The sequence below is a fragment of the Passer domesticus genome, chromosome 14 (genome assembly GCF_036417665.1).
Source record: "Passer domesticus isolate bPasDom1 chromosome 14, bPasDom1.hap1, whole genome shotgun sequence".
NCBI classification, from domain to species: Eukaryota; Metazoa; Chordata; class Aves; order Passeriformes; family Passeridae; genus Passer; species Passer domesticus.
The window spans coordinates 129,967-416,602 of record NC_087487.1 but is presented as its reverse complement, the minus strand read 5'-3'; the positions used below and the strand labels follow the sequence as shown (position 1 = coordinate 416,602).

Sequence of the window (286,636 nt, the reverse complement as noted above, 5' to 3'; positions counted from 1 at the left end):
AACACCACTCCCAGGGCAGGTGATCAGGGGCACAGTTCAGTCCTCTTGACTTGGGACAAGCCAAGTTTCTTTTAAACTGTGATAATAAAAACCACTGCCTTTAGGTACTTGCCTAGAATAAATCACTCTTAAATTTAGCTATCTTCACACCACACTGCAAAGGAAAACATCCTGCTTGTTTATGTATGATAATTTGCTATTACCATTGTGTTACCTTAATCACATAGAGGATTGGAAGAGAAGGCAACCTGGTACGTGTAATTTATTTTGAAGGTGTGAACACATTATTTTTCACTAGCAAATGATGGATATTAACTTGCCCAGAAGAAATGCAAGGAGACCTAAGAGTGTTTACTGTGATTACTGTGTGTCAAAGCCGGAAAAAATCTAGTTTTGTGGGTTTTGGGGATGCCTTTATGATAGGAGAGTTAACAGATGAGCAATGTCATTGTTGGAAGGCAACACTTGGGCTACAGCAGCGTGGGAAGCAGGATGGCAGAGGTTTGTTACAGTGGTGCATGTGAATGCAGCTTGAGCTGTACGGGTGAGGTCTGGGAGCTGTTCTTTGTCACAGTGGTCTCTTGAAACAACAGACCATTTCACTGGGTAATGGTGAGTTTCAGACCATGCCGTAACCAAATCTAGGCTTGTGTTTTGGCTTCTAGAGAATACAGAAACAAGGCTTGTACAGCTTAAGTGCCTCTTCATTGGATTGGCCTCCTCAGCCTTATTTTCTTAGTACTGCTTTCACATATCCTGTATGTACTAAAGCAAGGAAATGGGATTCTACATACGAAATGTTTCCCAGTCAGCCTGGGTGAGCTGTGTTGGACTGGAAAGCTTTGGACCGGCCCAGCTTGAGGTACCTGCATCCCATTAGGGGCAGTGCAGGGCCGGCACAGTGCGGCACAGCCCTGCAGGCTGCATCGGCCCCACACTGCCATCCGGACAGCATTGCTGCGGCCGGAGCGATCGCCCCTCGACCCTGCAGCCAGCCCAGCGCCGCCCGCCCTCTCCTCACGCGCTGCCCTGGGCGGAGCGCGGAGCCGGGCCCCTCCCTGCGGGCCGCGGCGGGCGGGGCCCTGCGGCTCCTCCGCCCGGCCCGGCCCGGCCCGGCCCTGCGCGCTCGGGGAGCCCGGCGGACGCGGTAAGTGCGCGCTGCCTCCTCAGCTGGAGGCGCCTCCGCAGGTTCCCTTCTGTGTGTTCCTCTGGGTCCGTCCCTTACGCTGAGTCGCCCTCACGGCGCTCCCGCTCCGTGTCCCGCCGGTGAGGTGTCGCGGCTGTGCAGCCCGTCTGGCCGGGCAGCTCCGGCGCCGGCGGCCGGTCCCTCCCGCGAAGCTGGGGGGGTGCGGACCCTCGGCCTTTTCACGGTGTCTGCGCTGGCTCTGTGTGTGCCCGCAGCCGCCAGCCGGGGACAAAGGCAGCTCCCCGCAGCATCCCCGCCGCCAGCAGCTGTCCTTTCTCCCCGAGCAGGTCCCGCAGGGGCCGGTGCCACAGGTGCCCCTGTTGGTGTTACGCGCCGCTCGGTCTGCCGCTGTTTCTGTCCGAGGCCATCGGGAACATTCAGCAAATGCTGTGTTCAACTTCCACGGTTTATCCGCAGGTTTCTTCCTGCCTTTTCCCTCAAGCAGCTTCACTTGCGTTTCTTTACACCTGTTCCTCTGGCCAGTGGGCCGAGGGGTCCTGGAGTGACACAGCGCGGTGGAGGGGACTGGTTTGGCTGGCCTGCATGCATGTAGAGGACAGTCAAGAAGGAAGATGTGAGTCACAGTGCTCAACTGCTTGATGTGTGAGGGCAAAGCTCATCTCTGACCCCTTTTTTGAAACATCAGCTGGTTTCAGACTTCCCTGTGCCTTTCAATTGCTAGTGCAAGAAACGGAGATCGCAGAGGCGAGGTCTCCCTTGTCTTTGGGGCAGTGATGTGAATTATGTGCAGCAGTGATCCTTGAAGGCGCCTCAGGGACGGGGAGCAGGGCTCTGCCGTGCCATGCCAGCGTGCCTGGCATTGCGGGCTTCCCCTGCGCCCTGAGTGGCCAGGCTGTGTTCTCAGCCTGCTCATCGCTCAGGCACGCCGGGCTTTGGGATCCCTGGCCTTGGCTGGGAGCTGGGGAGCTGGAATTAGCTGCAGAGCCAATGTGGTTTGTGCATGTGCTTGAAGTGGAGCCAATGTGGTTTGTACGTGTGCTTGAAGCGGAGGCTTGGAAATAGTCTTGGGTCATTGGCTAGACATGTAATTACTGCAGGTTAAATTGAGAAGTCAGAAGGTGTCCCTTGAGAGCTAGTGGCAGGAGCAGTGATTCTGTGTCCCTGGGATTGAATGCTCAGGTGGTCAGTGTGTTTTGTGTTTTTATAGGCACACAGGTAGTAATAGTTGCCCCAATTTCCTGGCAGAAGAGTTTTTAGGCTACTTTTGTTTTTTGACAGGAAAATGTTTCCGTGAAAATAAGGGTTTGCTGAAACTGATAGAACTGTGCTACGCTTATTTGAAAAAAGCAGAGGGTAAAACACACTTGGGTTGTTTGGGTTTTTTTTGGTTTTTTTTTTTTTCTGTTGGAATTGCTTAGTCTTTTGTGGGATAAAAGAGAAAGAAAGGTGAAAAAAAGAAGGAAAGTGAAAGAAGAAAATACTTTAATGGTTATAAAAATCTGTTTAGTTTTAGCATGAAACACCAAAACTAAATGACAATATAACTTTAATTTGTTTAATAGGTTTGGGGTTGTTTTTTTTGTTTGTTTGTTTGTTTTGGTTTTTTTTGTTTTCATTTTGCATTTTCCAAATCATTAATTTAAAACAGTCTGGCTTTGATTCTGATTTGGTTTTGGTCATTTTTCAGTATCATAAAACATTTCGTACAGGAGGTTTTTACTTTGGTCTGTTCTAATGGGTTTGGGATTTTGGTTTAGTGTAACTAATGTTTTGTAATATAAAAACATGCTAGGGGAATGGTTCTGAGTTTGGCAAAGGGTTTAATGACACAGCTCATGTCAGATGTACTTGAAAAGTCAGATTATTCAGCTGTTACCTCAGTCACTTGAAACTGGTTTCCTTAGGACAGAAGAAACCCTAAGAAAAAAAAATACAAGGCTGTAGGCAAGGGAAGTGCTCCAACACCTGTTTTCACCTCTGATTTCTGTATTCTGCTCTTGTTTACTGGTGGGTGGACATTTGGCATGGGTTTGACGTGTATAAGCCAGTCACTGATTGTCACATAATTTGGTAATGACAGGCTAATAACTTAACCCGTGCAGGGAAAACTTCATTAAAGAAGAGAAATAGAACTTACTTTCTTCTGCTCCTCTTGAGAGGGATTCTGTCTCTCCCTACAGAAGAGTGGGTTTCTGTAGATCGATGACCTTTACACACACCACAAGCTGCACTAACAAGGCCCTTCTGTCTGCAATAAGAATGTCTTTACCCAGGGATTGTACTGATGAAAAACATGTGTGTGTAAATATATGCCTTAGATCACAGTGGGAAACTGATTTCTTAGGGTAAATATGATTCTATTTTATGCTAGGGTAGAGTTTAGGAAGAATGTGAAGAGATGAACGAGGACATATTTCTAGTGGCTGGAACTGCCATCTTAGAGCCTGTATCCTATTTCTAGGTTAGCTACAGCTTTGTTCCATGTCTATAGTAAAATCATTCACACAGGTTAAGCAATATTTTGCTGCCTTGTGGTATTTGGCCTGTGTTAAGGAGAGTTAAAGCAATAAAGGTGAAATATTATGTTTTTGTTATGAAGTATTATGCTTTTATACTGTACTATACTATGGAGTATAATTATGGAAGCACAGCAATATAAATGCTGAGTAGAAGCTGGCCTTCATATGAAAATGCTCACTATGAGGAATCCCAGAGCAAAGAGACAAGGAGAGGAGAGATGGGCCCAATGTAGGATGGTTGGTGGATAGATGTAGCGTGTTCTGTGAAATGACACAGAAGCTCATCGCCTCTGCTGAGTTTGCCTTTGAGCAATTAAGCTCTGGTCTGATTCAAAACTCACTGAAGCAGATACCTTCATTGCCCTGGGTTTAATGAATTCTGGTGCAGCTCTTAAGTGATGGGAATGGCCCTGACTCACTGGATTGTGGTATGGTTTGGGCACATGCCCCTGAAGTGTTAGCATAAGGTGTGTATCAGGAAAAAAGTTGGCTCTTGCTTTTTCCTTAGATCCTGAACAACTTTTTTGTCTGAATCCAAGATGAATGTCTGTCCATCTCTAATTCTGCCTGCCTTCACTGGCCACCATAAGAAAACTCACCACCTGACTAGAAAAAAAAAACAAGGCTCTCATTCCTGCTCTGATGTACTTGTGCTCTGTATTTGTGAATGGTGTCCAACAAAGCCCTTATAGTATAAGAAGTCTTTGAAAGTGAGATCACCTTAGTTTCCTAAGGTGAGAGAAAGGTAACGTTTATGCTTGTGAATGGCACTTCTATTTCAGATGAATTTTAAGTGTGTGAGGGTTATCTTTCGTTGGCTTACCCTCTTGTGCTGCGCCAATGACAGTTGCTTTGGGACATCAAGTGTATGATCTATTTTGGGCATTTGCTTAGTGTGACTGTTGGGTGAAAGCCAGGGAGAGATATCTGTGGAAGGCAGGATAGGGTAACATGAAGTGACAGACGTGGGAAACAGCAGCGCATCAGACCACTGAGGGTCTGAACGTTGTGCAACAGTTTTGTCTTCAGGCTTCAAAAACAAGGCTCTGGGCTTGAATGGGTCCTTTGTGGGAGATTTAACTTAGTGCTTTGACCTCTGCAGAAATGGATGTAAGTTAAGAGATCAGTAGAAGGGATAAGAATTTCCTGGTTATTTTTGCATGGATTCTACTCACCTGCAGAATCAGCTGTGTTCTTTGGAGGATGCTGGGAAATGAGTGAACTTGTCAATCAAACATTAAAAGTGACTGTTCACAGAGGCATTTTGGGTGGGTTCCCCACTCTCAAAGTGATCTTTTTAACTTGCTCTTCTGAATGGCAATGAAAACAATGACTTTTTAGGTGTGTTTGCATTAATGTTGTTTATAGCCATGGATTCTGATAAAGGGAGTAGTCAGCTTGAGTGATTTACAATCTTTGGGCAAGTCTCAGCAGCATCTCTTACTACCTGGGCATTTTCTGTACTTGTGTGTGCTCAGAATGTAATTTTAAATTCAGGGTGAGCAAAAGGTTTGAGTTTTCAGCAAGGCTTGGCTTTGTCCTTTGCTTGCTTTTTTGAAGTCTGTAAAGGCTGAATGCAGCCAACACGTAAGAAAATTCTGCTTTGAACAATAGCAAGCAATATGATATAAACTTAGTAAGGATCAAATAGCTCAGAGATGTCCTCATTCTTGTAAACATGACAGAAGCATTTATTGACTGTAGTTTCAAGATCTGAGCAATAGTGGTCAGTGGTCTTTTGGTGAGATTATGAAAAGTTGCTTGAAGAATACTTCAAGTATTTTTCACTTTGCATTTATCACTTCATAATTTTCTTACAAAGTGAAATTTGAGTTGCTTATTTTCATTGAAATCATCTCATTTTCATCCCAAGCATGTGCATGGTTTTGGGAAGGAAATTATTGAGCAACAGAGTTAACAGAACAGTTCACCTGGCTTCACTTTGAAAAACGATGAAAATATCAACAAAGCCAGGATAGAATGTGGAAAAATAAGAACATACATTGCGGTGCATCATGCTCACTAATGCAAGTGTTGGTTTCTACAATGTATTTTATTAGTGTGGTGGTTATCCTGGGCTTCAGTGTCACAACCTGTGTGGTTTCTTGTTTGCCTTGGGTAGCCCAACAAGGGAGATCATTGCTAAAACAGTGTTACACAAGAGGGCAAGGGAGTGCGTTTGTCTCCATTACAGCGCTCTGAAACTGGGGTTTGAGCAGGTGTTTTAATAGAAATGCAGCAGCCTCTGAGCCCGTGAGCTATTTCATGTGCAGTGCAGACCTCCAGCAATGCTGTTCTCGAGAGCATGTGAGGAATGCCTTGCATCTCTCCTCAAAGACACCTGCAAGTGTGTCATGAAATGATCTGACATATGGCAGAAATGAGTGTATTTGGGTCACGTGCCAGGTGCAGGTCAGTTGTGTCACACCACAGCATGCCTGTCACCCCAGAGGTATGCAGATACACACCTTCAGAGAGCACAGGTTGCAGTTCTGATGTATAACTGAAATACTCCTCGTCATCTGACATCATCTGTGGCTGTAAGGATTGATGTAGTAGCCCCTCTTCTTGACATGAAACAATCAAAGAATTTTTTCTCCTAATGTGTAGGTTTTGCTAACATCAACTAAAAAATATGTTTATGTAGAAGCTCTAAGGGAGACTTTCTGTTCTTTTGAAATAATAGAAGGAGCATATTTGTAAAGGAATTGATACTCAAATGCCACCCATGTATTAGAAGCCAGTGGTTTGTAAAAGGGGCTGGGGCAAACAAAGCAACCAATCTTTTTTATGAGGTGAGTGAATGATGACAGCTTGGGTATGTATTGAGGAATTGTAAGATTTTTACAATGTATTTTCTGCTCATGATACCCACTTTTGTTGGAGAAAAATCTTCAGTTTGTGCCTTTCAGTTTGTCAGGAATACTGCAATTGCTCTTTGATACTTAGTCCTGTTCTATAGGTCTGCTGAATCTTCTTGTAACACTGAGTTGAACTTATTTCTAAAGGATCAAAATAGAGCTTTCTTTGCTTGTGAAATATGCTTCACAAATGCACCAATGACTGCAGTTTAAAAATCTGCAGCAGCTGTATCGAGATAAGGAGCTTGGATGTATAGAGAACTTGAATGTGTGGAGATGTATAAGGAACTATAGCTGTATTGAGATAAGGAACTCCCCAGTGCATCTGAAGGAAGCAGCGTCTGGGATTCATAAAGCAAAGCACATTACATTGGCAAGATATGCTGTTGAGTGTAGAGATGTGTGAGAATAACTATATGGCTCAATGTAGTTAGCTTTTATTGTGCTGCTAGGATCCTTACAGCTATTTTACATGTTCTGATCTAAACAGTGGATATTTGGGCCATTGGGCATACTGCCAGGTTCATCTCCACAGGAAACAGCAAATAGTTCATGACCCAGCTGGCCAGTTACTCTGTTCAGATCTGTTCTGTTGCCATAACATACATTGCTGTGGAGGTGTATCCCAAGGAATAATGTGAGTTCTCATCTGCTCCTCTTCCAGAAGCAGCCCAATGTAATGCACAGATGCTCCAATGCACCAGTATGAAGCTTGTATTTTCAGAGCTCACAGAGATGATCAGTTTAAAAGGTTGTGTTCAGGAAACAAACTGCACAGTTACACAGAGTAACACCTGTAATAGATGCTGCTGGTATTCTTCTCATTTGAAACATCTACTGTGCGTGATGGAAGATGTGCTGAAAGCTCTGGAGAGGGAATCAACACTTTTTTCCAGCAGCAGTTCAAATGTCTGTGTGCTGTCCTGCTTGTGTGCTTCAGGAGCACTGCCTGACCTGAGAAAAAGGAAGCTCTGCCTCCTGGTCTCCCTGGCTGAGGATCTGTCTGAGGGAGTCTGTAATGCTAGTTCTTGTGCTTACTCCTTTTAGTGTAGTGTGTAGGCTTTATTGTCCAGAACTTAATCAAATTATTAATTCATTTTCCTTTCATCACGTTTGTGTTTCTTGTGTGTTCTGTGCTTCCAGTTAGTTGTGTTCTTGGGTACATCAGTGGTGGCCAAGAATCCCCTTCACTTAAAGGTGCTCATCTCTTTCCAGATTTGAACCCTCGTTATTTCGCTGAGACTGCTGAATTATTTTGATTGCTCAGTGGTAACTTTGGCCATGAATGAGCTGCAATGGATCCAAAGTGCCTATACCACAAATGTATGTTACTGATATTTAGCCTCTTGCAAGATGTAATGAATGTCATTCTTCATTAATATTCTAGTTGCATCATCCTTGAGTATCAATGAAAGACCAAGTATGGCTCTCTTCAAGCAACAGAAGGTGGAGGACATTTACGAAATTGGGGAAGAGCTGGGAAGGTAAGGTTGTACTGGTAACACCACGTGATTCTAAAAGCTGACACATGAGGATATTTGCAACTTCCTTCTGTGTGATAGCCTAGATAGTTACAATATACTACAATAGCAACACACACCTTGACAAAGACTGCACTTTGGATAGGAATTCTTTGTAGTTTTTTTTTTTCTTTAGATTAAATGTGCTAACTGTTTTTTCTGTTTCTTTTCTTGCAACAAGGACAACAAAAGGTATGTTTGCATTGTCTTTTGTAGATGTGTCCGTGCTTTAGACTTGAGTTCACATGCCCCTTCTCAGAGCCAGCTGGGAGCCAGGAGCCTGTGGTGCTGTCACCACAGACATGGCACTTTCACTTGTTCTGTTGTTTTGAGCATCACTCCACAGCACTGTTGTTTTCAGCTGTCTCCAAGCACTGAAATCATATGTTCATATGTGCCTGCAAAAAAAAAAGGAGCGTGTGTTCCTGAAAGGCTTTACCTCTCAAATCTTCAGTTGGACTGGTTAATGCTTGTTGATAGCCTTTAATGTATAAAGGCTTATCCTGTTACATTGTAGGTAGTTGGTAATTACAGGTGTAATTACCAGCTGTTACCATGCTTAACCATGATCGTGTGCTTAAACACTGCTGGGTTTGTGAACTGGATACCACAGGGTACTGGATACCCAGTGTCTCAGCAACATACAGTGCTCTGGGTGAGGATGGCTGGTTTCCATTCAGCGTCCAACCCTCTAATGTTTTTTGTTTTAATGTGCAAATAGCTAAATTAGGGCTGTACACAGGTTGGCTTCTTTCCCAATGTCTGGCAGTTGGTTTTGATACACAGCTGTGTGTGTGCCATCACCCTTTCTTAGGGGCCATTAATGAGCTCCATTAAAACACCTCAGTTGATGCTGTGTCCGTGCAGAATTTTTATTTTTTTTTACTCTCAGCTGTTTAATCTTTAGAGTTACTAAGAAGACTTCTTCTAAGGGGAGAGGGGTTGAAGTTTGTTTGTTAATTTTTTTTCCATTTCTTTCCCTCTCAGGAAGGCCATAACTATTAAATTTCCTGTAACTGCTTATTTTTAAGTATTGCTTAGTACTGAGAGTATCAGTCTGACAGTGAAAACCTGACAACAGTGAGCAGTAAAGCAAGTCAGTGTGTGCAGGCAGGTTGTAAGAGGTGTGATTTTTAACCAAGGAGATCCTAGGTTAAACAGTCAAACTACTAAAATGAGAAACGGGAGACTGAGTAGTTTATTTTTACTTTGTTTTCTGAATTGGTTTTGGGAATCTTTTGAGATGATGAACATCATTCTCCAAGCTGATGGCTTTTGGGGATTTTCAATGGAGAAGCGTGGCTGAAACAATCTGGCGAAGGCTGGCCATTGCTTCTTGAATCAGCCAGAGGGGCTGGTCAAGGTTTGTGTGGTCACAGCAGCCTTCCTCCTTTTCAGGCTGCATGTATAATGTCACACTGTTTTAGTCAGTGTATTTTCACTTTCAGGTTTTGGAGGCCAGCGACAGATAATATCTTGCTTTGCTAGAAGGAAGTTAGCATGCTGGGCAGATTTCAGTGACTGATCTTTTCCAGTGCTGACTGATGCCCTTAGAACTTGTAGATGCCTTTTATTAGTTCAGTTTGCAGCAAGCTGTTAATTACTGATAGGTAGAGGTAGGATAAATAATTCACTTATTATCATTCTGGCAGCAGAAGTCACAAAATAAATGTTTTCAAACAACATCTGTGAAGAGTCTATCCTGTTCTTGTCCTCCTCACTGAGTTTGTCACTTCTTGAGAACAAAACTAGTTGTGAACATAGGCCTAGTGCTTATTCAGCCATGAGATAAATTAGAATATCTCACTGACAGAGCCAGCACCTGTTTATCTGAAAGTCTTTGCACGGCACTCAGGAGAGGTTGCTCCCACCACAGACTGCATAGCCTGAACTCTGGTCTGGTGATGAAAGGAGGCACTTCCTAGCATTGTGCAGCATTGAGGGTGACCACAGCAAAGCTCCCCAGCTCCCACCCTGCACACGGAGGGTGCTGTGGGAGGGCACTGCCCAGCCACATCATCCTGGGAGTCCCTGTGGAGCTGCAAGCAGCTCAGAGGGAGTTGTCAATGCAGTTGTCTCGTGTGCCAAGGCAGGGGTGTGAGAGAAGGGAGCAGCTTTTCCACAGCTGCAGCTGTGTGCTCTGACCAGTTGCTTAGCTCCAACATTCCCTCAGTCTTTAAAATATTAATCTTATACCAACCTCTCTTGCTCAACTTCTCCCAAGGGTACACACAGGGAGCAATCTGTCAGAGACAACTTGCTGATGGCCTTGTTTGTTATAGCAGCTCTGTTTAGGAAGCTTAGCATGGCTTATGCTGAATGTGTGTAATACTTCAAATATACATATATAATTGTGTTGCTTCCCTCAAGATAGTATCAGCCACTTTCAAGTCTGTGGGGACTGAGATTCTCTAGCCGTAGCTGAAAGGAAGCTTACAGGAACTACAGGAGGCATAGAGGAGGCATAAGGAGGCTTAAAAAGAGGACTCTCTAAAGTGAATTTAGCGAATTTCAACGTTATAAAGAAATAATACGGCTTTAACAATTTGGACTGTTTTGAGAGAGGTCCTGGCCTAAGCCATTTGCAGGGACGATAATGGCATGACACATCAGTGGAAATAATCCTTGAAAAATGTGAAGAAGGGAAGACTAACTTGTCTTCTTGGGAATATGCAGCAGGTCAAATAGCTGCTGCTTCCTGTGGCAAGGGAGGTGACAGCTGGAGACAACCAAGAATGGAAAGTCTTAAATCAAGGGCAGAGCAGGCCCAGAGAAAGAACTGTCCTGCTGAGCTAGGGATATAATTTCCAGGAAAGTGGCAGCAATAAAGCTCACTGGAAAGCCTTTAATATAATGTTTCAGTTGTTCTGTTTTGGATGGGTACTTGTGGCTTGCTGAACAAAAACGTCTTGTACAAATGTGCAGGAGCCCTTTCCAGCTGTATTAGCAAACACTGATGGTGCTGGTAGGTTTTGGAACTTGAGATTGCAGTGTGATTTATAAAAGGATGTATCATAGAGTCATTAATCTATTACCTAAATGTGGTACCAGCCAGGCTGTGAGAGTTGTTGACATTTGTGCTTCTGGGCAGTGTCACTGTTACATGCCAAGCTGGGGCTGACGGTAGGAAATGTCATGGAGCTTTTCCCAAAGTATTTTGTAACAGTGCCCATTGAGAAAGTGTGCTTCTTCAGGGTTGTGTGAGCCTGGCACTGCTGTTCTGGTGACCTGCTCACCAGAACAGCAGTGCCAGGTTCAGTGACCTGCTCCTGCAGCTCAGCTCTGCAGTATGCAAGGACTCGCATTTAACAGAGAAAAACAGACAAAGCTTGGAGTGATATTTCTGGGCGTGGAAGTCTCCCCCTTTCCTTCACTCTTGTCCTTTCACTGTAGGGAAGGGGCTCTGCCTTCCTCCACAATGTGGGCCAGCCATACCACTTGCCACTCCAGTTTCTCGTCTGTCTCAGTAACTTGGAGCTATGCTCATTCCTCATCTCCTGGGCCAGTCAGTCCCTTCATGCAGAAAATAATCACTGTGATTTCTGTTGATTAGTTGGACAAAACAGCCTCCAGTTTCTCAGCCCCTACTGACCTGGGCTGTGGTTTCATGGTTAAAGCCAAGCTCCATCTTTCATCAGTGGCTTGTTATGCCTCCTGTAATTCCTCGTCTCCAGCTACTGCTTCCTCTGTGCTTGTGTGGAGGATTAACTCTGCTCTTTGAGAGAGGAGATACCTCCTTTTCTGGGTGAAGCTTTAAAGGACAGCAAATGCAGCATTTTACCAGTGATGATAGGATCTTGGAGCCTGGCACAAGTCACTGTTTTGACAGTGTAAGTAAGTATTTATTTATGTAGTGAAAACAAAAAGCAGAGATAACTCAGGTATTCTTTGCAGTGCAGGAACCTGGAAATGTACAATAAAAAAGTCATGGCCCCAGCTGGTTGGACTCTCCCTGCTAAACAGAGCTGTGATTGCAGCTGGTAAAGTTACGCTTAACTCACACCACACAGTGTCTTCATACCAGGAATGGTTTTTTTTCTAACTGTTGAAATTGATTAGTACTGTGCTTTCTCAGACATGAACTTTAACTCCGTTCTTTGATTAGTTTGCACTTTAAATTAGTTCTTTAGATTTTGAAGAATAACTCTGGATTGTTTTACTTTACAACACACACAAAGCAGGTCTTTGTGTTTGATGCAAAATGTTAATTTAGTTCCTGAGGACTACCCAGTACTTGTTAATGTTTCTTGTTACAGATCTTATAAGTCATGTTTCATGTATGTGAATCTTCTGCTGAAACAGTTTTGGCATCTGGAATTTGGTCACAATCACTGTGATTGTTACCAGCTTTCTGATGCAATCATTGTTCTTGAATTTTTTCTTTTTAGTCTTTCTAGCAGGTTTCCCTATTAGTTTTCAATGCTACCTTAACTGTTTCCAAAATAAAACATTTGTTACAGGAAGTGGAGAGAAAATGGAAGGTTTTGTTTTTTGGGTTTTTCCTAATAACAAAGTTGCTCTACCTACAGTAACAGAGAAGAGCTGGCCTTGACTTTGTAACAAAATCACACATTCCTTATCATCAGCATCCACCTTGATGATGGAAATTATCTCAGTGTATCTCCTCAGTCCATGTCTGGCTTTGAGAGTATAATTAGACATGATGACCTCTGTGGTAGTTCTCACAAAGCTCAAATTTTGTAATGTATTTAACCACTGAATATTAAACAGAGTATTAATCCCAGGAAAAAAGACATTGAATATTAATCCCAATCTTTGTTTTGCCATTTCTGTAAAAATAAAACTATTTTTCCATTTTGCATTGGAGTAGAAAGCAGATGGAAGTTTCAACAGCTGAGAAAATATACTATCTATATTATTAATTCCATACCTTTAAAATGAAAAATATTCCTTATGAGTAAAAATGCACATAGAATAAACATAGGGCAGCTCAAATTCTAACTGCTCTGGACAAAGTAAAGCACTGGACAAATTGTCAACGTTGATGCAGAATAGAGCTCACAGGTACTTGTCTGATGGTCAAGGTCTCAGGTGACATCTGTTAATCTTTGTTAACACTCTACACAGTCTGAACCAGAGTGAAGACCTGTTCTAATAGCTGAGCAGTGAAATAGGAGTTTCAGCTACACTTTGCAGTTTTGGCCTTACAGATAATTTCCTGAAGTCTTGAACAAAATGGCAGCAGTTTCCATCTGTTTGATATATGGGGAAGGAGAGAAATGATTTAACTATTTGACTATAATACTTCCCCCCTCTTACAATTCATGTGCTCCTGGGCCTGTTACCCTCAGTCCATATCTAGGTGTATTTGGACCTTTACACATCTAGGTGCAATGTGCTAACCTTTCTTATGCACATTATGCCTGTCCTGTTGTTGCTCCACATGGTGAGAGTAACAGCTTATCAGATCAGCTGTTCCTGCTGAGCATGAGTCAGCTGTGAGCTTCCCTGGCTCTCTGTGCTCTGCTCATTGCCACTCTGTGCTAAGCTAAGTCTGATAAACGGGGAAGGTTTTTCACCATATGCATTTTATTCTTGAGCTTCAGATTACACAAAAAGCTTGCCAGGCTGTCTGGAACTTGTCAGAGCTACTGGGCTCATGCTCTCTCACTGCTGACTCTGCACCCCCAGTATCAGGAGGAGCTGTGATAAGGGCCACATTGATGGCCACTGCAGGATTGGGAAGTTTCCAAAAACATTTAACAGTTTTCAGGAGATGCTGTTGACGATTCAGTAGGTGGCACAATTTATTGTGACGCATGGCTAAGGACCCCACAAGGTGTTTAAGGCATTAATTGTGTTACTGTACTGAAAGCTTGTTATAATTCATAGCACTGTTCAGAAACATTAGATTTATCAATCTTTCTTTGAATTTCAAATGAGCTGCTCTCTGCTTAAACCAGTAAACCAGATCCTTCTGTTAGAGTCAATATTTTACTCTTCTGACACTGGACACAGAGATCACCCTTGGGTCAGGGTGTGTAGGTTACCTTTGTGTGAGTTCAGAGAGATGGAGATGAAAGATGTCAGATAGTGACTTTATCAAAGACAAGATATGTCCAAAGGTGCTCAGCACTTCTCTTCAGGAATATTGAAATTTATCCCCCAAAGTCACTGTGCTCTAGAGCACTACACAATCAGTAAAACATGAGAGCGAAAATACCAGCGTGTTTAAAAGTTGCAGCTGATTTTTTTTTCCTAGTAGTCCAGCGAAATTCCCGTTAAATGCCCTATTTAAAAAAATTTTGGATCATTCTGTTATAATCTGGCATCTGGTAGTTTAGATTCTGTGTAGTTGCTTTAGGAGAGGTAACCACTTCCTTTGCATTTTGCCTGGAGGGGGAAGCAAACAAGTAAACCAAAACTCAGTTTTATCTGAAGCTTAAACAGAAGTACAGTGACATTTGTGACAGTTTTATTTTTAAAACTCTATGAATTTACAATAGGTGCCATCAGAGTATTTAACAGAAGAGGTTGGGTTTTTTAAAGTTTTATTTCACAAAGCCTCATGGAAGCAGTGAGATACTTTCCCTTCAGTGACCTTGCCATAGAATTTCTGATTTACTATTTAAACTATCCTCCCCTAATTTCTTTCTAAATGCTATGCTATTTGACTTCCTATTTAGTTACTGTGTAGATTAAATTTCTGCTGTACTGAAATCCTAGTTTAGTCTAAAACAAAAAGTCTATAAAAAATTAAATGTACTGCAAATTATTGTCATTTACAGAAGGTTTTTACATCTTTACAGCTGTGATTATGGAATTCCTGCAAAAACCCTCCATATATATATATATATATATATATATATATATATGCTTTTATGCATATATATTGTGTACCTTGCATGACTTGCATTTGTGTTTCATAAATGAACTTAAAAATGGATTCTCACTGTTGTCCCAAGCAGACTCCTGTCCTCTCTGCTGGGAAGAGCACTCAGTGCAGTTACAAATAGCAGAAGTCATCTCTGAAGTGTAAGCAAAGAGGGAGGAGAGTATTTAGTTTAATAAAACTGTAGTTGAGCAATTGCTCTAATCACTCAAAAAAAAAAAAAAAGCCTGAAAAAATATGTTTTCCTCAATTCAGCAAGAATTCTCCAGGGCTTTAGTTTGAAAGTTAGCAAAAAACCCAACCATAAATGGATAAAATTACTAGTATATTTTTCCAAGAAAAGTAAATAGGAATGAAAAAGGTAGAAAAGTAGTAAGATGCAGACTTTCTAAGCTTGCGATGACCAGTTAAAACCAGTCCAAATTTAATAGTGGCAAAAAGGAATGATGAACAAAACTGTTGACAAAATAACAGTGGATGTGAATGAGAATGAATTATCCTTTGCTGAACTAAACACACCAGCCTTGCATGTAGAGAAGTCCTCTGTTCAGGTTGGCTAAATACTTTTATTGTGGTTATGTTTATGTCTATTAACTCATGCAGGTACACAGGATGATTTCATAATATATTTTTAGTATTTTTAAACTATCATGGAGTCCCAGTATGGCTGTGAATTTAAGCAATTAAAAACTGGTTTAAGTGGTGTTCGGTTTTATTTTAGCCTCCTTTCAAGTCATGTATTCTTGTGCAGGAACACGTAGTGAATAAAATATGAATTATTATAATTGCACTTCTAGTGATATCTAGAGACATGAAATTAATTTGTATCCTTACCCCATATAATGTTATTTCATTTTCCAGTAGTACTGCCTGTATTTTACAGACTTGGGGAAATTAGGTACAGAAGGACAAAGGTGTTACTTTTCATCAAGTGTGTAGGAACTTAATTACTAATTAAAGTCAGTGGGAGGCTGCCTAAAATCCCTTGCAAATCTGTTCTAAGTAAATTGCCCTGGCTCATATAGGGAGTTCTGTCACCTCTTGACTGGCAGAATGCCAGAGCATTGTCCTTTGCCCAGGTTCATTTACTTTTCGATGGACTTGTTGAAAACGTGGTTCTATGTGGTATAAGGTCTATCTGTCAATGTGTTCACATATATCATGTCTTTTATGGGAATTTCAAGTTTTAACAACTAAAGCATCGTCATCATATTTTAAAGAATTATTTAGTGAATGAAATGAAGTTGAATATGAACAAGACATAAAGAAATAGACTGAACATGCAGAAAGCGAACATATGTTTGGTATTTGGGGAAGAAATGGTTTGCTGTTCCCAAATGATAGACAGAATCAGCTTCCTGACTTCTCCCCACTTGGGCCTCAGAAAGCCTGATTGATGTCAGGTAACATGTACTGTCATCTCAGTACTTTTCTTATATATTTTCAGTGTTTTGAGAAGAGCTCCTGAGCTATGCAGTGTTTCAGGAACATCAGAGGAAGACTGGAATAAACCTATACTTGTGCAAGCAGTTACTTAATGGCTCTCTTTATTCTAAAGCTGTGGAGCAGCAGCACTGCTGGGCACTGGGGCATTCCAGACTGGCATCTGCAACTGCTCTTGCTCTCAGGTGATATTCTGCTCCAAAGCATTACCTTCCAGAACCAGTATTAGAAGGAAACTTTGACAAAGAGCAAGAAATTGTCCTGTTATCCTGGATTGTCCAGCTTCACTCTTCCCACATCCTTTCCACATTCTCTCCTGAAGTGCATGATGATTAAATGAGCTGAACTTGTGCTCTTCTAAAGTGTGCTTCTGAAAATAGACTCCAAAACCACCCAGTAATATTGTCTCTGTGTTCTTATTCAGTGACAAACCTCCTACATGATAGTAGCAATGCAGATGATAGGTTGTCTTCATTGCTGGGATAAATTCCATCATTACTGGTGGACAGATTTGATGTTGTAACTAATTATATTATAACTGACAGGATGCAGCTGCTATTGTTCATACTCATGAGCTGTTTCCACAATTGAGGATGCTTAGTGTTTGACAAGGCTGTTGCACAGCTGTCTAAAATCTTTCTGGAAGGGAACAAATGTAAGTTGTTGGAAAAAAACATTTAGAAATCAGGAATCATAGTGTCATTAAGTTTGGAAAAAATTTCAAAGACCAATGTCAAAGCCATGCGCAACCAGTTTCCCCAGGAGAATGCTGTGGGGGACAGTGCCAAAGGCCTTACTGTGGTCCAGGTAGGCTCCATCCAGAAGTGTCAGCCTCTGAGCTTATACTGCATGTGTTGGAAATACTTCTGTTTGTGATCCAAGTCATCTTTGTTTCAGCATTGTACTAAAATCCATTAATTCTGGCAAGGTCTTTTGGCTGAAATTTGGATGTCTGAGCTGTGAAATTCAGTTTCAAGTCTAAGGTCAGGTACAAATGCCCTGTGTGAAATTATCTAAATGGCTTTATTTCTCAGTGCTGTCAACTTAGGTATCAGGAAGACATACTTTCCTTTCTTCTGCTTTTTTCCTAGCCTAGGTAAAAAGTTTTGGAAGCTGACAAGAGTTTGATTCTTATGGTCTGAATGCAGATGCATGAGAAGGCCCAAAACCACTGTTGTCTTGCTCCTGACCATACAATCTCTGTAGCTGACAAGGAATCCAAAGTATCTGACTGTGACTGTAAAATGCCTGTGAGGCATCCTCCTGTTTCATAGCTGAATGGGCCTCCAGGAACTGTTCATTGGTAATTGCATTGTAACTGTCTTAAATGTCACAGGATAAGAAATTGAGCATTTGTGTCCCTGACTGTCACTTGTAACCTCTTCTCCTCAGTCCCAAACTGAAGAGTTGTCTGCAAAAGCCTGTTTTTAAGGGAGATGGGAAATGGCGTGAATGCTGGGACAGGAGCAGCAACAGTGTGTGTTGGTGGCCACACATACAAGGGAACACTAGTGGATTACAAGAGAATGAAGACAGAAATTCCTATGCTGTGTCATTATTACTTTTGTAAGCTTTTGCATCAAATAAATGTACAAAATCCACAGTATCACTGGAATTTCTAAATGCAAAAGTGCCTGTTTGTTCCCATAATCAGCACTCATAAAAAAATATTTTCTCCTGAACTTTGACAAAATTTATCCCTAGAGAGAATTCAAGGAAACAAGCACAGGAACATTAATACCATGTTTCTTCAGAAAGTCTGAACCAAGCAAGATGCATGTCTTGCAAAATATGCTCAAGCAAACAAGAAAAACATGAAAGTCATGACATTTTACACAAGCGGGTCTCAGCATTACAAAACAAACTCTTTTAGTAGAATGTTTAAAACAAGTTTGGGAATTCTGTTGTGGGAATTTCTCTAGGGTTTGCAGGTAATGATAAAAGCAGGTGAAATATGAATGAATTAAAACATGTGACAAATGGCCACAGTCTCAATTCCATTTGTGAATGATTGTTCGTAAATGGATAAGTACACTTGTCCCATCTGTTCCTGCCTCTCTCCTGGGAAGGGTTTAGGATATATATGAAAATGAAGGACTAAAAGAAGTATGTCAGGCTGCCTGGCATTTGTTTGAACTCTGAAATGAGAGGCTGCCGCTGTTGTAGGGTGGAAGCCTTTGAGAGTAATTGAGCACCAACTGACAGCCTTAATTTTTAATTTCTGTGCCTTTGTATTTTTAAGACAGACTCGGGTCTGTGTTGATGAAGCACTAAGTACAGCATCTAATGAGGTGCTGAATATAATTGCTGTGTATGCTGCATAATTTAAATACCAACTGTACTTGCATTCCTCTTTTACCAAGCCAGTGAATGATAGTGATATTGAAATTATATGATAATATTGAAAACATCAGCTCAGTGCTTATACAGTGTAGTCATGGGGGGATGCACTTAATGAGTTTGTTTGTGATTCTTATAAAGAGATCCTATCTGATAAAATCACAGTAGCTAAAGGTTATGGTTACCTGAAAGATGAGTATTTCCTTCCAAGTTTGGATATAATGTCCTGAATAAGGAAGTATCTGATACTAAATGTGTATTCTGGGACTGGAGATCTGCCAATTCCTAGGAGATAAGGCAGGAATTTTGCACTTGGAGTACATTAGGAGCCACAGTGAGGAAAGTTTTATTAGCAAATTGCAAGAACATGCCTTTTAACCTTAATGTAGCCACTGTACTATTTTGTACAGTGGGAAATTCTTTGTTCTCAAGGTGCAGTGAGAAACCTGCACTTATTTTAGTTATATTTACAGCCAAATTATCAAGTGAATGCATAAATATGAATAAACATTTTTTTAAAATTTGAAAATTGGATGCTGGAGGCCAGTTTTGCATTTCCAAAGAAATAATTCATTTGAGTTCTTCTCTAGGGACTATTCTTAAGAAAAATATTTTGGTGTGTGTGTGTTCTTTCAGTACACCCAGTGGTGTGTTGCAGACTTGAATGTCTTAAGCGTTACTGAGTGAAGTGGTGGTAACTTGAACCTTTTGAGGCAGATCTTACTCATTTAAACATGAACTGTTTTTAGAGGTTTAAACTCCTTTTGTCAGTCATTGTTTGGTTTTGCTAAATTTCAGACACAGTAGGAGGTTACCTTGTTATGCTCTAATGCCTTTGACTGCAGAGTCCTGACAGTCTTCACTCTTGTACCAAGAACAAGCTTAGTAGTGTTCAGCAGTGCTGCTCAGGGCTTACAGGATCAGGCTTTGTATGGGACTGGCTTATTTGGGAAGTTGCATGTAAAAGCCTTCAGAGCATTTTTGTTGTCTCCTTGTCCTTGCAGTGGTCAGTTTGCTATAGTGAAGAAGTGTCGAGAGAAAAGCACAGGGGTGGAATATGCTGCCAAATTCATCAAGAAGCGCCAGAGCCGGGCCAGCCGGCGCGGGGTGAGCCGGGAGGAGATTGAGCGCGAGGTCACCATTCTGCAGCAGGTCCTGCACACCAACATCGTCGAGCTGCACGACATCTATGAGAACAAGACAGACGTGGTCCTCATCCTGGAGCTGTGAGTAAGGGCTCTTCCCTGCAGAGATGGCTGAGGTGAATAGAAACCAGAGAGCACTGCAGAGGCTGCTGGAGCACAGGGGAACTGATAAACGGAGCTGTTGCATTCTCGGGCTTCGCAAATCTCGGCAGGAGCGTTGAGTGAAGTTGGTGGTGAACAGCTTCCCCAGCTCATCCATGTGCCCTGGGGATACAGGTGCACCTGAGCATCAGCTGAGGTTATTTGATGCTGAGCCAGGGAACTTGAAAACAGTTTACTAAGGTAAAGATTACCTCATGTCTGCCTAGGGCTGCCCTGAGATAGACCTCGGAGGAAGTGCAAGTGGCCACTGAATGCTCATTTTATTTTTCTTCCTGCTTTCATCTCTTTCAATACATCTGAGGCCATCAAGCCTTTTCCAAAATTCGCAGCCATTCTCACTACTTCCATATTTTCCTCATTTAGATCAGCTAGAGGAGAAAAGGGGAGGAGGGCAAGGGAAGAAGTTTTTTTAATCCCTTGGCATTTACTGTTGAGTATGAATAGCAGCAGGATGGGAATGAAGAAAAGCTGTTTACTTTTGTGCCACCATATGAGGGGGCCAAACCACTGCCATTTAGGTCTAGCTGACAAGTAGACCTCCTCACCCCTACATGCAAAATGATGCAATTTTTCAGTGTGTATGGGGCAGGAAATATAGTCACCATGTTTGAAGTTAGGTAGACCATATATTCCTTAGGACATCAGCCTGGACCTTGTGTATGGAATCCAGGCAATGAGGCTTTTATCCCTAAGGGAGCTCTCTAGGGGAGCCAGCATTTAGGTCAGCGAGCATTCCTGGAGATTGGTATGACTGCTGGAAGATGGCATATGAATAATGATGAGCATCTGTTAACTTTGAAGTATATGTCTATGGCCAAATGTTGGTCTCTGTAGCCAAGCTCTGGAAGACAGGCAAAGAGTCTTTCTCACTGAGCTAAAGCAACCTCCTGTTTCATTACCTTCTGCTTTTTCCTGTCCTCATTTGGCCTGATATATTTTGTGTGTTCTTTTGTCAGGCTGTAACATATTGCAGTTTGCAATTTTCTGCATGCAACAGATATTTGACCTGATAAAGGCCCCTGCATTCAGCTGCTGTATACAAATTGAGGATTATGATAATTACTAATAAAGATAATTAAATTCTCTTTGTAAACTGAAAATCTGTTCCTCTCTGACACCCTGCTCTCAGAGTCTCATATTCCCTGCTGTTTATCAAAGTAAGTGTAACAGCACCTGGCCAAGCAATCCTTATGGTAATCTACAGTGAACTTCAGCTTCAAAAGAATGGCCCCAGTATTGCTGGGTAATTGAGGAAGCTGCCCTGGTGTTTAAAAGAGGATTTGTCTGAAATGCTGACTCTCTCCCATACTCACACAGTGCTGGCAAAACCATCTCCTCTTTTCAGAGAGGTCAGTTCTGCAGGTGCTGGTTCTCCTTTTCAAGAGGAGTGCCAGGTTCATTGCTGTGACAGTTTGGCAGGTACATGGCTTCTCTTTCCTTCTGCATATTGTCCAGGGACTTGCCCTCCAGCTTTCTCTGGGGTTGTTGTTCTCTGTCTCCTGGGCCCTGCCTGAAACCTGCTTTGCCCAAGCAAAAGCAGCCTGGAGGCAGGTTGGATTGATACAGCAGTGTGTCCTCTACAGGTAGGTGTCAGGGTTGTGTATACAAAACAGCTCTGTCCAAGAAGTAAGGCAGTATTGTTGTTTGTGTTTTATTGGACTTCGAACGAAAAGTAAAGCTATTATTTGCTTGCTTCCTTGCCACGGTAGTAGGTGACATGGTAAAAGGGAAAGAGATGGGAGGAATTCTGTAACAGTTGAGAAACGACCATTTGCAGGTGTTGGTTTAGAAAACAAACCTCTCTGGCTGATATGTAACTTGATGCAGTTATGAGTGTTTTACTGCAAAGGAATTAGTGCTTGAAGTGTGGGGTTTTTTCTGGGATTCCATAATGTCTGGCTTTTGGGATTGCTAAATGTCTTTTGCTTATGGGTTTCTTTGAATTCAGGTGTATAACTTGGATAAAAATCATCTTATAAACCGCTTACCACTCTCTAGGTACAATTTACTGAAGCCTGGTTTTAAAGCCTGAGTCTTTGTTAATGGGAAATCATCACATCTCTTCTACTGAATTTTCCTTTAAATTACTCTTTTGATATCTCTACAGCTTAGGCTAATGTGTTAGGCTAGGCCTCAAGAGACTGGAGATTAATATAGTGTTTTTCATGTATGCTCATCTCTGATCTTCAGGATATTAAATGCTCATGTGGTTATTGTAGAAGGGAATCTTTTGTTGATAAAGTAACAAAGAGACTTTGAGCTCTCTAAATCTTTTTGTATGTTTCTTTTATTTTTATGTTGTATTCTGTAGCTTAAAATCCCCCTCCCTTGCATCATTCAAGGTTAGTGTGAGCTAAAGTGAATTGGGTAAATACATCAAGGAACTCTCAAGTAAATATCCTGTGATCCTTGTTCTTGCAGGCTGCAGTTTCTTCAGTCATGTCTTGGGCATAGCTGGTTGCCCAGGATGTTGGTGAGGTTGCCATTGGGGCAAACTCCCTGGTGAGCCCTGAGCAGATGGCCCAGCCAGTTTTAAGTGCCCACTGTTGGAGGCAGCAAGAGAGAATGAGAATTAAGTTGCTCCAGTCTGTGTAGCTGAACTTTTTCTGACATTGCTTGTGTAGCAAAGCAGGCTGCTCTGAAGGGAGTTGCCAGTCTCATCCAAGCAGGAATGCATCCTTGAACACCCTGAGCAGAGCAGAGCAGCTCTGCTGAAGTGGCTCAGCCTGGGAGCTTTCCTGAAGTGGAGCCTGCTTCTGCAGGACTGGGGCTGGGCTGTCATCTGGCCTCAGGGAGATTAAAGAGTCCAGCTTAAGAAACCAACACCAAGGAGATCTTGCAGGGTAAAAGAGAGAAAGAGAACAGTGTGCATACATGGTTACATTCCAGAAAAGTACAAGAACATACCCCGGTCCAGCTGGCTTCCTGATGACTGGATGCCAGAGGTGATTGCTTAAGTGCACCCTGAATAGAAATAATTAAATTAATTAATTAAATGAATTAAATTAAATTTATTAATTTAATTATATTAAATTATATAATTTAATTTATTATTAAATAAATGGGAGTCACCTGCTCACTGTACACAGATTTCACCAAGAGACTACCAGGTTTTTCTTACAGATTTCTGTACTGGTTTGTCACAGCAGTTTCTAGTAATTGGTGCAGTACTGAACAAAGGCCTCTAAACCTACTATGACATGGAAAGGAGACAGTGTTCTCTGTTGTACAGGATACAGCAAAACCTGTCCAGAAAGGCTGATGGTAGTGCCGAGATCCTTGGCAGGCATCACCTAGAAAAGAAAATCAAGAGATGAAGTAACAGTCTCACAGGTTGAATAACTGAGATTAATAGAAAGGAGAAGGTGGCAGCTAAAGGTAGCAGTTGCAACATATTTCTGGGTCATATAAGCTTATTTTTGTTTGCCAGGCATTTAGTTGTAACAATTAAAGCATCAAGTGACTTCTGCCCAGGTAAAGGGAGGTAACTTCTGCCCAGGTGAAGAGTCCTGCCTCACATGGGTTAGAAAAGTTTCTGACTATGTGAGAGGTGTGAAAAAAAAATCCGATAATCAATGGGCAAGTCACTATGCCCAGTGTAAGTCTGGAACAACAAGGCACCTTGCATTCACAGGACCAGCAGAGGAAGCTAAGACACAAACCCAATGTCTTTGTGGCTTTGGACATGCTGTTCTTGCTTGTAGTGGACTTGTCCTTGCAGGTTGTGCAGCTGTTGACAGTAGCTTGCTCTGAAAGAGGCAGAGTAGGGAATCACCATGTGGTCACCACCAGTGTTGTGTGGGAGCCTGGGGTCAGAGGAGCGATTCCCCAAAGACCTGTATTGAGGTTCTTTTCTGTTTTAGTTTTCTTTGCTTGCATTTGTGTTATGGATTACAGTGCAGGAGATAACAGGGTGTTTTTTGGTGTGTTTTGCAGGGTTTCTGGAGGAGAACTTTTTGACTTCCTGGCACAGAAGGAGTCTTTGAGTGAAGAGGAAGCAACCAGGTTCATCAAGCAGATTTTGGATGGTGTGAATTACCTTCACTCTAAGAAAATTGCTCACTTTGATCTAAAGGTAAAGATGTTGATTTAGGCTTTGTCTGATCTGTAGCTGCTAATTTTGATATTTAATGCGGGTAAGGTCAGGTGGTCACTGAAGATGTTGCGAGAATTGCAAGATAGAAATCAGAAAGATTGTCATTAAAGTGACAGTGACTATCAAATGACCTATTATATATTCACTTAATAACTCTCCTGGGTTTTAAAGGACTGGGTGTGGAGTTTAGCAAGTGTTAAATTAGAGATGTACTTTCAAGCAGTGATCTGAGCAGACGGAGGATGGTTCATTATTATCTCATCACTTGACAGGGCTCCATTGCCTGCAGTGGAGCTATAATGGTTTATACCACCTAAGGAATAAAACAGTCCTCCAAGAGGTAGTGACAGTGACTTTTTCTATATCAGTCTGTTCTAAAGAAGCTTACCTTATATATCGGTGGTGAACATATATGCCCTAGATCGATGAAAGAAAACCAGGCTTGTTACCCTGAGGCTAAAACATGGTTGGTCCAATGACTGTGAGAATAAATTATTCATATGCTCTGTTTTCCAGTGCAGCTCTGACTGAGAGAATGTGTTAGCAGGAGCAACTTCCACATTAGATTCTGCTGTGGAAAAGCCAGGCAGGTTCCAGCAGGGAATCAGACTCTCTCACTGCTGCCCTTGAAGTTATGATTAAGTTCTGACAGATTAATGCATTAAAGCTCATCATGGGAGATAAATTGAACCCATAGTTTACTCTGAAACCTGGGAATTCGGTCCATGGTAGGGAGTAGCTAAGGCTGAGAAATGTAGTTGAAGAAAGGACTTTATGAAATATGTTGGATCTGGTAAAAAAGTAAAGTCTGTGGTTAAACATGTTAGTTTTGATTTCACAGTTCATGCTTCAGCTTTGTCTTACAGTGCTGTGAGAATGCCAAATGTTCTTTTATTAGCTTGGTATGATCTAGGACCTCTGATCCCAACTGTTTGCATTTTCTGGATTGTTCAGCTGGTAAATCCTGAATCTTTTCCTGGCTTTGTTGCAGCTGTGAATTTAGTCTGTCAAAGTAGTTGGTTTCTTCTTCCCTGAATAGGTTCAGCATTTACTAAAATATCTTCCATTTGCTTAAATACAGTATAGAAACAACCGGGCAAATATTGTGAAGTGTAAATTCCAAGAACAGATCAGTAAAATTGCTGTCAGCAAAATATTGTGCTGTGCAGCTGTCACTCAGGGCTGGGCAGTAGCATTTTGTCTGCAAACACCTGAACTGCTTCAGCTGCCTGCCACCTCAGTCAAAAGAACTGTAAATGGCTAAGCACAGGGATATTTTTCTTGTTCTATGATTTTGTATATGCAAAGGAAAAAAAGCACTTGAAAACTCTGTTACTTTCCAAAATATTAATATCTTTTGTCATTTTTAGCCTGAAAACATTATGCTTCTAGACAAGAATATCCCTATTCCGCACATCAAACTCATTGACTTTGGCCTGGCTCACAAAATAGAAGATGGAGTTGAATTTAAAAATATATTTGGAACTCCGGAATTCGTAGGTAAGTGACATGTTTCTTTGTCTTACATTGCAAATTTCAGAGAAAGTCGAGACATCTTGTCAAAGTTAAAAAATGAGGGATAGAAGTAGTTTTAATCTTATTTCTGTCAAGGCCACTTAAATCTAGGGGTTTATATTATTTTTCTGGAATAAGCAAAGGTGCTTTCTGTAAACCAGATGTGCTACTCCTGTGAGATTAGATGCTGCCAAACAAATATTTAGAGATGTAAATTCAGGATTGAGATTGTGAAGCTCTGTGTATATAAATGATAATCTCTTTACTTGGTGCCTGGAGTAAGTAGATCTCTGCATTGTGGTACATGAGTACACAATTACATGGGTATCTGTCATTGCTTTGTAAATAAAACCACCTCACACTGCATACGTGCTGAGTACCCTCATCTCCCCTTACATTTTTCCATGTGGTTCTCTTTTTGTTCCTCACTGGTCATAATTCTAATCTGTCTCACCTGGACTTTAGGTTAATCCTGCTACTTTCTACTAGTTTTTATTTTGGAGTTTGCTTGGGGACTGGGTAGAGAATTGTAATTAATATTCCAGTTAAACACAGCTGTCACGGATAATTTTTTCAGCTTATTTCACCCTTGCTCTTTTCTCTTGCATGTGGTCCTACATGGGGATGTTTTCCAATGAGGAAATGTTTCTTATAAAGATAATAGAATTTGACATGGATAGCAGTGTAGTCTGGCAAGTAATGTCAATCTCTTGCTCAAGGGCTCTTTCTGACTGGCATTTACAAAGTTGCTATAATGGCACCAGTTAAGAAACAAAACAAAAACTCATGCTTAGGGGCAGCAGCATTTTTGGGAGGTGAAATAATTTGTTATTTGTTGTAATTTGCAGTATAATTACTATATAGTGTCTGTTTTACCATTATTCTTGAGTTGCATTATGCTCCAAATTACTCTACGTAGTCTCTTCTGAACAGTTGTGAACTTGAACTCCTATTGGGGCTGTAAAATTATAAACATTGTATTCTGTAACTAACTTTTCCCTCTTCCCCTTTCTGCCTCTTGGTAATTCTTGGCCTGCTGCTCCAACCTGGTAAAAATTTGTTGCCTCAGTTGCTGCTGTTTGATTAAATGTTTCTTACAGCTCCAGAAATTGTAAACTATGAACCACTTGGACTAGCTGCAGACATGTGGTAAGTTTTATAATGTGTTTGTCTTTCTTTTCCTGGTTACTGTACAATTACTTTTTCCTATTTTGCTCTTAATAGAATCCATTGCACCACAACAAATTTAAAAAAAAAAAACAAAAAAACAAAACAAACCAAAAACTTAAATACAGTTAATGAGTCTTTGTTCTGTCATTCTATTTTTATACATTCTTTTAAATTAAAAGAGAAACATTTAATTTCTGCAAAATTACATTGAAAAACTGGAGTCATAGCAGTTCCAGAGTTAACTGTTTGCCACTGTCCATGCAGAGGAGCACTCTGAGAAAGAAATGTGTTCCTGCAGAGCTTGTGACAGCTTTATTTATAAGAGCCCTTCATGTAGAAGAGACCTGTGTAATTGGAAGGCAGGGAAAAGAGGTCACCCCAAATCAAACATCCTGTTTCTGTTGCTCTGTGTTTCATAGAAGTGTACTTCTACTCACTCTAGTAAGTACCCACTGAGTAGAAATACACAGAGACTTCCAATATCCACTTGATATTACTTGATGCCATATGTAAAATTATTTGTCCCCTCAAAACCCCGTTCTGTAAGAGATGTTAGCAGTTATCTAAAGTCACAATGGCTCTCCTGCTTCTATTGCAGCTACTACTGACTGTTATGTATGCTGCATATTAGGAAGAATACTGGTGATGTAAAACCCCTGCAATTAATCTCCTTTGTTTTTTAGGAGCATAGGAGTCATCACCTACATACTGTGAGTACAACAGATTCATTCCTGTAGAAATGTTCCTAAAGGTCAGTTGCACTAGCACAGAACACTTCTTCCCTTCAGCCATTCAGGGTCCTGCACACATGCAGTGGGCAGGGGTTTGTGTAAAGGACAGGCATTAACCCACAGCCTTTTCAATTTAAAATAAGGAGTAAAAGGTGAGGAGCATTCTGAGCAGAAGAAAAACAAATGTCCCTGGCATCACTTGGCATTTCTGCATTTTATGGGATCTCATCAGTTCCAAGTGGTAGAGGATGGAAAAGCCAAGAGGATTAATAGCTCCTGGAATGACTGTGAGCTACCAGCGTGAGAGCATAGAATCAGAAAGTGTAACGATCCCATTTACAAGTTGGATTATTTCAGGTGGAAACAGTGAAGTTTTTATTTGCTTGTAAAAGCAGCAGTCTAGATTGTTATGCATAAGTAAGGTCACCCATTTCAAAAAGGTGAATTTAACCTAAAAGAGGAGCAGAGAAGTTGACCCTGGAAACTGAGAATTCAACTTACAGGAGAAAAAAAAGGGTTTTCTTAAAGCTAGTAAAGCCAAGGTTGGTTGGAGAGAACATTATAGTCAGTAGGCATAAAGGAAAAATAGATCTCAGAATACTGTTTAGATACAGATTCTCTTTAGAAGAAAAGTGTGTCAACTGATGGTGAATAAATAAAAGGAGGGAATTATGATATGCTCAGGCTCTCAAAGAAATGAGTTTCTGTGGGCATCTGAGGACAAGCAGTTGAGAGTTTTAAGGTGGAGCTTGACAACTTGGGAAACTGCTTGTGTGACAATGGATGCATGCACCAGAGGAACAGCACTCCTTGCTTTTCCTCTCATTTGACGTGAGAGTTGCAGGAGTGGTCAGTGATCCTTGATCCTAACTACTTCCATCGAAATCCTGTGACTCCTGGGGAGCAGGGAGTGGACACTGCTTGCTGGGAATGTTGCACCCGTGGCTTTGGCTGTTTCTTGTGATTCTCAGAGGAATAACTTGCTGCCAGGCTTGAAGAAGGTGGACTCCTGTATTAGATGGATTTGCACTACACATTCCAGGCACCAGGACAAGTACAGAGGCTTGAAGGGGAAGGATTGTCTTTTCAGTGTGGAAAATAAATCTTGGCCTATGCATAAGAGTTAGACCCCAAAAGCTGTAAAAGAGAGGTAGGGTCTGAGGAATCAGATTCAGTGCAAGGAGTTCCCTTCTTTTCTGCAGTATAAAGAAAAGTTTGGGGTATTGGTTGAACCCAAGCTCAGGTAAAGGGATTTAAAATACTGTCCAGACCCTTGTTTTTTGTCAGCACTCTGATCTGCACTGACACACCTGTACTAGGCAGGACATTAAACTTTGTGAATTTGTAAAATGGGTGTTCCTATTTGATGAGAGGAAAACTTAGGAGTTGAGGTCAAGCAGCAGGTGGGAATACTTAGCATGTGATCAGCGATGCACAGAGCCAGCTGCTCCTCAGGTCTTCCTGTTATACTGAGGGGTCTGTTATGGAACAGAGTAAGGAACGGTTCCTGTACTGCATCCAGCACAGGAGATCTGTTTTACCTGCTTGGCTGCTAATGATTGTTGTGGTCATTAAAGTAGAAAAATGTCTCCATACAAATGATCAGAAGCAAAGAGCACGCTTTTTACAGTGGGAGGGACCAGCTTGCATGATAGGCTATGGACTGGAAATTTGCATGCCTGCAACTCATATTGCCACCTAATTTTAAAGCCTTTTGCTCACAAGTTTTCTGAAAGATTGGGGTGTGTCTATGATACCACCTGCTTTAGCAAACGTGGCAGCAATCAAATGGATGCCATCATCAGGTGTAAAGTTCAAAATGCATCCAAGTCCTCAATTCAGTAACTCTGCAGTGATTCAGTGAGCTGTAAGGGCAAAGCCTTTATTACTGAGTCTGCTGGTACATATTTACAGGCACTGAGTCAGGATATGACAAAAGCCAATTGTGTTGGATATTAGGATTTGAGAATCCTCCCATTTCACAGATTTCAAAACTGAGTCCCAAAGAGAAAAAAAAAAAAAAAATCAGAGAATAGAGGACTGTTGATTTTGGCTTCCAACAAAGAGCCAGAAGGTGGAATTACAGCTGCTTCATGGCATAATTTGGGGAAAGGGAAAAGAAGCCAAGGCCCTAGGGCAGGTTTCCAAGTTTTGGAGCAAAGCTCATGGTCTGTGGAGAGGTGCCTATTCGTAGCCAGCAGAAATGGAACCGAGGCTTAAGAGAAAGTATGTAAAACCCCTTAAGAATTGAGACTGACTGTGGTTTATGGGATGAAATTTACTGCATCAATGACAACTGGGGGACCTCACTCATGCTATCTTGCCTGTGTCAGATGCTTTGGTGGTATTGTGTGATTGTAGAGGGGGGAGAAAGCAGTTTATGCACTTGAGTGTTTACTCTGTGGATAAAATCACAAATGGTAGCTGGGGATTGGGCTGAAAGGCTTGGGTGGTCCCATCTAACTTTCTGCTTATCTCCCAATATTCCCAGTCAGCCTGGGGATGGCAATACAGACAAGGTCTGTTAAGAGCGAGATCATGTAAGCAAATGGTTTAGTATTCAAAACCTCAGTTTAGTTCCCTGGAGTTTACTGCAGTCCTGTTTTGAGCCTGCTGCATCCTGAAACTGTTTATCAAAGCTGGACATAATAGATAAACACAATAATAGCCTGGAAGATTATAAGAAAAGGGGTGAGATCAATCTCCTTGGTGTAAATGACATTTCCCGTAAAACAGACTTTTGCAAGTCATCATCTCTTTATGTTGGGGGAGAAGGAGCCTGGAGCAAAGGCAGGGCAGGAGGGGTCTGGTATAACTCTGTTCTGACACAAGTTTTATGGAGCAGAGGTGCAGAGTCATCAAAGATGAAGGCTGACAGTCACAGCTGAGAGATGGGCAAAGCAGGAGGAAACCTTTGTCTTAAGTCAAGCTTGCTAAATGGCATTTTGTTATGATGCTGTCTCCGTTACATCCTTGCAGTTGGAGCAGGGTCTCAAGAGAAAGAAATTTTGTGTTGTTCAGAAACAGTTGGATTTTATTGCAGCCAAAGCCCTTTTGCTTGTGGATTCCTTTTACTGAGCAGCATGGCCCTGCCTCTCCAATGGAGCTGGCTCCTAGGCAAGGCCATGTGCCTGGCTTCTGATCATATGTTGTATGTTTGCTTCCAGCTGAGAAAGGTCTCTTGGTTGAACCCACTCTCAGGGCACTCATCAGCAGCTTTGCAGAGAGAAAAGAAGTAGGGGCAAAGCTTTTCCTTCCTGAAGAAAAACTGTAGAAACACTACGCTATCAACTTGAAGGTTACAGAAGCCGCAGCCTGGTAGTCTTTGTGGGTTCACAGGGATAGAGACTCTCCTGAGCTGAAACTTTTTCTAGTTTAATTAGCAATGACTTAAATGAGACACTCAGGAGAGGAGAGTCTGTGCATTTCTCTCTGTGTGCATGCATTAGTGCCCCACTAGAGACTTTCAATGCAAGTCTGGCTCAGCTAAGTGAGCCACAGCTGTAGTGAGCCAAAGCTGGCCATGTTTTTTCCTACATGGCAGAGCTGCTTCAACACAAGCAGTCCTTGTGTTGAAGTTGAAGCAGTCCTCTTAGATGTCCTAAGAGTATATTCCACGGTCACTGTAATTTCATTAGGGGACTTCTGCCATTTATTTTACCAACTGATTCCTCTTTCTGGCTTATCTAGGCTTAGTGGTGCATCGCCTTTCCTTGGTGAAACTAAACAAGAAACACTTGCCAACATCACAGCTGTGAATTACAATTTTGATGAAGAATTTTTCAGCAATACTAGTGACCTGGCAAAAGACTTCATTCAGAAGCTACTGGTGAAAGATACACGGTAAGCAAATATTCAGAAAGACCCGTTTATCTCTAAAATAAACCTGGTGAAATGTGGCTTGACAGGAGAAAAAGCTTTTCTTGCAGTGTGTATTGCCAGTCAAGAGCAAGACATGAGGATGCTGCTGTGATCCTAGTTAATCACTGCATTCAGAAACCCTGAGAAGAGGAACCAAATCTCCTCATGGCTAAATGCCATGTTCAGGACTGAATCTCACCTGAGTCAAGCTGGCACAATAGCTGAAGGGCTGAAAATGATGTGCACAATCTGGAGTTCAGGGTTATAACCACTCCACCATTTCAGCTTCTTATGAACTACTTCCAAGGAGGTGATACCATCCCAAAATATGCCCCCAGTGGTGCAGTGCCATAAAAATCAGTACATGTGCTGATATGGGGTTTTTCTAAGTCTCTGATTCTGTGGCAGTCACCTAGGATTTTTGTGACAGTTACAGGTTACAGGAACCACAGTCTTTTTGTTGTTGTTGTTGTTTTTTGTTTTTGTTTTTCTTGCTTTTAATAAAGTGCACACAGAAGTAGCATCTCCTTCCCTGTAACCTTCTTTGTCCTGGAGGAAAGTCAGACCATTGTGATTCTTTCTGATGGCTTCATTAGGGGAGAAAATAGCTGTGAGAGAGAAGCAGCTGTTCAGTGAAGATTTCTGCAAATCATCAGGATTCAGTGTGGGGTAGAGTAGGTGTTTGATGAGAGTTTTGCAGAGGTCTAGCAGCTCCAAGGAGAAGTCAGTGCTGTTGGTATTTGTTCTGTGTGCAGACATGGTGCAATGCTATGTTTCTGTCTTTGATTCTCAGTGCTCTTAACATGCTGTTCACCAAACTGCTACAATGCAGAAGGAAGTTAGGTTTGATCCACTTTGATTAGGTTTCCAGTATTCCTCTTAGAAATGTTGCTTTCAGGAAACAATAGCTCCTGCAGTGCTGTAATATTGTATACCAGCTTTGGTATAACTACTGTTGATTTTCTCTGGTATAATTACTGTTGATTCAGACAGATGTATCAAAGGTGTATGGCAAGAATGTATTTTCTAAGCATGTCAGATGAACAAAACAAAGGAATGTTGTATAATTTTATGGAAGGGTGCACAAAACTACAGGCAGATTTTGATGAAATAAGAATTAAAGTTATGTGGAGTAAGGACAGTTACCTACTGAGGTTTAGAACAGTAACTAAACTGCACACAAGCAGTGTGCCTCGGGGAGAAACATAACCTTGACATTTGAGGGTTTTTCCTGGAATCATCCTGATAAAGGCTTCATAGGAAGCCTGAGAAGAGTGTGGGTCAATGGACTTCTGTACCAAGTATTTATCATTCAAGTCTTTGGGGTTTTTTTGTGTTGTTGTTTTTTAGGAAGCGGCTTACAATTCAGGAAGCTCTGTCTCATCCATGGATAATGGTAAGACTGAATAAAGAAAAAGATCTTGTTTTTTTTTTTTTTTTTCCATGAGCAAAGCAGAGATCATATTCTCACTCTTACTCGTGTGTTAAATGGAAAACTGCCCCCTAAGTGATGCTGGGTGACTCAAAAAGATGTACGGGGAGAAAATTGTTTGGGTCTGACCAAATCCTTGGATTTCTGCAAATTACTTCCTTTATTATGATAATGTTCAAAAAGAGTAACAAAGCTCTGATGTTTATTGCACATTACAGTATCCCATATTGGACTGGGCTTTGCATTTTTCCATTCCTCTCTGTTTGCATGGGCATATACTGTGTGTTGGCTTTCATGCTTTCTTGAATTGAGAGTTGACTGCAATCAATATAGAAAATACAATTTCTCTGGAGAGGGAACTGCTGTGTACCCTGTGTTCTGATTTGCTTACATTTGTGTGTCTGTATGTATTTTTTCATCATAAACATTGCTTGCTTATGTGGATAAGTCTCTTACTGAAAATACATTTAGGTAGTCTCAGCATGACTAATGAGGATTTTTGAAATTCAGTTTTTGCTTTGCATTGCACAAAACATTAGTTGGAGTGGTATTAGGGTTGTTGGTTTTCCTCCTACAAATATTGATAGCTTTGACACTGTTAATTGCTAAAAATTAGCATGAAAATAAATTGCAGCCATGTTGTTTGGACTTATCACATTGGAATGAAAGCACATCACTTGTCACATTCAGTTCTGGGCTTACGTGTTTGGTGTTTGTTTCTTTTAATCGAATGCATGAAGGAAAATCTTTGTAAGCAAAGAATCTCCCAGCATTGTGGAAGCCATTTGTCCCTGCATCCTTTGTGTAGAGTTTTTGAATTGCTGCAGTCTTGTAAATGTTCAGTAATATTGGTTCCTCTGCCTGATGACTCACCAGCTGAAAGATGAAACCAAAGTCCAGGAAAACAAGAAGGTGGAGAACGTGCAGCTGAAGACGAAATGCCTGAGGGAGTACACCATAAAGTGCCACTCGAGCATGCCCCCCAACAACACCTACATCAACTTTGAGCGCTTTGCCCGTGTTGTAGAGGACATTTCCCGTGTGGAGCAGGGTTTCAGCACCTTGGCTGCATCCCACGATTCCTTGCAGGAGGACATGGATGCTCTGCTTTCCATTTATAATGAGAAAGAAGCTTGGTATAAAGAAGAGAGTGAAAGTGTGAGGCACATGCTGTCCCAGCTGAAGTATGAGTACCGTAAAATGGAGTCCCTGAAAAGGCATTTGCACGATGATAGTGAGGCTGTCGGCGCCAGTCTTGCAGGCGTGTGCGGGAAATATGCTGAGCTGCAGAGCCAGTATGAATCCCTCAGACAGGAACTTTCTGAGGAGATCAAGTGGATACAGGATCTAGTGAGCAGTTATCAACTGGAAAATGAAGCCTGTGTGAACGGAAACTTTGAGTCTGTTTTCAACAAAGATATTAATGAATCACTAATGGAGCTGTTAAATAGATCTTGCTGTGAAGAATTCCTTGCAGGGTTGAGTCTTGATGTGACAGAATCCCATCAGTAACATTGAGATCAGGCTAAGTGCAGGGTTTGTTGCTTGTTTCAATGTACGTCAGTTTAAAAAGGTTCCAGTGCATAGATTCTTCACAAAAACATGACCTGGAATTAAAGTTCTGATGTATTGCACAAGCTGCTGACCAAGGCTATAATCTTCCAGTGTCGAAGTTGTTTTGTTTTTTCCCTGTGTTTGGTGTCTGAACTTGCAGGAACAAGATCATCTCAGTGGTATGGACACATCTAAAGCCAAAACCTTTGGTATTGCCTATATTTTATTCTGCACCATGTATTAAAATTTTTTAAGTTTTTAAAGATTACTAGGTAATTAATGTGGAATAAAGAATAAGTTTAATGTGGAATAAAGAATAAGTCAGTCTGTACTTACTAGAAACTGGGTATTGGAAACTAGTAAAAAATCCCCTTATAGCATCTTTGGTTGGCTGAAGGAAACAGTTGGATAGCCCTGCTGCAGGCAGTTCTATACACCTTATGATACAAATATTTGCAAAGGTTAAATCTATAAATTAAAGCAAATGGTGTAGTAATTTAGCTAGTAGTGTGGAAAGTCGCTGTGAAATGGCTGCCAATGAAGAATGTTAGGATTAGTGTTTAGGCCAGTTGTGCAGGGTGAACTCTTTTACCATCAAAGGTAAGGTGAATTTTAAACTAAAGGATTAATCGACAGCTGAGTTTCCTGTCCTGTACCAAAGAACTCTTATTCAAAAACACCATTGGGAACTTGTAATGATCAAAGGACTGTGTAATTGTGCAGTGCAAATGTCAATTTTAGACTAAGTGATAGTAGTAATAGTAATATAGTAGTCTGGTTTGTTTTCTACAGTGAAGAATATTGCAAAGCTACAACTAACTTAATCTGTGGTGTGACATTTGAGACTAGTGTTCTTGCTATAAAGATTTTTTTTTCTTAGATTTAAAAAAGTAAAAGAAAACCCAACCTTGAATCATGGCCTGCTGTCTTGTATTTAAAAGAAGTAGTTTGATTATACTGTATTAATATGCACAGGTGTACCAATCTTGTTTTTGAACACAATAAATAGTTATTTATGCAGGATGCAGTTGTTCCCTGATGGTTAGTGACTGAAAAAGACGCCAAGTTTCTGTGGGCATTTGCTGCATGGTGACTGTTGTGCAACTACAAGAATCAGTGAGCTAATAGCTCAAGTCCAGTTAGAGTGAATCTTTACATGTATGTATTACAGTTTATCTTTCACTGCCCCCCTCCCTCCTCCTTTTGCAGAGAAGTTAATGACCTAAATAAACTGAATTGTTGTTCTTCCTAACATGATTAAGAATAATGTTTCCTACTTTGAGATAAAAAGATAAAAGCATACTCTCATCTAATTTTTGCAGAGTACAGTGGACCCATTTACTGGCATGTCCTCACAAAGACGTGCAAAGGCTGATGCAAATTCAGAATTGTGAAAACAGTTACTCACTTGGGGTGTTGTTGCTCCCATCATTGTACTTGAAAGAGGATGGAGACTGTATGTGCTCTCTGTGACGTTGTTCTTGGCACAATATGTGAAATTTTTAAAAGCTTCTATAGTGTAGATAGCCAGGATGTGACCCCGGCAAGCTGGCACTGATGACTGCAGAGAATTGGGCTCTACTGTGACAAATAGTATTGAGCATTTTGCATATGTCCATTTTTTTATTGTTTCAGAATGCTTCTGCAGGTTCCTTTGAGCTGGAAGGCGCATTAAAAACTGTCCAGGAGAACTGGAACACAGGATTTTATTGTCAGGGGGAGAGAGCCTTAATTCCTAAAATGTAACTTAAAGCCTAATGGGAGTTAGAATTTGCAGAAACCACTCTCAAGAAGGAGAGTCTGCCTCCCCTCAGCCATGATCACATATTCTTTGTTCATATAGATTTTCTTTATGAACAAATGCCCTGGCATGATGAGAAGGAACATTAAATGAGGCCACCTTGTTCCTGAGCATGTTTGGGTGAGGGCAGTGTTGTTGTGACTCCATCCTTGAGGCTAATCACACACTGCTTTTGAGAAGAGATCCTGATGATTTGAGAGAATGACAAGGTCACTGGGTTGCAGGGTACTTAACATGAAGAGTCGGTTATTAGCAGTCAGCAATAAAGTGAGTTATTTAGAGTCAGCAATGGTTCTCTTGGGAGAAAGGGCACTGGGCACTGGGAAATTTTTCATAGTGATTGTACAGCTGACATTTAACCAGTGACGGTTTTTCCACTTCAAGTTGATTTCTGCTCGCCTGTTGCATCAAGCTGGCTGTTTTCAGCTTGAGGAAATTATATTTAATGCTTAACTGTCCCAGTTCTGTTGAATGTAAATGGTGTGTACATCTAAATGAGAAGGGAACCCAGCTGATATCTTGGCTCCTTGAAGTGTTGCTGAGATACCTGCAAAAATGCTAAACCTACATCATTTTATGAAAAGAGTGAATTTGTTGTCTCAAACATTTAAAATTATTTTGCCGAAGAAGATGTTTAAATCCTCGCTGATGTGTTTTCCATTCTCCTTTGGTACTCTTGCTGTTTCAGGTGCATGGCTTGGCTGCATTCCAGTTCAGTTCAGTACAAATATTTCTGTGTTATCCACCTCCTACATACGCAGATCAGAACGGCTGGAATGGTTGTCACTCCATACTCTTTGAAGGGCTGATTCCTGGCCTTTCTCCTTTCACTCATGTCCGATCTGGTTTTGAACCATTTCTTTCTTGCAATCTGTCAGATTTGGTTTTAAGGTTTATGCAAATTTTTAAGTACTTTTGGAATTGAAATGTGCTTCATTTTCAGAAGGTCTGTGTCAGGATTTGTGGAACATCTGTTGCTTAACACCAGGTTGACATCCAAAGCACTAGGCACATGTCTGAATTCTGATCTATATTCTTCTTTATTCCTATTTTTCAATCGTCAGATATTGCAATTATTTTATTACCTGGGTGTCAACGCCTTGTGCTCTCATACTCTGGCTATGGTTAAAGGACAAAGCTGAAGTTTTTCGAGATAGCATGTATCCTTATCACTAATACTACATGACAGCTACCTTTGTTCCATTTCATTAGAGTGATGTCATCCAGAGAAAATGGAGATGGGTCAGGTGTGCACGAGAAGCACCTTAGCAACTTTATAAAGTGTAGGCATAGCCTTAGTACCCACTAGTTTTAGGATTTAATTTGCGATCAAAAGAGTCCTGTCTAGGCCCAGAGTGGGCTAGATTTAATTCTTTTTCTTCTGCTCTTACCTGTATGAATCTGTAGCTTCCCCAGCTTTCTTTCAGCCAGCTCCAGTGCACATGAGGTATCTTGCATATTTTATGCACCAAAGGGAGTGAAAGAATAAAATTGCTCTTTTATCTTCCAGCCCATGGACAAGCAGCAGGCTTTGGTTCGGAAATCATCTGTTGTTAACATGGAAAACTTCAGAAGGCAATATGCTAGAACGCGATGGAAGGTATGACAAGGAGCCTTTAATGCTTCTCACATGTGGCTTCCCAAGCCTGATGGGATCAGAGGGCAAGATAGGGCTTGAATGTAAAATTATAATAATAGGCAGTAAATGAATGAAATGTGTTTGGATATGTCTGCACTGGGTATGTGTGATCGAATTGGTTTTCCTCCCTCTCTGCACAGCTTTCTTACCGCATTGTTTCACTGTGCAACCACTTACAGCGCTCTCTGGTGAAGAAGGTGCTGACACAAGATGAGAATTTGGTAGGTGCATTCCTCACACGGGAAGAACAGAAGAATCGGTCTTACTGTGCAGTCATTTTTGCTGTCCTTACGTGGATGCACAGCCCAACAGCACAGCAGTGGCTTGGAGTGGGAAACCAGAGGGGACCATGGCATCATTTGCGTCTTTAATGATGCTGTGTGTCCTGTTACTGTGACAGGACTCTTGTGCAGGGAGGGCCAGTGACTTGATAGACCTTCTAGGGGCTAAGCACATTATTGTGTAAAGGAGCAGCAAGAAGCCTGCAGATGATGTCTGGATCACAGGCAGTGACCATGGGGTGTGACTGAGATCTGAGCAATTGCAGGAGAGCTCACTGCTCTTGTGCCCACATCTGTGATGGAGGGTGGGGTACCCTGGCACTGCCTGTGACCTTCTGAAGTGAAACTTTAAGGGCTCTATTAGCTCTGTTCTTCTCAGTAGATGATAATGATAATATTGGAACAGCATGTTTAAGAGCATGGTAACTCATTTACGTGAGAGACTTTGTGGCCTTTCTATTTCAGAGAGACTGTGCAAGTGACAGCGAGGATCTTTCACAAAGAAAAGCCCCTCTTCCGAGGAGAAGCAGCATATCATAATGGGATGAGAATTCCATGGGCAGGAGACAGGAAACTTTCATCCTTGCTGAAGGCAGCAGACTTGGACTTCTTGTCTGAGTCCTTGGTATGATGCTTCTTGCTTCTCAAACTACCCCAACAATTGGATGATGGTCTTAAATGCCTACTAAGCATTTTACAAAATTGGGAATCGAGATTCCCAGGGAAATGCTACAGCACAAGCACCAGTTGGAGTGCTTTTATATATTGAATGTTTCAGTGATACTGATGTCAGCTGCACTCAGGGTGTAGGGTTTCTACTGACAATCTTTACTGCAGAGTAATTCACATTCTGCATAGTGGTTAAGACTGTGGGCATTATTATTTCAGTCAGGAAATTGCTAGTGAATCGTAAGGAATTTCTTTAAATTCAATTTTTATAATTATTCATAGCATAAATATTTGATGGCAGGTATCTGATAGGTTTTGTTAGCTGTGTGCAGTACTCTGTTATTGCTGCCACTGAAGAGCAGATCACAATGTCATTACATATCATAACCTTGATTTTGTGAACCTGGCAGTAAATAGATCTGAAATGCAACAAGAACTGTGCTCTGGCCATGTTCTCTGCCTGAGGATTAGCACAACCTTCATTGTGAGTGCAATTGACTGTGGCACTGAGGTAGGCCAAGGCAATTTTTGGAGGAAAAAGAGAAAAAAATTCTGTAGTGATTTACATGCACCCAAATAAAACATTTCCATGGAATGATGACAGGATGCCTCACCAAAAAAAAGGCATTTATAAACCTAAAGGATGTGAAGAAATAGTCTTTATTAGACTTCGTTATTGTTGTCAATATTATTTAGCAAATTGGAGACTCTTTAACACCTATTTGTATAGGTGCAGTTTACATGTAACCCAGACTGCAGACATCTGTATTTTATTCAGGGAGTTGTATCCAAAATTGAGGAAATAAGCACTTTGATATTGATGTAATATCTTTGCACAGTGAAGTTGCATCATTTAAAATATATTAGTTTCTAAGCCAGTATTGTTCAATTGGTACCAAAAAATGTGCATAGACTAGGGTATTTTTTTCATAGAATGTATTTACTGTTAGAAGTTCCTATTTATTTTGCCATTTAATGAATTAAAAATCAGAAAGCAAGTCTATTAGAAACAACTATAGATGGATGAGGAAACTGAATTTGTTTGGCTTTACACTTGTCACCTCTAGACTGAAGTTTTAGAGCAGAAGGTGTTGAAAACTAGTATCAGGTTAATTTTGATGGCTTCCAGTTTCTAAGAAAGAAATAAAAATATGCTACATATATTTGTAACTTTGTATCCTTGCTTAGTTGGAGACTAAAATGCAGTTGATAAGAAATTACTTCTGTGAAAGGAAGAAAATGTATGAGAAGCTTTGGAGGAGAGAGGCAGAACATAGGATTTGATGGAAGAAACATAAAATGAAGGAGGGGGTGGCAGGAAAAGAGCAGTGGAGAGGAGTGAGTATGAGAGGGATGTGGAGTTGGTCCTGGACTGGGAAAGTTGGAGGAAAGGAAAGAGAATGTGGATATATGAATTGTGGAAGCTGGAGAGTGAATGTTTCTGGACATATGGCACTGCATTTTTATACTACTTATTTAATTTCTTATTATTTTATATCTTGTGCTGCCATAGCCTGTGTCACGGGATGAGGTGCAGGGCATGGGCTTCTCTTCATATTCAATTAAAAGGTATATTTCTGAACTTTCTGTGCAATTCTTGAGACAGAATCCTCAAAAAGTGTCACAGTAATGTATGTATTAAGAGGGAGAGGTAACAGGGAAACCTGAAGTTTCAGTGTATCCTCATTTCAGCTGGAATAGAGTCAATTTTCTCCTTAGTAGCTGGTACAGTGCTGTGTTTTTAGATTCAGTATGAGAATAATGTTGATGATAATATGCTGATGTTTTAGTCGTTGCTAAGTAGTGCTTACCATAAGTCTGGACTTTTCAGTTTCCCATGCTCTGCTGGTGAGGACATGTACAAAAAGCTGGGAGGGACCATAGCAGGGACAGCTGACCCAAAATGGTCAAAGGGATATTCCAGCCCATGGAATGTCATGCTCTGTATGTAAACTGGGTTGAATTGGCTGGGAGCCACAGGTCACTGCTCAGGGATGGGCTGGGCATTCGTCTGTGGGTGGTGAGCAGTTGTATTGTGCATCACTTGTCTTTCCTGCGGTTTATTCCTCTATTTTCCTTTCCATTATTGTTAATTATTATTATTATTAAATTTTTCTTTAGTCCAATTACAAAACTTTTTATCTCAGAGTAACCCCTGAGGATTGCTTTCCAATTCTCCTCCCCACCAGGGCCAAGGAAAGGTGAGCAAGGGGCTTAGTGGGGTCTAGTTGCCAACGGAGGTTAAACCATGGCAGTGTCTGGAGGGAATCTTTCATAAACAGAACACTAAAAATACATATTTGGATAAAAAGCTGTCCAGCTTAACTACCAAATTTTGCTTCCTGGTTACCCAAGGATGTGGAAAACCAAACAGACTCCAAGTCAGTGGTACTTTTCTGAATTTCTGGACTTTAAAAACACCTTTGTTTTCCAAATTTGAGATTGTGGAATGTGTATGTAAATTACACTTCTGAAAATTAAGCCCTGGTTAAAATATGCGTTAGGTTGTTGGATCAGGATTGTGCTGTCATGGAGATGGGGTTATTCTCATGTAAAATCCTAGCAACTATTGAGAAAGAGGACTCAGCAGAAAGGCAGACAGAGTGCAAGGCTGTGTGAAGATCTGGCTTATTAATTCCACCTTTATAAAGATGTGAGGTGGTGTTTTAACAAAGACAGTACAGACAGCTCACTGTTGAGTCTTCAGTCATCTTTGTGCCCAGGTGAGCTAAGGCCAGGCCTTTCTCTCTGGCACTCACTCACTGCACATGGCTCCCAAGCAACTTCATTGCCCAGAAACCACAGCATGCAGCACTCGTGTCCGTGCAAACTCTTCCCTAACTGCTCCAGGTAGGAGCATGCTGTGAGTGTAGAATCCATGTGCTCAGGACTAATGTTGGTGATGCATTAGGAAGCTTTAGAGTGTTTTCCTAGCTGTGGTGTTCTCTGTGTTCATCACCCTGTCTGTTCCATGAGGTGAAGCTCAGGGAGGCACAGTGTAACTAGGCTGCTTCCAGCACTGGCAGGACACCTGCTCCGTGTGGGGCTTGACCTGATATTCACCACCAGTGGGTTTTGAACAAAAACCTACAGGTTCCTTTCAGTAAAGGGCCAAAAAACAAAAAAACAAAAAAAAACAAACAAAAAAAAAAAAAAAAAACAAAAACAAACCCAAAAACAAAAACAAAAAAAACCAGCATGAAAGGGAACATTAAAAGAATTTGTCTTATGGAATCTGCTTTGCTGGGAGATAAAAATCTATTTTCTGTGTATTATTCTGTTTTCTGGAGAGAAATGAAGTAATAGCCTCGGAAAAAAATGGAAAAAGCACAGTAAAAAACCCCACAAAAATCCCATGAGCATTTTTATTAAAGTATGGCTATTTGGTTAGTTTTACTCTTATTTTAGTTGTGATGTTTTTTAATATACATATATTTTTATTAGGAGAAACACTGAGATTTTTTTTTTTTTGATGCCTGGAAATAGTACAGACTGTCAAAAATAGCAGAGATATTTGTTATTTGCTAATAAAAAGTTGGAAAGCTGGACGGGTGTGTGTCTGTGTTTCCCCCAGCCCGAGCCCGGGGCCTGAGGCGAGGCCCCTGGCCGCAGCCGTGGAACCCGCGCGGGCGGGAGCGGCAGCGCCTCAGGACGGCGGGAGGGAGCGGGCCGGGCCCGGCGGCACCGGGGCGCGAGTGTGCCGTCCCTGCCCCGCAGCCACGGCCCGCTGGGGCTGAGTGGGCTGCTCGGGGCGCAGGTGGCGGGAGGGCCGCTTTGGGGCTGCGGAGCCGTGGCACCGGCTCGCCTTTTGGTCCGAGAGGGGTTGATGGGCCCGACAGACCGTGCTTGCCCCTCAGGACCGAGGTCTCCACAGCTCGAACCGATGTCCCGCACCCTCGGCAGCGAGGTAAGCCCAGCCGACCCCAGCAGCCCTTCGGTTGCTGCCCTCACCTCTGGTCTGTGCTGTCTCACTTTCGCTTGCTCCTTCTTTCTTTTAATAAGAGGTCTTTCTTTTAATAAGAGGTTCCTATCTATATTTGTATGTAAATCAAGGAATTTGTATGTGCAGGGAATATATTTAACAATGTTCACTTGAGAATCAAAAAACTCGGAGGCATTTCTTTTCCCCTCTCTCATTTCTACATGATCACTGTAACTGGGTGACATTCTGTATTGCTCACATAAGAGTCTACTCTGTCTTCACATAAACCTCAGACTTTAACAACTTTAGTGCTCAGATGGTAGGTAATACATAATTTTCAGCATGTAAATTTCAGTGAGAGGAGTTAAAGAGGGTCAGGTGCACTTTGTTACTGGGCAGGGCTGGCAGGGAACCACGAGCCTGATGAAGTGATATTACAGCAAACTTCATCTAGCTGGGGCACAAAGGATCGGAGGCTTGTGGGGGATGGCCAGACCTGTACCCTTGCTGGAGTGACCAGATGTGTTGCTGAGGCTCAGGGGCATAAGTTTGGCCCTGAAGCAGAGCTCTTGATGAGTTGAGAATGTGAAGGTTTCAGATCGACAAGAAGTCATGGTCCTTGTCATGGTAACTTTGCTGAGGGAAGGGTGGGTTAAGGAGAAGCCTTGGGGAGCCCTGATGCAGTGGAGAATGGGCTTTGGCTGTCTGAGAAGTTGGGAAGGAATGGCTGACCTGGCTGTGGGTCTGGGGCTGATGTCTGCACAGGGATGTGTGGCCATGCTCTTTACACAATGTACCCCATATCAGAAACATGGGTGATCCAGAAGCCTTAGCACGGATCTGGGTTCTACCTGCAACTCCTTGTGGCAGAGGCTGCTCAAGAGTCTCCTCGCAGTGCCATCGCTGGTGTAGTTTGCTGTTATTTTTGAGGGGTAGGTGCAGAGACTATCACAGAGCATTAGCTTTTTATAGCATTTTGCTACAACTTGTGGCCATCCATCTCAGAGGTGTGACATTTTCCTGTTCTACTTGGAACTGTGCTCAGTCACAGCCTTTTTAGGGTGGGATGTATCCGCTCAACAGAAAACCTAAGAAAAATGGTGTCACATCAGTATTTCCTGAAATGTTTTTCCCAGGGATGAACCTTGTGAGCTACATACAATGCTTTGTTAAATATAATTGTTTGAACTATCTTGTGTGCATGTGAATTGTCTTAATATAATAAATACTTGGTAAAAAAGAAGCTCTTAGGTAATTCAGTTATCTTTTAAGTCTTTTTACTCTATATACATAAAATATGCTGTAATGTGTTGGTATTAAATTTGAATTTAATTAGATTTACTGTTTTGAAGTGTGGAAAAGCCTTTCTAATTTTTAGCTTAGAGCCTCTCATTCAGCTAGCAAAGGACAGGAAATGGTTTTGGTTTAGTCCTAGCCGTGTAATTGAAGAGAAAACAACATAAGGATGGAGTTTTGGTCTTGATACTGAGCCTTTAATATTGTCTTAGTTCATGCTGGGCCTCTAAAAGCTGTAGCATCTAAAGTTAAGTCCTCAGAAGTCTGCAACCAGCGAAGTCTGATTTTGAAATGTGAATGACTCAAAGCTCGTGATGATGAAAAGTTGGGAATATGTAATGCTACTCTGTCATCTAGTGCTCTGTTTCCCTGCATCTGCACCTGGATCAAAGCAGGAAGAATGGCTTTTCTAGTCTGGCACAGCAGCCAATTGCCAGTAACTTATATAAATATGCAAGCCAGTACTTAAATATGCAGTGTCCTCTGCACAGCATGTGTCTATGCCTGGATTTGTACTCCTATGAGCAAATAAACAAATTAGAGATTCCAAATCCTTTCCTGAAGTTTTATTGTTCTGCCAGGAAGAAATTCTGCAGGACTCTGTAGGACATCTGGAATGACATAAAGCAGGCGGCTGTGTAATTGAAGTAGGTTCAAAGCCAGTTGGTAGGGGCAGATCAATTACCAAACGTGGTGTGTCTTGCCAGGGGTCAGAAGTTGACAGACCTGTGGCTAACTGGTTAACAGACTTGTGACTTGTGGCCCAAGGTTGTGCTGTTGCGCAAATACTGACCTACATTTAGAGTTTTTGGGGTTTTTTTAGTCCTAAGGACTGAATTCGTAGTGCTATTCCATTTGACATGCATAATGTTGGAAAAAGTATAATGTACAGGAGAATATATGATCTCCCAAAGTTATTAATGCAGAGTCTATACTAAGACTCTAATGCAATTGTAAATGGAACCATGGTTATGAAAAGACTGATCAGTTAGCAGAGCAAACTGTACAAAATTATTTAGATCTCTAGTTTTGGGCTTTCTAGAGCATGTAAGACAATTTATGATTTTCTTGAGGAGTGTATCCTGGTGTTACTGATGGAGAGGTAAAAATAGTCATGTATGTGGAGCTGCAAGGACCTCAGTTTTTGCTGCAGTTGGTATAGAATTTTTAAGACTGCTGTTAGAGGAACCTGGGTAGTGCTGCTTTCAGGAGGGACAGCTGTATTTTCTGCACACAGAAATGTCTCAGTTGCACACAGTGAAGTTGAACCACTTCTGTCCTTCAGAAGCCTCTGCTCTCTGGAGCAAAAGCCACTTGTTTCCTTCCTGTAGTTTCTTTTCATAGTTAGCTGTAGCAGCTCCATTCCAGAAGTGATTTCCTCGGTCTCAATGCTCAGAGCCAATGAGTGTTGTCCCCTTGTTTTGCTTTGAAAGCTGAGGCCATTTAGTCTCATACAATGGTGTGTGCTTAAGGCATTTGAGCTAAAATACAGAAATGGTCCTTGTGTGTCTTGTTGCTACCAGAGGTCTCACCCCTTCTCAGCTGAGAGCCCTCAACACCAAGGTAGTGACAAATGCTCACTCCCTGTGTGCTGAACAACCTCCCTTGCAGAGAGGGAGTGAGAGAGAAGCTGCAGCACCTCTGGTCGCTGTGTTGAAGGACTTGGCTATCTGCACAGGAGGAGCTTGGTGCCTGGCTCCACGTGACAGTTCAGGGCTGCCTCCAGAGGTAGACACTTTTCCACGGTCCATTACAGCACTGAAGGAAAAAAGCCTTGAAAGAGGAGTTAGGTTTCAGGTATGCTTTTTTTATTCTAGGGCCCATTAGTAATTACAGAAGTGTTTTTCTATTATGTGTAGAATGATTTGTGGGCTCTGATGAGGATTTGAAAAGCACTTGAAAAGCTTTTTAATTTTTTTTTAAGGGTGGGGAAAAGCACCTGTAGATGTTTATTTTAACTTGGTGTAGTAGGTCCCTGCCCTTCAGTGTCTTTTTTGTAGGGATTGAATGTGCTTCAGAGGACAGGCAGTTTGTTGGATATGCTGATTAATAATTGTAGAGTCACACCATGGGTTTTGAACATTGGCACATATCAAAGTTGCTGTTTTTATTGGAAGAGTTCTTAGAGCCTGCCAAACATGGGTGGGGTGCACCTAAGATGGCACAGACTGCATACCATATTACAGACTAAGTGCTTGAGATAGCCTTATCAATGTGATCCATATGTTCCTAAGGAAAGTCTGCCAGCTTTCGCTTTTCATAAAATACTGTGGAAAAAAATGATGTGGTTTTCATGAAAATGAAAAGTTTGCTTTTGCATCATAAGGGCTGAGGAGGCAGAAAACGTAGGTTCAAAGCATATATTCTACGTAGGAAAGTATAGTTTGGGGCAGATGTGACAGGGGAGGTGGAGTTTAAATCACTTCAGAAACAGCAGTGAACTTCAGTAACAGTATGTGGAAGGGAAAGACCTCTGAACAAAATCTCTAGAGAACAGAATGAAAATAAATGTGCTAGTACACCTTTCTAAATTGTCAAACAAGGGAGTATGTTTGCAGGAGTTTGTGGGTTCCTTTCTTACTGTCTTTTGATGCAGATTTCTTGCCTCGTTGTCCTGACCCCAAACTGTACTTTCACTCAGATTTTTCATTTCAAGGAGCACTGACTGTTTCTTTTAAAAGAATTCCAGAATTCCAGATGTTCATTCTGTTTGTTTTGCAAATCAACAGGCTACGGACTGTTAGAAATGGAACTGAGAAATTTTTTTTCCCCGATGATGATGATGAACATTTATTCTGTTTAATGGCTTTGGCTCCACTGAGTAAAGTAAAACGTAATGGAGTTTTCAGATGGGGTTTCATTTTTGGTAAGTTCAGTTACATGATAAGTAACAGTTACATGGGCCAAAAAGCCCTGTGGGGAAATAGAGGCTTTTTCACCACCGGATGTCATAGCAAGTCCATGTGTCTTTAGAACTATCTATGCAAGTAATTTATGAATAGTTTTAAAGGTAGACCAAGCAGGGTTTCACACCACTGAAACTGTCTGCTGCTAGAAAACTCTTATGTAGCTATGATATTTAATGAAAAATCCTTTGTTAGGATTTTTCCCTCCTGAAGGAGCTGAGGGCCTCAGGAAAGAAATGTAAACAGTAGCTATCTGCTGCTGTGGAATGCAACAGGTGCATCTTCCATTGGTCCATGTGGATTGTTTTCAATTGATGACCAGTCACAGCCACCTGTGCCGAGGCTGTGAGCAGTCACAAGATTTTGTTATGCATTCTATTCTATTCTTGTTCTTTCTAAACTTCTGATGATCTTTTCTCTCTGTTCTTTTAGTATAGTTTTTATGTAGTATTTTAATATAATATATATCATAAATAATAATAATTTTCCATTCTGAAAATGGAGTCAAGCCTCGTGTCTCCACACATGGGGAGTTCCCAACACTCTTATTAACAGAAGAGGGCAATAAAAATTTATTCTGTCAACTTAAACCAAAATAAAAGCACAACAATACCTGAATGTGACAAAAATGGCAATGCTGCCCGCAAGTCTGGGACGTGGTCTTCATGACAAAACCTGCAATAGCTTCAAGCAATTTCTGTAATTGAAATTAATTTAAATACTTACTACCTGCTGTGATCTGAAGAGTCTGTCTCTCCCTTTGTTGCTGTTGTTACTGCTCATATAAAAGGGGTGCCTAGTCTTTAGTAAATCTGCAGGATCTGCAGAAACTTGGAAAGATTCTGACACCATAGTGCTATTTTGGGAGACACAGGTCAGCAGTCAAGGAGGTGAATTTTAGCAAGGAACAGGACTGACCTGTCCCTATTAGTGTTTTTGTGAGCATTAGAGCTTCTTAGAAAATGCGCTGAAAAATCAGAGGGCCAAATTCTGGGGGTTGCTGGTAGCTGTTCAGGAGCTGCTCTCTGGATCTCCGGTAAGTGATCCACTGCATGTAGCTGAAGCGACCTGATGCTTTTTGTGTGAGTGGTGATTATTAGGGAGACACCTTCTATTCTAACAGATACCCAATGTACGGTTAAGGGGGAGGCTGCTGACAGGGTACTTCTTATCTGCAAGGTGTTACTTATCTGCATGTGGTAGATACTCTCCTGAGGCTGTGGTGGATGTAACATTTCCTTATCCTTCTGTTGTCACTTCCACAAAATGTAGCCCAGAAGCAACACCCTGAGTAATAAAACTCCTACCACTCCAAATGGCACTGACAGGAATAGGGGATTCCCAGTGCCACCAGGTAACAGGGCTGATGAAGGGAATCCTTTGGGCTCCGGAAGGGTGACTAAAGGAGACTTCTCAAGCAGTCCCCACATGGTTTGGCCTACGTTCCTGACTCTGCACCCAGAGAACTTTTCATTTGTGAAAAGAATTAGATTCTTTTCCACTCCCTAGTGGAAGAATCAGTGAAGGTCCCTCTTCTAAACCTTCAGCAAACAAATTTTCCTCCAGAAAAAAGTTGTGTTTTGTGGGACCAAAAGGCACCTTTCAAAACAGGTATTCTAGTATCTTTGTTCATGTCTCCTACCTGAGCATCGAATGAGCTCAGTAGGGGTTTCCTGGCCAGCTGATAGAATGCATGCCCTTAAATGACTAAATCAGTCTGATTCCATTTCTCTCCACTGCTTGTGAGCAGCACAGATGGTTCTGATTCAATTAAATGCACCTCACATGGCAATGCCTGCCATGTTATGCATTACACCTGTGCCAGGACCTGAGAGTGGGGTCTGAAAGGTGTTTTGGGTATTGAATCTCTGCACCTGAATTTAAGACTGACAAAGCAGTTGATAAAATTAAAAAAAAAATAAATCAAAATTGGTAGGGAGTTCAATTAAACCATTGTATAGTAAGTATTATTAAGAGGTAGCTGAAATGTTATTTCTCTTGGCTTTGGTAAGGACCAGTGTCTATCTCAGTCTGCTTTGAAACGAATTAAATTTAAAGCTGCAAGGTACTGTGCAGTAATTAAGAAAAATAATTAAGAAAATCAAGAAAAATCTGCTTGGGAACCAAAAAGTGTGACTTGCTTAGTTTAAGGCAAAAAAATTCTACAGCTCTCTGTCAGAATATATTTCTTCTTCTCAGAAGAAACTCTAGAGAAATTGAGCAAAATGAACTTCCAACATTGTCATTGTCATTCAGTCTAAGAATCAGTTGAAAAGCTAGTTTTTTGTATTGAATCAACACTAGTGCTCATTCGTTATCAAGTTAAGACATTTTATTTGGTAGCAAAGGAAAGCTAAGAATGTTTAAATGCTCTTTTGCACAGGTTTCCCCTTACCCCACTCAGCCTCTTATGCTTTTTTGTACTTGTAGCAGCTTTGCTTAACAACTCCCTAGAGAAAAAGGGAACAAAAGATTACACGGAAGTTTTGTTAAAAAAAAAAATCTGAAACCACCAAATTTAAAAAAATTGCAAAGTTATAAAATCTTATGTACTTTTTAAAACAATTTTTATGCAGCTGCTTTTAATCAAGCTTTTGTAATGTTTATCTAGAGTAAACTTTTCCTATACTTAATGGCTATGTACAGCTATTGCCAGCCAAAAGAAAGGTCATGTTAATGTCCTAGTATCATTCTAATTGCATGAAGTAAAGATTTTTCTCTCCTGACCATTTTTTTTTCTAATGACTACTGCAGCTTTCCTATGCTCTGTTAAAATAGCATGTTAGTGAAACTGTTTTCAGGCAGTACAGTTCATACCAGACTTGTGGTTTTCACCCGAGCACATGTTAAGTCTTAAGTACTTTGGAAGTGACACATTGTTTACTTTTGAATTTTGTTCAGTAAAAATGTAAATAGGACAGTGATTTTGAGGGCAGTGACTTCAGAGAAAATTATGTGTAGAGCTATAAAACATTAGCCAAGATCTCTTCTGATCCAAATGCTAAAGATCAGCAGAATTGAGATATATTGCAATAAAAATGTTTGTGGTCTTCAAATGATGTAGCTAATTAACACATAAAAGAAACTAGCAAATTTGTTACAATATTCTGTTTAAAATCCCTTACCATGTTTGTACGTGGTGTCTGAGCACTGTTTAGTTGTGGGAAGCTTTCAGAATGGTGTGAAAAGTCCTCTAAGGCTTAGCAAGACACTGATTAACTTGACTTGTTTTGTCACATGGGTTCTTGCTCACAAAAATCGAACATGTTTATGAAAAGACTAGATTCATGCTTATTTTTAAATATAGGGCTAAAACCTTAACTTCTTACTGAACTGTAACTTGAAGGGAGTTAAACATCTGGTCACTTCATCATGAAGATACAGAAATGATGACTCACTACTGCGAGAAGTTGCTGAGCATTTGCTAGGTGGTATTTTTTTGTTCTCTCCCAGTATCCCAAAATGTGGAGTGACATTGTGTGTTTGGAGGTGCCCCATGGTTGGCACCGTGTCAAGCTGCAGTGCAGATGCCCTGTAGCTGTTGAGCAGGGATGGCTGCTGACCGTGGCAGGCTGGCCTGTTTCCCATGGCACTAATTGCTTCTGGCATGCATGAGCTGCGCTCCGCTGGGATCCAATGGCTGTCCTTCGTTTCCTGTCCTATATTGGCCTGCAGTCCTTCTCCCAGGTCATGTTCCTATGTCAAACTATTGTGCAGCGCAGCCTGATTTCTCATGCTGTAAAAACCATTATTTTCAGATAGAGGAGAACATCGAGAATTGAATTAAAAGTCTGACCCTGAGCTCTCTGGAGGACAGGGTTACGCATGTCTACCAAATGCTCTTCTGAAGGAACTTTGACCTATGCTGCACTCTCTCTCTATTTAGATCTAAGCATTCCTGTCTGTGCAAAACCTGAAAATCCTTCTCAGTGGCCTGCTTCAAAGGAAGAGCCCATATCTGTACTATTTTCAATGCTGTAGGCTTTCTATCTGTCCTGCCTCAGTGTAGGCATGGCTGTGGATCCTGGGGCATGTTAGAGCAGCCTGGAACGGAATGAAGTTTGGTTTGAAAATTCAAATGTCCCACATCAGTGTGTGGAAAGATGGACAGGCATATACCTGCCCTCCCTGTTATTTCACTATTGTTTTGCCTAATTGTCTTCCTGCTCCATGTGCTTGACAGCCTAATCTCTTCTCCAGTGCCCAGCTCTGGTACAGTTTCATCCCCATAATTCTCTGGTAGGGCATGGGATTGTAAGATAAACCCTAAGGGCTGGTTGTGTGCAGAGGTCCTGGCAGAGGGGGTCTGGAGAGCATCACTACAGGTCCTCATGGGGTTTCTGCCCAAAAGTTACCAGTAATGGATAACCAGCAAGAGTAGTCTGGATTGATGGGTATTGTGTCAGGGAGCTTCCTTTTTGCCCAGGCCACCAGGACTACACTTCTGCTTTTGGAAAGGCCTGGTGTAAGCGATCACTCTCTCTTTCACTAATCGTACCAGTATATATTTATAAAAGTTTTCAACTTAATACTTTGTCCTTTGAAATCTGGAGGCAAGACCCAGCAATGTTTCTTCAGGCCACCTTCTCTTTCAAATCCTGAGCAGGGGTTTCCTCTCAGCATTCTCAATCTATATGTCCCAAATTACTTTCATGCAAACTGCTGCTGCTGTGAATGGTACTTCTGCATTACCTTCCTGTAGTGTTGATTCCTTGTTTTCACAGTAGCATTTCAGCTTTTAATTCAAGGAGGACACCCTTACATGAAAAGTGCAATGTAATAGAAGGTGTTGTCCATGTTGCTTCAACTGCCTTGCTGCTTTTGGTTTAGCTGAGTCATGACTGTTGCATTGCTTCTAAACTGTGGCCAAAGTAAATGACTGAGGTTTTTTTGTTGTCTTCAGTTGTGAACTTTAAAAATTGTTCATCCAGTGGCACATGAACAATAATATTAATTTGTATTGTTTTATTCAACTGCTGCATTGAAAGGATGACATTGGTTTTGGTTTTAATTCCTTAAGATGCCTGTTACATGGAAGAAGAGCTAAGGACATTTCTTGGAGTGGCATTTCCAGGTATTAAAATAGTTTGTTCTCTGTTGTGTATGGCTATACATCTGACAGAAAGCTTGTGAATGATGGTGGGCCAGTTAGAATCCCATAATTGAAAATATTGCAGACAAAATGAAATACCAAACTGTCTCACACCTATGCCTCCCCCACCTTCTCAGTTATACTCAGCCAATGCTGGAGCTTTTCCTCTGCCTGAGGACGTGAATGAGCACTGACGTGGGACACATTGCCTTTCCAAGCACCAGATCACAGTGTTCCACTGGAGCTCCTCCATGCCAGGCTAAAGGACACGTGTCCTCGCGGCAGTGCGAGGCAGCGGCTGCTGCCCTGCTCATGTTGTGTGAACTGAGCAGAGGCCAACTAGAATAAAGTGTGTTTGCAGACTGGCTGGCCTTGCAGTGTGGGGGGCTGGGTCACATGTTCACATGTTGATGAGAGAGAGATGAATTGGGAAATGTTCTTAAAAAGGGGAGAAAGGGTAGTGAATGAGGGCAGCAGGGGAATGACACTGAGGAGGAGCTGGGAGAGGTGGGAAAGGGTCACTGTATTGGACAGTGTGGGCAGCAAACATTAGGGGAAGTGTAGGAGATGGCAGTGGGTGTGGGCCAATCCACTGTCCTTAGGCATTGTCCAGGTACCATGTCCTTCCAATACAATAGGAGTTTTGATTCTATGACACCCCACAGCAACAGAAAAGAGATGCCTATTTTCGTTCCCATGTCACCATGCTGAAATTAGTCATTCTGGCACCTGTCTTATCAGTAGGTTTAATTCCATAGCATGGACTTCGTTCTTAGCACCAGTACTCAGCACTGGATAACCTCACTGAAGTACAGATGTGAGAGCAAGACCAAAAAAGATCCCAAAGCCTCTCTTCACTGAAAGGCTGGCACAGCAGGTATCTAAGTGTACACTGATATGGCAAACTCTAATGTGAAAGCAGAGAGTAGGTACTTGGTGCGTGCTTCAGCTGGAAGCAGAAAACTAACATAAAGAATTTCTAAGCTAACTCAAAAAATGATCCAGAAAGTTCAGATAACGATAACTTACATCCCATCCTAAATATACAAATTACTCAGAGGATGTGTTGATGGCTGTTCTTTAGGACACCAGCTTGGTTAAACAGGATGCTCTTTGCAGCCCTTTTTGTGCAAAGGGCAGAGCTTTCTATTCATCTAGCCAAGTATTTCTATATAATGGAACTGCTTTCCATTTCAGAGCAAAACTTGGGGTTATTTTGTGTTTTTCTTTTTCTGTTAGGGGAATTCCAGGCTTTTTTTTTTTAATAAACAAAAGGAGAAAATTACTAAGATGTGTTGGGTAGTAGTTTGGCTTCACTCTTGGGAAGAGGAGTGAAAGGTTTTAAATGTTATTTTCCATGTGATTCTGTAATTAAATTGATTTAACACTATCTGTGTAGAGCTTGATATAGTCCATTTGGAGAAAATTCAAAAGTAGGTGGAGGATGGGGTTTTAAATTAATTGTCTCTTGTGTGTTTGCCTTGATCTTTTCTTACTTCCTCCTTTTTTTTTTCTTTTAATCAGTTTTATCAGCTCTTACCTGTTTTCATAATTCTCATTGTGGAATTGGATGAAGTGTTTATTAGTGTTTCATGATATAAATGTTTTAACTTGTCTCTTTTCTGGGTGATTTGGGACTGAATTAGCTATGTCAAAGAGGAAATGTCTGTTGGATGCTCTGTGCTTCTGTCTGTCAAGTCCAGGACTTCATGGCACATACAAATCCAGAATACATGTGGAAGGAGCTCTGGGCTTTTGGGTTAAACCCTGCTATTGGAGAAGTTGCTCCATCTGACTAGGCTTAATTTTGACCTCTCTGAAATGATGATAGCACTCCAAGTGAAAGATTTTTTTTCCAGTATTCATTTGGAAAGTGACCTTTACACTTCCGAGTGTCCCTTGTGAGTGGGAGCGTTCCTTGCCCAGCAGCAGCCAGGTGGTGTGGTGAAAGCAGCCCAAGGAGCTGTGTGGGACAGGAAGAAGCAGTTTGGAACTTTACCAGCCCCTTCTACACAGACCACTATCAGCAGGCGTTTTCTTGTAAAAGGAGAATATTAGGTAACATGCTGAACTGAAACACAGCCTCTGCTAGACATATTGGGATGAGATAACTCTATTCTATTTGTACATTTTCCCCCTCCTCATCTAAGGGAAAGAGGATTCTTTTTGAAAAATACTATGAGATCTCAAAGTGAAATGTGTGGGAGGGTATTATATGTCTTGTGGTGTTTGCAGGAAAAAAAAAATGAATGCAAGAGGAAATGTAAAAACAATGGGAAGAGGAAAAACTGCTTTTAGCCTTACAGAGTAGTCATTGATTCATGAAAACACAAGAATAATTCCTCATTGTACAGCTTTCAGACAACAGCTGGAATATTCACTTTGAGTTAGAAACTAGGAAAATGTTAATGGACTGACAGAAGCCAAAGAAAAGTCAGTAAAAAACCTCAGCAGTTAGAGGGCTAGACAAATAACTGTTAGGAAAAGGGAGGAAAAAGTACTGAAATGGTGAAATGGACATGAGCAAGGAAGACACATAGGTGTCAGAATTGAAAAGAAAGATAAACTCAGAGAAAAATCAATTGCTTTTGTAGCTCAAGTTCAGAAAGAGGAATTCTGGGGCATAAATAGAGTTGTAAGTTTGGGTTTTTTTCCCTAAAAAGGTTTTTTGGAAAATCTTTTGTTTTAATTTTATTGGTTTATTCTGATGAATGATCTAGATAATGTGGAAAAATGAATTATTTCTGAAAAGGCTAAAAATGCATTTGAATATGCTGTACAGAAGAAAGGTTTTTCAATATCTTTCAGGCCTTCAGGTTTCATGTGGCACAATGACCTGAGTACTGTGCGTAATCATGATCTTGGAATGTTGCTAATTTTGAGGACAGCTCTTATCTTTATACATTTGTATTCTGCAAAAAACCCCAACTCACAATTATAAAAAAAAAATGCTTTTCCTAGGTTTAATATTTGTTAATGCCTTTTATGAAATTATTGTATATTCTGACTTTCAAAATTAAATTCTTGATGAAAGAAATGATGCATAGGATATTGCATTGAAAAAACGTGGTAAAGGATAATAATATTTTGCATTTGTGCAGAAAGATTAGGGTAATTTGAAAGCAGGTCTGTGCCAGTACTTAGACGTATAACTTACTTCAGAGAGAAATAAGGAGGAAGGGAATTTAGTCTGGGTCAGAGGGCCTCAGTGAAAAAAACCTGAAGCTTTTTGCTTAACTGAAGCCCTCTAAATAAAGGCTTTTTTTCTGGTTACAGAAATGGGGAATGGATCAATGCTGTGCTTGTGAATTGCATAAAGTTTAGTCTTTAATTTCCTAAACTTTTCACCTGTCTTAGATTCCATTGAAGAAACTAGAATGGTGCGTGCTTGAAACAGCTCAAGTGTTCCTTTGCTACTGAGCCCAGTTTGATATTATGCAACTCTCTGTGAATATTAACTGGTGCAACCCTGCGGGTGCTCCCCTTTGGGAGGGCTCTGAGGTTGCTGGGGATGCACACAGCTCTTGCATGCTGTATTTGGCAGAGCTTGGGTCCATCCCCCCGTGTCCTGCCAAGAGCAACTGGTCTGTTTGCTCCTGCTGCTCTAGGGCCATGGAAGCTGGATAACCTCTCCACTTGAAATGCAAAGGGACGGGGAGTCTCCAGTCGTAAGCGCAAAGAGATTGTTAGAGCACTGTGCTACCTTTTTTCCTTGCTTCCATTCAAAGGTCTGGCTCACTGAGTAGGAAAGACTACAGGGTGTAGGAGGGGAAAGCAATTGTGACAGGCACTTTTCTTTTCCCGACTGTATTGCTAAAAACATGAGAAGTGGAGACACACTACAGGGTTATGCAACAGGGGTTTTTAAAGCAGAGCACCAAAATTCAGTCATGAGACCCCAGAGGAATTGTGAATAACCCATAAGAACACAGCTAGGAAGGGCAATCCTATGAATGGTACTTTGACCATTGGCCATTCTCTTTTGTTGATTAGTACTCTCCATTACTTTTATGCATATAGGTATTATTTTGACACAATGTTTAAACTGCACTGTAGCTGTGCACTGGATGCAACCATATTGAGGTGATGAGAATTACTAATCCTCTTGAAGTCCTAGTAACCTGCTTGCCACATATGCTCAAAATGTTTCATACCCATATACCCATGCATAGATTAGTTTGGAATTAAGTCTTGTGTATGAATTCAGTTGTTACTTCGTTGCTCATATATAATTATTTTAATTTCCCCAGTATATTATCATTCATTGTCTTCCAGTGCAAACCCCTCTTGATTCCCAGGCCTTTTCCCCAGTGGTTCACTGTAATGTTTCCTGTCTTGACTTGGCCAAGGACATTTGTGAGGTGTAGAACCTTGATACAAAGCTAGGCTGAGCAAAACAGTTGGAAAAAGTTACCAGCTAGCTAAAGAAAGGGAGAGATGGCCATGGATTGAGCTAGATCTTAAATTTGAGGTTACTTCAGACTGGTTCCTACTCAACTGTGAAATGCAGATTTCACAGTTGAGTCGAAGAGTAGAAGAAAAGAAGTGACACAACTACCTGCAATCCTGAGCTCTGAAACTGCTGATTATGTGGCACTGATGATTTGTACTGGGGTAAGAGCCAGCTGGCCTTGTGGATGTGGCTTTAGATTGCTTTCTAATAAATAACACTTAGTATGGCTCAACTTGATATGAACAGGAAGTGCCAGGCAGAGGAACTGTCACTCCAGAACATGAGTCAGAAGATGAAATTAAGGGATGACACAAATGCATATATTTCAATGCCTTCGTATTTGGCATCCCTGCCCAGGCAAATTATCTAATAACAGCTCCCCTCACATACCTTGAATCCACAGGAAAAGAGCCAGTGTTGTCACGAGTAACATATGGAAGACATCGGTGAATGTCTAGTTAAAAATAATTTTTCCATGCATTTCATAGATTGGTGTAGGTTGGCTTTAGTCATGTTTTTTAGTGCCTGCAACTGCTCTGTCCACACCTCCTCAGTGACTGCCACAAGCTCCTTTCCTCATCTTTTAATTGGCAAACTCACCTCCCTTTTGCCTCATGTAAATTGTGAGCCATGAGAAGATCCTTGCCTTTGAATGAGCCTTCACAGAGATGATGGCTTTGAGACTGGTTTTTATTGGGATAAGCCCACAATAGAAGACTCTTAATATTTCTAAACTCTAAGAATGTAACTTCTGGGTTACATTCTTAGAGTTTAGAATGAGCAAATATGGATTCTGTTGTGGTTAAGTAACTGCCCAGGCAGATCACTGTGATTTTAATTACTCTTGGGGTGATAAAGCTATACATAGAGACCTAAATGCAACAGAGGGTCACAAGCAATAATTTGGTGTCTTCTATCCAATCAAGTTTTGTTCAGTATCATTTGTTCAGATTTGGGATATTTCTCTTTTTTTTCCATTGACCATTTATTAACTGGTGGCACAGAAACATTTAATGTCCTTTGTTGTAATTGTTGGCCCATTTCTGTATAAATTTTTTTCTGAGTCACATCCCAAACCATACAGACTCCTTTCATTGCCATGACAACAGCAAGGCATACCAATGTTAGCAAAGTCTGCTGGAAAAAGAGAAGTCAGTAAAATCAAAACACAGTTAATTGAGGTATTTAATATATAAATTCCCATTTTCTGTAATGATCCAAAATTATCCTGCATTGTGGAAAAGTAGTTAAGAATAAGCCCTAGATAAATAGCATAGCCTCATGCTGGATGTTGGGTCTTGTCCTAGGCACTGCATTATAAAAAAAGATCTTACAAAAATAGCGAGAGTGGAATTGCTCATAGCCCTGGTGAAATGTTTGGCTCAGAAGAGGATGAAGAGTTAAATGTGGTTACTAAAAAAGTAAAGGATAATTATTAATAGTCAGAAAAATGCTTGATGTTAAATTGTGCATTGTTCTGTCATTGTACCTTTCTCTTCATTGCTTAATATTAAAAGTACATTTGATGGGATTACGTAACAGTACCTTTTTAACTAATAAATAATGCAGTAACTCCTGCAAAGTAATAGGGAATCACTGATGTAAAACAGGTCTTGTAGAGCTAAATGCTGGAAGAAATCTGCCTTAGTCCAAGTGAAGCTGGGAAGGAGGAAAACTGTGAGTGGGACTTGAGAGGTCTGCATAATGAAAGATTATTTCTGTTTTAAAGAAGAGGTGAGAGCACAGAGATAACAGAGGTACTATCTACAGCCGCCTTTCTCTTGAAACCTCCATGATGAATCATATGGGCTTTCTCTTGGCCACCCTCTATGCTTTGAAGGTAAGGTGGAAACTATTTTGGAAATAGAAATGGGGGATTAATGTCCTGCAGTCAGGGACATTAGGGGCTGAACTCTTGATATTTGTAGTTTTGAATACTTCTGCTTATGCTTGCTGTGAAGAAGGGGGAGAGGATTAATGATGTTGCCTACAAAAAAGCTGTGATTCAGGTATTCCTGGCCTATGTCTAGGGTGTCCCATAAAACTCAACTTTTTTTGTTACGTTCCCACTGTTAATATATAGCTGCAGGTGGCTGGAGGGTTCATCTTTCCTCTAGTATGTCCTCGGGGTACCCAAATGAGTTTAGGAGCCTCTGCAATTTCCAAAGGATGCAAGTGTTTTGATTTAATGATAATTGACTCTCAGATGAGGTGGCTGAATTGTGGTGACAGCCGTTGGTAGTGTCAGAGCAAATATAGACTTGTTCCCCTTATTAATGTCCTTATTTTCAGACCTACTGGCGCTACTGTAGGCTAGAATGCTGTTTGCTTTGTTTGGGTTCTCAGTAATTCTGACAATACTTGCCTGCTTAATACAGTGATGGACTAGACCTCCTCATTCTGCATCACTTGCCATGCTAGGTTTTATTCCAGTTTGGCAGCTCCTGAGTCCAGCTAGCTGCAGATGCAGACAGTAGCTCAGGCATTGGGGGTCTAGCTCTGAAGGAGAAACTGTGGAAGTCACTTGACTTATCAAAGATTGTAGTTAATATAAAATATTAATAGTTGCTATCTAATAAACAAGTTTCACGTGAGAATTCACAAAGATGCTTTTTATAGCAATAGCTATTCATAGCATTGCAAGAGCAATGGTCCTCCAGTGTAACTTAAATTCTGAGATCAGCGGGCCTCTGGAAACAGCCCCTGCACCTGCATCCAGGCAAATGGCAAGGAGAGAGCCCTTGACTCTCAGTACTGCAGAGTGATTGATGGGCTGGGTAAAGACTTGACAAACAAAACAGAAAAAAACCAGTTTTGTGAACTTAATATTAAAGTGTACGTAACTTAAAAGCATTAGACATTTGCAACCTAAGAAATTCCTTGAGAATTATACAATGCTTGGCTGCAGGTGGAGCCTTCAAGCCATAAAAGATCCAGTTAATGTTAAGGTTTTGTCTTTGTGTTGTGATTAATGTGTGTGGGCATGGGTCATGTGAACATGGAGAAGAGCACATACTGCTGAGTGTGTCTGTTTATTCTTCTTTCTCTTCTGTGGAATGGCAGATCTGCTGGACATGTCTGCACTGAATGTGTTTTCATGTATCTGTTGATTTTTTAAAAGTTTATTTCTTATACAGCATCCTTCAGCTGATATATTTGAAATACTTATGGAATGCTTTAAAATGTTTTTATCGTTTACCCCTGTTCTGATGGTATTTGTTAGCATAGGTGGTCTCATCAACAAAGAAGGTGCTCATTCACAGCAGAGTTTGACTATGACTATGATTTTAGACAAAAGATTAGCTGGTGTAGTTAGAGGTACAAAACAAAACAAAAAAAATCTTACAACTTATTGAACAAAAATGGGTTGTCTTGACCATTATCCTCTGGGTTGGTATTACATGGGTAAATTGCTAACAGAGACTTTTTTCTTAGTCTGTGATTTTTGGCTTGGTTAGGTCAGACTTTTCAAAGCAAGGTATTTGAGTTTTATTCTGATGCAAAACGCTGTGCATCCCTGAGTTGCCTTTTAGGGGGCAGAATGAAAAGCCATCAAATACCTGGGATGTGTCTCCAAAGTGGTCAGTCACATTTAGTCCAATTTTGGTTGGAACTTGTGTCATGAAATGCAACAGTCCCTCCAGGGAGCTGAGCGTTACCGTTAGGGACCTCCCCTAACTCTTCATATCTCAGAATAAAGCATTAAGGCTCATGAGGAGAGATCCAGGAAACATAGGCTATATAGGACAAGAACATAAGGATGGGATTGCTGGTGCACTGCCACTGCGTCTGAGCCAGCCATCAGCCCATGTCTTGGGAAGGAAAGGCAGGAGCAAGCACAGAGGAAAGTGTCCCCCAAATGTTGTAGGGGTTTCTGTAGGCTGGGGCATTTTTCAACCAGAGATGTCTTTGGTAAACTGATGGATTTTTTTTTTCTTTCCTGTATTTTTCCGTTCTCTTTTTGAGTCCAGGTAAACTTCTACTACATTTTGTCCTGCATCAAGGTGTTCTACAGCTTAATTATATGTGAATGAAGAAACAGTAATTCTTTTCCTTGTTCTGAATTTTTCATCTACTAGTTCCTCTTGTTATCTTCTAGCTCTTCTACTGGAAGAGCATAAACAATTATTTCCTATTCACCTATTTCACATCAGTAATTTTTGTAAGGTTCCATTGTATTCCTGACTTAGAGTGATGTACTCAAACATATGCAGTCCCTTCTTGCAGAGTTTGCCTCTTGCTTCTTGTCAGTTTTCCCATTTACTTGGTCTATGAATGTCTACTGATTCAGTCATGACATCCCTAATATTGTATGCACGTTACCAGTTCGTGTGGGTACAACCGAGATTTCTCACCATGTTGTTTGTTGTCACTGTGGCCTCACCTCACTTGGTGTGCCGTTGTTGCTGCCACCATCTAAGCCTGTGACAATCTTAACTGTATCCTTTATCCTTCTTCAGAATTGGAATTTCATTCCTCAGTGACAGTTTTACTAATTGCTGTTATTTTGTTCATTTTGTTTAAGCAAACACGTTAATACACTCCTGCTTGTCCTCTAATGTGATTTGTTCTGCCTTTTCTGCACTTTTTGTCCCTGCATATGGTATCCCTTTCTCTTCTTTTCACTGACTGCCCAATACATCAATTCCATCAGGATCCCGGCCTAAATTAGGTGCTTCGTTTCTCTGACCCGCTTCTTTGGTCGTTTTTATGCAGAAGCGTTAGTCCGCTCTTCCTCACGCTGGCAGAAGGCCAATGACCGCCGCTGTCCGGGCCCTGTCTCCCGCCCCGCTCCCGCCGGGACAAGCCGCTCCGACCGCGGCGGCGAGCCGCGCGTGCCCGCGCACGGGAGGCGGAGGCGGGGAGCGGCCGCCGATCTCGCGAGAGCCGCGCGGTAGCCCCGCGAGATCGGCGGCTCCCCGCCCGCGTCATGTTTTCCCTGTGACAATCCGGGCCGGGAGGACGCGGCTCCCGGCGGGATCTCCGTGCTCCGCTCTCCGCGCCCCGCCGGTCCCGCGGGGCTCCCGGGCCGAGCGCCGCCGCCTGCCCCCGCCGCTGCCTGGTGAGCGCGCGGCCGCGTGGGGCTGAGGAGCGCGGGCAGGGGAGGGAGGCCTGGGCGAGCCCAGGGCCGGGATGGCTCTCCCCGCGCCCTCCCCGCCCGACAGCACCGCGGGGCCGCAGCTGCAGCCGCGGGCGTCCGGGAGCGGGGGAAGATGCAGGCGGCCGTGAGGAAAAGGGGAAGCAGGTGGGGCCGGTCAGGTGTCACTGCCCTGTTGCTGAGGGTGGGAGAAGGAAGGGCGTCCTCCGGCAGCTCTTCTCCCATGGTGGGGGCTTTTTGTGCTGTTTCATAGTGGTATAAGATGTACGAATTCTGCATTGTGCTTCGGCTGAGGTCCTTGGAGCGTGTGCTTTTTCCCCATGAACCTCATGAATGCTGTTGTAGTGTGGCCGTGCATTTTCCTCTAAATGTTTAATGCATCTCTGGCTACGTGCGTCCCAGGTGGACCCGGCAGGTGTCACAAATGTCATGCTTGCCTTCATCAACTGTGTGCATGACTAGGTAGGTGTTCCTTGTATCTCCAGACCTGTTATCTGAATTGCACCATCTTCGCATGGCATATTTGTTTGCTCTTGCTTGCAATACTGCAACATTATATGTATACTTTTACTTAGAGATTATTTATTTTGTATTTCAAAGTGAAGTCCTAGCAGGTGTTTTGTTGTTGTGTTTTGGATTTGTTTTTTTTTAAACTGCATATGGTTAATTTCATGGAGATGTTGCTGAACACAAGCTGCTTTTCATGTTTTTAAAGGGCAGAATACTATTGTTTTCCCCTCACCCTTTCACAGTATATAGGAGAGGTTTAGTGCAGTTGAAACATTTTAATTTCTGTTGCCGCATATCTAAGCTGGTTGTTTCCTTGTGAGTGGTGTAATTTCCTGTAGCTGGAACCGTGTGCTCTATATACATGTAAACATATCCTGTATGTGTCTGTATATGTACATATGTATATTGTCTTATGAGATCGATCAGATTTGTAGTTTAGCGGAGTGTTCTATGCTGGTATTTCATAACAAAACCTCAGTTTACATGTGCTGAATTTAATGCTCCTTTTTAGAGACCCCATAGATACCATGTCTGCTCTGTTGGGATGTGGGACTGTGAAGGACTTTGATCTCAGGGTTAAGTCTCATATAGTTTTGGGAAAAATTATAATAGGTATTTAATCTGGAAAGGTGGACTTTGTACCTCGTCAGTCTATTACTACTTCCCCATTCTGAGAGGAATCTTTTCTTTGTGTGCAAGATTAAAAGCTGTACAATGTTGTGCCATAGGACAGAATAGCATTGCCAGTCTCCTGTAGCCTTGCACCTATGAGGAATTTGTTAGGTGGCTGTATCACAGTGGTTGTGTTTTAAAATGAAACTTCTCAAAGCTTTTTATTTCTGAGTGCAAACCTGTAGTGAGGTTTTTCTCTCTGCTCCTGTGGTCTTATTTAAATACGTCGTGTATGTTTTCTTCTTTGAACACTAAGACTAAAGGAGTTTATGAGGTTGGAAGTATGTAAGTTGAAGGGGAAGTGGGAGTCTTGAATTTTTTTTTTTTGAAACTGTAAAGGAGTTGTTTATCTAATTGTTAATTAAGCATAGGGATGTCAAGTCTTTGACTTATTTTTGCCAAGAGACTGCTTGGCATAGTAAGAATATAACACAGTCTTTTTTTATTAATTTAATCTGTGAATTGAAAAATTCCTTAACAGTGAAGACTTGTTCTGCTGTTTCAGAACTGAATTAAATAGATAGTAGTTGATTAAAGATATTTGTTGGGTTTTGTCTTTAGTTTACCAATCTGAGGTAGCCATAAAGTTTATTTTTCAAAGAAAACACTACAGGGGTGCCCTGCAAAAGCATATTAATATTTCGATTTATTAATAATATTAATGCTTCAAATTATCAGTAATGACTGGAGTAGGACCATTTTAAGGATGGGGAAGGCTACATATGAAATTAGCAATAATATTTGTGTTTCAGCAGTAAAATTATGTATGTGTAAGATGTTAAGACATATTATTCCAATTTTTCTTTCTGTTTTAGTGTTATTATTCTTGTAATACTCATGGGGTAGAGATGCACTCATTCCCATTTTAAAAGTAAGTAATGGAGACAGAAATTATATGTATTTTAGGTAGGCTTGGTGGAGTAGTCATTTGGTTTCTGGTCATAGGTTGTTAGGAAGTCATTAGCCTTTCAAAGCAATGGTCTTAGATCCTGTACAGATACTTAATCTTCCTCTGTTCATGTAACTTGGGAGATTTTTTTATCTTGCACTAGTGTGTTTGAGTTAAAAGTAGGATGCAATTCTCTATGGCTGTCTTTGACTTCCTGGTGTCAAAGCTGTGGTAGTGAATGGTGAGTGCTGTGCTGATTGTGTTTGCCGTGATTGGCTCTCAGAAGTACTCAAACTCCGAAACTGCTGTCAGGGTTTCTTTTTGTCTGTCTCCCTTGCACTGACTGACAGTCAAGTGGAACATTCAAATCTAGTAGGTGTTAGCTCTTTAAAAACATCTGAAGTAGCCCTCAGAAATTGAAGCCCTGCTGTCAAAGGGCTGCTTGAAATAACTGCCGGTGTGCTGCAGCTGCTTGCTGTGCATTGGAGTCGTTCGTAGTAACACACGTAAATTCTTATTGCAAAAAACCCAAAAACCCAAAACCAACAAAGCCAGTCTGCAGCCCAGTGGTTACAGGATTTACGCATCAACAGCAAGTGTAGCTGTGACCTTGGAACTGGCCAGGTATATTCCCTGGCCTGTTGTGATTGATCTGATGTCTCCAAGCTATTTGGGAGAATGTTCAGGTGGCTCAAGCAATCATCTTCTCTGCTGGAAGTTGGAATTAGTTTGCTGCTTAAAGAAGAGCCTGCAGTTTGAGTCCTCCTTACTAGTGACAATTTTTTCTTTGGCTGCCAGGACTAGATAATACTGAAATTTCATTCTCAAAACATTTCCTTACAAATGCATGAATTTACACAACAGAAGTTTCTTTTCCAAGTAGTTATAATAGGAGTTCTCTTAGTCAAGAAATGCAAATGTTAACAGGAAGTGTTAACACAAAGGGGCATCCACAACTTAGCTGGGCAACCTGCTCCAGGGTCTCACCACCCTCATTGAGATGTTTCTTCTTTGTATCCAATGTAAACCTACTCATATTCAGTTTATAACCATTACCTGTTGTCCTGTCACCACAGGCCCTGATAACAAGTATCTCTCCATTGCTCTTATATGCCATCCATCTATCTATCTACCTACCTACCTACCTACCTACCTACCTACCTATCTCTAAAGGCTGCAGTCCATTTTTCTGCTTACACACAGCTAACTTGAAAGTTGAATGTGTTTGAATTTTGACTGTCTTGTACATATTGCACTCTCCTGTCTCTTGCTGAGTTTTCAATTTCAAGTCATGATTTCTGGTAAATACATCTTTAAAACTTAGGTAGTTTTTGCAAGAAAATGTCTGTTCCTATGTGTTGTGGTTGTTGAAAATACTGTAACTACACTACACAGTAGAAGTACAAGTGATTGTACCTTTTGGGCAGAGTGGTAGTGCTAAGACCTCACCACAGTTTTCATCCCTTTTCCAGTGCAAGATCAGGCACCTTTCTTTACTAAAATTGTTGGGGTGTTTTGATGCACGGGGAATTTCTGCTTCTCAGCTCCTCTTCACTAACTGTTTTTGATGATTGTGCATGTGGAGTGCCTTGCATTCTCAGCTTTTGTTTTGGTAACCTTAAAGCATCTGAAGAAGTAATGGATTAAATTGATTTTTCTAAGTTTATCTGCTGAATAATAATGATATTTTTTATTTCTTCTCTGCTTGGGAAGATTTTGTACAGCCCTCAGGGGTTTACATTGAGAAGCCATGATTAGGTTTTAGTATCACTTTCTTTTTTAAACCCTAAAGGCAAAAGGGCAAATAGCTTTAATTTCCTATTAACTTAAAAATAACTTTGTCTTCCTTTAATCTGTCTCCAAAAAGATTTTTGGAATAACCAGTTGTGACTAGCTGAAAACATAGGATTATATTGATTTCAATACTATACCTGATAATGAATAAATGAATAATCCCACAGGAACCTAAAATCATGTAGGAAGACTAAAACTGGAAGAATATCAAGCAGGGCCTTACCATGGCTTACTTAACAAATATAAGGTTAGGTAGAATTCAATATTTGGAAAGAAAAGTTGATGTTTGTTTACATTATTAATCTTATTCTGAATGATGATGTCATTCATTTAGTTTTCATATGCTGAGCAGGAGGCTAATACAAGGAGGAAAGATTCTGGCCCTTGTGCTCAGTGGTGACAGATGTTCACATGAATTAATGCTGGTGCGTATTTCACCTCAGTGTTTCAGTAGTGAAGGACAGTCTGCTGTAGCTGCTCTTCTTGCTCACTTTTTCTGGGTTAGTTCCTTTTGTTCCTTGCTTCCTATTCCAGATTTGTAGGAGACCACAACTTATTTTTCTCTGCTGTTTTACAGTCCATCTCCTGTTACTATTGCTGCTGCCTTTTAAATTTTTTTTTTGCTGTTTCTGAGGACATTTTTTGCTTTCAATTTTTTTGAATTTGTAGTAATTTCGCTGCAGTGCAAGCAATTTCTCATTTATCCTTTCTCTGACTGTTTTGGATGGATTCCATTCACCTTGCATCTCATGCCAGTGTGTTCAGACTATATAGACAGGCCAAAAAGAACATTTGAAGATTCTTGCCTTGTATAGTGACCTACAGTGCTTTTTGGCACTGAAATATTGAACCTACAGTGCTTTTTTTAGTGAAATATTGAACAGATAACTCTTCTAGGCAACATTGTGTCCTGTTGGCTTCAACTGTCATAGTGTCCCCTTGCCATAAGCCATATGAAACGTTTTGTGGGTTTTACATTTCTGTACATTTCACATTTTTGGCATGTGACAAGGCAGGATTTTAATTACTTTTATACATTCTTGGTTTCTAAATCACCTTTCAAGTAAAAGGCTGTAAATGTTGTTTGGAGCTCTGATAGGTGCTGCTAAATCCTGTATATACAGTCCCTTATTTAGGAAAACAGGGAAGCAAATCAATTTGGTTTAGTTGCACTTTGAGATTGTAAAATTCTAATAAGGATTGCAGAAATTGCTGCATTCCACCAGCTGGCAGCATGTAAAGCAAGATTCTTACTGGGACTTCGTGGCTTCTTTGTAAGACGTGTGAAAGACTGGAATGATGACAATTTAAGGTAATCTGTCATTTTATGGAACTGTTAGGAGTGGAACTTGGCAAAACCAGAGAACAGGCCTTCTGTTGCACAAAATAAAGGTGCAGCCATATCTTGAATTTCACATTCAGCTCTGGAGTCGTACAGGTTAGGAATTTGACAGAATATTGAGCAAATAATTTAGTAGTCTGGCATGCAGACTAAAGACTTTGGTTTACTGGTAAGAATGTTACATGTGTTTGAATGAAAAAATAATTTAAAAGGGTTCTAAGTGCTTATGCTAAGAACAAATGTTGAAACTTTGAAGAGATTCCACTTTAATAATGCAGCTGTAATACTGTCATCACAGTGAGGCAGTAAATAGAAAGATATTATATTAGGTTTTCTGTCATATTTTAAGCAAATTAGCTTTTCCAGAGCTGTGATTGGCAATGAACTCAGAACTTCTACTTTATCAAAAATTATCTAAAATAACATCCCGGAATAAGTTCTTCAGTAGTCAGTGTCACTTGCAGTAAATTAATTGATTCATATTTTTAATGAGCTCATAGAATTATCTATTCATTCTGATTGTGAAATCTTTCCTGAGTTTTGCATGGGCCAAAAAATGCTTGATATTTCTGACCCATCACAGAAGTTAATTTCTCACCATTGCAAACAAAGCTTTAACTACTTGTAGGAGCATCAAGAGCTGTAGTGTGATCTGGCTGCCATCTCTTAAAATAATAAATTTTCTACTCCTTTTTAGAAACCACCCAGGTGACATCAGGCTGAAGGGACCTTGAGCACAGGAGGTGCTCTAGGAGTCCCTCAGGTTGAAAATAATAAATGGAACTGTTGCAGACTCCAGAAAGCTCATTGTCAATGAACACACAGTGAAGAGCTCTGTTTATGTGTGTGGTGCAACATTGCAGGCAAACAGTGGACAGAATTCAGTTTCACAGCCAGATCTTTGTATTTAATTTTGATGTTTCCTGCCTGTGATTTGACTGTATAGACAGACTTCTTGTGTTACAAGCTTTTGTAATTAGGTTCCCATAAAATAAATGTAGTCAGCTTCTGACAAAGGTTGCTGAAATTGCTGATTGCAGAGAGGGAGAGAGTGAATGCTTGTGAGGTTTATTTTTCCTCTGAGAAAACTTTTTATTTTTAGGACATAGAATATTTACAGCTTTATAGGTGCAGTTTTTTAAGAGCTTTGCAGAAAATAAAGCTTTCAGCTACTTTTGTAGGAGTTCTAAGAGCCTGAGCACTTGCCTTCTGTCAGAATAATTGTTTTTGTGTGTGCTTGATTTCTGCTGTAGTCAGGCTAAGTTAAAGAAAGACGTGTTAGTATGTAGCTTTGTCAAATTCCATCCTTGTTATATCTTCAGTGCGTGTGCTAGTGTCAAGAAAATGGATTTTCTTTGTACTAACTGAAGATATGGTATATAATTTTATGCGATTTATATGTTTGAAAATCTCCATGGACTGTGATTAGTTCTGCCTATCTTAAACACTAGATAAAAATACATTCCCCTTGTTTGCTGTGTTCATTTAACAACATTTTATGTAAGATGAATTTTGCTTTTTATCCCTGTATTACAATGTTTACTTCTTTGGACCTTGTACTGGGAGGAAAGCAAAAAGCTGTAAAATAGCAATTAAGCAGGAAGATTCAGGTTTGTACAAGCAATGGGAAATCACTGTGCTTCAAGATTAACCTACATTTCTGAGCTGATTGTTCATATTTTCCTTTTCACAGCCTGAGCAGCAGTTGCACCTTCTTCCTCCTTATCTATGGACTTCTATTATTCTTGCTGGAATACCAGTGATTATCTGCATTTGGCAGTGAGGTAGAGCCAATCTGTTGGAGGCTGTGATGTTTTGGGGAAAAAAAAAAGGCCCTAAAATCAGCTCCTCCCTTCCACATGTTTCGATGGTTTCTATCTGTTGAGAAGTTGAGTGTGTGTGCTAAGGATTGCAAAAGCAAAACATGTTTTGTGGGGAGACTGTACTCTTATACTCTCTAATTAAATCAGCTAGATAATAATTCTACTTTTTAAGGATCTTGTCTACAACTTTCTTTAAAATAAAACATAAACCCTTCAGTTTTTTCTTGTCATGACTTTCATGAAAGCAGGAATTCATTGTTAACCTCTCTTTAATTGCCTTGAGCTGTTCCAGATCCTCTCAAAAGGAGCTACAGTGTGATGTAGCTGCACTGTACAGCTTCTGCCCAACCTGCACCTTTCTTTAAATTGTTCCAGCAGTCTTTCTCTTAGATCTACACACAGCAATTTGAGGAGCTTTTTTAAATTCTAAGTGTTTTTAAAAATCTAAACGCTAGAAGGGAACTTCGTATTTACTTATATTAGGATAAATATGTTGGCTGCATGGAGGTGGTTCTTGGGTGACAATCATCTATCTCCCATAATTTCTGAGCTGACATGGAAAGGGATGATTATGGAAGTTCCTTCAGGGAATTGTGTATATTCTTTCCAAGACCTGTTTTTCCTGCTAGACTCAGAAACAGGAACTTTATAACTCTACAGACTTTAACCTTCAATCTCATGTCAAAGTCCTTTGTAAATTATTCTCATTTTCCCCTGTTCCCTTGGAATATAGGAGTATTTGGGGCAGTTTCCAAAGTCCTCACTCCTCTGACTGTGTTGAAGTCGAGAATTTCCCATACTAACTTCTTTAGTAAGGTTTTTTCCCCCCCTCGTGAGTTCTTTTTCTTGCATTTGAAGGTGATCAAAGCTGTTCCACTTACCTCAAAGTGACAAGACCTAAAAACTTTTTGGTTTCCTGAAGGTATAGTAAAAATATGAAAAAAAAATTTGTTCTTAGAGGTTTGACAGTCTTCATGGCTGAGCCAACCAAGTGGGTTTATGAGAAATCTTTAGTGTTTCCTTTGTTCCCTTTCTAGAAAAATCTCTTTCCATAGCTAATTTAGGAGATGGTGGTAAGTGGCTGGAAAATTTACTGTTACTTCTCAGTCCCATTTTACCTTATATATGTCACTTTATATAGACACAAAAAAAAAATTATACAGAATTTTCTTGATAATTTCACTTTGATGTTAACTGAAATGCTTCGGAACAATTATTCCCTTTTCAAAAGAAATAATTGTTGCAGAAAGATTACTTGTTGTAGACACATATACATGAAACATAGATATTTTTAGTATCTAATATAAATACCAATAAATAAATATATATGTATGTATATATATATAAAAATGTTGAAATATTTGTGGTGGAATACATATTTCGTTGTATCTCCTGGTCAGTTGTACGTTAAGGTGTTAATCATCCATGCAGTCAGTGGCTTGGTATTGTATATATGAAATAAGCAAGCTGGGATTAATGACAAGATCAAATTCCTCTTTCTGTGATAAAATTGCTGTGGTGGCAGAGAGAAAGAAGGAACAGCATTCATAGTTTATCTCCTCATAATTTATTTCTGCTTCATGGAAGTGACTTGCAAATGTAGTTAGATGCATCTCCAGTCTCTTATTTATTCTGGTTTGAGATAGGGGAATAGTTTTTTTTCCTAAAAAAAGATGCAGTTTTTCTCAGTGAAAGAATTGGCTGTTTGGCCTATTTAATTATTGATATAAACTCAATTTTAATTTTAATATGTCCAATTGTCTATTGTATTTAATAATGATTTGCCATAGGCCATTCACACTTTTAATATGTGCAATTTATTAGTTATTGTAGGCAAGCTTCCACCACAAAAATTAATATTTTAAGTGTTCTGTAAAAATTAGTCAGTGGTTTCAGGCTGAATTGATTCCTGTTTAAGAAAAAACAAACTCTTTAATAACACAGCATATTTTAAATTCTTTCACATTATTTGCTAGGTCACTGAAGACTGCATGCTTTCCCTAAAATATGACAACTTTCCTCTTTTTCCTTATTTTTATTCAAGAGGGAAGATCGTAAGTGTATCAGTTATTATTAGTGTATACTCTGTCTTGCTGACAAACATTTGCAGGCTCTTGGTTTTGTGTTTCTTTTTTCCTTAAGTACAGCAAACACATCTGATCAAAAACTTCTTAAAAATCATCCTCTAACTAAATAGATGAAGAGAAATAAATGGATAAAGGGGTAATGAAATTTATCATCAGCTTTCTTTCTTTGAGTTCTTGATTTTGTGGAAATGCATGCCAATCATTGAATTATTATGGTTTCACAGTCACTAGGGCTGCTTGTAAGTTGATTTCTTTGAATTTGAAATGCATCCTATTACCTCCTTTCTATGCATACTAGTTATTGCAAGATGTGGAGACTTGATTCTGAGCTTAGAATTCAAGTGGTAGTTTGGCTGTTTGGTGTGGTTTTTTATATGATGGGGAAAACCATGAACAGACCAGAAGTACCTGGTTTTGACTTTTGAGCTTGAAGAGGCAGAATCAGGACACACATTCAGTCTGCAGTGGGCTTCAGCTTTGGAAGTTACGGGTTCACCTTCAGGTGCATTTAAAGCAAGGGACTGATAAAAGGAAAAAGAACCTTTGTCTCTGCTGCAAGTAATTTCTGTGTTTCTTATTCAAAGATTAATACATTAAAAGAGAGCTCTCTTAAGAATATTTTCTTCCATAATTTAAATGATCTGCTCTCCTCTTAGCTCAGGCAAAAGCCTTCCCTGATTATATTCCTTGTGTTTTCACAGGTTTAACTTTAAAATTCTTTTCCTCACATTCCCTTTCGTCTGATGTAAGAGGAGCAAACAGCAGTTGGTGTCCAGTGCAGTGATGAGTAACAGCAGCTCTCCCTGTGCTTGTGCACTTATTCCAGTAGGGGATCTGATGAACCGGAGCCTTTCCTTGAGTTCCGTTGCAGCACTGGCTGTGGTTCTCAAGGTGAACAAACTCTAAAGGCACGCTTAGTTACCTCTGCATGTGTTTCCACGCAGCTCAAGTTGCTGCCACTGCTGTTCTGAAGGAAAAATTCTGCATCCTGGATACATAAAACTTGGCTTTTAGGGTTTGATGTATGCGTTTTCCCCCCACCGTTCCCTGGAGTAAGCTTTTGAAATAGGTATTACATTTGGTAACACTGTTGAAATCCTTGTTCAGCTATGAGTTTTAAGTCCCATTTTAGTTGATTTACCAATAGGCAAGGCAGCAGTAAAATATATGCAAAAATTTACTGCCCCAAAATGGTGATTTCCTCAACAGGAACTGTGGTTCTAAAAGATACGACAAATAAGTTGTGTTCTACATTCTCACGGTTCACTTCCTCCCCCCGCCGAGGAGCAGGAGGAGAAAGGGAGGAATAAGGGCAGATGAGCTGGACCTTTTTTTGTTTGTTTGTTTAATATAAATCCCAGAAAGTCCTGGGTACTTTAGTTTGAATTGTTTTAAGTGTGCCAGTGGTGAAATAGTTTTATAAAGCTGTTGCTATACATTTACAGGTTTATGATGATGAGAGAAAAGTCCTTTTCTCTACTTGTCACATGTTTCTGGCTTCTCCCTTTGTGCTTGGCTATATGATCAGCATGTTCAGAAAGTGTGTGGGACTGGCCTACCCTGCACACTTGGTACCTTCCACATGTTCACCTGATCCTGCAGTAGTCAGATATAGTGAAACATCAGTGAGCATTCACTTGAGTTTTCAAAGCCAAATGTATTTTCTTTTTGTCTGCCTAAAAGAACTGAGATGTTCATGTCTAGGCTCTGGAGCAATTGTAAACCTTGTATTTGTGAGCTGGAAGAAATAAACCCTACCTATACCCTGTGTAACTGTTACCTGGTTTCTGATTAACTTCAGTGATCTGTGGTTGTTAGATGCAGAGACAGATCCTTTACATTTGTATTCAAAGAACATTTCCAGGACTACGAGCAGTGTCTGATTAAAGCCTGTCACATGAAATGGAATGTTATTTTCAAGGTGGACCAATGATTTCTTCCGAAAGCTGCAGAAGGAGAGTAGGGCACTGCTAAGGGCTCAGCTTCAAGATTCAGTCTGTATTTTTAGCGATGCATACAAGGGCAGGAGGGAAATAATCTATCAGTTTTCAGGAAAAGCAGCAGTATTTGCACCTTTGAGGTACATGAGCACATTTTGAAGTTTCTGAAAGAAGACTAGCTGGTGAAAGCATAAAGCCCATAAATAAGTCTGTTTGGGAACTTCTTAATGGAGCTACATCCCCATCTTTTACCTCTTGATGGGGCACAAACTTCACATAAGACCAGAGTTAGGACGTTTTCATTAATTGGCCTTACAGTTTCTGTTAGAATCCAATGGTAGTTAGCAAATACTTTCTGACAAATGAGATAGTGTTGCCCTTTCTTAATCTACAGGGTCCTGGGCACAATAGTACCTGTATGTGTCACTTTGAGGCTGAGCTGCTAGGAAGTTTTGTGGTGTGAGTAGATAGAAGGTGTGTCTTGTATGAAATGCAAGGAATGCTCCCTGCTCTGAATGGTACTTAAGAGCTGTGGCTCCAGTTTCTGTGGGATAGGCCTGTGTAAGGGGCTGCTATAGTGCAACAGCAGTTGCTTGGGTAAGGCTCACTGGGGCTCGTGTAAAGCTTTTTTGAAGGTATTAATCTGTTGTAGGGGAAATTTGGCTGAAAAAAGTAGGTGCTTAATAGCACACAGTGTGCTTTTTTGGCAGATGTATTGGCGGAATAACTGTAGTAGTTTTTAATTTATGATTTTAGGTGTGACATGTCAAGATAAAACGTGGAGCAAATTGCACTGCCTGTTACCTGTTGTCCTACAAGCATGATATGGCAGCAACACTGACTTTCACTGCATGGCAGAGACTCCTTCCACCCCCAGGAGTTTAGTTTGAATTAGATCAAATAGGGCTCACACTACCAAAGGACACAAAACTCTCCTTCAGGAAATTACAGTACTTTTTGGTGAAATTGTAATGCATTATGACTTACAGGCTCAAAGAACAGAAAGTAATAGTTCAGAACCTATGTAACCCATGGTTAATGATTATAAAATAGGAGTAAACACATCTGTTTTGTACAATAGGAGGTAAAGCATTACTTTAAATAAAGGTCTTTTAAAAGGAGCAGTTTGAAAACACTCACTTTGAAGAAGTCTCTTTGCATATCGAGCTATAAACTACTTGGCAAAATTTAGAGTTGACATCAAGAATCTTCTTGAAGAATTGGAGTTCTAAATGCTATCAGCATTAAAATTAGTAACTCGAATGTCTCTTTAGGATCAGAATGTTCTTTTAATTTGTTAATTTTTAAAATTTTCTCAGACATAGACTTAGAAGAATCCTGGACTCATCTACTGGTGATCAGTCTGTCTTCTTATATGTGAGAAATTTTTTGAACTCAATGTACATTTTTGCAATTGTGATCCTTTATTCAGATAAAATAGCAAAATATCATACCATTACATGGATGATCCTGCAGACATAAATCATCATAGTGCTGAGATATACTTATCAGCCCTGCACCTTTGTGGTTCTTGACATCTAAATCTTAAATTGCCTTATCTGTTAAATGCTGCTCATGTTGCTCAGCAGAATTAAATTTGCTTTATGTGAATTTTTGTGCATATGGATTTAGAAAATGCAGACTGACTTGCACTAAAATTCTTACATCATGTTAAGTAAGGTGCACATGCATATAGGTCACACGGTGAAACTGGTAATTCTTGGTGGTCCTTCTGAAAGGATTATTTGGGTTTGTCCTGCTGTAAGTAATAAGATCTGTAGATAATATTGTATAACCTATTGACAGTTTTTTCATCTTCAGGACTAATGGCAAAGAAGTAAACCAGCATGGCAGCTATGGTCCCACCTGTGAAGCTGAAGTGGCTTGAACACCTAAACAGCTCCTGGATCACAGAAGACAGTGAATCTATTGCAACAAGGGAGGGAGTTTCTGTCTTGTATGCTAAGTTAGTTAGCAATAAAGAAGTAGTGCCATTGCCCCAGCAGGTTCTGTGCCTCAAGGGACCTCAGTTACCAGATTTTGAGCGGGAATCTCTATCTAGTGATGAACAGGACCACTACTTGGATGCCCTTCTTAGCAGCCAGCTGGCACTGGCAAAGATGGTGTGCTCAGACTCTCCGTTTGCTGGAGCTCTTCGAAAGCGTCTCCTAGTGCTACAGCGTGTCTTCTACGCACTTTCTAATAAATACCATGATAAGGGTAAGGTGAAACAGCAGCAGCATTCACCAGAAAGCAGTTCTGGATCCACAGATGTGCACTCTGTCAGTGAACGACCGAGGTCAAGCACAGACGCACTCATAGAAATGGGAGTTCGGACTGGATTGAGCTTGTTATTTGCACTGCTGAGACAAAGCTGGATGATGCCTGTGGCAGGACCTGGCCTCAGTCTCTGCAATGATGTTATCCATACAGCAATAGAAGTTGTGAGCTCTTTACCACCTTTATCTCTAGCAAATGAAAGCAAGATTCCACCAATGGGTTTGGACTGTTTGTCACAAGTAACAACTTTTCTTAAAGGAGTAACGATTCCAAACTCTGGGGCAGATACTCTAGGTCGAAGATTAGCTTCTGAGTTGCTTCTTGGTTTGGCTGCCCAACGAGGTGCCTTGAGATACCTTCTTGAATGGATAGAAATGGCTTTAGGTGCTTCAGCTGTAGTAAACACCATGGAGAAAACCAAGTTACTGCAAAGTCCAGAAGGGATGATCAGCTTTGATTGCTTTATGAGTATATTGACCCAGATGCGACGATCTCTGGTAGGTATAACCAGCTTTAGTTTTTCTGCATTGCAATGTAGTTGCATTCTTAATGGAGTAGTTTTTCCATCCCAAATGCCAGTTTGCTGAATATGTTAGAACGGGGGCTTTTTTGGTGATTTTTTCCCCTCACCATCTCTTTCTCTCCCTTCTTGCCCACCTGTTTCCTCATAGGTAAAGATGAAACAGCAAAACAGTCTCTGTCTTGTCATTTTGGTGTTATCTCTAACTAAAGGGAAAGAATTGAGGACATACTTGATCTGCTTGGACTTGTACATTTAAGTTCATAGCGGAAAAAGTTAGAAAATTCAAAGTTCTGTGATACACCTTGTTTCCTGTTAGTAACTTTTATTGCACATTCCTGCTCCCCCACTCAGCTAGGCCTCTGCTTATTCATCTTCAGGATGTTCAGCAGTTTTGCTGATGCTCAGAAATTACTGTGATAGAAAATAAGCTAAATTGGAAGTGTGACACATTGCTTTGTAAAGTGAGTGCTCACTGCTGGTACTAGATGAATATTGCTTTTCAAGGTATGAAATTATTGCACAGTACACAGTCAGAAGCTGTGGCAAGCTTCTGTCTCATGATGCTCAGACTGAAAACAGGGAATGACTTTTTCCCTCTAGTGGTCATACTTTTCTTTCAGGCTTGTTAATAAACATAAACTTTAAAATCTAAAAAAGATTCTAAAAAAGATCTGAAAACTATTTTGAAGAATGGGGTCCATGAAAAGAGCATGGCAGTAGCAGTATCTGAATTGGAATAAATGTTGTGATGGGCAACTTTATTTTCTGTTGGGTTTGGGCTATATGTACAATTAGAGACCAAAATATGAAACATATGTAAACATAAAATCATGCATGATTAGTAATTTAAAAATAATTATCACTTTAGACACAAATAACATGCATTTCATTACAAAATGTTGGGAGAAATTAACTCCGAACCCAGATACTTTCACAAAACTGAATCAGTAAAAATGTTGGACTAGCACTTGTGACAGTTTTGTTTTCCTGAAGTGTATGCAGATATCACAGCTCAGGAGAGAGGTAGTGTACTTGTGCTTTTATAGAAAGAGCCATTAGTTTTTCCTTACCGGTAAGAACAAATCCCTAATGTATTCTGTTCGGGTGGGCTGTTGCTGTATTGGAAGCGTATTTCTCCTAATAACGACATTTAAACGTTGTAGGGATCATCTGCTGATCGAAGTCAATGGAGAGAGCCAACCAGAACGTCAGATGGCTTATGTTCTCTGTATGAGGCAGCTCTGTGTTTATTTGAAGAGGTATGTCTTGAAAAAAACTTTTAAGTTACTGTAGTTTACTTCCTCCTCACACACGTGATTGGTGTGCACATGTGGGTGTAGTTATTCTGGGGTCCAAGAGGTGCAAAAAAGGTTGAGAAACGAAGATGTAATGAGATAGAGTTGTTAAGCTAATTAGTCGGCAAACTAATGATATGGTCGTGGTGGTTTGTATTTTAGACAGTCACCATGTTGAGGGGCAATTAAAGCTGCATTAAATACTGTGACTGTATAGGAAGAAATATAAAATGGTACTGTGTAATAAATCTCTGATTTGAACAGGTTTGCCGAATGGCCTCAGACTATTCAAGGACATGTGCTAGCCCTGACAGCATTCAAACAGGCGATGCTCCCATTGTGTCAGAGACCTGTGAGGTGTATGTGTGGGGCAGTAACAGCAGTCACCAGCTTGTAGAAGGAACTCAAGAGAAAATACTTCAACCTAAGCTTGCTCCAAGCTTTTCTGATGCACAGACGGTGAGTGACATCCATTAGTGGTACACTATGTAACATTCAGCAGCTTCATAGTCACAGCATGAAATTGAAAAATAGTACTTTATTTCTGAGTGTCAAGTTGTAATGAAGCAAATTGTAATGAATGATGTTCAGAACTGGTCACACAGGTTATTTTACTGAGAATAGCTCACTGCTTTTATTGATGCCTGGGTAAAACATTCTGGTTTTGGTTTTAGTGACATACATAAATAACCATGTAACAAGAATAACTGAATTACCTGACTTGCTCTGTGGAGACAAGTGTAGCTACCTGTAGTTTTTTGGTGGGTTTTTTTTTTTTCTTTTGGTTTGTTTGTTTTTGGTGGAGTTTTTTTTTTTGGTTTGTTTTGTTTTGGTGTTTGTTTGATTTTTTTAAATTGTTGGTTAAAAGGTGTCTTAACGACTCCATGCTCTTTTCCATTGGTGGTTTTCACACCAGAGATTGAGTTTAAAGCTCTAAACTGGACTAGCTGCTGACACAGCAACCTTAATTAGCTTTCTGAAAATCAGTCTGCATGTTCTTTCTGCTCTCAGTCACAGATTCTGCAATTGCAGCTGAGCACTTCTATTGATGCATGACCCAGAATATAATAGTTTACTTTTCTGGTACTAGGTTGCCTTTGCAGTGTTGACTTAAGTAAAAGCACTTTCTGGTCACTAGACAATTTAGGTGCATTTTCTGGAATTGTTTCTATGGACAGTGATGTATTTTATATTTCAATGAGATGCAGGACTGGACATCATAAAGCAAGTTTATGCATTCAGAAAACTTTCAAAACATTTGAAAGACTAATACACAAGAATGGACTGCATGATCTGAATGAATGTATTACTCTTTTAATAGTACTGTATACAACTATACAACAAATTTATCTGATTTTTCACTTAGCCTTCCACAGATGATTGTGATAGGATTATCTGTATGAAGACATTAATTCCCATTAAATAGGGATGTGGCCACCTGTTTGGGGCTGGCTTATGGTGTGCCTTTGTGTGTCAAATGGAACCTGCTCTTCACTTCTGTTAAGATTCCTATAGGGAATGATTTCTGTGTTAGTCCATTTGCTGTTGGGTCACTCCTCAGCTGAGCACTGACTTCCCAATAGGGGCAAGTTCTTATTTTCTTAAAAGCTTTTGATTTTATTTCTTTGATGTTCACGTGATTAAAGTTTATAGACTCAAGTGATTTTTAGCATTTGGTTTATTTTTGGGATGCTATCGCTTGGTACTGATTAAAATTAAAATTAAGCAAAACCTGCAGTGTTTTATCAAGCTGTTACTTTGACTTTTTTGCTTTTAAAATATTAAGATTTCCATCCGTGAGTTTTGGAGATCTCAATGTAGCACATATTCTACAGTCTGTAGAAGAGATACAAGTAAATAAAATAACTTTTATATACTTTTTTCACTGTTTATATACTTCAGTCTATTATGAAAATAGATTTAATTGTAACATATTTCCCAAGAATTTTAGTATTACTGCTTGCTGAAATTCAAATTATTTTAACATTGTGTTATATTTAGTTTTTACATCATTTTATATGAAGAAACCTGAAATTCTGTTAAAAAATACAGACTTCTAGACCTATATATAAACTCTGGATTTGTCTCATCTCTGTATTTCTCGATTACATCCTTTTTTCTCTTTGTAGATTGAAGCTGGACAATATTGTACATTTGTCATTTCTACGGATGGTTCTGTTAGAGCCTGTGGAAAAGGCAGCTATGGGAGATTGGGACTTGGAGACTCCAACAATCAGTCCACATTGAAAAAATTGACTTTTGAGCCTCACAGGTCTATTAAAAAGGTGTCATCTTCAAAAGGATCTGATGGTCACACTTTAGCATTTACAACGGAAGGGGAAGTCTTCAGCTGGGGTGATGGTGACTATGGAAAACTAGGACATGGAAATAGTTCTACTCAGAAATATCCCAAACTTATTCAGGGTCCCCTGCAAGGGAAGGTATGTTTTGTATAGTGGAGCACGTGTTTTAGTTCTGTTTAGCTGGGATGTTGTGTAAAGTTTGAAATAGATAAAATCCTAAGAAAAAGTTCTGTCTGTTGTAGACTTCTCTTTGAGGCTGGGTCTGCTTGCAGCAAAACACTAGAGCTTATGGTTGTTACTGCCCAAATCACAGGCCTACAGGCATTGTCAGGAAAGCTTCTCATAGCCTTCAGTCAAACTTGTTCAGGGGCTTTCGCCGAATTGCCGTTTCAATTTTGCTAGCTGCAACATCAAGGCTTTCACATATAGCTTGTGTAGTGTCTTAAAAATCCACTGATGCTGCTTTTTTTCTCCTCTAAGACTAGGATATCATGATGCTAAACCTGCTTGATAAATAAATCATTAGTACTTTTACATACAAACTTTTTCTCTACTTATTTCCCCTTATCAAATAAACAGAAATGATTGCAAAGATTGTGTGTACTTGATCCATGTGAATGAACAAGTTAGTTTATGTAGACTCCTTCTGAAACTTGACTCTCCTAAGCTTTCAAACTTCCCACTTGATCACTTGATTTGTGTAAAACTGTTGTCTTTCTTTATGCGTGTAATGTAGGTGGTTGTGTGTGTGTCGGCGGGCTACAGACACAGTGCTGCTGTTACAGAAGATGGAGAGCTGTACACGTGGGGAGAAGGAGACTTTGGAAGATTAGGTAATTTGAAAATTTCATGAGATGCTTTTGCAAAAATTCCTGTGTCTAGTAATGATTTAATACGTCTGTTTGCCTAGCTCTCTAGTTGTCCATTCAGTGTACACATACACATGTACTCAGGTGTGTGCATACAGCTGACAAGTGCAGAGGCTCTTAAAAGTTTTTAATTCAGTTAATTTTACAAAGATTATTTCTGAAAGATTTTTCTTTTCAAGGCAAGTTGCTTTTATTAATTCCTAAGACTGTATGGTTGCTAATGTCACTGGAATGTAAAAACAGTAGACGTTTTAAATAAACTGAAATTCTAGATAAACCTCATTTAGTCTGATGCTAGAATGATTCTTTGAAGAGTCAGGAATAACTGGCTAATAATATCAAGGGTCTGATTCTAATAAAGATACTTGATGTTAAGTTTGCCAGACTGGCTTAGTGTTCTTATACCTTAATACATCTAAAAAGTTAAATTTAACTGAAACAAGAAACCCTGTATTACTATTTCCTTCAAGTTCACTTGTCTATTTTGTAATCTTTGCTACAGAGCTGCTATGCCTGGTGTAAGCCTACCCTTCTTGAGCCGGTTCAGTTGAACCAACAGGTTTTGCACAGAACGTTTTTTCATGTTGAGCTTTAGTTCCCTTCTGTTTTCTTTAAATGTCACAATCATCAGGTATAGAGGGGTAAAAGCAAGCAAGTGGCAGGGGTGGAAGATGAGGAGAGTGGTCAACAGTCACAGCTTTCAAGGGAATCAGTAGAAGTTCCGAGTGCATCCCTGTCGTTAAGAAGAGAACTCTGTGTTAGAGGTTGAACTGGAATTTTTTGTGGGAATTGTGGAAATGTTCTCCTTGAGTTTTAGATTATTGTGGAGTTTTGACATCCTTTGGGGGTCTTGGAGTGTACAGTGGTGAGTTCCAGAATGTAGCTAAATGTAACATTTCATTGGGTTACAGGAAATTCTTAATATTTAATCAGTTATGGATAGCAGTGATATTAATTTTCCTCTGTTCTCCATTTTTCTTCCATATCCACAGACGTTCTGGAGTTTAGTAGGAATAAAACTTTTTCCGAAGTAGGTGATAGCTGTAATGTACTTAGTTTCTGCAGAAAGGACCCCTTAGAAATGTGGCTGCCTAAAGGCAGCTGAGGGGCTGATCTGTTCAGTCTGTGCAATATGGACAGGAGTGACATAGAGCCCTTATCACAGCTTCCTCATGCTGTGCAGGATACCTGCTGCCCAGTATTGGGAAGTCTAGCTACCTAATCAGCTGGTATTGAAGGCAGTTGTACTAGCAATTATTTTTTATTCCTTTTCAGCTAGGTAGAGAATAATCATAAGTTTTAGAGGCAGTGAGATATGAACAGGTATTCTGGAGTATGTCCTAAAGATTTAATGTTTAACTTTATGATAGATGTCTTCCAAACCTTACTATGAATCTTTCCAAAAAGTTGGCAGAAATCATCATTTGTGGTGACTGCAATACACATAGAATTTGCAATATCTTATGACTGCAAAAGAGATATATGACTTTAATCAACAGAAAAAAGACCACCTTTTTTTTTTTTTCCTTAGGTCATGGTGACAGCAACAGCCGCAACATTCCAACTTTGGTAAAAGATATTAGCAATGTAGGAGAGGTTTCCTGTGGCAGTTCACACACGATAGCTCTGTCCAAAGATGGAAGAACAGTGTGGTCATTTGGAGGAGGAGACAACGGTGGGTAAAACAAATATTTTTGGTAGTAATTCTTGTCTTATTTCATCTGCCTCATAGTTTCAGTACGCCTTGCAGTTTGGTTCTGGTTTTTATTCCTCATTTGGTAGCTGTTTGAGGAAGGGATTCTTAAAAAATCTAAATATGATATCTGAAGTTCACCTGCAAGATTATAGGGTTAAAAAAAAAGATTTTCATCAGGGGAGGAGTTTCACAGCACAGAAGGGTCAGTGAATAGATGAACAATTTTGGAAAAAATGCTGTGGTGATGACTTTCAAATAAGCTCACTCATGATATGACAGTAGCTAATTATGTCCTACAAACTATTACATGTAAACTGCCTGGGATTTGTGTTTTAATTTTAAAATAGACTATAATAAATATATAGTTCTTCAAATCTGTAATTACTGTAATTGAATGAGAACAGGATTTATAGAAATTGTAATATGTTTTAATTTTAAAAATCCACTCTCACATTTTTGGAAAGCCAAAAAAATCTGTTGGAGTACTTTTAATTGTTGCCTGTCCATTGAAAATACCTTCCAGTTTTGTTTCCTCCCTTTGCAGGCAAACTTGGTCATGGTGATACAAATAGAGTATATAAACCTAAAGTTATAGAAGCCTTGCAAGGAATGTTTATTCGAAAAGTTTGTGCTGGAAGTCAGTCTTCGCTTGCCTTGACATCAACAGGGCAGGTAGGCAAAACAAGTTTCATTCAAATTACGGGAGTTGGTGAAGACGATCTGGGTTCACATTATCTCAGCATTTATTATTTTAACTGTTGAGAAAATGTTCAACTAGTACTTAAGCAGAAGTGAAGTTCTTGCTTAGAGATTAAAGTACCTAATGCACAAAAGTATTTCAAAATGTGCTAGAAGTCATCTAAGACACACTTTTCAAGATTCTTGCTTAGTCATAGAGGATGTAGTATTTTTAGGTTAATAACTGTAACCAGTGTAAAATCAAATTGGATTAGAGAAACAAACAACAATGAAATGCTTGTAATTTTTAACCAACTCAGGTGATTAAGTAACCAACTCAGGTGATTAAGGGATTGAATGTTTTTTTAAAATGTATATGTATATTAGAATATAGGTATTAACTGCAAGTTTTATTTCTAATCTGAAAAATCTTAGGAGAGCTTGGAGCTAAATGTTGAGGTGGTAAACAAGGGCGCTTCCTGGCATGATGGGTACATGTAATCCAATAAGCATTTCCACACGTGTAACCCAGCTGGCCTCCTCACCTTCTGCTCTGTGACTCCGAGCCAGTGGGTTTTCTAAGTGGGGTTTAGGAATGTTGACATTCACTATAGCGGTTTGTTTTCCTGCAGCAACCTCCCTGGTGCTGTGCTCTCTGGCACTTCCCTCAGGGGAAGGAATGCACACTGTATGAGATGTGTGTTCAGTCAGGAAAGTCCTGTGCATATTGTGCTGCAGGTGTAATTGCAGTCCTGGTACAGGTGGTTTGCTGGGATGTTGTTTGCTGTGCTCAGCCGTAGCACAGGTGTGACCTGCAGCTGTTCTGTGCTTGCTTTGCTCCAGGTTTATGCGTGGGGCTGCGGGGCCTGCCTTGGCTGTGGCTCTTCAGAGGCGACTGCTCTCAGACCCAAGCTCACTGAAGAGCTGGCGGCTACCAGAATAGTTGACATTTCCATTGGTGACAGTCACTGTTTGGCACTTTCTCATGGTAAAGAGAACAAACTGTAAAAATACATAATCCTTTTCTAGATCAAAAGCGGATGTATTTCAGCTTTCTTCTACTTTATTTATGTTTATAGATAATGAAGTTTATGCTTGGGGTAACAATTCAATGGGACAGTGTGGACAGGGAAACTCTACTGGCCCCATTACTAAACCAAAGAAAGTAAGTGGTTTAGATGGAGTTGCAATTCAACAGATTTCGGCAGGAACATCCCATAGCCTTGCCTGGACAGCTCTTCCAAGGGACAGGTAATGATGACGTTTGGGACAGGTATAATTTTATTCTTTTATGCAAGTCCTTTTTGGGATACATTTAACTGTTTCCTGAAAGTGTTCCCACATCATCTCTGTCAAGCATTCTGGTTGTCATGTTTTGGTCTGGAAAGTCTTCTTCCTCTCATCTTTCCTCCCTCCTCTCCTCTAATTGTTGCATGTTACAAGTGAAAATGTATCAGCACCAAAGATTTGGATATTACTTCTTTGTGTACGAATGTTTCTTACATGTGGTTAGACAAAACCTACCTCTGTTTACTAAATATTGGCAAGGGAGTTACTGGGAGGTGAAACAACTCGGTATTCTTTACTTTTTGCTTCTAAGGGGATTTTTTTATGGCTTGGGAAGTTTCTTTTAGTGTGATAAGTAGTACACTAATCAGGAAACTTTGGGAAAGGGGAAGTTCAGACGAATTACTGAGGTGCATTTAAAGATCTTAAAAAATTTCTGTATGGTTACGTGTTAAACTCAAAATAGGTACCTAAATAAATAGTTTGGTTATTATTAGGCAATAAATAATACTTTTGCACCAAAGATATTAGTAAGTGATTGAAGTGAAACAGTAGACATTTATGTACGGACTAACACAAAGGAACAGAAAAACTTGTTATTTGGAAGATAATTCAAGAAGAATTTCAAATGCCCTGTTCTCAAGGGAGCTGTCAAATAAGTTAATAGCACTCCGTGCATTTTATCAAAGTCTCCTACCTGACATTTTTGCTAAAACCAGCTTTGTGACTGCTGGTCAGCCTTTGCCTGAATCAGATTAAATGCATATGGCTTTAGATTTATGGCATTGAGGTGTTTTTGTCCATAAATGTGGAGTGTTTCATTGTAAAGACTTTTGCAGAAAAGAGAGAAGAAAATACCGTCATGGGCCAGGAAGTTGGTCTGCCATAGTTGTATTAGTTTGCTCTAAGAAAGAAACTGGTTTTGTTAAGTATGTATTCAACTTGTTTAAACTATTAATTTATTAAAGCAGTTGAAGATTTCCAGAAGGTAATTTTCCTTGCTGTTTGATTCCAGGCAAGTTGTGGCATGGCACAGACCCTATTGTGTCGACCTTGAAGAAAGTACCTTTTCACATCTTCGTTCTTTTCTTGAGCACTACTGTGACAAAATTAACAGTGAAATTCCCCCTCTTCCTTTTCCTTCATCAAGGTACATACAGCGTATGCATATTACAGATTTTTATATTTGTTTCTTCTTTACAGCACTGATGCATGGCTCAGTCCTGGTTACTCTTTTCTTTAGCAAGCATTAGTCTGGTTTACCTGCTCACTCAGGTGTCATTTGTGTAGAATTACTCTAGTGCATTTGTATAACAGAGGAGCTTTGCAGTGTCCCAAATGTAGCAGGATCTTTAGTCTGAAATTTGTTTTCATTATGCAATGAATTAAATGCTGTACTTCAGATCTTTCCTTTAAAACGCATTTTTCTATGTAGTTGAAATACATTTACTGTTTGTGTTGTCAGTTCTTACTCCTGTAACCTGTGTTTCAAATTTTTTAAGAGGACTAGAAATGAATATCCTGACTCTCTTGTTTTGAACCTGATTGCTGTACTTCTAAATCTTCTGAGAGAAGATTACATTTGTTGCTTCTCAATTTTCCCTCTGTGTATCATATTATTGTTTATTTTGCCTTTTAATTCATGGGACTACTAATCTAAAGTGAATGCCTCTTACAACCATTGTCTACAAAAACACTTCTCTATTCTAATTTCAGTTTTTGTTTTAAGGATGTTGGCAGTAAGTTTCTCAGAGGAGTTTCCTTCAACTCCCTGTTGGAATTTACTTGCCTTTCTGGTATGAAAAATCAAAGGAGAGTTAAAAGCTTAGTGTGCAATTAAGTGGAAGGGAGTCATGCTAATAGTATGGAGAGGTTAATAGATACATATTTTAAATAGGAGAGGTTAATAGATACATATTTCTTTTACAGGGAACATCACAATTTTCTTAAATTGTGTTTGAAGCTGCTTTCTAATCACCTTGCACTTGCACTGGCTGGAGGTGTAGCCACCAGCATTCTTGGACGGCAGGCTGGTCCTCTTAGAAATCTCTTGTTCAGACTGATGGACTCTTCTGTCCCTGATGAAATTCAAGAAGTAAGTCATGCCTTGTTGTTTACATGTAAAAATTGTGCTACTCTTTTCTCTTTTTTTTTCTGTGTAGTTAGATATTTATCAGACTTTCTGAAGAATTCTGACTTGCCAGTTTTACTCATTAAAGTTAAAAAATATAGTCACCATCACTTTTTTTTTATGATCTGAAGGCAAAGGAGAATGTTTGCATAAGAATTTCAAAAAGCTGCTCTATTTGGTAACTTTTAAATCATTCTTCCCTGTAATAATGAGTCTAAAATGTTTTTGTTGTGTATTGAATAACTGACTTGGTTGAGTAATTCTCCTAAGATATACCCTTACAGGAAATAGCAACTTTTGTTGGTCTTGTTTCACTCCTGCAGTGTACTGTGTATTGTTTGCGTCACAGCATAAAAGATTAGTGTGCTATTGTGTGGTAGAATTCTGATATTAGATTAAGTTAAGCAGATATTTGGGATATATCATGTGTGGTGTATGGTATTTTTTAAGGATACAGGTGGGTTGATTATTTCCCTTCTCCACTGAAGAAGTATTTTCGGCTGCTCTGATTTTAGGTTGTAATTGAGACACTGTCAGTTGGAGCAACTATGCTACTTCCTCCATTGCGAGAGAGAATGGAATTGCTGCATTCTCTTCTACCCCAAGGTCCTGATAGATGGGAAAGCTTATCAAAAGGACAGGTAAGGTCAAGTAAAAATATGCCTGAGAGCAGTTGAGGTATACTTTGGGTTTTTCTGTGGAAACATTTTGAGCTATGAAGCGAGCCTCATTTGCAGAGTACGAGCGCATTTCTGGGGAGATGGAGTGCAAGGCCCAGCATAACAAAATCTGTAAGGCAGCCTGGCTAAACTAGCAGGGGGTGAGGCAGGGAGCACTGCTTGTTTTCTCAAGTGAAGGTCAACTACAGAGAGCTTATGAATTGCTATGGTAGTGTATCCAGACAAGTTTAGAAATAAGATAATTTTGAATGCTAGATTGATTGAACAAGCCTTGGTAAGAGGAAATTAACTGATTCCGGGAATGAATACTTGTATAATGCTTTCCCTATATGGATTTTACCCTACTTTGCAGAGATGACTGCAAGGTTCATTTTTGTACCCTTTTTCCTATGTACAGTATAGGGAAATTGTGTGTCTCCCACCCGTCTTCCCAGATAATCAGATTTCTCCAGGAAATACTGGAGAAAGTGTTTGGTTCAGTGTCTCACACTCATTGCCCATCATGTGGGCAGTCTGGTTTCTGTCTCTCTTAATCTCACATTTTTTCTAGGTATGGTCAATGTAATACAGAATATTTATCCATTCTCTAATAGTACAAATCTTCTTGAAAACCTGGAATATTTTGGTAAAGCCTTCCAGCTTATTTCTGTGTCCCATTAGAAGATTTTTATTGGGTGACTATGACTAATTCTTTTTTTCTTCTTAGCTCATTATTTTATCTTTATTAACGAAGAGTGATTTTTGTGTCTAAACATTCTCCTTCAGAGAATGCAGTTGGACATCATTCTGACAAGCTTGCAGGATCACACCCATGTAGCTTCCCTGCTTGGCTATAGCTCCCCATCTGATACTACGGAAACTGCCTCAATGTGTATCAGCTATGGAAACCTCTCTGATCAAGCATATGCTGTCCAGAGCAGTCATCCAGATACTCATCTAGCTGAAATCTTAATGAAGACTCTTCTGAGAAACTTGGGATTTTATACAGTATGTACAGGCTTCATATTAATTTTTCTTTGAAAATTGTAATTAATTTTTGGTACTGCCACATGTGTTTGTCCTTAAGTGGACTAAAGTCAGTTAAATAATCTCTAACAATATCTCTAACAATATGGTTCTGATATTACTTTAGTGGTATTTATTGTTTAAGGTGATTACATAAGTGCAGCTGGTTTCATGTCAGACTATTTTATTGCTCTTGCTTCGGTTTCAGATTTTTCTGGAAGACAAAACATAGCACAAGAAGTAAATAATTTGTATACAATGTTTGTCAGTATAATCTCAGCCATCAGGGAACAATAAACAGACACCAGGAGCATTGATCTCTTTAATTAACTTCACTATGGTGGTAACTACCTTTTAATAGAGCAACAAGTACATGTCTTACTAAACACAGTTTGTCAGCCAGATTGTTGTTCTTAGAAAGTGTCGGGGAGCGTGGGAGCAAATCACTGACTCAGCTTCTTAATCAACCAGCCAGTTGAATTCAACAGAGAGAAATCAGAGGTTTGGACTTCTTGGCATAGTGTGGAGTTCCTCAGCACAGGGTTGGCATTGTGTTGTTCTTCCCTCTAGGCCTCCTTCAGTCAGCAAGGTGGACCTGTCTGCTTTGAATTGGCTACTTGAAACTAACTCAGTTTTTCCAATGGATTCCAAGGGAAGTCAAGCAGCCATCTATGTTCTCTTTCTGCTGCCATCCTGGATATGCAGTCAGGGATTATAATGTGAGATCTCTTATGCATCAGCCCACAACAGATGCTAAGGAATTATTCCACATTTTTAACACGTGTGCTTCAATTATTTCAACACATTGTGCTTTGGGGGCTAGGTTAGGAACTGAGTTTTTGAATCTAGTTATCCTTGGTGAGGAATAAAAGCCTTGCGGCATGTGAAAGTAATATAGTAAGAAATGTTCGCCTGATGGCTACTACAGTCGCTCCTGTGGCATTATAAACAATTGGAATTTCAGGTTTGGTTATCCCATGATCCACTTGACATTATCCAATTTCCTCAGTACTTACAGATGCACATAGTAAAGATGAAAATGCTTCTTTTTAGGTGATAATAAAGTATTGTATTATAAAGTTCTTGAAGCAGAGTTAATTGCTATCTTTTTCCCACTTTTGTCTTAATAGGACCAAGCCTTTGGAGAACTGGAAAAAAACAGTGATAAATTTCTACTAGGTACATCATCTTCAGAAAACAGCCAACCTGCTCATTTGCATGAGCTTTTGTGTTCCCTACAGAAACAATTGCTGGCTTATTGCCACATCAACAGTGTTACTGAGGTGTGTATTCTTATTTTTACCATTTAGGAGAGAAAAAAATAATTTGGTATTCATAAGTATCAGAATGTTGTAAGGTTCCTTTTGAAAATCTTCTGAGTATTTGAAAGCTGAAGTGTTTTAAATAGTGAACCCTTTATACGTATTTACAGAATTATTCTTACGTTTGTTTGTTTCTAGAATTCCAGCAGTGTGGCACTGCTTCACAAGCACCTTCAGCTTTTATTGCCTCATGCTACAGATATCTATTCCCGTTCTGCAACACTGCTTAAGGAAAGCTCTTGGAATGGTAGTGTTGGGGAAAAACTGAGAGGTAACTGTCCATGGAAAAATCAGCAATGGTGGCTCTATAAACGTAGGGCACTTTTTTTTGCTTAGGTTTGAATTTAAAAAACCCCTTATTTTTCCTGTATCTGCATAAATTAGTATCCCAAGTCTCCCCCAAAGGAGGAGATGAGGTATCTAACCAGGAATGGCTGGTTCATGTTTTTGATAGGACATTTTGTGTGCAGGAAAAGCACAGATTGAAGAATGAGAGTTCTCCATTCTGTTCACCTTCACTCCAGAATGTCAATGTGAACAGAATACAGAATGTGCATTATTGTTTCAGTTTCATTAGTTGTAGATTTCTCTTTTTAGAAGTATAATTATTGTGATTACTGGCAAGTGTGTAACTAAAATAAGAAATTAATAAATAAACCCTTCAATTAATCCTTTATTGTTTAAGACATTCTAAGATAGCTGAGGTGCAATTCTTTGACTTTTAAAATTGTGTTTACATAGTTCCATAGCTGTAATTAATTCAGGTTTGGTTTCTTCTCTGCAGATGTGATTTATGTATCAGCTGCTGGCAGTATGCTCTCCCAAATTGTCAACTCACTGTTGCTGCTGCCAGTGTCAGTAGCCCGGCCTTTGCTGAGTTACCTGCTGGATCTGCTGCCACCTTTAGATCGTCTCAACAGACTCTTGCCTGCTGCAGCCCTTTTGGAAGATCAGGAATTACAGTGGCCTCTTCATGGTAAGTGTAATAACAAACATGCTTTTAATCTGAAAAATAAACAGTAGCATCTATTCTAGTGGAATTTACCTCTCCCTTTTAAGATGACACCGTTTGTTTTTTTTTTTTAAATTGTGTGTCCTGCTGCATCTCCTTTTCAGTTTCCTTAATGTATTAATATCCCGTGCCGTGAAATACTTTTTTCTGCTTTGAGTGCCGTTTCCAGTTGTATCCTCAATCTATACTTGTTTATCAGAACACAAAAGTGTGTATTAGAGAAAGCAAGTTCTTGGGCAGAGTTTAAAAGAGCTGTGCTACGAATGGTGGTTGTCTGCCATGCTGTAGTTCCAGCGCTCAGCGATCTGTTTGTCCTAGGTGCTGTTTCTTCAGTTGAAAGGTTGCCGATTGAGGGGCAAATCTGCAACTAACTGGGAAACATGAACAAGATCTGCCATTGGCGTTGGGATTTTGGAATTGTTTGTGACACCTGGGCAGGGATGACTAACCTGCCACTGAATATTTGCAGGTGGCCCTGAGTTGATTGACCCTGCGGGCGTGCCCCTGCCACAGCCTGCCCAGTCATGGGTGTGGCTGGTGGACCTGGAGAGGACGGTGGCCCTGCTCATTGGGCGCTGCCTGGGGGGGATGCTGCAGGGCCCTCCAGTGTCCCCCGAGGAGCAGGACACGGCCTACTGGCTCAAAACCCCTCTGTTCAGCGATGGAGTGGAGATGGATATTCCTCATTTAGGTGAGCTGTTCAGTGCCAGTGCCTAATAGTCAGTGTAAATATGTGTTCAGGCATGAAATTTCTGATGATGTTTGAATAAGTCCCTGTACTAAAGACTTGTCTTTCAGCATTCTTGTCTATTTGTGTAGTAATACAAAAAGTTCCAAAATGGTATTTAAGGTTATGATGCATTTTTTATAAAGAGTCTTGGAAATGCATTCTGGAGAAAAAAAATCACAATTTCTCAGTGGAAATTGTTCACACAGTTAATTGGAAATGTTTTACTCCTAGATGCTCTACATATAACAGACACTCCAGGAGCTCAATTTTTCTTACTAATTATTGGAAAAATTTCTTCTATTTTATTCTACTTGCAAAATGATTTCTTAATTAATTAGAAACAATACTGTTAATAGCAAACTTCATTCTTTATGATCCACCAGAATTATCAACAACTCAGCAGTGGTGTTACATTCATCCCTTCCTATCTGAATGGGGCACTTGCTTCTTTGTGCCCTGTTCCTCTTAGTTCACATCTCCTCCTCCCTCTGGTTCTGAGTAGGCTACTTCAAGACTTAAAAGACAGAGTGTTTTGAAATAGGTCTAGGCAGTAGTTGCAAGTGCATAGCTGTGCAGTTCAGGTAGAATTAATGATACAGATTTATGCTCTTGAAGAAGAGTTGGATAATGCTTTTAAATCTCCATAGATTTAAGTAGATTGTCTTCTAAGTCGCTTCCCTGTGTAAGGTGAATTTGTGGAAGGACAGTAACATGTCTTGATTTTTTTTTTACTAAGAGGAAAGTGAAAGATGGTTTAAGTGCTGTTAGATAGATGCATCTATTCCTCAACATTTGCAGAGTTTAATTTCTGTGGTATTTCCCTTCTGTTAGACAAATGCATGAGCTCCTTGTTAGAAGTGGCCCTGTCTGGAAATGAGGAGCAGAAGCCCTTTGATTATAAGCTGAGACCGGAGATCGCAGTCTATGTTGATTTGGCCTTGGGTTGTACAAAAGAGCCAGCAAGGAGCCTCTGGATCAGTATGCAAGACTATGCTGTCAGTAAAGGTAAGGTGTTGGAAATACCTGTGTATGTTGAAAGCAAGTTAAGTGCTCCAACTACACTCCTAGCATAATCCTGTATTTTCTTTGGCAACGATTTTTAATTCTACAACGTGATGGAACATAATAATAAATTAAGTTTATGATCTTTCTTTTGCTTTTTCTGTTGCTTACTTTTGACACTGATTTCAGTGCTTGGCAAACATGTAGCTCAATGTTGTTTTCCCTCTGAACTGGTAAGAAGAAACTCTTGTTTTCTTACTCAGTTGTTGTTTTTTTCTATTTTCTGAGTAGAGCAGGGTGAAACTTGGAATTAAAAATAAAAATTAAAGGGGAGGAGATGGGGGAAGGCAAAATAACTTGCAAAATATGTTAGGAATGGAATGAAGGGGTAAGTCAGCTTTTGTTTTTCAAGTCTCTGGGAGGATGGTCCACTATTACTACTATTACAGTAGTAATAGCTTTTCATGCGTATTGCCTAAAATCTGGGTTTCCTGCTCAATCCTTCCAGGTTCCTTTTATTGAGATCCACTAAGCATTGTAGTTGTACTGTAATTGCTGTATTGAGAGATAATTTTCTGCAGCTCTGGCCAAGCTGAACCAGATGAAGAAAAGAGAAAATGGTGTTGTGTACCTGTTGAGAACAACACAGAGAATTCTGTTACAGGATTCCACAGAAGTGGGAATTCCAGTAAAAACAGTGCTGGTTATCTGCTTGCAAAATCTGAGTTGAATGGGTGATCTGTATAATTTAGGCTGTGGAACTGGGTTCCTTAGAAGTTGATATGGGTCTGCTCTGTTCATCTGAGTGAAAGTTGTATGCTCACGTTAGCAGAGCGTCACAGGCAGTGGCATGGAACTTGCTGAAGAGCAGGTGTTTTAGACTAGATTTTCATATGGCCAGGTACATTTTGTCATTTCTACAGCAGTTCACAAGGATTTATAGAGAACATTTAACACAAAAATATATTATGAACTTATTTGTAAAGAAGGGGACAGTAATTTTTTTATTTCCCCATGGAGAATTATGGTGCTTTGTGAAGGTTTGCCTGGCAGTTCCGTTATTTCATAGTGGAGCAATATTTTCATAATGGCTCTTTTTAAAGTGCGGGAAAGTATTTTTGAATTAAAAAGTTAGTTCCTTAAAAAAAAATTAAATGGCTGAAGGTATTGAATGCAGTATTGAAAAAAACCAAGTATTTTTGTTTTTTGGGAACGGTAGCCAGTTTTGATAAATCATTTCTATTTTCAGATTGGGATACTGCAACTTTAAGTAATGAATCCCTGCTAGACACTGTGTCCAGATTTGTCCTTGCAGCTCTTCTGAAACATACGAGTTTACTTAGTCAAGCTTGTGGTGAGAGCAGGCAAGTAACTCAAAGCTGCTATTAAAAGTTCAGCTTGATTTTTTGAAAAGAAGTTTGTGTGATTTGTTTCTGGCTTGATGTGGTTTTCTGTAGGTACCAGCCTGGTAAGGCCTTGGCAGAAGTTTACCGCTGTGTGTATAAAGTTCGGAGTCGCTTGCTTGCCTGCAAGAACATGGAGCTGATTCAGACCAGGTCATCCTCCAGAGACAGATGGGTAAGGCTGTGCATCTCTTTGCAGTTCTTCTGGCTTTACTGGCTATTTAGAAAATATTATGTAATTGCCAGTATTTTTTTCTATCCTGTTGTAAAACCTTAATGAGGTTCCAAATGAAAACAGGCAGGGTGTAATTAGGAATCCATTAGTCTGGAGTATGTGATATTAATTCAGTTAAAGAAAATGATTGGTTGGCATCATTTGACCCAAGCCCTGCCTTGAGCCTGGTTTTCCCTCTTCCCAACTCTAGAATGCTGGGCCGCAGAAGCCCTACAGTGTAGCTGGAGATAGCTCAGCTGTGTTGGGCAGGCCACAGCTTTGTCTTGCTGCCATTCCTGAATCCAACTGCATTATCTCTGAACATCTCTCTTCCCTTTCCTTGCCTACTCCTTCTTCCTTCTGCCATGGCCACATTATCTTCTTAGTTCTAGCATTACTTTAGGGCAGCCTGTCCTTGTCAGCCCTATGTGCATGTCTGATATGAGAGCACTGGGCCTGAAACTGGCTACTTCTAAAAAATTTTATTAAGCCAGATCAGCATTAGTGATGAAAGTGTTCAGTGAATTATGGGATTGGGGCCTGTTTAGCAATACAAAGTAGTCCTTAAAGCAGGTTTCTCTGATAGGATTTTTAATTGTGGTTTGCAATCTACAAGCAAGATATTTATAATAAACAAAAGTCTCATATAATATTAGGATTAAGAGGCTTTTTAGCTGTATTGTGAAGCACTAGTGGTGTTCTTAAAAATAGTGTAGGTATGTCTCCTACTTTTGATTGATATTATGGGGATGTGTGTATCTTGCCCACTTTCTTTCTCAGGTGTGGGTTTAACATAGTTGCAAGAGGCTCAGCACTTCTGAAAGCATTGGGTGTGCATGCAATAAGTTCTGTTACTCCCAGAAATTCTCAAACTTAAGGATGCAATACAGCAGATCTGATATATGTAGTAGATTTGTTGCTTCAGATTTAATGCCATTGGGAAAAAGTACCTGGTTGGCTTTTACACAGTCTACCCAGGTTTATGGTTTCTGAAGGCTTTGGTGCTGAAGTGTCAAAAGTTTGTCTGTAGAGTGTAAGTAAGCATTACAAGGAGACATTTTTCTGCAGATAATCTGAGTCATGGTTACAAAAGGAAAATTAAATTTTCCAACTTAACTATCTGAAACCTTGAATGTAAACAAGTGTCTTTGTTGTATATTTCACACAGTATCAAAAGTACTTTGTGGTAGGAAGAAACCTCTTATTCAATGCCTATGTCCTTGTACATTCATCTTTCATTTTGGTGAGAATTTCACTTCATGTGTGTAATTTTTTTAATCAAGATGCTAGATAACCAAGAATCTGCTGATGTTGATACTCAAGAACATTCTTTTACTCGTACAATTGATGAAGAAGCAGAAATGGAGGAGCAGGCAGAACGTGACAGGGAGGAAGGACACCCAGAACAAGAAGATGAAGAGGAGGAAAGAGAACATGAAGTTATGACAGCTGGTAGTAAGTACTGGTTATGTGTTTAAATAATGCCATGTCCTTTGGGAGGAAGGACAGTGTCTTCTTCATGCTGAGGTAAAAGTGAAAAATTATTTTAAAGATTATGAAAGATCTGTCTGCATAAACATTTTGAGAGGTTTATTTTTATACAATCATGTAATTTTTTTTTTTTTTTGTAGTTTAGGGAAGTTTTTAGATACAAAGGAATGTGAATACAATAGGCGAGTTCACTGCAGTTCAGGACATATGACATATACCAGCACTTCTGTATGCGCTATCTGCAAGATACTTGGTTTCATCTTGTTTTCACTGAAGTTCTTGTCATTGTATCTCTGAGTTTTCATCAGGATTTAGATACAGAATTTTGGCTGTATCTGTATGTGTTGTTGTTTTGTGCTTTGAAGGGTAATGTTACTCTGAAGTTTGGAAACAAAACTGTTGTTAATAGTGGACTGTGTTGGAATTCACTTGTGTCTTTGAATGTCTCTGCTCTTAAAAATGTGGAGGTTTCAGTCAGAGTTTGGTATTTTTAACAGTATTTGCCAAATTTTCTCCTGGACTTTGTGAACATCTTATTTAATTCTTCAGAAGATAGCTTGAAAAAGGTGGATTTCACAAACTGTTACACTGATTGGGGCTTGTAGTCCAGCTTGATGGGGTAGTTAATCCTTAATTTTTTCAGTTTCATTAAAGCAACAGACAGTCACACAAGTTGGTTTTTTCTCTGTTCTGAACTGAGTCTTCTCCAAGACAGCATTTGTGTTAGCCTTGGAGCATTTCTGTAGAATGCATGTTAGCTTAGAAAATGAAATTGGCTGACTTGAAATATTTTCCGTAGCTGCATAATTTTCTTTTCCAAGTATTGTTCCTCTGGATACTGTTAAAATGTTCATGTTTTTCCCATCTCTGCTGTCAGTTTCCACTCTCTGACAGTTTCCCATTAAGCCTTCCACTCCCATTTCTCTTTGGGACCTTATTGACCAAAATGTATGTTACACCTTTAGTTTTATAGAATGTGTCATTCCACGGAGTGCAGTGGAGCTGAAGTGCACATTCATGAGCTGATTTGTGGTTCTAGAAGATTTACATGTCACCCACTCAGTACAGGCAGTATGTTTGGCTGCTTGATTTGGAATTATTCTGGGTAAATGCTCAGAGCTCTCAAATTCCACCTAGACAGGGCTTCTGGGTACAATAAAGGAGATGTATCCAGAAAACTTCTGACAGACAGTCAGAATCAGTCTTACACACACAGATAAGTAGGACTATGATGACTCTCTCACTTTTGTTCCCAAGGGATGCTGAACCTGGCATGTGGAGCTCTATTCATATCAGTGAAGGAAGTATTTGGTTTTACTTTTGCCTTTCCAAAGGAGATCTGAATCTTTAAAATTGAAGTGATTAAATCAAGAGAACTTTAGTTCTTTGGACATAGATGAGGAGGGCTCTCACACATACTCTTTAGAAGAATCTTACCTTTTAGACTACAGCAGAATTAAGTAAAGTGTAGGCTAAGAATTTTGATAGGATCTTCATTGTACTGCCCAAAGCTAATAAAAGCCTGAAGCTGTTCCAGTGTCAAATTGGAGATATTCTGGGGTCTGTGATGCAGATTTACAGAAGTATTATTTTATATACATCTGCTAAAAGGCAAATGTGAAATAATCTCTTTCTCTTTGATGCTATGCAAACATGAGTTGGATTGCAGTAAGACACTGAAAGAGTTTGAATGTTCTGTCAAAGAGCATTGTCCTTCATTTTAAAATTAATGTTGTATAAATACTTCTTTTAACTTGTTTGCATGACTTGTTTTATGGCACTGTATTAGCATTGTATTCTTTCATTGTTAGAAAAATATTAGTTGTTCTTTGTAGGGGGTGGTTCTTGGCCCAATATGTGGATGAATATTTTATTCTCTGTGGCTTTGTCTAGAAGCTAAGACTTTCTTTTTGTGTTGTATATTACAGAAATATTTCAATGTTTCCTATCAGCCCGTGAAGTAGCTCGCAGTCGGGATCGAGATAGGATGAGCACAGGGACGGGATCTAGAGTTGATGATCCACCTGCTCAGTCCCAGCAGGAACGAAGGATCAGCACTGATCTGACAGAAGGGCAGGATGTGTACACTGCTGCCTGCAACTCTGTGATCCACAGATGTGCCTTGCTGATCTTGGGCGTGAGCCCTGCCATTGAGGAGCTGCAGAAGCGAAGGGAGGATGGGCAGCTCCAGCAGCCTCCCTCTGCTGCTCCAGAGGGCATTGGGCTCATGACCAGGTGGGTTTTGCTGACTCTTACACCATGGTTAACTTTTCTCTGCTCCCTTTAGAGTTGATTATACAACCCAGTTTTCCTCTGAGCATTATTGCAGTTTTATTTAGAAGAAAATTACTGCTTAGAGCAGTGTTATGCTTCTGTTGAAAAGAGTGATTTTTCTCAGTTTTTCTTCGCCATGCTAACTAAACCTGAAGAGTTTTATTCTTTGTGTACCCTATTTACTTTTCAAAACTGGGCTCTGTGGTAAGTAGTTCCGATCATCAGGTGTACAGACAGCATGAGGTACTTGGAAAAATTGTTCATTTTTCATGTGATTTTTTTGCCTTTGGATTTTTATTTTTACCATATTTATGGTTTTTTGAACCATACCAACATCCTACATAGTAGTGTTAAAAAAAACAAAACAACTGTGTATGTTTAAAACAAAAGTTTCAAAGCCTGTTGTGACAGAAGTGTTGTTCATGATTGATTTTTACAGATATTCCTATCATTGGCATGGGTAAGACTAGTTGTTAGGTGTCCTGTTTTGATACTTTAAATTAAGATATTGATGGGAAAGATATTAAGATATTGAGGAGAAAAATTTATATATATTCAGTACCCTTTTATTCGTTTTGCCTCTTTTTGGAAATCTAGTCCCCAAAGCACGGGTGGCTGCCTCTGTCATTGTGAAAGTGGCTTTCATCTCCAGCATATCAACTTTAGGATGCATTTTCTGGGTGGGTTTTTAATAAGTTCAGTGCTTTTTCACCCACTTACTCTGTCTCTGTTTCTTGTCCTCTCAGCTCAGAATGTTTCTCTTTACTCTGTGTAATACTTATGAAGGCTCTAGAGCAATCACTCAGTTGCCATTGACATGTTCACTTGACCAGTAAGGCTGTTAAGAAGTAACAGAATTTACTAATACACTTTTTAAATATAATTGAAGCCATCAGACCACTCTTTTCCTCTTTAATGTGGTCTTGTAATGTTCTGTGATAGTCTCCTCCCAAATAAACTGTGGCACCTGCTAAATTTGGCTATCTTACCTTTGTGTAATATCAGCATTTTTTTTTCTCTGTGTGTGTGCACACAAATGTGTGTGCACCTGAAGCAGGAGTGAAAGTCTTACAGCAGAAAGTCGCTCAATCCATGCAAACTCAAGCTACAGACTGATGAAGTCAAGAAGTGAATCTGATTTGTCTCAGCCAGAATCAGATGAGGAAGGTTATTCACTGGTAAGTAAACCAGCATGATGTATTTAGGGATTGTCAATAGAATATTTGTATGGGAAGTACATCTGAAACATTTGTTTAGCTCTGTGTTTTGGTACCTTAATTCATCATTGTTAAGAGGAAGCACTAATGGTAGAAAAAAATTGAAAAATTATAGCTCTGTCAACTGTCTCACTTTTATGGTGAGGGATTAAATGTAAGTACTCTAATATTATGTACCACATATTATCATCTGAGGAAATGAGGCTTTTATTATTCTTTTAATTTAGAGTGGAAGACGAAATGTTGATTTGGATTTGGCAGCATCACACAGGAAGAGGGGTAAGTTCTTTACCTAGTAACCTGACAAATGTTAGGAGTTTCTTTAGTTAAACTATGTTTGCAGTTGCATACACTTTATAGTTATCTACCAGTTTATCGTTAACTACCAGTTATCTACCAGTTAAAACTGAGCATTTAAAAATAGCATCTAAAATAATTGTTACCCACTCTGTGTTGTGTGAACTTCTGTTGCTTTGTGGCTTGGTTATCGTATTTCCTTGGTTATTACTCTTCATTCTGGTTTCTGCAATTGTAATGGTCTTTTGAAGCAAGTGAGGTTTTCTGTTAAGTGAGTCAAAAATGTGCATTCTGTTTTTACTCATGACTTCAAGAATAAAAAATTGTGGAATGTTCCATTCTTGTGCTAACAATGAGCTTTTACCATAAAATGTGCTTGAACCTGGAGAGCTTGTATTCAGAAGACACTGCTTTGTTTTGCATCCTTTGAACACCAGCACACCTACAGAACCAAGCAGCCACTTTTTCTGTTGCTCTTTGTTACTGCTTCCTACTGGGGAATCTCAGTGGGCTTCCTGATAGAAGGTGGTGGAGGGACTAAAAAGTCCCACTTCCATCTGGATGATGCAGAATCTGTCTGAAAATCATGACTCAGGTATGCTGTATCTGTAAAAAGCATGGGACTATGCAACAGGAATTAGGTTGAGTTATGATATTCCTCAGTAACAGAAGCCTTGATACTGTTGGTTAACGTAAGAATTCTGGTTTAAAAGGCTTAATCATTGAGCAGAATACTCAGAGGTTTCATGTCTTTGAAATTTGGAATTGGAAAAGGTGCTATCAGTAGCAGCACCCATTAAATTTCAATATTTAATGTGGAAAGTGGTGCCTTTTCCATGCATAATCAGTTGAAACAGTTGAGCAAATAAAGAAATGCACTAGAGCTGCTTTTACTGTGACAGCAGATGTATCATGGCATTCTCAGGGTTAGAAGATCTATCAGAAGGCCTCTGTCAACACCTGATCTGCAGGACATTCTTTGAAGTTGGCATTTTTAGCTTTGCCATTACTCTGACACAGAACTCTGTGCTTGATATCCGTTGTGTTCCAAGAGTAACCTAGGAAATAATCTTGGATTCGGTGTCAGGTACAATATGCCTCATGAATTATGTTTCCTGGACTGTTGCTTATGCCGATGTTACTTTCGTCACAAGCCTCAGGAAGTGAGTAATAGTGCAAGAGCAGACTTCATCAAAACTATTTTACAGCAAAAAGATTCTCTACCAGGTCTGAACACTGAGAAGAGACTGGTAAATACAGTGAATCTGTCCAGAACCTAAAAAGACGCTCGAATAGCTCATTTGCAAACTGAGCAGTGTCACAACATGTACAGATACCACTGTTTTGGTAGTGGAAGACTTCCTGGGGAGTTAGCACGCAGTAATGCAAGCTTGTCTGCTTGTGGTGGATGATACATATGCCAGTTTTGGTTGATAACCAGTGCCAGAGTCAGAGAATGCAGGGTGCACCTTTAGGAAAACATTCCTCGTACATCTGTCAAGGTCAGGAAAAGATCTACAAGTATTTGTGTGATAAATGGATGGGCTGTTCAGCTCAGTGCTTTTTGTGGTCTTTTGTCTCTTGTGACATGTCTGTTTTGTGAATCCTAGTTATCTCCTAGAACTGAAGCATGTCCCAGTGTTTGGTGAGGGTGTAACTTGCAGATTTTTTGGATTGTCCACCCCTTGTCATGTGGCCAGCACAGTGCAGTGGATGTTTGGTGAATCCCCTTCAGTTTTATCTTTATTCTTGCAGTGTGCTGTGACTAATAAAGGAGATAATACTATGAGTTCCTATGGTCTTTTTGACGAGTATGGAAGGAAAAGCATTCTCTTCTAACTTCATTAACATCATAGCCACTCAGTCCAATCTTTATTCTAATTACCGTCTTAATTTATTCTGTCTATTCAGAAAGAGAACTGGGCTATTCCTGCCTGAGGATCCTTTGAGTATCTTGTTGCCTGCTATTATTCAGTTATTTCTTTATTAGTAAACTTTTCCTTCCATCCCTACAGAAAAAGTCTTTTTGAGTAATTTTGCAGTAAGGGGTAATGAGCAGCACATTGCTGTTTTCCCCTTGTGTCTAAGCTCTTTGTTTTGTCTGTTGCTTAGATTAATTCTTTGAGTTTTGCAGATCCAGAGAGTGTGCCTGCTGATGTTGTACAAGTTGTGAACAGTGCCTATGGGGTGCTGTACACCACGTTATGTACACACCAGTAAGGAAAGCACAGCCAGCAGGGCAGTCACAAACAACTACAGATCAGTGAGAGTCCTCCACTCTTGGCTTTTCATCCTCTACAACTTAACTCAGTGAATTTCAGTGTACTTGTGTGTACTGCTGTGCCTAACTAACACAGCTGGGCTACTCCAAAAAATGCAGCAACTAAACTGAAATCCAAATGGAATTGAAATATTTTAGTGTACCTGTAATAATTAATTCTGCCTTTGAAAATTGACAAATTGTGCTTTAGGAAGGGACTTGAACCTACCACCAAACATACATACACATGAGTGCATACAGCTGTGCTACATGCGATTATTTCTTTTTTTCTTAAAGGTGGAGAATTTAGAAAGACTGTTATCTGGGCTGTATTCATGCCAAACAAGAGTAAATATTTTTTCCACAGGGCTTGCTGCTTGGTATATTGTATTAATTGAGATAAGACTGATTGTGTAAGTCAGAATAATATGAGGCAGAGATTTTATGAGTATGTTACCTTCTGTTTCAAATGTGTGCTTTTGTCTTCTGCTTCTTGTGTGGTGTAGTGTATTTACTCCTTTTTGGCCAGTTGAGCCCCAGAAAAAAGAAGAGCTTCAAGCAAGTAACTGATGGCATGTTTATTTTTTGTCTCTATAGCTTCCCTACATAGCTTCCTTTGTTCTATAAAGTGTGCATTGTAGCTGTGCCACATTCATTTAGAAAACTCATTATTACAAGCTGGCTTATAAGGACAAGTAAAGTTCTTGTTTTACTGCAAGCTTCAGGTTTATTCATCTGTGCAGCTCTGTTCATGTGATTGTAGAGGCTTCTGGAAGCACTGTACTGCAATCAATTCTGTGTGATTGATATTACACAGAATCAAGCTGAGCTCCAGTGTAGTCACATATTTGATTCTTCTGCTGATACATAGTATGTTCAAGAGGGAAGAATTTACTCTGTGCCCTAATGGTTAAACATTTTTAGTTCTGAAGTATTCTCCTTTGATTTCTGACATATTTCTGAGTCTAAACTCTCACCTTTCAATTATAACTTCTATTATTCTACATTTAATCTGTAACTTGTAATCATTGCACTTTTCTCCAAATTAGAAATATTTTTACATTGGTCTTGTGTTTAAACATTCCTGCATTTTGTATTAAAACAATTAGCTAAGATGTCATAGTTTCTGCAAATATGAAATAATTTAAGGTTTTACTAATACATGGTTAGGTTTCTTATAAGGTTTGTTGCCTATCAAAACTAAATTTTCTTCTGGTGTTCTGTAAACCTGTTAAAGATTTCCTTTAGCTTATGATTTAAGCCACTGGAATTGGCTTTTGTTTCTTTACAAATGCTTTGATTCTGTGCTGTGGCATAGTGCATTGTGGGGCAGGTGGAGGGGAGGAAGCTGAAGTCACTGTGGGGTCCATTGAGTTCTCCTGCTGTACAAAGGCAGGGGGGCTTATGGGGCTTTTGGCAAGAGCTGTTGCTCTGTAGGCAGTGTTTTGTGGCCTAGGAAATGGTTTAGCTGTGCTTCCTGTGGCTAATCTGAGGCTTCATTCGTCCTCTCCTCTGGGCTCTGTTCACCATGCACTTGCCAGGAAACCGCTTCCTACATGAAACCAAATATTTTGGCACCTGTTTGTTCTGTTCTTGTTATCTTATGTTTCTCACCGGCTACTTCCCCATGTAACTTAGATTTTAAAGGAAAGTTTTAAAGCAACTATTCTAACAATTGATGTTAAAATTAGAGTAAAAGTGATCTTTTAAAAATATTATTGCCAGTTATAAATTGTAAAATTGAGTAACAAAATTTCTTTAATTTTTTTCATAGTAAATGTGATAAAATAGATTGTTCTCTGTAAACCATGTAGTCTTAGTGTGTTATGTAAAGCAGCAGAGATTAGGAAATTAGATTGCACTTTGAAAAGAAGTGTTTGAACATGATCTTTACATTATCCAAAATAAATTTGAGTCTGTATAACCTAAGTACTGTGATGATTCTTCCTGAAACCATAGCAGTCTGCTTAGTAGCAAGTGTAAGGAATACTATGGCAATGCACATTAGCACTATTTACTGAAAACAGAATGGGATGTGAAGAGGTTTTCATAATTTGTAGCCCTGACAATTAAATTTTTGGCAACTAAGTATAGGTACCCTGGTTGGCAAAAGAGACACAAAATTTCAAAATATTTTGAATTTGTAAAGTGCATGAAGGTGCAAATTGTGACATGAAGGTGCTGACTCACTGGTGGAGTAACAGCATTTTGCCTTTACTTCAGGAAAAAAGTTATGTAGGTTGCTAGGAAAGTTAGCCCAAGTTCAAAACCGCTGTGTCTGTCTTTGCTTCTTCCTGTGAGCAGGTGCTGTAGGGAGGCAGCATTTAAAGGAGGCCCTGTAATTTGGATCTGGCTGTTACCATTGGAACTCAGGTTTACTGTTGAAAGCAAGCTTTGGACAGATTAATTCCTATGACTTTGTGTGACTTTTCCCTGAAAATGGCCAGGTTTAATAATGTTTGAAGCTGATACCCCACAGAAAGATGTTTAAAACTGAAGTAATATAGATTTCTACGAGTACTGTGAGCAGATTGTGATTCTCCAAATTATAACTTACTGTACACAAGGTAGATAAACATTTAAACATTTTGTATACATCATGTAAATAATCCGAACTAAAATTTCAAAGTGAGTGTTAAATGCAGTTTAGGTTTCCACAGAGATCTCCAGAAACTGTCTCTCTGTATAGATGAGAAGTTCTCCTGATCAGGGTGTGCCCTCTTGTAATACTTTGCATGGCTCCAAGTGGGGAAACAGCACTTACAAAAGGAGGAAAGTTCTGACTGATGCCTATCAATGGACTGCTAATGAAGTTATGAGTTAAATGTCATGGCACACATTCGTGCCAGGGAGAGAGTTGTAGCAAAACTCTCTCGGAAATTGGGTCAAAGCTATGGTAATAAATTGCAGTGCTGCAGAATGATGACTGATGCTCATTGGAAGTCCATTTATTAGTGGCAGTAAAGTTCCAGGTAATGACATGCTGATGATGGGAAATACTTGAAAATAGACTTGTGAAACTGCCAGATGGCAGAGATCTAACACTTACTCTAAACAGTGTTTTAATACACATATATCTGTCTTGAGTCAAAGTTCTCTTTAGTATAAAAAAATTTCTTTTTTCTTCTGCAGTCATGAATTCTGTAAATATTTCATTCAGAATAACATTGTGTTTTTTCAAAACTATGAAATACAGTGGCTTGATTAAAATCCACTCTTGCTTTATGTTTAAACCTCAAAGTAAATTCCAACTGCCTAAGTTACGTTGGTAGAATATCTTTACTGTTATGTCATTTAGCTGCAAAGCATTTTTTATTCAGTGTTCCAGCTTTAAGCTGAGCAGTTTGAGTGGCTTCTTTTTGTTTTTTTCATGTGGCAGCTTGTTACAATAGTGCTGAACATTTAAAAGAAATACAGCCTTTTCTTTAGGGAAATTGCTGTAAATTTAAATCAACTCTCTAAGTTGCTTAATGCATGGTATAAATAACGTGAATATTCATTTTCCACCTGTGTCAGTAGCAACAGCTGAGTCTTTACTTACTGCCAAAATGTGTTACCTGAATTGGAGTTGATGAGACTTCCTTCTGTGTATCTTTAGGAGCAATACACAGTCAAATGGAATCTCTGAGTGACTCGTGGGTTCGACTGAAACACAGCAGAGATTGGTTATACACGTCCTCCTACTCATTTGTTGAGTCTGATTTTGATCTCTCAAAATCCCTTGGAGTTCATACTTTGATTGAAAATGCTGTTAGTTTTGTAAGTGGAGATGTGGGAAGCTCCCCAGGATTTAAGGAACCAGAGGAAAGTATGTCCACCAGTCCACAAGCATCAATAATTGCAATGGAGCAGCAGCAGTTGAGGGCTGAGGTAAATTTCAGTTTAACAGCTCTTCTTATTCTTTGTACGTTATGGTCATTAGAGGAATTATTTTTGAAACCGTGTCCACATCCCATCTATTAAAGTAATTTTTCCTTCTTTTCTGTTAAATATCTTAATTGGAGCTGGGTACATTATGTAAACAAACTAAAACAAAACTGAAAGTGTTCCCTTTTTTAAAAAAAAAGTGAACAGTGACCTCATTCATCTTTGCTTACAGTTCAGTATAATCCACTTTCCATTTCTAAGAATACTGGTTACTTAGTTAATATTGTCTTTTGCCTGCCTTTATTTTTAGCTTCGTCTGGAAGCACTTCATCAGATTTTGGTGCTTCTATCAGGAATGGAGGAAAAAGGCTGTGTGCCATTAATGGGAAGCCACCAAGTACCAGGATTTCAGTCTTCTTCGCTGCTTACTTCTGTTAGACTCCAGTTTCTTGCTGGCTGCTTTGGTCTGGGCACTGTAGGACATGCAGGGGCTAAAGGAGAGAGTGTAAGATTGCATCACTACCAGGTGTGTACTTCAGCAGTTTCTGCTGTTTCAATAACTCAGTGATAAAAATGTCTCAGTGTTTATAATATTTATTTGTTTGACCCAGGATGGTATCAGAGCAGCCAAGAGGAGTATTCAAATTGAAATCCAGGTGGCTGTGCACAAAATTTACCAGCAATTATCTGCTACTTTAGAAAGAGCTCTACAAGCTAATAAGCATCACATAGGTAAGTGAAAAGCAGATTTTGCAAACCAGATGTTCTCTGATGTACAGTAGAACAGCCTGTATGTTTTCCAAGGCAGACTTTGATATTAGTGACCAGAATTCACTGAATTGCCTATCTGACTTCTTTTCCTAAAAGAGAAATCTGCGTTGGTTGGTAGAACACGGTGTCTATTCTTTTTTTTTAACGTGGGTCATTTCAGTGTTTCACTTAGAGAAGTAATGTGAAAAAAGTACAAAATGAAGTCTTTCACGCAGTTATCCTTACCTTAGAGAGAAGATTCTGGTTTGAGATTTAGCCTCAGAACATTAAATCACAAACTAGATCTGCGTGCTACTCTTTCTTGGACCGTTTTGACACAGAGTTGCATTGAATTAAAGAAGAGTGCAGTGGTTCATCAGAAAGACTACCTCAAAGTGTCTGACAAAACTCACTTTTTCTTTGAAAATTTAATTAATTAAATTAATTTAAAAACAATCTGCTGATCTTCTGTCTTAGTATTCTTACTCTGAACATCTTATTAATTAAAAACAACTTTATTTTAATCCTAGAAGCACAACAGCGTCTGCTGTTGGTGACAGTCTTTGCTCTCAGCGTGCACTATCAGCCTGTTGATGTCTCCTTGGCCATTTCCACGGGGCTGTTAAATGTGCTGTCCCAGCTGTGTGGCACAGACACCATGTTAGGACAGCCCCTGCAGCTGCTGCCCAAAACTGGGATTTCTCAGCTCAGCACAGCTTTGAAAGTAGCCAGCACGAGACTGCTGCAGATCCTGGCTATCACCACAGGGTGAGTGTCCCTTGCTTTTGGGAAACTTCATCACTGAGCATATCAGCACCCTTGAAAAATGTTGTGTGAGCTTTCATTAGAACAGTAAATGTTGCTCAGGCATACATAAGTGAAGGGGGCGAGGGGGAAGAGTAGTCACATTATTCATAGCAAAGATGCATGTAAGACTAATAAATATTTTTCAGTTGAGTGTGTTTGAATTTGAATAGTCACAACTTTGTGGTCTGTAAACACTGTATTCTAGTAACTCTCACTTTGCTACTTCAGCTTTGTGTAGAGCTGTGTTCAGTTGATGTGATAAGACTTTTTGTTGCTGTGTTAAAGTCATTTGTGCAAAAGCAGTACTGATAATGTGAGAGTTTCTCAGAGCAAGACAAGCTTCTTTCCAGAATAGGAAATATTTTTCTGAGGAATAGTGCTAGACCATGGGACAGCATGCAAAGTCCTAGCAATACTTAAATATTTATTCTTACTCAGTAAGGAAAACACAAGTGGAGAAAGTGTTATCTAGTTGAAGTGAGAGTATTGTTTGATATTCAGTACATGCATCTTACTTTGTCTTTGTACAATACATTGCATTTAGCTGCCAAATCTATTATGTAAAAAAGCCTAAAAATCCTACACCAAAAAAGAAAAATCCCCCAAAGACATGGAAACAGCACCCCATGTATAGAAATTGCAGTGGAATTATGTTTAATTGATTGAGTTACTCCTTTTTACCCTAGAAAGTACTGTAAACTTATCCTTTGACTCCAAAGATTAGGCTGTTTTCATTTGTATTAAAAATAGGGTTAAAATAATAAAAAGAATTTAAACCTGTAATGGAGGATGGGGAAAAGTAACCTTTTGCAATTACTGTTCCTTAAATCAGCTCTCAAGTACTCTTAATTTTCTTTTTGTGTGTGCAGAACCTATGCAGATAAACTGAGCCCAAAGGTGGTGCAGTCCTTGCTGGATTTATTATGCAGCCAGCTGAAGAACTTGCTGTCACAAGCTGGTGTGATGCTGATGGCTTCCTTTGGAGAAGGAGAAGATGAGGAAGGTGAAGTGGAATCAAAAAAGGCAGATTTGAATGGGGATAATGAAAAGAGAGACTTCAGAGGTAATTATCTTACATAATTTCTGTAACAATTCTAAAATACCAGGAAACATAATAGAAGAAAACACTGAATGCTGAGGTTCTCATCCACTCTATTGTGTATTGGTTTTTGTTGGGTCATTTTTAATTCTCTAAATTAGACTAAAGTCATCAAATGATTTTGTGCTCAGTTCAGATTTACACAGAATTGATACACAAAATTGCAAGAATAGGAGCAGGCTGAGAATAAGAATTGCTTAATTTGGCTAGGAATTAGGAAGAGAATATAGTTTTCCTTGAAAAATGAGTTGGTGGTCATAGTGTTTTTTCATAAATACCATAGGAATTTAATTATCAAAATTAATAAATACTGGAGAAGTTCAGGAAATGATTGTATTTGCATTGTATTATGCAGTTTTGCAGTCCGAGTGGATGGCAAGAAGGTGACACTACTGTTTCAGATGGGCAAATCCACAACAAAAGATTTTCTGAAATACTGGTATCTTCATGTAGCTTAGAATCTCTTAATGAGCATTTTGAATTTTGGTGGAAATTGTTTCTGAAGAATTTTTAATTGTAGCTTGGTTTTAAGTGTATATATGCTTTTGCTTGTGCTTTTAACTGTCTTCACTTTAAAATAATTAGAATATGAGGTGCTCCAACAGAGGTCTCTCCTTACCTTGACCCACAAAAGTTTAATGTTATTTTCTCTCTGTGTCTTGCTGAGGAGCAGGAGTGAGAGCGCAGCTTGGTGGGCACCAGTCAGCTCAGGTTAACAGCCAGCCACCATGTAATAACTGATCATTGTGCTTTTACCTGCAGAACAGGTTGTTCCCAGTAACCAGGACTGCCAGTCAAGTTGTAATATTAAGGCTGTAAATGGAAATTTTTGTTTTAACTTCCTAGCTGCCCTTCGAAAGCAACATGCAGCAGAATTGCACCTGGGAGACTTTCTTGTTTTCCTGCGTAGAGTTGTGTCTTCAAAAGCAATTCAGTCCAAGATGGCATCTCCAAAGTGGACAGAAGTCCTTCTTAACATTGCTTCCCAGAAGTGTTGCTCAGGTATGGTCATGTCAAAATGTGCTCCATGGTTACTTTGCATTTCTGTAGTGCAGTTCCAAAAACTAAGCCCTGTTAGAACATGTATTATGTAGTGAGTTCCTAGTGAACAGTTCAAAACAACTGCAGTATAGGCATACAGGGGTTACACTCTGGGGCACTGGGGGCATGGAACCAGGGGCAGGCCTGACGCTAATGTAATTTTAAGATTTTTGACACGTTGTTTCATCTTCAGGAGTTCCCTTGGTTGGCAATTTGAGGACTAGACTGCTTGCACTTCATGTACTAGAAGCTGTGTTACCTGCATGTGAATCTGGTGTTGAAGATGATCAGATGGCTCAGGTCTTTATATTTTGTTATAAACTTTCACATTTTCTCAAAAATTGCTTAAACTTCTAAATGTTTTGTAGGTTTCAAAATCCAAATCAAGCAAGGCTCAGTGTAGTTATTTGTTAATCTAAGAACACTAAATATTTTGATGTTTATACCTATAAAGCAAAATAAAACAATATAATGTTGCTGTTGTCTCATATTGGAGTTAAAATGATCTGAATTCTATCCCAATGCCCCAGGTTGTTGAACGATTGTTCTCACTTCTATCTGACTGCATGTGGGAGAGTCCAATAGCCCAGGCCAAACATGCAATTCAAATAAAGGAGAAAGAGCAAGAAATGAAGCTGCAGGTAACAGTACTTGTACTTTGTCTTGTGACTGAATGCAGCTGAATTATATTTACCACAAATATTTTGTCCTATTTCTTGTAGAAGCAAGGAGAGTCTGAGGATGAAGATGAGAATCTTCCCATCCAGGAAGTGTCCTTTGATCCTGAGAAAGCTCAGTGCTGCATAGTGGAGAATGGGCAGATTCTAACTCATGGAAGTGGAGGCAAAGGATATGGCTTAGCTTCCACTGGAGTTACTTCTGGTTGTTACCAGTGGAAGGTAGGTTGCATAAATGTGTATTTCTTACCTTCTCTCTCATTGCTTTGGAAATGTGCTATGTTTTTTTATTAACAGCAACTGCCTGTGTTTTTCACTTATGACACAATTCTTGAGTAAATGGCAGTGTTACATTTATGGTTTGACTCAATAATCATAAGGATATTCTCCAACCTAAGTCATTCTGTGATTTTTCACTGCCAAGGGAAGAGTTTGTATCTGTTTTTGAGTGGTGGGATTTGAGTATTTCACCACACAGATTGGAGACTGTGAACATGTATGTGTTATTAGAGGTAATGGTAGTTGCCCCTAAGGTCCATAGTCAGCATGCATGTCCAGTTTTGCAAAACGTACCTGCTGAATTACATAGATTCAGGATTTTTTTTTTGTAGAAAACATTTCAAAAAGCATGTTGTTTTCCTGCAAAAAGACACATCAGCCTGACTGATGAGAACAGTGTTAAATACATCATTTGGAGGGATTTTTTAAAAATTGTTTTAACATATAAACGTACTGTTTTTCTCATTAAAAGCTTCTGTGAAAAACAGATAAAAGTAGACATACATATGCGTAAAGAATATTTTCATTGCTTTGTTGTGTTAAAGTGTATGTTCCTGATGTTTTTTCCCGTATGTTTGTTTTGCCTGCTAGTTCTACATCGTGAAGGAGAACAGAGGCAATGAAGGCACTTGTGTGGGAGTGTCTCGCTGGCCCGTGCATGACTTCAACCATCGCACCACCTCAGATATGTGGCTCTACAGAGCCTACAGTGGCAACCTGTATCACAATGGAGAGCAGACTTTGACTCTGTCAAGCTTTACCCAAGGAGATTTCATTACATGTGTGTTAGATATGGAAGCAAGAACTATTTCCTTCGGTAAAAATGGAGAGGTATTTAACATAATTATTTTTTGGTGTGTTTTCTTGCAATGGTAATATGGCATGGATAAACATGAGAGTCAAAACATTTGGCAGTTTCAGTACTTAAAAGATTTATAATACAGACATAACTTTCTCATGTTTCATGTTTTTGCTTGTTAGGGTGTTCTAAGATTGAGGGGCTTTTTGTTTTGTTTCTTCCCTAGGAACCAAAACTAGCTTTTGAAGATGTGGATGCAGCTGAGTTATACCCTTGTGTTATGTTCTATAGCAGTAACCCAGGAGAGAAGGTAACTTAAATGTTCATCTGTGGAGGTGTACTGGTTTAGGCTGGTATAAAGTCAGTATTCATCAGAGCAGCCTGTATAGTGCTGCTTTGAATTACTGACCAAAACAGTGTTGCTAATACAGAGTGTTTTAATTAATGTAATCTACTGTAAATTTAAAATGTATTTTACTATTTAGAATACATTTAAAAGCTTCATGTTCCACACAAAAAAATTCTATTCCCAAGAAATGAAGGAGAGCATAGTATTAGGATTTTTAGATAGTCTTCTGTGAGAAACCATGAAATAGCATAGTTTCAGCATCCTTGAGTCTGAAGGATGGAGGTTTTGCTCACTGTTAAGGTGGATTTCCTAGGGATTCTAAGGAGAAAAAAAAAGACAGTGCTAGTAATTATTTCTATTCAGCAGGCCACTCCAGTATTGATAAGAAGAGCTTATTGAGGTGTGTTGAGAAGATAATTTGTAAACTGTTCTCTTCAAACAGGTGAAGATCTGTGATATGCAGATGCGTGGGACACCGCGAGATTTGCTGCCAGGTGATCCCATCTGCAGTCCTGTTGCTGCAGTGCTGGCAGAAGCCACGATCCAGCTCATTCGAATCCTGCATCGCACAGACCGCTGGACATACTGCATCAATAAAAAAATGATGGAAAGACTGAATAAAATCAAAATATGTCTTAAGGAAGCAGGTCAAAAACTGAAGAAAAGTCGCTCTGTTCAAAGCAGAGAAGAGAACGAGGTGAGAGAGGAGAAAGAAAACAAAGAGGAGGAGAAAATCAAGCACAGCCGCCATGGCCTGGCAGAGCTCTCAGAGCTGCAGCTGAAGATGCTCTGTGTGGAGGTGTGGCCTGTCCTAGCAGTGATTGGTGGAGTGGATGCTGGGCTCAGAGTTGGAGGTCGATGTGTCCACAAGCAAACGGGCCGTCATGCCACCCTGCTGGGTGTGGTGAAGGAGGGCAGTACCTCTGCCAAGGTCCAGTGGGATGAAGCAGAGATTACAATCAGGTAATCCCATTTCCTACACTTTTCGCTATTTAGTGGTAGTGGTTTGTGGTTGGAAATCCTCAGAAGAAACATATTCTTTGTATTAGAGTCATACTTATCAATTACTTGAAGTGTGGACTTCAGTGGTATTGAAATTAAAGCTGCCTTGAGGTAGTGTTCATTCGTTCTCCCACCTGCCTTCGAGTGTTCAAGGCTGGAAGGTGATGCTCCTTTTTCCACCCATCTTGCAGACAAGCCTTCAAAGGGAAAGCACATGGAAGGAAGCTGAAATGAAGTTTCTCTGAGCTTGGTGCTTTCACAAGAATTGCCTGTGTATTTGTGTGGAAAAAATTTGATTAACTTAGTTTCTTGAACTCCTTCTGCCTGTAGCTGAAGAAGTCTTTTGAAGAAATTGAGCAGTAGTTTTTTCTTTTCCCTGCCAGTTACAATTACATTCTGTAATAGCCGAGGTCACTTTGCATTTCCAGCTGTTGCAGCATTATGTCTGTTTTGTCTTTGCAAAGGCTGTTGTCCCTTTGACTTAATATAATGAAGTGCAGTTGATTTAGTTCCAGGTATAAATTCTTTCAAGTATGCCCACGTGACAGTGTAACCTTAAAGTAAGAGTGCCCTTAAAATAATTCAAAGCTTTATTTGAGTGATGTGGAACAGCGCTTGATCATAAGCAAGCTTTTCATAAAGCATTTAATTAGGTTCATTTTTCACCTTTTTAATTAAAACCAAGCTAAAGCTTGCTTGCATTTTTGGGTAGAAGTTTACATTGTTAGATGGGAAAACTTTTTGAGATAATAAAAGAAGATTTAAAAGTCATTTATCTGGTGGATGTATGGAAATACAGGCTGATGAATTTTTGTCCGGCTTCGAGTGGAAATTAGTCAAGTGTAACAGTCCTAAATAGTACCAGAAGATATCACTGAATATAGATGGACAGGTAGGTAAATGTGTCTGTTAGGTTTCCTCACCTGTGTTTTTCAAAGGTCACTGTCCTCACCAGGGTGGTCTGTCCTGACACACCAGAGACAGAATTGTCCTGAGCTCTCAGTAGGGTGCTCGTGGTGATGAGTAGCTGAGGTCAATCAAAGCTTTTCCTTAATGTTTAAAAGTTTTTCTTTATAAGCTTTTATACCTGTTAAAATAATACTTACCTTCATATAGTTTTTCTTAATAAAAGTGTGTTACGTATTTCTGATAAATAATATATCCCGTGTTAGCACAGAATGGATAGCTTCTGTGGGGCTTCTGGATTTCAGTGCTTGTTGTTGAAAACCTGTGTATGCTTTGTTGCATTTGCTTTGAAACCATATCTCCCTGTTTTCTGATCATATCCTCATTTTCCCGTTTGCATTTAATTTTTAAATTGGTTTGTTTTGTTAAATATATTCTACATCTTATTTGCCTACATTACTTCCTGAACTTTCCTTCTGTCTCTCCCTCACTTGCTTTTTCCTGTGTCATTCTGATCTTTATTAAAGCTTCCCAACTTTTTGGTCGCCTAGTGATACTCCGTTGTATAATCTGGAGCCCTGTGAACCACTGCCTTTTGATGTTGCAAGATTTCGTGGGCTGACAGCCACTGTGTTACTGGACCTTACCTATCTAACTGGCATTCATGAAGATACGGGAAAGCAAAGCACCAAGAGACATGAGAAAAAACACAGACGTGAATCTGAAGATAAAGGGGAAGTGGACCAGAAAATGGAGGGTGACATTGGATCAGATACACGATTAGGCCAAAGTGCTGATGATAACAAAGGACATGTTGCTACAACCTCTAAGTCAGAAAATGAAATTGTTTCCTTTTCTCTAGAACCATCAACACTAGGTATGGAATCCCAACACCAACCTGCTGAAGGAAGAAAAAAGAATCATGAGCACACTCCACGAAGTCATGATATAGTGCAGTCAGAAATCCGAGCTGTACAGCTGTCTTACCTTTATCTTGGTGCTATGAAGTCACTTAGTGTTCTTCTTAGTTGTAGTAAGTACGCTGAGCTGCTGTTAATCCCCAAAGTGCTGGCCGAGAACGGCCACAACTCTGACTGCGCAGGCTCACCGGTGGTGCACGAGGACGTGGAGCTGCGTGCGGCGCTGCAGTTCCTGATGCGGCACATGGTGAAACGCGCGGTCATGCGCTCGCCCATCAAGAGGGTACTGGGGCTGGCAGACCTGGAGCGGGCACAGGCCATGATCTACAAATTAGTGGTTCATGGGCTGCTGGAGGACCAATTTGGTGGCAGACTTAAACAAGGTAATTTTCAAAATGAGATTAAAATGAATAGTAACAATGATAATACAATTAACATAATCTTGTCAATTTGTAATGGTTATACTTTGGAGGAATCTTAATTGGACAGAGAAATTTTACAGAACTTCATTTACTGTTTTATAGATATAACACTGATTTTTTTGCCTTTTTCCTAATTCCTTATCTTAATAAAAAGTGAATGCATATCAATCAGAAATAAGAGTTTTTAATGTCTTTAATATTTCTAAAAATGATCAATGCTGTGTATACTTGTCTGAAGGATTTGCACTTCCTCTAAACCAACAATAAAAATCCCTTAAAAATGCGACTTGCAGACTTGCACAGCTGGGTTAAAAATAGATTTATAGTTAATCAGCTGTACTTTTATTGAAGCCCTCTTCCCCTTTTGTCTGTTTTGAGAATAGTCCAGGCTGTTCCTACCATAAATCTGAATATCATAAACTTTTGCATAGGTAAATGATTTGTTTGCTATTTACCTTGTATCACTGTGAGAACAGCAAGAGCTCCTGGACTGATTTCTTTACTCAGGTCCATGAGTTAGTGGCAGAATCTGCACACCCCTTTCTTTTTCTGGGATGAATTCTAAATAACAATAGTTATTTTGAAAGTTTAGCCATGGGTACTGTTCTGATCTGCACAATTATATTAGTGTTGCAGTAACATCCTCACTTTTCTGTTGCAGAAGTGGAGCAACAAGTAGAAGAAGGTGATCAGTCTCAGCAAGCCCAAACACCAGTTACAACCAGCCCTTCTGCTTCTAGCACAACATCTTTCATGAGCAGCTCTCTGGAGGATACCACCACTGCTACTACGCCAGTAACTGATACAGAAACAGTTCCAGCATCAGAATCACCTGGTGTTATGCCTCTCAGTCTGCTGAGGTAAAATATCCTTTTAGCATGTGTGATTCTGTGGGTGTAGGGAACCAGTTGCATGGTTTATGTAGAATGTGTGTCTTTAGCTGCCAAAGCCCTTAAAAATGCTGCAAAGAACTGCTCCTGCAGAGGGACACAGTTTAAATGTTACTTTGCCTTGCAGGGTGTGCATTTTTTATTAGAAAGCCGTTAAGCTTTTGCTATACACTGTTTATAAGTGTAATATCTGAATTCTTTAAGAAGGAGAAAATGTTCTCCTTAAGTTGTTCAGTTCTCATGTTTCTTTGGTATAGTTTAAATTACAAATCTTGAAATTCATTTTTAATGAATGTTTGATTCTCAAACCAGAACAGATCTTGGTAGGTAACATCGTGTGAAGCTAAGATGTTCTTTCAGCTTACCCTGACGTACTGAAATGGAAGATAAACTACTGAATTTGCAGAGGCAGTTTGTGCTGTTGAAGGAAATCTGCTTTACCTTGCATAGAATACTTTTCTAAGTTTATTAATTCATAGACGTTTTGCAGACATCTTTTGATATAAGCCAGAACAATGTGTTCATACTATGACAGTGAACATCAAATACTTGCCATAGTAAGTCAGCTTTAATTTATTAGTCAGCCAGAGTTCTGAACAAACCATGGAAATGGGAAAAGTGTTTATTTATATTTTATCTCCTAGGAGACCTCCTGGTTTCTGAGGGGTTTTTTAATGTCATGCTTAGAACTTAACTGTAGAGATAAAGTTGGTAGAAATGAGCTGTTGCTTCAAATGTGTTGTGTCTTACACTTACTAAACTCAATTGCATCAAGTAGGATTTGCCAAGTGCACTCCAATTGGATGTACTTCTTGTGTCAGACCGTTTTCAGCACAGTTCTGTTCAACATAAATGTATATTGTTCTTTTTTCAAGGCAAATGTTTTCCAGTTATCCTACTACAACGGTACTTCCAGCACGGCGTGCTCAGACTCCACCAATATCTTCTTTACCAACATCTCCTTCAGATGAAGTTGGAAGGAGGCAAAGTTTGACCTCTCCAGATTCCCAGTCTGCAAGGCCTGCCAATCGCACAGGTAAACTTGTCAGTGGAGTAGAAATGGGGACAAGTTAGAGAAGTCACAGGAGCCCAGGGGCTGTGTTTTAAAAGATGGAAACCCAGCAGAGGTTCTTCTTAAGGCAAATGAACATTCTAAGCATTGTTGAAAACCTTTAAGTCACTATCTTAGGAAAAAAAATACAGATTATATAGCTGTAGGTTTTATCAAGCAAGTGAAATGAGTTTTTAAAAGCTGTGGATTGGATTCAAAACCAATAATGAAGCATAATTGGTAACCGGTTCAAAATGTTCATCTGATTTGGGCTTGTGTACTTGGTTGTGTGCTGCTGGTAAGTGCAGTAATTTTCTAACTTTTGTTAGATCTCATACCACACAGAAAACAAGAATGGATGTATTTCGTGGTACATTTACCAGTACTTTTTATTCTTGCCCTTACATCTGTGCTGTTAATTGGGATGTTTAGTGGTTCTTGTGTTGCACAGGAACTGATCTCCTCAGTTTCATGACTTTTTCTTTTCCTTTTGATTTAATAATGAGATGACTTGCTTTTAGCTGCAATTGTATCTTTACAACAGTGTTTGTTTGTTAGTACATTTTGGTCTTCACTGATTAGACATCACTTTTATGGCAAGTCAGAAACTGTTGGTTTTGGGCAGTAACTGACCTCTTTAGAGTCCCTTGAATGACTCTCTACAGAAACACAGCCATCATCCACAAAGAGGTTTTTCAGATATGTTCCGAGTTCAGCTGAGGTCCTTTTCTGTACCTTAAGAGGAATGTATAATGAATGATCTCACCATTTGGGAATCTCTGATTTGGACAAGGATAACTTTATCTAGGCTACCTAAATATGGATCAAATAGATAATTTGATACAGTTCAAAATGAAAACAATAGAAATTGCTTAAATAGTTCTTTGCACATCATCAGTACTTGATCAAACAGAGTCAGTCAACATAATCTATGTTACAAAGAAGAACGAACTCCATTTGGTTTTGTTACAGAAAGTATCTTATTTTGTGGAAAGTAATAAAAAAAAACAACTTGAGATAAAAGTTGGGACTAATTATTTCTTTAGTTCAAGCTGATACATCAAAGTAAGGTGTAATAAAGTAACACTAGAGAAAGATTTATGTGCTTTACAGTTATCATTTTCTGTCTTTTAAGCTTTGTCTGATCCAAGCAGCCGGCTTTCAACATCCCCTCCTCCTCCTGCCATCGCTGTTCCCTTGCTAGAAATGGGGTTCTCCCTCAGGCAAATTGCAAAAGCTATGGAAGCTACAGGTAATCTACAGCTATAATACCAGTTTAACTGAAAGATTGGATACACGTGAAACACTTGTTTTTCAGTAGAATACTTGATTTTTAAGTTTTATAACCATTTCTGTGGAGAAACAGATTGCTTTTTTTATAACCATCAGTGGTAAACTACAGTTCAGAAGTGTGGTTTTCCTACTTTCAGGTGCCAGAGGAGAAGCAGATGCACAGAACATCACAGTGCTGGCCATGTGGATGATCGAGCACCCTGGAAACGAAGATGATGAAGAGCCTCAGTCAGAGGGAACTGTAGAGTCACGGCATGGAACAGTTGTCTCTGGCAGTGGTGGGAAATCTGGGGATCATTGCTATTTGCAGTCTCCAGGTGATATCCCTTCTGCTGATGCCCCTGAAATGGAGGAAGGCTTTAGTGAGAGGTAGAAGAATTTTCTTGTAATTGCTTGTAATCTGTTTCTGAAACTGGAAATCTCACTAATTCATTGTTGCTGATGGAGAGTTACTTTGTAATGTAGCTTTTGAATTTTGTTACAGCATGAGCAGAAGCAAAGATGCAATTAAAGTAGGCGTACATGGTGCATTTATTTTCCTGTACTGTTTGCATGCAGAACTGGGGAAGAATGTAACTGAACATGTTTTCTTCACAACAGAAAAAGAAAAGAATGAAAAAAATGAGGGCTGATAGTTGTATTTTAACTAAAAGACCAAGTAATAAAGGAAAATTCCATTAAAATCAGGTTTTGCCAAATTCACATTTTAGACCAAAGGTGAATTGACTCAGCCACCAACAACAGAGATTATTTTATTTCTTCAAAAGAGGAGAAAAAACTAATTCAAGCTGGTTAATTAACTATTCAAGCTACTAATTAACCTAGTGTAAAATGAGCGCTCTCTCAAAGTTTGTGCTGTGCTTAGGCCCTCTGGAAGATCAAATAGGTGTTGACTTTGCTGCATCTGATTTGTTTGAGGTAACTTTTACAGTCAGAACAGTATATATGTGCTCCTTGAAACTGAAGATTCTTGAATTCCTTTTTTTTCTTACATTAAAGAAAGGAAAAAATGCTGATAAATATGACTTAGTTACTGTATGTGGTTGTTTAAAACTTGGTTTAATTGATCTGTAAATTCCAAATTCCTGTAGCCCTGATAACCTGGATCATGTGGATAATGCAGCTGCAGCGAGTGGCCCTCCCTCTCGAAGTCGGTCAGCTGTCACACGGAGGCACAAATTTGATTTAGCTGCCCGAACGTTGCTGGCACGTGCTGGTAAGGGACAGAAAGAACTCCAAAGGCTTTGCTTATCCAGGAAATGAATAGGAAGGGGACTGGGACTTAGCATGACATTTAGAAAACTCCTCATATGCGTGCCAATGTATATTTAAGAGTTTTATGTGTTGATAAGTAGATTGTTTAGCAGAATAGTTAAAACAAAAAGGAAATTGAAAGTACAGCCAGCTCTCTACCATGGAAAATAAAAGTCCTGCTTTCCTGTTTCTCTCTTTTCCCACCTTGAGCGGGATTGTACCGCTCAGTGCAGGCCCACAGGAACCAGAGCCGCAGGGAAGGGATCTCCTTGCAGCAAGATCCAGGGGCACTGTATGACTTCAACTTGGATGAGGAGTTGGAGATTGACCTTGATGATGAAGCAATGGAAGCTATGTTTGGGCAAGATCTTGCTAGTGATAATGATATTCTGGGAATGTGGATCCCAGAGGTACTGGATTGGCCTACCTGGGTGTGTGTGACTGCAGCAGGGGCTGCTTTAACTTACTGCTTTTTGCATGCTTATATTTTCAAGTTTAAAGTAATGTGTATGTTTAGAGCCTCTTTGAAAGTACCCTAATAAGTGCCAGCAGTGCTTAAAATCATCTTGTGTTCTGTAGCATCACTTCTAGATTAAGAATAGAGATTTCTTGTGTTTCTTGCTCTGCACTTCCACATGTAGTTTTCTCCTCCCTCCCATGAAAGATGAGAACAGAACTCATATAGTTATTCTGATAATACCAATTAGAAATCAAGTAGGTGTTTCTAGGTGGTTTAGCTGTGTGAAATGACAAGCATAGTTATAAATATTTCTTGTCCTGCTACTGCTAATAGTATCTAATCTCTAGCAACATAATTTGCACTTCAGTCAGTTTTTCTTGTGTCATGTAGTCCATTCTCTGGGAAGGATGTGGTGGCAGTTCTCACTGAATTTTTCTGTAGAGCACTAAATTAACTATTGAGGTGGAAAACAAAGATGATAACAGCACTTTGTTAATCTTTGAGTTATCCATGTCAGATTAGACAATGAACCCATAAGACTTAGCTTTTCATCTCCTAGTTATGATGCTACCTAGCTTTGATATGGAAGCAAGTTGCAGGATGCATGTTGAATTTTTCGGAGCACTTGTGTCACTGAAACATCTCAATGAAATTACTGACTTAGGACAGAAGTGTAATTATGAAAAATGGGAGTTCACATTGAGATAAAACCTTGATATTTGCTGACACACATGGTAATTTTTGTTGCCCAGTAAATGTAAAATCTGGTTGTCTGAAAGCTAAAAAGTATTCTTTTCCTTGTTAGCTCCAGTTTCAGCCAAGTTCTGAGGAGAACCAGATACAAACACTGTTGAATGTGACAGTGTTACAAATGAAAAGTTACACTGTCAAGAGCTCTTGAGTCAATCTAGCATGAAATAGGAAATTAGCTCCTCTGAAACTACTTGAAAATGTTTTTCCTAGCCTGAGATGGTCTTCATTATGTCATAAATTGTATGTTTCTGCTTTGCTTTTGTACAAGTCAACCATATAAATATCACTCAGTGATAGAAATGTGCAGAGACACCTACCTAAGGATATTGGCATGTTTTATATCTAAGGTGCAGACACTTATTCTGTACAAATAACGTGTGAAAATCTTGCTGTACAGCACGTCTGTGAATCTGAAGATAGAGAAGAAGTGGTGGTTTGTGAGCTGTGTGAATCCAGCGTGGTCAGCTTTAACCAGCACATGAAGAGGAACCACCCTGGCTGCGGGCGCAGCGCCAACCGCCAGGGCTACCGCAGCAACGGCTCCTATGTGGATGGCTGGTTCGGTGGGGAGTGTGGCAGTGGGAACCCCTACTACCTCCTGTGTGGAATCTGCAGAGAGAAATACCTGGCCCTCAAGAGCAAATCTAAAATATCAGCCTCAGAAAGGTACCAAAATAGGAGACGGTGGATACAGAAAGGAAACTAAACATGGTTATGAGCCATCAGCATTTTAGGGATTTGGTTTAAGAGAGAAGACTTCCTAGCAGGATTTTCTGATACTTAAAATAATTGTCTGTATTTGACAAATGCATATTTAGAAAAAAAAAGCTTGCTTTGATATTTCTAGTTTCGAAATTAAGAACAAGGATTAATTTCCTGGGATGTTGCCTCCTTCTTAGTGACTTTTGAAAGCCCATAATCAATTTTCTCTGACAATTCTGGTATTTTTTCTATGGACTTTTTGTACATTAGTACTGCAAAGTGCTTCCCCGCTCCACACACACTTTCAGAAGCCATTTTATCTGTTTGTCTGTTACTAGGCTTTTCTGGAATTGTTCATAAATACATGTAGACCTAACAGTAAAGTTAGACTAAAAAGGGAACCAAATTAAAAATGTTTTATGCATATTTATAAAATATTAGAACCACTCAGTAACTTTCTTTGTTGTTTTTTCGTACAGGTACAAAGGCCAGGCCCCTGATCTAATAGGTAAACAAGACAGTGTCTATGAAGGTATGTTTTTAAGTTGCACAGGGTTTTGTTTTTTCTAACAGGTACTTTCATGCAAATAAACCTGAAGGTGTATTTTAAAATCTCTTCCAGTTAGATACAGTATTTTAGTTTTGGGGACTTATTTAGTTCAAATCGCAACATAAAATCTGTGAATTCTTTCCCCTCTCTTTCCACTGTAAGCGGCTAAAAGGGCAAACACCTAACTTGGGGTTGATAATTTCTTGTGAGGAGATGTTACGTCCAGAACTGCACATACAAAATCTTATGTTCAAATATCTTTCTTCAGCTGCCTTTGTCGGAGAAATTAATTAGTGTAAGTTAGTGTCCCAAAAGTCTGCCATTAGTCTTGTTCATAATTCTTCTCCCTTTGTCCAAGCTGAGAGCATCCTGAGGGTGGCTTTCAGTTTAAACAGATTATTTCTGATGTGTGTAGAAAACCTTTCCCAGTTGGTTGTGTGATTCTGGTCCATTCTGTAACTCTTGTGATCACAATTGAGTGATTAACCACATTTGTCTATTTGAGACTAAATGAGTGCTGCAGTACTTAGGGCAAGTCTGCCTGCTGTAGATCAAAGGTGTTCTGATTCTACTGTGCGTGGAGTGAGACAGAGGAGGGAGATCAGTCAATGTAAACTGACTTGTATGTAAATGGTTGGCAAGTGAAGGAAGTGTCTCACTGAGTTGCATGTAAAGTGGTTTTTCTTTGTTGTTGGGGCTTTTTCCAATTCCCTGGGAATGAAAAGCAAAAGCCTGGGTGTTCAGTTATAACCCATGCTTTTTTGATAAACATGAAGACCAGAAATTTCTAACATCTGTCTTTACCATTCAGTCCTTTGGAATACGCACTTGTTACCATGATTTAAAGCACTTTTCACAGTACCCTAGGTTTTGGAGCTGTCTTGTGTTGTATGTGATGACCCCTAATGTGTTTTTAAAGAGTAGCTAGTCTGATCCTTCAGAGAATCTTCCATAAAATTTTGTGCAGTATAAAGGTTAGGTTGAATAGAGAGGGCCAGGAGCAGGATTTTGTTTTTCTGATTTACTTTGTTGTGTCTATGTCAACATCAGAAGCTGACTTTTAAATTCTGCTGTGCTGAAGATTACAATACACATTTCATACCATCTGCTGTTTTGGTTTTTTTTAATTAACTGAAATTATGTAATATTTGAGCTTTTGTAACGAAGTCTAATTATATTTCTCCAATTCTAGAAGACTGGGACATGTTAGATGTGGATGAAGATGAAAAGCTGACAGGAGAAGAGGAGTTTGAACTATTGGCTGGGCCTCTTGGGTTAAATGATCGGCGCATTGTACCTGAACCTGTTCAGTTCCCTGACAGTGACCCTCTGGGTGCTTCAGTTGCAATGGTGACAGCCACCAACAGTATGGAAGAAACACTGATGCAAATAGGTACATTTGAAATCCATTTAATTTAAAGAAAGAATTATAATAGTAACAGCAGCAGCAACAGCAATAATGATAACAGCTATCACCACCTCCTCCCCTTTTTAGTGGGGCTTTTCTAGAGGCAAGGCAGGAACATCCTGACAGTATTTCCTGCCTGCCACCATGAGGAAGTGGAGACCAGCTCTGAATTGTCCTTTTGTTATAGGGAAATCAGAGAGAGGAGTGTGAGGCATTATGAATTGACAGAAGGATTGAATTTTGCCAGTGAAACTTGTGACTGTAGTCAAACAGTAGATGCCAGTAAAATGTTTTGCAGAACTCAATGAATGGATTTAAGTTGGGACATAAGAATAGTCCCCTCTGATGGAAAAGGGAATCAGAGGAATTAAGATTTAGTATGTCACATTGTGTTCATGTCTCTTTGAAAATAAGGAATAATTAAATTACGGAGTGTATTTTCCTCTCAGTAATTATTATTGTAGTTCTGTGTGTATGAAATACTGAAAAATGAGCAACTCAGGCCGACTTTGCTTCTGTTCTTATTACTATATGATAATGTTTTGTTTTTCTTTAAACACTTATGCAAATCATCATTATTTCCAAGGCTGTCACGGCTCAATAGAAAAGAGTTCTTCTGGCAGGATAACCTTAGGAGAACAAGCAGCTGCTCTGGTAAATCCACATGACCGTGTCATGGCTCTCAGAAGAGTGACAGCTGCTGCCCAAGTGCTCCTGGCAAGAACAATGGTTATGAGAGCGCTCTCACTTCTGTCTGTCAGGTTTGTAGCATCTTTGGCAACATTTCCACCTTTCCTTTTGTAAACCAGTTACGCAGTTCTGTTTGATAATGATGCAATTTCAGACTAATTGGGGAAGCAATTCTTGTGTCTGTACTTCCATAATACTGCTGAGAGAAAAAGTTCTGTTGATTTTGTTCTTTTGAACCAAGGGGTTTTATATCCATTTCCACAGTGGTTCCAGTTGTAGCCTGGCAGCTGGCCTTGAATCCCTGGGACTGACAGACATCCGCACTTTGGTTCGTTTGATGTGCCTGGCGGCAGCGGGAAGGGCAGGCCTGTCCACCAGCCCAGCCACGGTGTCCAGCTCCACGGAGAGATCCAGGGGCATCCACAGCAAAACCAGCAAGCCCATCTCTTGCCTCGCCTACCTGAGCACTGCAGTTGGCTGCTTGGCATCAAACACTCCCAGTGCTGCAAAGCTGCTGGTGCAGTTATGTACACAGGTAGGACTTCAGTACTTACTTGAGACTACTACGATTACTTGTGCTTTTACTGTCTCAACTGGGGTGAGAATGCTCTCACTTTGAGGATCTCCTTAGAGTCCTTTTTTATGGCTTTGTACCAGAGGTATGTTTGATTGTTGGTAAAAATGAAGTAACTGTATGTGTCTTTGCTGAGTATTCTTTTCAGATGGGAAAGTGGATGTGCTTTTTCTGTTCATAGGGTTTTCTGTTAAGGTTTTGGTTTTCTAATTGAGTCAATTCTATGCAGAGAACAGAAAAATAAGAGGAAAAACTGTAAAACCCAGCGCAATTTATGCAACTGAAAATGTTTCTAAATTTGATAGTTCTGTTTGTTCTGATTATTTATCATCAATTATTTCTTTTCAGAATTTGATTTCTGCAGCAACTGGTGTGAACTTGACAACAGTTGATGATCCAATTCAGAGAAAATTTCTACCAAGTTTTTTAAGAGGAATTGCAGAAGAAAGCAAACTTGTCACATCTCCAAATTTTGTGGTTACTCAAGCACTAGTAGCATTGTTGGCCGACAAAGGGGCCAAACTGCGGCCAAACTATGATAAAGCTGAAATTGAAAAGAAAGGTATGATACAGCTTTGTTTTTAAATATTAACCATTAGATCTTCAGTTCTTCATTTGTGTGTAAGGGAGAGACTTACTAGAATAATATATAAATAGACACAATTTTAAAAATGGACAAAACTTGCTTTGATAAAAGGAATGTTATGGTTTATGATACACATTTTATTTAGAAATAGGCCTTACTCTGTAATTGCATCTTTCACCAGTTCAAAATATAGTCTGAACTTGTGTGTATTCAAAGCCATAGAGCTGAGACATTGAGCCTGGTTGTGCCTCCTGATGAAGTTAAGGAAAGTAACAGTTGATTACCACTACCCAAATGCTATCCTGTCTCTGAGGCAGAAATTTGTGCTGCCTGTCCTCTGAGAGGTCAGGGAGCCACAAAGCAACAGCTGTGCCCCCCCAGCCCCCCCAGGGTGTTGCTGGGATAGAGAGGGAAGGACAGGGCAGTGACAGTGGCAGGTCTCTGTCAGATGAGGCTTTTTCTGTTTAGAAAGCACTCGCTCATTGACCAACCATTTTCATATCATGGGAATAAGGCTATTTGGAATTCTGTTCTTCTTCTTTTTACTGTAGTTCATGTGATTGCAACATTGTTAAGATGCTTGTTAATCTCTTTCTGGAAATGCTGGTTGTTGCTGTGTTCACTCATGTAGGCATCATCTCACTGTTTTGTCTAAGCAGGTTTAATTGCCCATTTGTATGCCCATCCTTGCTATGATCCCTCTGCTGTAGGCCCTCTTGAGCTGGCGAACGCGCTGGCTGCGTGCTGCCTGTCGTCGCGCCTGTCGTCGCAGCACCGGCAGTGGGCGGCGCAGCAGCTGGTGCGCACGCTGGCCGCGCACGACCGCGACAACCAGAGCGCGCCACAGACCCTCGCTGACATGGGCGGAGACCTGCGCAAGTGCTCCTTTATCAAGCTCGAGGCTCACCAGAACAGGGTAAGCATGGCTTCCTCACTGCATCCGCTGCTCTGCTCTCTTTGGCAGAGCAAAGAAAAAGGAAGATAGTATCGTTTTACAGTTAGCTGATTGAAATGATTTCCCACAGGAAGTAATTTTTTGGAGATAAAGTTGTTGCTTGATGTGAGTTGTTGCGCCTCTGATGCACGGAAACGTTCAGCTTCTTTGAGGCTTCAATTAAGAGGGTCATGAAAATGTTGTCATGATATATAAAGTCAGCAGAATCACTGAATATTTCCTTAGATCTTAATTTGAATTCATTTTTCTGTCATAATAGATAACATGTTTGTGCAGTACTCTATGCAATAGCAGCCAGTCGAGCATGGGGCTGTATGAAGTGTGGTGTCCCTATCAAGCCTGCTTAATTGCAGTAAACAATACAGTGAAAGTAGAAAAATAAGTCTAGTTCGGTTGTTACGGGGTGTTTCAATCACTGTCTCACTGGTTAATGCTTGCTTAATATTAGTGAGCAAATGTACCCAAGTTGTAAATTCCAGTTTTGCCATGGTTATTTTGGTATTTGTAGGTCATGACATGTGTTTGGTGCAATAAAAAGGGACTTTTGGCAACAAGTGGGAATGATGGCACCATCAGAGTGTGGAATGTGACAAAGAAGCAATATTCACTGCAACAGACCTGTGTGCTGAACAAGCTGTAAGTTGATCCTTTACAACAGCCAGATATTTAATTTAAGCTGTAATTGTGTAAAATACTGCAGGATTGGCTGTTATCGTTATCCCCTGCTCTTAAAATACCTCACTTGTTTGCTGTTGCTGTGTTTATGGCATGCAAAATAAATAGGTTAAAACTGAAAACAGAGCTTAAATGTCAATCTGGTAAGAGTCTTTATAAAGAGATCATGTCAATGCTGTTTTAAAACATCCTTAATTAATTGATAGAAGGAGACACAGGTAAAATAAAAATGGTATGGGACTGTCATGTAGCAGAAAAGTGAGTATCCCTTCACTGGGTTCCAATGGACAGCTCCAGCATATGACATGATTATTGCAAGTCATTGATTCCAGTGTGAAAAAAAAATTCTGACTTCTGAGATACAGGAGCTAAGTGTAATTCTACATGAGTGTCTTGGGAGTACTTCTTTTGTCATTTGGGTGTGTCCAGAAAAGAAGAAAGCAAAAGGAAATATTAAAATCTAATTTTTCAGTGAAGCATAGTTGAACTTGGAAGAATGAAGAAGCAATAGTGAACTACTAGGTTGTTCTGTTACAAGTTTGTAGTGGTTGGCTTAGTTCTTGTTTGCTTGCTGGTGTTAGATGTGGCCTTAAAAGAAACAACCAGAACGATATTACGGTATTATATCCTTCATTGTTCTGGTACTAAAAGCAGTAAAAAATGTGGTTGTTGTGTATGATCTAAAGGGCAATTGAAGATACCTGCGGCCCTGTTACAGTTAGGCAAAGCAGACTTTAAAATGAAATTTTAGAATAGTGTAACAAGATTGTAACAGGAGGAAGAGTTTAAAGTAGAATTGATAGTAAGATGTGTCTCTTTTATTTCTTGTCCATGCTGTTGTTTCATTTCATGACTTCCCAGAAAATTTTGCCATCACTGGAGATGTTAAATTTGAGATTAAATAGGTGAAGGTGAAGAGTTTCCATTTGAAATCTAATTTGAAATTTCTGGATAATAAGTAGTATCTAGTTCTCTAATTTGAAGTGGTTTTAGAGGGAATGTAGTACTGTGAGCAGAAAAACATTTTATGTAAATCTGCTGCGATGGCAGGACTCAAGGTTCTAGTGCTGATATTTTATTAATTCTAGTTTTTCCTGTTTGCTTAAAGGAAATGCCCCCTTAATTTCATTCTTTTATTCTATTACAGAGAGGGTGACTCTGAAGAAGGTCTGGGGTCACCCAGTGACCTTAGTTTATCTCTTGTCTGTTGGAGCATCAGTGGCAAGTACCTGGCTGGAGCTACAGAAAAGATGGTGAACATCTGGCAAGTCAATGGTATGTCCTGAGCTGCCTGTGGGTGCTTCCTGCTCCAGCATATAGAAATATGGGAGGCTGCCAAGTCACTGCACCTTTGTTTACCCCAGTGTTTAACTGTCCAGTTTAAATGCCTACCATCTCCCACAGTGTATAGTGAACATTTTTAATTTGAGAAAGGCACTAACCCCAAGTGGATATGTGTTACACATCTTTGAGAGGAAGTAATTTGTAAACTTCATTCTGTTGCGTTGCACTTAAAAAATAGATAGTTCCCAAGAAAAGTATACATTTACTGGGTACTGAGGAATTCAGCTTCCTTCCTTAACAAAACTACCTAAATTGAATGATAATTGAGATTTGTTGCCTAGATTTTGTGTCCACATAGATTAGTGAACCATTGCTTTGTATTCTTGTAACTTAGGTGAATTTTTAGTATGTCCTAACTCTCAATATTTTTTTTCCTGTGGAAAAAAACCCCAACTTTCCCATGGAAAGTATTATTGTTGTATTTTCTTTATGAAGATGAAATTGTTTAACAGACTTTTTGATCTCCTAGGAGGAAAAGGCTTATTAGATCTTCAGTCTCACTGGGTATCTGCTCTAGCCTGGCCAGAAGAAGGGCCAGCTGCAGCATGGACAGGAGATGCTCCAGAATTATTGTTAATTGGGCGCATGGATGGGTCTCTGGCTCTTATTGAAGTTGTGGATATTTCAGCCATGCACCGGCTGGAACTGGAACACTGCTATAGAAAGGATGGTAAGAGACTGCATCAGTATTTGAAATTAAAATTGTGAACAAACACCCACTTTTCATTAAGGAAGTATATAATAATTTTTGGTTATTGTTCATGGGATATGATTTATGGTTCATGAGAGGAGAAAAGTCTGTGGGATCTTCATCTGCACCCTGATTCCTACACAGCAGAGGCAGTGTGTAGTAATCTGGTAAAATCCTGCCATTCCTTGCCATTGTGGACAAACAGTAGAGGTCCCCTGCAGTGTCTGCTCTGTCTGCAGATGGCCTGCAGAGTGTCATTTGAGTTTCTCAATGATTGCCATTTTTCCTTTATAGTTTCACTCCCTAAGGACATCAAGTGGCAGATTTTTGGTAGTATTGTGTGGTTTTGCATCTGGCTTCTTCAGTAAGCCTACAGATATTTTTTGGCAGAATCAAGTGAAACAGAATCTACTTGCTAGGGGAGGCAAGTTGTTTCCAGAGCATTTTTTAGAAGCCTATCTCAGATACACGTATAAGATTCAGTCTGCCTTTTTCTTTACCTGGTATAGTTCTTTTCACTATACCAGGAATATAAATTCAATTATTTTCATAAGAAGAATGAGAAAACTAGTGCAGAATAATCTCAACAGCTGTCATTAGTGACACTCAGTTTTATCTTTATCATATGACTTCAGGAAAATTTCAGACCAGAATATGTTAATAAGTGACCTTGGTGGTGGTGAACATTGTTATGCACTTCATAGTTTAGACAACTGCACTGTAAAAACGTCTTTGGTTAGGAGTGAAGTTCAGTTTAGTTTAATGAATGTTTGTGTTGTCTCTTCATGCAGTGTCTGTCACATGCCTGGCCTGGTTCAGTGAAGACAGACCATTTGCTGTTGGCTATTCAGATGGAAAATTGCTCCTAGGGACAAAGGAACCAACTGAGAAAGGAGGAGTCATTCTCATTGATGCGCATAAGGTAGAGCTGGCCTTTCTTAAACTAATGTAGACTTCTTATAGTTAAAAATGTTATTTGTAGGTAAAATCTGTTTAAGCTGTTCTCTCTATTTGAAAGCTATTTATAAAGACAAGTGCATATTATTTTAAAAATTCACACCTATTTCTGATACACATATTAACATAATGTTAAACTCTAAAGGAACAGTCTACCAAATGTAAAAAAAGGAAAGGAAAAATAAACTTGATACCTTCTTTGCTATCAGACACTGTGAAGTATATGTACATACAGTGATGGAAGTGAATTAAGCACACAGCTGTGCATTGACTGGATTTAAAAGACTAATTGTTCTACTTGGTAAGAGTACTCATAATAAATTTGAATTTTGATTATGTCACAGGTTTTTGTTTAGCTTCCTAGGCAAAGAAAAAGGTGTTTTTCTAAATATGCAGTTAGTTTTTCTAAATATGCAGTTGCAAAGGTTTAGAACCTTTGCTTGGCCAGAATGTAATAACGAGTCATTAATAGTCCATTAATTATTTGCTAGGCTAAGAGCAGAATTCCTCAAATGTAAATGTAGTAAGAGCATCTTGATTGCTTCCAAGAGCTGCTCTGGTTGTGTGAAGCAGGGCAGTCCCACACTGTGGCAATAAATCTGTACTTCCCTTCTTGCTATGGGCTGTTTTCCTTTCCTACCTCTGACACAAAGCTGTTTCTGAGGAAAAATAACCAAGAAGGGTTTGCAGTAAAAAGAAAACATCTTTTTCTATGTTTCCTATTAGTTTCTTTCAGCAAACTTTGAAGTCTTTTTAATTTGGTAGTTCTGAAATGTAGCATTATGACTTTATAATTGCAACTCACTATCTGTGATTTATATGAGAAGAAAATATTTTCATTATTAGTAATTAAAAGTTACATTAGCTCTGAGAGTTAAATTTCCTCATTGCTGTGTTACTTCATACCAGCTTTTCATATTTTTTAAATCCAACAGGATACGGTTGTTAGTATGAAGTGGGATCCAACTGGTAAGATTCTACTGACCTGTGCAAAAGAGGAAACAGTGAAGCTCTGGGGGTGTCTGGGAGGGTGCTGGAGGCGCCTGCACTCCCTGTCCCACCCAGCCCTGGTGAATGGCATTGCCTGGTGTGCTCTGCCAGGGAAAGGACCCAAGGCCCAGCTTCTGTTAGCTACGTAAGTCATCGCTTAGTTCTTGTTTCTGTAGTTCTTTTGCAGGAGTTTTCTACCAGTCTGTAGTATTGGTAGCAAAGAAAAGGGTTTGTTTTGTTAAAAATAACATTCCTTCAGTAAGTCATTTGTCATGAGATTTGTGAAGTTCCAGAATTTAAAGAAAAAGAGTGACCCAGGTTGTGTTACCAGCTGTTTTCTCCATGACCTGTGGGTGCTAGTCCTGCTTGGAATTTTTTTGCTAGTTAATTTATTAATTATTTTGTTAGTTAATATTTTAATTTTGTTTTTCTAATGTCACTCAACATGCTTTAGGGGATGCCACAATGGTTTGGTGTGCGTCTGGACTGTTCCCCAGGACATTATAATCACATTGCAGTCCAGCTCAGCTTGCTCAGAAGGATGGTGGGAGCAAGAAACAAGTGCCAAGGTAAAAGGACGAAACTTGCTGTGTAAGAAATTCTCTTTGCTCATTGTGAAGTTGAAAGAGGGGAAGAATATGAGTGAGTTACTTGAATCTCAAAGTTTCCCGAGAAAAGAAATTTGCTAAAAAAAGTTTACATTGCAATTGTGTATGTGTAGGCAATTTCAGAACAGGAAGTTGAAAAATTTATTTAAGATTAAGGCTGAAGATTACATTTTGGTCTGTTTTCTTTCCTTTAAATGTTGATCAGTTTATCCTAAAATTTAGTGAGAGTTCAAAGTTTTTTGTAGATAAAGAGTGAAGATTATTTTCACCTACATAAATTGTAATGTGGTCTTTGATGTTGATGGCATTTTGTAAGGGGAAGAAAGCTGATAATGTGATCAAGTTATCTATGAAATATTGGCATGGGCCTGGGTGTTTTTAAATTGTTTAGTGGGACTTTGCTGTGTGTGGATGATTGGTATTTATTGCAGAACACACACATGTCACGCTACTCCATTTCCTGGAAGTAGTGCAGTGTTCCATAAATGTGTGATTGCTTGCAGGATGGATTCAGGAAGGCAGTGGAAGTGAATTGTGTGTTCCAGCTGAGAGGACACATCACTCCTGTCCGCACTGTTGCTTTCAGTCCTGATGGGCTGGCATTGGTGTCTGGGGGCCTTGGTGGCCTCATGAATATCTGGTCTTTACGGGTAAGATCATCTTTGGTGTGGCTTGATTCTCATTCTTAGTAAGAGTATCTGAACTGGTCAAGGTATCAGACCAACTTCCACCTCACATGTTAGATACAATAGAGAAAGCGTGGTGTAAAATAGTGTTATAACATAATAAATAATAAAATATAAATTGAAATTGTACTTAGCATTGAAGTACTTTATATTTATGGTTGGGTATTGATTGATTCTGTAGGGTTGGTCATGTTAGTTAGGCTTTGCAGAACCAGCTGCTTTTGTTATAGTTAAGAACAATATTCTCTTATGTTGAGCACTAATTTAAAGAGCTAGGTAATATGGATTATTAAACACCTTTAAATCTTTAGTTATATTATCTCCTTAATATGATAGAAATGAGGGTTTCTTCTTTTAGGTTAAGCAGTTCTGTTTTTAAGTAGTTTTTGAAAACTTGTGAGAGTATCACCCCTTAGGAATACATATGCACTTAAACAGAACTGTAGCTCTGTTTACACCTGACTCCAACCCCTTCTCTCCCTAGGACGGGTCAGTATTGCAGAGTGTTGTGATAGGGTCTGGAGCTATCCAGACTGCAGTGTGGATCCCTGAGGTTGGAGTTGCTGCCTGCTCTAACAGATCAAAGGTGAGACAGAAACGTTTGAACCTGTGTGTTTTCTGGCCCCTATGTAAACCTATATGGTTGGTGATAAATCAATGGAGCTGAATTATCCTGCTATATGAATTTTTAATTTCTAATGTGACTAATGTGACTGCTGTTGAACAGGACGTGTTGGTGGTGAACTGCACCTCAGAGTGGATCTCTTCCAATCACGTGCTGGCGACGTGCAGGACTGCGCTGAAGCAGCAGGGAGTTCTGGGCTTGAACATGGCTCCGTGCATGCGCGCATTCCTGGAGCGCCTGCCCGTGATGCTGCAGGAGCAGTACGCCTATGAGAAGGTATGGGAAATGTGAATGTTTATTAGCATTCATGGCTGACACGAGTTCACCGTTTCAGTCTTTCACCAGAGAACCCAGAAGACTGTCCTGTATTCCACTTGAAATATTTTTCACTATTCTCAAGGCTAGTAGTCTCCTAATTTGAAAGTATTTAAAATATTAGAAAAACTTTGGTTAAGCATGGAGGAAGGTACTGTTCTACAGGACTAGCTTGTATTTTGAAGTGTTTGGTGCATGTTTCTAACTGGGTGTTCCCTTTTCCTCCCTGCTGACCTGCAGCCCCATGTGGTGTGTGGGGACCAGCTGGTTCACAGCCCCTACATGCAGTGCTTGGCATCCCTGGCTGTGGGGCTGCACCTGGACCAGCTGCTCTGCAACCCTCCCGTGCCCCCTCACCACCAGAGCTGCCTACCTGACCCCTCTGCCTGGAACCCCACGGAATGGGCCTGGCTTGAGTGCTTCTCCACTACCATAAAAGCTGCTGAAGCCCTGGCCAAGGGAGCTCAATTCCCAGAGTCCTTCACTGTCCCAGACCTGGAGCCTGTTCCAGAGGATGAGCTTACTCTCCTGATGGTAAAAGTTGATATATTGTCTTAACAGCCAAGTGTGCTGTTACTGAGCACACAGTATGATGCAGTGAAATCTCTGAACTGTAAACATTTATATTTAGTAACATAAACAACAGCAATAAGTTTATTTTTTAATTAACTGGTTAGAATATGCTGTTAAGATTGCTCTGTGTGTGTGTGTAATGTGCAAGTCAGTTGGACATCAAAATACAAAACAACTCAAACTAGTACAGTAATTTTCATGTGTGATAGGAAGAAATGTAGAGCTTTGTAGTGCTATTTTAAGAGTAACATCTTGTTACGTTCCCACACCAAATTATTTTGCTGGTGTCAATTTTCTTCATGATTTGTCATGCAAACCAGAACAGAAATTTTTAATTATGAATTTTTTATAAGCAAGCTTATAACATTTCAAGCCAGTGTTTACAATTGAAACTTCAAAAAGCTCTATGCATCAGTAGAAAAAGATTACTTCATCATGAATTTAGTTTTTCTTTCATTGATTTGGATCGCAAGCTGTGGATAACAGTGTCATTGCTAGTCTGTGTGCATTTTTGTTTAGAATAATTTAAATATTGTTCTTAGGAAAATATGTATTGTATAACAGAAAAAGAATGTGCATCTCTTGTGCTGAACATGGTCAATGTGGCTTTTGCTGTGTAGGATAACAGTAAGTGGATCAATGGCATGGATGAACAGATCATGTCTTGGGCAACATCAAGGCCAGAGGTCAGTAAAATTGATGGTTTTGGGGGGTTTGGGATGTTTTGGAGGGGCTTTTATTCTTTTGAAATGTGGCAGCTGTTGAAAGTGCACTTGTTCTAAAGCCTTCTTTCATGCTCTTCCCTAGGATTGGCACTTAGGAGGCAAATGTGACGTGTACCTGTGGGGAGCAGGACGGCACGGGCAGCTGGCAGAGGCTGGCAGAAATGTCATGATCCCAGTGGCAGCACCTTCATTCTCCCAGGCCCAGCAGGTGATCCCTTAGAACCAGTCATGATTTCATAATTTGCCATCTGTTGTTTGTACAGCTTGTCAAATTCCCTCTCTAAATGTCTTTTCAATTTGTTGTTTGAATTAACTCTAAGCATCTCAAAATGTGGGTTTCATGTAGAAAGGAAATCTTAAATTATTTAACAAATTCAAACCAAGAAGCCACTGAAATCTGACAACACAATTATTTTATATGAGCATGATTTTAAAATACCTGCACAACTTTTACATAATACATGTGGCAGTTAGGCCTTGTGAAATAACATTGAATTGATGGAATATTGTCTTGATATGGTTGCAAAGAAAACAAAAGGAAATGGTGCACTGTAATGCAAGTATTTTACAACATTGCTGCATTTAGCATATAATTTATTAACATTCCTTCATGTCTTTGTAACCTAGGTGGTTTGTGGTCAGAATTGTACTTTTGTCATCCAAGCCAATGGCACAGTTTTGGCTTGTGGTGAGGGGAGCTATGGGCGACTGGGACAAGGAAATTCTGACGATCTTCATGTCTTAACTGTCATTTCAGCACTGCAAGGTAAAACTGTTGTATTTAAGAGGAATCCAGTGATGGAGCATAAATAAGCATTTTGGTAATTAGTATAATTGTTTATGCTGATGCTCTTCTGCATATTTACTTGTTAAAATATTGTAGTTTCTAATTTAAAATTTGCACAAATAAGCAAGATCTTCATATTTCCTTAAGAATTAAATAGTATGTTAAAATTCTTTAATTTTTAAGAAGGTTTCGGGGAAAACTGTCTGCTCAAATTAGGAACATTTAATTTCAAAACTAATGGCAGGCAGAAGCGTAAGTTCTCCATAAGAAAACAAAGGTTTTGTTCAAATTAAAAGTAAATTAATTGCTATAAAAAGAAGTTACTGCAGTTTGTTCCTTTCCCCAGACCTAATTGGCTGCCACAAAGCACCCATGGATAAATGTATGTAAGAGTTTGTTATAAGCAATGCTAAGCTTTGTTTTTTCGCTTGTCTTTGCCAGGCTTTGTTGTGACACAGCTGGTGACCTCCTGTGGGTCAGATGGACATTCCATGGCTTTGACAGAAAGTGGGGAAGTCTTCAGCTGGGGAGATGGGGACTATGGCAAGCTGGGCCATGGGAACAGCGACAGGCAGCGCAGGCCCAGGCAGATTGAGGCTCTGCAGGGAGAAGAAGTTGTGCAGGTTTCAAAATAATTGTGTCTCCTTCCAGCTGCAGGCCTGGGAACCCAGTGCTGTAGAACTGCATGAAAATAGGCAACTTTTTAGTTCTCTGGGGCTTTATGAACCAGGGTGGTTGTTTCCAGTTAATGGATGTCAATACCACAGATATATTAATCGACACTTGGTACTGGAGAGGACTGAAAATAGAACATGGAAGAAAGGGGTAATTTAAAGGTGATCAAAATGCTGACATGATTTAGAAATTTCCCTTTATCCTTGTCAGGCAACTTTGACCTACAAAACTGGTCACCAAGACCTCCTCCTAAGTACTAACAATGTACAAAACCATATTTGCTTTTGACTGGAAGTTTCTTTATAAAAAAATTAGATAATCACACAGCAAATTATTCACGCAAATATCCTTCAGTCCCCCTCCATAACATCACCACTAAAGAGAGTTAAGAGTATTAACCATTTCTCCATTGCTGGAGAAATGGTTAATACTAACATGTCTCTATTTTAGCTCTTTAAAAAGGAATATGGTTTACGGTCAAGAAAGGTATTATATACGTACATGTAATAGTCAATATAAATTTCCAAGTATAAAATGTGTGTAAAAATAATGCTTATTTTACTTCCAGATGTCATGTGGCTTCAAGCATTCAGCTGTGGTGACAGCAGATGGCAAACTTTTTACATTTGGAAATGGAGACTATGGTCGATTGGGGCTTGGAAATACTTCCAATAAGAAACTTCCAGAAAGAGTGACGGCACTGGAAGGTTACCAGATTGGCCAGGCATGGTTTATCTAAAATTAGCATTGTATATTAGTTTAAAGCTTGTGTTTTTAACATACTTAAGTGTTCAATTGTGGTTTTTAACCTTGGCTTTTATTTTGATTATGATGGCAGAATTTGAGAATGCATGGTTTTTTAAATACTGACTTTCCTGAGTCTTTTGATCGTCTTTGTGCAAAACTGCCTGTGTTTTTAACATTTCAAGATGTAGGCATTTTTAAGCATGGATTAATGAGATTTTTTTTTCTATTTTTAAGCAGGGAACAGATGTGCCATAATACCATCCTTTGGTTCTATGAGCTGAGAGAAAGCAAGTGTTGATAAAACACTGCTGAATTTTTTCAGTCCTAAAGGTCTTTAAGACACTCTAATAAGCAGTGGAAGTTTTAGTGGTTTTACAGGGATAGTTCATTTTTAAAACACAGTTTTTCTTCTTAAAGGTAGTTGGTATGTTTGAGTTAGTAAGTCAGCAAAAGCCGTGGTAATAACATTGTATCTCTCACCCAGGTTGCCTGTGGCCTCAATCACACTGTGGCTGTGTCAACAGATGGCTCAATGGTTTGGGCTTTTGGAGATGGAGATTATGGTAAACTTGGTTTGGGAAATTCCACTGCAAAGTCCTCACCACAGGTTAGATTCCTGAGGAAATGATTCTTTGCATAAACTTTCAGTGCTCTTTAAGATGTTGCACAGTGTTGAGAGTGTGATTTCCAGATGTTATTAATTTCATGCTGTTGTTACACAGTCTGGCACAAATAATTCTGATGATGCATTATGCTGAGCCTGGTACTCTCAAGAATTTTGTGTACATCATAGTGACTGTGTCCCAGTAGCAGTACAAATAGTCAATATCTGAGGCTTATCTTAGAGAAGAGGGATTTCTTCTTTTGGAAACTGGGGAGAAGGTTGTTTACACACCCATCTACTTCTTCCCGTGCCACTCCCCCTCACTCCCAGGAAAAATAGGTATTTTGAATCATCGTGCATAGGATAAGGTGTTCATTCCATTGAAAAAAAATATTTCTGTTTCCTGTACTAATTTCCAAGTGTTAATTAAAATAATCCTACAGTGTGTGTGCTGCACAGTGGGAATAAAAAAAAATTTTTTTTTGGAGGCAAGAGTTGCACATTGAATTTGTGTTTGCTTTCTGTTTGTAGCATTGTAATACCATAGCTTGTTTTCCTTTCACTTTACCCCATAGAAAGTGGATATTCTTTGTGGAATTGGAATAAAAAAAGTTGCCTGCGGAACTCAGTTCTCAGTTGCGCTGACAAAAGATGGTCATGTGTATACTTTTGGCCAAGGTAAGACAAACTGATCTTTTGACATTTCCATGTTTCGGCTTGTGTAAATTGCAGCTGAAAAGGAGGAATGTTAAGACATATTTCTAAGACTGATCTAATGCTCCTTTTTAGAAACATATTGCCCTAACGTAAATTTTGAAACTTGAACATACACCTGAAATCCAGATTTGTAGCTTTGTCTTGTTTGATCTCAGAACACCTTTCATTTTACTAATTTATTTTTGAAGACCATTTTCCTAAAACTTCATTGAATTTCACACATCCAAAACCTTTGGGTTACTTCGAAGTTGTCTAATTAAGCGCACATACTTACACATGTTTAACAATCCGGGCAGGAGGATTTCCATGTACACTGAATGAAACATGCAGAAACTGGTGAAGTCAGTTAATTTGTGTTTGTTACAAACCCATGCATTTAGATCTAGAGGCCTTGGTTTAGTTGAATTTGGTCTTGTTTCTGACTGACCATGGATAAACGGCTTTAGCAGTGTAAATGAGCATTGTAGGCAGCCCTAGTTTGCAGGGAGCACCGATGCCCTTTGTCCCTGAAGGGTTCCCCATGTGTCCCAGCCCTAGGACTGTACTGATGTGCTGTCTGTCCCTCCCCTGCTTGTGCTTGTAATGAAATTCCCCAGCATGCTGCTTGTTCCTGGAGCCTGGTGCTTGCCCTTGCAGATCGCCTGATCGGGCTGCCCGAGGGCCGCGCCCGCAACCACAACCGGCCGCAGCAGGTGCCGCTGCTGGCCGGGGTCTTCATCGAGGACATCGCTGTTGGCGCCGAGCACACGCTGGCGCTGTCCTCCACGGGGGACGTCTACGCCTGGGGAAGCAACTCTGAAGGCCAGGTACATGCTGTTCTCTGCTCCTGACCTCCGGGAGCCTCTTGTTGCCCTTTACAGCTGTGCTGGATGTGGCTTCCCTTTGATGGAAAAGAAAGCTTTGATTTTCCTTTCCTCCTTCACCCCTCAGCATGATTGTGTTTTAGGCGATTTCCATTATTTTCTTGTTTAATCTCTGTGGTCTTCCATGGTACCAGTTTGGGAAAGCACTCCAAACATGCTACCCAAATTACTCTGGTTCAAGCTTTTTAAAAGAATTGCAGATTTTCTCCAAATTCTTAAGCTGTCATCTTTTCAACATAATAAAAATTGTGGTTGATGTCAATCAGATTTTTGAACTCTTTAGATACTTTTCATAATGAAAATATAAATGAACCTCTTTAATTGAATGATTTTTTTGAGGTCAGAAAAAATGTAATAAATGAGAAATTCTCCTCCTTTACCACATACATTACTCAAATTTTTCTACTGCAGGCTACAAATTTAAGAAAGTGTCTCTTGATGTATTAGCTACTGATGTTTCAAGAACTTTGGGCAGACTTCATCCTGTGTTGTTCTAGGATTGAGTTTTTGAGAAGGCTTGTTGAGCAAAGTGTTTGGAATAATTTTTGAGGAACTTATTTGAGGTGTTTATTTTAAATTACTTTTATTAGTGTTTTTTTATTATGGTACTTTGTATTTTTGGAAGAGAAAAAATAGTGTCAAAACGTAGAGAAGTTCATTCTGAAAGCTGTTTATATGATTTTCCTTGTGGTTCGAAATACTGGTTTTATATAAACTGGGGAAAAAATACACTTTTGTGATATGAAATTTTTAACTCGCAGAATAGGAAATTAGGATATGATATGAAACTCAGCGAAGAGTCACAACAGCTTCAGTAAATGTTGTCTTTACACAAACTGTGTTTTTGTAAACCAGGATTTACATTCTAGAACAAAAATGCTGTTTAAATAGCACAGAGGAGATGTAGGAGCTTTGCTGTCTATGTATGAGAGACTGCAATACAGGACTTGGCAGCATGGATCAGATCCTCAGTCTGGGAAAGATTTTTTGAGAAGTCTCCTGCTGTTTTCAGGTCTCTGGCACTTGGGTCTGTTACTCTTGCTGGGTGCAGGTGCAGTATTTTGTCAAAGATAAAAGATGAAAATATATATATGGCAGATATGTTTTATCACACTATGTATATTGCTGTAAACAAATATGACTTTTTTATCATCGTCTCTGAATTCTTGCTTGGAGAGTTGTAGGAATACTGTCAGTTGTTGATTGTTACCTTTTGGCAGCTGGGACTGGGCCACACCAACCACGTGCGGGAGCCCACGCTGGTGACGGTGCTGCAGGGGAAGAACGTGCGGCAGATCTCGGCCGGCCGCTGCCACAGTGCGGCCTGGACAGCTCCGCCCGTCCCCCCTCGGGCTCCGGGTGAGCAACTGAACTTTTCTCTGGCCTTTTCTTCAGTCCTGCTGTCTCCTGGGCTGTGAGTGTGACAAGAATTTCTGAATTTTTAGGACAAAATTGGGGGGTTTTTATATCCATACCTTGTTTTGTTTAATATACAAATTATCTTACTCTGTCTGGCTTTTGCTGTGGTTTAACAACTCAGTGGGCATCTGAGCACTGTAGAAGCTACTGTGTGGAAAATCAGCTTCATTCAAACCAAAGCAATACAGCTCCTCTTTCTCAAACAAGTGCTTGGTTTCTCTTTCTGTGGCAGGTGTTTCAGTGCCTTTGCAGCTTGGTTTACCTGATGCCATCCCACCCCAGTATGGGGCACTGAAAGAAGTGAGCATTCATACAGTGAGAGCAAGGCTGAGGCTGCTCTACCATTTCTCTGACCTCATGTACTCTTCATGGCGATTACTTAACCTCAGTCCCAATAACCAGGTAAAATTCCATTTGAAAAAACTGGCTTGGCTGTATTGTTCTGCTAGAGAGCTTCTGACCATATCTAGACGGACCTTAGTAATAGGCGCTGTAATTTTTTTGTAAAAAAAATTAAAAATAAATAATTCCATAATAAAGCAAACTTCCTGAAGGGATTGCTTTACTTTTTCACTTATGCTATCACTGGCAAGTTAATTCTCTGGTTTACAAAAGCTTACTAGCCCCAAAACTAAAATCAAAAGGTGCTGATCTGTTTCCTGAAACACTGAAGTCCCGTTATTCTGTTAAGAATGGAATTATAGCCTTTATTGATACATTTATTCTCATTTGTGCTTTTCTGCAGAACAGTACGTCTCATTACAATGCTGGAACATGGGGGATAGTGCAGGGACAGCTGAGGCCCTTGCTGGCTCCGCGGGTGTACACCCTACCCATGGTGCGCTCCATAGGCAAAACCATGGTGCAGGGCAAGAACTATGGGCCCCAGATCACTGTGAAAAGGATCTCCACCAGGTCAGTGCTGCTCTCACACGCCTTGGGTTTTACCTTGTGTGCATGCTGAGATTCATACATTCCTTTCTGTTCTGGCATTCTGAGCTCTCTCTGGACAGCTTTCTTGATCGAGTGACTCAGAGCCTTTACAAAATTGAGTTACATTTTTGGCTGTGTGTCTTTCCTCCCAAGGGGTCGGAAGTGCAAGCCCATTTTTGTCCAGATAGCAAGGCAAGTGGTAAAGTTGAATGCATCAGACCTTCGCTTACCCTCTCGTGCCTGGAAAGTGAAGCTGGTTGGAGAAGGAGCTGATGATGCAGGTGGAGTGTTTGATGACACCATTACAGAAATGTGTCAGGTACATCTGTGAATATTTTGGAAATGTGTAACAGGATTGTATCACAGTGCAGTCCCAGGAAAAAAAAAGTATTGTAGCCTGACATAAAGACGGGTCTTGAAATAAACATGTCTTTACCACTTAAAATCATCCTACCATGTTTACCTTCTCTCAATATTTTATATGACTTTGTAAGTCACCATAGTGAAATATTATGTCTTGTAATGCTAAAATGTCTTAATAGTTCTGTTGTAAGTTTGCTTCCCCTCTTTCTAAGAAGGCTTTTTTGTTCTTGATTTTTAAGGAACTGGAAACTGGAATAGTAGACCTGCTTATTCCTTCCCCAAATGCTACAGCTGAAGTAGGCTACAATAGGGATAGGTGAGTTGTACAGGATTTGCTTTTATTGCAGATGGTAGTGGGTTAAAATCAAAATCTTTCATTGACTTTTTTTATACCAAATTATGAAACTTCATGATTGTCTCTAGTGTATTTTTTTCCTTCAGAGTATGTTGTCACTTCATTGTGGAGCCAGGGCGTGGCTTTAATGTGGGCTTGCTGGATTGCTGATGGCAGAATTCAGAGTAGCATCAAGATGCCAGGCTTTTGTGCTCAGGAGTTCTGCCTCCCTCAGGCTCTAATGTTGTTTTTTTTTCTTTAACAGCTAAAGATAACAATCTTATTTGGATAAGTTTATTTGGACAATTGCTGATAAGTGTGCTGGCAGTTACTGTGCTGTGCTTAGAAGTGTTTTCCCTTTTACTTCTAATAATTTAGCATAGAAATAATACTCTTTTAACTGCTACTTTGTCCTTTCAGATTTCTCTTTAACCCTTCAGCATGTTTAGATGAACATCTGATGCAGTTTAAGTTCTTGGGCATTCTCATGGGTGTAGCTATTCGTACAAAAAAGCCATTAGATCTTCATTTGGCTCCGATGGTCTGGAAGCAACTTTGTTGTATCCCACTTATCTTGGAGGATTTGGAGGAGGTAGATCTGCTCTATGTGCAGACCCTCAACAGCATTCTTCACATTGAAGACAGTGGGATTTCTGAAGAAAATTTCCATGAGGTAAGATAAGAAAGTCGACACATTTAGATTTATTGTGAAAGCTGTTACTACACCAGATTGACCTTGACATCAGTATTTCTATAATTTCAATGTTCATTCTTGGGATAACAAGCACTTGTGCATTTAGAGTAGTCTGTGATCTTACTATATGTAGTTCTAGATGACCTGTAGTAAAATGCTATACTTGAATCACTGGAGTGACTTACACTTTTTCTGGTTTGCATAACAGATGATTCCTTTAGATTCTTTTGTTGGCCAAAGTGCTGATGGTAAAATGGTTCCCATAATCCCTGGAGGGAACAGTATCCCACTTACCTTTTCGAACAGGAAAGAGTATGTGGAGAGGGCAATTGAGTACAGACTCCATGAAATGGACCGACAGGTAAGAACCTCATTGTGACTTGCCCCTGTTGTTAGTGGGAACAGGGGGTAATTTGTGCCTATTTCTATTACAGTTTATTCAGTGATAAGAAAAGCTTGGCTTTCTGCATATTTTTTCTTCCCCACAATCTGTTTTGGCCTTTTTTTTTTAAATTTAGTCTTATTTTTTTCTGTAGTTGCTCAGTTGGCAAGAGAGTGTTAGAAATCAGAGCTGGTCTTCCATTTGAGTAGCCCCACTTGAGAAAAAAACCTGCAGTTTTGCATGCTGGGTAGTCTAACTGGACATGTGAACAACACAGGGACTGGCTAAACTAAATATTATTGACAAACATTTGTTTAGCTTGAAACTATTTATCTTTTGTTATAACACAAATCCTGCAAATATTTCGCGGTATGTTTTGGGAAGTGCTCATTACCTATTGCATAGTTCTGTGTACTTTGTCATTTGCTTGTGAAAGCAGCATTCTAGTTATAAGGTAAAGATGCCTGTCTGATACTATCTGCCTTAGAAAACAGTTTCCTCATCAGAGGTACCAAATCTCAAGTCTTGCAAAACAAGTACAGCATTCTCACCATACCTAACAAAGTCTTTTTTCTATTTACACAGTTGCTTGGTTTAGCCATCATTATTTATGCTGCCAACTTGTAATTTCTTTAAATAGTTCTGTGTTGGATCAGAACATGTTCTTTAATGTGCAATTACAATTAAAAATATCTGTGATATTCTTTAGGATTTTGAGAAACAATACAGCCCTTGCAGGGGCTGCGTATGTGGGAGTTGTATTTGGAAGACATTGGTAATTCTGTCATTGCCATTTCTCAGCTGAGAAGTTACTTTGTGTTTGGATAGTCCAGGAAGTGGCAGAGATCAGACTTCAAACGTCTCTCCCGTTTTTGGCCGTTAGGTGGCTGCTGTCAGGGAAGGAATGTCTTGGATTGTTCCCGTCCCTTTGCTGTCCCTTCTGACTGCCAAGCAGTTGGAGCAGATGGTCTGTGGAATGCCAGAAATATCAGTTGAGGTTCTGAAGAAGGTTGTGCGATACAGAGAAGTTGATGAGCAGCATCAGCTGGTGCAGTGGTTCTGGCACACCCTGGAAGAATTTTCAAATGAGGAGAGAGTCCTTTTCATGAGGTTTGTGTCAGGAAGATCTCGACTGCCAGCCAACACAGCTGATATCTCTCAGCGATTCCAAATAATGAAGGTTGATAGGGTAAGACACTGGAATTATTACTATTATTACTATTATTATTACTATTATTATTGTAAGAATACGATTATATATTATATCATTATCATATAGTATATTATTATTATATATTATCAATATATAATTATTATGGTGGGGTTGGTTTTTTTTTTGTTGTTTTTTTCTCCTCTCAAGTATAGTCTGTGCTTTGGCACTAGGAGACAATTTTCATAACTGTAAATTTACAGAAAAAGTATGGGATGGGATATGCTCTAAGTTAATAAACTCAGACATTTTGGTTGTGTAGAAGGACACAGGCTGCATGAATTGCATCTTAATTTAATTGGTGCAACTGGTGATTGGAGATAAAGACAAGAAACAAACCTTTGTCTTCTGTAACTCTTTTCATCTAGTAGTTTTCTTTCTGTTTTTAATTTTGTGTAAGTGGCAGCATATCACTAGTGAGCTCTTAATGTTTTAAAACCACTGCAATGAGTTTACAGTGTATAGTTTTACATACAGGGTGCATTCATTTTGGGTTTTGTGCAGTGAAAGCACATTCTCTGTGAACAACATGAACAAAAGACTTGACAAAATCTCAGCTAACAGGGGTTTGTCATATTTGGTTAGGTGTCTCTCAGATTGCCTTATTCTAAGGCACGCTATGGTATGTAATTTCATTGTTTGGTATCCAGCAGTGGGCTTCTAAACAGTAGTGTGATCAACTTTTCAAAAGGCTGAATTCAGTGGTGGGTTGTGTTACTTGCAGAGTAGGTACTACAGTGGTTTTGGACATACTTAGGGGTGGAACAAATGCTGTAAACAAGGGAGATCACTCTGCTTCTTAAAATAAATTTGAGATAGAATGTGAAAATGGTAGAGGCAAGGAGCAATGCAATGTGGATATTGTTGCATTTTTAACTTCATTCACAACTTACCAGTGTCCTACCTTTTATCCATTTCCGCAGCCATACGACAGCTTGCCTACCTCACAGACTTGTTTCTTTCAACTGAGGCTCCCACCTTACTCCAGTCAAGTAATCATGGCAGAGCGTTTGCGCTATGCAATCAATAATTGCAGGTCTATAGACATGGACAATTACATGCTCTCCCGGAATGTGGACAATGCAGAGGGCTCAGACACAGATTATTAATATTCTGTGAACAAAATCATCTTCCTTTTACTACAAATAGTGCCCTAAGTCAAATTCATCGTTGACATAATTTTACAGTAACCATAGATGTTTTAGGAGCATAAAACCAGATATTAATAGATGGTGGCCACACTTTAGTTACTCTAAATGTAACAAAAAATTAGATGTTTTTATTTTTTTGTGATTGTAAAAAAGAAAAAAGGAAAAACAAAACAAAAAAGTATGATCAGTGAGTTTTTTCTCCTTTTTTGGTCACTTTTGATAAGTTTGCATGGAGACATTTTGGTGTATTTTTGTTGGGAATAGTACATTTGTAAGCCCTCTCAGTGAACATGAAGAGTTGTACATTGTGTATAATTGTTCATTAGCCAGAACAGTTTTACATGAATATTCACATATTTATTTTGTTTTAATTTGAATTGCCTGTGCAGGGTTTCTTCTGCAGAGAAAAATAAAGCAAATTCAAGACTCAGTTGCTTGTATGCATTTGTGAACTGTGTTTGGTTTACTCAGGGTTCATACTTTTATATTTTGCCTCAGGAAATTATAGTCTTACAGTGTTGAGACAGGGTGTGACCTTTGAAGCATCTTAAAATGTTTAGCCTGCTGGACTGTGCTCTGCCTTCTCCTGGCCTGAGGCCCTGGCTGGTTGGGTGTACTGCTGTACATTCCTCCTGCTGGAATTCAAGTTCATGCTGTGCTTAGTTCCTTCTTGCTTTTTGTTTAAACATTTTGCTCCTCCATAATAATTGTTGACAGTAACAGCATGCTGCCACCTTGATTCAGAAAACTTTAAATATTTTGAGCCAAACAATAATATTTTTTAATACACACATTGATGTAGTTGATTCCTGCTCCGAGTACACAAAAATTAAAATGGAAGGGACAGGGTAGTAGTCAAGGTTGTGGATTTTATTCACATTTTTAGTTCTGCCTTTGGTCTCATTTTTGTCTCAGCTGTAACTATTGTGATCAGCATGGTTTGACTTACACAGTGATTGCTGTTCCTGTGAGGTTAGGACAGCAGTGTAGTGCACAAGGAGATCTCTGCTCTGTGCCTTAGGAAAGTGCTGGACAATAGGGAATTGCCCATTGTCTCTCTGAAAGACATCAGTGATGTTAAGCTACAAACATTGCTTGGTGTTCAGAGCAGGATGTACCTGGGGAGGGAAAAGGGGAGAGGCAGTCCCTAGGTGAGTCAGAGCTGCTCTGTTCCTGTTTCTGCTCTGCTCCATTTCTTCATCCCTCAACTCCTTGGGAAGATGCTGTGGGAACTAAGGGCTGGTGAAAATGTTTATTAGTGTCATCTCACCTGGGGCAAGACTGGTCCATCTGAGTGTGGAGTGTAGGGTAGAAATTCCTGTTACTTTCTCTCATGTGTCTGTTGTACATTAACAAGGATTCATTGGGAAATTTCCTGGTTGTCCAAGACCAAGCTGCTGTATTGCTGCCAGTGCTCAGAGGGAGGGCTTGGTAAGCTGTAAAAATTTGCATATCTGGGTTTTATGTGGTGAAGTTCTCTCAGGACTGTATGGTGGCTCTTGAAAAAGGCAAAAGCCTAGCTATGATCAAAGACCACTGCAGAGTGAAACATTTGAGGGAGATCAGGAGTTGGGGGAAGGAGGGTCTCACGGCTCTGAAATCATGCAGACTTGGTTTCCTGCCTTATTGTGTGTTAGGTTTCAAATTGGACTGAGATGTTGGTGTCCCATCGGTGTGTTGTGAGGATGTGTAGTCACATCTTGGCCTAAATGTGTAAGTTTAATAAATAAATGGGGAAACTGCTGTATTAAGTCCTGTACTATTGCCTTCTACACCTCATGGATGTGTCTTAGTGGCACTGATTTGTCAGCCTGTTCCAATCAGCACAGGAAATAATAGAACTGTGCCTAAAAATGGCAGTTTTATGTGGACTGTACAGTTAGCTTTCTGGATAATGAAGATCTTTTTGGAGGCATTTAACAGTAAAAGCACAGGGAATGTTGATTAAATGTTTGTGCTTGATGGAACTTTAATGGCTTGATGGAACTAAAGAAAACTGTAGACATGTTTCCATCCTTCCATAATACACTAAGTAAAATGTCGTCATTTTCTATACTCCATTTTCAAATTGGAATGTGAAGAAAATTCATTATTGATGCTGAAAAAATGTATCAATACACTAGTGTTCAGATTTTACCATGTCATGAACAAATATCCCATTCAAGGAGGGGAAGAACAAAGTAGTAAGTTAGAGCATCGTTAAACAAATAGGCAAAGAAATCAAGTGGATAGTGTTTGAAGACCCTTTTTAGCTCTATAAAAGAAAATGATAAAACAAAACAAACCACAAACCCCACAAAATGCCATGCCCCTCCTACCCCTGCCCCCCACCCCCCACCCCAGTCCTTGTAGAAAACTGGCAAAAAGGCTTAAGTAATATGTAGACAGATGCAAATGTGCTTTCATGTCTTGTAGCTACTTGAAAATCCTTTCCTGTTACAACTACAGACATGTCTTTCACCACAGAGTGCTGGGAGAGCTAGTGGCACAAGAAGGTTCGTTGCTTGCTGCAGTGGCTGTGTAAGTTCATGCCTTGTTTTGGCTTGCCAGCAGTGTGTGGAACTGTTGCAGTGTATCCAAGGTACAAGTTGTGTCAGCTTCCCAATTTCCAAATCACAGTAAATTTGTTCAGCTCAGCAATGTCCTTTTGTAGCTGTCAGTCCTGGGTGAGGATGGCTGTGTCTCCTTATCCACACATGTTTTTCTTCCTTACCTTGTGGTGTATAAGGGCCCTCTTTAAACCTTAGGAAGGAGTTAATGAAATGCCACTTTTACGGTGTCATGCTGTTAAATATCTCCATGAAGATAGAATAATTTATTTTCCCCATCAGTTTTCTGGTGAGTGTTTTTTACAGATGCTCATACTGATCAAGTATTTCTCTAGAATTGCAGTATTTTTTGACTAAGTTGCTGTAATGATGTGATTTATTTGTTACCTCAGCCAAATTAGAGAGTACCAAGTATATCTGTGGATCAATTAACCAGGATCAGAAGGCGAAGTAAGTATATTCAGTTACGTTGAGAGCTGTAAAGTCCTCTTTGGTGTCAAATTTTGTAGATGGTGGCATAGAATCAAAAGTATGTAAAAAAAGGTTTCACTTCCAGGTAGCAGAGCAGTGTGCAGGAAGGGGACAGCTTTGGGATGGAAATAGCTACTGGTTTTGTACTTTGCATTGAGAAATGGGTATTTGTATACAGCTGGTCTGTACTGTGTTCCTAATTAGGATTAAAAGACAGGCTGTTAGTCACTGTCTTGTGGGTTAGTTCTCTGAACTAGCACTTGTTCAGATTGCACTTCCTTTAATGTCAGCTTTAAAAACTAACTTAGTGCATATTTTATTATGTAAGTACATCATGCAGAGGGTCAAACTGTGTTTTGTGTGCCTTGAATCCATGCTTCTCTCATTAAATGAAAAAGCCTGGTAAATTAGCTGCCGCTGTTAATCATTGAGGATGTGCTGGTGATCAGTACTCTGCTTTTGCTAGAAAGATATTTCAGGGAGTGGTTATCCTTCTTAGTGGATGGAATGACTGTCTGGTAATACACTTTAACAGAAGTTTGTAAATCACTCTTGTCCTGAAATTTGTGAAAATCCTCCAGTGATTCAGGCTCTCTGCTGTGGCTTTATGCCCTTGCCCATCACCTAAGGAGTTTTGAAAGTGCAGGGTCCAGTCTGAACTCATGACCCAGTGGGAGGCTCTTCCTCAAGGTTTGTGTTCTCAGGCCCTTCTGTGACTCATTCTGGCTCAGTTCACTCTGTGTTTCTTCCATGCAGGCAGTGAACCTTGCCATCAAACTTACTGCACCATGTCAAACTACTGTTAAACTTTCTTAAAAGTTCATAAAATTTATTGAACTCTATCAAATTATTTGGCCTCAATAAACACACTGCTGCTTCCCTCCTCTCCTCCCTCCTCTGAGTAAGGGCATCTGCAGCACGAGGGTACCAGAACTGCAGTTTTCAGCAGATCTGGTATTTTGTGACAGCAATGCAGTTTCCCAGTTTCAAGGAAGAACAGACAGCAAACAGTTATTTCCTGAAGCCCATTCAGGAGGAGATGCATGTCTTTAACCATTACAAAACAACTGTTTGTTTGGACTTGATCAGAGCCCATGGAAGTAGTGACAGTTCATTGCTACCTCAGTGAGGTAAAATACCTACTCTTTAAAGCTGAACCAATTTTCTTGATGCTTTTTCAAGCATCAGCTTTTTTCCTGGCTTACTGTCTGGGATCATGTTAGCACTTCTCTCTGCTCTCAGCATTACTGAAGGACACTTTTCCCTGACTCTCTGGAGCCCAGCTTGTGTTACATTGCGGCAGAAATCCACATGGAGCGTTTGCAGTGATGCTCCATGGAGGGTCACTGCCTGCAGGGTGTGGTCAGTGATCTGCACACAGTTCTCCAGTTTGAGGCTCTTCAGGTTTGGGCAGTTCTTGAGAAGCTGCAAAATGCAGTCATCTGTAACATGGCCACATCCAGAGAGGGTCACAGACAGCAGATTTGGACATCTGAAAGCAGGATGGTGACAGGTGAGATGGGAGAAATAAATCACAGAGCTTGCAGAAGCAAATAGCATCAAGAATAAATACGAAGGCTGGAAAAATGCCTCCTCTTCATCAGGAGGGACAAGGAGGCACAACTAGGTGAGTGCACATGTAGATCTTAATGTTCAGCTTAACTAAAGGCAAAGCTTACTTCCTTTGCTTCTTCTGTCGGTAGCAACATCTTTAGCTCAGCTGGCACAGTGGCCTGTTTAAGCTGTGGCTGCATCATTTTTTCTTAAGGAGTTGGATGGTGCTGTGCTTCTCTGGGCACAGACAGTGGAGAGCCAGCAGACAGGAGATTAATTTCAGGATGAAGTGGAGGACAACTGAGAGAAGACTGCTGTGCAGGCATCTGAGCATGAGCAAGTAAGGCACTCCCACTCTTTATTTTTAGGAATTACAGATACATTTAATCTCCTTGGATTTACTGAAGAGGTGCCAGCTGCTTCCTAAAGAGTTGATGTTCAAACCCCACTCAGCTCTTAAACTTTCCATTGAGTCACTGAAACTGTAACTGTTGTTATAAACGATGATGCAGCAAATGAAAAAAGCTTTTTCTTGCTGTTTGAGTAGGCCTGGGGAAGTACAGGAAAGGCCTGTCCCCAGTGGGGTGTTGATGCTGTGCAGGAGCTCTCCTGGAGCAGCTGCTGTGCTGAGCAGAGCCCTGTACAGCAGCCTGCAAACATGTGCCATGTCTGGCTCCTGGCCCAGCCCCCTCTTCAGGCAGTAGCAATCCAGCATGCACCTAGCTAAACAGAGCATCACACACAGGTCTGTGTTAATGTTGCTCTTGTGAGACCTCTAGACAGATTTTTTTTTTCTTTTAACTCTTTTCTCTTAGGAGCAATTTCAGGAAAAAGGTGGCAGCAGTCAACAAAGGCTCTAACAGAATAAAACTACTTTAAACACGGGAAGAAAAGCTGGATATTTAATTTGCATTTTTCTTTGTACACAGTGCTAGGAATTGACTGGAAATGCTTTCAGTGGGTTGCAGCAAAAATAAGTAGGACCTTATATTATCCTCTCTAGGCACAGGTATACCCATTCCTCCTTAATTAATCCAGATTTTTATCAACTGTTCTAGAACATTTACTTCAGAAAGCTGGTACTTGCAATTTAATCTGTTTTGAAGCTGCTTTTCAGTCCTTGTTTTGAGATTGCACTGTTGCTGGCTCTCTCCTGTCACTATCCCATAATTTTTTCAGTTGTTTTCCAAAGCTGAGGGCTGTGACAGAGGTGCACCATATCAGGGAGTCACTGCCACGGCCCCTTGGCTCTGCTTTGGGACCAAGCCAGCCCTGCTTGCCCCAGTGGGACTGGCTCTGCTCCATGAGCCTCCTCCTGTCCCTGCTCTGCTCCTTCCTCAGAGCTCTCTCACAGCAGCAGAGCTGTGAAGGAAAAGCTGTGCACCCAGAGCTGCTTTTCTGTGGTGGCATTTCTCTTCCCTCACTGCAGTTTAGAAGCAGCTAGGAGTTTAAACTTCAGAACTTTAGACTGAACTAAAGCTGACACTTAGTAACGTGTTAATTGAACTTGATTGTAATGAGGCGTGTTCAATTTGAAATCAGGGCTCTGATCCAGGCACCCCCAGACACTGCCAGAATGTAGCTTAGCTGAGCAGCAGTGTGGGAGGCGGGAGTGCACTTTCCCATATTAAAAACGAATTCTTAGAGGAAAAAAAAGAAGGAAAATGTAGACTTAAGGGAAATCTAGAGGACGTATACACTATTGCCACTGTAAAATGAACTAACACTACACTTGTAAAGGCAAAGCATTCATGTACTTCATGCTCCATTTCAGGCAGGGGTTATGGAGTATTTGAAATAACTCTTGACTTCACTCATCTCAAGGCAGTTACTGCACACTCACACCCACAGAACGTACCTGTTGCAAACGTCTAGTAAAAAATCACTGACAGTGTTCTCATGCCTCTTACAGAAGTCTTTCTGGAAACTGTTTTTCATCCAGTCCTCAATGTTACACATCTTGACTCTCTCTGAATACCAGCAGATGGATAAGTGTTTTAAAGCAGGTCCCAGGACAAAATTATCCTTCTTTAGCTCCACTGGAGAATGAAAGTTCAACAAAGACCACAATAAAGGATCCTGAAACACTTCTAGTAGCTTGTGACATGTTTTTGCTAGATTTTTCCTACTGTTTTTGTCCAGAAAAGAGAAGATATGTAAAAGGCATTCCCGGTTGAGCTGGGTTATGTGCATTGCCCAGCAGCAGTGGCAGAGTGTCTTGGCTGGGTGGAGTAATAGCAGTGCTGGGGGTGGGGTTCACACTCACCAGCAGGCTGTTGCACATATATGGTTGTGGAATGGGGTTTATTTTTGGTAAACAACTGGTGCAGAAGCTCAGAACAGGGAAAGGAACAGAACCATGTAAGTAGCTTGTGCCTCCTTTGTCCATGTACAACTTGAGTGTCATGAAATGCCTCCTTAAAAGGGATTTTTCCCCCCCCCCGGCCTTGTAGACTCTACTGGAATTTAGGAAAGTTCTTGTGCTGAGTTCCTGGAGTGGGGTGGGACTGCAGCTACAGCTGCCAGGCGTATCTTTGTCGGTGTTTCCCATGCGGGAGATTTGGCTGAGCAGCACTTTGGTTTGGCAGAGTATACTTGCATCTCTATTTGTTGTTTGAGTTTTCTGAGGTTGCACATTTGGTTCATGTTCAACGACTGCTACATGGATAATGGAACTTTCATAAACACTTTCTTAGGAGCTGAAACATTCTCTGGGTGCCTTGAAGCACACACACGGGCTGCAGTTCAGTTCACCAGCCCCAGAGGTACGGACAGTTTCCTGCCCAGTTATTTGAGGCTGAGCTGTGATTCTATAGACAAAGCTAGCGGTGTCCCCACCTTCTGCAGGAGGGAAGCAATGACATAGAGGCAGCCACACATGGGAACAGCGAGGCTATGTTTAGTTCCTTGTGAGCTTGTGCTTTTAATGCCTTCTGTTGGCTTGAATTTTACAAGTTTAGCTGTTCTGGTTTTGTAGGTTTAGTTCCGTTACCACAGAAATCTTTTTTCCACCCTTTGGTGGAATAAGGAGATAAGAAAGTGGTTTTCCAGGTAAAAGTATCTGTTGTACAGAAACTGGAGAAAGCGTAGCAGAAAAAAGTTCTTCCTAGAAGAAAAATAAAGCTACAGCAAGGGCAGGTTGGAATTAAAAGCATTAAGCATCCCTTTAACTTTCCAGCTTGTGAAACAAAAATGCTTGGGATTAAGGTGTTTTATAGTCCCTTTCTGCCAGGTGTTAATACCAGAGAATAAATACATTCAACAAATCCATAAGAAGTTACAGCGAACAGCACTGGAGGAGTTTTTCAAGTGGCCTGCACACAAACAGTAGCTGGGAGACTTTATGGCATTTTAATTAGGAGTGTTTTAATACAGGACAAAGTTGAGTGGGACTCAATTTTACTTCCTCCTTTACACCCCAAGAATGCAGTTTAAAATTCAACTCTGAAAAACATGATCAGAAATTTGTTTGTAGTCTGCAACAATCATAGCTTGAGGAAGTGCTTGAGTAGTGTGTGTGTCTGAACACAGCTGGCATACACAAAGAAATGGCAGTTCTTTCTGCTTCACTCTTCAGTTAGTAACTTTCTACTATATAGACAAAGTTGTGTTTAACAATCGCCAGTCTTCGTGGTTGTATATCCTTTGCCATTTAATATTTTCTTTGAAATGATAAGGAAATTGCTGTTTCCCCTCCCCCTGTCAATAACAGCTCTGGTCAATGCCACAAAAGGAACAAGAAGATTTCACATACCAGGTAATGCAGTTTACTGGAAAACAGCAGCTTAAAAGATGTGCCTGCAGGTGTTCTTCATTCTCGTATTAGCATTTTCAAATCTCAAGAACTTACCTTTGTTTTTGAGCAGGTTTAAACAGTTGAAACTTCTCAGAGTTACACATACAGGAATACTATTTTAAAAAATACTAATTACCCCCCCCAAAAAAAAAAAAATTAACAACAAATCAACAATCAAGCAAAGTTGAATGTCAAGGATGTTAAGATGGACTCTTGCCAGACAGAGGGGGTACACCACAATCTGACATAAAAATTAACAGCAGTTAGGTGGCAAGGCATTTAAAATGGAATGGCAGGTCCTCTTTGAGGTTAGGTGCTAAGTTTGGTAGAAGTGTTAGAGAGTTAGGAACACTGCAATTGCTTTATTTTGTTTTTCCCAGAGCAAGGTACAGTATTCTGCCATTTGTGTTCAGAGCATATACACTAATGTTCTGCAAGCTTGTAGGACAAGAAGTTTCATTTTCTAAGGAAAGGAGACACTTTAATGGCACATTTTCCATAAACACACTATATGATGAGATATAATTCACATTCATCCTGGAAATGCTCCAGAAACACACAAGATGAGCACAGTCAGTAATCCTCACTGAAAATTACATACAAGATTTTAATGGTAAACAATTACAACTATGGCACTACAGTACTTGAGAATATCCTAAAGCACATTGGAATCAGCTGTCAAGGTGCCCATTACCTCATCAGTAAGACACAGACACATCAGTAATGAAACATTGCTGGGGGAACTTCTTAACACCATGTGTTACACTTCCCAAAGATTTAGTAAAATCTTCATAAATGGCCTCCTGTTTTTGATACAAGTCCACTATCCCTTCCTATCTCAAACTTTTAAACTCTCTTGCTGACATTTAGGAGCTAGACATTTTGCAGTTTTGATTGACATAAATATTGGCTCCAGTTGTATACGTGGCTAAACAATCAGTAATGAAAGGACAACCTTTGATTGGACACATTTTGGTGAAAAAGATGCAAGTCTTTGAACTGTAGAGAGCAGTTGCTACTTGCAGAGCAGTCTCAAGCAAGAAAAAAAACTTCTTGCCAGCTAGTGTGTACTATGATGAGCAGTAAGTAGAAAAAAAACATTTGGCTTAAATGAAAGAGATATTCCCCCCAAGAAGCGAGTAGATAAATATAGGCTATACAAGCTAGGTTAAAAAGGTAATACTAGGCCAGGTGCAGTATTATGTTACTGGTTCAGTGCTCAGTTACTTTCTTTTTTTTCAACACCACACTGAATAGAATACAGTGGATAAGGAAAGTTCTCCACCAGGAAGAGAAATACTTGTGTTGCCACAACAAACTGTTCATACTGTCCATCTGAGTTTGCAGTGGGAGAAAGTTAAATTAGGAAAGGATTTACAATGTATTTGTTCCAGCAAAGCATATGGCTGAGTCCTGAGCAGCACCTGCTGCAAGGGCAGCCTGCTGTGATTGCATCGCTTTCCCAGACAGGCCCCACATGGCCCTGCTGGAGACACCAGTGCCCAGGACATGCGTGGGACACAGCAAATGGGACTGAAAGAAAATGCTCAAGTCAGAACATAACTCTGACCCAAACAATTGCTGACAAGTAGATTAAAAGAAGTGAATGTTGCTGAACATTACAAATTTAAATTTCTAAAAATACAGAAAGGCACATTTACATCACTGTTTTGCAAGAACACTACATACACCTGACTACTGTAAGTTAAACTGCTGCTGGCCGAGATAATTGTGTATTTTAAGCTTGGCATTCTCAAAGGTAAATTCTAAAGAAATCTGGTCCAAGCAGCATGCAGAGAAAACACAGCTAGAGGTGGCATCTGCACAGCTCCCTGTGAGCAGCAGGCATGGCAGGAATGTGGTACAATGCTTTACCTGCTGCGTTTTCTGCTTGTCTTCAGTATCAGCAACCTATTCTCGTTGATTAGAAGAAAGACTGCCTGTAAGGAAGGGAAGGTGACGAACTATCTACAACTTAAAGAAATGATAAGTTCTAGTTACTGTTCGACTTAAGTAAAAGACAACATCCTTATAAATATGTCACTGTATCAAAGAACTCTCTAGTCTTAACCTGTGTGCATACTTCAAAAGCGATTAGCTATACTGAATGATTTCTGCAGTTTTAGATTTCTCGAATTTCTCCCTTTCCTGGTTTAAGATGCTGTAACAAAGCTCCCAAGAATGGCCCTGTACCAAATGCCTGACTGCAAGTTGTCCTTACCCTGGCCTGTGAACAGCCAGCAGGACCCCAGGGCAAGGCACTGCTGTGCACTCCCTGTGCCCCAGGCTGCTCTGGGCTGCACTCCAACAACCCCCGCTGCCCCGCCGCTGTGTCCTTCGAGGGCATCAGCTAAAACAGGACTCCCAACTGGAGTTTTAGTGAACAGAACTGAGAGCCGCTGTTTGGTGGTGGGACTCTCCATGAACTGGATTCTCCTCTTACTGAGCTTTCAGGAGTGTCCAGCTCTTTGCCTGGTACAAGAGAGCCAGCTAGAAAGGAGAGACTGAAGGGGCAGATCTGAAATGCAGCAGTTCTCAAATCTCATGTCTTCTGTCATTCCTGGCTTTGGCAGTAATGGTTTTCCTGTCTGCCTTTCCCATCACAGTAGCTCACTTCCACTCATCAGCAGTAAAGCTAAAACTGGTTTGGGTTTTTTTAGCGTAGTCTTTATTACGTAGCCAGGTTTTAGAAACTGCACCGTGATTCCAGTGTTCACCTAGAGACTGAACAAAAAATGCCACCTGGGGCCAGTGTGTAAATGCCACAGGAGCTCTCTGAGCCTGTTCCAGTCACAAGCATGCTTGGCTTAGCACTTCCCCTGTGAGGGCACTGCTGTGAGAGACTGAGCATCCTTCCTTGAGTTTGCATTTGAACTGATAGAACAATTTCATGCAAAGCACCTGCAACACCATCTGTCTCCTCCTGCTTCCAAGTGAACTGTAGCCATGGAGCAGAGCTGCATGCAGAGCTGCATTTAGACCTATACCTGTTTTCACAAACCCCAGCCCTTGGGGCTGTACATCCAATTCCCACTAGGAACTAAGGGGTTCTGCTTGGGATTCTACTGGCAGAAAGTCTCCCCAATTTTCAAGCACATAAGTGTTCATGATCCAATTTCAGGATGAGAGTCTAAACCAAGAGATGTCTAATGCAATTCAGGTTCAGTTATAAAACCATAAAGGGCAACATAATTTAGACAGGTAAAGATAATTGTTTAAATTTGCAGGGGGTAGGGGGCAGCATATCTGACTAGTACTATAATTAAATTGCAGTTTTGATACAATTGAACCAACTGTTTATTTACAATGATTCCTGAAAGTCACGAGCCTGAATACACACCAATATAGCAGCAATTACCTGGTGTATTTAATGATGTTATATTGCCTCTCTTCTGCAGATAAAGGATGATTGATCAGAGGTCACTGTTTAAGTTTCTTGCACAAGGGAAAATAGTATGTGCAAACAGTTCCTTGATTTCAAGAGATTAAGTCATATGTACATAATAGGACTGAGAACAGCATGAAGTTGTATTGCTTTTCATGATTAAAAGCACATTTATCTTTCTTGTAAGGAGGACAGTTTTTTTGATGTAAATATGCCTTTAGAAAGTGAGAACTGAAAACAATATAAAAAAGTCAAATAACTATTTCATGAAACTATATATATAAAAATTGAGTTATCACAACTAAAGCAGCAAATCAAAATCTGCTGAGGTTTTCTGGTATAACTAAAAAAAAAAGTTAGTTTGTGTCCAAGTTCAGTAAGTCAAATGCTACCATTGACACAACAAAACAAAAACCCACAAGAGGAAATTGCAAAGTGCACAATGAAATTAGTAAGTCTTGGATCAAGTATTTATGAAAAATGGAAATGTTTGTCCGGTGGACTTGATAAGAATGCAAAGGAGGTATTAAAGTTTCTCTGCTCCAGGCTTGGCTTGGCGCTCCACATAGAAGAGGATGTAGGCCTTGGCCTTGCCCACAGTCTCCTCGTCAGTCAGGGTTACAGTACTGTCATTGAAGTGGAACCAGCGGCCCTCGTGCGCTGCATACGCTGTGTAGTGGCCAGAACCAACTCTGTGGAGAGGGACAACAGTCAGGGACACTCCTCACTGAGGCACCTTCTCCTGAGGCTAAGGAACTGCCAGCAGCCTGAGGAAGGAAGGTACCCACAGCCCTGCACAGCAGATGCTTCTCTTTTTGAGCTGTGGGGCTCAAATTCTTCAAATTAGAGTTCTACAAGAACACGTTGTCTTGTCCCTTCTACTGTTACTCTCAACAGATCTGTCCAGGGCTGTGAAAAGTTAAGAGACTCCCAGTAACGTAACTTCAAAATATGCCCAGCGTCTTCCCTGGGCATGCCTGTGAGCCTTCACTGCTGCTGCAGGAAAGGTAATGGTGATGATCACTTTCACCATATGCATAGTTGGGCGGCAGTTGTTCCAAGCATGCTCATACCCTTTAACAAAAATGCAAATGTAGCTTCCAACATGAATAAAAAGAGGAAAATATAGTCCTGTTTTGTAGTAAGGATTTCAAAATGAGACATTAATTCCTGGAAGGTCCTCTGACTCCTCCTCTTGGTTTAGGGCTTTTTTATTTGTAGAGGCACTAGACTATTTTCATTTAATCTCACACAGTCATTAACCCCAAAGGCTGCCAGGAGCATTCACAGGCCTGACTCTGTTGGATCTATTGAAATTTATTCAGCTTAAGCTCCCTGCCAGCTTATAAACTATGGCTTATTTCCACCAATTAAAATACATGCTGTCGGGACAGAAACCCCTTCATTATCTCTGCATGTACCTGAGTGGGAGAAGGTCTGTGCCAGGAGGACAGGCTGGCTCCATGTACTCACCCTGAGCCGTGATGCACAACCACAGCCACGAGGTCATAGAGGCAGCTCTCTGGGCCACTGTTTTCAGGCTGTGGTAGGAAAAAACAGAAACTCTTCAAATGTCAGTAGCACCCTGTAATTTGTAATAAGGATGTATGCCATGGAACAAATTCCTTGCAGGAGGCATCAGTAGGTCTTCTTACCTCTAACAAGTAGCATTTCATGTCTAGGCCTCGCAAGGGAAACTCAACGTATGTATCAACCTTGTTTCTCAGATATGCTGTCCAGTGAAAGCGTTTCAAGTGTAAGCATAGCACCTACAGGGGACAGTTAGAAAAGGTGTGTTAGAGGAGGGAGCTGAACTCGATGCTGGACACTGCAATAGCCAAGGGGAGGAAGAGGTCTTGGTTGAACCATTATTTCCTTTGACATTTTGTCACACTGTTACTTCTCATGCTTGTACCTTTGGTAGTTTCTGAATCCAGAATTTTTTGGTAGACTTCTGTTTCTTTTTGCATTTGTGACACATGTACAGCTCTGTCTCATCAAGTTCTTCCAGGTCTGTAAAACTGCGAAGACAATCTAGAAAAAGCAGATCCATCAAGTGGTTATTGTAACAGGAAATACAACAAATACAACAACATAGGCGTGCTCACCTGCTGCAATCATTCTAGTTAGATATATCTGAGCAGCAAAAAAGCTGTATATTTTAATACAATAACGTGTTGTAACATGCAAACTTCCCTGAAAGCAGCTAGAAGTAGTTTGAAAGAAAAAACAGGCATGTCCAAAATCTCCATCTTCCAAACAAGATTCCATCTAACATTCAGCAAAACTGCTTTCAAATGAAGATAAATTATCCTCTAACATAGAAAACTCAACTTTTAAAGCCTGTTTGGCTTTAGATACAAAGTGAACAGACACAACAACAGGGTTTTGTTGAGTATTTCATAATTTTCAGCAAGTCTATTCACAAATCTGTAAAAACTAACATCCTGTGAAAACCAAAGTCAGTAAGAGTACTGCTGCCCAACCTGCTGGACTGCATTGATGTGGTTTAAATGCAGAAGCCCCAGGAGCCACCCTCACTGTGGGCATGGGCACATGCATCCGAGGACAGAGCCCCAGTGAACACCCATAGGGAACACTATAGATCAGTGTCTGGGAAGAGTGAACTACATTAGAAATGCTCTGATTAGAAAGAAAATCCTCTTTGGGCTGGTGTAATTCCATTAGCCAGGCACTCTTACCTCGTAGCGTGCACATTGGTCCACTATCTTGGTTTTTAGTACGTTTATTTCTGAACTGACTTGGAATATCTAGCGAAAGGTCTAGAAAAGCAATGATTTGAAAAACAAAATTAGGGCTGAATAGCGCGACGCCTAGTCTTTTCAGGCTGACATGCTGGGTCTGTCATGTGACATCTAAATATATCAAGCTTCAGATTTAATTTTCTGCTCCAAGTCACACACTATTTGGAATACAAGAGGCAGCATTTCCTTACCTAGGAATGGGTCAAACTTTCTAGATTCAGTCCCACATATTAGGCAGTTGACTTCATTTTGAAGAATGCCTCCGAAAATGGCAGTGACAACAGTAGACGCTCCATTTCTAGACAAACCATATCAGAGAAGTACAGTCAGCCAAAAAGCCTGAGCTGAATTCCCAACACCTGTCCAATGTTTGGTGCTCACACCTCCTGTTGTTGGCCGCGCCAATGAAACAGGGACTGCATGCTCCAGGCAGAATGGGCACTGCAGCTGCCCAGGGACACATCACATTAGTGTGGTGCCTACACTGCTTTATTTTGGACCTAAAGAAAGGGTGAACTGGGGGGCTCTAAGCAGATGCTCAAACTGAAGGTGTGGTGCATTTCTGTAGTGGAGTTGTAGAGTGGATGCTCACACAAATCCAGGATTTTAACCCTGTAATTAAGACTTCATCTGAAACAAAAATTTTTTCTTCTTTGGCAAGTCAAACATATTTTTGTTTTAACTCCACACCCTTTCTTACATGTGCTTTTGACTTTGAGCACATTTCTGCACTTCACTGCCAACAGCAGCTTAAGTTGCATTAAGACATGATAAACAATGTGCAAGATCAGCATTGTTCTCTAAGCTTTCATTACTCTCCTACTGAATTTTTTAGCAGATTATGTAATGGGCCTGCTTCTCACAGTCCAACGTAAAAAACACACAAATTTTGAGTTATATTATTATACACTACTAAGGCTTGCAGAAACCTGTATTCCTTGTCTGCACTCCACCTGCATCTTTACATCTCATTTCAACTCTTCCTGAGCAAGAGGAAATAGCTGCTCAAATGGACTGGTGCACAAGAAACATTCACCCGCCTATCTATTATTTTACTGGAAGCATTAAAGTGCTCTCACAAGAAGGGCAGCTTATCCCACATCACTGCGCAATTGAACAGCCCTTCACAAGATAAATTTACAGTAGATAGGTGAACAAAGGTTAAATTCTCCTGGGATTTTGACATCTAAAATACCAACAAAACAAAATCAGTTTAGATTTCAAATATATGTCAATTCTACAAACATTTTAAGATTTTTCTGGAGGATTTTTAAGCACCAGCAACACAACATAATTGCAGTAAAGAGCACAGTCTGAACTTTGTTAGGCTTTTCCTAACAAAGCATCTATAAAATCCTGCATCTCAGGCTTGCTTACTCTGTCCTAATCAGTATAGAAAGAAAAACTCAAACTCTAGTTTTCTGTAGGGAATTAAGGACTTAGGGACCAAATGTGAAGGCTGATCTGACAACTTGCCTTCCAGAAGCAAATAAAAGGTTTTCTCTCTTGTGAGAGTTTCAATCTAAGAGAAAACACAGCTAGGGCAGAGGTCAGAAAAACCAGTATTTTGAGAAATACAGAAAGAGGAGTCAAACACCCAAATTACACCTGTTTCAAGGTACACAGTAGCATGAAAACCAGAATTATGCATAAAAAAAAGCACCAACTGTAACTGTCAAGTGATACATGAGATGATCTGCTAGAAAACTGACTTCAAGAGCTAACTGCACTACGCAGTCATTTATCCAGGAGGTCTGCTCACAATTTAAACATCAAAATTGCTGGCCATCGTTTTCACTCCTGCAGCATTCAGGCTATCACCCTAAGACAATTATATCGTCTGGGAAGAAGAAAGAATTCCATGGGGTATAGAAAATACAGTTTCTTATTTCTGAAAGAGTAGTGAATTAAAATGTCTTTACAACTAGCCTGTATGCTCACTCACATCTATGAAAACTGCTGATCTAAGACATTTCCTTTTGAAGGGACACAAATCATACAGAATGCTCATGTTCATAACCTACAGTTTTGTACTGCCTAAAGTTAGAAGCACTGAAGAAACTTAAAACAAGGAACACTGAATCTGAAATTCCAGATCCACCACATGCAGACCCATGCAAAGTCATGAAGGCTTTGAGAAATTAAAAACCACTTCTTACATGCAACATTTGTTGCTTGCAGACAGGTTAGAATTTTCTTGTAAGATTACTGAACGTGAAACACCGTTGAAGCCACCCTGGAGTTCCAGGTGTAGATGGTCCAAAAGATAACGCATGAACTCGTGGGCATCCTGTTGCTGGTATCCCCTTAACAGAAAAGAAAACAACAACAAAATTGCTTCAGAGGTAACACACAGCAAGCACCAGGGTCTGAGCAGACTTTCCATATGTGCTTGGTACCAAGAAAGTTTTCCAAGTAGCCTCTGGAAAGACACGGCAATGTCCCAACAAATTACGTGATTTTGGTCCTTTGCAGCTTGCACTGTCTGCATGCCTCTTGTGAGAATGGAGAAACCTTTAAGAATATACAATTCCTATAGGAAGAGAAAACAGCAGGGAGCAGCAGACACCGGCCATGTACCCATACAACACGCTGGGCCTGATGGAGCTACCACATTGTTATCTGGCCTCACCAGCCCTGCCTGTGCCAGGGGCATCTCAGGACTGTGTCTCTGTTAACTGAAATACACAATGGATGGCAGCAGTGGCTTCTCCTCTGTCTCCTTTGGTACTATGTTTGATTTGTGCCTCAGCAGAACTGCTTTGAATCTCATTCAGACAGCGGAATATCCGTCCCTACTTTGAATCAGCCACAGATGAAGGTCAATATATTGCAATCTCAAACCTGGTAAGATTCAAAAGAATGACACCACAAAATGCATTGTTCATGTGGGATGCAGAGTAAGTATTTCTGAACTGGTTCTCACTCAAGTCACTGATCCCACTCACTTTGGCAAGTACAAGTGTGTGTTTGTCTGTTTAGTCCCCTCCTCACCAAAGGCAGGAATTTAGTCTCTAGGTTTGTTTTCCACATGCATCTTTCAGCATCAACATGAAGTCTGAACTAATTAGGATGAGAGCACCATTTCTTCTAAGACGAGATCTACAGCCATGCTTCAAGTTGCACACTTCCCCTGCATAACTCATTTTCTGGGAGAGGAAGGTAATGGTGAGGGTATTTAGAGCATCTCTTGAGAATTTGGATTTGGTAGGACAGGGCTCCAGTCTCACATATGCTGTGCCATCAGCAGCAATGCTGCTCAATCACCATTATTATTTCGCCACTAAGAAACCTTACTGAAAAGAATAGAGAAGCCATCAGGATAAAACATGCCTTTTAAGTTATTTAAGCTGAACCATGCATCAAATTCAACAAACAGCTGCTGTTCACTTGCCATTAAGCTGACTATTGAGACAAAGCATGACAAGATACATAGTGAAACACTGAAAGCTTTGTGCAACACTGACCTAAAAATGTGCAGGTCATTGTAGGCCTAAGCTACAGAAATCTCTACATAGCAAGAGATTTGCTCCACCTCCTATCCATTCTCATAAGCTGCTTTATCAGGCCTCCCCTTTTCCACCTCACTACCCTACCTAACTGCTGGCAATAACTGTCAGGTAGGAATGTCTGGGAGAGAAATACAAATGGGTATATAAATGCGAGTGCTCAGGGGAGGGAAAAATCCTGTAAGATTCATGGCAGAGTACCCAGAAGGGGAGAGAAATGCTAACAGACTCACTGCAACAGAAATATGCAATGTGAGGCTGATGTGCTTAGTGAGGAACATGGATGCGTCCAGTGAGAGTATTGCTAAGAGATAACAGAATAAAAATAAAAGATTTTCACCTTGTAGGATTACAGTAATGCTTTCTTCCAAACCAGCAGCTTTAAAATAAATCAAGGAGTCTGTATATAGACACATGGGCAGCACTGCCTACCTTTTACAACAGAAAACCCAGCACCCGGAAACTGCTGTGCTTCAACAGGCCACAGTCCTGTACAGCCAAGATAGGGCTTATTGGCTGAAAGTTGCAAAGTAATTATATGTTCATTAAAACAAAGTAGCAAACCCAAACTCTGCTTCAAAGCTGCATGTTAATTTGCAGGGCTTTAAAGTTGCTACAGTACCACAGGATTTGCTTAGTTTACTGAATACAGATTTTTTCAATAATCACATAAGTAACCACACTAAACAGCCACAGATTAAATGTATGGAAAGTATTTGCTTCAGACACCTTTTTGACATGAAATTCTTCTAAAAGAGCTTGGCACACTTGGTCGGCAACAAATAAATCTCAGGAATTGTTCCACATTGTTAGCTGTGCTCCTGGTGCATGTATTAATACTTGCATAGAAGTATACTAATTATAGATGGAAAATTTTTTAGATTTGTTAAGATACATCATTATATAGATCTTTAAAAGGACACAATGATATGGACAATGCACTGTTTAAAATAAATTATATTAAAGCCCTTCAGCAAAAAGCAGAGTTACTCTGACAGTCTGCTTGTATACAAAACTGATGTCCACCTACATGAAAAATTCAAGCCCACTCCCAACACTTTTCCCCAGTGGCAAGAGGATAGGATATAAAGAGGATCTGTTACCAGGAAAATAGAGTACACTACTTGTGCAGCAGTAAATCAGCAAAACACACATATCGCAACTCAGCGTGAGGCTGCAGAACTGCCCTGGCATGCAGCACAAGAGCAGCCAGGGAGCAGGAGAGCCCAGAGGCCCTGCACTTGTGCCTGTAGTAATTACAGATGGCATTCTCTACTCCCTGCTGCAGTGTGAGGCGAAGGGGCACAGAGGGCAGCAGAAGCAGCAACTTCCTCTATAACCCTCCTCAGGGAGAGCTGCACCCACAGTCCTTCACTTTAACAACCAAAATCTCATTGGACTAAAACAACGGAACCAATTTCCAGCTGCCTCTCCCTTGCCCCACCACTTCAGGCTCCATAAGCACACGCCAAATTAGCTGGTGTGCAGCTAGCAGGCTGCTGGCTCCATCTTTCTTCCACACATATGTCCATCTGCCTTCTCCCCATCTCCCAGGGACCACACAAGACACAACTGGAATTTCAGCATTGTTAGCTTTTAGAAGTTTCAACTAAGCACTGAAAAAATTCAAATCCCTGCATCATGTGGGACTAGGGACCTGCTAAAAGCAGCTGACTATTTTCCATTTGATTTTATGAGCTCCCTTATCCGTTAATCCTGGACATGCTCCCAAAAAACTGGGAAGAGGGAGAACCCTCCAAAAAGCGCACTTTTTCTTTTAAAAGCTGTGACAGAATCCACAGTGCTGAAAATTTGCTTGAGGAACTTCAAGGAACAGGTTCCTCACTTGGTTAACAAGAATTATAGAGAAGCCTGTAATAGGGAAACTGGCCACAGACATAAGGGATGATATTTCTTTGACTAGAATGTTGTGGTCATTGCTGGCAACTACTGGTATTAAACTTCCTTGATTCTCATAAGCTAAATGAAACATAACTAGCTGTGTGAATAACAATGAACAGAGTTGTGTTGTTTGGGTTATTCATTGAGCAGATGTATTCACAGCATCTCTTCAGCAGTGCTAGAGATAGAACAGGTAAGAGGACATCTTTATTATGTGAGAACATGGAGCAACTGCAGTGGTTTTGGTTCACTAATCTGACTTTTTCAGTTAACACACCAATTAATGTAGTGGGTTTAGCACTGACCAAATGCCAGTATACTCACTGGAATTATTTATTCATTTTTTGCTTGCACTCATTAGAATTATTTATTCATTTTTTGCTGCAGGATAAGGATTAGGAGGAGAGCAAAGCAGGCTCAAAACTTTAAACGGTATAAAGAAATCTTTATTAACCAAACTAAAAGAAAAATACTAAGAAATCAGAATAAACCTTCAGAACACTTCTCCCTCCAACTCTTCTTTCTTTTCTCTCTGACAATGTAAAGAGACAAAATTTGGTATTTTCAGTCAGTTTATTACTTTTAAAATAATCTTTCTTCAGTTTACTTGGGGAGAGAAGTATTTCTTGCCACGTCATAGAGATTTTTTCACAAGAAACAGTTCCTTCATGGTTTTAATTTTCCACTAATAGCAGCCACCCGGAAATTTACAATTGTGAAGTCTCTCCCACATTTGGTAGTTTTTTTCACAACTACTACCATGGGTCATTTCAGTTTATTTGGGTGAAATTTTAAGGATGAGCTGTTCTAGTACAGAAACAAAAGGTTTCTTTATCTATTTCTAAGAAACAGACGTCTCTTCTTCTATCCCTGGGGCAAAGTTTTTAATCTCTTTCATTTAATCTCTAAGCTTTTCATCAAGTTACAGCTACTTCAGCATCTGCTTGCTTTAGTATTGGTGGTTCTGCTCATGGCTGTGGTTAGAACACTACATCTCACCAAGGCATTTTATGAGTTATAGGGAAAAAGAGTCTGATGTATTAATTGTATCTTCATCATAGCTTTAGAAGAGAATTTTAGCTTAAGACTAAGGCTTTTTTTTTTCCCTTATTTGGGCTTTGGCTCTTTTTGCTTATCGATGTTGGTTTCTTTATGCTGTTCTTTTTATGTACTTTTAATTTTCTTTTTTTTACTTGGGAGAAGGGACACCGGCAGGTTTGTTTTTAAATGGAATTCTATAGCACTGAACGAGTTAATTTTATTTGGGCTTTACTTAGGAAATGGCTTTTTGTTGCTGGTCACATGATTTCTGCCAGGCAGTGGCTTTGGAGGCTTGCAGCATTGCTTTCAGCTGTTTCTGTTCATCTGAATGGGATTATGTTGTTAACAGTGATTTCACAGAGGCATATTTCGCTTTTTTAAGTGGTTTAACAGGGTGTCAATATTTCAAGTTAGCTAGCGGATTAGTTTTGTCAGGTCCAAAGGAAGCTGTTACAGTTTTTATTGGGAATTACTTCCGTAGTTGGTGGATTTTTTCCTCAACTAAAAACCAAACTATGATAAACTACAACAGCAACTTACCTTCTTCACAATATATCCTAACAGGTTTCAGTGCTCCTTTGAAAGAGTATCGGGGGTCAGGACAGGGAGGCCTTTGAGAGGAGCGATACTTGGGTTTACTTGGGTAACCTTTTCCACTTTATCATCTGTTTTGTTAAGTATGGGCCCAAAATGCTTATTATGCACAGGATTTTTCTGTTATAGCCCTTATATTATGTCCAGCTGTTGACTACTGTATTTTGAGAGAATCAAGGAAGTCTCAGCCAGTATGTTTGCATTTAGTCCTGTATCTTTTTTAATCTGACTACATCATTTTCTTACTGCAGCCAAGTCTGGGTTCTGTCAACACCCTGCGCTTGGCACTTACCAACCAGTCAATAGCTTGATTCCTTTGGAGCACTAGCTCAAAGTTTCCACAGTTACCACTGTTTCTCATGCAAGATCTCTATCCCCTCTGAAACTGCTACATGTGGTAGAAGGGCAGAAGGAAAAAGCAAGCACTAGTGATGAACAGAAAGCTGTTGATCAAAGCAAATATCCTCTTCAAAGCACATCTGTAGGCATATGGAAAGCTGCACAGAGTGCATCCTGTGGATGCAGCCCATTTTAGAGTAGGATACCAGCAATATGTGGTTGCAATCAAGAATACTGTTATGTTTAAAAAAACTTACCTAAAATTTGGCATTATTTTCCAAACGACATAAAATAAAGACTCTGGACTAAATGCAGTTTGGCTTCCTTGCCATAAAGCACAGAGTGTCTTTCTGAATTCTTCCACAAGTGAACTGTAAAGAAAGTAAGAGCTGGTGTTTAATGTGTGTTTGTTTACAACCCTTAGAGGTTTACTTGTTCAATGGTACAAGTATTAGACATTAGCTGGGTTAAGACTGTAACGACTGGGTAAATATCTTTTCTAGTAGCTTCAAAGATTTTATGTCCAAAATCCTAACCACAATTGTTGAAGACAGATTTGGAAATAATATTTCAGAAGTTCAGGATGGACTCATGTGAACACCTATGCACTGTTTGCCATTTTACTGCAGACTCTGCTAAGATCATCCTTTTAATGCTTGCTCAAGCAATCTACAGCTCATCAATCACTTACTCCTGAACTTTCTGTAGTAGTAGTCGCAGTAGGTTGACTTGCAGTCACAGCTTCATGACCCTATTTTAGCTGGAAGTCAGTAGCATAATATCTGCAGCACATATCAAGAGGACTTCTTAACATGATTTAACATGTCACACTCCAACACTACCTGACTGCCTCTCCCTGCAGCATCAGATCTGTAACAGCAAGCTGCAAGTGATAAGTTTCTTTATTTGTAAACAACTATTCTTCTGTGTCCCCTGTGAACTGTGCAAGATCAAAAGTGTCCAGTGGCCCCAGCAGCCCAACCTGGCTGTTTCCCGCACAGCTAAGAGCTCACAAGGCACACACAGCTTACACATTGTTATCCCCCTGGCTCCTGGTGTGGTAAGTTCGCCGCCCTGCCGTCTTCCCATTCCTCAGCTCCACTGCAGGCAACTCTTTGAAATAACAGCAAAACTGCTGAATGTTACTAGGAAAAATGGAATAAGAATGAAATCCTTAAAGGGCAGAGAAAAAGGATAATATTATGTATTCTGGAGCTTGTTCTTTGAAATGCATAAACACCTCATGCAGTGATACAGGACAGCAATCACAAACAGTTCAAGAGACAAGAAACACTGTAGCAAATACCTTCGATCAGTAACCACGCAGATCCACAAATATCACTGTCATCCCAGCTTCCTAAAATAATTACATTTTGGCCCTGCTTTGACTAAGGGATACCCTTCCAGACTGAGCTATCATTTCCTACCAACGAAGACTTGCATTTGCAGAGGAAGTTAACTTATTTTACTGGCCTCGGCAGTGAAGGGGCACTCTCCTGCTCTGCCAAGGACACGGCACGTTTCCCCTGGAATACTGTACCACAGCATGTACCTCACACCATGAAACACAACTTTATCAACCCACGCACACCCACTCCTGCAAATTCAGATAACGCTCCTGTCCAGTGGGAACATGCCAAATTCACCTGCCCAATGCTACAGCACACAAGCCCCTGAGAGTGATGGGAGAGCTGGGGAAGGTACCTGAGTGACTGAAGGATTGCATTCATGAAACAAGTATTCCCCAGGTTCCGAAGGCCTGTGGCACAAAGGGCAGTGGTGCTTCCCTAGAATGAGAACAGTTAGGTTACAGAAAGGTTTATCACTGCTTCACCACTTCCCCCCCTCCAGAGCCATCACTGCTGGATCAAGCACAGATCTGAACAATAACCAACTATACCAAGTGCAGCTGCAAAGCTAAAGCAACCACCTCAGCAGCTCAAACTGCCCTGAAGCTCCATCTTGACATGAAAACTCTTACTCATTCCTGTCAAAAGAAAATGATACTACGTCTTTTCCTGTGCAAATAAATCTAGAACAGGACAACACAGTTAATTGCAGGCTCTTATTGCCAAGGATTTGTGTGTATGCATGTTAAATATTCACACTCCAATAGTGTTCAGTTAGAACTGGGCAGCAATTTCCCTACAGTGCCTTTGAAAAATTAAAAGTACCAATCCTCATCTATCTTTTCCCATGTCTAATGTGCACAGTGTGGCCACCTCCAGGTTGTTTTCAAGTCACCAGCACTAGTCTGAGTCTCAGTGGGATTCTGTGATGGCCAGAAGGGTTTTTGAAAGACAAGAAAACAGCACTTATCTGGGAAATAAAACAGTCACGTTAGACTGTGCAAAGAAGAGGCAAAGAGTTGAAAAAAGAGAAGCAAAATACACACCATTTAGAACCTAGAACAAATGAACCCAGAGATGTGCTTGCTTTTTGTCAAATTATCTCCAGGGTGAGTGGGGAGGAAAGGGGAAAAAATGTGGACAACACTGCATTTATCATTCTAGAATCTGCAATATTTGGACACATTTCACTGTCCACAAAATACCACACTGGAAGTTCATCAGATTTCTGGGCATTCTTCATTGTTCCAACAGAATTTAAAAGCTGGGCTTTTAAATCATTTAGCGTCTCAAAGTACAAATACCACAGTGTCCTGAGCACAGTATTTTCTCACTCTTGCCCCAAGTGGCACAGCACTAATGCAGCATTGCCCCTGCAGTTCAAGATAAGATTCAATATGCTAACAATAAAAAATAATCTGTTGTTAGAGGCAATATTGAAGTATTAATAAGACTGACAAAACAGCACAGAGTAGGAAGAATAAAAAAAACATTTAGTTCAAGCTTTCTAAGTCTGTCTTGTCCTTATCTAAACGTTGCCTGGAATTTTTATTTTGGTTTTAACTGGCTTTCAGTTTTCCAGACAATGAAGTTGGGTACTGCCATAGCAAAAAAGCCCCACTATTTCTCCCAAGCTACCTCAATCTCTGCAAGATTGGGACAGTGCAGGAAGGTCAGACAGCACATTCAGACAAGCCTAAACTGACTGTAGTAGTGCATTTTTAAAAGTAACTAAACCCTTCTACTTAGTTTAGTAACTAAACTAGGCTTTGCTCTACCCCGGGCTCTTATTCCCATTCATATCCCCTCAGGCAGCTGTTCCTATGGCTGAAGGATCTGCTGCTCCAGCTCCCTTTGGTGACACTGCTGTCCCACAGCCCAAAAGCTCTGCTCCATCTCTCCCCCATTTTCTCAAGGGTAAAAATGAACCAGTTGAATACAGCTGGGTCAGTATCTCCCCTCTCCATCCTCAAATTCTGGGAGAAATTATGAAAATAAGAAACTCCCGTAATCCAATCTGTGCAAAAGAGACATCTGACTTGTGATGTTCTTTGTTTGGAAGAAATGATCCAGCCCTTCAGCCATCTAGCCAAGGCTGGATCCTCCTCTCCTGGGTGCTATCCTGCAGATCTGAAGTTAAAATAGCAGGAAGACAAATGGAGAAGAAAAGCTTAAAAACAGTCCGTAGTTCCTATTGAAAGCAAGTTTTACTGAGCTCTTTTAAAAAACTGGTAACATTTTTTACTTTTTCAGAACAATTACTCTTAGCCTCCCTGAAGAATGTACCTCTTCCTTTGCCTTCCGCACCTGGAACAATAAAAACCCCAAAAAACCAAAAAATTACAAAAGCTCCTTGCCTCCTCAGTAAAGCAAAGCTCCATCTTGACATGAAACCCTTCTAAAGCCCAGGAAAGTTCAGTCTGCATCAACAGAAATACAGCAGAGCATCAGCCATGTTTGTGTGTGAAGAGGCTTTTTCAGGTGTGTGGCCAGAAGATGCTAAAGTGCACCAAGCACAGTCTGGGTCTAGGCCAACTATAAATCTCAGCAGGTTTACAAAAACCCTTTAAACTCCCTGTATCTGATCTGTTGTACTTACATTTACTTTCAATAACTTGCTGTTCAGAGATGAGTTTTCCAATAGTTTTCTTTTCCTATGTCTGTCTGATGTAAAGGCTGAACTGTTGGAAAGCAATTAAAAGCAGTTATTTACCAGAAAAAACGTATTGTGTGAAATGGACTAGAGAAAATCCACTCATGTTCAACAAAGTGATTCCATTTGTCACCAGTCGTCACTGACAGCAAACAGGCTCCCCATTGCTGCAGTATGAAATTGGCTGCACTTCCCTCAGGGCACAGCCCCATGGCCCACCAGTGAGTTTACACAGGATGTTCTGCTCAGGGGTGTTTTCCTTCAAGAGTGGCCTTAGTAGCAGCTACTTGTCATCTAAAATACTCATCCTTCTCCTAGGTCAAAGAAATTAAGTTCTTCTGTCAGGAAAATAATCTAAGCCTTTAAAAACACAACTTAAAAAAAATCAGGATGAAATTAAGTTACCAAAAATCAAGAATATGTGGAATGTTAGTACTTGTGTATTATAGCTGACTTCTCTTACTTAAAGAAAAATACATGAAGTTCTAACATTTGTGTAATACTAAGTTACAAAAATAATTGCTTAGTCTTTTGCAAATCAATGGAAATTAATGGCCCCTCAATTAAACCAGTTGATGATTTCTCTCTAATTTGATCCTGCAATCATAGCTTGTTTTAGGATTTGGTTGGTAGGTTTTTTTCCTTTTTCTTTCTTTTTTATTAAAATGCCCCCCAAGCATTCAAAAATTACCATTACACAGAATGGAAGCCTCCACTGTATCTTTTACCCCTCTAAGAAGTTAGATTGCTTGGATGTTTCTAATTCACTTCTCATTATACTTAAACATCTTTACATCTCATAATGTACTTGACAAGACCATCAAAAGAGGATGGAAAATAATGAAAATATTAATATAACCTACCAAGTAATTGATACACTTAGCTCAGGGAGGATCCAGAGATTTCCCCAGATCACAGGAATTTCGTAGCAGGAGTACTACGTGAACTCAGAGGCATTTTGATGTATATGGAAGCACTGAATGCACCCATATTTCTGCTTGGCATTAGGTAAGATTCGGGCCAACTGTGCAAACACTCTTTGTCCTCTAGGACTGGCTACAGCACAAACACCACCCAGGATCAGATTATCTGCTTTCCAGTGGAACAGCATCAGACAGAGGCAAAGGAAAAGATGTCTCTTCTGTGCAGTTCCAAGTTCGTAAGTCTTCTTGATCTTTTTGCCAGCAAATCGAACTGTACAATTAATATGAAGACTACTTCCACCTGCACTTCTTGAATTTTTCTGATAAAAAAGCTGTTTTTTTGACAAAACTCTGACAACAGAGCAAGACATACAATCATGATCAATCAAATCCATTTGCTCTGCACCGCTGCTTCTCAGTGATGAAAAGGTTTTTAAACAGTGTCAGATACACAGAAGGATCAAGACACACGTAATTAGATACATATACACATATGAAACAAATACAACTTCAATGATGCACTATTACAAGTCTGCCCAAGGAAGTCTGGGTGCAAACGAAGTACTTACTTTTCCAAGTTCTGTAGGTGCTCTCTGACCTTCTGCACCAGGCCCAGCTTGGTATCATTGACTACAAAATCATCACAGCGATAACTGCAAGAAAAACATTTTTCAGAATATGCAAAGCACCTCAGTGAAGCAGATCAAACCACACAAGCCTATGTGTGGAAAGCACAAAAGAGATCCAGTGAAAGATGAGAACTGGGGAGCACAACACCTCACACTGAGCTTGGTTCCCTTTGAGAAACCCCCTCCAGCAGAAGAGGGTACAGGAACCATCTTATTACATGGGTTTTCTGCTACTTTAGTTCTCTATTAGAAATCAAAAGCATGATATACTGCCTGGTCCAAGGCAGAATTCTAGTTCAACAAAAACTGAAACAGTGTAACGAAAAGCAGACTCAGTAGTCTATCCACAGATTCATCAGAAAAGACTAACTGACCCCTGGTAAACAGAATACAAAGCTTTTATTAATTTTTAAAATATTTTAACATTGTAAGTTATCACTGAAACTTGAAGTGCTGAACAGATATGTACAAAACATAAAACTGTGCTACTGAATAAACACCAGGGAAGAGGATGGACTAAGAGATCTCTTGAGTTTTCCAAAGTCAGGCCAAAAGTCTGTGGCAACTTGCACCTCATGCTTAACCACAAATATCATTCAATCACTCACCAGTTTCTGTACATACTGTGAAGTGTCAAATAACAGCTTCAAATTTTGGCAGGCAAGTGAACAAGTGAGAAAAACTAACTTTGGATATGTTTAATATCAGAACTGTAGCTATGTCTCTCCTTTCCCTTTGGCACAAGAGTGACTCAAATGCAAAATACATCATCATCATCACCTCAGGCTATTCCTATGCTGGAGCAGATCCACCTTTGCTTCCTAATTTAATGAAGATGCTGACTTCAGGCACAACTGGAATTCACAACACTTTGTTGCATAAATCTGCAGGTATTGCCAGTGTTACTTCATACTCTACATTCTTGAAAAGGCTACAGAGTTGAGAAAGTAAAGGTCCTTGCCACGAAATGGAGACTCTAAGATCAGAGTGTTCAGTACCTCTGAGTTTTCCCTCTAAGAAAAGAAATTAACAAGACACCTCTCAAGACATCAAAACATTGCACGCAGCAGTTACGGTGCGGCAGCAGCTCTCTGGCCACAGAGGGCAATGCACAACCTTCCCAGGCACTGTCCTGGGGAAAGGCTGTGAGAAGATCAGAGAAAAGAGCCATAAACATTTCTTATTTTCACTTGCTGCATCTGTTGTTGCGAACATGTGGAATGTGTTATGGAGATTTGTTTACCAAAGGGTGGTTTCTTAATTGGCCAATGGCGATGGTGTTTAGACTGAAGGACCAATTGGGTCCACCTGTATCACATGACTTTCTGTAAGGGCAATGGGTTTCTTAGTAAGTATAGTATAAAAAAGTGACTGATCAGCCTTCTGGAATCATGGAGTCAATGCTAATTATTACCCAGCTGGGGGCCTGCAACAACATTATGGGTACTTACACAAGATCTAGAAATTAGTAAGATTACCAGTATTTTTTCTTTTACATTTTTAAAGATTGCCACAGACCAAGTTAGTTTGGAAGGGGGAAGAAGTCCATTAATGTGCTTATTTTTCAGCCACATCTTAGATAGTCCTTGTCAGCTTTTTCAGCTACCTACAAAGGCCTAATGAGGTGCTCCTGCATTTGGCACTCTCACAGGACCCAGCTCTCAGGCCAACACTCAGAGCATACAGGCTCAGTCAGCTAATACACAGCGTGGGACTCCTGAGCAGGGGCACCTTGGCTGCACTAGCACAATCACACTGCTACTAATGCTGGAGTAGCTACTGTTGAGAAAGCAGGGGATCGAAGCAGATACAAGCTCACTGAAATCCTCAGTGAGAACTTATTGCTGAAAGATTATTTCATTGCTCCCATGCCCTGAAGATCACATTAACCTTATTTTTGCACACCAGTTTAGCACTTGCCCCAAGATGGAAGAATAAAACCAAATACATTTACTAATGTCAGGGTCTTTTCAACACTGGAAAAGTAATTGTACGTTTCCCTTAGAATCAAGAGAATCCTCTGTTTCTCTTTTTAATAGGTAGGTTTTTTAAAACACCTCTCTTGCAACACTGAGGATTCAGCACTACTATTAGAAATAACAGCATTACCTCCAAACTATTTTGGATAAACCAAGTAAACAGATTTAGAAGTAGTCTATGTTTTAGTAACTTAAATTTGCTAAGCCCACACACCTTAAGGGTAAACTGGTGAGAAATTACATCCTATATGTGAAGCTCCCACTCAATTTATGATCCTCAGGATTATCACAAATTAACAAACACCTTTTTTGGATACAGTAGCTCTAAAACATACTTTAACAGCAAGGAGACAGAACAAATTCTATACCTTGCAGAGGGTCCCTTATATGGCTTAGCATAGTATTCTCCTCTATACACTCTACTTTTAGTACCTCTGCTACCTCCTAGCCTCCTTTGCTTCTAAAATGGCATTAAGCCAGCGCTCTGGGAACATGAGTGCTTACTGCTGTTACAGTGCTTAGGAGGGACAGAACTTCATGCTGTGTTTAAAAGCCCTGACTAGATTTGAAGAATTTGAAGGATAGGAAAAATTAAGAAAACCCAGGTTTCCTTAGTTATGCCAACACCTTATATGGATAAACAAAGAGCTCAAGTTTTACTGTCTGGATAAAAGGCTTTTTACTGTTCTTATTTTCACTGCCTATAGAATGCAATATAATAGGACTAAGCAATCTCATTTTCCAATGCACCAGCACAGTAAGTCTGGTTTGTTTTTTAAAGAGAACCCTCTTCACAGAGACTAAAAAATAATTTTTCTATGTCCTTGACAGTTGGGTTATTTTTACACCAGCCAGGAACACACACACCCCTGACACAACTGTGTCCCTTTAAGGAGGGGAATGAGAAATCTGACCTGCAAACTGTGTCTGCGATTAAATGAACACAGGAAACATATTATGCAAATATATCAACAGGGGAGCCTTTCTTCTTCAGTGCCAACTGTCTGTGCACTAGCACAGAGAAAACCAATTTACAACAGTCCTCTTTCAGGAAAGTTGGGTTCTTACACGTATCATTTTACTTCTTGTGCACAAAAAATTCCCTAACACAGAATGAGAAAGTACCCTATGACAGTTTGTAGACAAAAAAGATCTGTACTTCTTACAAACTCTTTGTGTGTAGTACTTTAGAACTAACTGAATGGCTGATTACCTCCAAAAAGTGGGAGTCAGGACGCTCTTTCTCAGCAGTTAAGGTCTCAAACATAATTTAGTCTGACTGTTTAGTATTGCATCTATTGTCTCAAAAGTGACCAAAGAATCAAGAAGAGTTGTACTCTCATAACAAAATATTGACAAATTCTCTCAACTTTTCCACTGATAAAACTGAGTGGTTGAATAGGAGAACTGAGTAAGCAAAGAACAAAACCCTCCGGAAAGACTGCATTACAGGTTATGGCATGGCCAAAGGAAGGCAAAGGATCAAACACTGCCTTCTTAGAAAGCCCACACAGGCCTGCTCACTGATACTATCATGCAAGCCAAGGAACACAGTAAACTGGGATCCGTGGGATAATTGGAATAAGAGCATCATACTCAACTTTGTGCAGTAAACAGAACTGCACATAAAAATATAAAAGCTGGCACTGCATCAAAATATCTGCATTATTTTTACAGTAGAAATAAAATTCAATTAAGTCTTACGATGTTATTTTATTGACTTTCAAATTATTGAGGCAGCCCATCCTGGTAGCATAAAACACTCATCTTTACATAAAAGTTCACTTAAAAGAACCACCATGGCATAAACTCAGGACTGTCTACTGGATTCACATCTACACTGCAGTTCACAAATAGGCATTTCAAACCTATTGAAAGCCCATTCGCTCTCCACGGTACCTAATTATGTCTCAAATTTACCCAACTATTAGCTTTAACTGGCAGCAGACTCCACAGCACTGTCCAAAATAAAGGGGGAAAAGTTGATCTGGATGCTTTCTGTTTCATCTTTAAACTTCTGTGCTCATTTCAACTAGACACAGTAACAAATTCAAGTATCTTTCTCTGATTATCATGTGGGAAAAACCTGAAATATCCTAAATGAAAGCAAAGATAAACTGCTTTTGAAACTTGTTCACCTTCACATTAGCACAGGAGTTATAATTTGCTGGTGAATTACCCATACAACAGGAACTCCCTAAGGCAAAGCTGGCTATAACTAGTTCCAGTTCATCCACATATGACTCAGCCCTCAACTACAGCAGAAAAGACATCACATGCTGAACTGCTTCCGTTCTGTGCTCCCACAAACACACACCTCCCCAGGTGCAGGTCTGACTGCCCTGCCCAGTGCAGCCCCCAGTCTGGCTGCTGGCATTTTGCAATGCCCACACAGGGTTTGGGATAAGGTCAGCAGAGTGCTCAAACTTGCTGCTGTAACTCATCAAGCCTCAGCAAGTTTGGAACACTATTTGTCATAATGGAGATACAACCAAAGACTTCAAATACCCTGCCAAAATTCCCCCACAGATTATTACCTTCAGAATGACTGGAAGACGGGGCATAATTCAAACAAAACAAAAAGCCACAACTTAGAACTCGGCTGCTACCAGTACTGACTGGGAAAGTGAAACTAGCTTCTCACACCTGTTGCAATGCTGGTAACCTGTGCATATTTACTCCTTGGAAAAATTGACTGTTTTCTCATGTATTCACACAGGAGCAGATAAAAATACTGGTCATTAAAATAAAATGCAAATAAAAGCAAAACTCCCCTACATCACAAAGCTACTCAAGCCTTTAGGGTATGCTTAAATAGCTACAGCTGCTTCCACCATCTGAACAATTTTTGAGTTGCTCTGAACAACCTTTCTTCAGGTGAAGTCACGTAACTGAGGTTTTATTTGCAGGGAATAAAAATATGTGTTACAGAAGCATTCCTCATAAAACTACTTCGAACAGACTTTTTCCCCTAATGAACTATCCAAAAGACACCCAACTATTTGAATAAAATACCCATTAGAGCAGCCACATATCCAGTAATTTTACAAGACTAAACAGGGATTTCCCCAAGATTTACACAGCTCAAATCATGCTCTGCCACACTGCACAAGTAACAACACACATAGGAAACCATGGAGCAGCTGCAAATGGGAAAGCACGTGTCAACAGGTTTGCTTAAGGGGGAAGAGGATGGAGGATGCTGAGGCAAAAACCAGTGCTTTCCACTGACTGTCCTGTGGTGAATAAGGACCATGGGGAATCTAACATTAGCAGCATCAATATTAAATTTCCCTAAACAGTGAATATCATACTGCAAGAACACCACAGAAGGAACAAGCCCAAGCCACTGCACTGCTTAAAGAAACATTTCTGACTGTTTTCCTTACTCTTGCCAGAGACTTGATGCTGCTTCCCAACAGGATCAGCCACTTTCCCAGACTCATAGAAAGTACATGCACAAACACAACTTGAGTTCAGATCTCTTGGGCAGGAACTACAGTGTAATAGTTTACCTTCTGAATCCTGACAAATAAAGCACATGTGAAAGGCTCACCAGCTTGATGGAAGGAGCAACACCAAAGAAATAGCTTTCGCAATTAAGAGGTTTGGGTCTTCACATACCCCAAAGCAAAGAGAAGAACTCCAAACCCCACAGCATTTATTTCAAAAGGTTTCTTCTCTGTTTAAGACATTTGACATGTGAGAGTTTAGTTACAGCCAGTAACTGTACAGTGCTGCAATACACATGGAAAAGCAGAGTGTTCCAAAAAGACAGGTCTGGAAAGCAAAAGATGAAATGCTCAAAAATGTGTGTAATATAATGCTGCACAAGAGTCTGATGTTTTTGCCTTCTAGTATATAAAAAACTGTCAAATTACAGTGTTTAAACCCTTACCAGTATGTACTGTAACTACTGCAATCCATACACACAGTATGCTGAACTTTCTCCTGTTTTTCTGTTTTCTTATGATTGGTCATAGGAATCTGTGCATCTTCATAATGCTTTTTTGCATGGCCATTCACATATCTAAAATAAATGTAAAAGAAAGAAGTTTATACTTCTAAACAGGTAGTCAACATACATTAAAAAACAGGAATAAAAAAGGCATCCAATATTTACAACAGCATTAAAAAAGACAATTCATTTGTGTGAAAACACTGGCCAAATTTTCTAATGTTTTCTCCCTTCACTCTCTTCTGTGGTCCAAACTGGCCCCTCCATCTCCTTGACCAAATCCCAGGATCTGTGCTCCTAACAGACTAATGCACTTCCACAACTGAGAAAATCCTGAACTCCATTTCCCCACACCTGTAATGCACTTAGTTCTCTGTACTGCCTTCACATATACTCTTCTTACAGCTCTACCTTTTCTCCCCCAGCACATGTGTTTGGGATCCCTTTAACAGAGTGCTGACTCCCATTTTCAGCTTTCCCATTCTGCAGGATTTAATGTTACAGATATCGAGTTCATAAACTTGGGCTCTGGAGCTTGTGGTTACATAAGGGAACAAGAAATCTAAAATCCTGCAGCTCTTTTGCTGACACAATGAGGATTTTCATGCTCGAAGTCTGATATATAGGAAATTAAGCACCTTTAATTAAAAAAAAAAAAAAAGAGCCCTAAGGTATATTTTATCTTCTCATTCAATTATTTTCCATTCTAAGGATTGGAGCTGTTTGGAAAGAGAAAAACACCTGCATAAATAACTGACTCAATATCTACCAACTGCACATAAGAAAGGCTATTTGGAGACAGTAGTAATTTTTTTTTTAAGACTAGTAACAAAATATTCCAATTATTTATTGCACACCATGAAGTATCTCCCTCTCTCTTAGCTCCCACCAAGTAGAAATTTATTAAATAGATAAATAGAGGGGGGAAAAAAGGGTCAGTGTCAAAAACTCTTAATAGGACACATTATTAAACTGTAGCACTTAGTGACAGCCAGATCAAACAACCAAAACCTGGAGTTCATTCAAACCACTTTAAAAGACAAAATCACTATGTTTAATAATGCTTTCCCAGAATACCAGCACACCAGCACAGATGTTACCCAAGAGACGAAAACATGCTCACATCTCAGATAACTCTGAGAAAACATGCTCACATCTCTGTCTAAATGTCAATACTAACTGCATTCCACTAATATGTGCATCTCAAACATTTATGTAGCAGCACATTTTCTACAATTATCCTGACATATAAATAACAGCATTGACTGTATAATTCCTGCACAATTTATTTGGTGTACTTCAACTAATACAAACATCAAGGTGAAGTCGGAAGGAATTCTGATGGCAGCTACTTCTTACATTCTATGGCAATAACTTTAGGTCCAAAACTATACTACAGTACATTTAAGGTATTTTCAGTCTCAGCTGAATAGTTGCTGTTTCTCTCAAAAGAAGGTGTGCCAACTTGTGGCTTTGCAACAATTCTTATTGTGTTTATCTTATCACAAAAGAAATATCTTCCACAGAATGGAACGTTACAATAACCTACTAAACCATCTGTTCTCCACATGCTTTTTGAACTGAGCAATCAAATTTACTGTCCATTTTACTTAAAAAACCCAATGAAATAAAACCCCCATATCTTGAATATAATCTCTGGACTTCTCATAAAGTAGAAAGAACCATGTTAAGCACAAACATACAATGTTAAATGAGACAATGAAAGGTTTATTTCAGGGAAATTTTGAACAAAGTGCCTCAGAGTCAAGCAACAAAGGAGAAAGATAAAGGTGTGATTAAGATTTGCACACTAACATATACCCACCTTCCACAATGGACACTCGAACACGTCAGACAGACCCAGGGACTTTTATTTGACCGGCACACTATAAAAGATTTTTAAAAAAAAGTTGTCAAATGAATGAAGTCTACTTGATTTTAAAATACAATACAAGAATATCACAATGACAAAAACAGCGGCAAACCTTCCAATGTTTTCTTTTGGCTTTTAATAACAGTCCAGTGAACACAGGATAAAAAGCTATGGCTCTTCTGCTTCATAAAACTTGTTCTACAAGGAACCATTTTAAAGAAGATATTGCAAGAAGTGTGGCAATCTGATAAAGAAGCACACAGAATAAATTACTGTGCAATACATGTTAATACACACCATTTATACAATGTGTATTCCTACGCTACAGTGCTGATATAGAATTTATCCATAATGACTTCACCCTCAGTCCCGCACAAGCATCTGAAAAGTTAAAATGTAACACCAGTGCTGTGCTTCACAATCTACTCAGCACATCAGAAGAGGTTATCTAAGTTTTTGGCTGTCATATTTTAAGTGTAGAAAATTTAAAATATGGATGTTTTAAGGTAAAGGCCTTAAAAAAAAAACCAAAACCAAAAAAAAAAACCAAAAAACCAAAACCAAAAAAACCCCAAAACTAAAACCCCAAAACCAAAAAGAAAAAAAAAAAAAGGGGATAAACACTAAAAAAAGCTGAAACACCATCCTACCATCCCAGGGTAGGGCCACAGAAATGGGATATTCCAACTCTAATTCCAGCCCAGCAGGTCACTGAAAGAGGGATGCTACGAAATACAACACTTAGATTTGAATGAAGCAAAATTGTTAACAACTATCCATTATCACAGAATTTACAAACATGATAATACACTTCCAAATACCCAACTAATATGATGAAAAAATTAAAATAAAATGCTAAGTGCACTGCTACAAGGGCAGAAAAAAATAAAATACAACTTCGATTATCCCCAAAATACAAAAGGGTATGATATCAGACCCATAAATTTTACACGCCATAAATTTCTGCTACTTGGAACAGTCAGTGAAAAGAGTCACAGAGGAAAGAAAAGGCATTGGGAACTTGAGGGTCTGTGAGACCAGGGGGTAGAAAGACAAAGAGAACTGACCCTGGTTGTACATGTAAATTACTTATATTGTTATTCATTGTGGGAAAGCTTGAGAACAGTCCTCCCTTTCTGGAGTCACACCTTAAAACAAGAACTGAAGCAGCACAGAATCTGCTCCAGGGTAGGATCATCTGAGCAGGCTAATTCAGGACTCAGTTCACCAAGCTACAAACCATGGTACATAGTAAACTGTTAAGATCCAAGACTATCAGAGAAAACCAAGCTAAGAAAAGCAGTTTCTTTATCGAATTAAATGTTCATTAAAAAGGAAGTTATCAATTTTGATTCAAAAGAGAACTGACAAGCTTAGCTATTTAGAAGAGCTACTACATTTTTCCACTACCAGATGTTACCTTTTTGATTTAAATCAGGTGGGAAAAGAAAGAGTACACCGCTTTTTAAACAATTGTTTTCTGTATTTGAATTTATTATTACAAATAGCTGTTGTATTTCAATTCAAATACAGAAAACCAAGGCATGTTTAAAATGAGACTGTTACTGCGTTACCTGGGGGAAAAAGGCACATCCTCCAGAAATAATTTATGAAGTAACTTCTTCAAACTCTTTAGTCAAGACTCCAGAACTGCTTCCTTCAGCTACTTTACTGGAGAAACAGATTGTCTCACAGGTCTCAGTTATCTGGCATTGGTTCTGCAAAACCCAATAAGTCTATTTCTAAAGCTGCTTATTCCCACAGCTGTGATGGTCATCTTGCAATAGACAGAGGGCAGCCAGGTAGAGCTGTTTTGGTTTGCATTTCAACTCAGGAACATGGAAGAAGTTTGTCTAATTTAACCAAAACATTACCAAGAAACCCAAAATTTAACACTGGCAAACAGAAGAGAAAGGGAAAGATCTTACAAACAGCTATTATCAATTAAAAATGGGCTAAAGGAACCAGTGGTCTACCCTGATACAATATTATTTGCTTGAATTTACGAACAGCAACGTAAAATATTAACCAGAAGAGAGAAAAACCATTCATGCACTTAATCTGTGCTGTGTGAAGAACACTACTTTACACTTTCCATGCCAGGAACATAAAAAGGTCTTCCTAGGATTAAAATCCTAGCAGAAACTTCCCATTATGAAATAACATGTTTGCTTTCACTATGTTATCATCTACACATGGAATTGGTTCTCAACTAGCAGGTCAAAAGCACTATGATGGAAACTATTGCTCCTACTTTCCACCCCTACCAGACAATTATAATTTCACATTCAGGTACTTTAAATACCTGTACTGCTTGTTTGTCAAGTGTTAAATTATGCTGAAGGAGTGCTCATTCTGCAGGTTTACGCGTTCTGCACAAAGCCAGCAAACAAGTCCAACCTCTGCACAACACCAAAAAAAATTGCATACACTAAAATTTTCCATCTTTCCTATCAGAGAATAGGAAAAGATGGCTCATTTGTTTACTTTAACTTTTAGGAAGAACTTTGCCCCAGTTGCATCACATCAGAAATGTGTAGTTTATCTTCTGCACAAACATCTCCACCCACATGGAAGTGACTCCCACTAAGATTAAACACAGAATCCAGTGTTAAATCTGTGACCTCCAATTGCTCTGTTCTCAGAGAATTACACAACTGATTTTTTAAGACATGGCTGGAGATTGCATTCTGTATTTCTCTGAGACTGGCTCAGCAGATAATTGCATTAAAGCCTGGCTCTCCAGGCATTCCTCAGTTCAGATCCTGAAGCAGTTATCATCTTACTACTTTATAAATTAAATTAGACTGGAAGTTTCAGGCATTACTTAGGACTCTATCAAGACAGACAAGCACCATGGAATGCAAAGCAAAATCACAGTCACTGTCCAGAACTACTTATAATCTAAACTAGAGGTAGACACTTTGGCTTCATGTATAAAGACATTGCACATTATTCCTTTCAGATGGGGTACAGACATGAATACAGTAAGCTTCAAAGTAGGCCAGAAGTGAGAGAGAGTGATCCATAGCAAATCCCTTTTCAATTTGAAGAACATTACACAGCCCTGGAAGTTGACCCTTGAAACAGATTTGGGTGTTCTGGACTTTCAGGTCACACACACTAAAACATAAGGAATGATTTTCACTTGTATAGGTACCAATATATTGACTCCATAATCAGTTTTCCAATTGGGAATTTGGAGGTTTGGTTTGTTTTTCTTTAAGCACTACTTAAAAAAAGAGAGGGGAACATTACATTAGCCTCCCTTACTTTGGATTAAAGTTATGTTCACACACTGTAGCCCCATTAAAAAAATTATCTGTCTTATTTAGTGGTATACAGACCAAGGAACATTGGCTGCTTTCTCAGCTTGGACAAAAGTTTGGCTACTGAACAGTTACCAACTGCCTCAATTTGCTGTATTCTTAGAATAGATTCAAGTGGTCAGGCAAAGACGACACTAACGTGTCAAAAGAAAAGGGAAAGCAAAGCTGCAATGCCACAATCTTATCTGAGGCTATTTGCCACCTTACATCAAAATCATCTTAGTTCAGAAACTCAGAAACACTTTTTTTATCATGTAATAGGAAGAACTCTTTTACAGAATTATTTCTCTAAGTAAAACCTGAATGCTGATGTGTTACACAGTCTGCAAAGCCCTCCCTCAATGAAGAGGAATTATCAATCCAGCCCCAGGAGAGTAAAGACTCATACCTAACTTTGGGAACACTCAGAGACGTCCACGCAGCTTCCACTTTTTGCAAATCACCCGGATAAGGTTATCTTCTCCTTAAGTGACCTTATAAGGTCACTGAGTTATGCCAAATAGAATGAGCAAGATACAGCTAATGAATTTGGTGTTCTCTCACCACAGGGTCCCCACCCCATCCTACCCCCATGATCATGCAAATATGTACTTTTCGTGCTTGATGTTTTTTTCTTATTGAAAACTGACTCCAAGTGCACTCATGTGAAGCATGAGTGCTCCTGGCAAACACTCATTTCTTACACAGCAAAGATGCAAACTGTCACTGAAGGAAAGTTACAGCTATGTAAAGTATACAACAGACCTGTGGAATGAATGGGTTTGTTTAAACAGCACACTGCATAGCTGTAAAACTGGTAATAGAAAAAAAGCAGCAGGAAAAGGAAGAGACACACAGGAAGCAGTTTTTATAAAGCAGCCAAGTTCAGAAACCTGCAAGATGCAGTGTCTGCCAGAGATCTGGCAGCAGCACAGCTATGCGACTGACACAGCGTGACACAGCGTGAGCTGTAGAGCCAGAGCTGCTACAGAATTGTCCTTACAGCAACGGTTTAAAATAGCCCTTCATTGCTACACTAAAGAAAAGGTCACCAAATATCAGCACATTAAGAGAAATACTTTAGTTCTTCTGTTAAAAGCACATTGACTAGAAACAAGATTAGGGTCACTAAACTATTTCCAGTAGTCTCCACAGCCTTTACCAGACAGCCTTTATCAGCCTGGGCTCAGCTCTCAAAAGGAGCTGTAGCAGCACTCCCATGTTACTGGCCCAACTATAGACCTCAATAACACAGTGACCTGCACAGAAACATATCCGGACTAAATGACCTCTGGTCAGTTCACTTTATGTTCACACAATGGGTCAGCTATACCAAAACAAGCTAAACTGAATTAAAAAAACCCCACTTTTGCTCTACTCAGGAAGAAGGAACAATATTTACAAACTTGTGGTATCAGTGGTACACTGACACTGTGCTGGTGAAATAATCCCACAAACACAAGCACTTGGTGACAAACAAATATCTATGCTACATAAGTACAGCATGCTGTATCATGTGACACACATGTGCCTATGCAAAAACCCCACAATAATACTGTTACAAGAAATGGACTACTTTTCCTTTCTCATACCTTTATCTTAATTTTGCCTTAAAAATCTCTCAGTGTCCTGTTTAATTATGATTTAGTAATGGGACTCCCATTTTGCTCCTTAAAGAACCTAACAATTGCAGCAAAAGAGAGCCGGGCAGTCTCCACTAGCACCATGTGAACAAAAAAGCAGCAACAATCCACACACCAAAATGAGAAACCCCTTCCTTGTAAAACATGAACCTTTTGCTGTGACACACCAGGCCTAAGGAATGAGACTGAAAGCTACCTTTTCCAAGAATATGGAAGTAAAGGTGTGAGAAATTTGCAAGCAAAAATCCTGGTGACAAAAAATTCTGTACAAGTATTTAACCAAATTTACAAAAACCTCTTTAGTAATAGCATTAATAGTAAATGCAAAGATTTTTCAGTCAAAGGATTGAAAGCATTTTTCAGAAAACCCATTTCTATTTTACAGGTAAGAACAAGAGATTGAATCTTTTACCAGCATAGATCAGAAATGAGCCTACTAGCCCATACACCTTAGTCTTTTAAATGATTTTAACTGCAGCCAAGGGTAAGATATCCCAAAAGCCATCACTCTACACAAAATTTGTAAGGTGATCTGCCAAAACAGTTCTGAATTGAACACACAGAACTTTCCATATGGAATATACAACAGGCATCAGGTGTTTGAGAATCATCCATGAAAGCTGGTGTTCTAAGTAGGGAATCCTCAAGTTATTAACCTATGAGAAACATCAAGGAGACAAATGCATTGGATGTGGTCCCTCCTCTGGACTTACATGCTAGAGCTGCAAAATGGTTCTGCCCACTGCTGGAATTCACAGCTCTGGAACTGTCTCTGGATGAAGGCACAAGTTTCTTCAAAGACTGAATAAATCAGCAGAGGAGTTTTCTCCACAAAATGCCCTTTCATTCAAGATGTGAACATCCCCACGTTTAATGCATGTACCTCCTACCCTTGAAAGACCTTATTTACAGACAACTTATAAATGCTGAGGTAGCACTGCCAATTTCTTCCCATGAGTAAGTACTTCTTTTGGGGAACAGTGAGACAAAACAAGAGACCGAGTGAAACTTTCACCCAGCCTAGCAGTTACAGCTTTCACCCAGGCTGCAGGCTCCACAGCAAGGAATATCTATGCACTCTACATTCAAGATCCACCAAACAAAACGCTCAGTTATTAAAACTGAAACTGGAACCAAGGATTTTCCACCAAGATGAATGGACCAAATCACAACATTTGAGAGCCACATGCACTCTTTCCTCCTGGCCCACAAACTCACTTATAAACCAGCGTATACAATAAACAGCATCTCAAGGCAAAAATAACAAGTCTTCCTCATCACAGAACATCAGTCAAGACTGCAAGGTTTGTGGATACGTCCAGAATTAGACACTCTGGCACTGAAAAAAACATCTTATTAGCAGAAACAAAGAAGCCTTAAAGAACACAGGTATCTTCCAAGGTACATTAGTATTTTTACCAGCAGCATGTAAAAATGCCTAGCAGGCAATGTAAGTTCCTTACTACTAAGTACACATACACCAACACAACTGATCAGGTTCCTAGCTTCTCACAATCATTTGTGTATTTAAAAAGGCAGTTCCTTCAAGTGTACACACATGCTTTATTATTATCTGACCTTAATGTATGTTTATATTCAGGAGGAATCAAAAGTACTGAAAAGACAGGGTAGGCCTTAACATACCCAGAAGTGCAGTAAGAATACTAACACTATCTTATCATCTAGGAACAGGTTCCTCAAAGTTAAATACAGAGTTAAATGTGCATGGTTGTTGACTGTAGTTTTTTTTCTGTTTGGGTGGGGAATGTTTAAAGCGTATATGCATTTGGGAAAAGCATCTGCTCCATATTTAAGAAGGCCAGTGAATTCGGGGTGAATAACTGTAATGAAAGTCAAGTGACTGAAAAAGGAAGTAAATGTTGCAAGAGTATTTTTTAACCCCTGAGCAGATGAAAGCCCCATTCTAAACAAAGAATGCAGGAAAAGGAACAGGCTTTGAAAACTAGTGAAAACTATGAAAACTTTGAAAACTATGTTCTACACTTAGAAGCCAGCTGGTTTTACTGTCCAGGTTTTAAAGAATACTCCCATTTGTTTTCAAACTTAATTTCAAAAAGTCTTTCTTTCTCTCCTTCCCTCTGCCCTATTAAAAGAAGTTAATGCATGCACTAAATTTGCTCTAAACTCTTAACTGTTACAAAAAAAATTTCTATTTAACAATATGTTGCATAACTTTCATTTGTATGACACTTCACTGCATATTTTAGAAAAACAGCATTCTAGCCAAAATGAAATCAGACAGAAGGGGAAAAGGTTTTCAATTATACTATTTAAAATGCTTTGTTCTAAAATGAGCTAACACACACTTAAATAAACTAAAAGTTAAGAAAATATTAAGGAAATTTCAATTACATTTATATCAAAGCAAGAGAACCCATAAGGAAGCAAGTCTCCTAGTAAGCATTACTAAACATATAAAAATGTTAACACCTTCTTTCACAATGAAGAAAAGTCTCAACAGTATCAAGTCCTAGCCTGACTCAAATCACATTCAAATATAAGAGAATTCAAATAAAACTCCAAAGAACATTTAAAGAAAGAAAGAAACAACCCTCACTTGCAGCTATGGGAAAAAACCCAAGTTACTTCCCCATCTTTATCTTTCAGCCAAAATCCAAAAGATCGGGTTTCCAGTGAGAAGTAATTTAGTAATAGTTTGTGAACTACTATTTGTGCTCATGCATACCTGTACATGTAGTTTCCACCTCCTTATGCTAAATAAAAGCATTGCTCAGTCTCATAGAAGAAATTTCACATGGTTACAGTGAACCATTCCCATTTACAGTGGAAAACCACACATAATTTAGCTATACTAAGCAACACTTGTGTGAGAATATAAAGCAGGGGTAGGTGCATAACTACTATTCAATTTTCACAGAATAGGTAGGTCACAGAAGTGCCCAACACATTCCTAACACTAAAGAATGTCAGAGAACAAGGTGATCAGCTTCATAGGCCTGAAATTCCCTTCCCCACACTCAACCACACTGGCTTTAGTTCGGCATTTAGATTATGCAATCAGTATTCCACACTGAGAAACGGGGATATTACAAAAATGCAGGCGTTTGTGTTTGCCTGCATTCTCAGAGCAGTGATGGAAAAGCATACAGGGAGGTCAGGAAAACTACTTTCAAGCAGTGTAAATAGGTCCCCAGGAAGTGGCTGAACTGGGGGCAGGAGGTGCCAAACCAAAGTCAGTCAGGTCACTCCCAGCAGAGCTACAGGAACACCCAGAGTTCAGTGTGCCACTGCTCAGGCAGTGTGTAAGGGTAAGGAAGGGAGAGACAGCATCCGCACTGCCAGTCACACACAGACATTCGGCTCCCCGGCCACACCACCGCCACTTCTGAGAATTTCATCTTTCTGTGTCCAGGAGAACGCAGACATGGCAGCTGTTGATCTTCCTGCACATACCAGAGAAATCACATCCTACCTGAAAGCGTAGGGAGAAGTATGGAAGGACAACTATCAGAAAGAAAACAATAGAGGCAATCTGATCTTAATGAACAGGCAAATCCAAAAGCATTTTTTAAAACATTACTGTCTCTATTTCTCCTTCACACTCTAAAAACATTTTAGAGTTGTTTGGCTATTTTGATAATTAATTAGCATACAAATTTAAATACATATATTTTAAAATTGACTGCTTTTAGCCTTCACAGAAAAACAGATATAATTTCTCAGTGTAGCAGTAGCATCCACCAAAAAAAACCAAAACCAAAGTTAGCAAATCTTTATGTTAGAGCAAGACACATAAATGCTCATTTTCAGAGAGCAGCCAGAAAAAACACAGCAAAGCCAATAGTGTAATGTCATTTTGAGTAAGTCAGCAATTAACAGCAAGTCAAAATATACAAGCTGGGAATAGAAGGGAAAACAGGAGAAAGACAGAAAGAAGTCTTCTTGCTTTCTTTATATAATCTAGTAATAATCTGTTTATAGTTGCCACTATTACATTCCTACTTCCCCAATACCAGCAAAAGACACATTAAACCATACCATCCCACCAAAAAAAAAAAAAAAAAGGAGAAAGAAATGTATGGTGGATGAAAATATTGAAAATATTACCAAATCAAAACATGAACTGAAGGGTAAAACCTCCAAAAAATTAAAAAGGTCAAGGTTATTGTGAGAAAGTGTTATAAATAACTATGTAGTTATTGATACAATATGATTTGTCAGCCTTTTATGGTTAATACCCTAACCTCTGTGTAAACTGTATATCTTAGTATAATAAATATATACATTACAGTTTGGGATTTTGCAAAATATTAAAATAGAGGCTATGTACTGTGTCTTATAACTAACTTTTGCAGGAGTAATTGTAGTTGTGAAATAGTAACTAATGCCTTTATTTTTGTAGCTGACTGACAACAGGGAAATGGCTAATGGTGATTGAAAATACTTGTAAAAATAGCTATAACATCTGTATGATAACACTGGAAAAAGCCAGACAAACAACACCGAAAGCACAAGGAGGAGTATACCACAGTCCCTTTGGCTAACAATAACTGTCAAACCACAGACCAGGGGGCCTCGTGAAGAAACCAAATACAAGACACTCAAAATCCCATCTGCATTGTGGCATGCACACTAAGAAGATGAGGTCAAGGGTCAAACTATGATAAAGAATTCTTGGAACATCTAAACTCAAAGGAATGTTTGTATATATGTAATATTCATTTCTATGCATTTGACCAATGCAATGAGGAAGTACATAGGAAGAGCTGTTACAGTTAACAGTGCGCTTCTAGCAGTTCACCACGCACCCCAGTGCTGGATACTATCCCTTTCATCCCTTACTAAACTTTAAAAAAATTTTAAAGACTTAGCTTTGTTTCTCACAGAAAATACATCTATTTTGACAAAGATAAGCAGATGCTCATATTCCCACCTATTAATTACCTTGAAAAATCGGTATTTCCCTAGTTGATATTGATAAGGACCTTCAACTCCCATCCCAAACCTGAGGGTATCACCTTGCTTCATAGGCAAAAAGCTATCTGCTTGCACCACAGGGGCAGGCCGACTTCCAGAACCACCACCTTTTTCTGCCAGACTGCCTGGGAGGTATTGGGATTAGATTCACCTGGGTAATTAAATCTGCCACAGAAATCTCAAACTACCTTTACAAGATCCAAAATTATGCAAGACGTTCCAAAGGGGGTAACCCCAGAGGACTGCTTTCACATACCAGATAAGACTGCTAAGTGAGATGAGTACACTGCCAAGTGTACTCATTATGTCAAGTACCATTTAACACATCCTCTTATAATCGAGGAAAATAATTTGTAAGGACAAAATCTTACACCACTCCTATAGCAAGGGCACCATAAAGCTATTCCAATTCACTCTACAATAAAATCTGTTTCCTCCAACAATACTGAAGTATAAATCAGAACAGCCTTAATAGTTTTCAGATCCAAACTTTTTATTAAATTGCACTTTCTAATCTTCATGGAATATTTTAATTAATGGCTTTTAATCACTTTTTACCTAGGTAAACAATGTTAGTTAAAATAGAAAGCAAAGTATGAACGGGGTACTAAATGAAGTGAGTGTTACTGATTGAATAAGAAATGGCTCAAAGCTTAATATAATTTCAAACACTGGGTCTGAAACTTTCACTCTGTCAACCTCAGATACACGTGACAAAAAACCCCAAACTAAGTGAGTTTAAGTGGGCCAGCCTCAGCAACTTGCTATGATCAGACAAACAAAGCATAATGCACTGATATTGTTTAACACCTGCATACCCTGAAGAGCTTGGGAAAGGCAAGTGAAAATCATCCTGCTTACACTGAAACCAGCTGTAATGAGATTTACCCTAATCTGAGATAAATGAAGAGTCTGCCATGTACACATGAGTGTCTCATCCTGCTTCCACAGTACCAGACGATCCTGGTCTCCTTACCTGCCACACTTTGAAGAATCATTTCAAAGCACTGGATACTTACAACAGTCAGTAGTAAAATTTGCCCTTCAAAGTTGATCTTCAAAATCATAATGAACACTAGATCTAGTTTCTCAAAGGCAATATATTAAATGTCTACTTCTTTCATCTGAAGCACCTCTTCCCCAATTTAATGTTCAAATTTTGTGATAGATTATGATTGTTGTGTAGAGTAGAAACAAAATTTTCAGAAGAAAATCTACAAAATATTAATAACCAATTTAAATTTACTGACTTGTAAAAGATACTAAGCATCTGAAATACTTGCTTCTTTTCTGCAATTAAAAGAAAATTTCCATCTAACTTATGAAACCAAAATTAAGACTTTTATCCTATCTCAATAAATGCGTATCTTCTAACAGAACTGGTTCCAAAGCAGTGTGCTCTACCTCACAGGCCAGGGTAGCTGCTGACCCCATGGTCAATTCACACATCAGTAACCAATTCAAACAGGAAAAAAAGCCCCCCAATTTTAAGGAAAACAAGACCGAGTCGGAAAGAACATAAATCTAACAAGCTAACTTAAAACAACAGCCAGGGAATGAATCTAAGGAGATAGTACAACCTATGGAGTTACTAACAAGCATTCCTGCATAGCAGCAACCCAGAAAAATGAAAAGGTGAAAGAGTACCCAAATTTGAAATTAAAGTTACTAAATAAAAAGGAGTAATTTTTAAAATATATTTACTGTATCATTTAAATTTCAGAATCTGACAATTTCCAGGCCAAATTATTTTTCCATATATAGGGTGACAAATAATCCTCACACACACAATACAGACCATTAGGTCCACACGTTGTCCATTATCTCACCCTGAGTTTACAAACAGAGAACTGAAGTTTTCTTAGGAATAAGGTTCTACCTACCCCTCTCCAGTTTCAGCAAGTTTTCCCTCCTCCTACATTACAGTAATAATGAAAAGACAGAAGAAATCAGGACCTCTAGTAATAAAACTGGAAAAGCAGACAGAGACAGAAATACTTATGGAAATGGAGAAGCAACACTAAGAAGCAGCTGGGATGAAAAAGAAAGCCAAGAGGGTAAAGTCTGTACCTGTGCCTTTACACTATACTTGTTTTGGCACTGACTGCAATGGTCCAAAGCCAGAAATCACAGTGTGGCAGAATGGCATTACCTACCCCAGTGAAAGCAGAACAGTGAGACTAATTTAACTGAGAAAACCAAATCTGTTGGGGGGGTGGGCAGGGAAGCAGCAAGCAAAAAAAACCTATCAAAAGCAGCCTGATCCAGTGCAGTCATATTCTTGAAAGCTCTACTCAGCTTAAAACATTTGATCTCAAATCTAAATAAGCACTCAGGGATATCTGGGGTGATTCTGAAAAAAATTGAATTCACTAAATATTTTAGTAACTTAAAACACACACAAAGAAGGTCGTTAAACTCAGCATAATCACTAGGCCTCAAAAAGCCTAGGCCTGTAAAAATCACTAGGCCTGTACATCAGGCCTCAAAAAGCTTGCTCGTGCTGGCCTTCCTGACTTTCATATTCCCAGTGTCACTTCCAAATACCACAATGTATGTTGCTGACCATTGGTGCAATTACAACTCTTATGCAACAGAGATCAGAATGCAAAAAACTAATGTCGGGCACATATATTCAGCTTTTGCAGGAAACACCAGTCTACAGCCAGAACTGCTCTTCAATCCTTAACAAAATTACATTCTTTAAGGAGGAAAAAAGTATTCAACTGACAGTGATCTGAAAAGCAAGTTTTAAGCATCCTTCACAAGTGCAACTCCCCTTTAAAAAAACCCTCAAAATCAAAGAATCTCTACTTCAGCAGATGCAATCCTATCAGTCCACAGTTGTTCTTCTAAAGACAGAACTTAAAATTCTACACTGAACAACCATTGAGCCCAGTGAGAACAATTAATGAATCTTCAACCACACAGGAAAAAAGTTGGAAAACTGCTCCAGACTTCCACAGGTGTGCTTAGAAGACTGCAATCTTACTTAGGTGCGGAAGGGCTCCCTGTGGTTTGATGAGTCTATGAAAAGCTGTTGAGAAATACTGCATCTGAGCTGTTCCAGAGTACTTTTCATAATTACATGATTTGCACAACAGTGCTGAAGGTGTGGCACATCATACAAATGCAACAGCTTCAGTCTGTGACACAGTACTGCCAGTGCCTCCAGCTACTCTGCTTCCAACTTCAGCATAAGTTTCAGAAATTAAAATGCGTGGAAAGACTGCACTTCAATTGGAATTAGAAGATATCTGCCCACATTATTTCACATGACAGCACTGATTAAAAGCCATTTTCAGTTTCTATACCATTTCTACTTTGCATATATATCTCTTCCTAAATGCCCAATTACAACAACAACAACAACCTACCTATAGATCTGGAAAAAAAAAAAAAAAACCAAAAAACATTTTGCACTCTCTTTTGATAATTTTGAAGCCTCTCAAAGAAAATACATGCTGATTTCTGTACAGCTTACTGTACACAGCAGACTGACTGGATTAAATACCCAGGGGAAAGCACACCACTTTATGGATGGGAGGGCCTTAAACTCTCTGACTTCCAAACTACCTAACAGGAACATAACAAAAGACGTAGAGACGCTTAAAAATGAACATTATTAACTGAGAGCAAAACCGTTGATATTTGGATCACACCCTTGCTGGCAATGCTTCCTCCCACTGCTTTTTTTAAGAAACTTCCTTCATCACAAGACCTCCAAAGCAACTCTGGCAGAAAGCTTTCAAGGGAAACTTATTTAGACCATCGGAGAGCAGCTCAGGCTGCATACGCTCTCCTCTAACCGACTTGCTACCTTCAGTAAGGCCGGCTTCCAAATACCAGCACCAAATGCAACACTCCTCCAGTACACAGTGGCACAATATTCAAGATCAAGTAACAAAATTAAAAAGTGCCTCCATATTACCTTGTGAAGTTATTGTTGCAATCAAGAGTTTTTGTGGAGAGACGAGAAAAAGCTACTTAACCAGTGTACATCACTCAGCCTGGTACTACAGCTCCACAAATCTCTAGAACCTCAGACAATGACAAAAATAGCCACCGGCAGTCTGAACTAAAACTCACTCTCCAACCTATTCTGCAACATTTTGCTACCACTGGTACATCAGGTGGCTGTCAGAAAGTTTCCTGGATCACTATCCTTTTCTGGCAAGGTCAGCAACAATTATGAACAGGACTGACAAGTTTTGAGCCAGTTTAAGACAACACACTTGATGAGAGGTGCCCTGTAATTACAGACTGCAGAAAACTGCCTTCCAAATATTTTTCTACAACTGGGACACCACTACCACCCAATCTTAAACCACACAATCTTAGAAAACAGCATCAAAAGTAATAGAAAATGCATTAAATTTTGACAAGGTACTAATTTACATGCAGCATTGTCTGTTTAATTTTGGATTACAAAGTTACATCAAACCCAGCAAATAAGACATAATATCTAGTGTGACTTGACATAAACCAGTATTATGTATCTTTAAAAAAATAAAAGTCACCAAAATGAGTACAAACAAGAAGACAGTACATACTACTAGGCAGTTAATGTAGCAATAATCACACACTACTAGCTGGAAGTGAGAACTGAGGCACTACAGCTTTACTATACTAGTAGAAATGCAGCAGGTATTTTTAAAAACCCCACAATTTCATTTGTTTTAAATTAACAAGAGCCTGCTGTTTTTTCACTGGACTGCTTTAAATTCAATGTACCTAGCTTCTCTAGCCACTTGTTAAGACTTCTACAGTTATCTATGCGAGTACTGTGTGACTTATCGTTATTTTCTTAAAAAGCATTACAAACAAAAACTCCCTTAGATACGGTGCCATCATTACACAGTTCCCAAAAAGCCCTCATACCTTCCTCCTGCCTCAGTACTGTAAAATAACGCTGGTGATTGCCCTGCAGTTGGCTCTCCCTGCAAGTGCTGGTTCAGGAGAAACTCCTCTGAACACAAAGAAAAATTTGTTCTAAGTGCTGGTCTTTGTTGAGAAGCAGAATGCATGGGAGGGTAGCCATAAACTGGCTATTATCTTAAGCTATGAAGTTATATTAATACCTCAGAATATCTTTTTAGTTTTGGTACTTTTATCTAAGTTCTCTGAAGGGTGGTTCCCTACTGCCATATGCTTGTTGTTGACAACTTTGCTTACCCTTGATATTCTGAAGATAGCAGATAGACTTACAGAGTTAAACTTCTTGTCAATAATTTGTTTGTTTTTGTAAAAAAACATTAGGGACAACATTTTTTCCTGTACTTCTCCTTACCTTCTAATCATTTTCCCACATGACTCCACTGTAAAGTGTACACCCTCTAAATCAAAAGCATTACAGAGAAAAATAACTGGTTTTGCAAAAGGAAGCAGAAATACTACCACACCTTGGCTCCCGGAAACTGCAATCAGGGAACAAGTTAAGTAAGCAGCAGCCTTCCCACACCAAGGCATAGACACTACGAGACAAAGGAGAACCATCTTTCCTTAAAAAAAAAAAAAGGAACACCTTAAAATACATCCAGCCCTTCAGTGGTCCCCAGTCGGTCATTCCCAAAGGAGACTTTCTCTCTTTCGCTCCAGTGACTACAGGCACAAGTCCCGCTACCAGTCTAAGCAGGGCCTACTTCCCACGTGAAACCGATATAGTTGTGTCCCCTCTCATACAGAGCACAACTGAACGCAACTACAGCAAACAAACAACGACAGCAAACAAACAACGACAGCAAACATCGGGGGTTATCTGTGTAGAAAGCTAAATTTAAAACACCTGGCGCACGGCACGTTTAAAGGGAATGCCCCTAAACAAACAAGATCATGTGAGGGACAGTAGTGATGACAGAATATTTGCATTCTTAAATCAATGAGCAAAATAGTAAAAAAAAACGTGTATAAAAAAAAAAAAAAGGAAAGTAACCTCAGACCAATTGAAGAACACACTAACCCTGCAGTTGCCAGCGGCTCCTCTCCCCTCAACCGCGGTCCTGGGACAGAGCCGAGCACGCAGCTCCTCCGGCAGACAAAAGGAGCGCGACCCCGCAGAGCTCCGCGACGTCGGCCCCGCCGGGACAAAGTCCGCTGCCCACCCCGGGCCGGACAGCGCTACGCTGGTAGCACGGGACAGGGCCGGGGGTCGGAGAGCAGCCCCCGCTCCTGCCTCGACACGCGGCTTCCCCGCGGGCGCAGCGGCGGCTGGAAGGCGCAGCGCCTTCAGAGGGTCCCGCGGGGCGGCCCCGGCGGGTGGGGGCTGGGGTAGCCGCCCTCCCCCGCGCCCCCGAGCCCTCCCCCGCCCGATGGGCGCCCTCCCGCCGCCGGGCAGCGAGGACAAAGGAACAGCCGGGCCACCTCGGGCCGGGCGGGTCGCGCAGCGCAGGCCGCACTCACCGCTGCAGCACCAGGAGGAAGGCGAGCCCTGCGGGAACTTGGCCGAGTCGGGCGCGATGCAGACACTGGAACCGAGGTGCGGGCACTCCATGGCGGCCGCGGCGGAGCGGGGCGGGCGGGCGGCTCCTCGCGGCGTTACAGCGGCGGCGTCCCGCGCACAACAGCCATCTTAAGGACGGCCTCCCGCTCTGCGCCGCACGCGGCCGGGCCGGGCTTTGCGGGCAGCCGCCCTCTCTCCGGTCCGCTCCGCGCGCCACTCCCCGCCAGCCGGGCTTTGCGGGCAGCCGGCTGCCCCAGGGCAGCGGCGAGCGGCGCGGCCCGGCCCGGTCTGGTCCGGCCCGGTCTGGTCTGGTCCGGCCCGGTCTGGTCTGGCCCGGCCCGGCCCGGCCCGGTCTGGTAGACAGCGAGCTCCGGAGCACGCGGAGCGCTGTGAGGTGGAAGGACCTTGAAGAGTCATCCGCTTCCAACCCCTTCCGCTGGAACTGGTTGTTCTAGGCCAACCATCGAACCTGGCCTTGAACACTTCGAGGGATGGGGCATCCACAGCTTCTCTGGGCATCCTGTGACAGTGCTTCACCACCCTCACAGTAAAGAATATTATAATAGCTAATCTAAACCCGCTGTCTTTCAATCTGAACCCGTTCCCACTTGTCCTCTATCACTTCATGCTCTGCCATATAGTCATGCCCCATCTTTCCTCTAGGTTCCCTTAAGGTACTGGAAAGCCAGAGTTAGGTCACCCTGAAGCTTGTCTTCTGGCTGAACAATCCCCAAAATTCTCTCAGCCTTTCCTCACAGCAGAGCTGCTCCACCCTTCTGATCACCTTGGTGGCCTCCTCCGGACTCACCCCTGCAGCTCCATGTCCTTCCTGCGCTGGGCTCCCAGTGCAGGAGGCACCTTTCAGGTGGGGTCTCACCTGAGTGGGGCACAATCCCTCCCTTTCCCTGCAGCCCAAGGACACGTCTGGCTTTCTGGGCTGCATGCACTGATTGCCAGCTCATGTCCAGCCTGTCATCCAGTGTTCTGTTCTGTAAGATGTACAGCCTGAGGCTTGTGCCAGCATTTTTTAAAGAGATACATGGCCTCAAATTTAGCTTGTTACTGAATTTCCTACTCCATGACTGTAATAATTAAGTGGCGATAAAAGTACAGATGTTGTGTGTTATAAATGAGAAGCTTGACTAGGCCAATATTCAAGCAGCAATCAATTTATTAAGATGGTAAAGTATGAGCAATACAATGCTGGGTACAGTGGGGGAAATTTTCCCTCCAACTGCACGCCCATAGTTGGGGCTTACAGATATTTATAGGGGTGCTCATAAGCTTTCTCAGCAGTTTCCATTCCCAATTTTTACATCACAATTCTATACACTATTGTGATTTAGTTTTTCTCAAGTTGTATCCCAGAAAGGAGTATCTCCACAATGTGGGGTCCAGCTTCCGAAAGAAGAGAGAAGTCTTCCAGCTGGTGAGGTCCAGATTCCAGGTGCGGGTTCACCTTTGAATTGCAAGGACTATAAATCTCATAACAGTGATGTCCAGCTTTCCTTGGTCGAAACTATCAATCCTTGAGTTTATGTTCATCTTCCTTTCTCAAGCTGCTTTTCAATATTTTGTCAAGGCGTCGAGATAAGCGTGTTTCTTTTTTATATATTCTAAAGCTATGGTTTCAAAGATCCTTACTACAAGTACTATTCTAAAATTATACTTCAAAAGGTTATTATTGCAAAACTCTTTCTAGCTAGAAGCAGAAAGTTCCTGTCAAACAGCAACATCCTTAAAGCTTTAATTCGAATGCTCCTAAATCAACTTAAGACTTATAAAGGTTAATTACAAACAAAGGATAGGTTCAAAGGCCTTCTTCCATGCTTTACTTCCTCAGTTATTTATTAGAATTCATCTTTATAACTGTCCCATGGTCGGTTTCCACACATATCACAATCACAGACACACAGGTTGCCTGTATGTACCTGACACGAAACACAGCTTTGTATTTCACGTTGTGTAACAGCTTTACCAGACAATGCAGAATAACAGTTCTCACACTCAGCAATTTGCAATACCAGTGTACAGTTCCTTTTCTGCCGCGCTGCCATCCAAATCCTCGACTCCCCCGGGCAGGGGAGGAGGCTGCACCGGCGGAGCTGGGGCACAGCAGCTGACAGCAGGGGGCACTGCCCAGATGCGCCAGGGGAGTGCCTCAGCAGGAGACAGCGGTGGGCAGCAGACAGGCAAAGCAAATGGAGAAAAGCAGGACTCCTCTCGGGGGCAAAACCCAAAGGTTTATTGTCTCCAGGGAAGCCAGCCGAGAGAAGACCAGGAGCAAGGGGATACAATAATATATAAAGGGGGTGGAACAATAGGGTGGGAACAATACAATAACCAATAAGGGAGAACTTTGGAGGGAGCAAAATCATAACAGACACACCGGCTAGCGAACAGGGAATGTAGTAGGGAGGCACTTTTGTTCCTGGTCCAATCACCCACTGTAGGGAGAAAAACTTTCTGGAAAAAGGGGAAGGGGCCAGTGGGTGACAGACAGGGGCTCAGGTAGGGGTTAACAGAAGACATCCAGGGAAAGGGGGGAGGAGACAACAAACTGCCGGCGCTTGTGCTGGGGAGGGGCTGACTGGGGAGGGAGGGAGGGGAATTCCCAGACCGAACCATTATTACAAATAGGGGTAACAGAACAAACCAACTTCAATGAAAATGAACAACACGCCACAACACTTTTCAAATAAAGCAAATAAAGTCCGCCAGCATAAAAGTGGGGATTTTTTATTCTAAGGAACTGTGACAACCGTTGCATATTCGACTCTTTCTCTTACCTTAATGTGAGAAATGCAATTTTGCCACTGGTTTTGCCGGTTGCATGATCTTCGTGTAGACATGGAAAGCATCCACCTCTGTCTATTATATGTGGTACTGCACTATTTCATGGAGGAATACTTTAGAAATGGACTGTATGGATTTTCAGATGTGATACTTTATATATTCATATCAAAGGTGTCTTGATGGTCACTAATCTCCTTGGCAAAACGTCGTTCTTTACCCTTTATTCTTTTGCACCCTGTTTACACAAGGGGAGGGGAAATTCAGAGCATAAAAGACTCAATTCTTCACAGCATCAGAAACTACTTGGACTACACTCTATGGAATTAGTTTACATTTCTAGCTGTGTAGCTAGAAGCAGCATCAGGTCATTGATACCAAACTGTGAATTAAATGGCTGCAAATGTTACCTTGACACAAAACCACAGATCTTCCTCACACACCCCCATCCTACAAACTTGTAATATTTGATCTATTGGGTAAGTAACATTCCCATCATATACTTTACAGGTTGTATGATATATAACCTGTATAAAAATCCATATGATATTTATATAAATTTATATTTTTTATAGATTTTAAATAAAATTATTATATTTATATAATGTTTTATATAAAATTTATATTTAAAAATTTATATAATTTTTGAACAAGCAAATACAAATAGAGAAAAAATCAAATTGGGAAAACAATATTTAAATTTGCTTCATACAATATACAAACCATTATATATATCTAAGAATTACTAATTTAAGGAGCCTTTAAAAAGCTGGTCATGTTAGCATGCTTTACATTAGCCAAAGGGTCCTTTTGTTTACTCTGTATCCTGTGCTACAATGTATAATGAAGACAATACATTAAAGCAGCAGTTTGACTGCAGTTGCTGTCTTTTCTAACCAATGCATATATTTAATCCTTGTGTTGTGCCCCACCCATCCTTACACACAAACAGTGAGTAAGAAACCTCAATTAGATCTGCTCTTCTCACTTTCCCCTTGTACTTACATCACTTGGCCTTCTCCAAGCAATATAAACTGGAGTTTAACCAAAACTCCTACCTCTGTGTGGATTATGTTAGCAGTATATTTAGTCTTTCAAAATAAGGAAACAATATATTACCAAGATTAAATTTAAATATGGTAAAATAAACATGTTTATATGCTTTTGGTTGCCTACTTTCACTTTAGCACTGCTGTTACTGACTTTACACCTTGTTCCTTTGCAAGATAATAATGGAGTTTTCTTTCTTTTTTCATTTGTGGGTTGACAGCCATTCACTGCATCTTTGAACAGTGTAATCCTGTGCAAAAATGTGCTCATTTCTTTGTTTTAGTTGCCATGCCCATGGGAAAAAAAAAAAGTGGTAGCCTTTAAGTGTTTTTATCTCTAGCTGCCAAGATAAGTACTTAAGTAAGGATGATTTTATCTGTTAGGGAGTCATGATGCATAGCAGTTATCACATATGTGATGATGCATAAGGACCAGTATAAGCATGTTTGTAATGCAGCCTCTTTGCCTGTTGAAAAATAATTGATCACTAATGCAACTCTCAGCACTCAGATCTCAAAAGATTTACTTACAGTAAATAAGTGTAGTTTTCAGTGGCTTGCAGTGAGGTGTACATATTGAGTACAGAGGAAAACTGGAATAGGAGCTCTGGGAATGATTTTCCTTTTTGGTTAGCTTTTCAGTAAGATTTCTTCAGTACAAATCACTTGATTTGGAACCAGAGCCTCTTGCTCCCACCCTTCCTCAGATCAGAGTAATTTAGATGGTAGCTAATATAAATCCTATAGGTATGCTTATAATGGGTTCAATCAGTGCAGAACAGAAGCTTGTGATTTAGCACTGTATATTAAAAATTTCTATTTAATATGGCATATCATCATCTCTACTAACAGAGATATTTCACACAACATCCTGTTCTGGGATATATGTAGTCATCTATCTATGCTATAGGCTCCACCTGAGAGCATTTGAGCTTAGAATTTGGTCCTGAATTGGATTCTTGCATATATACTAAGAATGTACTGTGGGAGTGGGGAAGTTTGCATGGAGAGTTCTTTTGTTCTGCTGCATTCCTCAGAAATAAAATTGGTGGTGTTAAGTATTTGAAAACATTGAAAACATTATTTGCCATGAGTATGTATTATCACATGATCTAATGATGCAGTAGCAGCATTTTTCCTTGTACTCTTGGCTTCCTTAAAAGCCACTAGATGAACATCGTTCAGTGGATCAAGTGAAGCAGATTGTTGCCTTAGCTGACTTCCACATTTGCTGTGGAAATTGGAGAGCATGGAATGAAGAAGGAATGATGCTGTAGAAGTGGAATGAATGCTGACCTGCAGAACTGTAGTTCAGTCTTTGCCAGACAGTTCTAGTGTATGACCTGGCACATTATTTAAACCAATTTCTTTACAAAGTAGAAAGTAGGTCTGTTTGCTTGTTTGAAGACTAATGTCCTTCTCAACTACAGGTGTGAAAAGAGTCCAGCTCTGTTCAGAGCACATACATTGGACTTTTCCTATCCCTATGGATACACATCCCTCCTCTACTTCTAGATTAAATGCAAAAAGATAGAAAGAATATCATCTCCCATTGCATGTTTCTTCTCATTCAGAATGATGGACATTGGCTGATGCACTGAACACTTAGGTGAAATGAGTATTAGCAAACCTTTTGCTCTGAGCACTGGGTTTAACCCTGAGTGGCAACTAAGCTCCACACAGCCTCTCTCAGTGACCACTCTGAACACACATGCCAATCTAGACCCAGTAGCAACTTGATAGATTGGGCTTTCACCTCTAATTTCCCAAAGGTATGGCACTGAAACATTCAGGTATGATGGCAATAGTAATGGAGACCACAGAAGCCCAGAACAAAGTGAATCCTTTACTTGGTGCATGTGCAACTCTGAGGTGGATGCTGGCATGCAAAATATCAAAAGAAAGCATCAGAATACAGGTAAGTTGTAACACAAGGTCTCAGATTAATAAAGCCTCTACTGAAGTTGGCCAAGCACTTCTGTGACTTTTATGCCATCTGCAGCGGACAAAAGCTTAGCTGCAGGCAGCTGTGTATGAAACTACACCAGAGCACATTAAATACGACAGGCACATTTCTGCTGACATGTTGTCTCATTAACAAATCTATTTCCATTTCCTGCATGGCCTCTGAAAATAAAGTTCACACTTTTTCAGTGTTTGATCATAAGATCACCAGCACCTTCCTTTAAAAGGTTCGGGATTCTTCTCTAAAGTGCAAGATCTCCGAGCTGAAGGACAAAGAATTTAAAAGGAGGCAGATGCCCAGAGCAAGCACCTGTAACAGTTCGGAGCCTGAGATTGAAGCGTATAAACGGGCAGGACGTGCGTCCCAGCACGCCCAGGATACGGCCGAACACACCCCTGGAGGGCGGTGTGACACAAGGCATGGAGCAAAGGTTCCATGGACGAGTTCTACACTCTCCCTGCTCACACCGGCACTGCAAAAAATTCACGGGACATCTACTGCCACGGGATTTCTGGTTCTCTTCAGTACTATGGAAGCATCCCTCATTTCTTAATGAGCTATTTCCTGTGGGAAATAAGGTTGACTTTGGCAGTACAAATGGCATTGGGCTGATACAGATTCCATCAGAAGATTGTGTTTATTTTTTTAAGTATAATTCAAATATGTATCTGAGATCTAATTTCTTTCATTTCTAAGAGCCTATACTAATTTTACATCACTCTTCCAAGGATTCCAGAAGCATCTCATTGAAAAAAAAAAAAAAAAAAAAAAAGTCAGTGCTTTAATTCTGCCCCAAACTTTGCCTGTTCTGCACTATCCCAGCTTGGGCACAATGTAAGGGTGTAAAGGTGAATGTGAGTGATCTCTGTGGTGGGTTTTTTTGAACAAACCAATGAAGATGTGATGAACAAATTGTACAGATAAACTCAGCGGTTTTCACAGAAGGTATTATTTGTACAGACAAAGAGTTATTTTAAATTAATGCTTTAAAAAAATGCCTGAAAGTTCTCATGTCTAGCAGCTACCAACACCAGCTTCATCCATTGTTTATTGTGCTCCAGAGCCTGCTCAATAATGCAAGTACATCAGGGTGACATCCAGCAGTATTAATTCATGTCACTGGCATTTAGTTTTTACTGTATTTGTTATGTAAATTTTATATTACATTATTCCCAAAGGCAGTCTTGAAAAGAATGATTCTGTACTTCTGCTTAAGCTTACTTAAAGATCAGCAGACTTGATTTTATCCCATCAGAATAGAACATTTTATAGCCAAGATAACTAATTTCTCCTCATCACAACTGAACATGGCTTACTCATTAATTTTTGGCAAATGAGGGAAGTACAGGTATATTAAAAAAAATAAAATAGGTAGCTCAGTTTACATACTGCATCAGAGCACAGAAAAGAACTTTCAAGCATCCTGTTGAAAGAAAGCCTAGTAGTATCTATTTGCCTGGAAAGCATCATAGTTGAGACCAGCTCATCCATTTGATCAAGGAAGGGAAAACTGTTCAAAAGGACTTGAGTAACTCCAGAACCTAAAACGCACTGGTACTATTTCTTGTGTCACAAGGGGCAAACCCATAGCTATTTCTAAGCTACAAGTACTGCATGTTTAAATGACATTCAGGTTTTCAATTTCACAGCTATGATTAGTTAATTAACAAATCTAAGGACAACAGACAATAATCCAGATGCAAAAAATGTAAGAAATATTACTCTGGTAATAATCTGGGAGGATTAGGAAGATAACTAAATGGTATAGAATTATACTATTTCAGATAAAATTTAGGAATCAGAATGCAAAATCTACTTGCCAGTGAAGAAATAACATGTAATGAAACTATTGTAAAAGAAATGTTGAAATTAATTTCTGGACTCCCATCTCAAACACATACAAATGGAAAGTCCCAAGATGAACTGGGTGATCTAAAATGAATTTTTTCACCTCTAACCTCTGTTACAATATCTAATTGTATATACTAATTATAGCTGTTGAATATTACTACAGTAAAAGTATCATATGTATCTGTGAACTGTAATTCTACACAAATTATATCACTTTTCTGCTAAATTAAACAAGATTGTACAAGCTATTTCTGCTTTTTTGTTTGCAGTAAGCTACAAAGGCATCCCACCTGTCTCTCTTCTGCATGTACTTGCCTCCAGTTTTGTACAACAAATTTTGTACTGTACTGCATGCATATTAGATCTACTTTACTGTCCACAAATAACTGTAAATGCTAACACAAAAGGTGCCAGCATCTCAGAGCATTTTGGTTCTGAAGTGTTTTGACTCCAAAGCAAAGTATCCCTGGAAAAACTTGCTATTATACACAAAGACAGTATACATACTTCATTGATAACTAGCTTGAATGAGACTTGTGTTAGCAAAATGGCACATTTTATCCTGTTTAGAGATCAGCTTATTACCAGGGAAATATGAATTTTCTTGCCATGTCACTAGGATTACATTATTATGTTACTAATATTGTTGTTATGTTACTCTTCAGGCCTAGTTATTCACATTGTCGAGTAGCAATCTGAATTGTGAAATACGAGACCATCGGCCTATATTTCCTTTCTTCACTCCCTTCACTTAACATCTGTGAATTCAAGGACTGAACAAGCCTTCTGAAATGTTTCTGCTCTAGCTGCAACTTGAAACTTGAGATGGCAAAATCTCAAGGGAGAGGGAGATGTTCAGCTTGTTCTGAAATAAGAAGCTGCTGGGACATCCTGTGAGCAGAACAAAACCTTTGAAAGCAGTCTTGCCAAGCCCCAAACACTCCAAGTTACTGGGCCGCTGATCAGGCTGACCCCAAGCTTTGCCATACTCATCCTGCAGTACCTCCCTCATTCGTCCTGAAGAGCACCCAAAGCCAGAGCCAGCCTGGCTGCTGGCTGGGGTGAGGGCACTGGCACTTACTTGTGCTGCCAGCAGGCTGCTGTTCCAGGCATTTCTTCAGCCAATGCCCAGTCACCCCTGGCTGTTCCTACAGAGAGAATTGTCCATCACCTTGCCATGAGAAAAGGACCAGATATTGTTGATACTGCTGTATGAGCATTAGCAATATTAAACCACAAGGTATTTACGTATAAGAAACGTAAAATTTAGGACTACCTGCAAGCTTCTTTCTGCAACAATGTGCACTGTATACCTTTTGTCTCTGTTGTTGGCACATGCTGCTTACAGTGTTTACAATGCTGCTTACAGTGTTTACAAGTTCTTCTGTTCTCAGAGACACCTACAAACATTTCAGTAGTTTGAGATTATATTTACTCAGCTGACTACAAGTTGTCAGGGGGTGTGCAGATGCATCACTAAGGGCTGAAATGAAAAGTGAAATTAAAGAATCCATTTGACTTGCCATCATCTGGACACATTTGTGGAAAATGTGGAAATGCAGAAAATTTGGAAAAACTTTTCATGCATTGCCTGTCAGTGAAGAAGTAATTTCCATTCACCTCTGTAAGCAAACAGCTGCAGCATTTCTTGGTTGTGTAATAAGAGAGGCTATTCAGCAATGTTCCCCCTCTACAGTGCTGGGCTATGCTGGTCCCTTTGACTCTATTTGCTATGATAATGTGGTTATCAGTGCGCATGAAATATCACATTGCAGCTCTGAACACAAGACTGCTGCAGCAAACAAGCTGGTGGGACAGCTGCAACATCTCCATGTTCCAAGGCTGCCTCAAAGAGCCCTTTGTAGGGAGGTTTCAAGCCAGCAGCTGCACCACTGGTGCCCTGCCTTCCTGAAGGAAACCCAGGCCAGCAGATGGGGACTCCCTGCATTCCTGGAGACAATTAATATTTTGAAAGATTTTGGGGACATATTATTAAAATGTAATCAGAATACATTTAAATTTAAAACTTTTTCATGCCTTCATGCAAAAAAGCTGGCCCCCATTTCTCTCTCTCCCCACTTGTAACTCCCTGGGTTTACAGTCACTGTGAAGGATTGACATTTCTGGAAACCTACAACACTGACTTTTTTCATACTGGCTTTTAAAGCCAGCATATGACTGGCAAAGTGTTTACTGGCCAGACCAACCGAGCAAGCTTTTTATGTCTCCAAAGAGAAATAAAATAGTGCTTGGAGTACAGCCTGCCATGAGTTTCTGCATGAAGCTCCACAGAAGGAGATGGCTATTTTAATCATCCTGTAGTTTCTTAAGCATAGGTTCTCCTGCTGATTTAGAACAGGCTCAATTCAGAACACTAAGCCATAAATACATTAGGAGCTGAGGCTGAAGCAGAATTAATATTCATCTCTCTAGAGTTTTATTTTAAAATATACCTTTTGATCTCTCAATGTGTAGCAGAGTCAGTGAGTCACTCCAGACATTTTAAAGATATTTTGGAAAAAGCTGTAAAGTGCATTTTTGGGTTTGTTTTTCTTTCTTCCTTTTTTTTTTTTTTCCTTTTCCAGTCACAAGCAGAATTGGCTTTGTTATTTGGCATTTTTTTGCAATAGAAAAACTAGAGTTGAATAGCTGTTAATGAGCACATAATCTCCCTCAGTAACATAGACATTCCAAGAGAAATGGAATGACTTCTGGTTGGACTCTAGCCAGCCATCCTGTGTTGATGGAACTGGTGGAGTAGTGACAAGGGGCCTCTGCATCCTGTGCAGCAGCTACTGCAGTGAATCTAAATGCTCAGAGCAAAGGGCAAACTGGAAGGAGGAAACTGGCCATTTTTCCACACTTCGCCAGTTCATATTGCCTTATGGGTCTGGCTGGCCACAGTGTGGAAAGTATGCAGCACTTACACTTATTTAGAGAGGTATAGGGATGGAAATTAAGCAGAAGCAAGTAACTCCTAGAGTCAGAAACTGACAATCAGCATGGGGACTCCCAGCACCCTGCTCAGCTCACTTTCTTCTAGCCTGCCAGCTTAGAACCTAGACAAGGCCAGAACTGACAGTGTAATACCTCTCTTCTCTATAGCAAGGCTTTACTCTGGCTACTCCTTGCTCAAGCCAACACCATGACCATGTGTGTTGAATGAAGCAGACAGCAGAGGCCAGCAACAAAAATCATCCAGTTATTTTGAGGAGCATTTCGAGCATGATCGAGGGGTGCAAAGCAGTGAGGAGAAAGCCGTTTTTAGCATTTTTAGCAGAATGCCTCACTTTGCTGTACTGTATTTTGTGACTTGTTTGCTTGAGCCTTTTTTTAACCGTACTTTTGGGCTTTTCACTGTGTGCAGACAGGACAAATATAGTGACTAACAAGCATATACCTGTTATTTAGTTGTTATATAAAGTGCACCTGAGTACACCATGAATTCACATTTTAGGTTTGCTGGAAACTTCTTTTGGAAATTTGGTCTGGGCTGTTGCCACCTTTTAAGGATCCTTTCTCATCCCTCCGCCCCAGGCAAATCCTCAGCTTGTTTTTAAATCATTACATAGAAGCCCTGTTAATCTCACCAGTGACCACAAAAACCATTTTGGCTTTGAATTTCTTATTGCATGCAACTTTCTTAGGTAACCTTTCCTAACATAGGATACCATTTGTGCTTGTCATGTGGTGTCAGGGTCACCGTCCTGGTAGGTGACAAAGAAATTTGTTGGAGCCTGTTTTAGATAACAGATCTTCTTGCACATCATTCATAGCCACCACTATGAACAACACAGCCCACTACCCTGCTTGGCCTCCAGGAGCACACATCTGAAGTGACCCTCCTTCCCTCATCAACAGAATGAGCCATGCCCTTGCAGAGCGTGCAGTAACCATGCTCTACAGGCCAAAGCAGCATATCCACCTCATCCCTGTGACTGAGAACCTCTGTTAAGTCATATTTCTATTAGCACCAAAAAGCTTTATTACCTTTTTATATAATCAGTTTGTTATTCACTACATACATTCCCTACATGCATCTAAGCAGATACTTAACAGATCTTTTTCTTAGAAACTGAAGGTAGTGCCTTGAAATTAACTGGCAATATATTTGTACTTTGAACTCACCTGCATGCCAAGATTAGCAGTATTTCTAACTGGTTACAGACACTGTAAATAAAGCATTCAGTCTGCTTCCTTTATGGGTGCTGTTTAACCTATTCTAAGCATCATAGTTTAGTGTACTGTTCAAATACAAGTTGGGTTTTCCCAACAGCTATGACCTGAAGTCAAGTTGCTTTATGGTCATGTTTTACTGTAATAGGTTAACTTCAGTCCAGAAATTCAAGAGAAATTAATCCTTCTGAAGACATACACTGAACAAAATCAATATATGCGCTCAGAGGGAACTTTAGGTCTGTGCGTGATATGATCTTACATGCTCCTGTAAATCTGTTTGAGAGCAGACTTCAGGGAAGACAAGCACTAAATCTGAATATCAGTTTGAACAGAAAAAAAATGTTGGGGAAATTGATTTTAATTTGTGCAAGTAGTCACACATAACAGTGCCTGACCTTCTCTTACAGGAAATCCTGGAGTGCTGCTCTGCTCAGTCTGCCAGTTCCCAGCCTATTTAGCATCTACTTCAGAACATGCAAGAAATCTTAAATATAGCTTCACTGGGATACTCTGCCACAGCAGAAACTTCTTTCATAAGGGCATAATATTTTAGGGAGGGCAGATGGGAAATTGCTAACATATAGGGAATTTCAAGAGGTAGAATAATTTAGAGGGCAGAGGACTGGATTTATGAATGCCTGCTCTAACTCCATAGCTTGCAATGACCAGGGATCAGTATCTTGTTTTTGTGCATCATCTGCAATATAATTTTTTTAAAAAGCAGTTCTTACCTTGAAAACTTGCAGATGTAATGAAAACAAGGCAAAACCAAAATGAAAACACAGCAGAAAAATATCTACCATTATGCACTGCACCTTAGGATGCACATATCCACATTTAGAGGTGATATAAGCAAAGATACTGGACAATTTCCAAAATTTTACAGGTACTTAGAAATGTTGTTTTGAAAGACTGAAAGGCTTGAAGAAAGGTCATGTCAAGGAAACACGGAAATAATAAAATCCCATCATTTGGAAATGGCCAGTTTAACAATAATGTCCTTTCTAAGTGAATTAGTGTCAAAAAGAAGACAACAAATACTGCAGCTCAAAATATATAACAATATATTTTATCTACACAATTAACAATTCCAAGAGAATGGACTAAATGGCATCATGCACTGACATTTCAAACATAGACATCAAGGTTTATATTCCAGCACAGTTCAAATGTGAAAGCAGGGCTCAATTTCAAGGCTGTCTGGTGTCCCTTGTGCAAACTGCCTGTCACCCAACAATCCTCAAGCACTATTAGAGTTTCTGAGACAGCTAACTGTCTGTCTGTCAATGCTGTGCCCTTCCTCAGACAGCTTTGGGGTTCAACTTTTTGCTTACAGACAGCAGTTACATGGGTTTGTATTATTTGAGCCTTGCATTCAGGTCCTCTCACTGGGCCCCAGTGCCAGCAGAGCTCCCAACACCTACCAGCCTACCAAACTGGGGAGTTGGTGAGACCCCACAAGATGGCCTTATGACCCAGACTGATTTTAGTTACTGCAGATAGTGAGGTAATTGCTTCTTTTGGATCCAACTGACACTCTTTGCTTTCTGTTTACTGTATGCAAGGGGCTCCATAGTCTGTTTGTTATGGCCATTTATCTGTATGTTTACTAAAAGGTTTTTTAAAGAAATGCAGTATCAGCATCTCCTCCAACCTTTGACACATCAGAAGAGAATCACAGAATGAAGTAGGCTGGAAAAGACCTTTGAGATCATCCAGTCCAACCTATGACCTAATACCTCCTCATCAACTAAACCACGGCACTGATTGCCATGTCCAGTCTTTTTTTAAACACATCCAGGGATGGATGGGGAGATGGTTCCATTGCCCAAACACTCTTTCAGTGAAGAATTTTCTTCTAACATCTAGCCTAAACTTCCCTTGGTGCAGCTTAAGACTGTGTCCTCTCATCCTGTTAGTGGTTGACTAGGAGAAGAGCTTGACCCCCACCTGACTACAACCACCTTCCAGTTACCTATAGTGATAAGGTCACCCCTCAGCCTCCTTGTTTCCAGGCTAAACAACCCCAGTTCCCTCAGTCATTCCCCACAGGACTTGTGTTCCAAGTCCCTCACCAGCCTTGTTGCCCTCCTCTGGACATGCTCAAGCATCTCAACATCCTTCCTAAACTGAGGTGCCCAGACCTGGACACAGCACTCAAGCTTTTGTTACCCATGCTGACACTCAGCGTTAGTGTACATGCACTTCAGCTGGGATGCTGATTTAACACCTGACTCTGGCTTACCACCCTTGGGCTTGTTTCTGGAGAGCCCATTTGCATTCCCTTCCCACTTAAAACCTAGTTTAAAGCCCTCTCAATGAGTTGGGCCAATTAGTGGGCTAGAATCCTTTTGCCCTTAACAGAGATGGAGCCCATCTAGCTCCAGCAGACCAGGTGCCATAAAAGTTGCCCCATGATCAAAGAATCCATAAGTCTGGTGATGGCACCTGACCTTAAGCCACTTGTTGATATGCAGGTTCTCCTGTTCCTTTTATCATTTGTCCCTGCAACTGAAGGCACTGAGCAGAACACCACCTGTGCTCCTCACCCATTCACCAACCGACCCAGAGCCCTGAAGTCCCAGGTCCTCTTCTTCTCAATCTTGTCACTGCCAGCCTGGAGCATTAGCAGGGGATAGAAATCAGAGGGCTGAATCAGCCCACAGTCTCTCAGTAATCCCGTCCCCAGGCCTCAGGGAGGCAGCAGACCTCCCTGTGGGATGGGTCCGGTCAACATACAGGGCTCTGTGTTACACTCAGAAGGAAGTCACATACTACCACTCCCCTTCTTTTGTTTTTAATACTAGAAGTAGTAATCTGTCTGATGGATGAAGTGTAATTGGGAGGCTCTCCAGGCAAATTATTTTGTTCTGTGTCACCTGGTCCTCTGGATCCAGGGCTTCATACCTATTCTGAAGTGGCACCTAGGTAGGTGATGGGGGTTGGGAGGAATTTTCACAACCTCCCCAAGGAGGGACCCATTTCCACTCTCCTTCATCCATCAGGTGTCCTCCTCCTGCCTGATGGTGGGAGGCATGGAAGTCCTCTGATTCCTGGTATGCTTCTCTCAAAGATGGAAGGGTGAAACTCTACCAGTCTATTTCCCTTTCACTTTCTCTAATGTTCCTCAGGCTTTCTACTTCCTCCTTAATTTCAGCCACCAGAGGAGATCGTTCACCTGATCACACCACAGGCAGGAGTCTTTTGCAACATCCCATGGTGCTAGTGACAAGCTCAAACCCTCCTTGCAGGAAGGGGTCTGGACAGATGGGGGTTCTTCTTGGGAGCTTCTGTTTGCGTTGGTACACTTTTACTAGCTATAGCTTTTGATTGTGTGGAGACCATTACTGAAAAAAACCCAAAATCAACAAACAAACCAACCAACCAACCAACCAAACAACCCAAAATAAAACGCCTACTAGCTTTTTATTAAAAGCCTCCTACTAGGAGGATGACTGCAACCCTCCCTGTGTGAACTGCAGTGCAAACTGCCATGACCATGCCCTCAAAGATGTGCCATACCCTCAAAGACATGCTACGCCTTCAAAGATGTGCTATGCCCTGGGCCACCACACTCCCTAGAGCAGCCTTTGAATCAAAATGCCAAGGGCTGCAAGAAGCTCCACCCAGCACCTGAATGGCTGGTGAGAGTACCTTATTTTCTGTTTTATTACAGCTTCATCTCTGAGGTTAAACACATCAGGAAGAGGGAGTGATTGTGGTCAGCCAAATGCTCACAGAATTTGCAAGTGAAAACTCCAAATGTACTCTCTAATGAGAATGCCTTGTCTCACTCATTTGCCTTGAACTTGTCCTGTACACTTTCCATTATCACATCAGTCTTTGCATTACTACTGCGCAAAACACCACCAAGGTTACAGAGCATTGCAAGTTAAAGACTGATAAACCCACACTGCAGAATTTCAGTCTGACCTTTCACACTCAGGCTGCAAATCTACTATTTCTTATGAGCCAATGCCATCCATGAAAATGCTGCTCTGTCTCTGCCTTGCCTGGTGTGGAAATGAAAACCGACTGCTAGTAACCTAAAATTTCTTAAAGCCAGAATAAAATGCAATCCCTATGCAGTTTTTTTTCTCTCTCCCAGGGAACTTTTTTCTCTTTTTCCATGGCTTATATTTTGCAAGCAAAGAGCTTTTGCTCCAGCCAGCCTTGAAAGCACAAGCCCTCCCTGGAATTCCTCCCATAGGTGTGAAGCCAAAATTATTTCTGCTATAGCAGGAGCTAGGGGAGGAGAGGTACAGATTATGAAAATGCAAAAATGGTCTGAGGGGGATTCTAAGAATCAGAGCATACTTCACCATGGTGAATGTTTCAAGAACACTGGCAGAAAAGATGAAGGAAGGAGATAAGAAAATACAGTTTGGCAGACAGCTCAGTCCGTACACTCCTACACAACATGGTGTTTTTGTAGAGCAGGTAATTTTCAGCTCTTGATACCAACCTTAGCAGCTTGTCAAACATGTGAAGGCTGATGACAAAACCACTTATTCTACAGAAACCTACAAAATGGTGTTTCCAAATTTCCACCAGGTTAGGAAGGTCCTGCATGCAGCAACAGCTGTGTGCTGATAGCCCTCATGCTGAACACACTCATTATGCCTTTTGTACCCATTTGGTAGACAGTGTCCCTCTGCTTTGGACAATGGCACTAGTGAAGTCATGTTAAAAACATTTTCACTATAGCTTACACTCTCTAACTCTTGATTACATCTGTCTGAACCAAAACAAGCAGAATTACAATCTAGGTTTACAAAATGCTAACAAGAAGTATGAGAGGACGTGTTCTCAAGCACAGCTGCTTTCTAAAAGGCTACAGGACATTAATTAGTTGGTGCTCCTCCTTGCAGACTCCCTCTTCCAAGAGCGGGAGGACTGGGCTATGGATGAAGAGTAGCAACAGACCAGAACCATGCTTTACAGCAGGGCCCTGCCTGGGACCTAGACAGAAGTGAGCCATGCTACAGTTAACTTTCCCTTGTCAACTTCCTAAATAGTAGGGAAAAATAAGCACGTCTAATAACATTGAGCAATTACACAGTAGCTGATAAATAAAGATGTTGAAAATAAAATTTGACCATCAGTACTAATACATGATAAAGCTCTTACTGATATATAGCAGTTAATAACAATTATAATAAATAATGTACTCAAATAAAACCAATGATCTCTTCAATCCTACCTTGTGCTCCTCCACTATCCTCACTTTAAGAGCTTATTCCTCAATCACTGACAGACAAGGACATTAACTTGTACCCTGTGCCCCTCTTTATCCCTCTCCATACATGTCCTGAATAATACCAGGTTCTGGGACTATTGCTTCATGAATTTTCAGTCCTCCCTACTTTATGTGTCCTCCTGGTTCCAAGAGCATTCAGCTAAAAAAAAAAAAAAAAAATCTGTTCCTGACAAGTTGGACAGTTTTTGTGGGAAGTGTCCATGGTCCCTTTGAGTTATTACCAGTTCCATACAGAGCCTCACTTCTCCTCCCTTCCCTCCCGTCCTCACAGTAGGCCATTATACTAGATCGGAGTGATCCAAAAATGGGAGCTGAGGGAGACTCTGAAACAGGCTAGAAACTTTACTGTGGTACAGCCCATAGGAGTACAGATTTTGAAAGCATTTTTGTCTCTGCCAAATAACTTCTCAAGTTCCATGTTTAAATTCCCTATGTGCTAGAATCTTTCCTGTGAGGACCTCACTAAAACTGAGGTAATGAAGGATATGATCAGTCTTCTGAGGGTGTTCTGACATACAGGCAGGTCTGATTACATCATTTGTTTTGGGTTGAGTCTCAGGAGCTTTATAAAAAGCAGTCCTAAAGGCAAGGAGAGAGAAAAGGGGAGAGGAGGGCAACAACTCATTAGTAGAAGCTCTGTATGTGTGCATTCTGCTATTTGCCACATGTGTACAAGAGAATTCTTCAGAGTGCAAAGAAACCCGTGAACTGCTGGAATATTATAAGTCTTTCCTTGAGATGTCAGCCAAGAGCTTCAGTATAGTCACAGTGGCTACTGTGCTTATTTTCTTCCTAAAGATACAGCTCTCAATGCAAGCGGCGTTGAATGGTAAAGTCTTTCAGCTTTCTATTTTATTGTCTCTTGTACCTTAAGGCAGCCATTTATGTAGAAAAATGGCATCCTTTCATTATTACTATTCCATCATGCTCAAAGCTGTATATTGTTGCAGTATGCCATTGTTTGCAGTTAGTATCCTTATTTCAATTTCTCAGAATAGGTATTCTGACTTATACAGGGAAGAGAAATTTGTCCTCTCATTTAGTGGCATTACAGACTTCTTGTATGCTCAGTATGCTTTACTTTGTGATTTTTATTTCTCAGAAAATGAAGCGGAGACTGGTCCTTTCAGAGCTAGTGTAAGCATCACACCTTTCCCTCTGCCTGTTTATTTTTAAACCAGAGAGAAAAAAAAATCAATCTCTGTAAAGCACCCTACACACTAGAAGTCATTCTCATACATTGGAAAAAAGACTAGTTTCAGGAGGTTGGCACTCTTCCCTCTCTTTTTAGGAGTGAGTGTTAATCTATTCAAGCTGATTATAATAAATTTTCATTTTTTCAAACTAATTTTAACCTACCTGGTGTTATTATAGGATATGAGGGGAATTGTTCTAAAGTTTTGTGTTACTCAGCATGTATATTCATGGGATAAAAATCCAGGAGGTTCAAACATAATGCAGAGCTTTTGGTTCATGGAGAGCTCTGCCAGGACAAGCATTTTACTAGTTTTTTTGCATAAGCAGCAAAATGTATGGAATTCAAACTTTTAAAGTCATCTTCTTAATTTGTGCATATGTCCTCTGAAAAAATACCTATAGTCTATAGCAGAATCTTCCACCTGAAGGAGAGAGGTTCCTAGAAATTGACGCTTTCCAGAACAACAGAATAAATAAAGCTTGATGCTTTACATGTGCTTTCTGTGACCATACAAAAGGTTTGGAATTTAAAGGATTTGTTGAAAAGATACATTTTATGATACATCCTGAAGGGAATTCTAGAGAGTGCCTGTCTCAGACTTAACTGGAACCTGATCCAGTTAAGAAATGGCAAGAGCTACAGTATCTGCCTGTCTCAGACATCTTTCCAAGTAGATTATCATACCTACAACCATTCACACTTTCCTAGCTCTCAAGTGGCACTGGAAATGTATTTTTTCCCTGGCTGTTGATCAGTAAAATGCAGGTACACTGGCTCTAGGAACCTCCTCTGCCATGCATGGGTACGTAACTGTGTTACTAATCAATACTCATCCCAACATTAACAAAGAACCAGGAGAGTGTTCACAGACATAAAGCCATTGAGTATTCACTTCTAGATGTGAATCCTCCAATTTGACAGCATGTGACAGTCTGCCTGACTCTCATTTCATTACCAGGCAGAATAAAAGCAACTGTGGGAATCCTTAAAATCAGAGGGTTTTGGGAAAGCTGCAAAAGGCAGGCCTCAGAGACAGCAGAACTGCGATTAGAGCTAAGCAGTGGCCATAAGATTTGTCAGCAGAAAAGTTATATAAGAAGTAGAAAGTAAGGATGAATAGAACAATGGTTTGTGTATTACCACTTGGCTAGAATAGCTCCCTAAGCTACAGAAAAATATATCTAGTGAGATATTAGGAAGTTCTAAGCTTAATAATGGAGCTCTGTGCATTGTGTTTAATGCTTAGATGCAGGTATTGTATTCGAAATAAGCAAGCATTGTTTTAACCAAAGGTATGTGTGCTTATAGTGATTGGTTAGAACTACTGTCAATATGCTTTTGCTTTGTGTGATTGGTTAAAAAAATATTCAAGTAAGTTGTAACATTAAGTTCTTTGTCTGCTGCTGGGGATGTGAGCTGCTGGCATCTTCCCATTGTCATAACCATGTAATGAGAGTGATGCTGGAAAATACAACAGCTTGAGACTCCTTCCCCAGCAGTCCCGCCCCTTTCATGGTTTGTATATTGACCCCTGGCTGGCAATAAAAACCTTGCTCAGGGTCTGAGGTTGGCAGCTCTCTGTGTTCATTCAGACAAAATCAAGAAGTTTCTGCCATCTGGTCATTGATTCATCTCCAGATCCAAGATGAAATTACTATAAAAGTGCCTCAGGCCTACCTACAGCAGCTCTATAGCTATGCTCACCACAAAGTCATAAGGGTAGCAAACTGCAGATCATCAAAATGCTCGCAGGTTAAGGAATACTTCACTTAGCAAAAGACTTGAAGATTTCACTTTTGTGTCAAGTGGCATAACTGACCAAAATATTGTAAGTGCTTAAAAGTGATTGTTTTAAGGGTGCTGTGGATTATAAAAATCATCACTTTGACGTCTCATACACATTTTAATGGTCAATAAGAGCATGAACACATCACAGTCTTGCCCCAAGACTTAAGTAACCACAAGAAATTCACCCCTATGGGCAGGATCACAGGGATAATTATAGTTACAATTTGAGTGAGAAAGGTTCATAAAATATCAGAAAGTTTGAAAATATCTATGCTTTTCTATGTTTTGTTCAACAGCTGGGACTAGAACAATAGACAAAAGTATTGCAACATTCAATACATGGGTTTAAGTAGCAATTTGTTTCTCTGCAGAGTAAGATCAATTTCAAATACTCACAGTAATATTTCCTTTTTCTTTAAACAGCATCAAAATGGTCTTATATTGGTAAGTACTAATTCAAACATACAAAGTTATGGCTTTCTTCTGTGCTTTAAAGACAACTGACCAAATGTATTCGGGTGAGTACTTACTGGGGTCACAATCCTTACCCAGGTTTGAATCTGGTCAATTTTCTTGAAATCTGTTATTCATCCACCAGGTTTCATATCTAGGTGAGAATCAGTTACTGAATTCTAAATTTTCTTGTGGAATGACAAGATTTTCAGCAGACTAAAGCTGGCCCTACAACTGCAGATGCTCCCTGAAGCCCTCTGTTTCCTCAGCTGTCACATTCCAGCCCAGAACTGCAAAGAGAATTCTCTCCCTACCCACATGAGTCTTCTTTTTAAAGTAGAATCAGAATTCAGTAAGTCACCTGTATTCTGTTATTGGACACTCAGGTCCCCAAAGATCCCAGCAATGACAAAGCAAAATAAATCACCTTTAGGAAAGCAGTGTTAATTTGTAACTAATCATTTTAGTAACCTACTAACTGAGAAGGACCTGGTGGCTGCTCAAGAAAGAATTATCTAGAGTTTTTCTTTCAATTGATCAAATCTCTAGCCAGGTATTTCCTCATTCAGAGTAGCATTTTACATGCCAAATACCCACACAGAAGTAGGCAGTATGGAGAATCTCAGAAAAAAATGCTTGTTCTTAAGTTTTTGGTGCTGCTCCAAGACAACACAAATAACCTCTGAGACTGAACTTGCTGCTAGAAACTCCTCCTTTTGGCTGTGCTCCTTTTTACCTGACTGGCTTCATATAAGCAGGAGAACTGCCAGCTGCGTGTCTATCTGCCAGTGTCCACACATAGACCTCACATTCCCAGTAGTGAAAAAGCTTGACATGGCTTTAACAAAAGCCTGGGTTTTCCACTTTGACAGCAGCCATCAGAAAAATCTAACCCTGCTGGTTAGTAAAGAAAACAAGACTTTTTTTACTACCATGAAAGCAGAAGTTTTGCCCTGCTTTCTAGATTAAATTAGTTACTTCTCCCTTCCTAGGAATTTGGGTACTAGTGTTGATTTCAAAGTATGTTATTTTCAGTGTCCAACTTCATCAATTCCTGTTAAGCTCTTCTATACTGCAGTCTGATTTTGACATTCTAAATGTAAGGAGGATAAAGAGAAGGTTCACAAAACATTATCTTTTCCCTTCAGCTATAGATTTTGAAACATATCTAGAAAAACATATGAAAGCAAACATATAAAAGTAACTTCAAAAAACTGATGTGGCAACTGAATTTGTACAGAATATACAGAAAAGCAGAGGTAGAGCATTGATCCCTACAGAGAAAAACAGCTATTAGAGAGACTGTGCTAAGCCAGGAAAGAGCCCCTCCATACTTTTCTACTGATCCTTATGGCATTCTAAATCTTCCACTGTTTACCTTTACCCCTGAAACACTCTGCAGTGCCTCTCACTGAAAATAAGTCAATAGGAATGGAAAGGAAATCAAGCCATTATAACCACAGTGCAGACTGATGTCAAGATGAGGGTCAAGGTACAAGATTAAGGATGGAGGAGAAATTTGAGTGCTCATTGTCAGAGATTTCTATTTGTTGAGTATTTTACATATTTTACAATATGTAAAACTGAGTGTTGATGCAGTGTTAGTATCTCAGGCCAGAGTGACAAAGCAAGATGACACCGCATGTGATCAGGCCTTATCTATTCAGCATAGGTTTTCCAACGACATGAGAGTTCACCTTGTCTATAACGGAAACTACTGCATTAGATACATCAAATATAAAGGCTAAACCTCTCCTGCTTGCTTCTTCCTTAGCCAAACTACAGCAATGCTATTTCTTCCTGGTTTTGCTACCCTTGTATATAGAGCAAGAAAAAGAGCCTGGAGGAAACACCACAGAGCTGTGAGGCCTGAGCTCTCCACCCCTGGTGACAGGCTTGCTTTGTGTTCTCTGAAATGTAGCTCTTACCTTCTGTAAGATCAACAAAGTACATCAAGTGTATCATAAGGAAAGCATTTTCAGTTAAAGAGCTGAAAGAGTGGTTCCAACACCCTGCAGCTCAGGACAGCATATGCAAGCAGATTTTGGCAATCCTGCTGTTTGGCTGTGAAGTGCAGGCTGAAGTCTTCTACCCCAGAAAAAAAAACAGTAGAAGTGGATGTTAGGCTTCAATTCTTTGCATTCTGGCTCTTTTTCTCTACTGTAAGTGGACTGGAATGAATTCAGAAAACCAGAATCATCCCTTCAGAGTGAACAGGCAGCTACAATGGAGAAAACTAGCTTTGCAGACAAATTTAAGGTAATAGTGCCAACGGAATTATTAACACACTTTAGCAGTAATAGTGCCAACAGAATTATTAATGTACTTTAGCACGTGAAGAGACAACTTCATACCGTAATGCAGGCACAAGAACTATTGATGATAGACATCAGGCTAATTGTACTTGAAAACTCTTTTATTCTGCTGCTGCCAAATACTCCAGGTCAGTGGTGTGCTGAGAACCTCTGATAAGACCCTTCCATTTCCCCTTCAGAAATGCCAGCTTTAGTGAACACACTAGAACATGCCCCAGATTTCTCAATGCAGTAACAGCGACAGCTACAGCCCTTGGCAATTCCTCTATCTCACAAGCTTCCCTCTGGACACACGTGTGAAAGATACACAGATATTGGCTCTGTGTGCACAGAATGGTATTTACTGAGCATTGAGCAAAATGGAAACCACATGGTCATGTCACCATGGCAGGGAACCTGGGCTCAGCCTTCGCCACCACCTCAGCCCTGGGCAAACGGTAGCTTTACAGCTTCCACCTGGCTGAAAACAGGGAAAAGTGTTCTGCCTGGCTGCAAAAATACCACAGGCATTCCCTGTGTTACTGACTCAATGTATTTTACTACATTACTTCAGATCAAGAGAGCATAGACTGTGAGAAGCTGGAGCAACACGAATATTAATTGGTCATCAGAGCAACAGTCTGTTGGTACCACTGGTGTCTCATAGGGCTGTTTTCTCCTTATCTTAAATGGGCCAATGTATATATCCTGGGAAGAGACACCACTGTTCATGAAGGAACATCTGTCCTGCATTGCCCAGCAGCACCAGTGTTGTTGGGGCTGGCTGGAAAGCACAAAACTGTCAAAGGAAATGTTACGATGGACACATGCAGTCTTGGTGCTGAGGGTGTTTTGCTCAGCTCACTGGGTAATGGGCAGCCAGAAAATCCAGAAAATTGTTCCTGCTTTATTTACGGACATCTTTTATTAAATAGCTGTGAGGGCACAGTCAGGCTCAGGGCTATTTTCAATGTGGTATGGGAACATGATCCTGCAAACTTGTGTCAAGCAAAGCAATCCACAAGCTGGATTTGAGCAGCCTGAGTTTGCACCCCCTAGGGCAGGGAATGCTCTTCGCAGCACTGGGAGCAGTGGTAGCAGGAAGGATCTGACTTCCACTGGCACCAGCAGCTCCCTACCTTAATATGCTCACTCCAACAGCTGAATTAGAGTGTTGGGGAGGTAGAATAGGCCTATGGTACATTTAGTGCTCTGCTGACACAGTCCTGGTGGGATCCTCAAAGCAGCAAACATTTCTGAAATGCCCAGGTCACAAATGTGTCACTCAAAAAGGAAATTAACTTTGAAGATAATTTTTCAATACTTCTTCTGTTAATATCTTTTGGGATTTGTAGCACAGGCCAATCTGACATGCACAAGCTCTTCTTTATTCAGTAGTGATCAGACAAAGCCTTTATAAACACAATGTGATTTCCACTGATTTTTTCTGAGTGTACTGGCACAGAAAAAGGAAAATCTGGTTCACAATCAATCATACATTTTCAGCAGACCTAACTGAGAAATGCCTTCCAGCTGGGTGGTTTATCTACCTTGGAAATCTCAATTTTACATATGCAAAACTAAGCTGCAGTGAGCTCAGCTTTTTGAGACAGGAGTTTTGAGGCACTGAAATTAGAAAGACTCTGTGATAAAAGACAGAACTTTTATAAAAACTGGGTTTGTACCAAAAAAGAGGTCTTTGGTGGTTTTGTTGTTGGTTTGTGGCTTTTTTATTTATTCATTTTTTTTTAAATTGAGCAGGAATGAGAATCAAGCAAAATGTTCTATAGCTTAAAGGCCTGTGAGTGGAGTTGCAGATTTATGTCAAGAAAAGGGTCAAGGTACATAAAGACTGTGATAGCTGCATCATTTTATAGAAAAGACAAAAGCTTTCCTTCTGAACTGGCAACGTAGGTGTTAAGTTCGCATATTCTTTTGCCAGCTCTTCTAGACATTTAAGTCATCCAAACACAGTACTGAAAAATGATTGGTACTTCATGAGTCCCTGGCTGGGACTAGACTTCTATTTTATATATTAATCACCTACTTAATTATCAAGTCTCCAAAGCTGAGATATGTAACATATTAAAATCTTCTTGCAAACTCATTAACTTATCAAACCTTTTAAAATCTTTGAAGTCTTTTTACAATAAAGGGTTCTCACCAATTTTCTGACATTGCTGTAATCTTAATTCCTTGAAAACTGTTAAATTTCAGTGTAATTGTTTTGCACAGTAAGCTTGAACCTAAGAAACTGTCATTTCTTGGTATATCCTAATGCATATTTTCCTGGGAAATAGTCTTTAGTATGTATTCCACAGTATGGAATTTATGCTCTTCTGGATGTATTTGTTATTTGCAAAAAATAGGTACAGGAGGGGCTTCTATAATGTCAGCATAACACTTATTAGCTTTTTAAAATCATTTCAGCAACTTTAAAATAGTATCACAAGGACGTAAGAAGAAAGAAATTTATGTCATTGTCAGTGAACTGGAGTAAAAAATTTAAGTTACAGCAACAACAAAACCTATTTATACTGAAAAGCACTGATTGAGTCTGAGTATCCAAACTGCAAACGTCACCTGCTAACCCTATGTCTTGAATACTCTTAAACAGCTTTACCAAGACAGTAAGTCTGTCTTTAAGTGCCAGAACTGATCTTGTTGAGTCTGTCATATGTATTATGTTTAAGAAATATTCACCCCCACTATCCATTTACTTGGCAATTGTCTTTCATGTAAATAAGGTGAACTGCTAATAATATCCTCCTGCCTGTTAATTTCCTTCAGAAAATACCTGAACTGGCTTTGCCACTGATTACCTGATTCTCAAAGAAGCCACTGGGAATATTATAGTTTTGGAAAAGAAGCCTTCTAATCAAAGACTCAAGGGACTCAAGTTTAGGAGAAGTGAGAAATTATATCCTCTATATTATAAGTACTTCAATGAGGAAAAAAAGTATGGGAACAGCAGGCTCACAGTGAAAAGCAAGCTGCCAAGGAGAGTAATTATCCATTGGGCACTAATGAAATATCTTTTATCTGCAACACTTAAAGGAAGAGTAGATGTTTATTCCCTTCTGAAAAAAATGGCCTTATGGAAGTAGATATTTATCCAGGGAGACCCAGTGTCCTGTGTTACACAGATCAGACTGGGTGATCCCTAAGGACCTTCCTGCCTTGGAAAGAATCATGAATGTTCAGAGACAAGGAGAAACAAAAGTGGCAAGTACCTCTTCTGGTATTTAAATCCAAATCATCTCATCCTACTCTCTGTAAACAGCTGCTAGCTGTTAACGTGCAATTAAAGCAAAGGCACAATTAAAATTCTCTTGATATTATCTATTCTTTGTAGATCTTACCTTGGGCAAAAGGCTGTGGTGAAGAAAAGTTTCACCAGAGTTTGAGTAAGTTATTGCAGGTCAAATTGCCATAACACCTTTGATTTTTGCAAGTTAGCTCTTCACTGTAGGTTATGAAATCCCTTTAGATAGTGCCATTCAGTTTGTATAGTAAGGAAAAGTCTGAGGGTCTGATATAATCAGACCTGTCCCTAGGTCACAACACCCTCAGAAAAAAGATCATACCCTTCATTACCTCCACTTTAATGAGGTCATTTTTTAAAAAAGAAAAGTCCTAAAAATTCAGAAAAGGCTTCTTTTCCAAATTTTTTGTGAAGGCTGACACAGGAGAATTTCTGTGTTAACTGCATAGTGAAGGTTTGACAAATGTGTCTCTGTTAATTCACACAGGTCCTGATGGAGAGAAGGCCTGGCCAAAGAAATACCCATTTTGTGGAGGAGTATTCCAATCACCAATTGATTTCCACAAAGCTATTCTCCAGTATGATTCTAATCTCTTGCCTTTAGAATTCATAGGCTACAATGTGCCCTCCACTGACCAGTTTACATTGGTCAATAATGGCCATTCAGGTAAGGGAGCTCATGGACAGCAAGGAATGGTAAAAGAAAGAGCTGCAGAAACTCACTGGGTTTTTTTTTACTTCATGGGTGGACTCCTTTGATTATCAGATTAAATTAAGCTGCTAATCAGATGAGAAAGCCTTCATATCAGCATACATACATCTACAGAACAGGCTAGAAAAATCTGGGAAAGTACTAAGTACAAATGGATTCCCAGTAAGTCAAATTTTAATTAGAATTAATGCCCAAGGTTTTTTTATTACTTTGGTTGAGGTGCGCTGAAACAGAAACAGACTTTGTGATTTTGCTAAAAAAGGGATTGACTGATAACATATGAGCAATAGGTCTCTTCAAAGCAGCTCAACTGAATTACGTGAGGGTATGGGGAAGAGGAAAAAAAAGTAGGAGCACCATTCTGTTCTTTTGACTAGAGATAGAAACCTCTTTAGTGTAGGGTAAGATAGACAGCAATACCTAGTGATAGGTAAGAAGACAGAAAAATAATTACAAACAGGTGTACAAACAAGTCCTCCCCACAGCAGCCCCAAATCAGTGCCAGTACAGTAGGTAAAGGCAGAGATGGTGCTGTCTCATAAAGGTCTCCTATAACATAATATACAATACCAGTGAGTCAGCCCTACCATTTTTCATTCCTTCCTGAAACACTTGAAGACTAGAAATAAGAATAGTTATAAAGCCTTCCTTCTTTGTATCCTCCTTTATTGCAGAAGTATCAAAATAACCTCCATTATAAAATGACCTCGCATGCTTGGTTATGAATTGACCAACATGCAAGAATCACTTTTTTAATAATTTTTTCAGTGAAGTTGACCTGCTCAATTGAACATCATAAGCCCATTCTTCAGTAAGGGCCAACGTCTTGGGACAGACTCCTGGTTTTACTCTTGATCAATTTCTCTTTTAAAATCAGGTTGCTTCAGACTAGGAATGGCTGGAACAACCTTTTCTTGTGAGCCTTCATTTCCTAAAAGTCCTTCTCAGTCCTGAGTGAAAGACTGGACTGTCACAGTTGAATCCACCAGGCTGATGTGGCAGGCAATAGGCAGAGAAGGAAATATTGTCATTGTGTACTTGAAGGGTGCCAGAGTGCAGAAGGAGTCAAAAGAACAGCACTGAGAGCCTGTCCCTCCCAAAACAGTCACACAGGTAAAAGCAAATTCCTTGGAGAACCTAAGTCACTACCACTGTCAGATCTCACCTGTAAAATATGAAGTTTGATTATTTCCTAAAGAAAGTCGAGACAAAAGTATAACACCTTCAAGAAAAAGGGAATTAATTTCCAAGGTGAGTGCCTTCCTAGAAAGCAGTAGAGATGCATCCTACTCTAGAAACCACACTTAGATAAAAATTAATTACCTCTGAGTAACAAAAAAATTAGCCTCTGTTGGACTGATCATTATACCATCTGCTGCTAACTTCTCTTTCAGCTAGATTAAACCAGTAGGATGCTTAGTATTGTGCTGTCAAGTCATTCCTACATGATGTTTGATGTTCTCCACCAGCCAGCTCATCCAGACACAATCACCTACATCAGCTACACTGAAAATAGTAGAGTTCAAAAAAAAAACCCCTTTCAGTAGGAGTCTAAAAATACAGAGGGTCACAGCTGTTACTTCACTACAGTTTTGAGCCTTGTTTCCCCTGAAAAACATGTCCAGGGCAGTCCAAAACCAAACTGTATTCAGTCTGGAAAATAATACAGATAAATTGCAAAACAATCAATGTGTTCTCGACATAAGCCGTTGCTTTAGGAAGTACCAAATGCTCCAAGTGAACAACTGAGAAGTTTCTGCTAGGTTGAGAATTACTACTATAATTTTTACACAAAAAACCCCCAACAAGCCAGCCTGCCTTCCCCACCCAAAAGCCTTAATGAGGAGAAGGGAGGTTCATGCATAAAATGTCACCTTCCAGCAGGTCAAGAGAGGAGATGCTTGTTCTTAAGACCTAGGGTTATCTTGCTGCTCAACATGAGTGTTCTGGATTTTGGGAGCAGCAAGGAAAGGGAGGAGTTTATTTGGTTTTATCCTGTGTCCCTAAAAGAAGATTAAGAGGCGGCAGAGTTCAATATAACATGGGATATAGATTACCATGAGAAATAGTAATTTATGAAGCCATTTTCAACCATTATTAAGGGGATTGAAAGAACATACATGAGCTTAAATTTTGCTTTGACAATGATTGTCTCTTCAATGTCTGAGATAAATTCACATTCTTCAAAGACTTCCACTAGCAACAATTGTCACATAAAATTCATGTATTTAGGAAAATAGAAATGGGTATGTTCTAAATCCTGATCTACCAAAAAAGGCTTAAAGAGAACAGAAGTGTTTATCTCCTACTATGGACTGAGATGGATTTGAGTCAAGAATCTGCTTTTTTCATGATCCATATATTATATACTTAGACTTGGTATTTTTATTTGTCCTGTTCCTGAGAGCTGTGGTATCATTTGTTCCTGTCTGGTTTTGATCTGCTTACAGTGAAAATGTATCTGTCACCTGCTATGTCCATCAGAAACCTCCCATTTGAATACACTGCATCTCAGCTTCACTTGCACTGGGGAAACCGAAACAAGTCCGAAGGCTCTGAGCACACCGTCAGTGGGAAGCATTTTGCAGCAGAGGTAATGCAGGCCAGCTCAGATCGGGGGAAGCAAAGAAGATTGGGTAGGTTCTATTGTTTCAAAGTGGGATCTCTGTCTTGGGTAAATGACTGTAAAAGGTTGTGAGGTTCTAAGCCAAGTATTTACGATCTGGAGATATTAAAAAAAAAAAAAGGGTTGTGCACAACAACAACGACGATAAAAATGGATTCGGATGTACTAAGTCAGGGAGTTGGAGTTTAGATTCTGAACTCAGAACTGGCACCAGGTCACCTGAGGTAATTTTTAGCTGTACAACAGTGCTGCTCTGTTTACCTTTTCTCACCTTCTTCTGTACAGTAACTATGGTAGTCTGTTATTTTACAGGTTGTTCTTCTGTAGTAGGTTTTAAATATTCCTTGTTTTAGGTTAATGGTTCATTCCATGTACCCCATTTGGCTTCCCTGATGGTTCAGTCCTGAGTTGTCTACCCCAAGATTTTCCCACCAAGTGTATGTCAATCCTCCGTCTATCAAAGATAGCACACCCTTTTTGTTCTGGAATGTTCCCTGTCCTTCATCCCTTCCCTGAAGCAACATTGGATTGCAAGGTTTGCTCCTTCCCCTTGTTGGCCTCTATTGGACAGCCCTCACCCTGCACTCCTCCCTAATGCCTTCATATTGGTAAAAGGTTGTCTCCTCCCCTTATTCCCTCCCCTCCACAAAAGCAGTTTTTTCCCCTCGGTTATTGTCACTTGTCCCTGACTGCTCTAGGGAAACAAGCCTTCCTTGGAACTCAAACAAGTGATTCCTCTCAATTCCTTAGCCTCGGTGCCTCATACTGGGTTGCTGCTGTGTCACCCACGCCACAGCCGTCTGCTGCAAGGAGCTGTGAGCCCCTGTGTGCAGCGCCACCGGGAAGGTCTCCGTAGAGATTCAGGGCAGCCTCTGGTGACTGCCCATCAGTCTCAGGGAGTAAGCTGGCTGGAGAACATATTCCCTGTGGCTACAGCCCGCACTTGCAAGTGACAAACTGTTTATCTTTTCTAATTTCTAAATTATGGATTTGGGAATAGATTTTGATAAGCAGCACCAATCAGATATTTACCTCAAACTTATTAAGAAAAATAAATTAGCCAGAATAATTTGCTTGCATAACACTCCAGTAAAGATGCCTTGAAGCTGAAGTCATGAATCCTCTTTCTCCCCTTACCATGTCGGGGAGTGTGGGCTGTGTGTAACTCAGCCACAGCAGGGCTGCGAGTCCCAGGACCTTCTGCCTTTCTCTGAAAAGATCTTACCACTGCATCCAGATGTCACTGAAGAACCCTCCTGCATTGTCTTATCTTGAGGTGGCTGCATGGTCCTTTCTAACTGTGAAACATAAATGTGTGACCCAGATGCTATTGTAACAAAGTATCTCCTCCGTTGTAGCTGCATATTGTACATTACAACTCTGAGAAATACCCAGATATAACAGCAGCAATGGACAAAGCAGATGGACTGGTTGTTTTGGCTGTTCTCCTTGAGGTAGGATGCAGGATCTTTATTTTCTGTTTGTTTAGAATATGCTTTCAATCATTCAGTTATGAGAGACCTTTAATGTACCAAATCACCTACATTATATTATTATTATTATTATTATTATTATTATTATTAATAATAATAATAATAATAATAATAATAAATGCAGTGGCTGAATAAAGGATTTTCCTTTCCTCTTTCACAAAAAAAAAAAAAAAAAAAAAAAGGGCAGATTCTAGCAGCACATATCAATCCAGGAGCAAATGCCACAAAATGAGGAATTCTGAGTATTCCTCATGTTTTTTAGTAAATTATCTTCAGCTATGTTAAATCCATTTTTGTATTCATTTACAAACTAATGACTGCTAGTGTTTATCAGACAAGAGGCAACAGTGAATTTCAAGCTCATTCACTCAAAGCTGCCTACTGTAGCATGAAGCAGTTTGAACACAGCAGAGAGGCACAGGCAAGCACAACCCTGCCTTTGACCACTGTATGTAATTAGGATTTAACCACAGTCTTCTCCCTGCTAACTTCCCAGATTCTTTGAGTCACAGATTACAGAAAATGAGTATGTTCAGTGACATTTTAAGATGTCAGGACACCTTTCCAATTTTTCTCTCTTAAGTCCCACATACGAAGATAAAAATGGTCTTAAACAAAAAGAAAAAAAAATCAATAGCTTGTACATATATAATTCTTCTTGAGGATTAAAACTCCTCAGTAAGATAACTGTAAAGATAATTTTTAAATGTGAGGATTTTCTGCAGTATAACAAAGCAAACCCACAAGTTTCCACATTTCCATCAAAAAGTAAAGTGTTCCACTTAGCAAAAAAAGCTTGCATTGATATTACCCAAACTCACTCCTAGCAACTCTAAGATTCTGACAGTAATTGTGTTAAATTTCAGTTCATTTGGAAGTTGTAGCTGTGAAAAATGTCAGAGTATTGTTACACTAGGATTCTGGTTATTTCTAAGCATGGTATTTGAAAATCAAGTTAGTGAACAATGGAGATTAGGTCTTGGAAATCCTTTCAGACAGCTGGTGTGGGTATTACAGTTAATGTAAGGACGCCAGTTTACTATGTCTGGTTGCCAGAGGAGTTGCTCAGCACCAGCCCTGAAGAATTAATAAAAAAGGCATTGATTATTAGACTGAAAAGCTATTGGTTGCAGTTGAAAAACAGTCTTGTGTGATAGATGAGTCTTCGTCAGATAGCAGAGTTGTAGGCCTGTGGCCCCATGGTACCCAAGAGTCTCATTCTTTACCTCCCTGGATTGTGAGAAACAGCAGAATAAAAATGTTTGTTGGTGGAAAAATGTGGCTTTGATGGGAAACCAGGAGATGATCTGAGAAGCCTGAGCTTCTCAGCATCTGAGAACTTCTGCCTGCAACGCTCTCGGAGGAAAGGGCTTCTCTTCATTTGCACAGCACTCTGAGCAGGCAAGGGCTATAGGGTCAGTGCACACAAAAGGCCTGCACTGCTGTTATAAAGGCAGCAATACAACATAGAAGCTATTATAGCCCTGGAGCAGGAATATTATCATGGCTCTGAGGACAGAGGGAATGTTTTGAGTTATAAAATACTTATGCCATTCTAGTATATTAATGTCTGGACAGTGGAAGCCCTTGCCTTAGGACAGGCCAGAAGCAAAGACTCATGATTTGCAGCTGTTGATAATATGATCATTGCAGATTGGACCCTTCAGCCCATCCTATGAAAGGATCTTCAGGCACTTCCGGAATGTGAAATACAAGGGTGAGTGGCTAAATCAGATTGAGAATGACTGAGATTATCAGGTGTCACCCTGAGAGGAATTGAACTGGCTGAAGAAACAGTCCAGAGATCCCACGCAAATCTGTCACAGACTGTGAAAAGCTTCCAAATGCAGTGCATTCCTGGGGAGAGCGTATGGCTAACATGCCCCCTGTGATTCTGACTGGGCCTTTTTTGTTCCATATGGTGTTTTTAAATAAATATTGCGATCTTAGAGGACTCTGATTTGGTGTCTCAGACAAGATTTGTACATAGGAAGCTTAAAAGGCTGTAGTCCTTATTAAATCGGGATCACCTCTGCTAAAAGGTATTTTTCTTTTCCTAGTGATATGACACTGAAAATATTCTACTTTACTGAAAAGCAAATTTACTTCACCTGTGTAGTCATGATGCAATATTTAACACGAACCCCCTTTTTTAGATCAGAAGGTCCTGGTCCCTGGTTTCAATGTTCAAGAACTGCTTCCTGACAGACTGGATGAGTATTATCGCTACAAAGGATCGCTGACAACTCCTCCCTGCTACCCAAGCGTTCTCTGGACAGTTTTCCGACACCCTGTTAAAATTTCTCAAGAGCAGGCAAGTTCCAAAAGAGCACATTTCCCTGACTAGTGTCTGCTGAACAACAGTAAATACATATTCTCATTTCCTGGATTTCTCTTATGTTCCTGTAAAACTGAACGGTGACCTTTGCTAAAATCCTTTAAGTGGGAAGAACAGTACAGAACTGACATAAATCAATATCCCATTCTGTTTGTTGTTAGCACATTCTCAGTTGGCCAGAACAAAGGACAGACAGCTGCACAGCAATTGGTACAGTATCAGCTTGAAAAAAATCCCAGTCAAGTGAGATGAATTTTGATTTTCATTATGTACTTAGTGCCTGCTCTAAGTCTTTCCATGAGTTACCTGCAGATTATTGTTTGGGCTCCATGTCTGAACATTATTCACCAAGTATTTTGGTGCTACTTTGATCCTGATGGACTTGGGTGGGTTGGAAAGTTTCTAAAAAGCTTGTGTTGTGTTATTTATCCATCTTGACTTCCCTAACTTTTCTCCCAACTTACATTTTTTGTGCTTATCTAATTAATTTCTTTTGCTCTTAGGTGGCCACTTACCTAGACTATAAACTCACAATCACTATCTTCTGATTCACCTAATTATAGACACGGGGGAAAATATTATTAAAAAAATCTCAGATCAAATTACTGCAAGCTCCTTGTTTTGAAAATACATTCTCAGCTTCTGTCAGACCATGTCTCTACCAAAATAAAGAGCTTTTTCAAAAAGTAGCCTTTAACACTACTTATTAAAGGAGTTAGACTGTGCCACGGGGAGGGAGCATGCTGAAAAAGTCTACCATGTTTCCTCCCATCGAGTTTTCCTGGCGGACAATCTGATAGTAAGCAGTAGTTTCATTAGGATGTAAACAACATACAGGTATAGACTTGGAGATGTCACACTGTTGAAACATTATTCTGTATTTGGGTTCACCGGCCACAGGAAACTTAATGTATTAATGTATCCCCTTCCCTTTTACTACACCTTTTTCTTTTTTCCAAACACTCCCAGTGATCACACACTGGCACTGCTTTCTCAGTATTCTGTGAGCTGAACAGGTGCTTCCCTTTATAGTTACTGGCACTGGAAACAGCAATGTACTGCACAGAGAGTGATGACCCAAAACCCCTGGAAATGGTTGATAACTTCAGAAATGTTCAGGAATTCCATGAAAGACTGGTTTTTATCTCCTTCCATGAAGGTGAGTTGTATGAATGCTTCTGTGCAATGAAACAGTGCACAGTGATCTGTGTAAATGTGAAGTACTGGAATATCAGCCCTGTTCAACTGCACCACAAAACACAGCTATCTCCTTGCAGTTCACTTTGTTGCCTTTTCTTCTCATATTGCATTGGTGCATGGGCAACTGTACAAGAATGAGGTATTGCCAGGGTAGGCAAGAATTTTTTTCCACAGTGGGTATCAGGGAAGCCTTGCAACCCTTCTGATCAAAGACAAGGAGATAAAAGAAGGAAGACATGATTGGCCTTGTCATGCTTTGCAGAAGTATTTGCTGTCACTCTAAATCCTAAACAGCTCCACAGCTGAGCTGTTTCAGCCAGTGTAAGTGCTTAAGATGGCCTTATCTCACCAGTGACATTTGCTGGTTCTCAGCAAGATCAGGCTTGATCTTATGCAGACCACACATTTGTAGTTGGGAGTCCCAACTTCAGGGACACTTGTTTTGGGGAAATTACACAGAATCAGAAGAAGTCCTTGAGGATTTCAAACTTGGCAAATAAATATAATTCATAACACTGGATTGTATGATTCAGTATTACAAATTTAAAAAAAACCCCAAAAACCAACAACATTATATGGGGAAGAACTTATTCAAAAGCTTAACTCTGCAGTGTTACACAATGACAACACGTTAAATTTGGTGGGGGGCTTTGAAAGTCTGCATCTGTGGTAAGAAGCTGAGCTGTACCCCACAGAAAAACCTTTCAGTATATTGTGCAAAATGTATTGTTCCAACTTCTTTGTTGTCCTGCAAATATATACTCTTAAGCATCTGTGAAGCTGGCATGTACACTCAAGGCAGATGATTTTAGGCAAGCCACTGCACTATTTGACATGAAAAAATTTATAAAAGAAACAGCAGACTTCACCTAAAAGATTAGCCAAGAAGTAAACTTTCAAATTAATAAAATGTGTTAGCACATAATTTCAACTTTGCATCCCATTTTCTTTACTGTTTAGATGAAAAAAACAGAAAACACAAATTGTCTGTTTTGGACACAACAGAAACAATTCCCTGCAGGCACACTGCAGTAGCTATTCTAGCCATTCCTCTCGGCAGACAGACCCTTTCATAAAGTATCTCTTCTAATAGAAAGCTATAAAGAAGAAGAGTGAAAATTAGAGATCAGCCAAAACAAATCCTGGGCAAAACATTTCTCTGAAATCAGTGATGATTTAGATTTGTCACCAAAAGTTGGCTGATCTCTTAAAATGAGAATTACACTAGAAGTTCTCTTGTTGCTAGATTCTAAACATAATACCTAAGAAGATTACAAGTTTACCAAATTATCAACAGTTCCTAACATCTCTGTGATTAATATACAGACTGATACTAGTTGCACAAACAATATTTTGAGTAAATGAGAAGATGACTGAATAATGAAAGAGAGATTACATCAGCCTTTTTTCTGCTTTTATGGATTGGCCAACCAGAAAAATGCCCTGCATGGCATTCTTAAATGACCACAAAGAGGGTTAAAGCTTTCTTCTCCAACCTCCAGTCTCAAACGCTGCTAACTAGAGAGCTACTTTGATTCAGAATGGTTATTTTAATAATCTTCTTCAAATCACTGCTGAAGCCAGATTATATGCAATGATTTCGACCAGCAGAATTTGCAATGCAGCCTCCACATTTCTGAGAATAAGGCTTCCTCTGCAGGTCTTAAATCCCTGCACAATCTACAATAGCAATGCCTCTGCAGAAATGCTTCTTGAAGTACCAGAAGTTCCAGGGTGAGCACCACCCTTGTGATTACAAGAGGTTCACCATGGAATCCTCAGCAATCCAACTTCTACATTTTCTACCCTCATCCTCTATTTATCACAATTCAATACCTAGTGGGCTTGGCAAGGGTATGTTGTCAATTCCTAACAACACCTATAAGCCATTGATCTACTGAGTCTGAAAGGTCAGTGAGAAATGAGAAATGCAGTTTTCCATCTGCTTTTTAAACTGACCTCTCAGCATCTGACTATATTCCCTCTATAAATCATACTCAGTACTTAATAGTAGAAGGTAGAGAGTCACAACCCATGAAGCCAGTAACTGAAAACCTGACACTATGCTTTTCATCTAGGAATCTCCAAACATTTCACAGAAATAGAGTAAGCATTATTATTTTCACTTATGGTGGAAAATTTGACCTAGATGTGACTCTTAAAATTGTTGCTGTGAGCCAGAGCCAAACCAAATAATAACATTTGGTTCTCTCTGTGCTAAGGCACAATATTGGCTCCCACGCAGAGATGACACCAGACATAAAAACATTTTCAATGTATCTTTAAAACTGGCATGACTTAGCAGAGTTAAACTGTAGGGGTTATTGCCCATGCGGCTATTCATGCCCCAGAGCTGGTCTCTATGGCTATGAAAGACATTGCTCAGTGCTACTTTAATAGAAACCCCATTCAGTCTAAGTACATTAAGTTACAAAAGCTCATTGACTCTATCAGTGAACCATAGAAAAAATGGTCAACCCATTTCAAAAAGAGTATTCATTGCCCCTGTAATCTCACATTCCACTTACTGCAGCCAGAAAAGCTCCCTCACAGGTGCAGCCCCTCACCTAAAGGGTAAAACAAGGAAAGAAAGGGAAAAAAAAAGAAAAATAAGAAAAAATGGCTCCTGTCAAAGCTCAATGAAGTACACCTGGCTGCTGCAAGTGCCCAGCCTGATTCAGTCAGCTGCATCTCAAATAGGAACAGAGCACACCTATTAAGAAGGGAAGGAGAGGCTATGCAGAGAGTCAAGGATTGAGCCAGGCAACCACTGTAATTTGTATAAGAAATCCTGTTGTGCACACCTAAGCCCCTACCCAGCAGGTTTTCAGAGCAATGTTTCTGCCTTATCACTGACAAGCCACCTTCCCCTGAGCACAGATACAAGATGGGGCCACTGGCCTGTGTTTTGTAGCAAAATTGAAAATGACTGAGGTGTTCAGTCATCCACATTTTTGATGCCAGTAATGAGCATCTAAATTCATGCTAACTATTTATAAGAACCACATTTCAAAAAGCCTCTAATCTTTAAGGATTACACAGCAAAGCTCATGTGTGTTTGTAATGTATTTTGTCTATCAGCAATTTATTCCAATAAAATCCCCTTCATATAAATGCAGCTGGAATTTGTTACGATGTTTAAACCACCTGAGTTAAACAGGAACTCGTGTCTAGTTTTGATTAGGGTACCAGGCTGAAATACTATCTAACTAAATTTTCTAAGCAGATCCTCTCATCAAACAGAAGTGCTCCCTACCCTTTCCCTTCAAACTACAAGCTCTATTTCTACAGTTATCTCTTTGGTGTTATATTTTTGTGTCCATTTGCCACTTTTACTATGACAAAACTCACCTTTTATTAAACAGCTCCTCTTCAATTCCATGGATTGCAAGCTTCTTCCATTCAGCTGGACTTCAAATTAATGGGTCAAATGCAATTAAACTCCACATTTTACATTTGTGTTTCATCGACGGCTGATTTAATAGGAGAAAATATTTAGATGGAATACGTGAAACCTGTCACTTTGACTCTGAAAGTGCTCTGATGTTTCTTAATGTGAGAACTAATGATTTGAGGAAATATTTTTAAAAATGTGTAAATAAATTAAGAAAATACAGTTAAGAAAAGGGAGCTCACCTCCAGGATCTTTGTGGAAGCCAAAATAAATAAAAAATACCTTAACTGCCAAAAGTGTACATGAAGCTAACTAAAAAATATAGCATTATGGTAATCCTTAAGTCTTTATGCAAACAAGAGATCACTCAATTTTTCATACCAATATCCTGAATTCATTTTTACCTTTGATGCCTTTAAGCAATGTTCTCAACAGCAAAGAATATAATTCTTCAGCTGTCCACAGTCAGTAGTGCTCTCTGTGAGAGAACAAAAGGCATTGAATTTAATGTCCTTGATTGCCTGGGTTTAATTCTTTGGGCTTGTTTATGAGCTCTAATTTATATAGCATAAAAATCATACTCCTGCTATGACCTGCTGTACCAGGTCCTCCACATTGGCATTGTGACTTCAACATGTGTCTCATGTTACAGCACTGTGAACTGTGGAGCCAGCTGTGGGACTGAGACATTCCAGAAAATATCTGTGCAATGCTGCCCATTCATAGTCACAAAGTGGTGTGACAAGGCTGTAGAAAGGTTGCAGGTGCAGAATGCAAACATCGTGACAGACCAGAGACTCACCTTCTCCACTCAAGGCGATGGTATTAACACTTGTGCATGTTTTCCCTCTATTTCTTAGGTTTTGTGTTATCTGTTGTGATAGCCTGCATTCTGGGAGTTCTCGTCATTCTTGCAGTAGCGTTCTGGCTACTGAAGAGGAAAAGGTAAGATGTCTGGCTATCATATCACAAAAAAATTCAAACCGTATTTTTCCTCTGACACGTGGAAGTGCTTGCGTGTCCAAAACTTTGCACCTTTTTTATGGTGATAAAGTTTGATCTTTTAGAAGACATGATCTCTTCCTACAAACTATGATTTGTTTTTATCACTGTATACATTATTTCCTTGTGTGATATGAGGCCGGGTCAATAAAAAACTTATCCAGTTTTTCTATTTCTCAAATGCCATTTGTTCTCTTGTTCTTTTTGCTAGCACTGCTGCTCCTAATTGCTTCTTGGATCCTTCCCTGGATCAGTATGTGAAACAAGGAGAATAGAATTTTAGGAAAACCTTTCCCAAAGGTCACAACATTTTAGATGAATAAATATGTACTGCCAAAAGATCATTAAGCCACTGTTTGCTGACACAGTCAAATCCAGGAAAAAAATCTAAGATTACAAATTTTCCTACAGCCTGATTCTCTTTGCATTCAGCATTGACCTTGCATACAAGATGTGGTCTCCTGAAATATTTGAAACAATAAGCTACGTGACATTTGCACTAGTACAGAGAAAAAGAATGTCGTACATGCATAATGGACAACTTTAAGTAACTAATTGTGCTTTTCCTTCATTGGCATTACAGTTATTTAATAAATTTGTTTTAATTTAGCTGCAGAAAGGGAGGTGGAGACAACAGAGGAGTCATCTACAAACCAGGCATGTGCAAGGAGAAAGAAGACATCTCCAAAATTTGATGCCCTGCTCTGTCACAAAAGCCCCTTTTCATTCATAGCACTGATTTATTTTGCATTAGTGAAACACATCACTTGTTCTTGGCTAATGCTAACCCTCAATAGAGTTCTAAAAACACATACCAGTCAAGTCTTCTGTAGCCCTTGTTTTCTTGTTTTCCAGAGAGATATGATCAGTAAATTCCCCTGAGCTGAATTCCTCACCACATTCTTTTCATGTCTGCTGCTTACTGAGTCTGGGTGTTTTATTTGATTTTACAGTTAATCCTAAACTCCAGTTTTATGGTTTGTTTAGCACAGGTTTTCTCATAGGTATTCAAATCTGAAGACACTCATCAAGCTATAAGAACTCTTCCCTGCTAAAACAGGGCATTGATTTTAGCAGCATGAATATAAACAAGATAAAGGGCAAACTGTATTTGACACCAGTATTTGAACTGGGTTGTTCAGCAAATACAGTTTTGAAAAGTGCAGGATATGATGCCAGTGTATTTACCAATGGAATTGTAATATTAGAGGAAAAGACAAGTGTAAACACAATGAAAACCACATGGATTATTAATGGGGTTCAAGCCCAGGTACTCAGTGCTGAGGAAACACTACTAGGGGAACAGCTCACTTTCCAGCTATTACACAACCCCACAAATCTGTTAAGACTGTCGGCCCCTCTCCGTCACAGGAATTAGAGAAGAAGATTGTTTTATTATTCTGCTCTTATTTATAGTGTATGAATGATGTGAAGATAATGTAGTTGCTCCTGCTTTTAAGCAGACTTTTCATTTAACCACAAAATCCTGATAGATTACAGTATATATTACAGCTGCAATTACACAGTATACTTTTTTTCCAATTTAGTTCTCTTAGTAATCTAATTCTTAGAAAGAAATCTATATTTTCTTTTCAAACCTCATAAGCTAGATACTCAGAGTTTGATTATGCATTTTTGGAAGTGAGAAGCATAAACCTGATTCCACTGCAGACAATGTGGAAAGTCATTGACTTCAGGAAGAATAGGGGGTATCCAGCCTACCCTGATGCATACAGAATTCCTCTTAAATCTGACATCTACCGTGCAGATCTGAAATGTCTGTACTTCAGTATGCACTCAGGAAGTAACAGACACAGGATTATACCTAAAATAACTTCAGGTCTGAATGCTGCTAAACACTACTGGGTAAATTTCAGTCTGAACTTTATACTTATATATATTTTGTATTCCATTGCAGCATCACCACGTCTGTGACTTTAAAGAAATAAACTCTTATCATACATGTTTTCTTCTTTCAAGATGGCAGATTCAGACTGTTTCAGGATAGAGTGTTCTAGATTCTTCCTCTTCCATCCCCAAGTAAACCATGTGATGTCATAAGCAGGCTTTTCAGTGCAAGGAGAAATAACTTATTAATACTAACTGTACATGAAATTTAGAAGCACAATCTTACAACTGAGTACACTGCATATGCCAGCATTTTTATCCCACATAAACAAGCACATAATCTTACTGAAATGTTTGACATTACTTAAAGAGCAGCATTTGTGTGCTACAGGGAACATAACTTACTCTTTGAATAAAGGTGTTTAAAGAAAAAATTACGTAATAAATTTTTCGCTATGTCTTTGTCTATGCTTTTCTTGGTTCTTCTAGAATAGTAACATTTTATTGTGTATTTTGACCTTTACCTCAGCTGATTAGAAACATCCATCAATCACTTTCTTTTGCACGTAGCATCTTTGATACCTGTAAAAAGAAGCATAAACCCCTCAGCCAAACACTACATGCTTACTGTAAGGAAAATCTCAGAGTACCAGCAAACATATTAAACATAATACACATTGGGCAGAAAATATCTCCTTCAAAATTTTTTCCTAAGCAAAAGAACAATCTGAAGAGGAATTAATATAAATCATATTCCTGCTACTCCTGCTTATAACACTCTCTAATTGCATAGAGGTGTGAGAAACAATCTCTCACTGTAAAATTTCAAAGGTTTATCAAATCTTGACAAAATACAACAAAAGACTGAATAAGGATAAATACAGCACACTGGGAGCGCATGACCAGCCACTAATAATAATAAATTAAACCAAGTTCAAAAATATCAATTCCCTTCTTTCTTAAATGGAATGACCCATTTCTGAGATTCCAATAGCAGAAATGAAGCCTAAATAACTTGAGGCAGTGAAGTGGAAGAACAAGATGCCACAAGGGATGTAAAGGTCTCCTTCCATTTCCTGTGTGTGACAACACCCTCACAGCATGACTGTAATCTCAGAATATTTACTTCCTGTCAGCAAATACCAATATCCTCACAGAGGTGCTTTACTGACTGTTCCATTTCCTCGTTCAGGCAAGAATTCCTCTTCTCAGGAAGAGGTTAGCAAAACTGCAGCTACCAGGTTTTCTTCTTCAGTTCAGAAAGGAGAGTTTAATCCTGGACATCCTATCATAGCTTATATAAGCTTACAAAGTTTGTAGTCAACTTGGTGTCGCCGCAGGCCCTCAGCCAGGTAGTAATTATCATTGACTCCATGATTCTCAGAAGGCTGGTCAATCTCTTTATTATATTATAGCATTATTAAGAAACCCATTGCTTTTATAGACAGTTACGATACACCAGTACCTAATTGGTCCTCCAATCCAAACACCATCACCATTGGCTAATTAAGAAACCACACTTTGGTAAACGAATTTCCATAACACATTTCACATGTTCAAAACAACAGGTGCAGCAAGTGAAGATAAGAATTGTTTATCATTCTCTTCTCTGATCTTCTCACAGCATTCCCCAGGAAGGCCTGGGAAAGTTGTGCTTTCTCTCTGTGACCAGAGAGCTGCTGCCACAAATCTGGTAGAACTTTGTCAGAACTGGCTCACCAATCAAAAGCCTACTCGGGATTATGATAAATAATTTATTTTCACACCTTCTCCACTATGAAGAGTATAAGGATACAACACATCTTGGATAACTAAACATGTTTCAAAATATGCCAAGGAAATACTGAGTCACAAAAAGTTCCTCACATATAATTTCTAATGTATGAAAACAAACCCCAAAGAACTACTCTTAATATATTCACCTAAAAGTTAATGCCCAACCAAAGCAAATTTTGAAAAAGCATATTACATAGAGAAGTTTTAGGGGACAAAAAGCTTTCTGGACTTCAGCTAAAATGGTGGAAAGAAAACAGAGTAGCTCTGCTACTGCAAAGCTTAATATGTTAAAGTAAAATGTTATTTTCATTAATTCTGTAGCAAGATGAATACACTAATTCTTATGTGAGTTTAAGACCTAGTCCTCATTTTAAAATCTGTTACCCTTAATCAAAGACATAAATGTATTGTTGAATCATTTGTCTTATTGGAGAAAGCTACAACTGAACTATTAAGATGCCCAGGTAAGTGGTACCCATGAGAAGGTTTGAACTGTGCATTTCAAACTGCTGCCTGACAAAAGCCAAGTTAAAAAGTAAAAAATACTGATATTTAAAAAGCAAAGATAGCTCAACCAAGTACTAGGAATGTAAGTAACATCCAAAGCTCTTCACAAAAGAAGAGATGGCTGGTGTCAAAGAGCTGGAGAGATGAAAGGCATCATTTTAAAGAAGTCAGAGGTTTTACAAAAGTAGGGGTTCTGTAATAGTGTGTGTGTTGGCTGCAGCTGTGTGCCCCCATTTCAGGCACTTCAGTGCAGAGGATTAGCAGACCCAGTAACACAGCAACAGAGAGAAAACACTTATAGCTCATGGCTGGGCAGCTGGATACACAGAACTGGCCAGATGCTGGGAGGCATATTCCCTTGAACTTTCATACTACAAGGAGATCACCAGGTTGTAGCTCTGTGCATTTGATAGTGGCTCGATGACCTGCCCCACTTTTCACTTGCCTTCTGTCAAGACCTTAAGGAAACAGAACTGGTGAATTCACAAGCCAGGTGCCATTAAGTGGCTCTAAACAACCAGCACTGCTGGCAAGTCTTTTATATTATTTGCAAGTAATCACATTTTCTGAAATTCTGAAAGAAAACTATAAATAGTTTTGTTTTTTTTTTTACGCATTGAGTATATTTTGAGCAGTTTATAACTTAATTGTGATGTGGGCTTTTTTCAACCACAAATACAGTGTAAGACATAAGAATTCAACAAGACACTGTGAATTTTTTATTATTAGCTTCAAGGCATATTTAAATCTTATTAAGACTTTTACTTTATTTTTCTTGGTTTTTTTCTATTATTTAAAAGACATTTTCCTTCATCACTAGAAAATATAGATTGGAGCTTAACCTACCACACCGACTTTTAAAAGCAGCAAACATATAAAGCATATGTTCTATGCTTCAAAAATGTCAGATAATCAGAAACATTACAAAAAAGTAAAATCTAATACCTTGTTTCAGTTTTGATCACATATTCAGCAGGAAATGTTTACAGACAGATTTAAAATTCCCTGTACTTTAATTAAGCCAAACAAAAGCAAAAAGAGACTTTGGAACACACACACAAAATCTGCCACCATGTCCATCTTTCAGAGTAGTTATGAAGACCATGAATCATTATCTGGATGGCCCTACAGGGCTGTGCAACCCTTGGTGGGGGGGAGGTATCTAACTGCCAAGAACGTGCAGGCTGACTCAACTAAGGGATCCAGCACCAGGATATGCTGAAGTCTCCATTTCTTTACTATGCATGTTTAGGAGTGCTTGACTCTTCACAAAATATGTAGGAGGTAACGAAGAGACTGTGACTTGGAAGCCTCGGGAAACCAAACAGCTCACACAACGAGTCAGAACTTTTGGTGGTTTTAGATTGCGTGGTTATGGTAAGAGTTCCAGAAGCTTTGCCCATGTTCCAACTCAGAACCATAACCCACTGACTGCACAGCTTTACAAAATGTAAGTATTCACTACTGCTTCTCAAACTGATAAAGTTGTTCCATAGCAAACCTAACTTACTGCACTTGTCCAGTTGTAAAACACTTTTGACCACAATATGGCAGCTACTGTTTCATAACATCACTTTCACTGAGAAAAAAATTGATGGCCAGCAAGTCAAACCCAGTATTAGGATCTCTCAAAATAAGTAATTTTACTAATAACGAACATCCTGTGAAGGTAAAATTTACTTTGCCATTCTCACAAAAAAAGCTGTCTAAGCCATTTTGTAAAAACGGTTTTGGAAGCATCTCCATTTCTGATCTGCTAAACAGAACATTTAGTGGTTAAACTTGGAAATAATATCCATCACTTGTACCCAGTTGGCAGTCAGCACATGAATTGTATGACATACATTTTCTTTGTGAAATTATGAAATAACAGTTGCCCTGTTATTAACTTTTAGCATGTTACGTGAAACTGCACGAAGTGGTTTCTGTGATATCCCAGGAATACAGCAAGAGATATAAATGGGCCACTGTTAACCCTGTTCTTTTCAATTATCAGTACACAGAGAAATGCAGAGCAGCTGTCAGTGGATCAAAACCACTATGCCTCAACTGAAGTTGTAGGTGAATCATAATTCACATAAGCTGCAGATACTTACAGACCCTCAAACAATTCTACACTTAAAATGTGTATTTGCGTCAGGACTGGTCTTGTTACATTAGTAAAACAAGTAAACAAATATAAAACTGAAAGTTTATTAAAATTTAAAAGAACAGAACTTTAAAAATTTGCACATGTTCATTAATACATTAGTTTGATTCAATTAAGACATGTATATTGCAGTCTCAGGAAAAAAAAATCAATCAATTAAAAAAAAAACCAACTCAGATGATCAATTGTTTTCTTTTAAAAATGCAATCAACAACTCTGACTAAAAATATGTAAGACAGCTCCTGATTCCGGAGAAGTGAAATGGCACCATCTAGTGACTCACACATGAGTATCTGGCTCGGAGCCCCGGCTATCTGCTCGGGGGGCCAGCTATTGCCAGACACTACCCACCAGACACATAGCCCAGCGGGGAGAGCTGAAGGCCGGGATAGCTCAGCGGGGGCTCAGGCAACCTAGGCAAGCTGTAGTGATTTGCAGCTCTTAGTGATTTCAGCTCGTAGCTTGCTAGGTGCCGCAGCAGCAGACGCAGGGGAGAGAGGTGAGAAGCACTGTATGGGGTTCCGCAGGATTCTTTTATTTGGGTCTCCGCGAAGGGTCCAGGGACAGCTCTTCTGCCGAACCGGGCAGAATTAGGGGTTTTTATACCCTACAGGGGTTTTGAAAACTGTCCAATAGTAAGGGTCAGGGGAAAGTGACCTATGGGCTTACAGGGAGATAAGCAGGGTCTGAAAGGCAGAAGCGAGGGACTGCTAGGGTCATGCTGACTTGGCATTTCCTAGCTCTTAGGCCTCTGATCGCCAAGGCCTTGCAGGCCCTGAGCCTGCTACAGGGCTTGATGGAACCATGGAGACCATTAGGGCCTTTCAGGGCCTCGTGTCACCAAGGGGCCATTGGGACACTTCAGAGCCTCATGGAAGCAAGGGGCCATTGGGACAGTGTGGGGCCCCATGGAACCGAGGGAACATGGAACAGGTCTGGCTGGCTTGGCCTCCCAGGGGCCACCTGACAGGTCTGGCTGCTCTTGGGATGCCAAGGGCTGCTTCTCATCAGCTCCTGAAACACTGGGGCTCTGTGCTTTCCTTGCAATGGAAAAGAACCATCACTCTTTTCAGATGCCCGTTGCCAAAACTGGTACTCTCCCTAAAAGATTTCCGGTGGGCAAGGGTATCTCTCAGAAAAAAACCTACCTGCTCTGGCTAGCCTTGGCCTCTGGTGGTCACCTCTCATCTGCCCCTGAAACACTGCGGTTCTGTTCCTTAATTCCTGTGGAAAAGAACCGCCTTTCATGCCCAGATGCCATGGCCAAAATAAGAATTTTATCTCCCAAATTCCATATATCCAAGGATTGCTCACAGACAAAAATAGCCAGGGCAGACAGGTCAGGCTGTCCCTGTCCTCTGGTGATTTTCTTAGACTACGAGCTGAATGTTTTCATTTGAAAACACCTTGGAGAGACCCCAGAAATCTCCCAGGGAGGGGTTTTGAGGCCTCGGGCACATGAGCACTACATATGGACAAAGGAGCTCTGTGCTCTGTGCCGTTGTGGTGGTTTTGCATCACGGAAGTGATGTCCTAAGAGAAGCTGCTAGTAGTTTCCTCCATGTCTGACAAAAAACTAATCAGTAATTAGCTTTGAGAATTGACAACCTGTTAAACCACTAAGGAAACTGCACACACCTCTGTGAAGACACATGTTAAAGACGAGAAAGCCTCAGAGGGTCTCCTTCCCTTCTGGCCAGCAAAGAGGTAACAAGGCTGGCCCAGCCGCTGTCTCAGCCGGGCCGGGCCGGGCGGCTCCTGCCGTGGGGCCGGGCCCCTTCCCAGGGAGCCCCCCAGGCCCCAATGGCTGCCGGGCAGGGCAGGAGAGGCCGTGGGGCCGAGGCCAGGCCGGGCCATGGCTGCAGTTGCTGAAATAAATGGGCAGGAGATCTTTCTCCTTTTTAATGCCTTTATTAAGAAGAATCAGCTCAGGTGGGGAGAAGTCGATGGGTCGCGCCCACGCTGCCGCTGCTCCCAGGTGTGGCACGGAGAAGGAGGATGATGCAGCTTTGTCCGCTGGTCTGCAGGTAGAGCTGAGGATTCCGTCCTCACAGGAGAGTCGCAGATTCCTCCTTGTTTGTTTAACACCCCGGGGTATCAGTATCTTTTCAGGTTAGGGTGAGAAGCAAAAAGGGTCCGAGCAGGTACGGGACTACGCTCCCATCCTTAGACGTCACTTAAGTCACTTGTTGGCTCATGATTTTAGGGGTTTTTCTTGTAAAAACTATAAAAATTCGGGGCGCAATGCATTTCTCATCTGCATACTGGCTCTGACGTCACTCCTATTCTCTTTACCTTGGAGGGTTTGTCCTGGTGTCTTCTTGGCAAGTGGCCAGCATCAGGGGAACAATGGTTAATCACCGGCCATTAACGGGTAATTAAGGAGCTTTTCTTTGGCAGCGAAACCAAAGAGGTCTGACTGGTCTGACTTGTTTTTAACTCTGAAACTCAAAAAAATTTACAACTTTCTATTCATAACAGTTGCCAACACCTGGGCGCTACCGAGCCCTGCCCTGCCGCCAGCCCAGGCCGAGCCAGGATCCGCTGGGCCCCAGGAGCAGCCCCGGGCCGGGCCGGCTGGGCCAAGATTCTGCCACCCTTGGGGTTCACCCGCAAGCCCCGGGCAGGGGGAGGAGAAGCCATGGGCCCCGGCTGTGCTGCTGCTGTGTTCTGGCCTGGCTGCTGAGATCCTGGCCCTCCCCCAGCGCGGCCCATCCTGACACAGCCCCAGCGCAGCCGCTGCAGAAACCTCCATCGTAAAACAGCTCCGGCCGCAAGGACCGAGCCCGGCCGGGGTCACGGAACCATCTGCAGGCCCCGGGAGAGATATTAACTCTTTCAGTGCTTCCATCCTCCCTCGAGGGAGAGAAAAGGACAAAGTGCAGGCACATAGAGGAGCAACACGAACACACCGACTTCATTGAAGAGGAAGTTGAGCACCCGATGGGAGCTATGAGGAAATGCCCCAATCTGAGGACTTAAATCTTCTTGTAAAACTATGGAGAAGGATGTCATTGATACATCAGACTCTCTTTTTCCCTATAACGCATTGAAAAGTATGGGGAGATGACTTGTTGAGCAAAGGTCTCCATGCTAAAGTAAGCAAATGTTGAAGTAGCTGTGATCCCCTGAGAAGTTTGAACAGAGAAAGAGAGAAGAGTGATGAGACCCTGTGCCCTCAGGGAGAGAAGAAAAAGATCTCTGTTCTCAGAGATGAAGATCATTTCAGAAATAGATGAAGAGAACCTTTGCTTTTAAACAGCTTATCTTTAAACTAATAACCTATAAGTTGGCATGGCCCATAAACATAGCTGTGGGAAAAGCTGTGAAAAATGGGAGGGACTTGACAATTGCAGATTTTCTGGGCAGCTGCTATTCGTGGCAATTGAGAGCCACGAGAAAACATTTCTTATGGAGAAGTCTCCATAGCATGAAAGACAGACTCCTCTCCCTAAATGAACTGAAGAAAACTATTCTAGAGGTGGTAAACTGACTGAAAATTTTCGGTTTTGTCTCTTTACATTGTCAGGAAGAAGGAAACAGTTGTAGGGAGAGGAGAAGTGTTCTGAAAGTTTTTTTCTGATCCTTACTGCTCTTTGTTTTAGTTATTATTAACAAACTTTGCCTTTCTCTTAATCATATCTCAGAGTAGGAAATGAGTAAGTATATCCTAGTGAGTGCATTGGAAATTAGCCAACACTGAACCCAACAAACCAATGATGCATTGGCCAAGAAATCTCAAAACAGCGAACCAAAACCACTACAGAAACCTTCCTGATGAGCTGTAAGAGAGAGAGGGAAATGAAGGCAGGGGTTAGGACTTTCTTGATCCTAATGAGCCACTTGGTGCATTTGGAGCTGAGCCCTGGAACTTCGGGTCCTGAGAGAAGAATGCAAAAACCTTTCCAGGACTCAAAGTTAGAGGAAAAACTCAAAGTGTCACAAAGAATTAATGGGCCCCACTGAGATCCATCCCCAACACAGGCTCCTCATGGACTTGTTGGAGGAGAGAATTTGGAGGCCAGGATTACACAAAAACCTCTCAGAGACTCAGTATGAGAAAGGAAATTCCAAAGTACCTTAAAAATCTTGACTATCTCAAAGTATTAATGAGCCCCACTGAGTGTCCATACAGAGCTCTCAAGGGACTCGTTAAAGCAGATAATTGTGGCCATGATTGCACAAACCTCTCACAGAGTCTGTATCAAAAGGGAAACATCAAGTAACTTAAAATAACTGAAGTACCCTGAAGCATTAATGAGCCCCACTGAGTGTTGTTACTGACAAAGCCTCTCCAGGGACTAATTACAGCAGATAATTGGAAGCCATGACTGCACAAAGCTCTCAAAGACTCCAAGGCAAAAGCCAAACCCAAAGTCCTTTGAAAAACCTGCAGTCCTGGGAGCATGAAGGAGCCCCAAGGGCCATTCCTGAGCCAGGCTCCCCAGGGACTCCTTCCAGCAGATCCTTGAGGCCACTGGGATGTGGGCTAGGGGGGGATGCTGAGGGCAGCACAAGGGGCTGACAGTGCCCAGCCTGGCTGGGGGTGTGCCAGGAGGCCCCAGGGCCTCAGGACAAGGTGTCTCCTCCCAGCCCTTGGTGGCACAGACCCTGCTGTGCCCCAGGGTACCAAGACTTGGCTTCTCTTTGTCCCCACCTGTCATCACTGCCTCCAGTTCTCTGCTCTGCTTGGGGCTTGGGGACACTTTCTCAGTCGTGTCCCTCAGTGGGACCCATTAAAACTCCAAGAAACTTTGGAGTTGGATTCTGACTTGGAGTTCTGGAGAGGTTTCTTCAGCTGCCTCTCAGGGACTGATGTTCAGGGCCTTAGCACAGAGTCCCAGAGGGTCATTAAAGTCCTGGTGCTGTCTGTGCTGCTGAGCTGGGCTGGGCTCCTGGCACAGAGGCAGCTCCTGGCAGCCAAGAAGAGCTTCAAAAGCACATTTCTCTTGATGAGCATCTCTTCTGCCAGCCCAGCAGGGCTGGGACACTGCCTGCAGCCAGCCCGGGCACGGAGAGCTTCAATCAGTCAGGGCTGGGAAGGTGCTGAGAAGTGCCTGGGGCAGAATGACTGCCAGTCCTTGGCACAGGAACCTCTGGTTGCAGGACAATGCAGCTGCAGCTCCTGGAGCCATCTCGTAAAGCTGGAACATCCCAATGCCTGCGACCCTGTGAGTACATTCTCTGATTGTCTCCTGTGCAGAGCAGCCAGGGATGCCCAGGGCTGTCCTGCAGAGCAGGCTCCTGCAGCCCAGGGCGCTGTGCTGGGGCAGGGACTCTGCTGCCTGCCAGGGACAGCTCTCAGCCGGCCCGGGGAGCTGCTCCCAGCGCTGGGGAGAAGCTGTGGGGGGAAGGAGCCACCCTGAGCAGGTCAGGTGCTGCTGCTGAGAGGGGCTGGGTGGGGCAGGGCTGCTCCCAGCTCCACACCAGCCTGGGCACAGCTCCGGAGGACACTTCCCAAAGAAGGTAAACCTGGCATTGCTGGAAAGATCAGAAGCTTTCCTGAGAATGTTTTCAATTTCCTCCTTGGAGAACGATGGGAAAGTTGGGGTGATGACAAAAAGATTTTTGCTTTAAATACATTTTTTCCATGTATTCGTAGCTTTGTAAATTACTATTATATAGTTATAAAACTATAATCCTTACTTTACTATATTAAATACTCTATTAACCTCTTAATTAACTCTAATAAACTGCTAATATATACTTCTATAACTATAATCCTTCATTAACCTTAGTACATTTCCTAACTTTCTCTCAGATTTTAGAAAAATAAGCTGACTGTCTAAATCCATTCCTGAAATACTGTGTAGTATTATTATCAGGAAGAGGACCTACAAAAAGAACATTTTATTTTTAACGCAGAATATCAGCAATCATAATAAAAAGTGAATGCAAAGAAGCCCTTGGACCTACTCCAATGGGTTGACCCAGGTGTGTGTAACTGGGGCAACTCAATCTGCTATTGGATGTTCCTATTAAATACCCCAATTATTCAACCTTAATAAATTGTTGAAATCAGGGGCTCAGTGTGCCCCATCCCCACTGGACACATGGAAGTTTCCAATAAAGGTCTGGTTTTTACTTTACTGTTCTAACACTGCTGCAAGGGGTTTTTACTCTTTTGATTATAGACAACAGGGGGATGAGAGAGGCAGAACAGGAATTGCAATCCCAGAATCACAGAACATTGTGAGCCGAAAGGGACACACAGGATCATCAAAAGAATGTTTGATCATTTACAGGGTCTCCAGAACTGTAACTCTGGGTGGTCAGTCTCTCTGCTGGGAGCCTCCCAAAGGGCCCTCAGCCACTCCTCAGCCCTGGACAGCAGCAGTATCACCTCTGCAGGGCTCAGCAGGGCTCTCCTGAGCTGCCCTTGCCCACCTGCACACAGAGCCTGCCCCAGCCAGGGCCCTGCACACAGGCAGGTTTCTGTAGGGCTGGGGCCAGGGCACACAGGGTGGGATGGGCTCTGTGAGCGCTGGCAGGGACAAGGCTCCTCTCGGGAGGGAATGTCCAGGCCCAGGGCGATGCTCAGGCAAGGAGAGGGGGCTGAAGAGAGCAGTGCTGGGGCAGGAGGGCACTGTTGGTGTGTGGGAGGTGCCAGGCACAGCTGGGCACAGGAACACTGTCCTGAGTGCCCGGCTGTCTCTGCCCTGCCCTCTCAGGAACAGCACCACAACATCTTCTCTTGTTTCTGCACTGCCCTGATATTGTCACTGTCATCTGCTGCTCTCAAGGAGGCTCTGGCATTTGCAGCAGCTGAGTCAGAAACTGGCCTTGGCATTCATGCCAGGCAGGGGTGTCCATGGGAATGGGGTGTCCGAGCTTCCCTGGGACCTGTGGGGCTGTGGGCAAAGCAGTCCATGGGAAAGGGGAATGAGCTGAGCCCCCTCCCTGAGATCCCATCATAGGCACAGCTGGGTATCTCCTTGCTGTGCCCTTCCAAGCTCTGAGCTGCTCTCCTGGGTGTCCCCACACACAGGCCTGGCTGCTCCTGGCACACTCAGCCAGCACAACTGGAGCTCAGGCAGGGACCTGGCGGAAGGATTTCTCAGAGCAGGAACAAGGCTGGGTAAGTCCCAGTGGGACAGTCTGCAGGGAATGGCCACGGTTTGGCTCAAAGCAGCCTCTCCTGACTTGTCCCTGTCCTTTCTCCATGAACAGGTCTCTATGTGCAGCCCCAGCAAATGTCCAACAGCAGCTCCATCAGCCACTTCCTCCTGCTGGCATTGGCAGACACGCAGCAGCTGCAGCTCCTACACTTCTGCCTCTTGCTGGGCATCTCCCTGGCTGCCCTCCTGGGCAACGGCCTCATCATCAGCGCCGTAGCCTGCACACCACCTGCACACGCCCATGTTCTTCTTCCTGCTCAACCTGGCCCTCAGCCACCTGGGCTCCATCTGCACCACTGTCCCCAAAGCCATGCACAACTCCCTCTGGGACACCAGGAACATCTCCTACAAAGGATGTGCTGCACAGCTATTTTTCTTTGTGTTCTTCATCTCAGCAGAGTTTTATCTCCTGACCATCATGTGCTACGACCGCTACACATCCATCTGCAAGCTCCTGCACTACGGGACCCTCCTAGGCAGCAGAGCTTGTGCCCACATTGCAGCAGCTGCCTGGGCCAGTGCCTTTCTCTATTCACTGCTGCACACAGCCAATACATTTTCCCTGCCCCTGTGCCATGGCAATGCCCTGGGCCAGTTCTTCTGTGAAATCCCACAGATCCTCAAGCTCTCCTGCTCACAATCAAACCACAGCGAATTGGGGCTTATTGCAGTTAGTGCCTGTTTTGGTTTTGGCTGGTTTGTGTTCATTGTTTTCTCCTATGTGCAGATCTTCAGGGCTGTGCTGAGGATCCCCTCTGAGCAGGGACAGCACAATGCCTTTTCAACCTGCCTCCCTCACCTGGCCGTCATTTCCCTGTTCCTCAGCACTGGCATATTTGCTCTCCTAAAGACCCCCTCCATGACCTCCCCATCCCGGGATCTGGCCCTGTCAGTTCTGTACTTGATGGTGCCTCCAGCCCTGAACCCCCTCATCTATAGCCTGAGGAACCAGGAGCTCAAGGCTGCAGTGAGGAGACTGATGAGTGGATGCCTTCAGAAACATTAAACTATTGGCCAATTTCTGAATATCTCTTGTATAAAAAGTGATCTTTGACACTTATTATTGGTTTCATTTTGGTGTTTCTTATTCTTTGTTTTACTTTTTTCATATTGTTTACATAGAAATGTCATTGTTTGTGCCATTTCTCATTTTATTTGTCTCCACCTTCCCTGTGGCCACAGACTGTGTCAATGAGGGGTGGCATTCATACTGGTAGTACATCACCCAGCAAAGTGTTCTGCAGAGATGCCCTTTTGTTGCCTTCTCTGGAGCTGCAGCAGCAATGTCTGTGTGCAGAGCTGGGGGCAGATCAGTGCTGGCACAGCAGCTGTGCCCAGCAGCAGCAGCAGCACTTGGTGTTGCCAGTGCTGCTGCCGTGGCCCTGCCCCGCTGCCCTGGTGGCCCTGGTGTTGCTGCAGGGCCTGAGTGCTCTCGGGGCCGAGCACAGTTCTGGGGGTGGCAGTGCCGGGGCTGCAGCAGGGACAGGCCATGGGCACTGCTGGGGCAGTGCTGACACCTCAGGCCAGGCCCTGGGGGCTCCAGGCTCCTTGCCCAGGCTCTCTCAAGAACACGGCCAGGCCAATGCTCAGCACAGAAAAGCCCCAGGGTGAGCAGCCCCAGGCTGGCTGTGGGCAGGCTGGGGGCAAAGAGCATGGCTGGGGCTCTGCAAGGGCCCTGGGGGAGACGGGAAGGAGCAGCAGAGAAGGGGCTTATCCATCCCCAGTGCACTGGACAGCCCAGGGCAGCGTCCCAGAGCGTCCTCATGGAGCTGCCAACAACATCCCCCCTCTGCAGCCCTGGCCTCTCCCCCAGCTCACAGAGGTGCCGCATCCTTGCGGACACAGACACGGCAGCACTGGCTCAGGAGCCCCTGTTTGCATTGCGCAGATCATACAGGAGCACCCCCATGCTGTTGCTGTGGGGACATGAGCCTGAGGGAGCACAAATGCCATCAGCCCCTGGGGCCAGCAAGGGCTGGGGGACACCAGGGAAACCACTCCGCTTACTCCTGGCCTCTGCAGTCAGCCAGAAAGTTTGTTCCCATCAGCTGGGAGTTTCCTGTCCCACTGCAGACACTGTTGCTCAGAGCCAGGCCTGCCTGGCAGCCACCCCCAAACTGCGCTGAGCATTTCCTTGGCTTCACCTTTGATTTCTTTACTCTTCCCATGTACAGATCTCTTCCCAGTGCCCATCCCTGTTCCCTCCCCTGCAAACAGCCCATCCCTGTTTGCCCTTTCCTCTCTGGCCCCACTTCCCATTGCAGTTCCTGACTTGGCACCATGGGAAGGGCCTTGGGGAGCAGGATCATCCTCCAAGTGCTGCAGGAATTATCTGCAGGCTCCTGCAGTGCCTCGTGCTGCTCCCTTGCCAGAGGCACCCCAGGCCAGGGGGGCACATCTGGGCTGCTGTGTCTGCCTGTGGGGCTCCCTGTTCTGGGCAATGAGGAGGGGCTGCAGAGGCTCTGCAGGACTGACAGGATGGCTTTGGGGCTGGGAGGAGAAGCTGAGGGACCTGGGCTGCTGGAGCTTCTGAAAAAGAGGCCCAGGGCTCATCCTGCAACTGCTCCAAGGGTGGTTTCAGAGAATCCCAGAATCAGCAAGGTTGGAAAAGACCTTGGAGATCATCAAGTCCAACCTGTGCCCTGACACCACCTTGTCTCCCCTGAGCCTCCTCCAGGATAAACAACCTCAGCTCCCTCAGCCTCTCTTCACAGGACTTGTGCTCCAGACCCTTCACCAGCCTTTTTGCCCTTCTCTGGACACACTCCAGCCCCTCACGTTCTTGCTAAATTTGGGGTCCCAGAACTGGACACAGCACCCGAGGTGCTGCCCAACCAGTGCCGAGCACAGGGGAAGAATTGCTGCCCTGGTCCTGCTGGCCACACCATTCCTGGTCCATAGGAGTGCCAAGGGTTGGATGAGGGAAATGGTGGGGATGGGGCGGGAGACACAGTCTGATTGACTCTCAGCCATGAAGGGTCTTGATTTTCATACCTACTCAGTCTGCATTAGAAGGTGCTGGGGGTCAATATCAACTGGACATTGCTGATACCAATCTACAAACAGGAAAAAAAAAAACTAAACAGAACAAACTGTTCTCTCTGCATTGTTTTCAAGACAGTATAGACACTTTGAATACACTTCTGCAATCTGTCTAATTGATTACAGAAAACTTGAAAACTTCTGTTATTCCAAATGGCTTTTCTTCTTTGGGCATGTTGAACAAATGTTTATGAACTTTTCTGACTGAATTCCTGAACTGAAGAGCTCAAGAAAGAAGAGGCCTCTGGAGTAGAAAAAATCATCATCAACCTCCAAGTGGCTGAGGATCCATCCCCATCAGAGCAGCAATGAATAGCAATGGGCACAGCTTTGTGGCTGCCCCAGCTTTGGGGTGGGCCCTGGGCCTGGAGCAGGAGCAGCTCTTGAGGGCCCCAAGGCCGGGGCTCTTGTGCTTCCCTGGGCAGATGGGATGGCAGCAGGGGCTGCAGAGCTCTCAGTACCTCAGCCAGAGGGGAACAGGGCACCCAGGGAGCCTCCTTTGGCCTTGTGCCAGCACCTTCCGCCATGGCTGGGGCTGAGTCCTGTGTGAGCTGCAGCTGCTGCTGTGCCCTTGGCAGGGACTGAGGCCGTGGGGCCAGTGGCCAGAGCAGCCTGGCCTGAGCAGAGCTGTGGGGCCAGAGCCGGCTGGGCTGGGCTGGGGAGAGGCCCTTGGTGCTGCCCAGAGCTCAGGGCAGCTGGCAGAGCTTGCAGGGAGCTGGGCTGGGCTCAGAGAGTGTCCATCAGTGTCCATCTCAGCCTGGCTGAGCGTGCAGGGGCAGGACTCATGCCAGGCCTTGTGGGGCAGGGCCAGCGCCTGTGCAAGGCATTGAAAACAGGCAAGTGCCCCAGAGAGGAGGCTGCTCTGTGCCCTTGGTGGCACGGACATTTGTGCCACCCAGGGAGGGGCCCAGGACATTTGTCATGGCCAGACTCGGTCCCCAGCCCTTGGCAGCCCTGGCTGCTGAGCCCAGCTTTGCCCTGGGCTGAGTTTGGCTGTGGCCCAGCTCCATCCTCCTGCGGGGCTCAGGGCCTGTTCCCGGCCATGGCCAGCCCTGGCCGGCCTCTCTGCTGGCCCAGAGGCCGGCAGAGCCCGGGGCAGGGCTGTCTGTGCAGGCCCACAGGTGCCAGGGGCTCTGCAGGAGCTGGCAGAGGCTGCCCAGCAGGGAGGCCATGGGGCACAGAGCTCCGAGGTTGCTGTGGGCACCACGGCACAGGGGCCGTTCCCAGCCGCAATGCTCCTGGCCTTGGCTGGGCCTGCACAGGGGCTGGGCCACCATGGCTGGGCCAGCACAGGGCCACCTAGGGGCCACGCAGCCGCTGCCGGGGCTGACAGCAAGGCCAGGCACACACAGGCAATTGCTGAGCATGGCCTGCGCTGGCCAGGGCTGACTGTGCCAAAGGCAGAGCTCAGCTGCCCTTGGGGGCTGCAGGAACAGTCAGGAGCCCAAAGAGCCTCCATGGCTGTGCTGGAGACCAAGGCTGCAGGAGGGAAATGCAGGGCTGCTGCGGGATGGGGAGGGCATTGAATTCCAGCACACACCTCGGCTTTCTGATGATCCTGGCACCATGCTGGGCCCTGTTTCAGACTGGAGCAGAGCAGATGTTGATGGGACAGGAGTCCTGCTGGGCTGTCAGGGACCTGCAGCTTGCAAAGTGCTCTGCTCTCCCTCAGGTGCTCTCGGAGAGAACCAATCCCAGCTGGGCACCTCAGGGCACAAGTGGCACTGCCTGTTCATGGCTGCCTGGAAAGGGGCACAGGTTTTAACACTTGTTAGTTTCATAATATACAAGCAAACCTTTATTATCTGGGTCACTTGAGTACTGTGAAGAAATGGCAAAGTTTTCCCATCAGGAGCAGGAATTTCCTGGATCTACTGGATCCTTCTACTGATGGCAGGAGAAGAAATTCTGATCTTCACCTCTACTTGAGCCACCAATATTCAGTCTAATATTTCATGACCCCGTCCTTCAGGTGTTTCCAGTACTCCTGTTAAAATGGCCATGTCTAAGGACATCTCTTCATTTGGAGCAGCTGGATCTATGTCCTTCCCCTTGCTCCCATATTTGTTCCTGCAGATGTTCTCTGGTCATTCCAATGTGTGTCCTTCATGCTTCGAGCTTCAGGGAGTTGCCCAATTTCTCTGAAGTTTAAATACCTCCCTAGTCAGCACCTTAGTTGTAGTTTTATCTTTTCTATCACCTCTTCTTAAGTTTCTGTGTAAAATCCTTCCTGTATGGCAATCCCTTGTGGATGGTGGACATGTCAGATGTTGCTGGGATGTCACAAGGAACTTAGGGAAGGAGTTTGATATTTCTTAAATTTTATCATGTTCACATTTTTTTATGTTGTCCATGAAGAGAAACCCTTCTGTGCCTCTGAGTCTCACCAGTTCCTGGTCCCTCAAAGGGCACAAACCTGATGAGTTGTGGTTCCCACTCCAGTGGCTGCACTTGGACCTCCATCCATAGCCAGAGCAGAGCTCCCTTGTCCCAGAAAGTGCCTGGCAAAGGAGGGAGGAAGGAAAGAGGACAGGCTGCAGGGATCAGGAGCAGGGCAGAGCCAGGGAGAAGAATGACTTTTGCATTTCATGGAGCTGTGCCTTCCCTTGGCTTTGTTGGCTGACAATAAATGAACATCCCTCTGTGTCTCGGGCAGCTCCTTCTCCAAGGAAAGCAGGGAGTTGGAGTCAAGGAGCTGAAACCTGCAAGTGCAGCCTGGGCTGGAGGGAACTGAGATTTGCACAAGGCTGCTCTGAGTGCCAGGGCTTGGATGGGGGAAATGGTGGGATGGGGGTAGGGACAGAGTCTGATTGATTGCCAGCCATAAAGGGTCTTGATTTTCATATCTATTCAGACTGCATGAGGAGGTACTTGGATTCAGTGTCAATTGGAGATTACATATGTTTATTAAGAGGAAAAAAAAACCCTAAACATGACCTAAAAAATGTTTTCTCACTGTCTTTTTAAATAGAATATATTCCGTTTGAATAGGCTTCTGAAATCTGTCTAATTAGCCACAAATGATTTGAAATCTGAAATAAAATTATTCCCAGAGGCTTGGCTTGTTAAGGTTTTATGAATGTTAATGAGTCCTGGGACACTGAATTCCTGCACTGAAAGGCTGAAGGCTGAACAAGCCTCTGGAGCAGTGAAATTCAGCAGCAGCCTCCAAGTTGCTGAGGATGTCAGCAGCCCCCACTGAGGCCATTCCTGCCCAGAGACCGTGGGGGAATGGGCAGACAAGGAGAGCATCCCTGGGGCTGGGCCAGCAGAACTCAGAGGCACCAGCGGCTCCACCTGGGAAATGGAGTGTGGAATGTGGCTGGGAAAGCCGTGCCTGGGCTGTGCCAAGCAGGACAGACAAGCCCTGATTCCCATCCACTAAAAAACTCTCTCAAGGAGACATTTAAAAGGAATTGCAATTGTTTGTGTACTCTGAGTTGGACTGTCTGGAGAAATACCAATAAGGGATCCTCAGAAGCTCAAAACAACAAAAAAGTCTTTACTGGCAAACACAGAAAATCAGAGAAACTTCAGCAAAAGTTTTAATGTGATATTCAATCAACAAAAAAAACCACTTCTTAGCGCAATAACGTGGCCCATTCAAATTCAGAAACTGTAAGCCTGTTCAATTTAATTAAACTCAAAATTTCCAAGGGGGGTGGAATTAGAAGAAGATACAGAAAGAAAGACAAAAAACATTTAGAAACACACACACACAGCTACTAACTCCTGGATTCCAGCAGTGTTCAGATGGAAATTCCAAGATGTGTGCTTGCCTTGTGGTCAGCCTTCAATACCCCTTGGTCTTCCTGGGCTCTTCCCCCAGGTGGGACTTGGGCTCATTTGGTCACTCAGGAGCTGGGCTGGGGCTCCAGAGGTGGCTGTGGAGCATTGCCTGTGCTGTGCCAGGGACTGGCAGCCACTGCTGGGCTGGGATAGAGGCTCTGGGGGGATTGGGGTTCCAGGGCAGGGCAGTGCTGGGCTTTCAGGGCAAGGCAAGGTGGACCTGCTTCTTCCTCTCTCACACATAAAATGTTTCCAGCCAACAATCTCCTCCAGTTGGTCACACTAAGGCAATGTTGGAGGTGAAATACCAATTCTGGCTGTGGGCACCTGGATGTCAAGGACAGTTCTTTTCCATAGGAAGGAAAGCACAGAGCCCCAGTGTTTGGAAGGCCGGTGTGAATCTCACTAGGCCAAGGCCAGACAGACTTATCAGTAATGGCAGATTTTGTCTGGGAACTATCTTTACATGTATGGAATTTTGGAGTGGGAAAACCAGTCTTGGCCATGGGTGCCTGGAGAAGCAGGACATTTTGTTCCAACAGGAAGGAAAGCATGGAGCCTTCCCCAGGCTTTTTGGGAACAAATGAGAGCTGACCCTTGTGAAACCACTGCCAGCCAGAGTTGTCCTGGCAATATTCCTGTGGGAACAATCCCTGGATATAAGGAAATTTGGAGGTGAAACCCCAGTTCTGGCCACGGGTGCCTGGAGAAGAAGGAGAGATCTTTTCCACTGGGAAGGAAAGCACGGAGCACCAGTGTTTCAGCAGCAGATGAGAACAGACCCTCAACATGCCAAGGTCAGCTGGAGCAGTGAGGCAGCCCATGAGAGGCCAAACCAGCCAGATTTGTTCTGTGTCCCCTTGGTTTTATGGGGCCCTGCAGTGTCACAATAACCTTGGCTCAATGGGGTCCCACAATGTCACAATGGCCCCTTGGTTCCAGAAGGCCCCGCCGTGTCACAATGGTCCCAGCAATTCCATGAGCCCTGATGTGTCACAATGGTCCTTTGGACCCTGGGGGTTTGCAGTGTCACAATAGTCTCCTCTGGCTCCACAGTGTCACAATGGACCACTGATGACATGAGTCCCCTCTGTGAAACCCTGGAGCTTTGGTTCCATGCAGCCCTGCAGTGTCACAAAGGCCTCTTGGTTTCACAAGGCCCCAGAGTATCACAATGGTTTTCTTGGTTCTGTGGGGACCCCCAGGGCCACAATGGTCTCACTGGTTCCATGAGGCTGTGAAGAGTCTTAATGGTCTCTCCATGGTTCCATGAGGCCTTGCAATGTCACAATTATCTCCACAATTTTCCATGATGCCACACAGTGTCACAATGGTCCCTTGGTCTCACAGGGCCCCACAGTGTCACAATGGTCCCTTGGTCTCAAATGGCCCCACAGTGTCACAATGGTCCCTTGGTTCCATGGGCCCTGTGCTGTTGCATTCCCCCCTCCCCTTCTCAAGCTGCCCTGCCAGCTGAGAAATGCTCCTTGGGCCTTGGCCTTGGCCAACAGCCCCTGGGCTCAGCTCCTCTGCAGCTCAGAACAAACACTGTCTGTCCCAGGCACTGCTGCTGCCCAACCAGCTCCTGGTTCCTGGAGGAGCAGCCCTGGGAACTGTTTTTGTTCCCTCAGTGTCACAACATCCCTGTTCTCGCAGTGCCAAAGAAAGCTATTGATGCCAAGTGCGGCCAGGATGAACCATTGCTGTGACTGAAGCCCCTCTCTTGGGGCCCTACAAACAGCGCTCCAAAAGGAGCCCCTTGGAGCTCTCCTGGGCCAGCGACTCCCTCTGAGTGAGGCCTCTCCGAGCTGGGTACTCTCCTGTTTGCTGCACTCGGGGATCCCCGAAGAACGATGGAGCCTTGGCCGATCCCCCCACTCCTCCAGGCTCAACCCTTCACCCGCTGAGGAGATGCCAAAGCATCCACAGGGAGCATTTACTGCCCTCAGGGGAATTTCTCACAGGTGCCTTCCACTGACTCTTTGTGTCTGTGTGCACACAGGAGTGCCTGTGCTGGAGAAATATGGCAGAAATGCTGCTCTCTGAGGGGTTTGAGTGCCTTGGATAGCTGAGTCAGTCAGGCCTGTAAGAAAGGTTAAGTCACAAGGTCTAAGTGAAGTTAAATACTGCTAAGAGTTGTTCTTTTGCTAAGTTGTTATGTTTACTCTAAGTTAATAGCCGAGTTAAATAGTATTAAATGTTATTCCCCTGTTAAATTTCAAGGTCATATGTTATAAATTAGGTTAAAGGCTGCTAAGCTCTGTTCTTTTGATAAATTGTGAAGTTGCAGGTATCAATTAAGGTAAAGATGTAAGTCAAGTCCTGTTCAGTTTGAGCTCTGTTACGATTTTAGGTTTCAATCCTTCCATCCTTGCCCTCACTGTCCGTGTGCCACACACACACACACACACAAAGGGACAGCTTTCAGTTCATTTCTGGTTTGATTGTCTGGAAGTTTTTTTGGTTTGGTTATTGCTTTGTTTCTTTGTTGTGCCTGAAGTGTCCAGTCAGGAGTGGATCTTGCCAAGGAACCGGGCATCAGATGAAAGCTGGCCTTTGGGGCTTTAAGGATATGGATTGGCCTAGATTTTGACCATTTGAGTTTCGGAGAAATCCAGCAAAATTTAGAAATTTCTAGCTTGGGTGGCCAGGTTTGGCCAGGGCGAGTGGCCGCAAAGAGAGGCCATTTTGCAGGGGAAAAAAAAGTCATTTGCCCAGGCTCTGGGCATCAGATGAAAGCTGGCCTTTGGGGCTCTAAGGATCTGGAATGGCCTAGATTCTGACCACTCGTGTTTTGGAGAAATCCAGCAAAATTTGGAAATTTCTGTCTTGGGTTTCCAGGTATGTCCAGGGCGAGTGTCCGCAGAGAGAGGCCATTTTGCAGGGGAAAAAGAAGTCATTTGCCCAGGCTCTGGGGATCAGATGAAAGCTGGCCTTTGGGGCTTTAGGGATCTGGATTGGCCTAGATTTTGACCACTTGAATTTTGGTGAAATCCAGCAAAATTTGGAAATTTCTGTCTTCAATGGCCAGGTTTGGCCAGGGCGAGTGGCTGCAAAGAGATGCCATTTTGCAGTAGAAAAAGATGTCATTTGGCCAGGCTCTGGGCATCAGATGAAAGCTGGCCTTTGGGGCTCTGAGCACTTGCTGGGACCTGGATTCTGACCACTTGAGTTTTGGAGAAATCCATCAAAATTTGGAAATTTCTATGTCGTTGGCTGTGGTGGGCCATGGCGAGTGGCCGCAAAGAGAGGCCATTTTTCAGGGGAAAAAGGAGTCATTTGGCCAGGCTCTGGGCATCAGATGAAAGCTGGCATCTGGGTCTCTAAGGATCTGGAATGGCCAAGTCTGTGACCACTTGAGTTTTGGAGAAATACAGCAAAATTTGGAAATTTCTGTCTTGGGTGGCCAGGGTCGGCCAGGGCGAGTGGCCGCAAAGAGAGGCCATTTTGCAGGGGAAAAAGAAGTCATTTGGCCAGGCTCTGGGCATCAGATGAAAGCTGGTATTGGGGCTCGGAACACTTGCTGGGACCAGGATTTTGACCACTTTGGTTTTGGAGAAATCCAGCAAAATTTGGAAAATTCTAGCTTGGGTGGCCAGAGTCGGCCAGGGGGAGTGGCTGCAAAGAGATGCCATTTTGCAGGGGAAAAAGAAGTCATTTGGCCAGGCTCTAGGCATCAGATGAAAGCTGGCCTTTGGGGCTTTAAGGATCTGGATTGGCCAAGACTATGACCACTTGAGTTTTGGAGAAATCCAGCAAAATTTGGAAATTTCCTTCTTCAATGACCAGGTTCGACCAGGACGAGTGGCCACAAAGAGAGGCCATTTTGCAGGAGAAAAAGAAGTCATTTGGCCAGGCTCTGGGCATCAGATGAAAGCTGGCCTTTGGGGCTCTAAGGATCTGGAATGGCCTAGATTCTGACCACTTGAGTTTTGGAGAAATCCAGCAAAATTTGGAAATTTCTATGTCGTTGGGCGTGGTGGGCCATGGCGAGTGGCCGCAAAGAGAGGCCATTTTGCAAGGGAAAAAGAAGTCATTTGGCCAGGCTCTGGGCATCAGATGAAAGCTGGCCTTTGGGGCTTTAAGGATCTGGATTGGCCAAGTTTGTGACCCTTGAGTTTTGGAGAAATCCAGCAAAATTTGGAAATTTCTAGCTTGGGTGGCAAGTGTGGGGCAGGACGAGTGGCCGCAAAGAGAGGCCATTTTGCAGGGGAAAAAGAAGTCATTTGGCCAGGCTCTGGGCATCAGATGAAAGCTGGCCTTTGGGGCTCTGAGCACTTCCTGGGACCTAGATTCTGACCACTTGAGCTTTGCAGATAACCAGCAAAATTTGGTACTTTCCTCCTTCAATGGTACGGTTTGCCCCGGGTGAGTGGCCGCAGAGAGAGGCCATTTTGCAGGGGAAAAAGAAGTCATTTGGCCAGACTCTGGGCGTCAGATGAAAGATGGCATTGGGGCTCTGAACACTTGCTGGGACCAGGATTTTGACCACTTTGGTTTTGGAGAAATCCAGCAAAATTTGGAAAATTCTAGCTTGGGTGGCCAGAGTGGGCCAGGGGGAGTGGCTGCAAAGAGAGGCCATTTTGCAGGGGAAAAAGAAGTCATTTGGTCAGGCTCTAGGCATCAGATGAAAGCTGGCCTTTGGGGCTTTAAGGATCTGGATTGGCCAAGACTATGACCACTTGAGTTTTGGAGAAATCCAGCAAAATTTGGAAATTTCCTTCTTCAATGACCAGGTTCGACCAGGACGAGTGGCCACAAAGAGAGGCCATTTTGCAGGAGAAAAAGAAGTCATTTGGCCAGGCTCTGGGCATCAGATGAAAGCTGGCCTTTGGGGCTCTAAGGATCTGGAATGGCCTAGATTCTGACCTCCTGAGTTTTGTAGAAATCCAGTAATATTTGGAAATTTCTGTCTTGGGTTTCCAGGTTTGTCCAGGGCGAGTGTCCGCAGAGAGAGGCCATTTTGCAGGGGAAAAAGAAGTCATTTGCCCAGGCTCTGGGGATCAGATGAAAACTGGCCTTTGGGGCTTTAAGGATATGGATTGGCCTAGATTCTGACCACTTGAATTTTGGAGAAATCCAGCAAAATTTGGAAATTTCCGTCCTGAATGTCCTGGGTCAGCCGGGAGGATTGGCCGCAAAGAGCGGCTATTTTGCAGGGGAAAAAGAAGTCATTTCGCCAGGCTCTGGCATCAGATGAAAGCTGGCGTTTGGGGCTCTAAGGATCTGGATTGGCCTAGATTCTGACCACTTGATTTTTGGAGAAATCCAGCAAAATTTGGTAATTTCCTCCTTCAATGGCCAGGTTTGCCCAGGGTGAGTGGCTGCAAAGAGATGCCATTTTGCAGGGGAAAAAAAAGTCATTTGGCCAGGCTCTGGACATCAGATGAAAGCTGGCCTTTGGGGCTCTGAACACTTGCTGGGAGCTGGATTTTGACAATTTTGGTGTTGGAGAAATCCAGCACAATTTGGAAATTTCCTTCTTCAATGACCAGGTTCGAACAGGACGAGAGGCCGCAAAGAGAGGCCATTTTGCAGGGGAAAAAGAAGTCATTTGACAAGGTTCTGGCATCAGATGAAAGCTGGCCGTTGGGGCTTTAAGGATCTGGAATGGCCTAGATTCTGATCACTTGATTTTTGGAGAAATCCAACAAAATTTGGAAATTTCTGTCTTGGGTGGCCAGGGTCGGCCAGGGCGAGTGGCCGCAAAGAGAAGCCATTTTGCAGAGGAAAAAGAAGTCATTTGGCCAGGCTCTGGGCATCAGATGAAAGCTGGCCTTTGGGGCTTTAGGGATCTGGATTGGCCTAGATTTTGACCACTTGAATTTTGGTGAAATCCAGCAAAATTTGGAAATTTCTGTCTTCAATGGCCAGGTTTGGCCAGGGCGAGTGGCTGCAAAGAGATGCCATTTTGCAGTAGAAAAAGATGTCATTTGGCCAGGCTCTGGGCATCAGATGAAAGCTGGCCTTTGGGGCTCTGAGCACTTGCTGGGACCTGGATTCTGACCACTTGAGTTTTGGAGAAATCCATCAAAATTTGGAAATTTCTATGTCGTTGGCTGTGGTGGGCCATGGCGAGTGGCCGCAAAGAGAGGCCATTTTTCAGGGGAAAAAGGAGTCATTTGGCCAGGCTCTGGGCATCAGATGAAAGCTGGCATCTGGGTCTCTAAGGATCTGGAATGGCCAAGTCTGTGACCACTTGAGTTTTGGAGAAATACAGCAAAATTTGGAAATTTCTGTCTTGGGTGGCCAGGGTCGGCCAGGGCGAGTGGCCGCAAAGAGAGGCCATTTTGCAGGGGAAAAAGAAGTCATTTGGCCAGGCTCTGGGCATCAGATGAAAGCTGGTATTGGGGCTCGGAACACTTGCTGGGACCAGGATTTTGACCACTTTGGTTTTGGAGAAATCCAGCAAAATTTGGAAAATTCTAGCTTGGGTGGCCAGAGTCGGCCAGGGGGAGTGACTGCAAAGAGATGCCATTTTGCAGGAGAAAAAGAAGTCATTTGGGCAGGCTCTGGGCATCAGATGAAAGCTGGCCTTTGGGGCTCTAAGGATCTGGAATGGCCTAGATTCTGACCTCCTGAGTTTTGTAGAAATCCAGTAATATTTGGAAATTTCTGTCTTGGGTTTCCAGGTTTGTCCAGGGCGAGTGTCCGCAGAGAGAGGCCATTTTGCAGGGGAAAAAGAAGTCATTTGCCCAGGCTCTGGGGATCAGATGAAAACTGGCCTTTGGGGCTTTAAGGATATGGATTGGCCTAGATTCTGACCACTTGAATTTTGGAGAAATCCAGCAAAATTTGGAAATTTCCGTCCTGAATGTCCTGGGTCAGCCGGGAGGATTGGCCGCAAAGAGCGGCTATTTTGCAGGGGAAAAAGAAGTCATTTCGCCAGGCTCTGGCATCAGATGAAAGCTGGCGTTTGGGGCTCTAAGGATCTGGATTGGCCTAGATTCTGACCACTTGATTTTTTGGAGAAATCCAGCAAAATTTGGTAATTTCCTCCTTCAATGGCCAGGTTTGGCCAGGGTGAGTGGCTGCAAAGAGATGCCATTTTGCAGGGGAAAAAAAAGTCATTTGGCCAGGCTCTGGACATCAGATGAAAGCTGGCCTTTGGGGCTCTGAACACTTGCTGGGACCTGGATTTTGACAATTTTGGTGTTGGAGAAATCCAGCACAATTTGGAAATTTCCTTCTTCAATGACCAGGTTCGAACAGGACGAGAGGCCGCAAAGAGAGGCCATTTTGCAGGGGAAAAAGAAGTCATTTGACAAGGTTCTGGCATCAGATGAAAGCTGGCCGTTGGGGCTTTAAGGATCTGGAATGGCCTAGATTCTGATCACTTGATTTTTGGAGAAATCCAGCAAAATTTGGAAATTTCTGTCTTGGGTGGCCAGGGTCGGCCAGGGCGAGTGGCCGCAAAGAGAAGCCATTTTGCAGAGGAAAAAGAAGTCATTTGGCCAGGCTCTGGGCATCAGATGAAAGCTGGCCTTTGGGGCTTTAGGGATCTGGATTGGCCTAGATTTTGACCACTTGAATTTTGGTGAAATCCAGCAAAATTTGGAAATTTCTGTCTTCAATGGCCAGGTTTGGCCAGGGCGAGTGGCTGCAAAGAGATGCCATTTTGCAGTAGAAAAAGATGTCATTTGGCCAGGCTCTGGGCATCAGATGAAAGCTGGCCTTTGGGGCTCTGAGCACTTGCTGGGACCTGGATTCTGACCACTTGAGTTTTGGAGAAATCCATCAAAATTTGGAAATTTCTATGTCGTTGGCTGTGGTGGGCCATGGCGAGTGGCCGCAAAGAGAGGCCATTTTTCAGGGGAAAAAGGAGTCATTTGGCCAGGCTCTGGGCATCAGATGAAAGCTGGCATCTGGGTCTCTAAGGATCTGGAATGGCCAAGTCTGTGACCACTTGAGTTTTGGAGAAATACAGCAAAATTTGGAAATTTCTGTCTTGGGTGGCCAGGGTCGGCCAGGGCGAGTGGCCGCAAAGAGAGGCCATTTTGCAGGGGAAAAAGAAGTCATTTGGCCAGGCTCTGGGCATCAGATGAAAGCTGGTATTGGGGCTCGGAACACTTGCTGGGACCAGGATTTTGACCACTTTGGTTTTGGAGAAATCCAGCAAAATTTGGAAAATTCTAGCTTGGGTGGCCAGAGTCGGCCAGGGGGAGTGGCTGCAAAGAGATGCCATTTTGCAGGAGAAAAAGAAGTCATTTGGGCAGGCTCTGGGCATCAGATGAAAGCTGGCCTTTGGGGCTCTAAGGATCTGGAATGGCCTAGATTCTGACCTCCTGAGTTTTGTAGAAATCCAGTAATATTTGGAAATTTCTGTCTTGGGTTTCCAGGTTTGTCCAGGGCGAGTGTCCGCAGAGAGAGGCCATTTTGCAGGGGAAAAAGAAGTCATTTGCCCAGGCTCTGGGGATCAGATGAAAACTGGCCTTTGGGGCTTTAAGGATATGGATTGGCCTAGATTCTGACCACTTGAATTTTGGAGAAATCCAGCAAAATTTGGAAATTTCCGTCCTGAATGTCCTGGGTCAGCCGGGAGGATTGGCCGCAAAGAGCGGCTATTTTGCAGGGGAAAAAGAAGTCATTTCGCCAGGCTCTGGCATCAGATGAAAGCTGGCGTTTGGGGCTCTAAGGATCTGGATTGGCCTAGATTCTGACCACTTGATTTTTGGAGAAATCCAGCAAAATTTGGTAATTTCCTCCTTCAATGGCCAGGTTTGCCCAGGGTGAGTGGCTGCAAAGAGAGGCCATTTTGCAGGGGAAAAAAAAGTCATTTGGCCAGGCTCTGGACATCAGATGAAAGCTGGCCTTTGGGGCTCTGAACACTTGCTGGGAGCTGGATTTTGACAATTTTGGTGTTGGAGAAATCCAGCACAATTTGGAAATTTCCTTCTTCAATGACCAGGTTCGAACAGGACGAGAGGCCGCAAAGAGAGGCCATTTTGCAGGGGAAAAAGAAGTCATTTGACAAGGTTCTGGCATCAGATGAAAGCTGGCCGTTGGGGCTTTAAGGATCTGGAATGGCCTAGATTCTGATCACTTGATTTTTGGAGAAATCCAGCAAAATTTGGAAATTTCTGTCTTGGGTGGCTAGGGTCGGCCAGGGCCAGTGTCCGGAAAGAGAGGCCATTTTGCGGGGGATAAAGAAGTCATTTGGCCAGGCTCTGGGCATCAGATGAAAGCTGGCCTTTGGGGCTTTAGGGATCTGGATTGGCCTAGATTTTGACCACTTGAATTTTGGTGAAATCCAGCAAAATTTGGAAATTTCTGTCTTCAATGGCCAGGTTTGGCCAGGGCGAGTGGCTGCAAAGAGATGCCATTTTGCAGTAGAAAAAGATGTCATTTGGCCAGGCTCTGGGCATCAGATGAAAGCTGGCCTTTGGGGCTCTGAGCACTTGCTGGGACCTGGATTCTGACCACTGTAGTTTTGGAGAAATCCAGCAAAATTTGGAAATTTCTATGTCGTTGGCTGTGGTGGGCCATGGCGAGTGGCCGCAAAGAGAGGCCATTTTTCAGGGGAAAAAGGAGTCATTTGGCCAGGCTCTGGGCATCAGATGAAAGCTGGCATCTGGGTCTCTAAGGATCTGGAATGGCCAAGTCTGTGACCACTTGAGTTTTGGAGAAATACAGCAAAATTTGGAAATTTCTGTCTTGGGTGGCCAGGGTCGGCCAGGGCGAGTGGCCGCAAAGAGAGGCCACTTTGCAGGGGAAAAAGAAGTCATTTGGCCAGGCTCTGGGCATCAGATGAAAGCTGGTATTGGGGCTCTGAACACTTGCTGGGACCAGGATTTTGACCACTTTGGTTTTGGAGAAATCCAGCAAAATTTGGAAAATTCTAGCTTGGGTGGCCAGAGTCGGCCAGGGGGAGTGGCTGCAAAGAGATGCCATTTTGCAGGGGAAAAAGAAGTCATTTGGCCAGGCTCTAGGCATCAGATGAAAGCTGGCCTTTGGGGCTTTAAGGATCTGGATTGGCCAAGACTATGACCACTTGAGTTTTGGAGAAATCCAGCAAAATTTGGAAATTTCCTTCTTCATTGGCTAGGGTCGGCCAGGGCCAGTGTCCGGAAAGAGAGGCCATTTTGCAGGAGAAAAAGAAGTCATTTGGCCAGGCTCTGGGCATCAGATGAAAGCTGGCCTTTGGTGCTCTGAGCACTTGCTGGGACCTAGATTCTGACCACTTGAACTTTGCAGAAATCCAGCAAAATTTGGAAATTTCCTCCTTCAATGGCCAGGTTTGCCCAGGGTGAGTGGCTGCAAAGAGAGGCCATTTTGCAGGGGAAGAAGAAGTCATTTGGCCAGGCTCTGGGGATCAGATGAAAGCTGGACTTTCAGGCTTTAAGGATATGCATTGGCCTAGATTTTGACCACTTGACTTTTGGAGAAATCCAGCAAAATTTGGAAATTTTCTTCTTCATTGGCTAGGGTCGGCCAGGGCCAGTGTCCGGAAAGAGAGGCCATTTTGCGGGGGATAAAGAAGTCATTTGGCCAGGCTCTGGGCATCAGATGAAAGCTGGCCTTTGGGGCTTTAGGGATCTGGATTGGCCTAGATTCTGACCACTTGAGTTTTGGAGAAATACAGCAAAATTTGGAAATTTCCGTCTTCATTGGCCAGGTTTGGCCAGGGCGAGTGGCTGCAAAGAGATGCCATTTTGCAGGAGAAAAAGAAGTCATTTGGCCAGGCTCTGGGCATCAGATGAAAGCTGGCCTTTGGGGCTTTAGGGATCTGGATTGGCCTAGATTTTGACCACTTGAATTTTGGTGAAATCCAGCAAAATTTGGAAATTTCTGTCTTCAATGGCCAGGTTTGGCCAGGGCGAGTGGCTGCAAAGAGATGCCATTTTGCAGTAGAAAAAGATGTCATTTGGCCAGGCTCTGGGCATCAGATGAAAGCTGGCCTTTGGGGCTCTGAGCACTTGCTGGGACCTGGATTCTGACCACTGTAGTTTTGGAGAAATCCATCAAAATTTGGAAATTTCTATGTCGTTGGCTGTGGTGGGCCATGGCGAGTGGCCGCAAAGAGAGGCCATTTTTCAGGGGAAAAAGGAGTCATTTGGCCAGGCTCTGGGCATCAGATGAAAGCTGGCATCTGGGTCTCTAAGGATCTGGAATGGCCAAGTCTGTGACCACTTGAGTTTTGGAGAAATACAGCAAAATTTGGAAATTTCTGTCTTGGGTGGCCAGGGTCGGCCAGGGCGAGTGGCCGCAAAGAGAGGCCATTTTGCAGGGGAAAAAGAAGTCATTTGGCCAGGCTCTGGGCATCAGATGAAAGCTGGTATTGGGGCTCGGAACACTTGCTGGGACCAGGATTTTGACCACTTTGGTTTTGGAGAAATCCAGCAAAATTTGGAAAATTCTAGCTTGGGTGGCCAGAGTCGGCCAGGGGGAGTGGCTGCAAAGAGATGCCATTTTGCAGGGGAAAAAGAAGTCATTTGGCCAGGCTCTAGGCATCAGATGAAAGCTGGCCTTTGGGGCTTTAAGGATCTGGATTGGCCAAGACTATGACCACTTGAGTTTTGGAGAAATCCAGCAAAATTTGGAAATTTCCTTCTTCAATGACCAGGTTCGACCAGGACGAGTGGCCACAAAGAGAGGCCATTTTGCAGGAGAAAAAGAAGTCATTTGGCCAGGCTCTGGGCATCAGATGAAAGCTGGCCTTTGGGGCTCTAAGGATCTGGAATGGCCTAGATTCTGACCACTTGAGTTGTGGAGAAATCCAGCAAAATTTGGAAATTTCTATGTCGTTGGGCGTGGTGGGCCATGGCGAGTGGCCGCAAAGAGAGGCCATTTTGCAAGGGAAAAAGAAGTCATTTGGCCAGGCTCTGGGCATCAGATGAAAGCTGGCCTTTGGGGCTTTAAGGATCTGGATTGGCCAAGTTTGTGACCCTTGAGTTTTGGAGAAATCCAGCAAAATTTGGAAATTTCTAGCTTGGGTGGCAAGTGTGGGGCAGGACGAGTGGCCGCAAAGAGAGGCCATTTTGCAGGGGAAAAAGAAGTCATTTGGCCAGGCTCTGGGCATCAGATGAAAGCTGGCCTTTGGGGCTCTGAGCACTTCCTGGGACCTAGATTCTGACCACTTGAGCTTTGCAGATAACCAGCAAAATTTGGTACTTTCCTCCTTCAATGGTACGGTTTGCCCCGGGTGAGTGGCCGCAGAGAGAGGCCATTTTGCAGGGGAAAAAGAAGTCATTTGGCCAGACTCTGGGCGTCAGATGAAAGATGGCATTGGGGCTCTGAACACTTGCTGGGACCAGGATTTTGACCACTTTGGTTTTGGAGAAATCCAGCAAAATTTGGAAAATTCTAGCTTGGGTGGCCAGAGTGGGCCAGGGGGAGTGGCTGCAAAGAGAGGCCATTTTGCAGGGGAAAAAGAAGTCATTTGGTCAGGCTCTAGGCATCAGATGAAAGCTGGCCTTTGGGGCTTTAAGGATCTGGATTGGCCAAGACTATGACCACTTGAGTTTTGGAGAAATCCAGCAAAATTTGGAAATTTCCTTCTTCAATGACCAGGTTCGACCAGGACGAGTGGCCACAAAGAGAGGCCATTTTGCAGGAGAAAAAGAAGTCATTTGGCCAGGCTCTGGGCATCAGATGAAAGCTGGCCTTTGGGGCTCTAAGGATCTGGAATGGCCTAGATTCTGACCTCCTGAGTTTTGTAGAAATCCAGTAATATTTGGAAATTTCTGTCTTGGGTTTCCAGGTTTGTCCAGGGCGAGTGTCCGCAGAGAGAGGCCATTTTGCAGGGGAAAAAGAAGTCATTTGCCCAGGCTCTGGGGATCAGATGAAAACTGGCCTTTGGGGCTTTAAGGATATGGATTGGCCTAGATTCTGACCACTTGAATTTTGGAGAAATCCAGCAAAATTTGGAAATTTCCGTCCTGAATGTCCTGGGTCAGCCGGGAGGATTGGCCGCAAAGAGCGGCTATTTTGCAGGGGAAAAAGAAGTCATTTCGCCAGGCTCTGGCATCAGATGAAAGCTGGCGTTTGGGGCTCTAAGGATCTGGATTGGCCTAGATTCTGACCACTTGATTTTTGGAGAAATCCAGCAAAATTTGGTAATTTCCTCCTTCAATGGCCAGGTTTGGCCAGGGTGAGTGGCTGCAAAGAGATGCCATTTTGCAGGGGAAAAAAAAGTCATTTGGCCAGGCTCTGGACATCAGATGAAAGCTGGCCTTTGGGGCTCTGAACACTTGCTGGGACCTGGATTTTGACAATTTTGGTGTTGGAGAAATCCAGCACAATTTGGAAATTTCCTTCTTCAATGACCAGGTTCGAACAGGACGAGAGGCCGCAAAGAGAGGCCATTTTGCAGGGGAAAAAGAAGTCATTTGACAAGGTTCTGGCATCAGATGAAAGCTGGCCGTTGGGGCTTTAAGGATCTGGAATGGCCTAGATTCTGATCACTTGATTTTTGGAGAAATCCAGCAAAATTTGGAAATTTCTGTCTTGGGTGGCCAGGGTCGGCCAGGGCGAGTGGCCGCAAAGAGAAGCCATTTTGCAGAGGAAAAAGAAGTCATTTGGCCAGGCTCTGGGCATCAGATGAAAGCTGGCCTTTGGGGCTTTAGGGATCTGGATTGGCCTAGATTTTGACCACTTGAATTTTGGTGAAATCCAGCAAAATTTGGAAATTTCTGTCTTCAATGGCCAGGTTTGGCCAGGGCGAGTGGCTGCAAAGAGATGCCATTTTGCAGTAGAAAAAGATGTCATTTGGCCAGGCTCTGGGCATCAGATGAAAGCTGGCCTTTGGGGCTCTGAGCACTTGCTGGGACCTGGATTCTGACCACTTGAGTTTTGGAGAAATCCAGCAAAATTTGGAAATTTCTATGTCGTTGGCTGTGGTGGGCCATGGCGAGTGGCCGCAAAGAGAGGCCATTTTTCAGGGGAAAAAGGAGTCATTTGGCCAGGCTCTGGGCATCAGATGAAAGCTGGCATCTGGGTCTCTAAGGATCTGGAATGGCCAAGTCTGTGACCACTTGAGTTTTGGAGAAATCCAGCAAAATTTGGAAATTTCTGTCTTGGGTGGCCAGGGTCGGCCAGGGCGAGTGGCCGCAAAGAGAGGCCATTTTGCAGGGGAAAAAGAAGTCATTTGGCCAGGCTCTGGGCATCAGATGAAAGCTGGTATTGGGGCTCGGAACACTTGCTGGGACCAGGATTTTGACCACTTTGGTTTTGGAGAAATCCAGCAAAATTTGGAAAATTCTAGCTTGGGTGGCCAGAGTCGGCCAGGGGGAGTGGCTGCAAAGAGATGCCATTTTGCAGGAGAAAAAGAAGTCATTTGGGCAGGCTCTGGGCATCAGATGAAAGCTGGCCTTTGGGGCTCTAAGGATCTGGAATGGCCTAGATTCTGACCTCCTGAGTTTTGTAGAAATCCAGTAATATTTGGAAATTTCTGTCTTGGGTTTCCAGGTTTGTCCAGGGCGAGTGTCCGCAGAGAGAGGCCATTTTGCAGGGGAAAAAGAAGTCATTTGCCCAGGCTCTGGGGATCAGATGAAAACTGGCCTTTGGGGCTTTAAGGATATGGATTGGCCTAGATTCTGACCACTTGAATTTTGGAGAAATCCAGCAAAATTTGGAAATTTCCGTCCTGAATGTCCTGGGTCAGCCGGGAGGATTGGCCGCAAAGAGCGGCTATTTTGCAGGGGAAAAAGAAGTCATTTCGCCAGGCTCTGGCATCAGATGAAAGCTGGCGTTTGGGGCTCTAAGGATCTGGATTGGCCTAGATTCTGACCACTTGATTTTTGGAGAAATCCAGCAAAATTTGGTAATTTCCTCCTTCAATGGCCAGGTTTGCCCAGGGTGAGTGGCTGCAAAGAGAGGCCATTTTGCAGGGGAAAAAAAAGTCATTTGGCCAGGCTCTGGACATCAGATGAAAGCTGGCCTTTGGGGCTCTGAACACTTGCTGGGAGCTGGATTTTGACAATTTTGGTGTTGGAGAAATCCAGCACAATTTGGAAATTTCCTTCTTCAATGACCAGGTTCGAACAGGACGAGAGGCCGCAAAGAGAGGCCATTTTGCAGGGGAAAAAGAAGTCATTTGACAAGGTTCTGGCATCAGATGAAAGCTGGCCGTTGGGGCTTTAAGGATCTGGAATGGCCTAGATTCTGATCACTTGATTTTTGGAGAAATCCAGCAAAATTTGGAAATTTCTGTCTTGGGTGGCTAGGGTCGGCCAGGGCCAGTGTCCGGAAAGAGAGGCCATTTTGCGGGGGATAAAGAAGTCATTTGGCCAGGCTCTGGGCATCAGATGAAAGCTGGCCTTTGGGGCTTTAGGGATCTGGATTGGCCTAGATTTTGACCACTTGAATTTTGGTGAAATCCAGCAAAATTTGGAAATTTCTGTCTTCAATGGCCAGGTTTGGCCAGGGCGAGTGGCTGCAAAGAGATGCCATTTTGCAGTAGAAAAAGATGTCATTTGGCCAGGCTCTGGGCATCAGATGAAAGCTGGCCTTTGGGGCTCTGAGCACTTGCTGGGACCTGGATTCTGACCACTTGAGTTTTGGAGAAATCCAGCAAAATTTGGAAATTTCTATGTCGTTGGCTGTGGTGGGCCATGGCGAGTGGCCGCAAAGAGAGGCCATTTTTCAGGGGAAAAAGGAGTCATTTGGCCAGGCTCTGGGCATCAGATGAAAGCTGGCATCTGGGTCTCTAAGGATCTGGAATGGCCAAGTCTGTGACCACTTGAGTTTTGGAGAAATACAGCAAAATTTGGAAATTTCTGTCTTGGGTGGCCAGGGTCGGCCAGGGCGAGTGGCCGCAAAGAGAGGCCACTTTGCAGGGGAAAAAGAAGTCATTGGGCCAGGCTCTGGGCATCAGATGAAAGCTGGTATTGGGGCTCTGAACACTTGCTGGGACCAGGATTTTGACCACTTTGGTTTTGGAGAAATCCAGCAAAATTTGGAAAATTCTAGCTTGGGTGGCCAGAGTCGGCCAGGGGGAGTGGCTGCAAAGAGATGCCATTTTGCAGGGGAAAAAGAAGTCATTTGGCCAGGCTCTAGGCATCAGATGAAAGCTGGCCTTTGGGGCTTTAAGGATCTGGATTGGCCAAGACTATGACCACTTGAGTTTTGGAGAAATCCAGCAAAATTTGGAAATTTCCTTCTTCAATGACCAGGTTCGACCAGGACGAGTGGCCACAAAGAGAGGCCATTTTGCAGGAGAAAAAGATGTCATTTGGCCAGGCTCTGGGCATCAGATGAAAGCTGGCCTTTGGGGCTTTAGGGATCTGGAATGGCCTAGATTCTGACCACTTGAGTTTTGGAGAAATCCAGCAAAATTTGGAAATTTCTATGTCGTTGGGCGTGGTGGGCCATGGCGAGTGGCCGCAAAGAGAGGCCATTTTGCAAGGGAAAAAGAAGTCATTTGGCCAGGCTCTGGGCATCAGATGAAAGCTGGCCTTTGGGGCTTTAAGGATCTGGATTGGCCAAGTTTGTGACCCTTGAGTTTTGGAGAAATCCAGCAAAATTTGGAAATTTCTAGCTTGGGTGGCAAGTGTGGGGCAGGACGAGTGGTCGCAAAGAGAGGCCATTTTGCAGGGGAAAAAGAAGTCATTTGGCCAGGCTCTGGGCATCAGATGAAAGCTGGCCTTTGGGGCTCTGAGCACTTCCTGGGACCTAGATTCTGACCACTTGAGCTTTGCAGATAACCAGCAAAATTTGGTACTTTCCTCCTTCAATGGTACGGTTTGCCCCGGGTGAGTGGCCGCAGAGAGAGGCCATTTTGCAGGGGAAAAAGAAGTCATTTGGCCAGACTCTGGGCGTCAGATGAAAGATGGCATTGGGGCTCGGAACACTTGCTGGGACCAGGATTTTGACCACTTTGGTTTTGGAGAAATCCAGCAAAATTTGGAAAATTCTAGCTTGGGTGGCCAGAGTGGGCCAGGGGGAGTGGCTGCAAAGAGAGGCCATTTTGCAGGGGAAAAAGAAGTCATTTGGTCAGGCTCTAGGCATCAGATGAAAGCTGGCCTTTGGGGCTTTAAGGATCTGGATTGGCCAAGACTATGACCACTTGAGTTTTGGAGAAATCCAGCAAAATTTGGAAATTTCCTTCTTCAATGACCAGGTTCGACCAGGACGAGTGGCCACAAAGAGAGGCCATTTTGCAGGAGAAAAAGAAGTCATTTGGCCAGGCTCTGGGCATCAGATGAAAGCTGGCCTTTGGGGCTCTAAGGATCTGGAATGGCCTAGATTCTGACCTCCTGAGTTTTGTAGAAATCCAGTAATATTTGGAAATTTCTGTCTTGGGTTTCCAGGTTTGTCCAGGGCGAGTGTCCGCAGAGAGAGGCCATTTTGCAGGGGAAAAAGAAGTCATTTGCCCAGGCTCTGGGGATCAGATGAAAACTGGCCTTTGGGGCTTTAAGGATATGGATTGGCCTAGATTCTGACCACTTGAATTTTGGAGAAATCCAGCAAAATTTGGAAATTTCCGTCCTGAATGTCCTGGGTCAGCCGGGAGGATTGGCCGCAAAGAGCGGCTATTTTGCAGGGGAAAAAGAAGTCATTTCGCCAGGCTCTGGCATCAGATGAAAGCTGGCGTTTGGGGCTCTAAGGATCTGGATTGGCCTAGATTCTGACCACTTGATTTTTGGAGAAATCCAGCAAAATTTGGTAATTTCCTCCTTCAATGGCCAGGTTTGGCCAGGGTGAGTGGCTGCAAAGAGATGCCATTTTGCAGGGGAAAAAAAAGTCATTTGGCCAGGCTCTGGACATCAGATGAAAGCTGGCCTTTGGGGCTCTGAACACTTGCTGGGACCTGGATTTTGACAATTTTGGTGTTGGAGAAATCCAGCACAATTTGGAAATTTCCTTCTTCAATGACCAGGTTCGAACAGGACGAGAGGCCGCAAAGAGAGGCCATTTTGCAGGGGAAAAAGAAGTCATTTGACAAGGTTCTGGCATCAGATGAAAGCTGGCCGTTGGGGCTTTAAGGATCTGGAATGGCCTAGATTCTGATCACTTGATTTTTGGAGAAATCCAGCAAAATTTGGAAATTTCTGTCTTGGGTGGCCAGGGTCGGCCAGGGCGAGTGGCCGCAAAGAGAAGCCATTTTGCAGAGGAAAAAGAAGTCATTTGGCCAGGCTCTGGGCATCAGATGAAAGCTGGCCTTTGGGGCTTTAGGGATCTGGATTGGCCTAGATTTTGACCACTTGAATTTTGGTGAAATCCAGCAAAATTTGGAAATTTCTGTCTTCAATGGCCAGGTTTGGCCAGGGCGAGTGGCTGCAAAGAGATGCCATTTTGCAGTAGAAAAAGATGTCATTTGGCCAGGCTCTGGGCATCAGATGAAAGCTGGCCTTTGGGGCTCTGAGCACTTGCTGGGACCTGGATTCTGACCACTTGAGTTTTGGAGAAATCCAGCAAAATTTGGAAATTTCTATGTCGTTGGCTGTGGTGGGCCATGGCGAGTGGCCGCAAAGAGAGGCCATTTTTCAGGGGAAAAAGGAGTCATTTGGCCAGGCTCTGGGCATCAGATGAAAGCTGGCATCTGGGTCTCTAAGGATCTGGAATGGCCAAGTCTGTGACCACTTGAGTTTTGGAGAAATCCAGCAAAATTTGGAAATTTCTGTCTTGGGTGGCCAGGGTCGGCCAGGGCGAGTGGCCGCAAAGAGAGGCCATTTTGCAGGGGAAAAAGAAGTCATTTGGCCAGGCTCTGGGCATCAGATGAAAGCTGGTATTGGGGCTCGGAACACTTGCTGGGACCAGGATTTTGACCACTTTGGTTTTGGAGAAATCCAGCAAAATTTGGAAAATTCTAGCTTGGGTGGCCAGAGTCGGCCAGGGGGAGTGGCTGCAAAGAGATGCCATTTTGCAGGAGAAAAAGAAGTCATTTGGGCAGGCTCTGGGCATCAGATGAAAGCTGGCCTTTGGGGCTCTAAGGATCTGGAATGGCCTAGATTCTGACCTCCTGAGTTTTGTAGAAATCCAGTAATATTTGGAAATTTCTGTCTTGGGTTTCCAGGTTTGTCCAGGGCGAGTGTCCGCAGAGAGAGGCCATTTTGCAGGGGAAAAAGAAGTCATTTGCCCAGGCTCTGGGGATCAGATGAAAACTGGCCTTTGGGGCTTTAAGGATATGGATTGGCCTAGATTCTGACCACTTGAATTTTGGAGAAATCCAGCAAAATTTGGAAATTTCCGTCCTGAATGTCCTGGGTCAGCCGGGAGGATTGGCCGCAAAGAGCGGCTATTTTGCAGGGGAAAAAGAAGTCATTTCGCCAGGCTCTGGCATCAGATGAAAGCTGGCGTTTGGGGCTCTAAGGATCTGGATTGGCCTAGATTCTGACCACTTGATTTTTGGAGAAATCCAGCAAAATTTGGTAATTTCCTCCTTCAATGGCCAGGTTTGCCCAGGGTGAGTGGCTGCAAAGAGAGGCCATTTTGCAGGGGAAAAAAAAGTCATTTGGCCAGGCTCTGGACATCAGATGAAAGCTGGCCTTTGGGGCTCTGAACACTTGCTGGGAGCTGGATTTTGACAATTTTGGTGTTGGAGAAATCCAGCACAATTTGGAAATTTCCTTCTTCAATGACCAGGTTCGAACAGGACGAGAGGCCGCAAAGAGAGGCCATTTTGCAGGGGAAAAAGAAGTCATTTGACAAGGTTCTGGCATCAGATGAAAGCTGGCCGTTGGGGCTTTAAGGATCTGGAATGGCCTAGATTCTGATCACTTGATTTTTGGAGAAATCCAGCAAAATTTGGAAATTTCTGTCTTGGGTGGCTAGGGTCGGCCAGGGCCAGTGTCCGGAAAGAGAGGCCATTTTGCGGGGGATAAAGAAGTCATTTGGCCAGGCTCTGGGCATCAGATGAAAGCTGGCCTTTGGGGCTTTAGGGATCTGGATTGGCCTAGATTTTGACCACTTGAATTTTGGTGAAATCCAGCAAAATTTGGAAATTTCTGTCTTCAATGGCCAGGTTTGGCCAGGGCGAGTGGCTGCAAAGAGATGCCATTTTGCAGTAGAAAAAGATGTCATTTGGCCAGGCTCTGGGCATCAGATGAAAGCTGGCCTTTGGGGCTCTGAGCACTTGCTGGGACCTGGATTCTGACCACTTGAGTTTTGGAGAAATCCAGCAAAATTTGGAAATTTCTATGTCGTTGGCTGTGGTGGGCCATGGCGAGTGGCCGCAAAGAGAGGCCATTTTTCAGGGGAAAAAGGAGTCATTTGGCCAGGCTCTGGGCATCAGATGAAAGCTGGCATCTGGGTCTCTAAGGATCTGGAATGGCCAAGTCTGTGACCACTTGAGTTTTGGAGAAATACAGCAAAATTTGGAAATTTCTGTCTTGGGTGGCCAGGGTCGGCCAGGGCGAGTGGCCGCAAAGAGAGGCCACTTTGCAGGGGAAAAAGAAGTCATTGGGCCAGGCTCTGGGCATCAGATGAAAGCTGGTATTGGGGCTCTGAACACTTGCTGGGACCAGGATTTTGACCACTTTGGTTTTGGAGAAATCCAGCAAAATTTGGAAAATTCTAGCTTGGGTGGCCAGAGTCGGCCAGGGGGAGTGGCTGCAAAGAGATGCCATTTTGCAGGGGAAAAAGAAGTCATTTGGCCAGGCTCTAGGCATCAGATGAAAGCTGGCCTTTGGGGCTTTAAGGATCTGGATTGGCCAAGACTATGACCACTTGAGTTTTGGAGAAATCCAGCAAAATTTGGAAATTTCCTTCTTCAATGACCAGGTTCGACCAGGACGAGTGGCTGCAAAGAGAGGCCATTTTGCAGGAGAAAAAGATGTCATTTGGCCAGGCTCTGGGCATCAGATGAAAGCTGGCCTTTGGGGCTTTAGGGATCTGGAATGGCCTAGATTCTGACCACTTGAGTTTTGGAGAAATCCAGCAAAATTTGGAAATTTCTATGTCGTTGGGCGTGGTGGGCCATGGCGAGTGGCCGCAAAGAGAGGCCATTTTGCAAGGGAAAAAGAAGTCATTTGGCCAGGCTCTGGGCATCAGATGAAAGCTGGCCTTTGGGGCTTTAAGGATCTGGATTGGCCAAGTTTGTGACCCTTGAGTTTTGGAGAAATCCAGCAAAATTTGGAAATTTCTAGCTTGGGTGGCAAGTGTGGGGCAGGACGAGTGGTCGCAAAGAGAGGCCATTTTGCAGGGGAAAAAGAAGTCATTTGGCCAGGCTCTGGGCATCAGATGAAAGCTGGCCTTTGGGGCTCTGAGCACTTCCTGGGACCTAGATTCTGACCACTTGAGCTTTGCAGATAACCAGCAAAATTTGGTACTTTCCTCCTTCAATGGTACGGTTTGCCCCGGGTGAGTGGCCGCAGAGAGAGGCCATTTTGCAGGGGAAAAAGAAGTCATTTGGCCAGACTCTGGGCGTCAGATGAAAGATGGCATTGGGGCTCGGAACACTTGCTGGGACCAGGATTTTGACCACTTTGGTTTTGGAGAAATCCAGCAAAATTTGGAAAATTCTAGCTTGGGTGGCCAGAGTGGGCCAGGGGGAGTGGCTGCAAAGAGAGGCCATTTTGCAGGGGAAAAAGAAGTCATTTGGTCAGGCTCTAGGCATCAGATGAAAGCTGGCCTTTGGGGCTTTAAGGATCTGGATTGGCCAAGACTATGACCACTTGAGTTTTGGAGAAATCCAGCAAAATTTGGAAATTTCCTTCTTCAATGACCAGGTTCGACCAGGACGAGTGGCCACAAAGAGAGGCCATTTTGCAGGAGAAAAAGAAGTCATTTGGCCAGGCTCTGGGCATCAGATGAAAGCTGGCCTTTGGGGCTCTAAGGATCTGGAATGGCCTAGATTCTGACCTCCTGAGTTTTGTAGAAATCCAGTAATATTTGGAAATTTCTGTCTTGGGTTTCCAGGTTTGTCCAGGGCGAGTGTCCGCAGAGAGAGGCCATTTTGCAGGGGAAAAAGAAGTAATTTGCCCAGGCTCTGGGGATCAGATGAAAACTGGCCTTTGGGGCTTTAAGGATATGGATTGGCCTAGATTCTGACCACTTGAATTTTGGAGAAATCCAGCAAAATTTGGAAATTTCCGTCCTGAATGTCCTGGGTCAGCCGGGAGGATTGGCCGCAAAGAGCGGCTATTTTGCAGGGGAAAAAGAAGTCATTTCGCCAGGCTCTGGCATCAGATGAAAGCTGGCGTTTGGGGCTCTAAGGATCTGGATTGGCCTAGATTCTGACCACTTGATTTTTGGAGAAATCCAGCAAAATTTGGTAATTTCCTCCTTCAATGGCCAGGTTTGCCCAGGGTGAGTGGCTGCAAAGAGAGGCCATTTTGCAGGGGAAAAAAAAGTCATTTGGCCAGGCTCTGGACATCAGATGAAAGCTGGCCTTTGGGGCTCTGAACACTTGCTGGGACCTGGATTTTGACAATTTTGGTGTTGGAGAAATCCAGCACAATTTGGAAATTTCCTTCTTCAATGACCAGGTTCGAACAGGACGAGAGGCCGCAAAGAGAGGCCATTTTGCAGGAGAAAAAGAAGTCATTTGTCCAGGCTCTGGGCATCAGATGAAAGCTGGCCTTTGGGGCTCTAAGGATCTGGAATGGCCTAGATTCTGACCTCCTGAGTTTTGTAGAAATCCAGTAATATTTGGAAATTTCTGTCTTGGGTTTCCAGGTTTGTCCAGGGCGAGTGTCCGCAGAGAGAGGCCATTTTGCAGGGGAAAAAGAAGTCATTTGCCCAGGCTCTGGGGATCAGATGAAAACTGGCCTTTGGGGCTTTAAGGATATGGATTGGCCTAGATTCTGACCACTTGAATTTTGGAGAAATCCAGCAAAATTTGGAAATTTCCGTCCTGAATGTCCTGGGTCAGCCGGGAGGATTGGCCGCAAAGAGCGGCTATTTTGCAGGGGAAAAAGAAGTCATTTCGCCAGGCTCTGGCATCAGATGAAAGCTGGCGTTTGGGGCTCTAAGGATCTGGAATGGCCAAGTCTGTGACCACTTGAGTTTTGGAGAAATACAGCAAAATTTGGAAATTTCTGTCTTGGGTGGCCAGGGTCGGCCAGGGCGAGTGGCCGCAAAGAGAGGCCATTTTGCAGGGGAAAAAGAAGTCATTTGGCCAGGCTCTGGGCATCAGATGAAAGCTGGTATTGGGGCTCGGAACACTTGCTGGGACCAGGATTTTGACCACTTTGGTTTTGGAGAAATCCAGCAAAATTTGGAAAATTCTAGCTTGGGTGGCCAGAGTCGGCCAGGGGGAGTGGCTGCAAAGAGATGCCATTTTGCAGGAGAAAAAGAAGTCATTTGGCCAGGCTCTGGGCATCAGATGAAAGCTGGCCTTTGGGGCTCTAAGGATCTGGAATGGCCTAGATTCTGACCTCCTGAGTTTTGTAGAAATCCAGTAATATTTGGAAATTTCTGTCTTGGGTTTCCAGGTTTGTCCAGGGCGAGTGTCCGCAGAGAGAGGCCATTTTGCAGGGGAAAAAGAAGTCATTTGCCCAGGCTCTGGGGATCAGATGAAAACTGGCCTTTGGGGCTTTAAGGATATGGATTGGCCTAGATTCTGACCACTTGAATTTTGGAGAAATCCAGCAAAATTTGGAAATTTCCGTCCTGAATGTCCTGGGTCAGCCGGGAGGATTGGCCGCAAAGAGCGGCTATTTTGCAGGGGAAAAAGAAGTCATTTCGCCAGGCTCTGGCATCAGATGAAAGCTGGCGTTTGGGGCTCTAAGGATCTGGATTGGCCTAGATTCTGACCACTTGATTTTTGGAGAAATCCAGCAAAATTTGGTAATTTCCTCCTTCAATGGCCAGGTTTGGCCAGGGTGAGTGGCTGCAAAGAGATGCCATTTTGCAGGGGAAAAAAAAGTCATTTGGCCAGGCTCTGGACATCAGATGAAAGCTGGCCTTTGGGGCTCTGAACACTTGCTGGGACCTGGATTTTGACAATTTTGGTGTTGGAGAAATCCAGCACAATTTGGAAATTTCCTTCTTCAATGACCAGGTTCGAACAGGACGAGAGGCCGCAAAGAGAGGCCATTTTGCAGGGGAAAAAGAAGTCATTTGACAAGGTTCTGGCATCAGATGAAAGCTGGCCGTTGGGGCTTTAAGGATCTGGAATGGCCTAGATTCTGATCACTTGATTTTTGGAGAAATCCAGCAAAATTTGGAAATTTCTGTCTTGGGTGGCCAGGGTCGGCCAGGGCGAGTGGCCGCAAAGAGAAGCCATTTTGCAGAGGAAAAAGAAGTCATTTGGCCAGGCTCTGGGCATCAGATGAAAGCTGGCCTTTGGGGCTTTAGGGATCTGGATTGGCCTAGATTTTGACCACTTGAATTTTGGTGAAATCCAGCAAAATTTGGAAATTTCTGTCTTCAATGGCCAGGTTTGGCCAGGGCGAGTGGCTGCAAAGAGATGCCATTTTGCAGTAGAAAAAGATGTCATTTGGCCAGGCTCTGGGCATCAGATGAAAGCTGGCCTTTGGGGCTCTGAGCACTTGCTGGGACCTGGATTCTGACCACTTGAGTTTTGGAGAAATCCATCAAAATTTGGAAATTTCTATGTCGTTGGCTGTGGTGGGCCATGGCGAGTGGCCGCAAAGAGAGGCCATTTTTCAGGGGAAAAAGGAGTCATTTGGCCAGGCTCTGGGCATCAGATGAAAGCTGGCATCTGGGTCTCTAAGGATCTGGAATGGCCAAGTCTGTGACCACTTGAGTTTTGGAGAAATACAGCAAAATTTGGAAATTTCTGTCTTGGGTGGCCAGGGTCGGCCAGGGCGAGTGGCCGCAAAGAGAGGCCATTTTGCAGGGGAAAAAGAAGTCATTTGGCCAGGCTCTGGGCATCAGATGAAAGCTGGTATTGGGGCTCGGAACACTTGCTGGGACCAGGATTTTGACCACTTTGGTTTTGGAGAAATCCAGCAAAATTTGGAAAATTCTAGCTTGGGTGGCCAGAGTCGGCCAGGGGGAGTGGCTGCAAAGAGATGCCATTTTGCAGGGGAAAAAGAAGTCATTTGGCCAGGCTCTAGGCATCAGATGAAAGCTGGCCTTTGGGGCTTTAAGGATCTGGATTGGCCAAGACTATGACCACTTGAGTTTTGGAGAAATCCAGCAAAATTTGGAAATTTCCTTCTTCAATGACCAGGTTCGACCAGGACGAGTGGCCACAAAGAGAGGCCATTTTGCAGGAGAAAAAGAAGTCATTTGGCCGGGCTCTGGGCATCAGATGAAAGCTGGCCTTTGGGGCTCTAAGGATCTGGAATGGCCTAGATTCTGACCACTTGAGTTTTGGAGAAATCCAGCAAAATTTGGAAATTTCTATGTCGTTGGGCGTGGTGGGCCATGGCGAGTGGCCGCAAAGAGAGGCCATTTTGCAAGGGAAAAAGAAGTCATTTGGCCAGGCTCTGGGCATCAGATGAAAGCTGGCCTTTGGGGCTTTAAGGATCTGGATTGGCCAAGTTTGTGACCCTTGAGTTTTGGAGAAATCCAGCAAAATTTGGAAATTTCTAGCTTGGGTGGCAAGTGTGGGGCAGGACGAGTGGCCGCAAAGAGAGGCCATTTTGCAGGGGAAAAAGAAGTCATTTGGCCAGGCTCTGGGCATCAGATGAAAGCTGGCCTTTGGGGCTCTGAGCACTTCTTGGGACCTAGATTCTGACCACTTGAGCTTTGCAGATAACCAGCAAAATTTGGTACTTTCCTCCTTCAATGGTACGGTTTGCCCCGGGTGAGTGGCCGCAGAGAGAGGCCATTTTGCAGGGGAAAAAGAAGTCATTTGGCCAGACTCTGGGCGTCAGATGAAAGATGGCATTGGGGCTCTGAACACTTGCTGGGACCAGGATTTTGACCACTTTGGTTTTGGAGAAATCCAGCAAAATTTGGAAAATTCTAGCTTGGGTGGCCAGAGTGGGCCAGGGGGAGTGGCTGCAAAGAGAGGCCATTTTGCAGGGGAAAAAGAAGTCATTTGGTCAGGCTCTAGGCATCAGATGAAAGCTGGCCTTTGGGGCTTTAAGGATCTGGATTGGCCAAGACTATGACCACTTGAGTTTTGGAGAAATCCAGCAAAATTTGGAAATTTCCTTCTTCAATGACCAGGTTCGACCAGGACGAGTGGCCACAAAGAGAGGCCATTTTGCAGGAGAAAAAGAAGTCATTTGGCCAGGCTCTGGGCATCAGATGAAAGCTGGCCTTTGGGGCTCTAAGGATCTGGAATGGCCTAGATTCTGACCTCCTGAGTTTTGTAGAAATCCAGTAATATTTGGAAATTTCTGTCTTGGGTTTCCAGGTTTGTCCAGGGCGAGTGTCCGCAGAGAGAGGCCATTTTGCAGGGGAAAAAGAAGTCATTTGCCCAGGCTCTGGGGATCAGATGAAAACTGGCCTTTGGGGCTTTAAGGATATGGATTGGCCTAGATTCTGACCACTTGAATTTTGGAGAAATCCAGCAAAATTTGGAAATTTCCGTCCTGAATGTCCTGGGTCAGCCGGGAGGATTGGCCGCAAAGAGCGGCTATTTTGCAGGGGAAAAAGAAGTCATTTCGCCAGGCTCTGGCATCAGATGAAAGCTGGCGTTTGGGGCTCTAAGGATCTGGATTGGCCTAGATTCTGACCACTTGATTTTTGGAGAAATCCAGCAAAATTTGGTAATTTCCTCCTTCAATGGCCAGGTTTGCCCAGGGTGAGTGGCTGCAAAGAGATGCCATTTTGCAGGGGAAAAAAAAGTCATTTGGCCAGGCTCTGGACATCAGATGAAAGCTGGCCTTTGGGGCTCTGAACACTTGCTGGGACCTGGATTTTGACAATTTTGGTGTTGGAGAAATCCAGCACAATTTGGAAATTTCCTTCTTCAATGACCAGGTTCGAACAGGACGAGAGGCCGCAAAGAGAGGCCATTTTGCAGGGGAAAAAGAAGTCATTTGACAAGGTTCTGGCATCAGATGAAAGCTGGCCGTTGGGGCTTTAAGGATCTGGAATGGCCTAGATTCTGATCACTTGATTTTTGGAGAAATCCAACAAAATTTGGAAATTTCTGTCTTGGGTGGCCAGGGTCGGCCAGGGCGAGTGGCCGCAAAGAGAAGCCATTTTGCAGAGGAAAAAGAAGTCATTTGGCCAGGCTCTGGGCATCAGATGAAAGCTGGCCTTTGGGGCTTTAGGGATCTGGATTGGCCTAGATTTTGACCACTTGAATTTTGGTGAAATCCAGCAAAATTTGGAAATTTCTGTCTTCAATGGCCAGGTTTGGCCAGGGCGAGTGGCTGCAAAGAGATGCCATTTTGCAGTAGAAAAAGATGTCATTTGGCCAGGCTCTGGGCATCAGATGAAAGCTGGCCTTTGGGGCTCTGAGCACTTGCTGGGACCTGGATTCTGACCACTTGAGTTTTGGAGAAATCCAGCAAAATTTGGAAATTTCTATGTCGTTGGCTGTGGTGGGCCATGGCGAGTGGCCGCAAAGAGAGGCCATTTTTCAGGGGAAAAAGGAGTCATTTGGCCAGGCTCTGGGCATCAGATGAAAGCTGGCATCTGGGTCTCTAAGGATCTGGAATGGCCAAGTCTGTGACCACTTGAGTTTTGGAGAAATACAGCAAAATTTGGAAATTTCTGTCTTGGGTGGCCAGGGTCGGCCAGGGCGAGTGGCCGCAAAGAGAGGCCATTTTGCAGGGGAAAAAGAAGTCATTTGGCCAGGCTCTGGGCATCAGATGAAAGCTGGTATTGGGGCTCGGAACACTTGCTGGGACCAGGATTTTGACCACTTTGGTTTTGGAGAAATCCAGCAAAATTTGGAAAATTCTAGCTTGGGTGGCCAGAGTCGGCCAGGGGGAGTGACTGCAAAGAGATGCCATTTTGCAGGAGAAAAAGAAGTCATTTGGGCAGGCTCTGGGCATCAGATGAAAGCTGGCCTTTGGGGCTCTAAGGATCTGGAATGGCCTAGATTCTGACCTCCTGAGTTTTGTAGAAATCCAGTAATATTTGGAAATTTCTGTCTTGGGTTTCCAGGTTTGTCCAGGGCGAGTGTCCGCAGAGAGAGGCCATTTTGCAGGGGAAAAAGAAGTCATTTGCCCAGGCTCTGGGGATCAGATGAAAACTGGCCTTTGGGGCTTTAAGGATATGGATTGGCCTAGATTCTGACCACTTGAATTTTGGAGAAATCCAGCAAAATTTGGAAATTTCCGTCCTGAATGTCCTGGGTCAGCCGGGAGGATTGGCCGCAAAGAGCGGCTATTTTGCAGGGGAAAAAGAAGTCATTTCGCCAGGCTCTGGCATCAGATGAAAGCTGGCGTTTGGGGCTCTAAGGATCTGGATTGGCCTAGATTCTGACCACTTGATTTTTGGAGAAATCCAGCAAAATTTGGTAATTTCCTCCTTCAATGGCCAGGTTTGCCCAGGGTGAGTGGCTGCAAAGAGAGGCCATTTTGCAGGGGAAAAAAAAGTCATTTGGCCAGGCTCTGGACATCAGATGAAAGCTGGCCTTTGGGGCTCTGAACACTTGCTGGGACCAGGATTTTGACCACTTTGGTGTTGGAGAAATCCAGCACAATTTGGAAATTTCCTTCTTCAATGACCAGGTTCGAACAGGACGAGAGGCCGCAAAGAGAGGCCATTTTGCAGGAGAAAAAGAAGTCATTTGTCCAGGCTCTGGGCATCAGATGAAAGCTGGCCTTTGGGGCTCTAAGGATCTGGAATGGCCTAGATTCTGACCTCCTGAGTTTTGTAGAAATCCAGTAATATTTGGAAATTTCTGTCTTGGGTTTCCAGGTTTGTCCAGGGCGAGTGTCCGCAGAGAGAGGCCATTTTGCAGGGGAAAAAGAAGTCATTTGCCCAGGCTCTGGGGATCAGATGAAAACTGGCCTTTGGGGCTTTAAGGATATGGATTGGCCTAGATTTTGACCACTTGAATTTTGGTGAAATCCAGCAAAATTTGGAAATTTCTGTCTTCAATGGCCAGGTTTGGCCAGGGCGAGTGGCTGCAAAGAGATGCCATTTTGCAGTAGAAAAAGATGTCATTTGGCCAGGCTCTGGGCATCAGATGAAAGCTGGCCTTTGGGGCTCTGAGCACTTGCTGGGACCTGGATTCTGACCACTTGAGTTTTGGAGAAATCCAGCAAAATTTGGAAATTTCTATGTCGTTGGCTGTGGTGGGCCATGGCGAGTGGCCGCAAAGAGAGGCCATTTTTCAGGGGAAAAAGGAGTCATTTGGCCAGGCTCTGGGCATCAGATGAAAGCTGGCATCTGGGTCTCTAAGGATCTGGAATGGCCAAGTCTGTGACCACTTGAGTTTTGGAGAAATACAGCAAAATTTGGAAATTTCTGTCTTGGGTGGCCAGGGTCGGCCAGGGCGAGTGGCCGCAAAGAGAGGCCATTTTGCAGGGGAAAAAGAAGTCATTTGGCCAGGCTCTGGGCATCAGATGAAAGCTGGTATTGGGGCTCGGAACACTTGCTGGGACCAGGATTTTGACCACTTTGGTTTTGGAGAAATCCAGCAAAATTTGGAAAATTCTAGCTTGGGTGGCCAGAGTCGGCCAGGGGGAGTGACTGCAAAGAGATGCCATTTTGCAGGAGAAAAAGAAGTCATTTGGGCAGGCTCTGGGCATCAGATGAAAGCTGGCCTTTGGGGCTCTAAGGATCTGGAATGGCCTAGATTCTGACCTCCTGAGTTTTGTAGAAATCCAGTAATATTTGGAAATTTCTGTCTTGGGTTTCCAGGTTTGTCCAGGGCGAGTGTCCGCAGAGAGAGGCCATTTTGCAGGGGAAAAAGAAGTCATTTGCCCAGGCTCTGGGGATCAGATGAAAACTGGCCTTTGGGGCTTTAAGGATATGGATTGGCCTAGATTCTGACCACTTGAATTTTGGAGAAATCCAGCAAAATTTGGAAATTTCCGTCCTGAATGTCCTGGGTCAGCCGGGAGGATTGGCCGCAAAGAGCGGCTATTTTGCAGGGGAAAAAGAAGTCATTTCGCCAGGCTCTGGCATCAGATGAAAGCTGGCGTTTGGGGCTCTAAGGATCTGGATTGGCCTAGATTCTGACCACTTGATTTTTGGAGAAATCCAGCAAAATTTGGTAATTTCCTCCTTCAATGGCCAGGTTTGCCCAGGGTGAGTGGCTGCAAAGAGAGGCCATTTTGCAGGGGAAAAAAAAGTCATTTGGCCAGGCTCTGGACATCAGATGAAAGCTGGCCTTTGGGGCTCTGAACACTTGCTGGGACCAGGATTTTGACCACTTTGGTGTTGGAGAAATCCAGCACAATTTGGAAATTTCCTTCTTCAATGACCAGGTTCGAACAGGACGAGAGGCCGCAAAGAGAGGCCATTTTGCAGGAGAAAAAGAAGTCATTTGTCCAGGCTCTGGGCATCAGATGAAAGCTGGCCTTTGGGGCTCTAAGGATCTGGAATGGCCTAGATTCTGACCTCCTGAGTTTTGTAGAAATCCAGTAATATTTGGAAATTTCTGTCTTGGGTTTCCAGGTTTGTCCAGGGCGAGTGTCCGCAGAGAGAGGCCATTTTGCAGGGGAAAAAGAAGTCATTTGCCCAGGCTCTGGGGATCAGATGAAAACTGGCCTTTGGGGCTTTAAGGATATGGATTGGCCTAGATTCTGACCACTTGAATTTTGGAGAAATCCAGCAAAATTTGGAAATTTCCGTCCTGAATGTCCTGGGTCAGCCGGGAGGATTGGCCGCAAAGAGCGGCTATTTTGCAGGGGAAAAAGAAGTCATTTCGCCAGGCTCTGGCATCAGATGAAAGCTGGCGTTTGGGGCTCTAAGGATCTGGATTGGCCTAGATTCTGACCACTTGATTTTTGGAGAAATCCAGCAAAATTTGGTAATTTCCTCCTTCAATGGCCAGGTTTGGCCAGGGTGAGTGGCTGCAAAGAGATGCCATTTTGCAGGGGAAAAAAAAGTCATTTGGCCAGGCTCTGGACATCAGATGAAAGCTGGCCTTTGGGGCTCTGAACACTTGCTGGGACCTGGATTTTGACAATTTTGGTGTTGGAGAAATCCAGCACAATTTGGAAATTTCCTTCTTCAATGACCAGGTTCGAACAGGACGAGAGGCCGCAAAGAGAGGCCATTTTGCAGGGGAAAAAGAAGTCATTTGACAAGGTTCTGGCATCAGATGAAAGCTGGCCGTTGGGGCTTTAAGGATCTGGAATGGCCTAGATTCTGATCACTTGATTTTTGGAGAAATCCAGCAAAATTTGGAAATTTCTGTCTTGGGTGGCCAGGGTCGGCCAGGGCGAGTGGCCGCAAAGAGAAGCCATTTTGCAGAGGAAAAAGAAGTCATTTGGCCAGGCTCTGGGCATCAGATGAAAGCTGGCCTTTGGGGCTTTAGGGATCTGGATTGGCCTAGATTTTGACCACTTGAATTTTGGTGAAATCCAGCAAAATTTGGAAATTTCTGTCTTCAATGGCCAGGTTTGGCCAGGGCGAGTGGCTGCAAAGAGATGCCATTTTGCAGTAGAAAAAGATGTCATTTGGCCAGGCTCTGGGCATCAGATGAAAGCTGGCCTTTGGGGCTCTGAGCACTTGCTGGGACCTGGATTCTGACCACTTGAGTTTTGGAGAAATCCATCAAAATTTGGAAATTTCTATGTCGTTGGCTGTGGTGGGCCATGGCGAGTGGCCGCAAAGAGAGGCCATTTTTCAGGGGAAAAAGGAGTCATTTGGCCAGGCTCTGGGCATCAGATGAAAGCTGGCATCTGGGTCTCTAAGGATCTGGAATGGCCAAGTCTGTGACCACTTGAGTTTTGGAGAAATACAGCAAAATTTGGAAATTTCTGTCTTGGGTGGCCAGGGTCGGCCAGGGCGAGTGGCCGCAAAGAGAGGCCATTTTGCAGGGGAAAAAGAAGTCATTTGGCCAGGCTCTGGGCATCAGATGAAAGCTGGTATTGGGGCTCGGAACACTTGCTGGGACCAGGATTTTGACCACTTTGGTTTTGGAGAAATCCAGCAAAATTTGGAAAATTCTAGCTTGGGTGGCCAGAGTCGGCCAGGGGGAGTGGCTGCAAAGAGATGCCATTTTGCAGGGGAAAAAGAAGTCATTTGGCCAGGCTCTAGGCATCAGATGAAAGCTGGCCTTTGGGGCTTTAAGGATCTGGATTGGCCAAGACTATGACCACTTGAGTTTTGGAGAAATCCAGCAAAATTTGGAAATTTCCTTCTTCAATGACCAGGTTCGACCAGGACGAGTGGCCACAAAGAGAGGCCATTTTGCAGGAGAAAAAGAAGTCATTTGGCCGGGCTCTGGGCATCAGATGAAAGCTGGCCTTTGGGGCTCTAAGGATCTGGAATGGCCTAGATTCTGACCACTTGAGTTTTGGAGAAATCCAGCAAAATTTGGAAATTTCTATGTCGTTGGGCGTGGTGGGCCATGGCGAGTGG

General features: G+C 41.5%; 5 protein-coding genes and 2 long non-coding RNA genes across 31 annotated transcripts; 4 read left to right on the top strand and 3 right to left on the bottom strand.

Annotated features, from left to right (window-relative positions):
- Positions 1-1,018: 1,018 nt before the first annotated feature.
- On the top strand, positions 1,019-41,905 carry DAPK2 (death associated protein kinase 2). 3 transcript variants are annotated; one of them, XM_064388887.1, is made up of 12 exons: positions 1,427-1,760; positions 7,915-8,011; positions 19,688-19,909; positions 23,927-24,065; positions 25,457-25,586; positions 26,702-26,750; positions 27,455-27,481; positions 31,193-31,345; positions 32,714-32,759; positions 37,661-37,750; positions 37,930-38,010; positions 38,536-41,905. In XM_064388887.1, exons 1-12 carry the CDS (start codon positions 1,571-1,573, stop codon positions 38,608-38,610), a joined length of 1,299 nt encoding a protein of 432 aa, XP_064244957.1. In that variant the 5' UTR covers positions 1,427-1,570; the 3' UTR covers positions 38,611-41,905. The 3 variants fall into 3 exon arrangements, with proteins under 3 accessions (XP_064244956.1, XP_064244957.1, XP_064244955.1); XM_064388886.1 differs by lacking the exons at positions 1,427-1,760; positions 37,661-37,750; positions 37,930-38,010; positions 38,536-41,905 and adding exons at positions 1,019-1,147; positions 33,672-35,601; XM_064388885.1 differs by lacking the exons at positions 37,661-37,750; positions 37,930-38,010; positions 38,536-41,905 and adding an exon at positions 33,672-35,601.
- A 16,124-nt stretch (positions 41,906-58,029) lies between these two features.
- Positions 58,030-144,114, top strand: HERC1 (HECT and RLD domain containing E3 ubiquitin protein ligase family member 1). 10 transcript variants are annotated; one of them, XM_064388854.1, is made up of 79 exons: positions 58,030-58,248; positions 74,385-75,340; positions 76,530-76,625; positions 76,926-77,120; positions 78,791-79,102; positions 79,701-79,797; positions 81,365-81,508; positions 82,074-82,201; positions 83,051-83,195; positions 83,287-83,458; positions 84,510-84,644; positions 85,424-85,589; positions 86,141-86,266; positions 87,071-87,292; positions 88,441-88,593; positions 88,771-88,903; positions 89,417-89,608; positions 90,114-90,335; positions 91,206-91,379; positions 92,626-92,740; positions 92,834-92,954; positions 94,277-94,448; positions 96,413-96,719; positions 97,813-97,936; positions 98,203-98,254; positions 101,039-101,104; positions 104,131-104,402; positions 104,710-104,925; positions 105,011-105,131; positions 105,680-105,917; positions 106,826-107,019; positions 107,902-108,057; positions 108,290-108,396; positions 108,627-108,737; positions 108,819-108,995; positions 109,644-109,883; positions 110,078-110,161; positions 110,643-111,163; positions 112,636-113,411; positions 114,112-114,310; positions 115,216-115,376; positions 116,527-116,643; positions 116,822-117,053; positions 117,776-117,900; positions 118,149-118,369; positions 119,549-119,817; positions 120,333-120,385; positions 121,596-121,796; positions 122,398-122,572; positions 122,766-123,036; positions 123,424-123,637; positions 124,321-124,577; positions 125,125-125,252; positions 126,439-126,566; positions 127,105-127,305; positions 128,118-128,248; positions 129,219-129,418; positions 129,728-129,842; positions 130,385-130,531; positions 131,052-131,153; positions 131,295-131,468; positions 131,748-132,041; positions 132,701-132,766; positions 132,888-133,013; positions 133,433-133,571; positions 134,034-134,215; positions 134,836-134,991; positions 135,499-135,621; positions 136,194-136,296; positions 136,972-137,141; positions 138,419-138,557; positions 138,850-139,019; positions 139,363-139,532; positions 139,704-139,869; positions 140,153-140,229; positions 140,668-140,920; positions 141,150-141,302; positions 142,207-142,512; positions 143,457-144,114. In XM_064388854.1, the coding sequence occupies exons 2-79, from the start codon at positions 74,411-74,413 to the stop codon at positions 143,640-143,642; spliced, it is 14,712 nt and encodes a 4,903-aa protein (XP_064244924.1). In that variant the 5' UTR covers positions 58,030-58,248; positions 74,385-74,410; the 3' UTR covers positions 143,643-144,114. The 10 variants fall into 10 exon arrangements, with proteins under 10 accessions (XP_064244924.1, XP_064244925.1, XP_064244928.1 ...); XM_064388855.1 differs by lacking the exon at positions 58,030-58,248 and adding an exon at positions 61,317-61,470 and having other exon boundaries at positions 97,816-97,936; XM_064388858.1 differs by lacking the exon at positions 58,030-58,248 and adding an exon at positions 61,317-61,470 and having other exon boundaries at positions 112,660-113,411.
- Positions 144,115-146,022: 1,908 nt separating this feature from the next.
- FBXL22 (F-box and leucine rich repeat protein 22) lies at positions 146,023-152,015 on the bottom strand. Its single transcript, XM_064388897.1, has 2 exons — positions 150,117-152,015; positions 146,023-148,196 (listed from the first exon to the last, which is right to left on the bottom strand). The coding sequence occupies exons 1-2, from the start codon at positions 150,449-150,451 to the stop codon at positions 147,851-147,853; spliced, it is 681 nt and encodes a 226-aa protein (XP_064244967.1). The 5' UTR covers positions 150,452-152,015; the 3' UTR covers positions 146,023-147,850.
- Positions 152,016-152,388: 373 nt separating this feature from the next.
- USP3 (ubiquitin specific peptidase 3) lies at positions 152,389-195,752 on the bottom strand. Of its 10 annotated transcripts, none has more exons than XM_064388875.1 (17): positions 195,263-195,471; positions 194,266-194,364; positions 179,066-179,197; positions 178,906-178,966; positions 177,021-177,152; positions 171,084-171,167; positions 169,538-169,619; positions 167,294-167,376; positions 166,621-166,734; positions 165,847-165,960; positions 160,364-160,510; positions 158,396-158,502; positions 158,142-158,222; positions 157,355-157,473; positions 157,095-157,208; positions 156,913-156,980; positions 152,389-156,131 (listed from the first exon to the last, which is right to left on the bottom strand). In XM_064388875.1, the coding sequence occupies exons 1-17, from the start codon at positions 195,351-195,353 to the stop codon at positions 155,966-155,968; spliced, it is 1,794 nt and encodes a 597-aa protein (XP_064244945.1). In that variant the 5' UTR covers positions 195,354-195,471; the 3' UTR covers positions 152,389-155,965. The 10 variants fall into 10 exon arrangements, with proteins under 10 accessions (XP_064244945.1, XP_064244946.1, XP_064244947.1 ...); XM_064388876.1 differs by having other exon boundaries at positions 194,266-194,337; XM_064388877.1 differs by having other exon boundaries at positions 194,266-194,359; positions 195,263-195,391.
- LOC135280702 (uncharacterized) lies at positions 195,723-196,983 on the top strand. Its single transcript, XR_010347558.1, has 2 exons — positions 195,723-195,849; positions 195,966-196,983. It is a non-coding gene; the product is annotated as an uncharacterized LOC135280702 (long non-coding RNA).
- An 897-nt stretch (positions 196,984-197,880) lies between these two features.
- Positions 197,881-233,733, bottom strand: LOC135280701 (uncharacterized). 3 transcript variants are annotated; one of them, XR_010347554.1, is made up of 4 exons: positions 233,566-233,733; positions 233,119-233,240; positions 225,962-226,034; positions 222,806-223,275 (listed from the first exon to the last, which is right to left on the bottom strand). It is a non-coding gene; the product is annotated as an uncharacterized LOC135280701 (long non-coding RNA). The 3 variants fall into 3 exon arrangements; XR_010347556.1 differs by lacking the exon at positions 222,806-223,275 and adding an exon at positions 223,318-224,832; XR_010347555.1 differs by lacking the exons at positions 222,806-223,275; positions 225,962-226,034 and adding an exon at positions 197,881-198,333.
- On the top strand, positions 213,004-234,975 carry CA12 (carbonic anhydrase 12). 3 transcript variants are annotated; one of them, XM_064388907.1, is made up of 10 exons: positions 213,004-213,229; positions 215,810-215,830; positions 221,886-222,065; positions 224,561-224,703; positions 226,095-226,190; positions 227,883-227,946; positions 228,386-228,543; positions 229,600-229,726; positions 234,022-234,106; positions 234,774-234,975. In XM_064388907.1, the coding sequence occupies exons 1-10, from the start codon at positions 213,139-213,141 to the stop codon at positions 234,856-234,858; spliced, it is 1,050 nt and encodes a 349-aa protein (XP_064244977.1). In that variant the 5' UTR covers positions 213,004-213,138; the 3' UTR covers positions 234,859-234,975. The 3 variants fall into 3 exon arrangements, 1 of the variants encoding a protein (XP_064244977.1); XR_010347552.1 differs by lacking the exons at positions 213,004-213,229; positions 215,810-215,830; positions 221,886-222,065; ... (3 more) ...; positions 228,386-228,543; positions 229,600-229,726 and adding an exon at positions 233,779-233,925 and having other exon boundaries at positions 234,774-234,827; XR_010347553.1 differs by lacking the exons at positions 213,004-213,229; positions 215,810-215,830; positions 221,886-222,065; ... (4 more) ...; positions 229,600-229,726; positions 234,774-234,975 and adding exons at positions 233,779-233,925; positions 234,375-234,504.
- Positions 234,976-286,636: the final 51,661 nt, after the last annotated feature.

Bases quoted from the DNA above. Each gene is read 5' to 3' on its own strand.
- DAPK2 (XM_064388885.1), top strand. From the start codon at position 1,571: ATGCTGTGTTCAACTTCCACGGTTTATCCGCAGGTTTCTTCCTGCCTT. The intron at 26,751-27,454 runs GTAAGTTTTATA...TTTGTTTTTTAG, and splicing joins GGACTAGCTGCAGACATGTG to GAGCATAGGAGTCATCACCT. The intron at 32,760-33,671 runs GTAAGACTGAAT...ATGACTCACCAG, and splicing joins TGTCTCATCCATGGATAATG to CTGAAAGATGAAACCAAAGT.
- FBXL22 (XM_064388897.1), bottom strand. From the start codon at position 150,451: ATGCACATAACCCAGCTCAACCGGGAATGCCTTTTACATATCTTCTCT. The intron at 148,197-150,116 runs GTACGTTCTGTG...TCCTGCTTTCAG, and splicing joins TTACTAGACGTTTGCAACAG to ATGTCCAAATCTGCTGTCTG.
- CA12 (XM_064388907.1), top strand. From the start codon at position 213,139: ATGTCAGCCAAGAGCTTCAGTATAGTCACAGTGGCTACTGTGCTTATT. The intron at 213,230-215,809 runs GTAAAGTCTTTC...TTCTTTAAACAG, and splicing joins AATGCAAGCGGCGTTGAATG to CATCAAAATGGTCTTATATT. The intron at 227,947-228,385 runs GTGAGTGGCTAA...CCCCTTTTTTAG, and splicing joins CCGGAATGTGAAATACAAGG to ATCAGAAGGTCCTGGTCCCT.
- HERC1 (XM_064388854.1), top strand. From the start codon at position 74,411: ATGGCAGCTATGGTCCCACCTGTGAAGCTGAAGTGGCTTGAACACCTA. The intron at 88,904-89,416 runs GTAACTGTCCAT...TCTTCTCTGCAG, and splicing joins TGTTGGGGAAAAACTGAGAG to ATGTGATTTATGTATCAGCT. The intron at 123,037-123,423 runs GTAGGACTTCAG...ATTTCTTTTCAG, and splicing joins TGGTGCAGTTATGTACACAG to AATTTGATTTCTGCAGCAAC.
- USP3 (XM_064388875.1), bottom strand. From the start codon at position 195,353: ATGGAGTGCCCGCACCTCGGTTCCAGTGTCTGCATCGCGCCCGACTCG. The intron at 171,168-177,020 runs GTAAGGGTTTAA...TTTTTCTTGCAG, and splicing joins AGTAGTTACAGTACATACTG to TTATCGCTGTGATGATTTTG. The intron at 156,132-156,912 runs GTGAGTACATGG...CCCTCTCCACAG, and splicing joins GTTGTGCATCACGGCTCAGG to AGTTGGTTCTGGCCACTACA.